The 288358-nt window shown below is 44.1% G+C and overlaps 4 protein-coding genes across 10 annotated transcripts; 2 read left to right on the top strand and 2 right to left on the bottom strand.

The window, feature by feature from the left end:
- Positions 1 to 79719: 79719 nt before the first annotated feature.
- Positions 79720 to 90749, bottom strand: UBIAD1 (UbiA prenyltransferase domain containing 1). The gene is made up of 2 exons (XM_049877919.1): positions 89876 to 90749; positions 79720 to 82238 (listed from the first exon to the last, which is right to left on the bottom strand). The coding sequence occupies exons 1-2, from the start codon at positions 90402 to 90404 to the stop codon at positions 81751 to 81753; spliced, it is 1017 nt and encodes a 338-aa protein (XP_049733876.1). The 5' UTR covers positions 90405 to 90749; the 3' UTR covers positions 79720 to 81750.
- Positions 90750 to 96497: 5748 nt separating this feature from the next.
- Positions 96498 to 241576, top strand: MTOR (mechanistic target of rapamycin kinase). 7 transcript variants are annotated; one of them, XM_049877917.1, is made up of 58 exons: positions 96498 to 96606; positions 99024 to 99199; positions 103494 to 103602; positions 104316 to 104548; positions 106092 to 106292; positions 107318 to 107452; positions 111377 to 111652; positions 111736 to 111844; positions 114561 to 114747; positions 115737 to 115865; positions 116472 to 116716; positions 117782 to 117997; positions 118348 to 118553; positions 129591 to 129713; positions 130398 to 130487; positions 130616 to 130708; positions 131381 to 131515; positions 132270 to 132399; positions 133925 to 134175; positions 148587 to 148673; positions 153050 to 153217; positions 153760 to 153872; positions 154181 to 154343; positions 155443 to 155535; positions 156222 to 156368; positions 161326 to 161468; positions 164096 to 164258; positions 164396 to 164541; positions 193463 to 193538; positions 196810 to 196949; positions 205959 to 206059; positions 207873 to 207988; positions 209231 to 209308; positions 209522 to 209629; positions 212363 to 212488; positions 212584 to 212715; positions 218223 to 218338; positions 219154 to 219271; positions 221827 to 222078; positions 222745 to 222845; positions 223624 to 223720; positions 223996 to 224094; positions 224406 to 224528; positions 224724 to 224906; positions 225635 to 225769; positions 225981 to 226155; positions 227613 to 227748; positions 228641 to 228788; positions 229408 to 229530; positions 231004 to 231086; positions 232202 to 232274; positions 232757 to 232831; positions 233217 to 233352; positions 234047 to 234112; positions 236775 to 236855; positions 237133 to 237213; positions 239793 to 239898; positions 240617 to 241576. In XM_049877917.1, the coding sequence occupies exons 2-58, from the start codon at positions 99038 to 99040 to the stop codon at positions 240630 to 240632; spliced, it is 7653 nt and encodes a 2550-aa protein (XP_049733874.1). In that variant the 5' UTR covers positions 96498 to 96606; positions 99024 to 99037; the 3' UTR covers positions 240633 to 241576. The 7 variants fall into 7 exon arrangements, with proteins under 7 accessions (XP_049733874.1, XP_049733872.1, XP_049733871.1 ...); XM_049877915.1 differs by having other exon boundaries at positions 222742 to 222845; XM_049877914.1 differs by having other exon boundaries at positions 154169 to 154343.
- ANGPTL7 (angiopoietin like 7) lies at positions 168531 to 174620 on the bottom strand. The gene is made up of 5 exons (XM_049877918.1): positions 174052 to 174620; positions 171422 to 171522; positions 170609 to 170803; positions 169788 to 169986; positions 168531 to 169553 (listed from the first exon to the last, which is right to left on the bottom strand). Exons 1-5 carry the CDS (start codon positions 174422 to 174424, stop codon positions 169384 to 169386), a joined length of 1038 nt encoding a protein of 345 aa, XP_049733875.1. The 5' UTR covers positions 174425 to 174620; the 3' UTR covers positions 168531 to 169383.
- A 3410-nt stretch (positions 241577 to 244986) lies between the features above and the next one.
- Positions 244987 to 285805, top strand: EXOSC10 (exosome component 10). The gene is made up of 25 exons (XM_049877909.1): positions 244987 to 245134; positions 249998 to 250134; positions 259860 to 259983; positions 261061 to 261165; positions 261486 to 261651; positions 261836 to 261950; positions 266253 to 266328; positions 266537 to 266647; positions 266853 to 266996; positions 267832 to 268022; positions 269036 to 269192; positions 269335 to 269483; positions 269648 to 269698; positions 270340 to 270451; positions 272046 to 272096; positions 272260 to 272338; positions 272438 to 272550; positions 277824 to 277919; positions 278172 to 278246; positions 279922 to 280009; positions 281595 to 281668; positions 282444 to 282615; positions 283139 to 283197; positions 283722 to 283798; positions 284515 to 285805. The coding sequence occupies exons 1-25, from the start codon at positions 245024 to 245026 to the stop codon at positions 284543 to 284545; spliced, it is 2664 nt and encodes an 887-aa protein (XP_049733866.1). The 5' UTR covers positions 244987 to 245023; the 3' UTR covers positions 284546 to 285805.
- Positions 285806 to 288358: the final 2553 nt, after the last annotated feature.

The raw sequence follows: 288358 nt of genomic DNA, 5'->3' as shown, positions 1-288358 counted from the left end.
TAGTGGATGCACTGCTTTTTCTCTGAGCCTCAGTTTATTCATCCACAAAATGGGGCTATAGTACCCACCTCGAAAGCTATACATGAAAGGATTGAGCTGGAGACAGTGTGGCTTCCAGGTTCCCAGGCATTGTGTCTTTCTGGGTACTTTAGCCCCTGCCTGTGAAGTCACTTTCTTGGCTGCTCCCTCCCCCACCAGTGGCCCCTCCCCTTTGCCTTCCCTATCCACCCTACTTGTCCTCAGCAATGCAGATTATGACATGTTTCATTTTGTTTCCTTCCCCCTCCCCCCGCCCCTCCCCCCCCCCCGCCCCCGGCTTCCCTAGGATGTATCTTCCCTGTGTTTGTAGGGATCTGGTCAAACTACAGCACTGAGTCCTGGTCACCAAGGTTTTGAGGGACAGTTGGGGTCCCTTTCAGCACCTCCTCCCTGATTCCTTCTCTCTCCTCTCTGCCTACCTCCCTTTGATTCAACAGGCCATAAATATAGAATATATCAATCTCATTTCTCTGCCATCATCAGCAGATCTTCTCGCCAGCTATGGAAACAACCTGATTGTGGCATTGATCAGCCTGAGTGCTCACAGGGGCCTAGGTGCTGTCAGAATCCAAGAGACCCAGACCGCAAAGCCTCCAACATCAGAGCCCAAACTCCTCATTTCTGACCATGTCGGGGTGGGGTGGGTAGGTAGATTTCTTTTTTCTTTTTTTTTATCTGGAGAATGAGGGTTGAGCAGGTGGTTTCTTAGAAGCTTGGCTGAACCAGAGGCAAGTGAAAATTCTTAGCTGGTCTCACCCATTCGATCAGGGTGGGCTTCTTGGAAGCAGAGGGATTTGAACTGATATTGAAATGTGTGGGGACAGTGAGAAAGGCCTTGGTGGGAGAGAAGCAGAGAAAATGAGGCATTTCTTGAAAGTGAGAAGAGGAGGTGGTATGGAAAAGAGGGGAGAAACAAGGGGTGCTGGCAGTCTGAAGGGAGAAAGGAGAAGCCAGGGGTTGGGGGAAGCCAACAGGGATCACCAGGACACTGACATTGACACAACAGGAATCAAAGCCAAGGATGGCAGGGGACACAGGGCTGGGGTAGGGGAGCCTTAGAGACCAGTAGGCAGTTGACTGGAGGTCCAGCCTGGTGCCTAGGGAATCACACTCTCCAAAAAGAAGCAGCGGAGACCTGGGGAATGAATGGCCCTGCTAATTGGCCAATTTGTTTTTTATGTATTTTCATTAGCAAGATAAAATAACAACTAATCACGTAGCTGTCTCTTCATTTGGGAAACAAATGCTTGTTAACCACCTGAGTGTCATCTGCTGCTGGATGAGCCCTGAACCTCTGCCCAGGGCTCACTGGGTTACAGCAGGAGGGGCGAGAAGGTCACCCAGCCAGCCCCCTCTGCCCCTGGCTCAGGAAGGTGGATGCACACTCCAATCCACACCAGGGTTCGGGGGCAGGTGAATAAGTTGCATTAGCACTGTCCTAGCTGGGGATAGGAAAGGGCTGGGGTAGGGTGCAGGACAGCCCCAAGTGACACTTCTTGAAGAATCAGGATGTGAGCAGCTGCCTCAGACAGCAAGTCCACCTTCTTTCTGGACTGGAAGGGTCCCTACCACTTCTTTCCTCTTTCCTCGCCCAGCAGACCCCTTATCCCCAGCTCCCTTCCCGACAGCCATCTTGAGACAGGTGCTTTGCAAAGGGGGCAGTGGGAGGGAAGTAGGGTTTCCATGGTGACCCCATCCACTCACCCCTCCCATGACTAAGAGGGGGAAGGGCTGAGGAGGTTTGGTTGGTGGGGAACTGGGGCAAGGGAGCCCGGTTGCCCAGGCAACTCCCTGGAGGTCCCTGCCAAGGGCTGCACTCTCACGAGTGGGGGCTGGGGTTGTCATGGAGACGCCCCGCCAGCATTGCCAAGGCAAGGGGCTTTGCTTTCCCCCCAGCCCTGGGGGCACAGGGCAGAGGAGGCAAAGGGTACAGGAGCTTCTTGGAATAATGTGGATGCAAGAGTGGCAGCTTGCAGGGAAAGAGACGGTCCAGAAGACAGCATGTCCTCCCCTTTGCCCTCTTCCCCTACGCCACACATCTTCCTGCCCCAGTTTCTGACCTGCCTCTAGAAACCTGATGGCAGCCAGCTCTCACCGGGGGCATGTGGTCCTGTTTTTCCATCTCTGGCCTTTCTTCGTCAGGGACGCTGATCATTTCAGGTAAAAGAGCCTACCTAAGAGTCGCCATGACGACCAACAAGCTTTTGGTCTCCATGGTGACAACTCTCAAAGTTTTATTTATTTATTTATTGGAAATTTCAAAGGATTTTCCACTTGCTTGCCCAGGCCTGGCATTTTGGAGACTGGTGTGGAGCCATCATTCTCCTCCCAGCCCTGAAAACGGGGATGAAGATGAGGGATGTTGGGTGATAGCTCAAATGTGGCTGAAAGGCAGCCAATAAATGCCTCCTTGAAGCTGCAGAGGAAGAGGCTGTCTTGGCCAAGCCAGCCTTTCTCGGCTTTCCCCAGCTTGCCAGATGCCTAGGGAGGCTCTCAAGAGCCACTTGGCAGCCATCATCCTCGGGAGGTTCTAAGTGCAGCTTCGGGGGATGGATGGATTGATTGGGGCATATCCTGCCACGCCTTAAAGAATAACTGATGGAACTTACAGAAATATACAGAGGCCAACAGAATAAAATCAGGTGGGTGAGGAACTTGGAACAAAGTGAAAATAAGGTAAAGCCAGGTAAAGGGGAGGACACGGACATGCATACTTTAAGTCCTAATAAATGGCCACAAATCTGACTCTGAGCTCCCCAGTGACCATAACAAAGAAAGAAACAAGATTAATAGAGGCCATAGGGCAAAAAACGATGGATCTGGAGAAGTGTTGGATATAGGGAGAATATGCAGCCACATTCCCAACTCATCCAAAGTCCTCCCCACGGGTGTCTGATCCCATGCCTTTACTCTTGTTGCTTATCAACCCTGCCTTGTTAGTTTTCTCTTTTTCCAATAAAGCCTGTTCCTTAACCCTCGCCACATGATGTTGCATAATTTATCCCAAACCTGGTGTATGACAGAGACCCATGTGGGATCTACCTCAAAGGGATCCACCTCACACAGCAACTTATCATCATCTAAAATACCCATTGGGATTTTTTGGCTGCAAATAACAGCAGACTTGACTCAAAATGGCTTTGCTGAATAGGGAATTAATTATTTCACAGAATAAGATGTTCTGAGAGGGAGTGGCTCAATGCTGGTGAATCCTCCAGGACCCAGGTGGGCCATCCTCAGTACGTCAGGTGGGCTTCCATCTGTGTGGCAACCACAGTCCCACCCATCACAGGCTGTCCTGTCCCATAGCAGAAGTAGATTAAAAAAGCCTTTCACAGAGGCCCCCAGCATTGCCACATCTGGGTCACCTGCTCCCTGCCAAATTAATCCAGGGCAAGGGAGAGCAAACTGGGCATGGCTGGCCAGACTAACCAGTGTTCATGCTGAGTCTCAGGTGGAGGGGAAGACCCCAGAACAAAATTGAGGCTCACTTGCAAGAAGGTAGGAAAGAGATGAGTTTAGGGTGAAACCTTAAGCCAGACTCCCCAAAAGCAGAGCTGGAGGTGAGGATTTCTATGCTGGTGATTTAAGAAAGCGCTTCTAGGAGCAACTGATAAGAGATCAGGGAAGCAGGGCAGAGAAGGAGACAAAGCCAAGCAAGGGTGCAAAGCCGCTACCTCAGCTTTGAAGAGCTCCGAGGCATAAATTACACCCTAGTGTTATCCCAGCTTAAGGAGAGGCTGCTAACCAAAACGTGGTGGTTCGAACTCACAAGCTGTTCCTCAGGAGAAAGATGTGGCAGTCTCCTTCTGTAAAGATTTACAGCCTTAGAAACCATTTGGGGCAGTTCTGCTCTGCCCTATAGGGTCACTATGAGTCGGAATCAACTCAGTGGCAACAGGTGGGTGGTGGATCGATGAGAAAAGGCAGCATGGATTTCATAACCAACACTGGCAGTCAAGGGCTAAGGGAAACGTAAACTCCCAGGCACTTCCAGGCCTCAGCACATGTGGGCACGCTGGCTCCTGTAGGTAGCCCAGGACAGCCCTCTGAAGGGGGCCAGAGGTGCAGAAGCAAAACCCCAGAAGCTGAGGGATGGACACTCAGAGATGGTGAAAGGGACCCGAGGAGCACCTGGGCAACCCACAGTGCCCACCACAAAAATTACTTGTTTATTAAATATTTACTGTCTCTTCCCTCACTGGAGCACAAGCACAATGGAAAAAAGAGCTGGCCTGTCTTGTTGGTTTGCTGTTTCCTCAGAGCCAGCACAAAGCCTACCCATGGGTATTGTTGTTGGCTGCTGTTGAGTTAGCCCCTGAGTCATGAGAACGCATGTGGTTGCACCATTCCCATGATCAGCCTGCCCATGGTGGCAGTAGGTAAACACGTGTTGAATAAGTGAGTGAGTGCCATGGGGCCTGGGCTTACAGGCAGTGGTGGCTCTGGCTTGGATGAGCCTGCCAGGGGGCCTCTAAATTCACCATCCATGTGCCACCTTCCAGCACAGCCCCTACTGCAGGAGGTAGCCCCTACCAGAGTTTCCAGGGAAATCGTTCTGTCTCCACCAGGCTGGAAGCAACCCCTTGAAGAGCTCCCAGGAAGTGAAGCCCACCAGGCTGAGCCCTAATTCCAAGGCGCCAAGGATGGGGGCCAGTCTCTGGAATGAAGTATACCCGTGGGAAACAGCTCAGCATTGTTTTTTTTAAAAAAGGCGTAAATGAATTCACAGTGAAAGGCTTTCAAGGCTTTTACAGCCATCGTCTCATGCATTTCTCACAACTATCCTGGGATTGGGGTGTCACTGTATCACCCTCATCACCCTCTAGTGAAGGAGGAAGAAACCAAGGCATGAAGAAATGACTTGCTTTGATAAAGCCCCAGGGGTCAGACCTCTTGACGCCAGATCCCTCCTTACCCTGGGTCCACGTGGTTCCAGAAACACCTCATTCCCGGCTCTAACCCCCCAGATCATCATTATCTGGGCGCCTGCCTCTTCCATCTGCCTCTTGCACCGGACTGTGAGCTCACAGAGGGGACAGACTAGGTCCTTTTATTGTTATCTTCTGGGGCCTGATGCAGTACCTAGGATAGTTGCCAGGGGCCTTCACAAATACTCCTTTTCTCTTCCCTTTGGATATAGGGTAGGATGGCACTTCCCTATCCACTTGGGGCTAGGTGTGGCCATGCACTTGCTTTGGTCCATGAAATGGGAGTAGAAGTGACAAGTGTCTCTTCCAAGTGGAAGCTTTAAGAGGAGGTGTATGTGACAGCAACATTCAAGATGATGGCTGCTCTACCAGTCTGTTTCCCAGAGTGAGAATGACACGGAGCAGACCCCCATGCTGACCCGTGATAACAAGGGACTTGAGCAAGAAACAGACATTATTATGACATGCTACTGAAATTAGGGGAATATTTGTTACTGCAACATAATCTGCCATATCCTCACTGATACTGCCTGACACATAGGATAGGTAGATTGATAGATGAGAGACAGAGAGACAGACAGACAGACAGATAGACAGATAGATAGATATAGGTAGATAGATAGATAGATAGACAGACAGTTGCTCTCAGGTCGACTCTGACTCATTGCACCCTTACGTAAAACAGAACGAAACATTGCCCAGTCCTACATCATCCTTAAACTCACCAGCATATCCGAGTCCATTGTTGTGGCTACTGTGCCAATCCAGCTCACCAAGAGTGCCCCTCACCCTTGATGACTCTCTACTTCACCAAACATGATGTCCTTCTCTAACAGTTGATGAGGTGTCCAAAACAAGCAAGTCAGACAGTGTCCTGTTGTAATCCATAAGATTTTCATTTGCTAATTTTCAGAAGTAGGTCACCAGGCCTTTCTTCCTAGTCTCTCTTAGTCTGGAAGCTCAGCTGAAATCTGTCCACCATGTGTGACCCTGTTGGTATTTGAAATATCAGTGGCATAGCTTCCAGCATTACAGCCACACACAAGCCACCACAGATGAACTGACAGACGAGTGATGGTGACATATAGGAGCAGATAAAAAAATGTTTTCAGAAGGAAAGAAGGGATAGAAAAAGGAAGAGAGAAAGAGGAAGGAAGAGAGGAAGGGAGGAGTCACCTGATGTAGCCCCTCTGAGCAGGCCAGTGGAAGAGACAGATACACCAGGACTCCAGAAGCCCATTAAACCAAAAAAGAAAATCAAGCCCATTGCTGTCGATTCCAACTCACTGTGACCCCATGTGTTGCAGAGTAGAACTGCTTCATAGAATTTTGTTGGCCGTAATCTTTACAGAAGCAGATTGCCAGGACTTTTTTCCATGGTGCCACTAGGTAGGGTCAAACCACCAACTTTTCAGCTAGTAATTAAGCACAAACTGTGCCACCCAGGGACCTTGAAGCCCATTAGGTAACTGGATTCCTGCAGCTCAGACGCCGCCTCCATGCACACACACTCCAGGATCCTGCAGCCCGGAGGCTGCCAAGAGCAGCCTGGATCTGCCAGGCCTGGGATCCCCTCTCCAGCTATGGAAAGGGCAGCCCGAAGCCAGGGAGTCGAGAGGCTATTTCCCCCTCCAACTGAAGACTTTTTCAGCCAAATGAATAATTCATTGTAAATGACTTTGAGATGAGTTGAGTCGCCACGTAGCCACCCGATTATATGTACCATAAAAAGCAACAACAGTAATTTATCTCCTTTCTCTTGTGGGGTGGGCCGTGGGGATGGGGAGGAAATACTTGGTGCCTGGTGTGGGCTTATGAATCATTCCTCTTAGCAGCTAAGCTGCAAGCCACTGACACTTTTACTGATTTTGCATTAAATAATTCCAGCCTTGATCTGGAAGCTGAGAGAGGGCCTGGTTTCCCTTCCGAGCGAGAGTCAAGGGAATGAGGGAAGTGGGGCAAGAGGCCATCAGGTGGGGCGGGGAGAGGGCTGAGGGTGGAGGGAGAAGACCTTGTGCAGTTTGGCCTCATTAGTTCACCATGAAGGTGTCTTTTTTTCTAAGCTCCAGGGACCAAGCCTGGGGCCTGAACTGCAAGTGACACCTTGCATCTGAGCAGTTTCAGCTGCATGAGCCATATAGGGAGACACGCAGCAGGGACAACCTGCTCCTGGACCCCTCCTCAGTCTGTCCAACTTGCAGCAAGCCAAGAGGCAAGAGCTTACCACCCTCCTTCAGAAAGATCCAGGTCTTTGTACTGGGGTAATTCCAAGAACTTCACAACCACAATTGCTCTTTTCTAGCATAGAGAGTTACGGGGGTGGAATATGGTTCCCATTTTGCAGCTGGAAAAACTAAAGCCCAGAGCGAGTGGCAATAAGGAGACAAGATGCACAAAGAGAGAGAGTGGTGGACCACAGGTCTCCCAAAATCCAGATCAAACTTTCCCTAAATCCAAAGTGCCTTTTCTACTTACATACAAAGAGGATGGAAATAATCCCAGAGAAATTTCAGACCTGCACATACACGATACATGTTTTCATTTTGACCCATCCCGGTCAGTGACGGCACCTATGTTTTTATGCAATCCCAGGCCCCGCCCCAGACCCACCCCGATTTGAGTCAGAGCCTCCAAGGGAGGGGTCTGGACAGCTGAGTTTTAAAAATCTCCCCTAATGTGGCTTTGTTTGTAATAGTAAAAAACTAGAAACAAGCAAACAAAAAAAAAGCTCTAGAAACAACCCAGGTATCCTTCAACATGTGAATGGTTAAACAAACTGTGGTACATCCATACCATGGAATACTATTCAGCAATGAAAAGGAACAAACTATCAATACACATAACAACTTGGGTGAATCTTAAGGGAATTATGCTGAGTGAAAAAAGTCAATTCCATAAGGTTGTGTATTGAATGGTTCCATTTACATAACATTCTTGAAATGATAAAATTGCATAGAGTTACACACACATACACATTATTACACATAAAACTGGTGAAATCTGAATAGGATCGGTGGATTATACTAACATCAATTTCCTGGCTGTGATGTTACACTATAGTATAACATCAAGGGGAACTGGGTGAAGGGTACACAGGATCTCTCAGTATTGTTATAACTGCATGTGAATCTACAATGATCTCAAAATAAAAAGTTTAATTAAAAATTAGACTTTCAGACAACACACAATACAAGGGAGGTCAGCACAACTGGACTAAACCAAGAGCAAAGAAGTTTCCTGAATAAACTGAACACTGCGAAGGCCAGTGTAGCAGGGGCAGGGGTTTGGGGGACATGGTTTCAGGAGACATCTAAGTCAATTGGCATAATAAAATCTATTAAGAAAATATCCTGCATCCCACTTTGAAGAGTGGTGTCTGGGGTCTTAAACACTAGCAAGCAGCCATCTAAGATGCATCAGTTGGTCTCAACCCACCTAGATCAAAGGAGAATGAAGAACACCAAGGACACAAGGTAATTACAAGCCCAAGAGACAGAAAGGGCCACATGAACCAGAGACTACACCATCCTGAGACCAGAAGAACTAGATGGTGCCTGGCTACAACTGATCACTGCCCTGACAGGGAACACAACAGAGAACCCCTGAGGGAGCAGGAGAGCGGTGGGATGCAGACCCCAAATTCTCATAAGACCAGACTTAATGGTCTGTCTGAGACTAGAAGGATCCCAGTGGTCATGGCCCCCAGACCTTCTGTTGGCCCAGGACAGGAACCATTCCTGAAGCCAACTCTTCAGACATGGATTGGACTGGATAATGGGTTGGAAAGGGATGCTGGTGAGGAGTGAGCTTCTTGGATCAGATGGACACTTGAGACTATGTTGGCATTTCCTTTCTGGAGGGGAGATGAGAGGGTAGAGGGGGTTAGAAGCTGGCGAAATGGACACAAAAAGAGAGAGTGGAGGGAGAAAGCGGGCTGTCTCATTAGGGGGAGAGTAATTGGGAGTATGTAGCAAGGTGTACATAAGTTTTTGTGTGAGGGACTGACTTGATTTGTAAACTTTCACTTAAAGCACAATAAAAATTATTTAAAAAAAATTAGACTTTCCGACTAATAGACCACAACTACCACAGCTTCTACCAGTCTGAGTTCAGCACAACTAGGTAGTGCCTGGCTACCACCACTGACTATTCTGACAGGGATCACAATAGAGGGTCCCAGACAGAGCTGGAGAAAAATGTAGAACAAAATTCTAACTCACAAAAAAAGACCAGACTTACTGGCCTGACAGAGACTGGAGAAACCTCAACAGTATGGCCCCCAGACACCCTTTTAGCTCAGTAATGAAGTCACTCCTGAGGTTCACCTTTCAGCCAAAGATTAGACAAGCCCATAAAATAAAACAAGACTAAATGGGCACACCAGCCCAGGGACAAGGACAAGAAGGCAGGAGGGGACAGGAAAGCTGGTAACAGGGAATCCAAGGTTGAGAAGTTGAGGGAGTTGACATGACGTGGGGTTGGTAACGAATGTCACAAAATAGTATGTGTGTTAATTCTTTAATGAGAAACTAATTTGCTCTGTAAACCTTCATCTAAAAAAATTAAGTACTATAAAAAATAAAAAATAAACTTCCCATGGTGCTTCTGTTTAACCAATGATGTGAATGCCCACTATATTTAGCTTTTCTGTTTTCACTCAACTTTAGTTTAATGAGGAATTTCATGTCCCAATGAATACAATACACACACTTCCCCCTTTCAGTGATAAAGGAGAAAATGTCACCCCTTCAGGTGTGGCTATCCATGCCTGTGGAGTGCTAGCCATACAACAGACAATTCCTTAATTGCAAAGCAATGGAAAAGGGGGAAAACTTTGGACAGGCCCAGACTCTCGTTCTTACCTGTTCTGCAACTTTGGGCAAGTTACTTAACCTCACTAAATCTGTCTGTAAAATGGCACATTAATTGCACATGCTTTAAAAGGTAGCTGTCAAGGTTAGAGATAATGGGTGTGAAAAGCCTGGAAAATGGAAGTTCCTCAGTTGTGGAAGCTGTTGTCAAAGATTTGATGAGTGATGAAGAGTTGGATGTAGGAGTAAGGTCTGGACCTTGAGCCACAGGCCTCCACTCTACTTGGGCGCCCCTATGCACCTTCCATGCCTCCATCTTCTTGAACTTCAAAAGTTCTTTCCAAAGACTTGGAAGCAGACTGTGTGGCCCAATGTTCAGGGAGACAAGGTTGATTCAAGGCTATCCCTGTCACTCTAAGGCCTGTTGTATAACCCAACGGGGTAGCACAGGAAAGAACTCTACAAAACAGTTTGCTCACCTGTACTTGTTGTTAGCTGCTGTTGAGTGGGCCCCTGACTCATGGCGACCCCATGCACAAAGGAATGAAAATGCTGCCTGGTCCTGTACCATCCCCATGATAAGTTGTGATCAGACCATTGTGATGCATAGGGCTTTCACTGGCTGATCTTCAAAAGTACATCCTCAGGCCTTTCTTTCTAGTTCATCTGAGTGTGTTAAGCATCATAACAACACACAATCCACCAAAGGTAGATGGGTGGTGGCTGTACATGAGGTGCATTGGTCAGGAATAGAAACCATGTATCCCGCGTGAAAGGTGAGAATTCTACTACTAAACCACCAGTTCCTCACTGGGCTAAATTGTTGTTGTTGTTAGGTGCTGTCAAGTCAGTTCTGGATCATATCGACCCTGTAGGACAGAGTAGAACTGCCCCATAGGGTTTCCAAGGAGTGACTGGTGGATTTGAACTGCTGCCATTTTTGGTTAGCAGCTGAGCTCTCAACCACTACACCACCACGGCTCCCACTGGGCTGAATCGTGTTCCCTGAAATATTCATGTCCACCCAGAACCTCAGGATGTGACCTTATTTGGAAACAGGATCTTTGCAGATGTAATTAGTTAAGATGAGGTCATACTGAACTAGGGTAGACCCTAAATCCAATGTTGCTGTTATTAGGTGCTGTCAAGTAGGTTCTGGTCCATAGTGTCCCCATGTACAACAGAAAAACACTGTCTGGTCCTGCACCATCCTCACAATTGTTGCTATGTTTGAGCCCATTGTTGCTATGTTTGAGCCCATTGTTGCAGCCACTGTGTCAGTCCATCTCATTGAGGGTCTTCCTTTTTTTGCTGACTCTCTACTTTACCAAGCATGATGTCCTTCTCCAGGGACTGGTCCAAAATACGTGAGACAAAGACTCACCATCTTCAGTTCTAAGGAGCATTGTGGCTGTACTTCTTCTAAGACAGATTTGTTTGTTCTTCTGGCAGTCCATGATATGTATATTCAATATTCTTCAACAACACCATAATTCAAAGGCATTAACTCTTCTTCAATCTTCCTTTTTCATTGTCCAGCTTTCATGTGAGGCAGCTGAAAACACCATGGCTTGGGTTAAGCACACCTTAGTCCTTAAAGTGACTTCTTTGCTTTTTAGCACTTTAAAAAGGTCTTTTGCAGCAGATCTGCCCAAAGCAATGCATCATTTGATTTCTTGACTGCTGCTTCCATGGGTGTTGATTGTGAATCCAAGTAAAATGAAATCCTTGACAACTTCAGTCTTTTCTTCGTTTGTCGTGGTGTTGCTTATTGATCCAGTTGTGAGGATTTTTGTTTCCTTTATGTTGAGGTGTAAACTATACTGAAGGCTGTAGTCTTTGATCTTCATCGGTAAGTGCTTCAAGTTCTCTTTGCTTTTGGCAAGCAAGGTGTCCTTAGAAGAAGACCATGTGAAGACACACAGGCGCAGAGGAGGAATCCATGTGATGATGGAGACAGAGACTGGAGAAATGGCTCTACAAGCTAAGGAATGACGAAGATCACTGACAACCACCAGAAGCTAGGAGAGAGCCATAGAACAGATTCTCCCTCAGAGCCTCTGAAGGAACCAACCTTGCTGACACCTTGATTTCAGACTTCTAGTCTCCAGAACTGTGAGACAATAAATTCCTGTTGTTTCAAGCCACCAAGTTTGTGGTAATTTGTTACGGTGGCCTTAGGAAACTAATATACCATCTTGAATCAGACACTGGCGTACTCCCAGTCAACAGCCCAGTGGTGAGGTTGGAACTGAATTAACTAGAACATGTGTGATGTTTTCCCCAGATCATAATGAATATAATTCAAGGCTTTTTCTCTATTCATTGAAGCCTTCCTGTAGAGTCTACAGTGTAGACAAATCCAGCTGCCCAGGCCCTGTGTGTGCTGTCCCCTCTCTAGGTATGCAGATGAACATGGACGTGGACACACACACATATACACATGTACACACATACAAATGTGCACACATACACATACATGCTCATACGCATCCATGCACATGCATGCACACATGCACTTATACACACATACATACACACACGTGTGCACACACACACAGTCCTGTGCCACCCAGAAGCCTCCTTTCTTTGAAGGACTTGGATTGCGATATAAGAAGGATAGTTTTTGAACACCAAGGCTGCTACCCGTGTTAATGCCAAACCCTTGCCGAGCCATTCCCCTCACCTGGGCCAGACAGAGAGAAGCGGGAGACGCAGCTGGGACCAAGGCCCTTTCATTTTGCATGAAGCTTTCGTTATTTCAAATATAAATAATCCACGACTGCAAAGTGTGGCTGGCACTGCCGTGGAATATTCATGAGCCACGTTTGTGGGGTTTTTGTCAGCCGCTTGGGCCCCGGATGTGCAGGCACTCACACACGGACACACACGCCCCCAAATAAAAATCATCGTAATAAAGATTTCATCTGTCGGGCTGAGCCTCATCTGCGGGAGAGAGAGCGCGGCAGCTTGTACATTCTCCTCACTCAGAGGCTTTGCTTGCCAGTAACAGCTGAGCAAGTTCCAAGCTGGTAGGGGAAGGGGGAAGACAGATCCTCCGGCGAGGGAGCTGTGACACTCCTCGGACTGAGCCACGTCTCACCCCTGCCACTCCACCCCCTATGTTTAATTGTGCACACCTAGTAAGGGTCAATAATCTTCCCTCCTGCTTCCTGTGACCCCAGCCCACCCAGCCCTCAAAGGGCCAGCTCAGCCAATGTGCAGGCTGGTGTGCACTGCTGTCCTCTGTGTGTCACAAAATTGTTCTGTCCCTTGGCTTCCTCTTTCCCTGGCCCAGAGAGCAGAAGTCCTGACCTGCTCCCGTCGTGTGATTCCACAGGGGTAGGGTGGACGGGAACAGACTGGCCCTTCCTTACCTCTGTTGCCCCCACTCTGTCTCACATTCTGGTTGCAACTCCTTTTTGTCCTCTCCACCTTCGGTGGACTCTCTCTTCTCCCTTCTGGGCCTTTTCACTTGCTGTTTGTGCCTTTCTCTTTGCTTGAAACACTCTTCTTTTCTCCACCTTTGCCTAGCTACTACCCACTCACCCCTCAGGTCCACATAGATGCCACTTCCTCTGTTAGTCTGTCTAACCCTGAGCTGGGTTAGGCCCCTCCTCAGGCCTTCTGGGGCCTGGACTTCCCTGTTACAGCACGTTTTCCACTGTGTCATGATGATCTCCTTGTTAATCCCCCCTCCTCACACATGCTGGATTATAAATCATATGACAATAGAAAGCTATGGCACCCAACAAACTTCAATTTGAATCCAAGCTCTGTCACTTACTAGCTGTGCATCCCTGGTCAAGTTATTTAACCTCTCTGGGCCTTGATTTCTTATTCTGCAGAATTGGAATAATAATTATAGAACGGACCTCACAGGGCTGTTATGAGGGTTTAATATAATAATCTAACTTCAGTGCTTGGCCCAGAGCCTGCCGGAGCTCAATGAATGGATGGTCCACAGTCCCTGCTTATAATTTCAGCATCCCCAAAGCTCTGAAAATCAAAAAGCTTTTCCAGACTCTACTGGTAGCAAAACCTGAACTGAGCTGACCTTGGAGGTCCTTAAAGTCTTTACTTATCCCACTTTCTGGACTATCTGTATATATTTTGCTACAGAAATATTAATATGTTGTGTGTTCCATAATATCTAGAACATTACCTTTGTAAAAGCCTAAATATTTGGCAAACTGAAATGCATTTGATCCCAAAGTTTTCTCTGCTCCTCTCCCCTCCTTCCCTGTCTGCTCCTGTCCCTTATTCTTCTCTGTCAGATTGCCATCACGCTGGTCACCGTGCTCAGTGAAGCAGCTTCCCTGGTTCCATATCTGATCACACACAGGAACAAGGAGAGGACTTGCTTTCAGGATCCACTTCCATCTCCAGCTCATTAAACAATTGGGACCCTTGTCTGTGTTCACCAGTTATCGGGCAGCTGGAATTAATTCCACCAGAGACTCAGTCCCAGCTATTCTGAGCACCCAGGGCAGGGAGAGCAAGGGACCCAGTGGCTGGAAAGCCAAATCTCGGTTGAATTGGTTTCTAAATCAGGTAGAGAAAGCTGCCAAGAGTTCAAAGAACACAGTCCTAAATCCAGAGATTAGATCCGTTGCTATACCCTATTGTTGCTGTTAGCTGGTGTTGAGTCAGCAGCCAACTCACGGCGAACCCATGCACAAAGGAACGAAATGTTGCCCGGTCCTGGCTACCTCCATGATCAGTTGCTGATCGGCCTATTATGATTCATAGGGTTTTCACTGGCTGATTTTTGGAAGCAGACCGACAGGACTTTCTTCCTAGTCCATCTTAGTCTGGAAGCTTCACTGAAGCCTGTTCAGCATCATAGCAACACACAAGTCTCCACTTGAGAGATGGGTGGTGCCTGTGCGTGAGGCTCATTGGCCAAGGAGCGAACCTGGGTCTCCCACATGTTTTACCACTGAACCCCCAGTGTCTCGTTGCTATTCCCTACCCCTTAAGAAAGGGTCCCTGGGACAGCCTGCCCTGCAGCAAAAATGACAACTATGTTTCCATTTATGAACTAACTCCATGTGAACTTCCCAGAATTCTGAGTTTGCAGCTGCAGTTAGTGTGAAGGAGGCCTGTGATTGATTAAAGATGTCTGCCATGGCTGCAGGTGGGGAGATGACGGCACACCTTCCATGCGTTTACTTTCTCGGCATTTATGTTACCACTGGCGATGATCCTTTAGGGAAGGGACCAATTTACAAAGGTGCTCATGAGCCTATGTATGGTCAACTAAATTGTTTCTTCTACACCACATGGCCTGCATGACCTCCAGCAAGCACAGAACCTCCCAGAGCCTCTTTGCTACATTTACAAAACAAAGACGCAGATGCCAGTTGGGACAAGTGTACATCTGTTAAATTCTCCGTCCATTTAATTACAATAAAGAATTTTTTAAATGAAAAAGTCATAGCTGCACTCTATGGACATGAAACAGAACAGAAACAGTGTAAGCAAGGAATGGAGCCTCAGACTTGCTGCTCTCCAGGTCTTGAGCAGGTAGGTGCAGAAGGGGGTTCAATTCCTCTGGGATACTGGGGACCAAAGATCTTTCCATGCAGGTGAGTTCCTCTCTCAAAATTCTTCAAAAGCACAGCATTTCTTCAGAGTAATAGATGAAGCCCTTACAACAGACTGTGTGTTTCCTCCTCAACTGTCTCTCCTTCCATTCTTCCCCTTCCTCACCCCACTCCAACCATACTCACCTCCTTACTATTCCTCAAATTCACCAAGCACACTCCTGCCTCAGGGCCTTTGCACTTGCTGTTTTTTCTGCCTGCATGCTCTTCTCCCTCACTTCCTGTAGATCTCTGTTCAAATGTTACCTTATCAGAGAGTCCTGTCCTGAGCACCTTACGGGAAATAGCCTCTCCTACACCCCGTTACTTTCTCTCCCCCAATCCACCTCTTTTTCTCACAGCACATATATTTATTTGTTTGTTTGCCTGTCCCCTGACAATTAGAATGTCAGTTCCATGAGGATAGGAATCCTGTCTCTTGTGTGAATTGCTGTACCCCCAGTGCCTAGAACAAGGCCTATACATAGTAGGGTTTCAAAATATGTTGAATGGGTGCGTGGGAATTAGGCATTCAATTTTATGAATGAGGAAATCAAGGTTCAGAAAAGCTGAGTGACTTGCCTGATAGTGACTGTGCTTTACAGAAAGTGTACTCTGCCAAGCACTGTGCAGAGTCCTTTAAACACATTGTCATTTAAACCTCACAGTAAGCCTGTGAAGTAGGAGCATCCCCATTTTACAGATGAAGACCAGCAAGGTTGAGTTCTTGCTCAAGATCACGTAGCAGATCAGAGGTACAGCTGGGGCGTGATGCCTGGTTGTGTGTCTCCCAAGTCCCCACTGGTAACCTCTTTGCTCTATTGTCTCCTAGAGCCAGAGCCTCGAATCAAATCTTCAGACCCCCTGCGTCCTCTCACACAAAGGCTTCTGTGTTGATTGTGTAGCATCATTTAGTCCACCCCTCTGTCTCCAGGCAGCACCATGTCTAAACTACCACAGATAGAATCCATCCAAATCTGATAACCTCCTTGCCAAAGGATTTCACCATTTCCTGTGTCTCCACTTTCCAATATTAAGCCTTACCACAGTAAGTTCTTCTTTCAGTCAAACCTAAATCCCTCTTGCTTCACATTTGATCTATTTCTTCTTGTCCCACCCTTCACAGGGCTGGAAAAGAACAGCTCGAGAGCTTCTAACACACGCACTGTAACCAAGATGCATCATTGACCGAGGAAAGGAGAGAGGCCTCAGGCTTCGAGCCCCAGCAACTCATGACAAACCTGAGAATCCCAGTGCCCAAGACAGGTGCTGTGTCAGCACTTTGTCGTCAAGCTCCTTTCCCAGGGTCCTGCCTCGCCGTGGTGATTTATGGGCCCTGTCAACCTGCAGTCTGAACCAGAGACAGTTGGAGAGTTCCAGGGAGTGGGAGAAGCCATCCATCAGGCCAGGTGACCAAGGTGGGAGGGGAGGTCAAGAGAGGGGCTGAGGGTTCATCAGAACCTGGGGGGCGAGGCAGGGAGGTAAGGAGGGAGAGACCCAGACACTCCGGATGACAGGGCGACACACTGGGTCAGAAGGGCCACCATCCCAGGCCAGCAGCTGTGGGACAAAGACACACAGAATGGAGAAAAATAAAGAAAGAGGAAGGAGGGTGGGAGAGAGGCTGAAAGTCAGCTGTGTAAAAACCCACCTCAGGACTTTCTGATTCTTTTTATTCTGAAGACAAAAGTGAAATGAAGATGACAGATGGTGAGAGATGCTTAGTGGGTTTGTTTTTCTGTAGACGCTCTGAAGGACCTGGGTGAAATCATAAATTAGCACACCTCCCCACCGCTGCTTGCTTGTCAGAAGCCCTGGCAGGCACTGGATCACCTGGTCCACCTGGCCCAGCGGAGGTCGCTTTCGTCTTTGCACTCTGTTCTAGCAGCTGTCTGCCCCTCTCTGGCTTGTTTCTTGGCCTCCCTTGCCTTGGATTTTTCTAACTTGTTACTTTGTGGCTTCTGCCTCCCTCTCTGGCCATTGGGTCAGCCTCTCTACCCCTCTATCCCCATCTGTCTTAACCACCTCCATGGCACTGTCTACCTTCATGGTGTCTCTCTCCACTGCTTCCCTCCCTCTAGTGTGTTTTCCCAGACCTTCCTCTCACTCTGTCCTGGACCCCCTATTTCTCAACTGGCAATGCGCTTCAGTCTCTAGTGTCCACTGCTGCGGGTGCCCCTGCCCTGGCCCTGGGCAGTAGGTCCAGGTAGCCAAAAGAGGAAGACAGCGGAGCCTCCCCTCTGGGAGTTGCCGCAGGGAGAAGAAGCCCCAACATGTCTCTTAGCTGTGGGCAGCTTGGCACAAACGAGAGGCCAGTAGTTAGAGGAAAGAGAAGAGGCAGCAAGCAGTTCCCTTTATCTGGAGTGGATTTGATATTCCAGCCAGGCCGTGCTGAATGCTCAGCCATGCACATGTGTTCATACACACACTCACACACTCACACACATGCTCATGTGAATGCTCACATACATACACACACGCACAACAGGCATGCCCTGCGTAGCCTCAGGCACCTCACAACCAGAGCCACAAATGCATATCTTCACAGGTATCTGGGAAAACAGACACCCCAGCTCCCCAACCCTGATCTGAACAGCGGAGACATGCCCCTACCAGTACACTTCCCCCTAGGGCAGAGGAAGGTGCCTCTGAGAGTGTCCACTGGACCCATACTTAAACTCGCCTTTTTTTTTTTTTTTTTTTTATGCTGTAGTCGCTATGAGTCAGAATTGACTCGACAGCAGTGGGTTTTTTTTTCCCCCCGTGGGTATGCTATGGAAATGCCAGCCTCCCCACCCGACTCCCAGACGGTGAGGAGAGGAAGGGCAATGGCTTTCTGCACCAGGCTCTTCAACTGGAGGAAGGAAAAGAAGATTTCTTCTCGGTACACCCTGTTGGCCCAGAAGCCTACCCCCTCTCCTAGCAGAAATTCAGGGCCACGTGGTGCCATCTGTCTCAAGGCTTCTGTGATCTCTTTGTTTCCCTCTTTCTTTATATCCTCCTTGATTTATGAGATTAGGGGCAAAGATTTCTTCTCATTTAACTTACTTTGAAGCTGATTCAAGTTGTTTCAATAATAAATCAGTCTAAGCAACGAGCAAAGTTTCCACCGGCTTCCACGGAGTGGCTGCTCCTGGGACTGTGCTGGCTGGCAGTGTGGCACGCCCCCTAGGGGCCAGTGTGGAGATTACAGTGCCTCCCCATGGAACCAAGAGGGTGGAGCACCGTCGACGTTGCTGTTAAAAAAAAAAAAAAAACCAGTGCCCTCAAGATGTTGCTGTTAGTTGCCCTTAAGTCAACTCCGGCTCATGGCAACCGCATGTGTTACAGAGTAGAACGGCTCTACAGGGTTTTCAAGTTTGTGACCTTTCAGAAGCAGATTGCCAGGCCTGTCTTCTGAGGTGTCTCTGGATGGGTTTGAACCAACAACCTTTCAGCTAGTAGTCGAGCACTTAGCTGTATGTGTCAATGGGGGACTCCCGGAGCACCATTAGTGAGCGCTATATATACACTGTACCAAAAAGAGTCAAACCTATTGTCATCAAGTTGATTCTGACTCATCACGACCCCATGTGTTACAGAACAAAACTGCTTCATAGGATTTTCTTGGCTGTAATCTTTACAGAAGCAGATCTCCAGGCCTTTCTTCCACAGTTCCATTGGGCGCATTCAAACCACCAACCTTTAGGTTAGTAGCCGAGTGCAAACAGCTTGCACTGCCCAGGGACTTACATGTACATAAAGTGTACTATAGTGCATATATAGTGTATATATAGCATACATACAGTGTATCTATAGTTATGATGTTGCTGAAGAATGTTGAGTGTACCACGGACTGCCGAAAGAATGAACAAATCTGTGTTGGAAGAAGGACAGCCAGAATGCTCCTTAGAAGTGAGGATGGTGAGACTTTGTCTCATGTACTTTGGGCATGTTATCAGGAGGGACCAGCCCCTGGAGAAGGACATCATGCTTGGTGAAGTAGAGGGTCAGCAAAAAAGGGGAAGACCCTCAAGGAGATGGATTGACCCAGTGGCTGCAACAATGGGCTCAAGCACAACAATGATCATGAGAATGGTGCGGGGCTGGACGTGTTTCATTCTGTTTTACGTAGGGTTACCATGAGTCAGAACCAACTCGACGGCACCTAACAACAACATATATACACTGTATGTATGCTATATGTACACTATAATGAACTATGTGTGCACTATATGTACACGATGCAGGTAGTCCCTGACTTATGATGTGTTCAATTTACGAAGAACCACACTTATGACAGCCTGTCTTGTTTGTTTTGGTACATCTTATCATTAGTAATATGTACTACATACAATGTTGCCGTGCATAATTTGCTGATGTTATATTCTCAGATGTTCAATGCTTTGATTTATAAAGATACTGATTTAAAAAAGGCAATAATAATGAAAACCAAAAAAAAAAAAAAAACAAGGTATTCAACTTAAGTTAGAACTGACTTACGATAGAGTCGTAGGATTGGAACCCCATCATAAGTCAAGGACTATAACACACTACGGACACACCATATATACACAATGTTACACAATGTGTATACTATATATGCTATATATACACCATACGTACATTATTTGTATAATATATATACACTATGTGCCAAGGGTCACTATGAGTCGGAATCGACTCGATGGCAGTGGGTTTGGTGGTTTTTTGGTATATGCCAAGAGGCCCTGGTGGTGCTGTGGTTAAGAACTCAGCTGCTGACCAAAAGGTCAACAGTTGGAATCCACCAGCTGCTCCTTGGAAACTCTAGGGTCACTATGAGTCGGAATCGACTCAGTGGCAAGGAGTTATATATATGTTACATATGCACTACATTTACATTTTATAAATATATATATATACACTACGTATTTTTTAAAGGAGTCCTGGTGGCGTGGTAGTTAAGTGCTTAGTCACTAACTGAAAAGTCAGTAGTTCAAACCCACCAGTCACTCCACTTGAGAAAGATGTGGCAGTCTGCATACAGCCTTGGAAACTCTATGGGGCAGTTCTACTCTGTCTTATACGGTCACCATGAGTTGGGATCAACTCAATGGCAACAGGTTTGGTTCTGGTATGCATCATACAGTCATGCTCCACGTAACATTCATTTGGGCAACGTCCAACTGCATACACATCCGTGATCCCATAAGGTTATAAAAGAGTTCAGAAATCCTGATCAGTGACAGTCCCGCCATTTGCTGGCCGGGTGACACTGGGCATACCAATTAACCTCCTGAGCCTTGGTTTCTATACCTGAAAAATGGGAATTAGGAGGCCTTAGAGGGATTAAAAGCAGCATGGCTTTTGAAAATGCCTTGTAAACTGTCAAATGCTACACAGCGCTTCGCCAGCTCCAAGCACACTCACCCACATCCCTGCCTCCCCATGTCTCCAGCTTGGGCCCAGAGTGGCCAAGTCCCCGGCCAGGAGGTGATGCTTTTCCACCCTACCTATGCCTTCTAAACTGTGAAATGCTATACGGTGTTCGCACAACGTCCAGATCACATAACGTCCTGTTTCACAGAACATACCGCCTACATTAAGCGAGCCTGACTGTATACAGTATATATACATACTATATATGCACTATGTATACTATTTGTATGCTATATGAATTGACTCTATGGCAACAGATTTGGTTTTGGTTTTTGGTATGCGATATATGCACTGTCTATATATTATATGTCACTATAATCCCACGACACCCCAAGGTAAACATTTAGAGGTAAAGAAACTGAAGGTTAGAGGGAGTTGTGCAGGCCCATAGAGCACTTTGGGAAAGAAAGCCCCTTAACGATTAGAGCTCTGGCTGGACTTCCACCCCCACTTGCCCCCTCAGCCAGGCACCCTTGTGCAGGGGAAAACCTCACAACTATACGCAGTGGCTTAGTAGTGTTTTCCCCCAAGAACCCAAAGCTAAAAGGGAATCCTGTTCATGTTTGTCTCACCCTGAACTTTGTGCCTCTGTGTGTGAAACTGCAAATATTAATAGGGTTAAAATTAGGAAGTCAAAGGTGGGAAGGGAGCTATGGAGAAAAAGTTGTACAATCAAGTTTCATAAATTCAGGGTCCAACAATACGAACAGATTCTTTACTGAAAATTTTCTCAAAGTTTATAGGGGGCTAAAGGGCACTGTGGGTCTCCCAAACTTTGGTCCTCCAAAACTTGTTTTTCTTTGGAGCTGGCACTGACACACTCCATCCACACTCCCCAAACGGACCCACCTGCCCCCCTAGCCTCCAAAACTAATTCAAAAAAAAAAAAAAAACCCCAAACCCATTGCTGTCAAGTCAATGACCCTATAGGACAGAGTAGAACTGCCTCATAGGGTTTCCAAGGAGTGGCTGATGGATTTGAACTGCCAACCTTTTGGTTAGCAGCCAAGCTCTTAACCACTGTGCTACCACGGCTCCCCAGTTAGGAAGCCTGAAATCTCCAGCCCCCACCAAGGGGGAGCCCCTAGCCCTCCCATTGGTCTGTAAGAATAAGCAAACAGCACCACCCACTCCATTGCTCGACGCTTCATAAACTCATAGCCTTCAGAGATAGAAGAACTCTCTGAAGTCATCTGGTTCAGGTATGCCCATGAGGTCTACTCCTGTATGCCTTCCTGATCAGCTGAGAGTGGCTGCCTGGCATAGTTTTGAGAGAAGAAAGGTGAGGCTGCATTTGAACTTGGGAGAGAATTTTGTGATCAATTAGCCATGTCTGTCAATCATTTGTTATCCCTAGTAGATCTCTAGTTTTACTCTCCCCATTTGCAGGGACAGAGGCTCTGAGAGGGCAAAAGATGTAATAGTGACAAAACGAGGATCACAGCAGGCCTTCCACCACCTTGTCCATCCCAGTTGTCAGCATGACTTAGGAAAACCCCTAAAACTAAACCAGGGCTACCAGCTCTGCCAGCAGGCCTCCTTAGGGACTGCTTTCCAGTGCTGCTGAGGACAGCTCTGGGTGTGCCTGCTCTGCCCGGGGAAGGCAGGTACACAAAGATTTCTTCTTTCTCACCCAGGCACTGCTTTCCCTCTTTCTTACTTTCTTGCTTTGCTGGGGTGATTTCCTTTCATTGTGAATCAATACTCAACGCCCATGGTTAAATTCAAAGGGAGGAGATCACAGTGTCCAACCCTACAGACTGCTCCAGACCCAGCTTCTCTGCCTGCATCCCTCGGCCCAGCTCTGCCACCTAGAAATGCTCCCACAAAACCCCCTAATCAGATATGGGTGACTGGAGCTCCAGTGAACCACCCAGACCTACATTCCACTTATGACTCTTAACACTATTTAGCTATGACCTCGGGCAAGTGGCTTGACATCTCTGAGCCTCCTTTCCCAGCTGACAGTGGGGATAATGGTGGTTCCCGCCTTGTGAAGTGAGAGGATAATAATTCATCCAGTGCCTGATGGGAGGGAATTGCCTAGGAAATGGTTGCTGCTTCTATGGCTCAGGCCTCCTGAGAAGTGTCGCAGGATTGGGTGACCTACAGAAGAGCAAATGGGGCCTCAAAGAAGAAATGTCAATTGATGGTGTCATGGATTGAATTATGTCCCCCCAAAAATGTGTGTGCCAATTTGGCTGGGCCATGATTCCCAGTATTGTGTAGTTGTCCTTCATTTTGTGATTGTAATTTTATGTTAAAGACGATTAGGATGGGGTTGTAACACCCTTACTAAGGTCCCATCCTTGATCCAATGTAAAGGGAGTTTCCCTGGAGCGTGGCCTGCACCACGTTTTATCTTACAAGAGATAAAAGGAAAGGGAAGCCAGTAGAGAGGAGGGACCTTCTACCACCAAGAAAGCAGGGCCGGGAGCAAAGTGCATCCTATGGACCTGAGGTCCGTTTGCAGAGAAGCTCCTAGGCCAGGGGAAGATTGATGAGAAGACTGACAGAGAGAAAAAACCTTCCGCTGGAGCTGACTTCCTGAATTTGGACTTTTAGCCTACTTTACTGTGATGAAATAAACTTCTCTTGTCAAGCCATCCACTTGTGGTATTTCTGTTATGGCAGCACTAGATGACTAAGACAGATGAGAAGGGCCTGAGAGCTCAATATGATGCCTAAGGCCATGCAGAGACACCACTAGACATTCCGCCTCCTAACTCATCACAGAGAGAGGTGGCTGGAAGGAGCCCCACCCAGGACATTTTGCAAGTACATGCAGAGCCTCAACACCTCTGTGTGCCACCACCCCAAGAACTGTGATGTGCGATGTTTCTCAGGCACAATGCATAAGCTGTCTCGACAGCCCCAGAATTGTGGCCCAGTGAGGAATCTGTTAATGACATCCCAGTCCAGGCCTCACCCTGTGCTCTCGGGGGCAACACCCAGAGAGGGAGGCCTGTCTGGGCTTTAAGGACAGCGCAGGGCTGAGTGGATTGCTCAGAAACCAAGTGTGCACTGGTGGGGCTGGGCATCTGGAGAGCCCCTGAGGGCTTTGCAAAGGCCTCTGTTCACGGAAGTATGGGTGTGCCTGGGGCAGGAGACTCAGGACTGGGGATGGGGATCAGATAGGAGGCAGGGTCTAGCAGCATCTGGGTGAGAGAACAGTGACCAAGCTGGGAGTCGGGGTCCAGTGAGGCTGGACCAGGTGGGTGGTGGAGTCTTCGGTGGGGCTCCAAGCAGGCTGCAGAGAGGGAAACCAGGACTGTCACAGCCTTGGACCACAAAGGGCTCTATAGAGGCATCAGAGTCAGGATAGGTGGCCAGATCCTCCAGGTAGGGGGTAGAATTGTCCCCTGCTTCCTCAATTGGCAGCTACAAGGAGCATCCAGTCTGCCGGGGACAGAAGGTGTCTCAGGAGGTGACAGGGTGCTGTGTTTCTCCTAAAAATAATGGTGACAATGGTTCTTTTCTTGAAGAAAGAGAGAACAGTCCGCTTTGCCACCACCAGCAGCTGCACTTTCTTCTTGCAGCCCCTGCCTGCTTTGGAGCCAGGGCTAAGCCTGGGGTCGTTGGGGTCTGTATTGGGCCTTCCTGCCCAGGCCCTGGACTCCCTCAAGAAGCCTTCTTTGCTCTCCTGAGAGACTGGACAACCCCCAGCACTCTTTCTATTTCTCCCTCTTGTCCTCTCACTCCCATACTCACCTATATCTTAGAGTCTTCTGTCCCTAAGTTCCCACCCCCAGAGACAGAAGCCAAGAGGAGTTTGGAGAAAGTCCCTGTGGTGGGATGGATCATTTTACATGGCTTTTCTTGCCATGGTCTTGTAACTCCCACCCAAATAATTGGATGAGACTATGCAAATAAGGTAATTTTGGCCCACCAAGGGGATTGGATAGCTTGCTAATAATGCAAATAAGGTGCATGGCACTCATATGGGCGTGGAACCATGCAAATAAGATGTATGGAGCCCTAACAAAGGGATTGGTCAGTTTTGCCATTCTGCTAGGCTTAAAATGAGCCATCACAGAGGCAGAAAGAGGATCTCACCACCACCAAGAAAGAACAGCCAGGAGTGGAGTGCATCCTTTGGACCTAGGATCCCTGTGCCGAAAAGCTCCTGGAACCAGGAGACAGAGAGAGAGAGCTGTAATAATGAAGATGGAGAGAAGCAGAGGCAGAGAAATGGCAGGAGGAGAGGCAGGAGATGGCGCTCTGGGCTTCACAGGCCAACAGAGGGAGAAAGCTGAGCGCCTTCAGACAGGAAATTTGCTGGCAGAGTAGGGTGCCTCTGGGCACTTAGTGGAGCTAGGCTTACCAACCCATGGAGCTAGAGCTGAGCACCTTCGAGCTGAGGCTTACTGGCAGACTGGGGTGCCTCTGGGTACTTATCAGCAGAGCTAAAAGAGCTTTGTAACACTTGCCCGAGCAGGGCAGAGGCCAGGCTAAGGGACTGAGAGCCAGAGAGAGACCTGCCCGCTGGCACGGCTAAGAAGAGGCCGTCCTGATCAAAGAACCATATCCTGAGTGTTACTGAACCTGAATTATAACCTGCTCTGAGTTGGAATCGACTCGATGGCAATGGGTTTTTTTTTTTTTTTTTTACTTTCCTAATAAAATCTATAATCATGAGTATTGTCTGTGAGTTCTGTGTGACCATTGAAGTGAATTAATGAACCCAGCAAAGAAGTAGAGTGTGCTTTTGAGGGGATGGGTGGTGTCAGAATTGGTAAAATGGGCTGGCAAGAGGAGGCAAGTCTGACCCCTGCCTCACAGAATCAGCCTTGGGCTATTCATCTTGATTCTCCTCCCTGCTTGTTAAGTAAGAGGAGGTCAGAAGCCGCCCCACACCATTTTACAGTCCCCTCTCCCAACCCAGCCAGGGGACCCAGGCTGTTCTCTCAGCTCTGGCCTCTGCAGGGGGCTGGGCCAGTGGGGCCAGGGTGGGAGGGGGACATCCTGTGCTGATCACTGGCTGGTTCAGGGTCCACTGAGCTGGGGCAGAACTCTCTGTGGAGGGGCCTTTCACAGGGAGGGCCCAGGAACAGCTACAGACCCATTTACAAGCCCCGGCCTACTAAAAAGTGACATTCCTGTCCTCTAGAAAATATGGTGCTATTTCCCCACTCGAGATGGGTCCAGCTTTGGAGGGGGGCATTATTCCATCTCCGTCGCTGCCATCTCCCTTCCCACCACTGCCTGGCATGTGCTATCGCTGTCACTAATAGGGAGCTGCTTCCCAGGGCAGTCGCCTGGTGCAGGTGCATCCAGCTCACTCCAGCGCAGCTGTCACCCCCGTGTCTCAGGGCACCTGCCCCACCCCCACTTCCTCCCAGCTTTCCTCTCCTCCCCAGACTGGCAGGTTAAGGTCTTGTGGGTGGGAGCTTCCCCAGGATCTCTGAATGTGCAGGAGGGAGCGGAGCTCCCCAGCAGGGATACCCCAGTTATAAGGAGGTGAGCATCTCCCCCTAGAAGGAAGATTCATTTGTTCATTCAACAAGCATTTATTTAACACCTACTCAGGTTGACACAAGCAGTTCAGGTGGCGCAGTGAATGCCCTCAGCTGCTAACCAAAAAGTCAGCAGTTCAAACCCACCAGCCACTCCATGGGAGAAAGATGTGGCAGTCTGCTTCCATAAGGATTACAGCCTCAGAAACCCTATGGGGCAGTTCTACTCTGTCATGTAGGGTCACTACGAGTCGGAATCAATTCAACAGCAATGGGCTTGGGTTTTTGGTTGGTAGGCACCACTGGTGCCACATTAAAAAAAAAAAAATTGCCATCGAGTCTATTCCAACTTATAGTAACCCTATAGGACAGAGTAGAACTGTACCATAGAGTTTCCAAGGAGCAGCTGGTGAATTCACACTGCCAACCTTTTGGTTGGCAGTCGACCTCTTAACCACTGTGCCACCAGGGCTTCCTGGTGCTACATAAAAAATAGCAGTTGCTTAATAAATACTTGGTGAATGAATGGATCTTTCTCCTCTGGAGAGAGATGTTCCCCTGCTCACACCTGGGACCATTCGGTGGTAGAATTCTCACATTCTATGCAGGAGACCCAGGTTTGAATCTCAGCTAGAGCACCTCAGGCACAGCCACCACCCATCAGTCAGTGGAGGCTATGTGTTGCTATAATGCTGACCAGGTTTCAGCAGAGCTTCCAGACTAAGACAGGCTAGGAAGAAAGACCTGGCAATCTACTTCCAAAAATCATCCAATGAGAACCCTGTGGATCACAACAGTCTGATTCACAACTGATCATGGGGATGTCGCAGAACCAGGCAGTGTCTGGTTCCATTCATTGTGTGTGGGTTCACCACCGGTCAGAGGCCGACTCGAAGGCAGCCAGCAGCAAGGGGTCATACACCCTGTTCTGGGCCCCAGTTATAGCGCAGTGAAAAAGCTAAGGTTTCTGCCCTCATGGAGCTAACATTCTAATGGGGGAGACAGATGTGAAATGAATCAGTTACAAATAAATAAGGTCATTGCAGGTTTTAGACTCAGTGTAAAGTGCAACGAAGCAGGAAAATAGGAAGTGCAGAGAGGAAGTGCTTGGGACGGCTTTAGACAGGATGGTTGGGAGGCTGTCTTAGGAGAGGAGGTGACTTTTGTGCTGAGACCTGCCGATGAGGGGTCAGGCCTGAGAAGACATGGGGAAAGAGTGTGCCGGGCAGAGAGAACAGCCAGGGCAACGGTGCAGAGGTGGGACCGGGCTGGCCGTGCCGGGCAGAAAGAGCCAGTGGGACAGAGGAAGGAGGGCAAGCGGATAAGAAGAAATTGGAGAACGAAGAAGGGCCTTGATCAGGTTGAGCTGCATAGGACACAGAAAGACTTTGTTTTTTTTTTTTTGTAAGTAGAACGGGAAGCCATTGGAAGTGCTAAGCACGATGGTGACATAATCTGTTTTGTCCCATTAAAAATCGCTCTGTCTGCTGGGTGCAGAATAGACAGCAGGGGCAAGGATGGGAAGGGAAAGCCAGGAGGCTGCTCCGTAGTTGTGCAGGTAAGAGGAGCTGGGAGCTGAACAGTGGTTTAGGGTGGGGTGGAGATTCACAGGCAGAGCTGGCAGCACCCACAGATACACTGGGCTGTCCTGCTCCTGCCTCTCCCAGCAACTATAGGAATCTGGCCATTATTTGCATTTCCACTCATCTGGGGGCTCTGCCCTCGCTGGTCTGTGCCTCCCCAGCTCACTCTCACCCCTAGCCGGAGCATGGAGCCATGTCTGTGGTTACCTGGTGGGAAGGAGGAGACCTCAGACAAGAAAGGGTGCCCAGTGGCCAGGCCTCTAGCTCAGAGGAAAATCCGACTCTGCTCCCAGTATCACTGGAATGCTCAACCCATTTTGCAGAGGGGAATGTGAAAGCATCAAGGCTCAGGTCATTCTTGCCTTCGGTCCTCGCTGTGGACTCCAACAGCATGAAGGAGCAGGTAAGAGCTGAGAGTGTGTAATCGGCCAGCTGCGGGTAAGTTCCAGCTCCACCGGCGACAAGCTGTGTGACCCTGAAAACTTGACTTATCCCTCTGAGCCTATTAACTTGATTAAATCCTTCATTTATTCTGCAAATACTTAGTGAGCACCAGGCCTTATACCAGGTGCTGGGATGCCAAGGTGAGCCAGAGGAATGTACACTTCAGGAGAAAAGACAGACAAGTATACTTGAGCAAATAAATACCACGCCTGTGACCAGTGCTGGGAGGTGGAGATAGGGCTGCAAGGGAAAATAGCGATTGGAAGGAGAGGCTCTTCAGAGAGGTAGTTGTGAGGATTAAGTGAGATGGTATATGTAAAGCCCGCGACACAGGGCCTGCACATGGTTAGCCAATGCCTGTCAGCCACTATTGCCATGGACCCCGGGGGAAAGGATGAGGGCCTCCATACTGGCCTTCAACTCCAAGCCCCAAGGCGACACCTACTTCCTTCCCTGATCCTAACAGAACCCAGGACTAGAACCTCTCATGTGGAGGTGGGGAATAGCCCACTCCACTTCTGGAAGTGGGAGAAAGAGAAAAGAACCCTTAACCCCTCCTCCAATAACCCTCCCACCCAAACCCAGTGCCATCAAGTCATAACCCACCACTGGGCCCTAACTGTAGAATACGATAGGTACATCCCACTATCAGCACCTCATCTTCCTGAGCTCAGGACAGAAACTGTAAAACTCCTACTGCCCCTGGGCATCGGGGCTGGACACCCCCTGGGACTATCCTGGAGAGAGTGGAAGGGAGATGCAAGCACCCGGTCAAGTGGGAAGTGGCCCCACCTTCCACCTCTCCCTCCTCCTCCACCGTTCGCTGCAGTCATAAAGAATGTTTATGACCCTCTGCGAATATGAAGTTCAGCAGAGCTCCTGAACTACATGGGGTGGCAGTCCTGGCCTTCTCCCAGACCAGAGAGAGGAGGTGGCATCTTTCAGGGGTTCAGCGTTGGGGCAAGAGGCGGCAGCTGGATGTCAGTCTGATATGGCCCTTCTTTGTGGAAACCCTGCCCACCGCACAGGGAGAAGACAGCAGAGGTCTGTCTTGGCTCCTTAAGAGACCCCTCCCACTTTCTCAGGACACCCAGGCCCCAACCCCAGCTCTGCTTCTACCCTCCGCTGCCTGTACCAGTGTTTCTCCTGCTCCCCTCCTCTCTCCCTCCAGGGCAGGAGAGAGGTACCCTGGCCCCTTGAAAGCCATGCCAAAGCAACTCAACCCTTCTTCTCATAGGCCTCCAGGGGAAGCCCTCATTTTTTTCTAGGCATCTCTATTTCCTGGGGTCTCCTTTGCCTTTTCCAGTTGCTACTTCGGGGCCCCATTGTTCTGCTCTGATTCTGTCTCCATCTCCCTGCTACCAAATCTGGTCCTCACCACATGATTGATGCACCAAGTAACTGATGTACCAGGTAACTGATGTGTGCCCCTCCTGGTACTTGCCCTAGCTTTCCCCTGTGTCCAGCTCACAATACCAGGTCTTCTAGCCCCTACATATCTGGAAGGATGGCTGGATGGGGGCATAGGAAGAAGGGTCATTGGGTGGTACTCTCCAGCCATTTTTGATCTCTAAGTTTCCCCAGCCGTCTCCCCCTCTGAGGATCCCAGCCAGATAAGGGACAGCACTGGGACTGGGCAGGACAGCACACACAGGAAATACTGGCCTCCCTCTGGTCCTCCAACTTCTTGTAAGAAGTTAATAAAATTGAAGGCAAGGATGACCCAGAGGACATGATTTACTCAGGCCAGGGAAAAGCTTTCAATATGGTCCCTCCATAAAAGGCCATTAAGGGAGTGGAATAACCACAGGCTAAGGGGCAAGTGTTATGGATTCCAGAGTGGTTTAAGCAGAGGAATTAAAGAGGCATTCAGAGCCGAGAGATGTTATTAAACCACACTGGGCACTTGTAAAGATTTTCATCTCAGCTAGCCTGCGGGCACTAACTCCTCAGCTCTCAGGCCACTGGTGGAGACTGGGGGAGAAGTAAACTGGGAGTGGGTTCACCCCACTTTTAAGTTGGACAAGTGGATGGGATGGGCCGGGGTCTTGGAGCTCGAGGATCCCTGGAAGATCCTGGGTGACACATTTTCTTGCTGGAAGTTGGGACTCCAGGGAGGAAGGTCATCACTGGGGGAGGGAGCAGTGAAGTAGGCACCAAGTCCGGACTCCACATGTGATATGTTGTAGCAAGTGGGAGGAGAGACTGCACCTTTCCCATTCCAAGGGCTAAAAGGCAGAGCATTCCCCTGAGAAGAAGAGACTGTTCCCCGTCACCTCCGTCCAGGTTCCTCAAAAGGCCCTTCTGAAGCCTAGACTCGCCTCCTTCTAGCTTCCTCAAGAGGGCCTTTCTGGAGCCTGGACTTGGATCTGCAGAAGCCTGGGTTCCACCTCCCGTATGACCTGCTCTATCTCTCCCACACCTCCCCCAGCTTGGTGACAGAGCGTCAGTTTCTCCTATATAAAAAGTCCAGTATCCATAAGGTCCCACCCCTCACTGGTAACCCATCTTTCCAAGCTCAATTTAAGTGGCACCTCTTCCACGAAGCCTTTCCAGCCTGACTTTGCCCTCTTTAGCCCCACCCCGCTCCAGTCCCTACTCTGCATCATACAGACAAGGACACCCACCTTGACCAGGTTCCACCATAGCTCAACTCAAACCTAGGTTCAGGCTCACCCCATTCTACCCCAGTTTCCGCTTTGGGTTTTCCTAGAGGCCTGGGCTCCTGGAGATGGGTGAGCACAGAGAGGCCCTCAGAGATCCTTGACAACCTCCTTCTGTGGTTGAACTCCTGGCCGGGGCTACCTGGCAACTCCATCCCAGCCTCACCCTGGGTCTGTCGTTCTCTTTCCCAACATTTATCTCTCTAGCTGAAATTAGCATGCCTTTTAAATGCTTTCACACTCTCAAATAGTTTCTTAAATGTCCATAAAACCCACTGCCCTCAAATAGTTTCTTAAATGTCCATAAAACCCACTGCCGTCGAGTCTATTCCGACTCATAGCGACCCTATAGGACAGAGTAGAACTGCCCCATAGAGTTTCCAAGAAGCGCCTGGCGGATTCGAACTGCTGACCTCTTGGTTAGCAGCCGTAGCACTCAACCACTATGCCACGAGGGTCCATATTAACTGGCAAAACGACTTGCTTTCACTACCTCACCTTTCTTCACATTAATCTCTGCACAACTCCTTTACAATTAGCATGCCTAGTCCTCTTGGCTCAGCTCATAACCTCAGGGCAACGCCCTAAAGTGCCTGGTGCCCAAGGCTCACAGTTGCAAAGATCCAGGTGCCACCTGGATGGTCAAGCACACTGCCCCACTGGTCTTGGCCTCCATAGGCAGGGGGAGACGTGGGGCCAGAGACCCCAGAGGAAAGCTGCCCACTTTGGCTGCCCCTTTCTGAGTTACTAAAAGTAACAGCAGGTCCCTAAACCAAAACCCATTGTCACCGAGTCGATTCCGACTAATAGACTAAAACTATCTCACTGTCCCATACAGTTTCTAGAGCCCTGGTGGTGCAGTGGTTAAGAGCTTGCTGCTAACCAAAAGGTTGGCAGTTCGAATCCACTAGTCACTCCTTGGAAACCCTTTGGGGCAGGCTTACTCTGTCCTACAGGGTCACTATGAGTCAGAATTGACTCAGCGGCAATCAGTTTGGTTTTTTTTTTATAGGGTTTCCAAGGCTGTAAATCTTTGCAGAAGCAGACTGCCACATCTTTCTCCCACAGAGCACACTGGTGGGTTTGAACCGCAAACCTTTCAGTTTGTAGCTGAGCGCTTTAACCACTGTGCCACTAACACTGCTCACCAGCAGGTTTCTAGGCAGTGTAAATGGTTTGCACTTTACTACTAACCTAAAGGAAACCCTGGTGGTATAGTGGCTAAGAGCTATGGCTGCTAACCAAAAAGTCAGCAGTTTGAATCCACCAGGCACTCCTTGGAAACCCTGCGGGGCAGTTCTACTCTGTCCTTTAGGGTCACTATACGTTGGAATTGACTCAACAGCAATAGGTTTTTTACTAACCTAAAATTTGGAGTTTCAAACCCACCCAGTGGTACCATGGGAGAAACGGCCTGGTGATCTGCTTCTGTTAAGATTATAGCAAAGAAAACCCTATGGAGCAGTTCTACTCTGTAACACACGGGGTTGCCATGTGTTGGCATCAACTCCATAGCAACTAAAAACAATAAGGGTAACAGCAGCTTCAACTCGGGTGAGTGACTTTCTCGTTTTATAGGTAAGGAAGCTAAGACTGTGAAAATGAAAGCCACTAGCCCAAGGTGAAGCCAGGACTCGAACCCCGGGCATTCTGGTCTCCAAAGACCAAGCCCTTGATCACGGCATGGCTCTTGGGAAGGAGTGGCTTACAGAAAGAAAGTGATGGGATGTTGGCAGTCACATGATAACGGCTTGGTTGCCTACTAACTGTGTGACCTTAGGCAAGGGCAGTTAGCTGATACATGAGTGGACCTTTATTTATAGCTCTTCATGTTGTCTTTGTCTTCATTAAATCTTCATCACAACCCTATGAGGAAGGTACTATGACATCCACATGATAGATAAGAATATTGATGCACAGAGTGGTTAAGTAACTTGCCCAAGGACTTACAGCTGACACATGGCAGAGCCAGGACTGAAAGCCAAAGAGTCTATAACCAGGGTCTGTCCTTTTCACTTCCAGGTTATACTGCCCCTCCTGGTTATACAGTCCCTGGGTGGCTCAAATGGTTTGCACTTGGCTACTAACAGAAAGGTTGGCAATTCAAACCCACCCAGTAACACCATGGATGAAAGACCTGCTTCCATGAAGATAAGAGCCCAAAAAAAAAAAATTCGGTGGAGCTCAGTTCTACTCTGTAACACATGGGGTCACCATGAATCATAATCAACTCAACAGCAGTGGTTTTGGTTTGGTCTCTCCAATGACAGGAAAAAAACAAACCATTGCCATGGAGTTGATTCCAATTCATAGTGACTCTGTAATTTTTATTCTGTAGGACAGAGTAGAACTGCCCCATAGGATTTCCAAGGCTGTAAATCTGTACTGAAGCAGACTGGCACACCTTTCTCCTGTGGAGCAGCTGGTAGATTTGAACCACAAACCTTTCAGTTAGCAGCCAAGTGGTTTAACTGCTGTACTATGTGGCCTGCCAAACATGAGTAGCTCGTAACTTCTTGTCCTGAGTCCAGTGTGACTTTTTGGAGCAGACTGCATCTTTTGAACTGGTACAACCTCTCTGTTTGACCCAAGTGAAGATGCCAAAGAGCAGGTACCCCACCTCTTGGCCCTGTCCGGCCGACCACTATATGGTAAGAGCCATGGTCATCTGGCACCTGGACATGTGTGGCACCTGGGCATCTTGGCAATTCCTTGGCAGAATTCTTTGGGCTTTTCTACCAGGATTAGAAGTCCCTGTTGGCAAAATGGGACACCCTCTTGGAATCAGCCTGTGTCTTGGAAGTAGGTGGGGCAATGTTTAGGAGTTCAGGTCCTGGTGCTCCCATCCCTACCAGGAAGATAACAACAAGACAGGTGACGCAGAAACACCTCCTCCTAGGCTCCTCCAGTGCTGGGCAGATATTCTGAAGCCCCCACCATCAGGCTAGACTGTAAGGTTGCCTACGGCAGAGACCTCTGTCCCCTGGGATCTAAAGACTAACCCACCCCCTGCCCCTACTACGGGTGCCCAGCCAAGCTTTGGACCACAAGTACTGCTTGGTTCCTGAGTTTTCTCTGGAGTGCCTACTCTACCAGCCTTTGCAGGCAGGAGGGAGGCAGAGGCCCACAGTGGGCAAAAGGTGGAGTAGGTGAGTATGTTGCCAGGTCAGGAATGGGTCCTTGCTCCCTCAATGGGATACAGCAGTTCTGGGGCCTCCCTGATGTGATTTACCAGACAATGACAACCTTTAATGTCTGCTTGGTTATAATCTCCTTTATCTTAATACGATCTTTTCCTGTTGAACTCTCCAGAGTCCCATCCGCTATTTTCAATAGAGGGATTTTCTCTTTTTTTTTTTTTTTTTTAACAACTTGATACTGTGATTACTCTCAAACTCTCAGTCTTTGTGGAGGGGAAATTAATAAGTTTTTCTTAAGCACTCAGCACAGGCAGTGCATACTGATGAAGCTGGCCGGCTCCCCCACCACAGGAGTCAATTAACAACCTACCCTCTCGCCTACCCACTGAGACCCAGCAGTTCTCACATCTGCAGGGAGCTGGTCATTGAGTGCCAGTGCCTTAGGCCAGTGCTGAGTATCCCGTGAGGGGTCAGGTGTCCACCCTACTTCATTCCCAGCTGTGTCTTGGGGCATGAGAACTAGAACAGACAGTTTTCAGATCATTCCATGCTTCCTTTCCTATAGTACAGGAGAAGAAACTGAGGCTTCGAAGGGTGGGACCTGCCTGAGTTGCAGACAGCTAGTGGTAGGGTTGGGACTGTCACTTCTAGGGTGATATCCCAAGTCTCTCACTCACTTCCTTTCTAGGAAGATGTGTTTTCCCTTTTCATCCAGCTGCAATCCCTCTTGCAGCACTGTTTGTCTTTGTCCTGCTCTAATTTGTTTGAAGGATTGACAGGTGGGATCCTTATCCCACAGGGAAAGTAAATGGAAACACAACCTCTCCCCTCAAACCCTGCTCTCTGTCCAGCACAAGTCATGCTTGGCTTGGTGGAGAGAAGGTCTCCCACAGGCATCTTGCCAGCTGCTGCCTACTGGGGCGAGCATGGCAGTGAACACACACCACCTCCTTCTCTTCTGACAGCCAAGCTGGTGCCTCGACTCAAGGCTAAGGCAAGGCATGGGCAAGAAGGTGGCCCCAGGGCCAGGGATGACCAGGGGACCTGCAGGTGGTCCCAGGCAGAACAAAACTCCTAGGTTGTCCCTGAGAAGCCCCTCCCTCAACTATATTGATGGGGAGCAGTATTGATGCAAAGGCAGGGATTCAGGTTAGACAACAGGAGAAGACTCAGTCCCAAGGAAGTTTTGCCCCTCTCTGGGATCTTTTTTTTTTTTTTTTTTGGGGGGGATCATCAGAAAAAAAAAAAAAAATAGCAGCCAAAGGAAGCTCAAGTCGAAGGCTTAAAATCGTCCCCTAGAAATCAAGATCTGGGCTTCCCTGGCTGACCGGGTAGAAATGCTCAGGTCTTGATGTCTTTCTTCCAGTGGACATAGCATTGGATTAGATAACCAGGGCTTGGTTTCTGTTCAGCCTCTATGCTGTGTGATCTTGCATTTCTCTGGTTATAGAATGAAGACACAGAGCCACCTGTCACCTCTAGACATCACCTGGGAGGAGACCTGGGATGGAGGCATACAAGATTTGGGAGGAAAAAGCATCAAGATACAAAGCCATCCTGTTATAAGGACTGAGGCAGATAAGGTAGGGGAGTGAGGCTTTCACTCATTCATTCACTCACTTGTTCATTCAACAAACATTGACAGAGCACCTGGGAAGGTGCCTGCTCTCATGGGTGGCCATGAAATGCGGAATCAAAACTACTTCCTCTAGAGGTGCATGCTACAGGGGGATGAGATAGAGAGAGGCGAGGAGGTCAGGGGGCTTCTGTGCTTGCACAAATGCCCGGAGGTGAGACAGAGCATTCATTCGACAAATACTTTTCAGCACCAATATAAGGATATAGGAGACTTAGTGGCACAGAGGTTAAACACTCAGCTGCTAACTGAAACGTTGGTAGTTCTAACCACCAGTGGCTCCTCAGGAGAAAAGACCTGGCAATCTGTTCCTGTAAAGATTAAAAAACTAAAAAAGTTTTTTTTTTTTTTTTTTAGATTACAGCCTAGGAAATCCTATACGGCAGTTCTACTCTGACCTATAGGGTGGCTACGAATTAGAATCGACTTGACAGTACACGACAACAAAAATGTAAGGATATATCAAATTCCTATTTTTCACTTATCTGCCACTTTTTTTGGACACCAGGTGCACATGCAGCTCTTCTTCCTCTGCCCCAAACCACCCAGAGCCCAGACAGAGCTCGCAAATTAAAGGACACAGCCTTCCAGACTGCCACGTTGGCCTAAGACTTCAGGCACCAGCTGCAAGTTTGGGAGTCTACACAACACCTTCACTTCTGACCTCCTGGCTACAAATTCAGAGGTTTGCTATACTCTCTCAGAATACTGGCTGTAAGCTGAGGGGTTTTCAGCTCCCTCACTTCTGACTTGCTGGTGCCTACTACTCCTTCAGGTTCAGTAATTCGCTAGAACAACTCCCAGAACTCAGGAAAACATTATACTTATTATTACAGCAAAAGGATACAACTTAGGACCAGTAAAAAGAAGATACACATAGGACAAGGTCTGGGGGGGTTCCCAGTGTGGGTCTTCTGTGTCCCGAAAAGGTATACACTACCTTCCCACATGCACTGATGTCTTTCATCAACCAGGAAGCCCATGGAGCTTCCGTGTCCAGAGCCTTTATTGGGACCTTGTTATGAAGTCATGTTGATTGCATCAGCTTGTTTCTCCTGAGGTTAGCTGATATCACAAGGTGTTCTTTCTGAGCTGGCCAGCCCTCACCTGAGTCATCGTATTAACATAAGTTCTCACGTATGGTCTAGAGGCCTAAAGATTACAATTACTCAGGAAATTCCAAAGGTTTAGAATTAATCTCAGAAGCCTCGGTGGCACAAGGGTTAAGCACTCAGCTGCTAACCAAAAGGTCGGAGGTTCAAACCCACTAGTAGCTCCTCAAGAGAAAAGACCGGGCAATCTGCTCCTGTAAAGATTACAACCTAGGAAACCCTATGGCACAGTTCTACTCTATTCTATCTATAGGGTCACTATGAGTCAGAGTCGACCCAATGGAACACAGCAGCAGAGTTATCTCTAAGAACCAAAGACAAAGACCAAATTACTTTAGGTAAATTTTGTGTAAACTCCATGACCTAATATGTGCCAGGCCATATTCTAGATGCTGAGGCTACAGCTCTCCACAAGGCAAAAAATGCTCCTACCTCCTAGTGCTTACCTGCTGTGATTGTTAAGGTTGTGTGTCAACTTGGCTGGGCCATGATTTTCAGCAGTTCGGCAGTTATGATGTAGTTTGGCAGTCATATAATTATATAATCACCTACATGATGAGATTTGATGTAATTTGATCACCTCCATGATAGGATCTGCTGTGAGTAGCCAATCAGTTGAAAGGGAGTTTCCTTGGGGGTGTGGCCTGTATCCAGTATAAGTGGACTTTCTGGCAAGGCTCTTGGGCTTTTCTGCTCACTGGATCCTATAACTGGCTCCTGTTCTTTTGACCTCTGGTTCTTGAGACTTGAGCTAGCAGCTTACTGGCCATCTTACCTGCCAGTCTTTGCAGCCTGTGAGCCAGAGCCCTGCTGTCTGTCTTGCTGATCTTGGGCTACGTGAATCAGTAGAAGGCTCTAGCCTGACCCACATTCCAGCCTCTACAACCGCGTGAGCCATTTCTTTAATGTAAATCTCTCTATCTATATATATTTATATGCTTTTGCTTCTCTAGAGAACCCAGCCTAAGACACCTGCTAATGGAATATAGCCATTCATTCAGGTAACCCAAAGAAGTCTTCAGGCCGGAGAGAGACATGTGGAAGGGGCAGTGCCCTCTCCCCAACCCAGAGGAGGGAATTAAATTCTACCTTCCCTGCCGAGCGGTGGCCCGACAGCTTCTCTAGCAATGGGGGTGGGTAAGAACTTCCTTCCCCTTGCCACCAGGGAGGCAGCAGATGGTAGACAGGCCCCAAACTACCATGGTGATGGGTAGACAGGGTTCTGGAATCAAAGGAGGCTAGGCCACCAGTGAAGAGGCAGCAAAAGCTTGGGTGGAAACCTGTGGGGGAGAGAGGGGAGGGAGCAGACATTGGGGCTGAGCTCTGACAAGGGTGACAGCACATTACTCTTTCAAAGTAAATTATGCCCATTAATCACTGCAATTAGCAGAGCTGCCCAATAGGCCTCAATATAAATATTGGCCAGGCTATTAATATATTGGCACAGGCTCACCCCATGGCCTTGGTGACCTCCCACAGCTCGTGGGCACAGGAAGGCTTGAGACTAGTTGCCAGGCTTGGCAGGAAAGGAATGGAAAATGGAGCCAAGGGTGACTCTGGATCAGTGAGAAGCCACTGCCCCTTCCACATATCTCCCTCTGACTCAAGACTTCTTTGTTGTTGTTGTGTGTCATCGAGTCAATTCTGACTCATAGCAACCATATATTAGGGCTTCCTAGGCTGTAAATCTTTACAGGAGCAGATCACCAGGTCTTTTCTGTCATGGAGCTGCTGGGTGGTTTCAAATGACTGACCTTTCAGTTAGCAGCCAAGTGCTTAACCATTGTGCCACCAGGGCTCCTTAAGACTTCTTTGGATTACCTGAATGGTCACATAGGTGCCATGAAGTAGGAACCTTATTTGCCTTGTTTACAGCTATAGCCCCAGCATCTAGAAGATGGCCTGGCACATCATAGGTGCTGGCAAAGTATGTATTGAATGAATGAATGAATGCTCTGTCTCATCTCTGGGCATTTCCACAAGCTGATCACTGCTTAAAACACTTTTCACTTTGCCTGGCTCATTCCTCAGATCCTTCAGGTCTCAGCTGAGATGTCATTTCCCCCTGGACAGACTTCCTCTCCCCCATATAGAGCATCCTCATTTTCACCTGGAGTTTCCTGTGTTTATCCTTGCCATAGAACATAACTTGCAGTACGTTACAGTTGCTTGTTTCTGCATCTCTCTCTCCCTCACAAAACTAAAGCTCCATGAGGGCAGGGGCTGTGTCTTGGCCACCACAGTATCCGCAGGGCTTGGCCCAGCGCTTGGAACATAGTAGGTACTCAACACATACTTTTTAAATGAATGAATGATTCAGTGAATCAATTAATGAGGAATGGGAAAACAGCTCTGGCCTGCCCTGAGTCACACATGCTCCTCCTTGACTTCACGTGACCAGTGAGCAGCAGTTATAAAAACAGGAGGAAGGCAGAGCCTGAGCCCACAGCCCCTGGATCCTGAGGCTCCTCTTCTAGTCATGTGACATCTCCAGGGACCTATACTTTAATAATGAAGATGCTGATCTCACAGACCAGAGCCTCCAGGGTTTCCAGGTAGAGTCAATCTATCAGAACACCTCTGTCTCCGAAAATCTCTGGGCAGGGCATTCCAGGACTGATCCCTTTGCCTGGGCCCCACCCCTGAGCATCCCAGAAAGGCCCATGGCCATCCTGGGGGCTCCCCCTAGCAGCAGACAGATCTTTGGCTCAGCTCCGGCTTGACCTTGTGCCCGGGATTGGCAGGCAGGTGTCACAGGATGATGAGGCAGCCTCAGGGACTAGATGGTGTTCATCTTTTAAGGGCGAGAACACATGTGAACGTGCTCAGGAAAAATGAAGATACTCCCAGATGTAAGTGGGAGCAGGTGGAATGGAACAAGGTGAGGCTGCAGGAGAGCCTCTAGAGCTGGGTGGGTCAGAGACGGGAAGCCAGGGATTAGGAGATAGAAATCAGGTCCATGGGAGGCACCTTGTTGAGCATGTGAGAGGTGTCATGGGGTGGACAATCTCTGCTTGGGGCGAGTCTCCATGGCCTTAGGGCACTGTGGACTCAGTGCAGGTGCTTTGGATTTAACACCTGTTGTTGTTGCTAGGTGCCATCGAGTCAGTTCCAACTCATAACGACCCTACGTACAACAGAACAAAACACTGCCTGGTCCTCAGCCATCCTCATAATTGTTATGCTTCAGTCCATTGTTGCAGCTGCTAGGTCAGTCCCTCTCATTAAGGGTCTTCTTCTTTTTTGCTGACACTTTACTTTAACAAGCATGATGTGTTTCTCCAGGGACCCATTGCTTCTGATAACAAGTCCAAAGTATGTGAAACGTAGTCTCACCGGTCTTGATTCTAAGGAGTATTCTGGTTGTACTTCTTCCAAGACAGATTTGTTCGTTCTTTTGGCAGTCCATGGTATAGTCAATATTCTTTGCCAACATCATAATTCAAAGGTATCAATCCTTCTTCCGTCTACCTTATTCATTGTCCAGCTTTCAAATGCATATGAGGCGGTTGAAAACACCATGGCTTGACTCAGGCACACCTTAGTCTTCAAGGGGACATCTTTGCTTTTCAACACTTTAAAGAGGTCTTTTGCAGCTGAATTGCCCAGTGCAATGCATCTTTTGCTTTCTGGACTGCTGCTTCCATAGGTGTTGATTGTGGATCCAAGTAAAATGAAATCCTTGACAACATCAGTCTTTTCTCCATTTATCATGATGTTGCTTATTGGCCCAGCTGTGAGGATTTTTGTTTTCTTTATGTTGAGGTGTAATCCATACTGAAGGCCGTGATCTTTGATCTTCATCGGTAAGTGCTTCAAGTTCTCTTCACTTTCAGCAAGCAAATTTTTGTCATCTGCATAATGCAGGTTGTTAGTGAGTCTTCCTCCAATCCTGATGCCCCAATCTTGTTCATATAGTCCAGCTTCTCAGATTATTTGCTCAGCATGCAGATTGAATAAGTATGGTGATAGGATACAACCCTGACGCAAATCTTTCCTGATTTTAAACCACAAAGTATCTCCTTATTTTGTTGGAACGACTGCGCTTGACCTATGTACACGTTCCTCAGGAAGACAATTAAGTGTTCTGAAATTCCCATTCTTGGCTATGTTATTCATAATTTATTATCATCCACACAGTCGAGTGCCTTTGCATAGTCAATAAAAAACAGGTGAACACCTTTCTAGTATTCTCTGCTTTCAGCCAGGATCCTTCTGACATCAGCAATGATATCCCTGGTTCCACATCCTCTTCTGAATCCGTATTGAATTTCCGGCAGTTCCCTGTCAATGTACGGCTGCAGCTGCTTTTGAATGATCTTCAGCAAAATTTTACTTGTGTTGATATTAATGATATTGTTCCACAGTTTCCGCATTTGGCTGGATCACCCTTCTTGGGAATAGGCATAAATATGGATCTTTTCCAGTCGGTTGGCCAGGTAGCTGTCTTCCAAATTTCTTGGCATAGACGAGCAAGTACTTTCAGCACAGCATCTGTTTGTTGAAACATCTCAATTGGTATTCTGTCAATTCCTTGTTTTTCACTAATACCTTCATTGTAGCTTGGAATTCTTCCTTTGATACCATCGGTTCCTGATCATATGCTATCTCCTGAAATAGATGAAGGTCTACCAATTCTTTTTGATATAGTGACTCTGTGTATTCCTTCCATCTTCTTTTGATGCTTCCTGTGTCATTTAATATTTTCCCTGTAGAATCCTTCAATATTGCAACTTGAGACTTGAATTTTTAATTCAGTTCTTTCAGCTTGAGAAATGCCAAGCATGTTATTCCCTTTTGGTTTTCTAACTCCAGGCCTTTGCACTTGTCAACATGGTACTTTACTTTGTCTTCTTGAGCCACCTTTGAAATCTTCTGTTCAGCTCTTTGACTTTATCATTCTTCCTTCTGCTTTAGCTACTTGACATTCAAGAGTAGGTTTCAGAGTCTCTTCTGACACCCATTTAGGTCTTTTCTTTCTCTCCTGTCTTTTTAATGACCTCTTGCTTTCTTCATGTATGCTGTCTGTCATGGATTGAATTGTGTCCCCCAGAAATATCTGTCAACTTGGCTAGGTCATGATTCCCTTGTATGATTGTCTACACTTTTATCATCTGATGTGATTTCCCTATGTGTTGTAAATCCCAGCACTACGATGTCATAGGACGGATTAGCAGCAGTTATGTTGGTGAGGTCTACAAGACTAGTGTCTTAAGCCAATCTCTTCTGAGATATAAAAGAGAGACATGAGAACGTCATACCACCAAGAAAACAGCACCAGGAGCAGAGCACATCCTCTGGACCTGAGGTTCCTGTGCTGAGATGCTCCCAGACCAAGGGAAGACTGATGACAAGGACCTTCCCCCAGAGCCAACAGAGAGAGAAAGCATTCCCCTGGAGCTGGTGCCCTTAATTTGGACTTCTAGTCTACTGGACTGTGAGAGAATGAACTTCTCTTTATTAAAGCCATCCACCTGTGGTATTACTGTTCTAGAAGCATTAGATGGCTAAGACAATGTCCTTGATGTCATTGCACAACTCGTCTGGTCTTTGGTCTTTAGTGTTCAACACTTCAAATCTATTCCTGAGATGGTCTCTAAATGTAGGCAGGATATACTCAAGGTCATACTTTGGCTCTCATCAACTTCTTCTAATATTCTTCCACTTCAACTTGAACTTACGTATGAGCAATTGATAGTCTGTTCCACAGCTGGCCCCTGGCCTTGTTCTGACTGATGATATTGAGTTTTTCCATTGTTTCTTTCCACAGATGTAGCCAACTTGATCCCTGTGTATTCCATCTGATGAGGTCTATGTGTAGAGTCGACATTTTTGTTGGTGAAAAAGGTATTTGCAATGAAGAAGAACACTGTCTAGTATAGTGTCGGAAGATGAGCCCCTTAGGTTGGGAAGCACTCAAAAGGCGACTAGGGGAGAGCTGCCTCCTCAAAGTAGAGTTGACCTTAATGAAATGGATGGAGTCAAGCTTTTGGGACCTTCATTTGCTGATATGGCATGACTCAAAATGAGAAGAAACAGGTGCAAACATCCATTGATAACCAGCAGCTGGAATGTACAAAGTCCAGACTAAGACAGACTAGAAAGAAGGACCTGGTGGTCTACTTCTGAAAAGAATTAGCTAGTGAAAACCTTATGAATAGCATCCCCCACGTGTCTGTCAGTTTGTCATACTGTGGAAACTTGAGTGTTGCTGTGATGCTGGAAGCTATGCCACCGGTATACCAGCAGAGTCATCACCTGTAAGTGAGCATATTTCTGATACTTAACCTCTCTGAGCCTCAGTTTCCTCACCAACAAAATGGATAATAACACCTACTTGGTAAGTAGGCTGAGTCCCTGGGTGGAATAAATTGTTAACATGCTCAGCAGGTAACTGAAAGCTTGGTGGTTCGAGTTCACCCAGGGGTGCCTCTGAAGAAAAGGCTGGCAATCTACTTCCAAAAAATTGGTATTGAAAATACTAGGGAAAACAGTTTTACTCAGGCACACATGGGGACACTATGAATCAGAATCAACTTGAGGGCAACTAGTGTTTTTTTGTTTTTGACAAGTTGCTGCGTGCTGTTGGATCACTTCTAATTCATAGCAACACTATAGGACAGAGCAGACTGTCCTGTAGGATTTCCTAGGCTGTAATCTTTATGGGAGCAGATCACCAGGTCTTTTCTCCTGCAGTGCTGATAAGTGCTGATAGTGGGTTTTAACTGCTGACCTTTCTGTTAGCAGCCAAGAGTTTAACCATTACGCCACCAGGGCTTCTTTTTGACAGGCATGAGGCTTAAATAAGACAAAGCCGGTGATCTTCTTCTGAAATGAGACAAAGAAGGTGATGTTCCTGGCACATAACAAGTATTCTATGTTTATCATACTTACTCACACCCAACCCCCCAACAATGGGGCCAGGAACACAAACTTTCTGCCCTCCCTCACGCTGCCCCCATGCCCTATCATTTTTTTCTTCCCAAAACTGAAAGTCACGATTGCATTGAGCTAGTTGGATAAACGGTCTTGACGCCTGACCATTCTCTCCCAACAGGACAGAAGGGAGCTGTCAACCTGTGACAGGTCAATGACTGGGCCCTTCAGGAGGCACTTCAATCCCATTCTTCTCACAGTAATGGGACCCAGCTGTCTCCCAACGCAGATGAGAAGGTTAGTGGCCAAAGAAGGGAAGGACTGTGATTGCCCTGGGATCCCACAGGTTAGGAAGTCAGTTATTTCCACAGCTCAGCCCTTCTATTTCCTCTGAGAAACCACCCCTTTCAAGTGTTCTGGTGAGCTGTCAATCAAGCACCTTGCCTCTCCAAAGGGGTGGGCATCTGGCTCAGCAAGGCCAATCACAATGTACATTCCCTCTGACAACAGTGATGGGTCCAACAGAGGATATGTGACCAAGCAAAGCCAATCAGATCCCTTACCAGAATGCAAGTTCCAGGAGGGCAGGAATTTTTGCCTGTTTTTTACTCAGTACCTAGGGTTCCTGGGGAAGCCCTGGTGGTATAATGGTTAAGAGCTCAGCTGCTAACCAAAAGGTCAGCAGTTCAAATCCACCAACCCCTCCTTGGAAACCATATGGGACAGTTCTACTCCGTCCTATACGCTCACTATGAGTCAGAATCGACTCTACAGCGCCTAACAACAATAACAGGATTCCTGGGTAGCGGTTAAGTGCAACAGCTGCTAACCAAAAGGTCGGCAGTTTGAATGCACCAAGAGCTCCTGGGATACTCTATGGGTCAGTTCTACTCTGTCCTATAGTGTCGCTATGAGTTGGAATCAACTCGACGGCAATGGATTCTTTTTTGGGGAGCGGGCAAACATTTTACACTTGACTACTAACCTAAAGGCTGGTGGTTTGAGCCCACCCAATGGCACCAGGAAAGAAAGGCCTGGCAATCTGCTTCCGTTACGACTGCAGCCAAGAAAACACTATGGAGCAGTTCTACTCTATAACACATGCCATGAGTCAGAATTGACTTGACAGAAACAGATTTGGTTTTGGTTTATTTGGTACCTGACCTGTGACTGGGGTTCCTACCCCTAGGGTTCCTCTTATGGATTTGCCAAGTGTGGGATGGGGGTACAAGCCTCAGAGACCAGGAGGAGGGGCCGGGGTCACCAATAGCCTGTACAGCATCTTACATGTTTTAGGGATGCCTCCTGGCTGATGAATTAGGAAAAGTGCTCCCCTGGGCCAATGCTGCCTTGTATCAGGGCACAGAGCTTGGCTATCAGAGAGCTGGATATATTTCAGCTCCTACTTGGCTCCTCAGCTGGGAACCTTTGAGCCTTTAGCTGAAACTGCCAACATGTATAGCCCCAACCCTCCTTGCCACGAGAAGAGGGGAAAGAACTTCTGGTGAATGAGGTGGAGAAACAGACAGACAGACAGACAGCAAGAGTCCTGGTGACATCATCTGATCCCCAGATCACCCCTAGACCATCCTGTCACATGAGGTCAATAAAGTCTCTTTTTTCCTTAAGCTACTTAAATTTGGTGACTATAGCTTACTAGAGCCCTGACAGCACAGCGGTTAAGAGCTCAGCTGCTAACCAAAAATTTGGCAGTTTGAATCTACCAGCTGCTCCTTGGAAACCCTATGGGGCAGTTCTACTCTGTCCTGTAGGGTCAGTATGAGTTGGAATCAACTTGACTGCAGTGGGTATAGCTTACTACTGAAATGTCCTGATGAAGACATACAGCAAAGTCGTGGGCCTTATAGTTCCTGGGATCCTTAGGTACCTGGATATAATCCCTCCAAACCCTAACCTTCCCATCAGCAGGAAGAACTTCAAGCCACAAATAACACTGTGGTTCACAAGAACTGGGTTGGAAGTCAGAAAAACTAGACCAGACTTCCAACTCAGCCACTTAGCACCTGGAGCTGGATGGCCTGGATTTGAGTTCTAGCTCCATCACTTACAGCCCCTGTGACCTGGGGCAATTACTTAGCCCCACTGAGTCTCGGTTTCCTCATCTAAAAATGGGGATGAGAATCTATATCATAGAGTTGTTACGAGAATTAAAAGATTTTCATACGTGTAGAGCTCTTTGAATAATACCTAGCACATGGCAAATAAATGAAGGAAGTGAATGTCAGCCTGTGGTGTTATTACTAACTGTACCCTTGAAGGATTTCATTGTACTTGGATCCACAATCAATGCCCAAGGAAGTAGTAGTTAAGAAATCAAACAACTTGGCAACAAATATCACAAAACAATTTGTGTATTAATTGTTTAATGAGAAACTAATTTGCTCCACAAGCTTTCACTTAAAGCACAATAAAAAAATTTTTAACAAAGGAAGAAAAAAAAGACCTCTTTGAAGTGTTAAAAAGCAAAAATGTCACTTTGAGGGCTAAAGTACACCTGACCCAAACCATGGTATTTTCAATTACCTCATATCCATGTGAAAACTGAACAGTGAATATGAAAGATGGAAGAAGAATTGATGCCTTTGAATTATGGTGTTGGCAAAGAATATTGGATATATACCATGGACTGACAGAAGAACAAACAAATCTGTCTTGGAAGAAGTGCAGCCAGGATCCTCCTTAGAAGCAAGGATGGAAAGACTACATCCCATATACTTTGGACATGTTATCAGGAGGCATCAGTCCCTTGAGAAAGACATCATGCTTGGGAAAGTAGAGGGTCATCAAAAAAGAGGAAGACCCTCAATGAGACAGAGTGACACAGTGGCTGCAACAATGGGCTCAGGCTTAGCAACGATTGTGAGGATGGTGCAGGACTGGCCAGTGTTTCATTCTCCTGTGCTATGAGTCAAAACGACGGCACCTAACAACAACAACCTTTGAATAAGAGGGCATTGGTGGTTCAGAGGCAGAATTCTCACCTTCCATGTGGGAGACCTAGGGTAGATTTCCAGCCCAGGCACCTCATGCACAGCTACCACCTGTCTGTCAATGGAGGCTTGTGTGTTGCTATGATGCCAAACAGGTTTCAGCAGAGCTTGCAGACTAAGATGCGCTAAGAAGAAAAGCCTGGTGATCTACTTCCAACGCTCAGCCAATGAAAATCCTATGGATCACAGCAGTCCCACCTGCATCTGATCATGGGGATAGCACATGATGGACGGGGCAGCATTTCAGCTCTCTGTGGATAGTAGGGTCACCATGAGCCAGGGGCCAACTCCATGACAGCTAACAACAACAACCCTTGAATAACTCACTGTCCTCATCTGTAAAATGGGAGTAATAATGCCCAAATCAGAAGGTACTTATGAAGGTTAAGTGGGAGGGTGGGCAGAGCCGTGGGCTCAGGACTGCACACACAGTAGGTGCTCACTAAGTGCTAACTGAACCTGAATGTTCAGCTGCTTTGCTGAAACCTTTGAGTTGGATTCTCCCCCTGCCAGAGCCAAGCTGAAACATGCCTGCGCTTCGGCTAGAAGCCCAGCAATGAGGAAATAAATCCCCACGAGTATTATTCCTGGGTAAAAGTCCTCCTGGGACGCTGCTTGCTAGGAGCCTTCTCATTTCACAGCCAGCTTGCAGCGGAGACTACAGCAGCTCACCTCTGCCTCACTTGCTGGCTCATCCTCCAGGGGCCAGTGGGGAGAGGGAAGGAAATAAAGAAGTCTTTGATTTGTTGGGGAGCCTGCAGCACTGGGCGAACATTACTGAGTCCCGAGGCCCAGTCTGCCAAATCACCAGGCCCGCTCTCTGCCGATCCTTCTCTGCTGTCTGCTGGGGAGGAATGGCATTTGGGGGGATGGGGGTATGTGACTGAGCCTGGGTCTGCAGAGCAAAGTAGAAGGGACTAGCTGAGAGGACTCCTGTTCAGAAGAAAGGGGGCAGCCGGATAATGGTGTGACAGGGGCACACAGGCATGGGCCTCCCATGTGACACCTTGCCCCCTGACCCAGGGGAGCTTCCAGGCAGTTGGAGAGAATAGCTCCCTCATTAGTGTTACAATGAGCAGATGTGAATACACAGACCAACCAACAGCCCAACCCCCCCTCCATTTCTCCCATCCAGCTCTGCCCCTCCTCCCAGCCTTGCAGACTTTATATGATTCCCCTTTTCCTCCCCAAGGCTGCCTTGAACATTTGCTCATTCGTTCACTCATTCGTTCAACCTGACCTCCCGACCAGCCTTCTGGAGAGCCCATCTATGCTGGCTAAACTCTCTACTGGTTGATACCATAGTATAAGCCTGGACCCGGCTTCAACCTGCCTTGGCCATTTACTGGCTGTGTGACTGAACCTCAGGGGATGAAGGGTGTATTTCCATATCTGTAAAATGGGAATACACAGTGTTAGCCAAATCTACATATGAGACATCATGAAGATTGCAGGAGAGCAAAGATGCAACATTGTCCTGAAATGGACAGCGTTCCTGCCCCTGGAAGAGGCATTTCGTCCCCAAGAGCTCCAAGCTTTGTCCTTCCAGGCTGGTGCGTCTCCCACTTCATTCTGAGGGGTGGAGGGAGGACTGAAGTCGATTCTCTAACTTAGAGGTGAAGAAACTGAGACCCAGAGGGGAAAAAGTGGCAAAGTCAAAGTCAAGCCAAAAAGAGGCTGCTCCTGGGATGAAGAGCACAGTGTAGGGTGGGAGACAAGAGAGCTGGGTTCAGATCTGAGCTCTGCCACTTTCTAGCTGTGTGAACTCAGGTGAGTTACTCAACCTCCCTGTGGTGGTGGTAGTTAGTTGCCGTCGAGCCAGTTCCAACCATGGTGACCTGATGTGTGCAGAGTAGAACTGCTCCGTAGGGTTTTCAAGGCTGTAACCTTTCAGAAGCAGATCACCAGGCTTGTCTTCTGAGGCACCTCTGGGTGGGTTCAAACCACCAACCTTTCAACTTATAACCTAGTGCCTAAACATTTGTGTGGCCCAGGGACTCCCTTAACCTCCCTAGGCCTCAGTTTTCTTATCTGTAAAAGGTGGGAGGAGTAATGATACTAACAGTATAAATATAGTAATAAAATGCATGGTACATAAGAAATATTGAAAATTATAGCTAGTGCATACCGATAAGTGACTGTGAGGCAGGCAGTGTTCTAAGTGATATTATTATTCTCATTAGCAAGGAAAAGGCTCCCCTCTTAATGTTCTCGTTTCTGGTGAAAGCCAGACTTAAAAACCCCACTCTGTGGGCTCTCCTGCTCCTGCTGCTGCTTCAGTTTCTCTGTCATAGAAACGCCTTCCAGAAAGCTGTTTCCTTTAAGCCCTCTGTAGATTACAAGATGACCCAAATCAGGCCATAGTTGCCTCCAGGCTTGGAGATACCTCAGGAGAGAGGAGAGCAGTCTGGTACACTTTTGAGTCCCTTTGAGGCATGCTCAGTGGCCCTTTCTCTGAGCCTCCAACTGCGGCTTCTTCCCGAGGACCTACACTGGGCCAGAAGCCGGCATTAGCTCAGAAGGAGAGCAAGAAAGCAAAGCTCCCAGATAAGCTGCTGGGAAATCCTATAAAAGGCTCCCTCCGTTCCCCTAATTTTCAGAGATGATGATTTATGGAGACATCCGTCTTCCAGCCTAAATCTACTTCCTAGAACTCGAGCCGTCATGGATGTAAAACTAATGAAAGGTTTATGAGTTACTGAGCTCCAGGTACTACTGTATTGATAAACTCCCTTTCATGCCTTTGTTACCGCTGGTCATCCACAGAGCCCTTGTTGGCCTTTGAAGCAGAGAGCTAGCCTCCACGGTGGATCATTTTAATGCCTCCCCTCTGAAAAGGGAAGCCTGCTCTGCTGCTTACCCTGCCCCTGCCAGGAGCACAGTGCAAGTTCAGGGAGGCAGAAGGCAGGGTGCCCAGGATGGCAGAAGTCCTTGGGGTTGGCAGAGATCTCAAAAAAAGACAACAGCCTTTTGACCAGACTGCTTGCCTCAGCCCCGGTGCAGCAAGGGAAGACCCTGTTTTCTGAACATGCTCAGAGAACACTGAGACCCCACATCTCCCAGGTGTCTAACTTCCGTCTGTCTTGCTGTACTCTGAACTCCATGCCCTGTCTGATGTACTGTGGCTTCCTCATGGAAAGAGAATTTAGTCTCACATCACAGAGGCAAAAAATTTACGGTTAGCAGAGTGGGCTCTTGAGAAGGATTTAAAAAAAAAAAAATTCAAACCCATTTCTGTCGAATCGATTCCTACTCTTGGCAATCACATGTACGACAGAGTAGAACTGCGCCACAGGGTTTCTTCAGCTATAATCTTTACAAAAGCAGAATGCCAGGCCTTTCTTCCATGGTGCCACTGGGTGGGTTCTAACATCCAGACTTTAGGTTAGTAGTTGAGTGCAAGCCATTTGTACCACCCAGGGGTCTGGAGGCAGATTACTGGAGTTCGAATCCTAGCTCTGCCACTTATGAACTGTGTGGCCTCAGGCAAATTATCCTTTCTGTGCCTCAGATTCCTTATCTATAGAATGGGAGTTATCTACCCCATAGAAATGTTCTCAGGAGTTAGCACTCTGAGTATCAGCCTCACTCATAGCAAGGGCTCCTCCATAAAGGTTGGCTCCAAACAATCACTGCTGATAGTGTCATCTTTGGATACAAAAGATGCAGCAATGGGAAGGTGCAGCAAGGAGAAGATGGAGGTGGACCGAGGCCATGGGGTGGGGGAGCAGGGTTCGGAGCGGGTGTGCAGTGGGGATCTGCCTACCAGGCATCGTAATTTCTGAAAAAGGGTCAGAGGGACATTGATGTCACAACTTTTAGGGCCTGGCCACCTCTCATGGCTGGCTTCTGGAAACAGCCACAGCCACTCTAGGCACACCTGGTACCCCAATTATCAGCAGTGATTGTCTGGAGTGTAGGGGAAGCTGGGAGCAATAACAGCTATCCTGTATGACAGTATGTGGTTTCTGAAGCTAATTCATAAAATTTAAAAAAAAAAAAAGTGACTTCTGCTTTGTTCTCTCTTTTAAGGAAGCCAACCACCATGTGGGGAGGTCCATGTAGAGAGGAACAAAGGCCTCCTGTGAACAACAGCATCATGACAGTGAACCAGCTTGGAAACAGATTCTTCAGCCTCAGTTGAGCCTTCAGATAACTGCAGCCCTGGCCACCATCTTTTTTTTTTTTTTTAATTGTGCTTTAAGTGAAAGTTCACAATTCAACTCAGTTTCTCATACAAAAACTTATACACACATTGTTTTATGACCCTAGTTGCTCTCCCTACAATGTGACAGCACACTCCTCCTCTCCACCCTGTATTTCCCACGTCCATTCAACCAGCTCCTGTCCCCCTCTGCCTTCTCATCTCACCTCCAGACAGGAGCTGCCCACATAGTCTCATGTGTCTACTTGAGCTAAGACACACACTCCTCACTAGTATCATTGTATGTCTTATAGTCCAGTATAATCTTTGTCTGAAGAGTGGGCTTTGGGAATGGTTTTTGTTTTGGGCTAACAGAGAGTCCAGGGGCCATGATCTCTGGGGTCCCTCCAGGCCCAGTCAGACCATTAAGTGTGGTCTTTTTACTAGAATTTGAGGTCTACGTCCTACTTTTTTCCTGTTCCATCAGCGATTCTCTGTTGTGTTGCCTGTCAGGGCAGTCATTGTTGGTAGCTGGGTACCATCTAGTTCTTCTGGTCTCAGGCTGTTGGAGTCTCTGGTTTATGTGGCCCTTTCTTTCTCTTAGGCTCATATTTTCCTTGTGTCTTTGGTGTCCTTCAGTCTCCTTTGCTCCAGGTAGGTAGGCTGAGACCAATTGATGCATCTTAGATGGCTGCTTGCTAGCTTTTAAGACCCCAGATGCCACTAATGAAAGTGGGATGCCGAACGTTTTCTTCCTGGCCACCATCTTGACTGCAATCTCATGAGAGATCCTGAGCTCAGAGGCTTCCAAATTCCTGACCCACAGAAACTGTGAGAGATAACAGATGCTTACTATGGTTTTAAGCTGCATAATGTGTTCTGCAGCAAAGATTACTAATACAAGTTGGCAGGGAGGTGGGTGAGAAGGGAGATGAGTGGGCAGGGCCCTGGGTTATCTCACACTGGAGTATGGAGCTGATGGAAGGCAGCCCCATCTATCTACCCTGCACTTCCAACCTCATTTTTATTCAAATGAAATCCACTTCTTGTGTTTCTCTACTCCCTAAACACACCCTGCCCCTTCCCACCTCCATGCCTTGAATATGCTGCATTCTCGGTGACTCAGGGCTGGGGTGGAAACCTCAGGCCCTCCTCACCAGCAGAGCTGGCTGCTGGCAGGCTGTCTAATAGAGAGGTCGCAGGGCTGCTTCTGAGAGAGGCTCTGCAGAGCACAGGAGCCCTGTAGATTTTAATCCTTTCCCTCTTTAATCTTTCTTTCTTCTTTGGTTCATAGCGTTCCGCATGCACTGCAGAGTTTCGAGAGATAAGCCCAGAACCAGAGATTGGTAAACTTCCCCCTCCTCCCAGACAGGAGTGGAATTCAGCCAAGAAGGGAGCCACCAAATCTCTACGTGGCTTCTGGGAGCTAGAAGAATCTTTGAGTGTCAGGGACCCAGGACACTTGACCCCAGTCTGTCAGCTCTTCGGTCTCTGGCTCCCGTTAAACCCGTTGTTGAGTTAATTCTGACTGATTGAGACCCCACGTGTTACAGAATGGAACCGCTCCACAGGGTTTTCTTGGCTGTCATATTTATGGAAGCAGATCGCCAGGCCTTTCTTCTGTGACTTCGCTGGGTGAGTTTGAACCACCAACCTTTAGGTTAGTAGTCAAATGCAAACCATTTGTGCTACCCAGGCACCTTATATCTGGCTCAATCCTGATGAAATCTCACAAGGCACCTGTATGGACTGGGGGCTAGGGGACTGCATTATGCTCAGAGTGGCTGGGTCCAGGGCCTCTGCAGGCCTCAACAGTGTTGCCTAGTGGTCAAGAGCAGGGGGGTTTGTGTGTGTATGTGTGCTTTAAGTGAAAGTTTACAAACCAAGTCAGTCTCTCATAGAAAAACTTTTACCCACTCTGCTAAGGACTCCTTGCTGCTCTCCCCCTAATAAGACAGCACACTCCTCCTCTCCGCCCTGTATTTCCCGTGTCCATCCAGCCAGCTCCTGTACCCCTCTGCCTTCTCATTTTGCCTCCAGACAGGAGCTGCCCACATAGTCTCATGTGTCTACCTGAGCCACGAAAAGAGCAGGGGCTTTTGAAGTCAGATAAGCCTAGGAGCAAATCTCAGCTTTACCACTTCCTGCTGTGTGACCTCAGACAACTGACTTAGCCTCTCTGTGTTGGCAAAGCACTCAATAAACAGAAGTGACCAGCAGGAGGACTAGAGTCTGCAGGTGATCTCTCCTTGACCTCAGATCCTGTAGCCTTCCTCTTGGTAAACAGGAAGCACAGCAACCCTCCTGCCCCTGAGCACCAAGCAGGCTAGGATGATGTGCAACATCAAGACATTAAGCCATCCTTCAGGCCAAAGGATCCCCACATAACACATTCATGCCAAGCAATAAAGAACTTGGCTACGCCCCTGCTTGGGGCATTTGAGATCCGAATTGCTGCCTTGGCACTTTGGAGACAGAAAGAAGAAATGAGCTCAGAGTCTCTGGGAGAAGCCCTTTAAACCTGTTTTAGAAATCGGATTTGTCCAGCTGTTGCTCATCTGCCCTCCAGGTTTGGAATGAAGGAAAGAGAGAAGAGCTCCCTGGCTGGTGTTAGAATGAACAGACCTGAAGCTCACAGACACAGATCAACCAACAGCCCACACCCTTCTCCATTTATCCTGCCCAACTCTGCTCCCTCTCCGGCCTACCAGACCATGTTGTCATTAGGTGCCTTCCAGTCGGCTCCAACTCATAGCAACGCTACATACAACAGACCGAAACGTTGACCAGTCCTGCACCATCCTCACAGTTTTTGGTATGTTTGAGCCCATTGTTGCACCCACTGCATGAATCCAACTTTTTGAAGGTCTTTCTCTTTTTCACTGACCCTCTACTTTACCAAGCATGATGTCTTTCTCCAGTGATCGGCCCCTCCTGATAACACGTCCAAAGTGTGTGAGAGGAAGTCTCATTATCCCTGCTTTTAAGTAGCATTCTGGCTGTACTTCTTCCAAGACAGATTCGTTTGTTCTTCTGGCAGTCCATGGTATATTCATATGATTCCTTTTTTCTTTCCCAGGTTTGCCTTGGATGTTTTCCCTTTCATTCATTCAACACCCTGACATTGAGAATTATCTGGGTACCAGTGAACAGGGAAAAGGGAGGGCAACACTGATTAATGAAATTAATTATTCTGAACTCCAGAGCTCAACTCTCTCAGATTTCCGCTAAAGGAATAGAGTATCACAGAGGTTCCAAGGACGGTAACAAAAACTACCCAAGTCATTGAGTTTATGTTAATGATGGTGGGATGATTTGAAAAAGATAGCAAGAATGATTGTTCAACTTAAAGAATGTAATCAATGTCACAGAATTGTACATGTAGAACTTGTTGAGATGGCATATGCTTTTTTATATGCATTTTCACCACAATAAAAAAAAGAAAAAAAAACTGCCCAAGAGACACTGAGAACTCTTTTACAGAAAAGGGAACATTTTCACCTGGGTCTTAAAGGCTGAGTAGGAGTTCATCAAAGGAGATGGGAGGAAAAGAAGAAGGAAGATGAGGAGAAGAAAGTTGTTGCAAGCAGAGATAGTAGCATATTCAAGCATGGAGGTAGGAAAGGGCTGGGTATGTTTGGGAAGTGAAGAAACACAAGAAGTAGATTTCACTTAAATAAAAATGAGGATGGAAGTGTGGGAGAGATACATGGCGCTGCCTTCTACCAGCTCCACACTCCAGTGTGAGATAACCCAGGGCCCTGACCACTCATCTCCCTGCCCACCCACCTCCCTGCCCACCTGTATTAGTTATCTTTGCTGCATAATACATTATTCTAGAACTTCGCAGCTTAAAACCATAATAAGCATCTATTATCTCTCAGTTTCTGTGGGTCAGGAATTTGGAAGCCTCTGAGGTCAGGATCTCTCATGAGGTTTCAGTCAAGATGGTGACCAGAGCCACAGTCATCTGAGGGCTCAGCTGGGGCTGGAGGATCTGCTTCCAAGCTGGCTCACTCTCATGATGTTAGTAGTTGGCAAAGGCCTTCATTCCTCTCCATATGGACCTTTCCACATGGTGGCTGTTTCTTTCCAGGAGTGAGTGATACAAGATCTACCATGTTTGTTTGTTTTTTATGAATTAACTTCAGTCTCATATACAGGCATTTCTCTAATATCTTATTGATTACTCAGATCAACCCTACTCAATATGAAAGAAAAACTCACATTAGTGTGAATACCAGGCATTGGGGGTTATTGAGGCCATCATGGAGGCTGGCTGCCACACCACCTCCATGGGTACTATAGTGAGGACAGGCCCTGTTCTACAGAGTCTCAGGGAAGCCAGCACTCAGACTCTGAATCAGGCTCTTCCATCAGGTCCCATGATGTCTTTCAAGGCTGCCTTCCAATAGTGACTGGTCAGGTGGGTGTGATGTGGCACAGGGCTGGTATTGACCTTCTCCTAGGGAAGGAGCTGGGGTTCGGGAGCACCATCCATGTCCCTCAAAGCATGGACTCTGCCAGCACATAAGGTCAAGCCTGCACCCAACCATTTTCCAACCACCCACATGGCTTCCAGAGTGGTTATGCTCAAAGCAGGCCCATAATTGTGCCCTCAAGCAAATCCTTGAGACTCTGCCAGTTGAACAGTCCACATTTGGCAGGGATCAGCCACCATACCAATGAGACCCATGCAGGGACCTGGCATTTGGAGGTCTCCAGTGAGTCTCTCTCTGCCCAGCTAAGTCCTGGGCAGCAGAGGCCTGCCTGCCCCTTGGGCTGTGCAGGCCTTGTATATAGTTGGAATGCCAGGCAGCACCTGCAGACAATTTTACCACACTGTGTATAATGTGTAAATACCATTAAGTTAGACAGACTTTCTCATTAATTCTCAGTCCCAGTGACAGACCAGGAATTAACACAATTGATTTTCTAGTCCCTTCTCATTATCAATCATCCCCCAGAACTTAGTCACATTTCATCTGTTCCACCTGGGCCCCAGCATCTATTTGGAGGCTTCAACATATATTAAACTAATAAAGAGCAATGGCATTGCCGTGGCAGCTCTGGAAACTGGTGGGGATGAGTAAAGAAACAAATCTTGGGCAGAAGGTTGATTCCAAGGCTTCTAGATGGGAAGAACTGGATAGGGGCACCATCTTGCCCCCTAGGATGCTGGAATCAGCCAGCGGGGGTGCTCAGGCAAGGGTATCGGTAGCTGTATCAGTTATTGTGTGTGACAAACCACCCCAAAACTTAGTGGTTTTAAAAAACAACTATTTGCTCATGATTTTGTGAGTTGACAATTTGGGTGGGGCTCTGCTGGTCTGTTTGTCTCTCCTGGGCTTGCTTGTATGGTTTAAACCATCCAGCCATCAGCTGGTAGCCAGAATGGCTGGATGGTTTAAAAACAGCCTCACCTACTTGTCTAGTGGTTGGTGCTAGCTATTGGCCAGTTGGTTTAGGGACGTCAGATGGATGGTTTAGGGACATCAGCTGGGACAGCTCATCTCTGCTTCCTGTGGTTTCTCATCGTCCAGTAGGCTACACCAGACTCCGTCACATGGAAGTCTTAGGGCAGCATCCCAAGTGGGGGCAAAGCAGAAGCTGCAAGTCCTCTTAAAGGCGAGTCTGGAAAGTTGTACAGCATCATTTCTGCCATATTTTATTGGTCAATGTAAGTGAAAAGGCCAACCCAGATTCTAATGGTGGGGAAAGAAACTTAACTGTGTGGTAAGAAGAGTGATGAAGTCACATCACAAAGGCATGTGCCACAGAATAGGGGAAATCGTTACAAAGAGTTACCACAGTAACCAATCTACCATCAGATGCTTGGACCTTCCTCCAATGGGCAACTTCTTTCTGTTCCTTCATGCCAAGGGAGGTGGCTCACATTCTTCAAGACCCAACTTTGGTATCCATTAAAGCAGGAGAGAAACATGCATTCTAGTGACCTGAACAGTGAAAACATCCATCCAACGCTGAGCTAAAGGCTAGAAGATAGAAGTGAAGATCTACGTCACATTCTTAATCTTGCCTCGATCCAACTTCCCTCCCACTTAGAATGCTTCTGGACCATCTCACCCCCAATGCTGAGCAGTATGTGTTCAGAAATTGCCATTTAATTTTAGTGTTAGCAAGAGCATTGTCATGGATTGAATTGTGTCCCCCCAAAATATCTTCCAACTTGGCTGGGCTATGAATCCCAGTATTGTGTGATTGTCCACCATTTTATGTGATTTCCCTGTGTGTTGTAAATCCTATTACTATGATGAAATGAGATGGATTAATGGCAGTCATATTGATGAGATCTACAAGATTAGATAGTGTCTTAAGCTAATGTCTTTTGAGATATAAAAGAGAGAAGCGAGCAGAGAGAGGTGGGGACCTCATACCTCCAAGAAAGCAGTGCTAGGAGGAGAGCGTGTCCTTTGGACCTGAGGTTCCTACCCTGAGATGCTCCCAGACCAAGGGAAAATTGATGACAAGGACCTTCCTCCAGAACCGACAGAGAGAGAAAGCCTTCCCCTGGAGCCGGCACCCCGGACATCTAGCCTACTGGACTGTGAGAGAATAAACTTCTCTTTGTTAAAGCCATCCACTTGTGGTATTTCTGTTATAGCAGCACTAGATGACTAAGACAAGCATGCACACTTATAAAAGCAAGTCTTTTGCAAAGAAGTGTGTATTGTATGTAATGCAGTCATTCCAAGTCCAAATAGAAAACAATTTTGGATCATCCACTGTTTTCTAGTATCTGTGCCATCCCACCCTAACAGAGATAATTTGATGTTGATGATATAATTATGGAAGTAATAACAATCACCACTTGACAAGGGTTTTTTTTTGTAAAATGTTCATGGAGGTGTAACATACATTCAGAAAAAGTGCTCAGATTATAAGTGTATAGTTCAATAAATTTCCACAAATATACCTGTTAAATTAGCACCCAGAAGTCCCCCTCAGCTTCCTCCCTCAACAAGGGAGGAAGTCACTGTCTTGACTTCCGACACCATAAATTAGTTCTGCAAAGGCTGTGTGTGCATGGGGAACATGCTATAAGGAGGCTGTTTTGTCCTCAGACGGGCAAGATGACTGAGGTACCCTCACTGCATTTTGGGCTTTTGGTCAGAAGTCCCTGCTTGGAGGCAACGAAATGGCCTGCAAATTTCTTCAGGCTCCTCCTTATGCTGTTATGAATTGAGTTGTGTCTCCCAAAAAGATAGTCGATGTCTTAACCCCTGGTACCTGTGATCATGACCTTGTTTGGAAATAGGGTCTTTGAAGATGTTATCAGTTAACATGAGTGCAGTAGAAAACCAAAAAACCAAACCCGTTGCCGTTGAGTCGATTACGACTCATAGCGACCCTATAGGACAGAGTAGAGCTGCCTGACAGGGTTTCCAAGGAGCGCCTGGTGGATTTGAACTGCCAACAATTTGGTTAGCAGCTGAAACTCTTAACCACTACGACACAAGGTTTTCCACCAGGGTAGGTCCTAATCCGGTCTGAATGGTGTCCTTATAAAAGAGGAGAAGGGATCCAAAGAGACAGGAAAGATGGCCATGTGACAAGTGAGTTATGCTGCAGCTGCAAGCCAAGGAATGCCTGGGACTACCAGAAACCAGGAACGACAAGAAAGGACCTTCCCCTATAGGGTTTGGAGAGAACATGATCCTGCTGACACCCTAATTTTGGACTTGTAGCCTCCAGAACTGTGAGACAATAAACTTCTGCTTTTATAAGCCATAGAATTTGTGATACTTTGTTAGGGCAGGCCTAGGAAATTCACACACCTCCGTCTTAAGCCCTGTGCATTCTCTACAGGGCAGAAGTTCACTGCTTCAGAGAGCAGCTCTTCTGCCACACCAGCTCTGGGTATGGGGGCAGGGTGAGCAGGTGGGTGGGAGAGAAGGAAGAGGGAAGAAAGCAACCATCTGAGGTAAGTAAGCCTTTGGGGGTTTCAGGGCAGTTTCCTTCTATTTCCTCCTGGACATAGTTCTTCATCCAACCCCTTGTCACAGGGGAATGCAGGACAAGGCGTCAGGTGCTGCGTTAACGTTGGGAAGGATGGCAGATCTGGCAGGGACACAGTGAGGAGAGGGCTGTCATTAGGAGACTCAGACCCTTCCCAAGTGCTTCCTAGGGCAGGAATAAGGAACAAGAGTACATGTGTGGGCCCCAGAGGTGAGGTGCTCCCTGACCCCCTAAGCACCAGCATACAGTAAGCCCAGGGGAGGGGGAGCCTAAAATTATCACTAGATAATATAATAATGCTCTTTATGGAAACCATTTAAGATGAGTTCTAATGTGCTTTATGGTGTGACTTTTTTAGAAGTTTTGCTACAGGGTGGTGAAGTAGGTTCTGAATTACACAGGAAGAGGTTACAAAGGGCACCCCCCAGCTAATTAGCTCCCTAAAGCACACGAGGTGATAAAGGATGGTGGGAGCAGAGCCCCTCCTGCCCCACTTTCCACCCAATAGCTGAATTTTCTCTTCTGTCATCAAAATTGTTTGGTGTACCACGGCACTCTGAGCCTTTGGGAAACCCCTTGGTAGGAACCCGAGCTCATGTGCAATCAGCCCCTCATCCAAGCTGGGGGAGCAGATAGGCACAAGCAGGGTGTGGGGTGAGGGAAAGCAGCAGGGGTGTGGGAAGTGGATGGGATGGTAGGGCCCCCGCCTCTGCCCCATATCTGTCCCTTGTTACATGATACCGAAATGTAGAGGGAGGTACCTAAGGTGACAGAGGTGGCTCCATCTCTGAGTTCCTGGTCTGTGGATCACAATGGTCCAGTCCACAGCCAATTATGGGTATGGCACAGGACCAGGCAGCATTTGGTTCTGTAGTGCGTAGGGTCAGAATGAGTTGGGGACTGACCTGACGGCCGCTAACAACAACAACAGAGCATAAAAGGAGTCCTTGGGTGATGCAAACGGTTAATGTGCTTGGCTGCTAACTAGAAGGTTGGAGGTTCAAGTTCACCCAGAGGCACCTAGGAAAAAAGGCCTGGTGATTTATTTCCAAAAAACCAGCCATCGAAAACCTATGGAGCACAGTTCTACTCTAATGCACATGTGCCACTCTGAGTTGGGGTCACCATGAGTCAGAGTCGACAGCGACTATTTTTTTTTAAAGCATAAAAATGACCCCCCTCCTCAGCCAGGGACAAAAAGGATGGGGTAGTTTTTGTTGTTGTTGAGAATATACACAGCAAAACATGGGGTAGTTCTTATGAGTCAATTCTTACACCATCTCCGAGCAGAATGGCGAAATCCAAGATACACAAGCCCAGGTTCCTCTCAGATCTGTCAGCAAGACCAGTGGCTGTCCGGTTGATTCTGCCTCATGGCAGTTCACGTGTGTCAGAGTAGCATTGTGCTCCTCAGGGTTTCCAATTGCTGATTTGGGGGAATTGGCCACCAGGACTGTCTTCCGAGGGGCCTCTGGGTAGACTTCAACCTCTAACTTCAACTCCTAATTCTGTTGTACAGCCTCGCAGGCCCTCCTTCCCAGGAAAGCAGCCCACATGCTGGAAAATTCTCCTCTCATCTTTCTCTCCCATCAAAACTTACCCTCTTTGGGTAGCATCCGTTTGGGGCCCTGATCCTCTGTTCTTCACTCTGATGGGCAGATTTTTGTGTGTGTGTGTGTGTATGGCTCTGCTAGCCCTCCTCAGTTATGTATTTATATTACAGCAAGGACCTTTGGGAAATATAATGCCTTCACTCAAAGGACTGACTAATGATGGAATTGGAGGCACTGAAGCAGATTGATGCAGGGCTATTTAGGTGCAGGAGGGCCTCTAAGTTCCTGTACATGAGAGTCAAGGCTGACCTGGCGTACGAGGAGGATGTACTGTCCCACCCATGGAAAATTTTCACTACAAACCAGTTTACTCATTGTCAGATGTAGGGTTAGGCCTCTAAGGATGCGCTCAATAGCGGATCCTTGAACCAATTAATAAATTACTGAAGCCCAAACAAAAACTGTATGCAAAGCCTTGACCTCATCAGCCCTTGACCTCATCCAAACTCCCAAACTCTGGGAGTCCAGGCAGAGGCCAGAGGTCTCCAGCCTGTCTTCCCTCCAACATCAGCTTAGTGTCCAGGTAGTGGAACTAAGAGAGAAGGAAAGTGCCTCCTCCCAGAACCAGCAGTCCCCAGCACTCACTCCCTGGACAAGGGGCCTACAGATTGGCTTCTCCCCAAAACTATCCCAGAAACACTCAGGACAGGGGCAAGAGGTCCCTCCTTGCATCCATTTAGTCCCAAGCCCCAAGCCCCAAGCCCCACAGAAACACAAGCTGCTGGAAGAAGCCTGAAATAGTCACACAAACCTGTCTCTGTCTCTCATTCCCCCTCCTGCATTTAAGTGCCTATTAGGGACAAAGGGATGAAACAGAGGACAATAACATCTGTTTTTCCAACAAGCTGGTGACAATGCAGATCCAGGAGCTGAGCACGCTTCAGCACTGGGGCCCAGATGCAGCCCTGCAGCTGCGGAGGCAACTGGCACTCATTTCTCAGGGAGATTATCTCCCAATCAGCAGCTCATCGCTTGTTTGCTTTTATCCTCAGCCGGGGAGCCATTGCTGCTCTCTGCAGGGTCAGGCTGACCTCTTCCTCTTCACTTTCTTGTTTTCTCTGCCATGGGCTGGGTCTGGTGTCAGGAGGAAAGGACCAAGGACGGGGATGCTGGCCCATGCTGCAGAGCATGCGGGGAAGAGTCAACAGACCTGGCATCTAATCTAACCCCACCTCGACTGGGCCAGCACTCTGTGATCTTGGGTGGTCATAGCCATCTGGGGACATGGAGAGCAAGGTGCTTAATTAACCTCCCTGAAGGTGACTCAGTTTCCTCTATAAAATGGAAACTATCATAACTCCATCATGGAGTTGCTATGAGTCTCAATGTAATAACACACATCCCAGTGATTCTAATTCAGGTCACACACTACGGTGTGTTCCAGGAAGAGTTTTGTCTGAGGCTGCTCATACCTAAGGCAGATGGAAGGGTACTTCTAGGTTCTGAAGGATGGACTGGATGGCCTCTAGGGGTCAGACTGCACAAAGCAAATAGAATCAACCACCCCCTTCTACCACCCATCTGTCAGTTAGTTTTGCTGCGGTGGCTTGTGTGTTGCTGTAATGCTGAAAGCTATGCCACTGGTATTTCAAATATCAGTAGAATCACCCATGGTGGACAGGTTTCAGCAGAGCTTCCAGACTAAGACAGACTAGGGAGAAAGGCCTGGGAATCTGCTTCCAAAAATGAGTCAATGAAAACCCTATGGAGACAACAGAATACTGCTGATACAGTGCTGGAAGATGAGCCCCCTAGGTTGGAAGGCACTCAGAATACACAGTGGCTGCAACAATGGACTTGAGCACCAATGGTCTGGAGGATGGCGTTTTGTTCTATTGTACATGGGGTTGCCGTGAGTCTGAGCTTACTCGATGGCAACTAACAACAACACAACAACCCCTTCTGAAACAGTGGGAACTCCTGAGGCCTCCTCTCTGATGGGGCCCCCCAACCCTACCTCTTCTCCTGTCCTCCAACACCCAGGGCAACCTGCCCAACAAGTGGTCATGCACAGGGAAAGCTCAGGGGACACAAGAAAAGGTTAAGGGAGGGAAGCAAGAGGAAAAGAGGAGAAACATAATGGAAGAGGAAGACAGTGACAAGAGAGGCAGCTGTGGCTCTTTCAACATTTTAAAGGAGATTTAAATTGAAAATGAGATTTATAAAAAACACCCCATCACACCTTTTCCTCTCTTCAGAAGAAAGGAAAAAAAACAAAAAACCAAACCCACTGCCGCTGAGTCAATTCCAACTCATAGTGACCCTATAGGACAGAGTAGAACTGCCCCATAGAGTTTCCAAGGAGCGCCTGGTGGATTTGAACCGCCGGCCTCTTGGTTAGCAACCATAGCACTTAACCACTACACCGCCAGGGTTTCCAAAAGGGAGAGATGTTGAAAATGGAAAAGATCTTTAACTGAATGAGTGCCACATTTAGAGTCGAAGAAAGTCGAGGTGGGTGGCAGCGATGCCAGCCATGGCTGTGTGACCCTGAGTAAGTACCTCTCAGGGCCATGAGGAAGCTGGGGAGACACAGTAGAGAGGGCCTGGGTGGACCCCACATGGCCAACCAGTCCTGAGGACTGTGACTCTTGCTACAACTGTGTTAAGTGGCTGTTCTATGGTTCCCTCCACTTCTCCATCTCAGGACAGACCCCAGAGGGTGAGTGCAAGGATGCCTGCTTTGCAGCAGACCTGGCCACCTCCAGGAATGAACACCCAGGCCAGGTCACCAGGGGGACCAGAGAGTGAGTGTCAGGGATCACCTGGAGCAGCAACAGGGTTGCAGGCCTCTCCTGGGTCTCAGGCAGGGTGAGGTGAGATGAGCCGGCACACCACCCCAATGGCCCAGAGCACAGATTACACAGTGCACGTCCTCACTTGACTAACTCGATTCTCTCTGCTCTTCACCATCCCCTCATCGTCCCTCCTTGGGAAACGAATGCTCTTCTCAGCAGAGCAGCCTGGCCCACTCCCACCTGGCACTCAACACTGAGTGGGCAGGATAACAAATGGCTCCGGTTCCCTGCCCCTGCCCGGAGTGGCTCAGGGCTATGCCTCGCTCACAGCCCCGCGCTTTCCTTCTGTCCTCTCCGGAATTGCACGGAGATTGGTTATCTGGTAATTGAGATTGTTTTACAAGGTGCCGCTCATTGCGTTGGGTTCCGTTAATTTTCAGCTCCTAGTGAATGCCCAGAATAATAACTGGCCTGTTGTAGGGTGTGCATGTGTGAGCATGAGGATGCACTTGCACACACACGTGCACACTCACCTGCACACTCACCTGCACACACACATGCACATGAGTAGTTTTTTAAAAATATAATGACAACTCTGGTAAAACAGACTCCAGGAGTTCCCCAGGTGCTCTCTTTGAACTTTTGACAGCAGCCTCAAGGAGATGTTACCATTTGGGGAATAGGTTGTTGTTGTTAGTTGCCATCAGGTTGATTTCAACCCATGCGTGCAGAGCAGAACTAGCTGGTGACAGTGGTGATCTCTGATCCCATTGGCATCTCCCCCAAATCTGGGCTCCTCATAGCCCGGCTATCCTCTCTCCTCCCAGAGCAGAGAGCCTTCTGATCTGGGAGACGGGGCTCAGCGCTTCTGCTTAACTTGATGCTTTCCCTGGGCCTCGCCTCTTGTGGCCATTCATCTTGATTAGGTATTGGCAGCCTTGGTTGATTACATGCCCACCATTGCCTCCTATTTATTTCACAGCAAAGAGGTGTCATGGTTTTTCATTCTGCAGAAAGCTTTGACCTTGGCAGTAGTGAGATAGCCCTTGGCACACCTGCCTTGATTCTCCAGATGTCTGTCTTCGTGGCCAGAGGTTGATGAAGGAAAACTCCACTGACTCACTCTCTCTGGCTGCAGTCAGGGGATTTGGGAATGGCTGTCCACCAGCGCCTGGGTTTCCAAAGATTCAATCACCTCTCATGGCCACCTCTTCCTGGAAGCCTTCCTGGTAAGCTGCATCCAGCTGCTCCATCTCTACCCTCAACATACTGTGGTTGTCAGTGTTTATGCGATAGTTGACATATGTCAACCTCCTCTTCCTTAACATAAGCACACTGAACTCAAAGTCTGGGTTTCCTGTGTCCCAGGCAACTGTATAACTGTCACTTCTAGGCGGTGCATGTCCTGAAGGTGGGAACAAACTCTTTTCAAACCGCACCCCCCCCCACCGAGAACACCAGCCATTCTCAGAGGCAGAGTTACTAGGAAGTTTCTAGAAACTTGGCCAGTGTGACTCCCATATTGCTGATAGAGCACTTTGCTTCAGTGGTTAGGTGAAGACTGGAAGAAACAGAGAAGAGAAAAGTGAGTATAGTCCATTAACTTAAGAATGGACTGCAGAGGCGGGGCCAAGATGGCGGACTAGGTGGACGCTACCGCGGATCCCTCTTGCAACAAAGACTCGGAAAAACAAGTGAATCGATCACATACATAACAATCTACGAACTCTGAACAACAAACACAGATTTAGAGACGGAGAACGAACAAATACAGGGAGACAGCGATTCTTTTCAGAGCCAGGAGCCAGCGTACCAGATTTTCTGGAAAAACTAGTTTCCCAGTGATGGCTCGGAGACAGCAGTCCATATCAAACCACATAAAGAAGCAGACCATGACAGCTTCTCCAACCCCCCAAACAAAAGAATCAAAATCTTTCCCAAATGAAGATACAATCCTGGAATTATCAGATACAGAATATAAAAAACTAATTTACAGAATGCTTAAAGACATCACAAATGAAATTAGGATAAATGCAGAAAAAGCCAAGGAACACACTGATGAAACTGTTGAAGAACTCAAAAAGATTATTCAAGAACATAGTGGAAAAATTAAAAAGTTGCAAGAATCCATAGAGAGACAGCATGTAGAAATCCAAAAGATTAACAATAAAATTACAGAATTAGACAACGCAATAGGAAGTCAGAGGAGCAGACTCGAGCGATTAGAATGTAGACTGGGACATCTGGAGGACCAGGGAATCAACATCAACATAGCTGAAAAAAAATCAGACAAAAGAATTTAAAAAAATGAAAAAACCCTAAGAATCATGTGGGACTCTATCAAGAAAGATAACTTGCGAGTGATTGGAGTCCCAGAACAGGGAGGGGGGACAGAAAACACAGAGAAAATAGTTGAAGAACTCCTGACACAAAACTTCCCTGACATCATGAAAGACGAAAGGATATCTATCCAAGATGCTCATCGAACCCCATTTAAGATTGATCCAAAAAGAAAAACACCAAGACATATTATCATCAAACTTGCCAAAACCAAATAAACAGAAAATTTTAAAAGCAGCCAGGGAGAAAAGAAAGGTTTCCTTCAAGGGAGAATCAATAAGAATAAGTTCAGACTACTCAGCAGAAACCATGCAGGCAAGAAGGGAATGGGACGACGTATACAGAGCACTGAAGGAGAAAAACTGCCAACCAAGGATCATATATCCAGCAAAACTCTCTCTGAAATATGATGGAGAAATTAAGATGTTTACAGATAAACACAAGTTTAGAGAATTTGCAAAAACCAAACCAAGGCTACAAGAAATGCTAAAGGAGATTGTTTGGTCAGAGGACCAATAATATCAGGTACCAGCACAATACAAGGTCACAAAACAGAACGTCCTGATATCAACTCAAATAGGGAAAGCACAAAAACAAACAAATTAAGATTAATTCTAAAAAATAAATAAATAAACAAAATAATACACATAACAGGGAATCATGGAAATCAATAGATAAAAGATCACAATAATCAAAAAGAGGGACTAAATATAGGAGGCATTGAACTGCCAGATGGAGAGTGATACAAGGCGATATAGAACGATACAAGTTAGGTGTTTACTTAGAAAAATAGGGGTAAATAATAAGGTAACCACAAAAAGGAATATCAACTCCATAACTCAAGAAAAAAGCCAAGAAAAACGTAACGACTCAACTAACATAAAGTTAAACATTATGAAAATGAGGACCTCACAATCTACGAAGAAAAACGTCTCAGCACAAAAAAGTATGTGGAAAAATGAAATGGCCAACAACACACATGAAAAGGCATCAAAATGACAGCACTAAAAACTTATTTATCTATAATTACCCTGAATGTAAATGGACTAAATGCACCAATAAAGAGACAGAGAGTCACAGTCTGGATAAAGAAACACGATCCATCTATATGCTGCCTACAAGAGACACACCTTAGACGTAGAGACACAAACAAACTACAACTCAAAGGATGGAAAAAAATATATCAAGCAAACAATAAGCAAAAAAGAAGAGGAATAGCAATATTAATTTTTGACAAAATAGACTTTAGACTTAAATCCACCACAAAGGATAAAGAAGGACACTATATAATGATAAAAGGGACAATTGATCAGGAAGACATAACCATATTAAATATTTATGCACCCAATGACAGGGCTGCAAGATACATAAATCAAATTTTAACAGAATTGAAAAGCGAGATAGGCACCTCCACATTTATAGTAGGATACTTCAACACACCACTTTCGGAGAAGGACAGGACATCCAGTAAGAAGCTCAATAGAGACACGGAAGACCTACTTACAACAATCAACCAACTTGACCTCATTGACTTATACAGAACTCTCCACCCAACTGCTACAAAATATACTTTTTTTTCTAGTGCACATGGAACATTCTCTAGAATAGACCACATATTAGGTCATAAAACAAATCTTTGCAGAGTCCAAAACATCGAAATATTACAAAGCATCTTCTCAGACCACAAGGCAATGAAGCTAGAAATCAATAACAGAAAAACTAGGGAAAAGAAATCAAATACTTGGAAAATGAACAATACCCTCCTGAAAAAAGACTGGGTTATAGAAGACATCAAGGAGGGAATAAGGAAATTCTTAGAAAGCAACGAGAATGAAAATACTTCCTATCAAAACCTCTGGGACACAGCAAAAGCAGTGCTCAGAGGCCAATTTATATCAATAAATGCACACATACAAAAAGAAGAAAGAGCCAAAATCAGAGAACTGTCCCTACAACTTGAACAAATAGAAAGTGAGCAACAAAAGAATTCATCAGGAACCAGAAGAAAACAAATAATAAAAATTAGAGCTGAACTAAATGAATTAGAGAACAGAAAAACAATTGAAAGAATTAACAAAGCCAAAAGCTGGTTCTTTGAAAAAATTAACAAAATTGATAAACCATTGGCTAGACTGACTAAAGAAATACAGGAAAGGAAACAAATAACCCGAATAAGAAATGAGAAGGACCACATCACAACAGAACCAAATGAAATTAAAAGAATCATTTCAGATTATTATGAAAAATTGTACTCTAACAAATTTGAAAACCTAGAAGAAATGGATGAATTCTTGGAAAAACACTACCTACCTAAACTAACACATTCAGAAGTAGAACAACTAAATAGACCCATAACAAAAAAAGAGATTGAAACGATAATCAAAAAACTCCCAACAAAAAAAAGCCCTGGCCCAGACGGCTTCACTGCAGAGTTCTACCAAACTTTCAGAGAAGAGTTAACACCACTACTACTGAAGGTATTTCAAAGCATAGAAAAGGACGGAATACTACCCAACTCATTCTATGAAGCTACCATCTCCCTGATACCAAAACCAGGTAAAGACATTACAAAAAAAGAAAATTATAGACCTATATCCCTCATGAACATTGATGCAAAAATCCTCAACAAAATTCTAGCCAATAGAATCCAACAACGCATCAAAAAAATAATTCACCCTGATCAAGTGGGCTTTATACCAGGTATGCAAGGCTGGTTTAATATCAGAAAAACCATTAATGTAATCCATCACATAAATAAAACAAAAGACAAAAACCACATGATCTTATCAATTGATGCAGAAAAGGCATTTGACAAAGTCCAACACCCATTCATGATAAAAACTCTTAGCAAAATAGGAATTGAAGGAAAATTCCTCAACATAATAAAGGGCATCTATGCAAAGCCAACAGCCAATATCACTCTAAATGGAGAGAACCTGAAAGCATTTCCCTTGAGAACGGGAACCAGACAAGGATGCCCTTTATCACCACTCTTATTCAACATCGTGTTGGAAGTCTTAGCCAGGGCAATTAGGCTAGACAAAGAAATAAAAGGTATCCAGATCGGCAAGGAAGAAGTAAAGTTATCACTATTTGCAGATGACATGATTATATACACAGAAAACCCTAAGGAATCCTCCAGAAAACTACTGAAACTAATAGAAGAGTTTGGCAGAGTCTCAGGTTATAAAATAAACATACAAAAATCACTTGGATTCCTCTACATCAACAAAAAGAACACCAAAGAGGAAATAACCAAATCAATACCATTCACAGTAGCCCCCAAGAAGATAAGATACTTAGGAATAAATCTTACCAAGGATGTAAAAGACCTATACAAAGAAAACTACAAAGCTCTACTACAAGAAATTCAAAAGGACATACTTAAGTGGAAAAACATACCTTGCTCATGGATAGGAAGACTTAACATAGTAAAAATGTCTATTCTACCAAAAGCCATCTATACATTTAACGCACTTCCGATCCAAATTCCAATGTCATATTTCAAGGGGATAGAGAAACAAATCACCAATTTCATATGGAAGGGAAAGAAGCCCCGGATAAGCAAAGCACTACTGAAAAAGAAGAAGAAAGTGGGAGGCCTCACCTTACCTGACTTCAGAACCTACTATACAGCCACAGTAGTCAGAACAGCCTGGTATTGGTACAACAACAGACACATAGACCAATGGAACAGAATTGAGAACCCAGACATAGATCCATCCACGTATGAGCAGCTGATATTTGACAAAGGACCAGTGTCAATTAACTGGGGAAAAGATAGCCTTTTTAACAAATGGTGCTGGCATAACTGGATATCCATTTGCAAAAAAATGAAACAGGACCCATACCTTACACCATGCACAAAAACTAACTCCAAGTGGATCAAAGACCTAAACATAAAGACTAAAACGATAAAGATCATGGAAGAAAAAATTGGGACAACCCTAGGAGCCCTAATACAAGGTATAAACAGAATATAAAACATTACCAAAAATGATGAAGAGAAACCCGATAACTGGGAGCTCCTAAAAATCAAACACCTATGCTCATCTAAAGACTTCACCAAAAGAGTAAAAAGACCACCTACAGATTGGGAAAGAATTTTCAGCTATGACATCTCCGACCAGCGCCTGATCTCTAAAATCTACATGATTCTGTCAAAACTCAACCACAAAAAGACAAACAACCCAATCAAGAAGTGGGCAAAGGATATGAACACACATTTCTCTAAAGAAGATATTCAGGCAGCCAACAGATACATGAGAAAATGCTCTCGATCATTAGCCATTAGAGAAATGCAAATTAAAACTACGATGAGATTCCATCTCACACCAGCAAGGCTGGCATTAATCCAAAAAACACACAATAATAAATGTTGGAGAGGCTGCGGAGAGATTGGAACTCTCATACACTGCTGGTGGGAATGTAAAATGGTACAACCACTTTGGAAATCTATCTGGCGTTATCTTAAACAGTTAGAAATAGAACTACCATACAACCCAGAAATCCCACTCCTAGGAATACACCCTAGAGATACAAGAGCCTTCATACAAGCAGATATATGCACATCCATGTTTATTGCAGCTCTGTTTACAATAGCAAAAAGTTGGAAGCAACCAAGGTGTCCATCAGCGGATGAATGGGTAAATAAATGGTGGTATATTCACACAATGGAATACTACGCATCGATAAAGAACAGTGACGAATCTGTGAAACATTTCATAACATGGAGGAACCTGGAAGGCATTATGCTGAGCGAAATGAGTCAGAGGCAAAAGGACAAATATTGTATAAGACCACTATTATAAGATCTTGAGAAATAGTAAACCTGAGAAGAACACATACTTTTGTGGTTACGAGGGGGGGAGGGAGGGAGGGTGGGAGAGGGTTTTTTATTGATTAACCAGTAGATAAGAACTGCTTTAGGTGAAGGGAAAGACAACACTCAATACATGGAAGGTCAGCTCAATTGGACTGGACCAAAAGCAAAGAAGTTTCCGGGATAAAATGAATGCTTCAAAGCTCAGCGGAGCAAGCGCGGGGGTCTGGGGAACATGGTTTGCGGGGACTTCTAAGTCAATTGGCAAAATAATTCTATTATGAAATCATTCTGCATCCCACTTTGAAATGTGGCGTCTGGGGTCTTAAATGCTAACAAGCGGCCATCTAAGATGCAGCAATTGGTCTCAATCCACCTGGAGCAAAGGAAAATGAAGAACACCAAGCCCACACGGCAACTAAGAGCCCAAGAGACAGAAAGGGCCACATGAACCAGAGACCTACATCATCCTGAGACCAGAAGAACTAGTTGGTGCCCGGCCACAATTGATGACTGCCCTGACAGGGAGCACAGCAGAGGACCCCTGAGGGAGCAGGAGATCAGTGGGATGCAGACCCCAAATTCTCATAAAAAGACCAAACTTAATGGTCTGACTGAGACTGGAGGAATCCCGGCGGCCATGCTCCCCAGACCTTCTGTTGACACAGGACAGGAACCATCCCCGAAGACAACTCATCAGAAATGAAAGGGACTGGTCAGCGGGTGGGAGAGAGACGCTGATGAAGAGTGAGCTAATTATATCAGGTGGACACTTGAGATTGTGTTGGCAACTCTTGTCTGGAGGGGGGATGGGAGGATAGAGAGAGAGGGAAGCCGGCAAAATTGTCAAGAAAGGAGAGACTGAAAGGGCTGACTCAAGACGGGGAGAGTAAGTGGGAGTAGGGAGTGAGATGTATGTAAACTTATATGTGACAGACTGATTGGATTTGTAAACGTTCACTTGAAGCTTAATAAAAGTTATTTAAAAAAAAAAAAAAGAATCCAACAACACATCAAAAAAATAATTCACTCTGATCAAGTGGGATTTATACCAGGTATGCAAGGCTGGTTTAATATCAGAAAAACCATTAATGTAATCCATCACATAAATAAAACAAAAGATAAAAACCACATGATCTTATCAATAGATGCAGAAAAGGCATTTGACAAAGTTCAACACCCATTTATGATAAAAACTCTTACCAAAATAGGAATTGAAGGAAAATTCCTGAACATAATAAAGGGCATCTATGCAAAGCCAACAGCCAATATCACTCTAAATGGAGAGAACCTGAAAGCATTTCCCTTGAGAATGGGAGCCAGACAAGGATGCCCTTTATCACCGCTCTTATTCAACATCGTACTTGAAGTCCTAGCCAGGGCAATTAGGCTAGACAAAGAAATAAAGGGTATCCGGATTGGCAAGGAGGAAGTAAAGCTATCACTATTTGCAGATGACATGATCCTATACACGGAAAACCCTAAGGAATCCTCCAGAAAACTACTGAAACTAATAGAAGAGTTTGGCAGAGTCTCAGGTTATAAAATAAACATACAAAAATCACTTGGATTCCTCTACATCAACAAAAAGAACACCGAAGAGGAAATAACCAAATCAATACCATTCACAGTAGCCCCCAAGAAGATAAAATACTTAGGAATAAATCTTACCAAGGATGTAAAAGACCTATACAAAGAAAACTACAAAGCTCTACCACAAGAAATTCAAAAGGACACACTTAAGTGGAAAAACATACCCTGCTCATGGATCGGAAGACTTAACATAGTAAAAATGTCTATTCTACCAAAAGCCATCTATACATATAACGCACTTCCGATCCAAATTCCAATGTCATATTTTAAGGGGATAGAGAAACAAATCACCAATTTCATATGGAAGGGAAAGAACCCCCGGATAAGCAAAACATTACTGAAAAAGAAGAAGAAAGTGGGAGGCCTCACTCTACCTGATTTCAGAACCTATTATACAGCTACAGTAGTCAAAACAGCCTGGTACTGGTACAACAACAGGCACATAGACCAATGGAACAGAATTGAGAACCCAGATATAAATCCATCCATATATGAGCAGCTGATATTTGACAAAGGCCCAGTGTCAGTTAATTGGGGAAAAGGTAGTCTTTTTAACAAATGGTGCTGGCATAACTGGATATCCATTTGCAAAAGAATGAAACAGGACCCATACCTTACACCATGCACAAAAACTAACTCCAAGTGGATCAAAGACCTAAACATAAAGACTAAAACAATAAAGACCATGGAAGAAAAAATAGGGACAACCCTAGGAGCCCTAATACAGGGCATAAACAGAATACAAAACATTACCAAAAATAATGAAGAGAAACCAGATAACTGGGAGCTCCTAAAAATCAAACACCTATGCTCATCTAAAGACTTCACCAAAAGAGTAAAAAGACCACCTACAGACTGGGAAAGAATATTCAGCTATGACGTCTCAGACCAGCACCTGATCTCTAAAATCTACATGATTCTGTCAAAACTCAACCACAAAAAGACAAACAACCCAATCAAAAAGTGGGCAAAGGATATGAACACACATTTCACTAAAGAAGATATTCAGGCAGCCAACAGATACATGAGAAAATGCTCCCGATCATTAGCCATCAGAGAAATGCAAATTAAAACTACGATGAGATTCCATCTCACACCAGAAAGGCTGGCATTAATCCAAAAAACACAAAATAATAAATGTTGGAGAGGCTGCGGAGAGATTGGAACTCTCATACACTGCTGGTGGGAATGTAAAATGGTACAACCACTTTGGAAATCCATCTGGCGTTATCTTAAACAGTTAGAAATAGAACTACCATACAACCCAGAAATCCCACTCCTCGGAATATACCCTAGAGATACAAGAGCCTTCACACAAACAGATATATGCACACCCATGTTTATTGCAGCTCTGTTTACAATAGCAAAAAGCTGGAAGTAACCAAGGTGTCCGTCAACGGATGAATGGGTAAATAAATGGTGGTATATTCACACAACGGAATACTACGCATCGATAAAGAACAGTGACGAATCTCTGAAACATTTCATAACATGGAGGAATCTGGAAGGCATTATGCTGAGCGAAATGAGTCAGAGGCAAAAGGACAAATATTGTATAAGACCACTATTATAAGATCTTGAGAAATAGAAAAAACTGAGAAGAACACATACTTTTGTGGTTACGAAGGGGGGAGGGAGGGAGGGAGAGGGTTTTTTATTGATCAATCAGTAGATAAGAACTGCTTTGGGTGAAGGGAAAGACAACACTCAATACATGGAAGGTCAGCCCAATTGGACTGGACTAAAAGCAAAGAGGTTTCCGGGATAAAATGAATGCTTCAAAGGTCAGCGGAGCAGGGGCTGGGGTCTGGGGAACATGGTTTGAGGGGACTTCTAAGTCAATTGGCAAAATAATTCTATTATGAAAACATTCTGCATCCCACTTTGAAATGTGGCATCTGGGGTCCTAAATGCTAACAAGCAGCCATCTAAGATACATCAATTGGTCTCAACCCACCTGGAGCAAAGGAAAATGAAGAACACCAAGGTCACACAACAACTAAGAACCCAAGAGACAGAAAGGTCCACATGAACCAGAGACCTACATCATCCTGAGACCAGAAGAACTAGTTGGTGCCCGGCCACAATCGATAACTGCCCTGTCAGGGAGCACAACAGAGAACTCCTGAGGGAGCAGGAGATCAGTGGGATACAGACCCCAAATTCTCATAAAAAGACCATACTTAATGGTCTGACTGGGACTAGAGGAATCCCGGCGGCAATGCTCCCCAGACCTTCTGTTGGCACAGGACAGGAACCATCCCCGAAGACAGCTCATCAGACATGAAAGGGACTGGTCAGCGGGGGGAGAGAGATGCTGATGAAGAGTGAGCTAATTAAATCAGGTGGACACTGGAGAGTGTGTTGGCAACTCTTGACTGGAGGGGGGATGGGAAGATAGAGAGAGAGGGAAGATGGCAAAATTGGCATGAAACGAGAGACTGAAAGGACTGACTCAATAGGGGGAGAGCAAGTGGGAGAAGGGAGTAAGATGTATGTAAACTTACATGTGACAGACTGATTGGAATTGTAAATGTTCACTTGAAGCTTAAAAAAAAAAAAAGAATGGACTGCCCTCTGTGTCATCATGGGTGGGCAGTAGCCACTCTCCATTATCCAGGGATGGGCAGACTCTGACCTAAAACCATGGCCCAGCCAGCCAGAGCAGGCTAGACAAGCAAGGCTGGTTATTATACCTCCTGAGGCTAATTATTGGAGGGCACAGGGCAAAGGCCCTTAGGGAATTCCATGTTGAAGACCAGAGATCAGAGGACCTGCGCCCGTGAAGCCTCCTCTTCTTCCATCTGCTCATCTCTTCCTCCAAGCCTCAGGCTCTCCTCATCCCACCTTGGCATGCCAGCAGCAAGGCGGCAGCATGGGCCACCTCACCCAAGCCCTGATCCACATCTGTGGGCCTACAGTCTGCACAGTTACTAAGTCTGCCTAAGAGCCTTAGTGGGGCCCAGGGAACTGTGAAGGTGTGTGGGTCTTTGTGTTCTTCTGAAGGCTCCTCGAAGGTACCTGCCACCATAAGCCTTGTTTCCCCTTTATCATCGCCCTGCCACTCCTAAGGGCAGACCAGCTGAGTTAGCCCTTACATGCAAGGTGCAATAGAGCACACAGAGGCAGGGAAGTGAGGAGCAGAACCTTGAGATCAAACAGACCAAGGTATGAATCACGGTTTTATCTCTTCTTAGCTGGGTGATCCTGGGCAAATGTAATAATCTCCTTGAACCTCAGTTTTCTCTCTTATGAAAAAGAGATCTTAACACCCATTCATGAGGTTGTTATGAGGATTAAAAGAGATCATGTATTCTAAGCTTTAGCACAGTACCTGGCACATAGTGAGCATTCAGTAACTGATAGCTTCTTTATGCCATTCACTCAGTCATTCATGCAACACTTATTTATTTAGAGACTTCCATGTGCCAGGAATATGAGTTGGATCTTAAAGGACAAGTCATGTCCCTGCCATATTTCCCTTGTACTCTGAGGTGCAGTGCATTATTTAATATGGCCCTTCTAGCCATAGTCTTTGTGACTCCAGTACAATGATTGGGTGGGAGTATGCATATAAGGTGCTTGTAGCCCACCAAGGGGATTGGACAGCTTGCTAATGCAAATAAGGTGCTTGGGACCCTGCAGGGAGTGGGGCTTTGCAAAAAATGTATATGGAACCCTAAAGAGGGGATTGGTCAGTTTTGCCATCCCACTAGGCTTAAAAGAGAGCCAATCCCAGAGCAGAGGGGGGGACCTAATTACCACCAAGCAGAAAAGATGGGAGTGGAGCATGTCCTTTGGACCTGGGATCCCTGCACTGAGAACCTCCTAGACCGAGGAGACAGAGAGAGAGAGCTGTAACACTGGAAACGGTAAGAGACAGTGAGAAGCAGCGTCAGAGAAATACTGGCAGCAGAGGCAGCAGAACCAGGAGACTGGCAGGAGATGGCACAGTGGGCATCCCAGCCCACAGAGGAAGAGAGCTGAGTGCCTTTGGGCTGAGGCTTCCTGGCTGAGTGGGGTGCCTCTGGGCACTTATTGGTGGAGCTAAAGAGCTATGTACACTTGCCTGAGCAGGGCAGGGGCTGAGAGGCTGAGGGGCTGAGAGGCCCAGGGGCCGAGGGCCAGAGAAAGGCCTGCCTGTGGACACGGCTGAGAAGAAGCTATCCTGACCAAAGAACTGTATCCTGAGTTGATACTGATCCTGAATTGTAACCTGTTGCCTCCCTAATAAACCCCATAATTGTGAGAATTGTCTTTGATTTCTGTGTGGCCATTGCAATGAATTATCGAACCCAGGAGAGAAGTAGAGAGTGCTGTCGGGAGGGTGGCTGGTGTCAGAATTGGTAAAGAGGCTGGGAAGAAGAGGCATGTCTGACTATGCCTCATAGGAATCAGCTTTGGGCTGTTGATGCTGATTCCCCTCCCCGCTTGTGAAGTTAGAGGAGGTCGGATGCCCCCACCACACCATTTTTATACATTCTCAAACCCAAGTGGAACTCACCTATCCTTACTACGCTCAGGGTCAGCTTGCTGACGTGACATAGCCACCCAGACTCTCACGCCGGCTGGTCAGCCCTAGGGGGTCCAGTCATCCCTACGTAACTGAATCAACAACCAGTTACTAAGTGCCTGCTCTGCTGTAAGGAGCCCTTAAGCAACTGGTAGCGAACTGAAAGGTCAGCAGTTCGAACCCACCAGCTGCTCTGTGGGAGAAAGATATGGTAGTCTACTTCCATAAGGATTTACAGCCTTGGAAACCCTATGGGGCAGTTGTACTCTGTCCTGTAGGGTCACTATGAATTGGAATCGACTCAACGACAATGGGGTTGGGAATGCTGCTGTACCAAGCACTGTGCTATTTGCTGAGATGATAGGATGGAAAATAAAACAGGCGTAGTCCTGATATTCCTTGAACTTGCCACATCATGGAGAAGATTGACAATAAATCTGTTGACAAACTAACAGAGGTAATAACATACATGCCACACTGTTCCCTTCCCTGTTAAACCCACATGTGACCCTAATGGGGAGTGGGGCAATTCTAAGCCAGGCTGGGCAAGAAAGGGGCAAGGACATGGAAGGGCAGCAGTGCGGACTTTGTGGTGCCCCTGAATCACACCACACAGAGGGCTACCCATCTGCTCAAGCCCAGCTCTCTGCATGCATTAATATCATCAGTAGGTCCCCAGACCAATGTCCCACAACCAGGTTGAGAATGTGATCAAGACCTTCACTGTCCCTCTTAAGACTCTCATGGAGCTCCTGCATCTTCTGAGCCACAGAGGTGTCCGAGGTGAGTTAGGAGCACTCAAGGGGTCCATGCCTTGCAATTGTAGTCCCTCCTCATCCCAGGAATCCAGTGGCCAGCCCCTCCAAAGAGCCAGACTCAGGCCTTGTCATCTCTGTAGGCAGTGAGCCTGACTCAGTTTACACCACTGTTTTGGCACCCTGGAATCGAAGCTCACGGCGGGAGGACTGTCCTGATTTAAAGAAGGGCAAATCACAGATGTCAGCTGGCTGAGACCCAAGTGCCAGATTTTTGCCAGAGGCACGACTTTTACACCAGCCTGCACAGTCTGGAGCCCCTAATGAAACAAGCTGACAGTCCATTAGCAGTGGAATGGTCCGCAGGGTGCGGAGCGAAGGAGCTGCCATCCACTCTCACTTCAAAGGCTTTTGAGGGCGAAATCAACTGGGTGAGTGTGTGTGTGTGTGTAACCTTAAAAAAGAAAAAAAAAAGAACCTCAATCACAGCTCTGCCTGTCAAAATGGTCAGATACACAACAATCTGACATCATGAGAGAAATGTCAATATCTTCCTTGTATTCTGTCTTCCCAACCCCTGGGGGCAGGTGTGGGAGATAATCCCATAATAACAGAACTAGTGTATCTCAGGACTGGAAGACCCTTAGAGATCTCTCAGCCAACCCCTCTCTGGTGTTTGGCTCCTCACTTCAGTGTTACTAACAAGGAATCATCCTTTCACTTGAATGCCTCCAGTCACAGGGAACTTATCACCCACTGGGACGTCTGGAACATTCTACTTCATGCTGATTCCTCTAATGGTTAAAAAATTCTTCCAGATCTAAGAGCTTAAACTTGGGGCCATATCAACTCCCACCCGTTGACCCTAGTTTTGCCCTCTGAAGTCACACACACACACAAAGCCCAATCCAATATGCTATATCCACAGCATGTTCCAAATCCATCGCCACTGACTGGATCAACAAAAAGAAAGAAGGGAAGAGGTGCCTGGAACTGGGCCTGGCCCACGGTGTGCAGTCTAGCCAAAGTAGGGATGGGCAGGACTACTACTCTCCTTGTTCCAGGCATGACTTTCCTATCAATTCCACTTCAGATGACACTAATCTTTGTGACAGTCGGAGCCCACTACTAACTCACGCTCTGGGCCAGGTCATGGGCTCAGATCTTTGCTTGTTTTAATACAGGTGTGATAGAAAAGTAATGACAACATATGACGTGTTGGAATCTACTTTCACTACCCAATCCCAGGAAAGTTCAGCACTGAGCCCCCTGGGGGGGATTTTGTGCTAAGGTCTTGCAAGCACTAGGGAAGGAGGGAGATGCTTTGAGTGCGAGAAGTGGACAATGGAGACCATGGCGATACTGGGCACATCCTCAAGGCTGGGGCAGAGATGGGGATGGGTGGCAGGGACTGGTGCCCTGCAGGCCCGTGGTACTTCAGGATGTCACTTGTGGTCAGCAAGAAGGGCTGCTGTCAGGGCATTTTGAACCCTCCTGAGGCAGCAGTGCCCAAAAGACAAAAGGCCATCATAGCTCAACATCAAGTAGCAGAGCAGCAACTTTAGGGATATTGAGCGAATGGAGCCAGGGCCTTGCAATATCCCTGGTTGACTCTAAAGGGATGGGACTGAGGTTTTGTTTCCAGCCACCCCACTGGGGAGTCAAATAAATCTGACCCAGAGAAACAAAGGCAAGTGGTATTACATCCCAGATATACAATGCATACCCACCACATCTGGTGCTGAAGTTCCATGAACCTCCCCCTTCCTTATGTAGTTGATTCTGAAGACCCAAGTATGTTACTTAACATTGTATTTATGCTATATTTTTCCTTTGACCAACCAAAATAGCCTCCTGATAGATGAGGATCCCAACCATCAGTCATTTTATAAGCTCTTTCTCCAAGGTTCCCAAAACCCGTGATTTTGGCCACCATTCATCAGAGGCCTCACTCTAGTCATTAATGACAGGGTTGGGCCCAGCAGAACAGAGGGCAGGGCTCACACGTGCTATTTAAGGCTTCCTTCCCCATTGACACAGGCACCACAGAGCAGCCGCTCCCTCCTGTGGCTTGTTCCCTCCCTTAAAAACTCATTAGACTAGACAGTTACTCATCCACATGTCTCTGCCTTGTTTCATAGGATGTATTGCCAAATGCCTCGCTGGAAACCCAAATATACTCAATCCACTACATGGTCTTGATCCATCAGCCCAGTGACCCCATTAAGGAAAGGAAAAACGAAAGGACAGAAGGAGGCGAAGTCAATAGTCGATCTGGCCTGATTGGCTCTTGGCAAATCCATATGAGCTCTAAGTGGCCCCTACTGCCTTGCCTGTTTTAAGGCTCTCAAATCTGGTGCAGAAGACTTACGTCAGACTGTAGCCAAATTCATCACCAAAGATCAGGTGCACCCCTGCACACACCACCTCCCTCATGTCCCAATGTCCCTGCCCTGGTCTCCCTGAGATTTTTGAGTTAGAGTTCACTGTAAGACAACAGAAGTAGGAGGAAAATAAAAACAAAAAGCCAGACCATTGCTGAATACATATATATATATATTTTTATTAACAAGTCTAAAGAAAACCTTCGTTGAGTCAGGGGATGTAATACAAATTGTGGTGACCTGCATATAAAACCTGGCACCAAATCTGGCCTTCGGGGAACATGTATATACAAAAATATGCATTAAAATCTGCACTAGAACACAGTGTGTGGCCAACTGATGACCCTGATGAGAGCAGCTACAAACGCAGGTCTGTCCTGTGGACTCAGGGGGCTCTTGGTCCCACAGCCTCATGTGTGAGACCGATGTGAGAACAGCCTGCTCTGAGGAGAGCTTGTCTTTGAAGGCAGGGCCCTTGTGAGCACCAAGATGCCACAAGCATGGCATAGAACAAAAACGGTGCTGGGAAGCAAGGCAGGAGAAAGAACCATTTTCCTTTCCCTTGTTCCTGGGCTCTGGTAACTATTAAAGGACTCTGGATCTCTGCTAGACAGACCACCTTTAACTTCAGAGAAACTTGTAATTTCCAAATATGCTTTTTCTAAGTAAGCTGACCAAATTCTAATTCAAGTAGCCAAATCATAAGTAGCTTGAGCTTAATGATTAAAAAGTAGTTCTTATGTCATTTTCTGCAGGTCAAGACCTTGAAATACCTATTGCAACAGCTATAATCTCAACAGAAATATATAATGATGATCTCAATCTACTTCAGTCTTGGACCAAATGCCACTGGGCAATTCTAGCCCAGAAATTATATTTCACAGGCAATGAAACTAAAAGCAGCTTCGATCAATGTTGGAATTCCCCATTCTTGGTGTGACCTCACTGAAGCCCTCGACTATCTCTGCACCAGGCAACTGAAGCCTCTGGAGTGGCAGGGTCAATACTGCACACCTGTCTTCAAGGATGAAAACAAAGTTCCTTCACTGGCCAGGCCTGTCATTCTGGCTGAACAGGGCCCAGGACTCCACTGGCTAATGCGTTCATCAGGAGCGCTGATGTCCCTGGTCTGCTTATCCTCTGGCTCTGTGAAAAGTGGCAGCTGCCCCTGATTCAGCTGCTGAGCTGCTGCTCAAGTAGTCTGGTTCCATACACTACCCCTTGCCCCAAGGGGGACACAAAAATGGGGACCCAACAGAAATGGAGGGTAGGCACAGGGGGGCATCAAGAGAGGTGATCCAGAAGAAAAAAAAGCCCTATGGGCTTTAAATTAGCCCACTAGGATAGCAGTGCTGCTACAACTTCAGAGTTCCTAAGAGTTATTGAAAGGGCTGGGATTCCTTCCTGTTGTTCTTATAGATTCCACAAAAGGAAAATAGCCATCCTACCAATTTCTATCCAAAAGCAGAGTGATTTTCTCAGCTGCCACCAGGGTGCAGTTTTTTTTCTTCCTCCCAGTCCCTGGCTTAATTGTCTTGCTGCAGGGTGATCTGACACTTTCCTTCAACTGTGGCAATGAGTAAGAGAAGAGATGAAGCGCAAAAGCTTCCGAATCATAACTGCGGCATAAAGCTGGGAGCCACACTAGGCTGTTAATGAGGGACTCTCTCACTCAAGCAGCGTATTTCAGGACCCAATGGCTGAGAGTAAGAGACAGGTGCTCCCTATACTAATGGGGCCTGACAACAGTCATTACACCAGTCAAGACCAAGTTAACAATAGGACACTTTGCCTGATTATACTACGGCTTTCAGGACAGGAGGCCAAGCCGGCAGCTCCTTCACAAAGTCTTGGGACATTCTAAACAGAATGAGGGGAAACTCAGTCTAATTTAAAGTGACCTGACAACACCCTCTAGTGGAAATTATAAATAAAAGACAGACTGTATATCCAATTCACCTTCTTCAGACACCGGAGTGGTTTCAGGATTCCCCATAAAATGGAAAAACTCAGCAGGCATCTTTAAGAAGATAATAATAAAAAATAAAAAGCAGGAGTTCACAACCCACAATCCATTCCTTGGAACCTCACTGCCAAATCACATTCCCTTCTGGGGTATTCTGACTTCGATACATTTCAGGAAAGGGAGACACACTGTGGGAGGAGTAACTGGTCCTCTTAAAGTCTGGGCAGGCTGCCCACTGGTGCCAGGATGATGCCAAAGACATAGAAAAGTCCCAGCAGGAGGTTGAGCTTGGCAGTCCTCTGAGGCAGTTTGTTGAAGGCCTGGCTTCGGAACTGTCTCTCAAGGGAAAAGGCCATGGGAATGGTGAGCAAGGGGAGAGCTAGGCTGATGCTGCAGCGTGTGGCCAAAATGCTGAAGATGAGGTAGGGCAGGAAGAGCAGCGTGGTGTAGAGCACGTAGGAGAGGGTGGGGCCGATGAGGATGGCCAGCGTGACGATGCCAGCCTCCTGGTCGGACTCCATGTCCCTGGTGTTGTTCGAATGGAGGATGGCCTCAGTGCTAAGGGCAAGGGGGATGGCGTAGACCAGGGGGAAGACCGCTAGGGACCCCACTTGGACGGCGTAGGCGAACATCACAGCCAGTGGACCAAAAGTGATGAGGATGACGAGGTCTCCCAGAGCCACGTACTTGAAGCCAATTCCTACGGCCAGAAAAACCAGAGAGCTGGTGTGAGATCCAGTGCTGGAGATTCAGGGACTGTCTATCAGTCACGAGGCCAGTCACTTCTGGCCAGAAACGGTGACTTCTTGGACTGTGACTGAGCTCCCTTGCCTACCACAGCAAACCCTGGTTTCTCCTTCAACGTGACCCAGAGGTACAGAGAGAAGACAAATCTTATAGCACCCAGTTAGGTTCATAGCCCATCTTCCAAGTTTTCCTTCCTAATATCCCCCAATGAAGTCCTGCAACAAAGAGCACTCGGCGTCCACTACCCACACAGTTCAATGGGAGAGCCAGTGAAGGCCATACAAGCTCTTATGATCCAGTTCTTTGGTTTCTTTCACCTCTCACCAGCCCTTACAAGACATCACTTGTGTCTGTAACCCCACTAGATCAGACACTCACAGAGTATCTATCCCAAACCCTTGCCTTTCTGCCTCCTTAACTCTACAACCTCTGGAGGCATCTTCTGTTTTGAAAACCCTAAGTGAATCACAGTGAAATTTCAGGGTCCCCCAGCTCCACATAAAGAAACGTTCACCCACATAATGAGTAAAACAGTAAGGAAGCACAGTTATGATGCTGCTTCCCCTCTCTGGTTCCTATGAAGTTGAAACTTGAAATCATCCCTGATTGCTCCTCCTATACTGCTAATCTACTTCAAGTCCTGTTTCATCCACTTGAGGACATCTTTCCACTGGCCCAATTCTCTCCATCCCCAGTTACACACCCATTCCACCTCACTCCCCCTCAAATCCAAGTCATGGTCATCTTATGCCCGGACCACTGCAACACCCTCCCAATCGGTCATCCAGCTACCATTCTTATGATGCTCCCTGTTGTGGATTGAATTGTGTTCCCCCAAGATATGTGTTGAAGCCCTAACCCCTATATCTGTAAGTATGATCCTGTTTGGAAATAGATATTTTTCTTTTGTTAAGTTAGTAAGGTCCTATCAGAGCAGTGTGGGTCCTAAAACCTAATCATTTCTGAGTTATAAAAAGAACAGAATAGACCCAGAGACACATACAAAGGAGGAAGACAGATGTCACATGAGGGCCCATCCACAAACAAAGGAATACCAAGGATTGCTGGAAGATACAAGAAACTAGGAGAGAGGCCCATAGAAGGAATCAACGTGGATGAGGTCCTGATTTAGACTTTTAGCCTCCAGAACTATAAGAAAATTAATTTCTGCTCTTTAAAGCCACCCCCTTGTGGCATTTTTTTTGTTGTTGTTAAGACAACTTTAGGTAACTAAGACACTCCCCTTGCCTCCATCTCTAATCTAATCTCTGCACTGTAGCCAGAATGATCTCTTAAAAACACTAATCTGACCATGTCATTCCCCACCCCCCCAACACACACACACACGCCTTAAACCTTTAGAAACAACTAGCCTTGGGCTAAAAGACCCAAATCTGGAGTCTGCATTGTGCAAGAGGTTTGTGAACAGCTGCTAACCTAAAGGTTGGCAGTTCAAGTTCACCCAGCAGCTCCACAGGAGAAAGGCCTGGCAAACTGCTTCCATAAAGATTACAGCAGAGAAAACCCTTTGGAGCAGTTCTACTCTGTCACAAGGGCTGCTATGAGTTAAAAATCAACTGGCAACACCTAACAACAACAACAACTAGCTCAGCTAATGAAAAGTGTGAAAGTTCCAAATCTTTAACCAGGTTCATCTCCAGCACTGGTCTTGCCTCTCTCTCCAGTCCCTCCTTAAGCTCCCCTCTCTACTCCCCTCACACTTCTTTGGACCTTCAGACATCCTCCAACCCTTTGCCTGGCTAACCCCTACACACCCTTCAAGACTTTAAAGGCCATTCCTCAAGGCAGCTTTTCCTGACCCCCTAAACCATGTTTGGTTTCCACGCAATACATTCCCACAGCACCCTGACCTCCACTTTCATAAAAATCACCAAACTTTTAATCAATCAATCTTTGTCCTTCCTACTAAGCTGTTTAAGTTCCACGGGGGAGGAGGGCAAGCTTGTGTTGTCCCCAAAACTTGGCACAAAGACTGAACTGAACACAGAGCTATAGCAATAAGCACTTGGAATTTGGAACGGAGGTCAGGAACAATCCCCCACTCCGAGCAGCACAGAGTGGGTAAGAGGAGCCCACTGAAGGAGATGGCCTACCAATACTTGCTATATGGTTGGGAAACTCCAAATCTAACCAAGCTACCAAGGTGTGGCCTCTGGATCAGAAAGAAAACTACTGTGTAATCTAAGTCTCTGGGTGATGCAAAAAGTCAATGCGCTCAGCTGTTAACCAAAAGGTTAGAGGTTCGAGTTTACCCAGAGGTGCCTTGGAAGAAAGGCCTGGCAATCTACCTCAAGCCTCTAAAAACCCTATGGAACACGGTTCTACTCTGACACTCATGGGGACACCATGAGTCAGAGTAGACTTGATGGCAACTGGTTTTATTGTGTAATCTACTGCATTTTGACTGGTCTGGAATGAAAAAGGCAATGGTCCGCAGAGGCTCTAAAAATACGAGAGCCAAAAAGAGTCACCCAAAAAGTTTATTTACTCTTCACACTAGTAGTTAGGGTTCTTTGGCGTTAAATGGCCCCCTTGGTTCTTTAGAACGAAGCATCCCCAGGGAAAGGCACCACAGACATGGCTCCTGACACTTTCCCCCACAGGCAGGCTAATTCAGCACTCCCCACGCAGTCTTCTGGTTAATAATTTGGTTGACCGAGGACATGCTCCTAAGGAGTAAGTCCCCTCAGGCAGAACGCCAACTCCAGTTCTAATCAGTAAATTGATGTCTGTTGTAGTATTGCACACACTTCAGGGGCTACCCCTGCCCAAAGAAGGTGCTGAGCAGGAATGCTCCAAGCATGGACCTGGTAAGTGGCTCCACCAGCCACCCGCTCTTCTTTGGCTTATTTTCTCAGCTCCCCAAGCAGACTTCAGGGCTCGGGATATGGAACAAAAACTCAACAGCTCTACAGCCTTGACCTTTGGCTGGATTCTCAGGAACACTTCTTTGAATCACTTGTCAAAAAAATGCCATGAACAAAGTTTTGTCTACAAGGATAAGCCCCTACCTTAAATACAGCCCTGCACAAAAAACAGCCACAAACCCACTCTAAGGATGAGAAAGATCTGGGAACCTTCTTCTGACACAAAGAAAATGATAGAGCCCTTGGGGAGAAAGCCCTGTTTTTTAAGTGCCCGCCACATGGCCCGAGGCTAGATGTGCTCCACCTGACTCAAAGATGTGGCCCACCTGGGAGGTTCCTTTTAGGCATTCCATCCCTCCCAATACCATTTTTCAAATAAAGCAGAAGAGTGAAGTATAGGCCAGTTCTCCACAAAACAGCCAGAATTAACTGTTAAAACATAAAACGTTGGAAAGGATGTGGGGCAACTGGAACTCTCATACATTGTTGGTGGGAATATAAAATAGTACAACCACTTTAGAAACAGCTTGCAATTTCTCATAAAGTTAAACATCACCTGCCCTATGACCCAGCAATTCCATTCCTAGGCATTTACCCAAGAGAAACGAAAACATATATCCACAAAATGACTTGAACATAAACGTTCACGGTAGCTTTAGCCAAAATTTGAAAACAATCCAAATGTCCATGAACAGAAGAATGGATAAATAAACTGTGGTATACTCGTGCAATGTGAAAAGATTCAGCAATAAAAAGGAACTACTGATACACAACAACATGATAAATCCCAAAAACACACTGAGTGAAAGAAGCCAGATGCAGGAGTTCATATCGAATGATTCCTTTTATATGAAGCCCTAAACCAGGCAAAACTGATCTCTGTGAAAGAAATCAGAACAGTGGTAGCCTCTGGATAAGGTTGGGAGGAGTGGGGGATGACTGGGAAGGAAGCTTTCCAGGGTAATGGAAATGTTCTGTCATGACAGGAGCATGTGTTACACAGATATGTGCACCTGTCAAAACTCATCAACTCCTAATCTACCCTGAGGCCAGAAGAACTAGATGGTGCCTGGCTACCACTACCAACTCTTCTGATCAGGGCCACAATAAATGGATTCTTACAAAATGGGTGAGAAATGTGGAACAGAGCTCAAATTCTTAAGAAGTCCAGACTTCCTGGACTTGTTGAGACTAGAGGACTCCCCAAGACTAGGGCTCTGAGATACACTTGAAACCTTAAACTGAAATTATCTCTTGAGGCTACTTTTAGCTAAATAATACACTGTCTCATAAAGAATATTACCTATAGGTAACATGCTTCTTTAAGAAAAAATTATCTATGGGAGACAAAATGGTCAAAAACTACTCCAGAGCGAAGATGAGAAGGTAAGGGGACAGGAAGACTAGAGTACTGGAAATGGTACAGCCAGAACAGGATGAATGAGAATAATGACACACTGTGAAGATATAACCAATATCACTGAATAATTTGTTTTGAAGTTCTTAAATGGAAATCTAATTTGTTGTGTAAACTTTTACCTTAAACACAATAAAATATTAATTTAAAAATATATAAAATAAATTTCTTAAAACTCATCAGTTGTAATGCTTAACATCTGTGCATTTCACTGTATGTCAATTATACCTCAATAAAAATTAAGGGAGGAAGAACGAGCAGAAGGGACAGAGACCCTACAAGGCCAGCATGATGTTCTACCTCAGTTAACACAGTTCATAAACACAATGTTCTACATTCTACTTCGGTGAGTATTGTCTGGGGTCTTAAAAGCCTGTGAGCGGCCATCTAGGATGCTCCATTGGTCTCACCCCTTTGGGAGCAAGGGAGAATGAAGAAAACTACAGATACAGGAGAAAGATTAGTCCAAAGGACTAATGGACCACATCTACCATGGCCTCCACCAGACTGAGTCCAGTACAACTAGATGATGCCTGGCTACTGCCACTGACTGCTCTGACAGGGATTACAATAGAGGGTCCCAGACAGAGCTGGAGAAAAATGTAGAACAAAGTTCTAACTCAAAAAGAAAGACCAGACTTGCTGGCCTGACAGAGACTGGAGAAACCCTGAGAGTATGGCCCCCGGACACTTTCAGCTCAGCAATAAAGTCACTCCTGAGGTTCACCCTTCAGCCAAAGATTAGACAGGCCGATAAAACAAAACGAGACTAAAGGGGCACACCAGCCCAGGGGCATGAACTAGAAGGCAGGAGAGGACAAGAAAGGTGGTAATAGGGAACCCAAGGTTGAGAAGGGAGAGTGCTGACATGTCGTGGGGCTGTTAAACAACGTCATAAAACAATACGTATACTGTTTAATGAGAACTAGTTTGTTCTGCAAACCTTCATCTAAGGTACAATAAAAAAATTTATATATGTATATATATACACACACACATATATAATAAAATAAAGTCTGAAGCAAAGTTTATTTAAACAAAAAGACCAGCATGATGTAACCCCTGCCTACCTCTCCAACTACACGTCATCTCACTCTCACCAATCTCCGTTTTGGCTTGTTGGTAGATCCTAGAAGAAACTGAGCTCTCTCCCACTCGAGCATGTGCACTTGCTGTTCCTTCAGCCCTGAAAGACCTGGCACCCCAGTCGCCCCCTAACTGTGCCCTATGGCTGGTTCCGTATCCTTCAAGTCTTAGTTTAAATGTCACTTTCACAGGATGGTCTCTTCTCTCCATCACCATCACCACTTTACAGCACTGATTCTCTTCATTGAACTTTTTTACAATTGCACTAAATTTACAATTTGCTGCCAAAACGCCACAGTTGTTTGGTGTGCTTCCTTCTCCTTTGATGTGCCTTTACAGTTCCCTTTACCTGTTTCTTCCTTCTCCCCTCCCTCTTAATGGCGTGTTCCAGGGCTCAGTCCTGGTCCTCCTCTCTTCTTTATCAACACCACCTACTCTGGTGATCTCACCCAGTCATACAACTTTATCTCTGCCAATGACTTCCAAATATCTATACCTCCAGCCCAGACCTCGACCCTGAACTCAACTCCTATCTCCAACTGCCCATATGACATTTTCACTTGGAGATCTAATACACATTAAGATGTCCAAAGTCAATTCTCTGGTTTCCCCCCAAAAAACCTATTCTATCCTCGTCTTTTCCCATTTCAGTTAATGGCATCAACTCCATTCTTTTTACTGCTCAGGCTAAAGCCTTTGAGTTTTACTTAATTCCTGTTTTTCTCCTACCTCACATCTAATCTATCAACAAACCCTGTCTACCTGATACATCTTACCTCCTCCAATGCTACAACCCTGACTTAAACCACCAAACATCTCTTGCCTGGATTACTCAATAACCTCCTGTTTGATCCTCTCACTTCTATCCTTGTCCCAACCCCCTTTATCCATTCCCAATACCTCAGCCAAAGTGATTCTTCTAAAACACTAAGTCAGATGATGCCACTTCTTTGCTCAAAACCTTGCAATGGCTCCCCCATTTCAGAGTAAAGACCAATGGCTTACAAGGCCTCCCCATCCTCCCCAAATACAGTACACTTCTCTCCCTCATTCACCCTCTAGCCAGACTAGACTCCTTGATGTTCCTCAAACTCTCCAAGAATGCTCCTGCCCTAATGGCCTTTGTACTAGCTATTCCTTCTGCCTGGAATGGTCTTACCCCCAGATACCTGCTTGGCCTTACCTCCTTCAATCTTTGCTCAAATGTTGCCTTTTCAATAAGGCCTATCCTGATCAGACTAATTAATGTAATAATCTACATCCTCCCTTGCTCTGCTTTTTTTTTTTCTTCCCTTAGCACCTATCAGCTTCGCTTATACTATAATCAGTATGGCCAATTCATACCATTTTACCCAGAACTTTCCTGGTTTTAAGGAGCCCTGGTGGTACAGTGGTTAAGCGCTCTGCTGCTAACCAAAAGGGTGATGTTTCAACTCCACCAGCAGCTCTTCAGGAGAAGATTTGGTAGTCTGCTTCCTTAAAGATTACAGCCTTGGAAACTCTGTAGGGCAGTTCTACCCTGTCCTGCAGGGTTGCTGAGTCAGAATCAACTCCAAGGCAACAGTTTTCCTGGTTTTAGCACTGAATGTTCCAGGTCCTGGGACCTTCCTCAGTCCTGGGCAAAACCAAGACGTTGATCACTCTAACTGTAATTTATTTTTATTTTCTGTCTCCCCTCACTATAACATTTAATAAGTGCCACAGGGCAGGAATCTTTGCTATGTTCACCTAGAACTGTGCCTGGCACACAAGAGGTGATGAATAAATAGGGTTTACCCACTGACCTATCACTATCTTAATTGACCTGTTGCCAAAAGTCACGCTAACTAGTTGAAAATAATTGGCTGTATAATTTTTAGCTCTTCAAGTTTAATTCCACTAAAATTGCATTTTGAAAGTATGACCAACAAAAGGAAAAGAGATACAAAAAAAAAAAAAAAAAATTCTGTGCCACAGCGGGCACGCACATCCCTGTATTTCAGCATTCCCAACTCTATATGCCAAGCTGGGATCTTAGCTAATGGATGCTGGGATTCAGTGTTGTTTTTTAAAAAAAATCCACATGACCCATATTCATGGATTTCACTTAAAGTGACCTAGTTCAGAAAAAACTTTGACATCCCCTACCCTAACCCTAACTCCTCTGCAAAGTAGCAGTTTCCAGTACACCTGCAGCACCAAAGGCAGGCCAATTCTTACCTCCTGTGTAGAGAAAAGAGCCAGACAGGCCTCCAAAGTAGATGAGAGCTAAGTGTTCCAACTTCAGAGGAGACAGGTAGTAGAGGCAAGCTGCACAGACACAGCCCAAGGTGTAAAGGAAGACTCCAAACCGGACAACATCCTGGGGCTCTAAGATTCGGTCCACCAGAGTCCTATCATCACTCTTTTTGTGGTCAATGCCCTTGGAAAAGTCATAGTAAGTGTTGACCAAATTGCCAGCCCCGTGCACAGCCAGGACAGCCACGGCACAACCCACCAGTAGCCTGGGATCCAGGTCACCCTGGGATCTGTAGGCCAGGGCACTGCCCAGGGCCACTGGGGTGAGTGAGGCACTGAAGCTCCAGGGCCGCAGGGCCAACACGTAGGAGGCGCACTTCTGCCTCCAGGAGCGCTGGGGGGGCCTGTCCTGCCCGGGGCAGTCGTTACCGAACGGGTCTCTGTCCCCCGCCTTGGCCGTTTCTCCCGTATGGATGCTAATCTTCTCCCCCGGTACCTGCGTGGCCGCCATGGAGGCTGCACGTGGCTGAAGTTGGCTCTAAAGGGAGCCACCCACGACCCCAGCGACCGCCCCGGGGCGAGGAGGGACGGGGTGGGGCGTCCGGGCTTGACCTTCCTTCCGTTCCGCCCCGGGGCAGGGGCTGGGTAGGCGGGGGGGTCCGGGGACAGCAACGAGCGGGCCTTGCACCCCACGAGGCCCGGCGGCACTGCCCCGATCACCTGTCACCTGGGGAAGACCTAGCTCTCGTCTCCAGTCCCACGTCAGAATCCCAGGCCGAGCCGCGGCCGCCTTCCCGCGGCCGCCATCTTGTGCGCCCGTCCGGGAGGCCCGCTGGGAAACAGAGGCCGGCGGCGCGAGCCGGGCCGGGTTGGGCAGGCCCGGGGGCGGGGCCGGGAGACAACCCCGAGGTCCAGCCACGCCCAGGCCGAGGGGACCGCGCCCGGCCGCTGGTACCCAGCTAGCTGGAAACAGCCTCACTCAGCATCATGTGACCTTTCAGTTTAGCGCTATGAGTCGAAATCGACTCGACGGCAACGGGTTTGGTTTTTTGGTTTTCGTTCACTGAAATAGCATTCATTCATTTATTCATTCAACAAGAGTTTATTGTGCGCCTGCTGTGTGCAGACGCTGATCTAGACGCTGGGGACGCAGCAGTGAACAAAATGGACAAAAATCAGGGAGCAAATTGAAGGTGATAAGAAAAGTATAATTAGCCCCATTTTTTAAAAAATGGGAGAATTGAAGCCCTGGAATGGAAAGTGATAGTCTAAGAACTTAAGGGCTCTAGTAATAATCAGGTAGGAGCTCTGGTGGCGCGGTGGTTAAGCGCTCGGCTGCTAACTGAAAGGTCGGCGGTTCAAACCCACCAGCAGGTCCACAGAAGATGTGACAGCTTCCCTAAAGACTTAAAAACCAAAAACCAAACCCGCTGCTGTCGAGTCAATTCCGACTCATAGCGACCCTATAGGACAGAATAGAATTGCCCGATAAAGTTTCCAAGGAGCGCCTGGTGCACTCGAACTGCCGACCTCTTGGTTAGCAGCCATAGCACTTAACCACTAACGCCACCAGGGTTTACCCCTAGAGACTTACAGCCTTGGAAATCCTATGCGTGGGTCACTATGAATCAGAATCGACTTGACCGCAACGGGGTTGGTTTAGTAATACCGTACTGTGATCGCAACAGCAATAATTCCTTCTTTTTATTGTGCAATTGACATACCATATGCTGCTCTGCCTGCCTTTTTTTATATCTTCATTTTCTAGTGTATTTATTTCTTCATGAAAATAATTGCCCTCCTCCCTTCTCCCACCAAGCGTCTAGTTCTGTCTTCATTGCCCCGCCTTTTGGGAGCTTGTGGTCCCTATCTGTGGTTCCTTCTGGCTGGAGAGAGCTAATTGTTAAATTTCCAGAAATTCTGTGATGGGGTCATTAAGCAGAACCATTATTAAAAATTAAATTATACAAACTTACAATTAAATAAATTCTTAAAAACAAAGGTAACAAATACAACTTGTCACTTCCTGCTTATTTTACTACATTTTACCGTTTATGTTCCTCAGGCTATTTACATCTATCGTAGCTACACGATGGAAATACAGAATAATGGTGGGCTACTGCACATCTCCGCCCCCCTAAGTGACATCCATTGGTAGCTTGAAATATGCTATGGTAGAAGTATTTACACCGTACAAATCAATGAATGTTTAATAATTATTTTGTTGACTATCTAGACTTTAAAAAAATGACCAACCAAAACAAACAAACAAAAAACCCATTGCAACTCCTAGTGACCCTATGGGACAGAGTAGAACTGCCCCACAGGGTTTCCAAGGAGCAGCTGGTGGACTTAAAATGCCAACCTTTTGTTTAGCAGCTGACTGTTCAACCACTGCGCCGCCAGGGCCCCAAAAAAGTGACAAAGGTGGGGGTCTTAAATACTAGCAAGCGGTCATCTAAGATACATCAATTGGTCTCAACCCACCTGGAGCAAAGGAGAATGAAGAACACCAAAGACATAAGGTAAAGAAGAGCCCAAAAGACAGAAAGGGCCACATAAATCAGAGGCAACATCAGCTTCAGACTGGAAGAACTAGGTGGTGTCCAGCTACCACCGATGACTGCCCTGCCAGGGGACACAACAGAGAACCCTTGATGGAGCAGGAGAACACTGAGATGCAGACCTCAAATTCTCATAAAAAAGACCAGACTTAGTGGTCTGACTGAGACAAGAGGGACCCCAGAGATCATGGTCCCTGGACCCTTTGTTAGCCCAAGACTGGAACCATTCCTGAAGCCAACTCTTCAGACAGGGATTGGACTGGACGGTAAGACAGAAAATGAGACTGGTGAGGAGTGAGCTTCTCGGCTCAAGTAGACACATGAGACCATGTGGGCAACTCCTGTTTGGAGGCGAGATGTGAAGGCAGAGGGGAACAGGAGCTGGTTGAACGGACACAGGGAATACAGGGTGGAGAAGAGGAGTGTGCTGTCTCATTAGGGGGTGAACAGCTAGGAATACATAGCAAGGTGTGTCTAAGTTTTTGTATGAGAGACTGACTTGATTTGTAAACTTTCACTTAAAGCACAATTTTTTTTAAAGTGACAAAGAAAATGTTAATAATGCAGATTAAATTTAAAAGTATGTGAAATCTGTAGCCATTACACTGCGAATGTGGTTGTTGTTGTATGCCGTCCAGTCGATTCCAGTTCACACTGACCCTATATGACAGACTAGAACTGCCCCATCGAGTTTTCTAGGCTGTAATCTCTACGGGAGCAGATCGCCAGGTCTTTTCTCTCTCAGAGCCGCTGAATGGGTTCAAACCACCGACCTTTTAGTCAGCAGGCAAGCGGTTAACCATTACGCCATCAGGGCTCCTCGGATTGTGAGTAGGACCAAAAATCTAAGGAAATATTCTTCCGGTATCTGAAAACTATTCACCAAAGAGGTCGCTGAAGTCACTGACAAGTAAAGTTCTGACATCTCTCGACACGTCAAACTATCAACCAACATTCATGTTGAAACTACTCATTGATCAACTGCAGCCATAGATAGGCTACACAATATCAGTGAAGGCCTTCTGTGAAACCAATTTAGCTATATGGAATTTACAATAAAAACATCATATATTTTATTATTATTTGTAAATTGTGTGCTACACACCCTTTATATTGGTAAAGTTTCTAATACACATATAATAGGTAAGTACACAGGACTGACTACGTAATTTGTGTGGCTCAATGCAAAATAAAAATGTGGGGCCCTTGTTCAAAAATCATGAAGAATTTCAAGACAGTGACCGCATAGTATTATGACTACACAGGTCACACTCCCAAAAAGCTCGCCTTGTATATGCACACATCACCGCCCACCCCCAGAGCTGGTTGTTAAATATTTGCAAGTTCCCTGCTGAGCACAGACTTTTGAAGCTGGCTGAGCCTGAGTGTCCTGTGCTGCCAAATCAGACAAGGCAAAGACGCAGAGATAAGAAAAACCTGGCTCTATCACTTATCAACTCCATGGCTCAACTTCTCTGTACTTTAGTACTTACTCATGTATAAAATGGAAACAATATGACAGTCACAGCATTTGCTAACTGTTCACATCTGCCAGATACTTTTGTAGGTACTTGACACGTACTAGCATTTAACCTCCATAACACTGGCTACTGAGATAGGTACTATTATCATTCCTGTTTTACAGATAAGGAAATAGGTACATAGAGATTAAGAACTTGCCCAGGTTCATACAGTTAGTAAGTGTGTGGTGGCGCAGTGGTTAAGAGCTCGGCTGCTAACCAAAAGGTCGACAGTGTGAATCAATCAGCTGCTCTTTGGACACCCTGAGGGGGTGTTCTACTCTGTCCTATAGGGTTGCTATGAGTCAGAACCTATTGACGGCAATGAGTTTTCGGGCGATGCAAATGGTTAACATGCTAGGTTGCTAATCAAAAGGTTGGCAGATGAAGTCCATCCAGAGTTACCGCGGAGGAAAGGCCTGGTGGTCTACTTCCAAAAAAAATCAGCCATTGAAAACCTTATGGAGCACAGTTCTATTCTGACACACATGGGGTCGCTGTCAGAATCAACCCCATGGCAACTAGAGAGATTTTAATGAAACGGGTAAGAAAGGTCTTTGTAAAATGAGGAAAAAAACAAAACAAAATGAACCATTGCCATCGAGTCAATTCCGACCCTTAGTGACCCTATAGGACAGAGTAGAGCTGCCCCATAGGATTTCCAAGGAGTGGCTGGTAGATGTGAACTGCTGACATTTTGGTTAGCAGCCAAGCTCTTAACCACTGTGCCACCAGGCAACAGACCTACAAATGTGCTGATTACTATTGTTATAAACCACCTTTAATTGTTAATTAGAAAACAGAGCTTTGTCACATCTTCCAAAACCAAAACCAAACCCAGTGCCGTCGAGTCAATTCCGACTCATAGCAACCCTATAGGACAGAGTAGAACCGCCCCATAGAATTTCCAAGGAGCACCTGGAAGATTCGAACTGCCGACTCTTTGGTTAGCAACCGTAGCACTTAACCACTACGCCACCAGGGTTTCCTTGTCACATCTTAGGGTGGTAAAAATCTCATATATTGTTGGTGGGAGTGACAACAATATCTCCCTTATAGAGGGCAATCTGACAATATCCGTGAGAGCTACGCATTAATTTGCCCTGGCCCTGCAACCCCATTTCTGGGAATTTGCCTTGATATACCTGCCCCAGGACAAAATGACATATGCACAAGGGCATACATTGAAGCACTGTTTTTAATGGCAAAAAGTTGGAAACAAAGCAAATGTCTATTATCAGGGGACTGCGAAAACAAATTATGGTATATCTGCATAATGGAATACCAAACAGCTATAAAAAAGCAGCTTTCTATATATCTACCGTGGAAAGACCTCCAAGATACACTGAAATTTAAAAAGTGCAGAACAGCGTATACAGTGTAAGGAAGGAGAAACACAGGAAAATGTAAATTCATATTTGCTTTATTTGCATAAAGAAACTCTAGAAAGATACATATTGTTGCTGTTGTGGTGTGCCGCCAGTGGACTCCAATTCATGGGACCCCCATGTGTTAGAGTAGAACTGCTCCATAGTGTCTTCTTGGCTGAAATCTTTATGGAAGCAGATCACCAGGCTTCTATTCCTCAATGCCACTAGGTGGGTTCGAACCACCGACCTTTCAGCTGGGAGGGCAAACCATTTGCTGCACACAAGGACCTAAAAAAATAAGGGGCAGAAGCAGGAGCTATATAGAAGTTATAATTTTTATTTATTTTGAAATTTGAATGGTAAATACATTACCTATTTGGAAATTTTTAATAAGAAGAGATGCACTGAAATTCCATTTTTTGCTATTGTTTAGAGGATTAAAAAAAACAATATTGCTTTTAAAAGTATTTAAACTCATTGCCATCGAGTCAATTCTGACTCAGCGACCCTAGAGGACAGGGTAGAACTGCCCCATAGGGTTTCTAGGGAGGGGCTGGTGTATTCGAACTGCCGATCTTAACCACTGCGCAACCAAGTCTCCTTAAAATTACTTATCAATACCTTATTGAATTAAAAATTGGCTGTAATCTCTTGGGAATTATCCTGTGAGCCAAAAATTTTTTGCAGTGAGAAAGTATAACTAAAAACATTTTCAAATGGATATTAAACTTAACGTCCAGTAATTACAAGGCCTTGGCAAGGCCCACAGGCTCCTTTCATAATTACACTGGGCGAGGTCTCGAGTCTCTCTCGAACCTGCCTACCACCTATCCCTCCCATCCCGCGGTACCCAGAGAGCGGACTCGGCTGGCCCGCTTCCCAGATGCAGAGGGGAATTAGAGTAGCGATACACCGGAAGTGTGCATGGAAGTGACTGATGTGAACTCACCACCGATTGGCTCTCCAGAGCCGACAGTAGGCTCCTTTCTCCTGCCACTGGCCGCATGGTTTGTCTATTTGAACAGTCCCCGCCCTCCGGAGAAGCCGGGCCTGAAGCGTCATTTCGCCTTCGTTACTATTGGTCTATATTCCAGCCAATCTTCTTACTTCGCCTTTCAATTGGTCCTTAGGTCTGGGAGCCCACCCTCTCTCCCGCCCGGCTTAGAGGACAGCGGGGAAGGCGGGTGGTGGGGTCGGGAGTCTGAAGCTGCGGTACCGGCACTGGCGGCGGCAGCTGAGGCCTTGGCCGAAGCCGCGCGGTGAGTCTGGGGCCTGGCACCGACCCCTCCAAGTTGGCGGTATGTCCAGACCCAAGGCCAACCTGGTCGGTGGGGGCCCCGGGAAGCCGCCCGTCGGGGACGTGGAGTCCCCTCAGTAACAGTCCCACGAGCCTGGCGCCGCCTGGGCCCTTGACCCCTCGCCCCGCGAGTAACGCCCACCTCCTCCCGGGCCCCCAGGAGTCCCCGGACCCTTCAGCCTGTCGTTCGTCGCAGGCTCTCCGGAGGCCGGCCCATCAGCTCCGGTCCTGCCGAGGCCCTTTTGGGGCTCCCTGCCCGTCACAGTCACCCTTTTTTCTTCCAAGGTACATACAAACTGGGGACCCTGTGCCTCGGAGAGGACCGTCCTCAGTGTCAGCCCCTTGCACTGCGCCCTGGAGACCTCTCAGGGTCCCAGTCCACGGGGCTGAATTCGGTTATTTTCTTGGGTTTCATCTTTCGTGCCTCTCCCCCGCCGCCATCCCTAGTTTCAGCCACCCAACTTTAACGGGCTCCCTGAAGCCCTCACTAAGACCCTTAGAACATCTGACTTGGAGTAATTTAACTGAATTCACCTTGGAGCAGAGAGCCTGTGGGACTCAGACCATACAAAGATACACTGGTTCTTTCCTAAGGATGGTAATTATTTGCCAAGCCCCTCCCCCCGCCCCCGCCTCCCCACCTTAATGGTTTTTTCATCAGGGATCCTTAGGTTTCCTCTCCTGTAAAAGATGACATTTCCTTCTGCAGTCTTCTTGGCACTGGGGCATTTAAAAGTTTTTGAAAACCAACTATTCTCTGCTTTTCCTCTGTGGGTCACAAATGGCACTTAAAATAAGAATTTTGGTAATTGGTTTTGTAGTATAATTTGGAGATACCTAGGATGGGTACATGTTACTCCCATAGCAGTCTGCACTGAGCCGTGGTATGGCCACTTTGTTCTGGTTGCCTGGTTATTTGTATTTCCCACTGGATTGTAAACTCACTGAGGGGAAGAGACAGTAAATAGTTGAAGAATGAGTGAATGAACTCAAGAACTAATGTGGCTCTTTTAGCTCACGTTTGAGGTGCTGGTATTCTATAGGACTGCACTGTCCAATTGTGCATGTGGCTATTGGCTAGACCAAATCGAGATTGCTGTGAGCGTAAAATACACACCAGATTTCGGAGACTTAGTGCAAAAAAAGAATGGAAAATGTATCAATTTTTTATATTGATAACATGTTTAAATGGCATTTTATATATTGAGTTAAATAAAATATGCTATTAAAATTAATTTCACTAGTTTCTTTTTACCTTTTTTTAGTATGGTTACTGGGAAGTTTAAAATTACGTTTGTGGCTTGTATTATATTTCTTTTGGATAGCGCTGCTATAGCATAATAATCAGTCTTTGTCTTTAGATTGAACTCCTTGAGGAAATGGGCAGTCTCAGTTATTTGGTATTCTCTCCCCACCTCTAGTACCTGCCACTGAGTCATGTACATAGTTGTTGGGTGCCTTCGAGTTGATTCCGACCCGTAGTGCCCCATGTGACTGTAGAACTGCCCCATAGGGTTTTTCTTGGCTGTATCTTTTTTTATCTTAATGGAAGCAGATTGTCTTTCCTCCATGGAGCTGCTGGATGAGTTCGAACCACCATCCTTTCTGTTAGCAGCTAAGCACTTAACTATTGTGCCACCAGGGCTTCTTATGTGTATACATAGTAGTAATAATGGTTAACCTCAATGAGATGGATTGACACAGTGGCTGCAACAATGGGCTCAAGCATAACAGTGATTGTGAGGATGGCACAGGACCGGGCAGTGCTTCTTTCTGTTGTACGTTGGGTTGCAATGAGTTAGCACCAACTTGACAGCACCTAACAACAACAATAATGGTTAACAATAGTTAACCATTATTGAAAACTCACTGTGTGCCTAGCACTATTTTAAGCACTTTTTAAAATTCATTTAATCCTTTAGAGCTACAGCTACTAACCAAAAGGTAGGCAGTTCACATCCCCCAGGTACTCCTTGGAAACCATATGGAGCAGTTCTCCTCTGTCCTGTAGGGTCGCTATGAGTCAGAACGGACTCGATGGCACAGGGTTTTTATCCTCATATTTATTGTGGTCGAGGAAAGTGAGAGAGATTTTAAGTATTTTCCTCAAGTTATGTAACTTTGGAACTGGATTCAAACCCGGATAGTCTGGCTCCACAACCCACAGTTCAACCCATTTTGCTATGCTGGCTCTTTTAAACGTTAATCTCTGTTGAAAGAATGTTTTCTAGGCTTTCTACGTGTTCCTTAGATCTCCCAACCTTTTTTGAATTCTCCACCTGACATGAGCTGGGTAGAAATCTGTATTGAGGAACAAGGGCCAATAAATTCATTGTCATGGTTCATTATCCAGATACTAAAGGAAGCTTTTCTCCAAAGAACCTCAGGGCAAGATGCTTGGAACAGGACCTGCCGCCGCCACCACGGCCACCACCACATCCAGCAATGTGAGCGTTCTGCAGCAGTTTGCCAGTGGCCTGAAGAGCCGCAATGAGGAGACCAGGGCCAAAGCTGCCAAGGAGCTCCAGCACTATGTCACCATGGAACTCCGAGAGGTTGGGGCTTCTGTGATTTGGGGCAAGTCACTGGGAGGTATCCAAGCTAAATATACCATCACTGTTTTAGGTTCCTTTTTTTTAAAAAAAATTTTATTGTGTTTTAGGTGAAAGTTTACAGCCAAATTAGTCTCTTCATTCAAAAATTTGTACACAGATTGTTTTGTGACTTTCATGGCAATCCCTGCGATGTGTCAGCACTGTTTCCCCTTACTCCAGGTTCTCTGTGTCCATTCATCTGGTTTTCCTGTCCCTTCCTGCCTTCTTGTCTTTGTTTTGGGGCAGGTGTTACCCATTTGGTCTCATGTACTTGACTGAATTAAGGAGCATGTTACCTATGTGTGTTATTGTTTGTTTTATAGGCCTGTCTAATCTTTGACTGAAAGGTGGACTTTGGGAGTGGCTTCAGTTCTGAGTTAGCAGGGTGTCCAGGGGCCATAGTTTTGGGGGTTTCTCTAGTCTCTCTCAGACCAGTAAGTCTGGTCCTTTTTTGTGAATTTGAATTTTGCTCTACATTTTTGTCTGGCTCTGTTTGGGACCCTCTATTGTGATCCCTGTCAAAGCTGTTGGTGGTGGTAGGTGGGAAGCATATAGTTCTTCTGGGCTGAGGCTGATTGGAGACTGTGGTTCATGTGGTCCGTTAGTCCTTTGGACTAATATTTTCCTTGTGTCTTTGGTTTTCTTCATTCTCCTTTGCTCCAAATGTGATGGGACCAAAAGATGCATTTTAGATGGTCACTTGAAAGCTTTTAATACCCCGGATGCTACTCACCAAAGTAGGATATAGAACGTTTTCTTTATGACCTACTTTATGCCAATTGACATTTAGTTCCCTGAGACCGTGGTCCTCAGCCCTCAGCCCCTCAGAGTGTTTGGATGTGTGTAGAAAGCTTCTGTGGCTTTGCCTTGGTCAAGTTGTGCTGACTCCCCCTATATTGTGTGTTGTCTTTCTTTTCACTAAAATTAATATTTGTTTATTATCTTCCCATCCCTCCCCTCCCTTGTAACCATCAAAGTTTATTTTTTCTGTGTGTAAACCTTTTCTTTGGTTTTTATAATAGTGATCTCATACAATATTTGTACTTTTGTCATTGACTTATTTCACTCAGCATAATGCCATCCATAATTCGTCCATGTTGTGAGGTGTTTTGTGGATTCATCATTGTTCTCTATGGTTGTGTACTATTCCACTTTGTGTATGTTTCATAATTTGTTTACCCATCCATCTGTTGATGGGTACTTAGGTTGTTTCCTTCTTTTTGCTATTGTGAATAATGCCACACTGAACATGGATACGCATATGACTATTTGGGCGACAGCTGTTATTTCTCTAGGATATATTCCTAGAAGCGGGATTGCTGTATCATATGGTATTTCTGTTTCCAGATTTTTAAGGAGGCAGCATATTATTTTCTATAGTGGCTGTACCATTTTACATTCCCACCATCAGTGTGTAAGACTTCCAATCTCCCTTCAACCTCTCCAGCATTTGTTATTTTCTGTTTCTTTGACTAGTGCCAGTAATTTTCGGGGTGAGATGCTATCTTATTGTCGTTTTGATTTGCTTTTCTCTAATGGCTAATGATTGCAAGCATTTTCTTATGTGTCTGTTAGCTGACTGAATGTCTTTGTTGGTGAAGTGTCTGTTCGTATCCTTTGCCCATGTTTTAACTGGATTATTTGTCTTTTTGTTATTGAGGTGTTGAAGTATTCTGTAGATTTTAGAGTTTAGACCCTTGCTGGATATATCATAGCCAAAATTTTTTTCCCAGTCCATGGGTTCTCGTTTTACTCTTTTGGTGAAGTCTTTTGATGAGCATAAGTGTTTGATTTTTAGGAGCTCCCAGTTATCTAGTTTACCTTCTGGTGTCTGTCATTGTTAGTTATGGTTTGTCTTGAAATTAAACCATGTGTTAGGGTCCCTAGCATTGACCGTGTTTTTTCGTCCATGATCTTTATTATTTTAGGTTTTATATTTGGGTCTTTGATCCATTTTGAGTTAGTTTTTATGTATGGTGTGAGGTAGGGGTCCTATTTTATTTTTTTACAGATGGACATCTGGTTTTGGCAGCACCGTTTGTTAAAAAGACTGTCTTTCCCCATTTAATGGACTTTGATCCTTTGTTAAAGATCAGCTGACCATACCAACCAACCAACTAACCTGTTGCCGTCAGGTTGATTCGACCCTGCAGCTGACCATCCGTGGATGAATTTGTGTCTTGGTTCTTGATTCTGTTCCGTTGGTGTATGTGTCTGTTGTTGTACCAGTACCAGGCCATTTAGACTACCATGGCTGTATAGTAGGTTCTGAGATCAGGTAATGTGAGGCCTCCTACTTTGTTCTTTTCTTCAATAATACTTTGCTTATCTAGGGCCTCTTTCCTTCCCATATAAAGTTGGCACTTGGTTTTTTTATCTTGTTAAAGAATGCTGTTGGTATTTGGATCGGGATCGCATTATATCTGTATGTCACTTTCGGTAGAATTGACATTTTCACAACGTTGAGTCTTCTTATCCATGAACATGGGTTGTTTTTCCATTTTACGTAGGTCTCTTTTGGTTTCTTGAAATAGTGTTTTGTAGTTTTTTTTTTTGTATAGGTTTTTTATATCCCTGGTTAGATTTATTCCTAAGCATTTTATTTCTGTAGGGGCTATTATAAATGGTATTGTTTTCCTGATTTCCTTTTTGAAGGTCTCGTTGTTGGTGTTTGGGAATCCAACTGATTTTTGTATGTTGACCTTATATCCTGCTACACTGCTGAATCTTTATATTAGTTCCAGAAGTTTTCTTGTGAAATCTTTGGGGTTCTCTATGTATGGGATCATATCATCTGCGAATAGGGATAGTTTTACGTCTTCCTTTCCAATTTAGATGCACTTTATTTCTTTTTCCTCCCTTATTGCTTTAGGTAGGACTTCCAGCACAATGTTAAATAACCCAGTTACCCAGTGCCGTTGAGTCATAGGAGTGGTAATAAAAAGCATCCTTGTCTTATTCCCGTCCTCAGAGGGAATACTTTCAGCCTCTCTCCATTGAGAATGATGTTGGCTGTTGGTTTTGTATAGATGCCCTTTGTTATGTTGAGGAATTTCCCTTCTATTCCTATTTTTTTGAGAGCTTTTATTAGTGATGGGTGTTGGACTTTATCAGATGCCTTTTCTTCATTGATTGAGATGATCATGTGATTCTTTTTTTCATTCTGTTTATGTGGTGGATTATGTCGATGGGCTTTCTAATGATGAACCATCCTTGCATACCTGGTATGAATTTCACTTGGTTATGGTGTATTTTTTATTTTTATGTGTTGTTGAATTCTGTTTGCTAGAATTTTGTTGAGAATTTTTGCATCTATATTCATGAGAGATATTGGTCTGTAATTTTCTTTTTTGTGGAGTCTTTGCCTGGCTTTGGTATCAGAGTTATGCTGGCTTCATAGGATGAATTTGGGAGTATTCCTTCCTTTTCTATGCTCTGAAGTAGTTTGAGTAGTACTGGTATGAACTCTTCACTGAATGGTAGAATTTTCCAGTGAAGCTGCCTGAGCCAGGGCTTTTTTTTTTAAGCTGGGAGTTTTTGTTTTTTTTTTAATTACCTCTTCAATCTCTTTCCTTGCTATGGGTCTATTCAGTTTGTGTTAGTTTAGGAAGGTAGTATATCTAGAAATTTGTCCGTTTCCTCTAGGTTCTCAAATTTGTTAGAGTGCAGTTTTTCCTAGTATTTCTGTTATGTTTTAGATTCCTTTTGACAGCTAAGTGAGGATTTGGAAAATATAGCCATTTTGTTTCAGAAAGGCACCCAACTGCTAATGTCCATAGAAGGTGTAGGTTCCTTTGTAGCAGTTTCACATTTCTGTAGCATTTCTTGTGTTTGTGTTGACATTTTAGGGGTCAGGGTAGAATCTGCTTCTTAATTTTTTCTTTTTCCCATCACATACTGGATCCTCAATTCTTTCCATGTGATTACAGTGTTTAGAAAGTTGATCGCTTGGGGCTTTCCAAATAGAGCGCAAACATAGGTCAAGGACAATGTCTTGTTCATCCTTGCACCCCTGGTACTTGCTAAAACCAAGGACAGGACATTGCCTGCTGTGGGGTAGACACTCAGTACACATTTGTTAAATGAACAGAAGAATTGTGAGTTCAGTTGCTTTGCAATAGAAATAAGCAGGAGTTTTGTCTGTGGTTTGAACTGTACCTGCTATCTATGGCTTGGGTCCTAATCTTTGGAATCCCCACCCCTACTCCCACCAGGGAGACATTAGAAATTGTTCTGAGCATATCTTATTTTGCAGATGAGTCAAGAGGAGTCTACCCGCTTCTATGATCAGCTGAACCATCACATTTTTGAATTGGTCTCCAGTTCCGATGCCAATGAGAGGAAAGGTGGCATCTTGGCCATAGGTGAGGACAGAATCTCTGGTAACAGTAATAACTATGAATAAACATCTGTTCATCTTTGTGTCCACCGCATCCTATGTCTGCCACTTAATAGAATCTTTGTATTTGTTTAATGAGTTTGTGGCTTTCAGTGAACTTATACATACATTAATTTTAGCAACAGACCTGGGATATAGGCAAAGCAGGTATTTTCAGATATGGAAGCTGAGTCTCAGCACCGTAAAGTGACTTTTCTAGGGCCACACAGTTTGCTAGAGCTGGGACTAAATGCCTGCTTTCTTTCCACTACTCTGTGTTACTTCTTGCAGGTTCTGGTTTCTGTATTTGACAGGGTTTGGCAGAACAGGGCTCACGAATGGAGGAATTGAGTCGGGGTACAGTTAATAAAAGGCAGGTAATTTTCAGCTCCCAAGGACTGATGGTCTATTCTGTGAGTTATTATCCAGTCCCAGTTTGAATTCCATTTCTGCCTGGGAAAATAAATTATATGATACTAAAATGAGGTCATTTTGCTTTATGTATGTAGCTACAGCACAAATACCAAATCTTTTGGTTAAAATGAAAGCTGCTTGTATCCTTACCCATCTTTTATTCTAGTATTGAAATCTGTACTCCAAGTGAAATGACAGGGTCACGCACCACCTTTCATCCCAAGGCAGGGAGCTTTCCTGGACAGCATGTGCCCCATCCTCACCTTTGCCTCCTTTCTTTTCCAGCCAGCCTCATAGGAGTGGAAGGAGGGAATGCCACCCGAATCGGCAGATTTGCTAACTATCTTCGGAACCTCCTCCCCTCCAATGACCCAGTTGTCATGGAAATGGCATCCAAGGCCATTGGTCGCCTAGCCATGGCAGGGGACACTTTCACCGCTGAGTATGTGGAGTTTGAGGTTAAGCGAGCCCTGGAATGGCTGGGTGCTGACCGCAATGAGGGCCGGAGACATGCAGCTGTGAGTACCTGGGAGGGAGGAGCACAGGCAGGCTTGGGGAACGATGGCGGTGTGTCGTGGCCCCTCCTGCAATATGCTGAGGTCCCTGAAGGGCAAAGAATAAGTGGGAACACTCTAGGAAAGGTGCTGTGTTTCTTAGCAGACTTAGATTCTGTCCTGAATTCTTATCTTTCAGCCTTTGAACTCAGTACCTGAAAAGGAAACTTAAAGTTCTCTTCTTTATTGTCACTTTAAAAGACAGCCCTACGCATAAGGCTTATCCTGAACTTAATTTTCTGGAATCACAATGACCTCCCAAGAAGAAAGCACCAATCAGTCACAGGGAAGAGAAGAAGCCATAAGCCAAAAAGCTTACAAAGCCCCAGATGGCTGTGCTGTCTTTATGATGCCTTTCATATCTTTATTAAGGCCTCTCTTGGACATATCATGGGAATATGGAAGTAGTGGGGTAAGAGAAGTCCAGGGGAAGTGGGTACCTTCCCTGCCTGCTATTCGAGAGTTGGCCTGCCTTCTCTCAGCCTTTTCCTGTGTATTTTTACACATTATTGATCAGTTGGTACCTTGCCAAATCTTTCCTTTTCCCTATTGGTCATTGAGCATTTGGGGGAGCGTTGGCCTCTTCATCTTGCAGTGGCACATTCTTGCTGCTTTTTGAGGCTTATCCTGAAAAAACCTGCTTTGTTGGGTTGGGGTTCCAGCTATGAGATGGGGCAGACTCTGTGCTTGAGAGGAAGAGCTTGGGAATGAGTGTGTATCAGTTGGGTCTTCCCCAGTCAGGTCCCTCTTTAGGAGCAGCATTACGAGGAAGGAGCGTGGTGCTGGGGGAAGGACACACACTTGGACCTTGGTTCAGGTCTTGCTTTGCTACTTAACAACTTTGTCACTGGAGCAACCATTCCAACTTTCAGTTTCTTCCTTGGTGTCAGTAAAATAATAATAGGATTAAACACTAGACAGGAGTGTTCATTCACTCAACAAATATTTATTGAACATTTACAGTATTTCAGGCACAGTTCTAGGCTGTCAGTATCCAAAAAACCCAAACCCACTACCATCAAGTTGATTCTAACTCATAGCGACCATATAGAACAGAGTAGAACTGCCCCATAGGGTTTCCAAGGCTGTAATCTTTATGGAAGCCCACTGCCATGTCTTTCTCCCGCTGAACAGCTGGTGAGGTCCAACTGCCAACCTTTCATTTAGCAGCAAAACACTTAACCACTGTACCACCATGTCTCCTTGCTTTCAGTATAATCGTAACACAAAACATAAAAATGGCTTGCCTTCCAGAGCTTATGTTCTAACATTATAAGCATCCTGTGTTTGTAAATAACCTAGGATGGTGAATGCTGAGATGTTTGGTCAATTTTCTTTTCCTTCCTCTGTCCCCAGAATTTCTCCTAGCTAGAAGATAAGGTCTAACCTTAGGAAAGTAGGCAAATCGTCTTTCCTAATGTGTATAGTCACTAGGGTGACTACAGGCTATAATCCTAAGATAGTGTCTGCTATGGATTAGAGTTCTTATTCTGCCTTTTTCTCCCAGGTTCTGGTGCTCCGTGAGCTGGCCATCAGCGTCCCCACCTTCTTCTTTCAGCAAGTGCAACCCTTCTTTGACAACATATTTGTGGCCGTGTGGGACCCCAAGCAGGCCATCCGGGAGGGAGCTGTAGCTGCCCTCCGCGCCTGTCTAATTCTCACCACCCAGCGTGAGCCGAAGGAGATGCAGAAGCCTCAGTGGTACAGGGTGAGGAGAGGGTCCCGTTCCAGCCACCAGCAGAGCACATTCACATAGATTATTACTTGACGTAAACGGCCAGAATAGCTCCCTTGCCACAGAGCACATATAATAACATATGCTTTGGTCTCAGATGATTTTTTTATGCTCAGTATGCATCAATACTTACTATAATCTGCACCATTATTTTACGTATCACTAAGAATAAAAATACGGTGCCAATTAAATTGTGACTCAGTGCTTTCTTATTAACATTTATAAGACATCTCTCTTTTCAGAGATGTTAAGATATGGAAAAATGGGTGTCTCGTGAAATATGGTCGATAATAACGTAAGAAAGTACCAGTTCCCTGTTCTCTGGTATGAGTCCTATGTTGATTGTTGCTGCCAGGGAAACTTACTGATGAGCCCTGTGTTACAAAAAGACTCCTGAACATGGGATTGGGAGCCCTGAGTTCCAGACTTGGCTTTGCTGTGTGACCTAGGACAAGTTGCTTAATTTATTTGAGCCTCCGTTTTTTTGTTTGTTTGTTTTTAATCTATGAAATAGGGATGATAATAGTATCTACCTCACGGGGTTGCCGTGAGAGTTGATGCTAATTTAATTGAGAAAGTTGTTGTTAGCTGGCGTTGAGTCCATTCCGACTAATGACGACACGACGTGTGTAGAATAGAATTGCTCCATAGGGTTTTCAAGGCTGTGACCTCTCAGAAGCAGATTGTCAGGCCTGTTTTCCGAGGCTCTTCTGGGTGGGTTCGAACCACCAACTTCTCAGCTAGTGGTAAAGTGCTTAACTGTTTGAACTACCCAGGGATTCCATAATTGAGCAAGGGAACGTGATAAATTAGTATTGATGATGCTGGCAAAGGGAAGCAGCCAGTACACTAGGAGAAGGTAAAGGCTTAGATGACCCCATGCACTAAGCAGATACAGTAACTCCTCAGAACTGTGATGAATGGCATGAGCCTGTGTTCTCTCTGACTTTGGATTCTGGGTAATTAACTAATTAAGGCTTTCTCATATCTCTACGTAGCACACATTTGAAGAAGCAGAAAAAGGGTTTGATGAGACCTTGGCCAAGGAGAAGGGCATGAATCGGGATGACCGCATCCATGGAGCCTTGCTGATTCTCAACGAGTTGGTCCGCATCAGCAGCATGGAGGGAGAGGTGAGCTGTCAGAGGAGGGCTGAGACTTCTACTGCTGGAGACAGTCACGTGCCGTCCTGTGTGCCAGGCGTTTGTTAGGATGCAACAGTCAGCAAGACAAGGCGAGCCTTGCCCTCATAGAGCTGACACTTTGTAGAGGGAATAGACAATAAATAAGTAAACAAGATAATTTCAGATTGCAACAACTTTTATGGAGAAAATAAAATAGGCAGGGGGATAGAAGGTAACTGGGATGGGGTAACTGGGCGGTCAGGAAAGACCCTGCCTGAGGTGGTGCCATTTGAGCTGAGACCCACATGACATAAAGGAGCCAGCCTGCAGAGGGCTGGGTATTGTCTTCCAGGTAGAGGCTTTGAGGTGGGAGAGAGTTTGACAAGTTCAAGAAACAGGAGGAAGGGAAATGTGGCTGGTGCACAGTGAGGGAGGCAGAGTCAGGGAGGGAAAAAAGGAGGGTAGGGCTAAATTAATAGATCTCGTAGTTCACGGTAAACACTAGCTTTATCCTAATGTGGGGGAAACATTGGAGATTTGTACACAGGGCGATGATGTGATGTCTTGCGTTTTTAACCATCACTGGCTGCTTATGGGTAAAAGCTTTTGGAGAGGTAGGAATAAAAGCAGGGAGACCAGTTAGGGAGTGTGTTAGCCCAAGAAGCAGATGCAAAGATGGGTTTAAAAGTGCAAGGATTTTAATAAGGGAATAGCCTGTGAGAGAAGATGGGGAGGGAGCTGGTCCCCACAAGCTGGTACAAATCATTTGCTTGGAGGGAAAGGTGAGAAGCTGTGTCAGAGGGGAATTCACAAGGGCAAGAGTTGGCAGGCTGGGAGAACCATTAGAACACAGTGTACTGTCTGACCTTGAGTGAACAATAGAGGGAAGGAAAGCTGGATGGAAGCAACCTAGATCACCTGCAAAGCCATTGTGGACCTCAATCCAAAGTTGGCCTTCAGAGAAGTCACGTGTTTCCCCAGAGCAGGCTTGCCTTAGTATCCCTGGTGTGTTCTGTCACTGCCTATTTCCTGTGGAAAGTCTGGCTTTGGCACCCATATGGCGATAGATTTCAGAGGGTGGCCCCTGGAGCCTTTGGTCATTCATGCTCCTTGTAGTTGGAGGTCGCATTCTCACAGCAGCCACGGGAAGCTATTACAGTAGTCTGGACCAGCCATGGTGCGGCCTTTGACTGGGAGGGGCAGTGCAGATTCTGAGAAGTAGTTGGCTTCAGGATGTATTTGGGAGTAGAGCTCCATCTGTGAGTCTTCACTTGGGGAGCTGGTTGGTGTGAGATTCCACTCCATGTTTCTTGCTTAAATAGACACAATGATTGTTCTGTAAAGGCTGTGCCCTAGAGGTGGAGTACCGGGCCCTATGCAGGAGCAGAAGCAGAGGAGTCTGGCTTCTGAATCCCTGCTCCCCTGTCTCCTGTGTCCCCACTCCTCTGTTTACTCTTGGACTTCGGCATATTACTTTACCCGCTTTAGTCCCATTTTCCTCACTTTTAGCAGGGGGATTTTACCCACCTCATAGGACTCTTGTGAGGTTTCTAAATATACATGGAGCACCCAGCACAGTGCCTCATACATGGTAAAAAAACAAAACCAAACCCAGTGCCGTCGAGTCAGTTCGTACTCATAGCGACCCTATAGGACAGAGTAGAACTGCCCCGTAGAGTTTCCAAGGAGCACCTGGTGGATTCGAACTGCAGACCCTTTGGTTAGCAGCTGTAGCACTATAACCACTCCGCCACCGGGGTTTCTTCATACATGGTAGGTGTCCCATAAATGGTAGCGCTCAGAGATTTCCCGATCTGAGTTTAACATGGTGCTTTCCACTATAGCTCAGGCAGCTCTGGGATCTTTGTTTCCTCCCAGAAAACAGGTCAGTGTCACCTAACTCATAGGGTAGTTGTTAGATTTAAATGAAATAATACTCGTAAAGGTGCTTTGTAAGAACTATCCAAATGTAAAGTATCATCATTTCATAATTTATTCATTCAGTAAATACTAATTGAGCACCTACTATGTGCCAGCCATACTGTGTCCTAAGAGCTAGAATAATGCAGCAGTGAGCAAAACAGAGATTATATTCTAGCAGTGGGGTGATAGACAATACACAGGTAAGTAAACATATATAGCATGTCACCTGGTGACAGTGCTCTGGAGAAAAGTGGGGCAGGGAAGGGAAATTGGGAATGCTAGCATGGATTGAGGATTGCATTTTAAAATAGGGTGACAGGGACAGCCTTACTGAGAAGGTGACATTTGAGCACAGTCATGAAGGAAGTAGGAAAAAAGCCATGCAAGTATCTGAGGAAGAGCATTTGAGGCAAATGGCCCAGCAAGTGCAAAGGCCCTGAGGTGAGAATATGCTGGTGTATTTGAGGAGCAGCAAGAACACCAGTGTGGCTGAGCAGAGTGGGGAGGATAGAGGCGGTAGGAGATGGGGTCAGAGGAACATCTGGGGTGGGGAGGGAGCACATGACAAAGGGCCTTGGAGACCATTGAATGGACTCTGTGCAGGAAGCTATTAGCGGGTTTTGAGCAATGGAGTGACATTTGACTCATATTCCAAAAGGATCACTCTGACTGCTGTGTTGAGAATGGACTGTAGGAGGGGCAAGGCTTGCAGCCAGGAGCCCAGTTAGGAGGGAATTGCAACAATCCTACTAGGGGATTTTTGCAGTTCAGGCCATAGTGGGAGCTATGGAGAGCTAATAAGTGATTGGATTTTGAAGTTGGGATTTGCTCATAGATTGGAGGTGGGTGGGAGAGACAGAAGAGTCAAGGTATTTGGCCTGAGCAACTGGAAGAATGGAGTTGCCTTTTACTGAGATGGGAGGAGCAGGCTTGGGGGAGAAGGTCAGGAGTTTGATTTTGAACACGATAGGTTTGAGAAGCCTATTAGGCATCTGAGTGGGGATATTGAGTCGGTCTGGGGAAGAGATCTGGGACAGAGATTCAGATTTGGAGTTGGCAGCCCATAGGCATTATTTCAGGTCATGAGACTGGGTGAGAACCACAAGGGAACAGAGGAGAGATGGGGCCTGAGGGCGAGGTCAGGAGACAGAAAGGAACCAAAGGAGACTGAGAGGAAGCAGCCAGGGAGGGAGGAGGAGGGCCAGGAGGATTCCAGGTCCAAAATGCCAAGTGAAGAAAGTGTTTCAAGGAGGAGGAAATAGCTAGCGAGTGGGTTAAATGCTGTGGATAAGTCAGAAGAGATAAGGACCCGGAGTTGACCATTGGGATTAGCAGCATAGAAGTCATTGGTGACCTTGACAAGAGTAGTGGACAAGAGTTTCCAAAAAATGAAAATATCTGTGTTGAGGGAAGCTTGGAAGTTTGGAAAGTTGTTTTATACTCATCTCAGTTTACACTCTTGGAGGGTGAATTATCATGTAGTCCATGAAAGAGGGAATTGATTTGAGTTCTCAGCCAGTCAGTTTATTCCTTAAAAAAAAAAAAAAGTGAATCCTGGAATTCTGAGAAAATTTGCCTAAGTTGTTTCTACCCAGGTTTCCAGGAAGAAGAAAGAGGCCAGAATATCCTTAATAGGGTGCTGGCGTGGGGCTGCCCCTCCCCTCTGCAAGAAGCTTTATTTCTCAGATCTTAGGTACCCTCTACTCATAGCAACTTGTAAGTCTTCTTAAACCTAGCAGAGTCCTTGGAGGTAGGAGCCCTTGGCAACCAGCCTCCTGCCGTTTCTTCGTTGTTCAGTAGGTGGTGCTCTTCTACCTAAATGAGAACAAAAACCAGGCACCCTGCAAGGTTCCGGGGGAAATTATAAACCTGGAGATGAAGAGTGACCACCCTCCACTTTGGAAGTAGTTACATTTTAGGATCGGGCAAATTCATTGCTCTGTAGACTTCATAGAGCCCAGGTGATCGCCACTCATAAGTAAAGGTGATTTTTTATCCCCGTGTCTATAGCGTCTAAGAGAAGAAATGGAAGAAATCACACAGCAGCAGCTGGTACATGACAAGTACTGCAAAGATCTCATGGGCTTCGGGACGAAACCTCGGCACATCACCCCCTTTACCAGTTTCCAGGCTGTACAGCCCCAGCAGTCAAACGCCTTGGTGGGGCTGCTGGGGTACAGCTCTCACCAAGGCCTCATGGGATTTGGGACTTCCCCTAGCCCAGCTAAATCCACTCTAGTGGAAAGCCGGTGTTGCAGAGACTTGATGGAAGAGAAGTTTGATCAGGTAAGTGGCAGAGGCCTTCTCCCTCTCCTCGCAAGCTTCACACCTGGCTTTCCTCTGCCAACCCTTTATCCTTCCTCTCTCAGGTGTGCCAGTGGGTGCTGAAATGCAGGAATAGCAAGAACTCGCTGATCCAAATGACAATCCTTAATTTGCTGCCCCGCTTAGCTGCATTCCGACCTTCTGCCTTCACAGGTGAGGATGTCTATGGAAGACATCATGATCCATTTAAGTTTACACTTAAACAGGGAAGAAGTGTTTCAGAAAATTATGTCTGCTTCTCATCTGAAGCCACACCAATTAAGGGACTATTCTCTGATTTTTTTTTGCTTCATGTCCAATTCCGGTGGTGTCTAGTTCAGGTTTTTCTACTGATCTCTGAGAGAGCATTCAGAATGTATAGGTAGACAGGCAGTTCTAGGGCCAACAGTCTTTTCAACAGGACTGAAAAGAGTCCAAAGGAAGGACAGTTTAGAGACTGTGCAACAGCCTCTATAGGACAGAGAGGATCTGATGCCTGTCCTGCTTTTGCCTCTGAAGTGTAACTGAGCCAGTGAGCACTCACTGATAGAAAGGACTAGATGTTGCAGAGGCAGGATCCATTGGTGGTAGATTGTGGTAGATTCCTGCCCTGTCCTCAGTGGGCAATGTGAATTCCTGGCTCCTGGAACTGGCCCAATGCAGGTACTGGCTTCTCCCTGAGGCCTGCTTGGATTATTCCGCTGGAAATGTTTTTTTCCTTTTCCTTTATCACCCTCAGCTGTGGAAAGGCTTTGGCGTCAGACTTGGGTTGAATCCTGTGTCTATAACTATGGGGTTTTGAACAGGATATTTTCCCTTCCTGAGCTCCACTTCCTCACTTGTAAAATTAGATTAATAATCCCTGCCTCACAAGGTAACTGCTCGAAAGACTGCCTGAGCACCTGCTGTACGGCCTGGCACAGAGTAAGCCCCAGTAGATGGAAACCGTTATTATGCTATTACTGTCTCCTTTAGTACTTCAAATCCATTTTGGAAATAGGGTCAAATTAAAAATTACAACAGTACTGTAGTTGCTTGTTCTTACTTGATGCCTTTGTCTTATCTCCATACTCGCCGAGTGCGGAGCTCCTGTGTTGAACACACCTCTTTGTCCTTCGCTCTGGGGCACAAGTCCTGTGCTTTGGAAGCATTTAATTCCAAATGAGAGCCAGGAACACAAGCGAGAGGCCAGCCTGATCCTCAGGAACCGCCATTTCTTAGCACACAGACTCATTTCACGCCACACAGCCCAGACAAAATAAGAGGATAAATATAGCTGGTGAAGTGTGAAATATGCTGTGTGTACAAAGTAGAACGTGTTGGGTAAGGACGAGACAATTAGCCACATAAAATTATTGAACCAGGGAGAAATGATATAATGAAGATCACCCATATTTTTTCAATTTTTCCTTCTTCCTGCCTGATACACAGCAGTTTTCCTCCTTTTTAATGACCAGGCATGCCCCTATTCAGTAGACCTTTAAATGATCCTGGCTGAAAGTCTGTTGTTCAAAAGAAACTAATAACTAGGCGAAATCTGATCACAGTCTGGCATGTTGAGTTATCTCAGTAAGCTCAAAAGGCTGCCTAGCAGCAAGACACAAAAGCTCAGAGGGACCCTAGGTGTATTCTTTGGATGTGGATTTTTGTTGTTTTATTAAATAATAAAATATGTAACAAATTCAGCCTAGGCAATTCCCGTAAGCTCATACCACCTCATTGGGTTAAGTGCACTTGTTTAAAGCTTGCAGTGTGGAAGTCATTGCTTGAACTTCCTGATGACGTAGGCTTTGGGAATATAAAAAATACCTAAGACTGGTTGGAATCGCTAAGAAGGTCGGATTCTTAATCTCTTAGGATGCACAACACAGGAAAGGAAATTATACTCTTGGTTAAAGCTTATTTCTTGCCAAAATCCTTAGCCACGTGTAAATGTCTAGTTTTCCTTATTGATTGGCTCTCATGTTAAGGTTGTATCACTCTGGTCTCTTTTCATAGCACTCCTAATCCAAGCCCCAGCATACTTCATTGTCATTTGACTACAAGAGCTCTGGGAGAAGACATTTCTCATCACCGTAAACGCAGTGATGTATATGTGCTGTTGGGCAATCTGTTCACATTCTCCTAGATTGTGGCTCTGGTAGCCCTCAACACCCTTGACTTTCTAGTGCATGTATGGTCTTGCCTGCTCCGTTGCATATGTGCTACTGGTGCACAGATTTGGGGCCAGCATTGGTGGAAGAGAAGAAATAGAAGAAAAGAGGGAAGAATCAGGAAATCCCAGCCTATAGAGGAATAATAACACTTTTAACCTCAGTTGCCCAAGAATTACCTACCCATGCACATATAGCTTGTATAAACTTAATGAAAATGCACATGTGGGTTTCCAAATTACAGACTAAATCTCATTCTATTAAATATAACAAAAAAAAAAAATCTCTAGAATAATAGCAAAGTGATTTCCAGGCCTAAGCTGAATGTCTTTTGCAAACAGTATTCAGTATTACTCTGAACTTCAATAAAATACAATAGATAATAATTTGTTTTTAAACAAGATTTAACATGTATTTCTTAAACAAGCACATGTAATCTTTCCTTCAGAATATAAAACTAATAGAAACGATTATGTGATGATACTGTTTTGGAGACACTTTTTCTTTTTTTTAATTAAAGGAGAAAAATCTTATATTTCCAATATTTCCAAAAGATGTATCTGAGCAGTAATTATCAAGCATAAGACTTCGGCTACTACATCCTCTAAATTCTTAACATCTGTCCAATCGGCTCTCTTAATTTGTTCTTAAATTTAAGGGCCTTGTAGGAACTCTGACCTGTGATACATAGACCAACCCTGACCTTGAGCCATACATTTTGTCTTTTCTGTGCTCAGATACCCAGTACCTCCAAGATACCATGAACCATGTCCTAAGCTGTGTCAAAAAGGAAAAGGAACGTACAGCAGCCTTCCAGGCCCTGGGGTTACTTTCTGTGGCTGTGAGGTCTGAGTTTAAGGTCTATTTACCTCGTGTGCTGGACATCATCCGAGCAGCCTTGCCCCCTAAGGACTTCGCCCATAAGTAAGCATCTCTGTTATGATTTCACCTTCCACCCCATTTGCCTAGAGATGAAGGATGCTCAACCCCAGTCTCCATGGAGCTTAAGCCCATTCTATGCATTATTAACCTCCAAGATACAGCAGGGCGTATAAAAAACAACTTTTCATCAGCTGAGTTCTAACCGTTTCCAAATGAAATGACATATGTCAGTATTTTGGGAGGCTGAATACCCTGTGAACATGTTAGATGCCAGTGCTGTTCGCAGTATTATTTGCTGGGAATCTCCTAGTTTTATTCTCTTTCTCTGGCCTTCGAGGGTCCTATTTTGATATGTGACCTAAAGAAAGGAATCTTGGACTAGAATGGAGGGGACCCAACGGTCATCTTTTCCTTATCACTGAAGTTGGATAAGTCCTTTCACCTTTTTAAACGTCCTAACGAAAAAAGTGGAGAAAAACCTTAGCAACCTGTAAGAGGGAGAAGCCAGAATGTCTTTTTCTAAAGCTAGGGTCTCATTGTTCATTGGCTTTAGTCTTATAGTTGTGTCTTTTTATTTCTCTGTTTCAGTAGCAAGAATTGCTCTCTTGAGTTAATCAGCCCTGCCCATTCTAAAGCCCAGCATTCTCATCACAGGGAGAAAAACTTTTCATTTCCCTTTGAATAAGAGCAAGTGATAAGATAGCTGTGGGCTATACTTTGTGTCCCGGTGAGCACATTGTTGAGTTCGCTTCCTACATAGGTCCCTGGCCAGCACTACAGTAGCCCGTATGGTGCCTTTGGGTGAATTTGGGAAGTAAGGGGGCCCCTTCCTCAAGACACTGTACTGCCATCTGCTGGATTGTCAATATAAATACAGAAATATATGATGACTGTGCCCTCTAGAATTGTGCAGTAGACAACCTGCTTGCCCACTTTTGGTGGCCCCACCTAGGTAGGCTGCCCTCCTTACCCCAAGGCACTTTCGAGGTAAAACGTTATGTCTAAACTAGCCACTCTTTGTTTCTCTGCAGGAGACAGAAGGCAATGCAGGTGGATGCCACGGTGTTCACCTGTATCAGCATGCTAGCTCGGGCAATGGGGCCTGGCATCCAGCAGGATATCAAGGAGCTGCTGGAGCCTATGCTAGCAGTGGGACTGAGGTGGGAGTCAGAAACATGAGTTTTCCCTGTCTCAGTTAGTATGAGGCTTGGTCCCCAGTCCTGAGACTGTATGAAAAGAGAGAGGCATGGTCTTTTGCACATTAAATTCATAGGCAGGATAGCTCCGACTAAACATAGGCTAGTTTCAGATTCTAGTTTCATCCCTAGCTAGCTATGTGATCTTGGCTAAGTTACTGAACTTCTCCGAGTCTTAGTTTTCTCATCTGAAAAGTGAGTGTAATAGCAATTCCTATTGCTAGAGTTGTTGTGAGGATTAAGTGAGAGAGAGAGTCCATGAAATAGCTACTGTTAGCACAGTAACTTGCATATTAAAAAAAAATAGGAATTAGTAAACATTTGCAACTATTATTATCTTCTGCATTGTGCTAAATTATATTAAGCAAGCTATACTGTGACAAAAACCAGAAATTTATAGGTTGTCCTGAAATCTGAGGCCAGGCCAAGAGAAATTAGGACACTTACTCTACTTTGTAGTATTCTTTCTACTTTAAAGACCAGGAAATGGGGCCCTATCCCCTTGCTGGTCAAGAAGAGACTTAACGTCATGTGCCCAGCCCCACAAGTGACTGGTTTCCTTCCCCTCAGCCCTGCTCTCACTGCAGTGCTCTATGACCTGAGCCGTCAGATCCCACAGCTGAAGAAGGACATCCAAGATGGGCTACTGAAGATGCTGTCCTTGGTCCTCATGCACAAACCCCTTCGGCACCCAGGCATGCCCAAGGGCCTGGCCCATCAGCTGGCCTCTCCTGGCCTCACAACCCTCCCTGAGGCCAGTGATGTGGGCAGCATCACTCTTGCTCTTCGAACTCTTGGCAGCTTTGAATTCGAAGGTAAGAAATTACAGTGGCTTCTGCCAAGATAGTGAGTGATGCTGGGAACCTTGATTAAGGATTGAGGGTGACTGGGATTCCTGGATCTTGTCAGGCATCCTAAAGACAGATAGTTGATTCTATAGCAACTCATTCTTCCTAGACTCTCCATATCCCTACTCTTTGTTTCCTTATACCATACTGAGCTTTGGAGAAGACAATGCTCAGAAGTATGCATTGATCCAATGAAATAATGTTTCAGAAATGGAAACCTTAGAGATGGGTCTCCCTCACCTACCCAGTTCCATGTAGCTGAGGTGGGATTTAATGTTTGAAAGTTTTAAGAAGGGGCTTCTTGGGTGTTTCCATTTCTGTGGAGGTATGATTTCCAAGAGTGATGCCCTGTGCTGTTCAGTTTGGAAGTCTAAGCCCCAAATAAACCCACATTAATACCCTAAGGAGATATATTTCAGAAGAAAAAAATAGATCCTTTTTGAAATTTAAGATCATGTGGGTAGCACTGGCCAAGACTAAAAAGAGAGAAGCAAATTCGGAAACCCTAAACACATTGTCTAAAGCTTTGTATCCTCCTGTGGTTTCCCTATTGCAGTTACTCCACTTCACATTGATTAACACCCAGGATAATTTATTTCTGACCAATAGAAATTAGCTATATTTTAAACCCAGCCTACATCTGACTGTGTTTTTGGCATCTAAATCTGGGAACTAAAGCAGAGTAAATTTGTTCAATAATTGTTTTACCCTCTGAGAATGTAAGGTCATAATAAACAAACAAACAAGCAAAAACAAAATAACTTACTTTTTGAAGGGTATAGAGAAAGGGTTTGGGGAGGATACCTTTTTTCTGTGTCCCTGTTCTTTCACCACTCCCCTTTTGCCTTTCTGCTGATTCAAAGCCCATTTGTTACCCTTTTAAGAGAAGAGTTCTGGGTCAATATGTTGTCGATGGATATTCTGTTGAAAAATGAATTCTTAGCCACGAAATGGAAAATGCAGCTAGTGAGTTACAGACCTACTGCTCCAAAGCACCAATGTTGATTGTTTTCTTTCTGCATTTGTATCCAGGCCACTCTCTGACCCAGTTTGTCCGCCACTGTGCGGATCATTTCCTGAACAGTGAGCACAAGGAGATCCGCATGGAAGCTGCCCGCACCTGCTCCCGGCTGCTCACACCCTCCATCCACCTCATCAGTGGCCACGCTCATGTGGTTAGCCAGACTGCGGTGCAAGTAGTGGCAGATGTGCTCAGCAAACTGCTCGTGGTTGGGATAACAGATCCTGGTAAAGCTTTCGAGACAGAAGTGGTCTAGGGAAGTTTAGTTGCTTGGGGCAGCTGGAAATAGCCAGTTTTATTACATGGCTTCTCCAGAGATCATCAGCCTCAACACGCTGATGTTCTTTCTCTGCTAAGGCATCAGGCTTGGCTACTTCAGCCTGTTGGTGTAAGATGATCTGTCTTTAGTTCTATTACCTTTGCTCCCAGAAGTAGAGAGAAAAATGACAAGGATTAGATGAGAAAAGGGTATATGGAATTCTGTCACTGGGCTGATGGCAGTGGAGGTGGGATCTAGTAAAGCACTGGAGGGGTGAGATGAGTGAAGAAGTGTTCAAAGGCTCAATTGCTCTTGCAGACCCTGACATCCGCTACTGTGTCTTGGCATCCCTGGATGAGCGCTTTGATGCACACCTGGCCCAGGCAGAGAACTTGCAGGCCCTGTTTGTGGCGCTGAACGACCAGGTGTTTGAGATCCGGGAGCTGGCCATCTGCACTGTGGGCCGACTCAGTAGCATGAACCCAGCCTTTGTCATGCCTTTTCTGCGCAAGATGCTCATACAGGTAATGGATGACAGTCAAACCTAGAGGCAATGGGGTGAGTACTCATTGTGAGATCTGCTTGGGAGAGAGAGTTGAGGACAAGGAAGGGGGATAACAATTGAGATACCTGGTAAAAGCCACGTTTGACTCCAAGTGTCTGCCTGTTCTCCTGGTTTGATAATTGTGGTTCTAGTAGTGGTTATCACCTCACAAGCTTCTTGCCAGTGTGACTCCAGGGACCTTCTTCGTCCCAGGCTAACTTCTAATGCAGCCCTTTCTTCTTCCTAGCAAGTCACCAGCTATTCCCATTTCATGGCCCTTCTCCCTCAGTTTGCTGCAGATGGTGTTGATTTCCCCAGTACCTCCCTGTCTTTCCATTCTACTGCTTTTCTTGCCGATGCCAGGTCAAGCACAGAGGCCATTGTTCTTAACGAAAATAGCAAATATGAGAATAGTTCCGACATTTCTTCTTATAATCATTGCCGCCAGTCTGTGGTTGCTGGCTTTCAGTCTTAAGCACTGTGAGATGCCAAGCTAAGCTGCTTGGATTATAGCCTAAGGTAGATTTGAGTTGGCATTGCTGCTGAATCTAGCAGGATTTCCAATTCCTGCCAAAGCCTGACCCCTCAAGTTTTGTCTTCACCTACCCAAGTAAGTTCTCTGGCCTCATTATGAGTGATTCATGGTCCAGTTCTTCCTGCCTCAAGGTATTTCCACCCACCTATTCCAGGTCTCCATGTGGCTCACCCAGCCATCTCCTATTCCCACCTCCACCTTGTCCACCTCTCCCTTGGCTTCCTGACCCTCCCCTATAACTTCTTTGGAAATAAACACTTTTCATAACATGTAAAGAACTTAAACATAGATAATCATTAATATGTGTAACTTTTACCCTAGAGGAATGTCATTTATTCACAGTTTGTGCATAATTAAAGCGGCTGTAAATTATATCATCAGTCAACAAATTAGAAAATTGTACTTATGTTGGCACTTCAGTTTTTAGCTTAATGATTTATTTCTTTAATTGCCGACCTACATTTACAGTGCCTGTCATTTTAGGTCTTTTTAAAATACCTGAAGCTTTGGGGAGAACAAGAAATTATTGTTTTTTAATTTTTATTGTGCTTTAAGTGACAGTTTACAAATCAAGACCGACTTTCATACAAAAACTTATAAACACCTTGCTATATACTCCTAATCACTCTCCGCCTAATGAGACAGCACACTCCTTCCCTCCACTCTCTCTTTTCACGTCTATTCGGCCAGCTTCTGACCCCCCCTACTCTCTCATCTCCGCTTCAGACAGGAGATGCCAACATAGTCTCGTGAGTCTACTTGATCCAAGAAGCTCATTCTTCACCAGTATCATCATCTATCCCATAGTGCATTCTCATCCCTGTCTGAAGAGTTGGCTTTGAGAATGGCTCCTGTTTTGGGCTGACAGAAGGTCTGGGGACCATGACCTCTGGAGTCACTCTAGTCTCAGTCAGACCATTAAGTCTGGTCTTTTTATGAGAATTCGGGGTCTGCATCCCACTGCTGTCCTGCTCCATCAGGGGTTCTTTGTTGTGTTCCCTGTCAGGACAGTCATTGGTTGAAGCCGGGCACCATCTAGTTCTTCTGGTCTCAGGCTAATGTAGTCTCTGCTTTATGTGGCCCTTTTTGCCTCTTGGGCTCATAATTACCTTATGTGTTTGGTGTTCTTCATTCTCCGTTGTTTCAGGTGGGTTGAGACCAATTGATGCAACTTAGATGGCTGCTTGCTAATGTTTAAGACCCCAGACACCACTCTCCAAAGTGGGATGCAGAATGTTTTCTTAATAGATTTTATTATGCCAATTGACTTAGATGTCCCCTGAAACCATGGTCCCCAAACCCCTGTCTGTGCTACGCTGGCCTTCGCAGTGTTCGGTTTATTCAGGAGACTTCTTTGCTTTTGGTTTAGTTAATCCAGTTGTGCTGACCTCTCCTGTATTGTGTGTTGTCTTTCCCTTCACCTAAAATAGTTCTTATCTACTATTTAATTAGTGAAAACCCCTCTCTCTCCCTCCTTCTCTGCCCCCTTTCATACCCATCAAAGAATATGCTCTTTGTTTAAACTGTCTCTCGAGTTCGTATATAGTGGTCTTATACAATATTTGTCCTTTTGCAGCTGACTAATTTCACTCAGTGTAATGCCTTCCAGACTCCTCCATGTTATGAAATGTTTCACAGATTCATCATTGCTCTTTATCGACTCGTAATATCCCATTGTGTGAATATACTATATTTATCCATTCATCAGTTGATGGGCACCTTGGTTCTTTCCATCTTTTTGCTGTTATAAACAGTGCTGCAGCGAACATGGGTGTGCATATATCTGTTCCTGCAAAGGCTCTTATTTCTCTAGGATGTATTCCAAGGAATGGGATTGCTGGATCATACGGTAGTTCTATTTCTAGTTTTTTAAGGAAGTGCCAAATCGATTTCCAAAATGGTTGTACCATTTTCGTTCGCAACAGCAGTGTATAAGTGTTCCAATCTCTCCACAATCACTCCAACATTTATTATTTTTTGTGTTTTGGATTAATGCCAGCCTTGTTGGAGTGAGATGGAATCTCATGGTAGCCTTAATTTGCATTTCTCTAATGGCTAATGATCGTGAGCATTTCCTCACGTGTCTGTTAAACCGAAAAAAACCAAACCTAGTGCCATTGAGTCGATTCCGACTCATAGTGACCCTATAGGACAGAGGAGAACTGCCCCATAGAGTTTCCGAGGAGCGCCTGGCGGATTCAAACTGCCAACCCTTTGGTTCAAAGCCGTAGCACTTAACCACTACACCACCAGGGTTTCCATGTATCTGTTAGCTACCTGAATATCTTCTTTAGTGAACTGTCTGTTCGTATTCTTTACCCATTTTTTAATTGGGTTATTTGTCTTTTCGTAATTGAGTTTTTGCAGTATCACGTAGATTTTAGAGATCAGACACTGATCAGAAATGTCATAGCTAAATACTTTTTCCCAGTCTGTAGGTAATCTTTTTTACTCTTTCGGTGAAGTTTTTGGATGAGCATAGGTGTTTGACTTTTAGGAGGTCCCAGTTATCTAGTTTCTCCTCTGCATTGTTAGTAATGTTTTGTATACTGTTTATACCATGTATTAGGGCTCCTAGCATTGTCCCTATTTTTTCTTCCATGAACTTTATCATTTTAGATTTTATATTTAGGTTGTTGATCCATTTTGAGTCAGTGTTTGTGCATGGTCTGAGGTATGGGTCTTGTTTCATTTTTTTGCAGATAGATATCCAGTTATGCCAGCACCATTTGTTCAAAAGACTGTCTTTTCGCCCGTTTAACTGACTTTGGGCCTTTGTCAAATATCAGCTGCTCATATGTGGATGGATTTATGTCTGCTGTGGGCTTGGAGAGGGGGTCCGTGCTGTCTTCAGGGAGCCCCTTTGCCCACCTTAGTTCTGTTCCATTGATCTATGTTATCTGTTGCTGTACCAGTACCAGGCAGTTCTGACTACTGTGGCGGTATAGGTTCTAAAATCAGGTAGAGTGAGGCTTCCCACTTTGTTCTTCTTTTTCAGTAATGCTTTATTTATCTGGGGCCTCTTTCCCTTCCATATAAAGTTGGTGATTTGTTTCTCCATCTCATTAAAAAATGTCATCGGAATTGCATTGTATCTTTTGGGAGAATAGGCATTTTTACGATGTTAAGTCTTCCTATCCATGAGCAAGGTATGTTTTTTCACTTATGTAGGTCTCTTTTGGTTTTTTGCAGTAGTGTCTTGCAGTTTTCTATGTATACGTCTTTTACATCTCTGGTAAGATTTATCCCTAAGTATTTTATCTTCTTGGGGTCTACTGTAGATGGTATTGATTTGGTGATTTCCTCTTTGAAGTTCTTTTTGTTGGTGTAGAGGAATCCAACTGATTTTTGTATGTTTATCTTGTATTGTGATACTCTGCTGAACTCTTCTATTAGTTTCAATAGTTTCCTTGGGGATTCTTTAGGGTTTTCTGTGTATAAGATCATGTCATCTGGATGCCCTTTATTTTGTTATCTAGCCTAATTGCTCTGGCTAGGACCTCCAGCACAATGTTGAATAAGAGCAGTGATAAAGGGCATCCTTGTCTGGTTCCCGATCTCAAGGCGAATGGTTTCAGTTTCTCTTCATTTAAGATGATGTTGGCTGTTAGCTTTGTATAAATGCCTTTTATTATGTTAAGGAATTTTCCTTCTATTCGTATTTTGCTGAGAGTTTTTATCATGAACAGGTGTTGAACTTTGTCAAATGCCTTTTCTGCATTGATTGATAAAATCATGCAGTTCTTTTTTTTATATGGTGGATTACATTAATTGTTTTTCTAGTGTTGAACCATCCCTGCATACCTGGTTTGAATCCCACTTGGTCATGGTGAATTATTTTTTGATATGTTGTTGAATTCTCTTGGCTGGAATCTTGTTGAGGATTTTTGCATCTAAGTTCATAAGGGATGTAGGTCTGTAATTTTGTTTTTTTGTGGTATTTTTACCTGGTTTTGGTATCAGGGAGATGCTGGCTTCATAGAATGAGTTTGGGAGTATTCCGCTTTTTCTATGCTCTGAAATACCTTTAGTAGTAGTGGTGTTAACTCTTCTCTGAAAAAGTTTGCTAGAACTCTGCAGTGAAACCTGCCCCCCGGGGCCAGGGCTTTTTTTTTGTTGGGAGTTTTTTGATTACCTTTTCAATCTCTTCTTTTGTTATGGGTGTATTTAGTTGTTCTACCTCTGTTTGTGTTGTGTTAGTTTTGGTAGGTAGTGTGTTTCTAGGAATTTGTCCATTTCTCCTAGGTTTTCAGATTTTTTAGAGTGCAGTTTTTCATAGTAATCTGATAAAATTCTTTTAATTTCAGTTGGGTCTGTTGTAATATCGTCCATCTCATTTCTTAATCGGGTTATTTGCTTCCTCTCCTGTTTTTCTTTGTCAGTTTGGCCAGTGGTTTATCGATTTTGTTAATTTTTTTGAAGAAACAGCTTTTGGTCTTGTTAACTCTTTCAATTATTGTTTTTCTGTTTTCTATTTCATTTAGTTCAGCTCTAATTTTTATTATTTCTTTTCTTCTAGTGCCTAAAGGTTTCTTTCGTTGCTCTCTTTCTATTTGTTCAAGTTGTAGGGATAATTTTTTGATTTTGGCCCTTTTTTCTTTTCGTATGTGTGTATTTATTGATATAAATTGACCTCTGAGCACTGCTTTCGCTGTGTCCCAAAGTTTCTGTTAGGAAGTGTTTTCGTTCTCACTGGAGTCTGTGGATTTCTTTATTCCATCCTTGATGTATTCTATGACCCAGTCTTTTTTGAGCAGGATATTGTTCAGTTTCCAAGTGTTTGAATTCTTTTCCCTGCTTTTTCTGTTATTGATTTCTACTTTTATGGCCTTATGGTCAGAGAAGATGCTTTGTAATATTTTGATGTTTTGGATTCTGCTAAGGCTTACTTTATGACCTAATATGTGGTCTATTCTAGAGAATGTTCCATGTACTCTAGAAAAGAAAGTATCCTTGGCTACTGTTGGGTGGAGTGTTCTGTGTATGTCTGTAAGGTCGAGTTGGTTGATTGTGGCATTTAGATCTTCCATGTCTTTACTGAGCTTCTTTCTGGATGTCCTTTCCCTCACCAAAAGTGGTGCGTTAGTCTTCTACTATAATTATGGAGCTGTCTATCTCACTTTTCAATGCGGTTAGAGTTTTATGTGTCTTGCAGCCCTGTCATTGAGTGCTTAAATATTTAATATGGTTATATCCTCCTGGTATATTCTCCCTTTAATCATTATATAGTGTCCTTCCTGGAAACCCTGGTGGCGTAGTGGTTAAGTGCTACAGCTGCTAACCAAGAGGTCAGCAGTTCAAATCTGCCAGGCGCTCCTTGGAAACTCTATGGGGCAGTTCAGTCTGTCTTATAGGGTCACTATGAGTCGGAATTGACTCAACGGCAGTGGGTTTTTGGGTTTAGTGCCCTTCCTTATCCTTTGTGGTGGATTTAACTTTAATGTCTGTTTTGTCAGAAGTTAATATTGCCACTCCTGCTCTTTTTTGATTGTTTTTTGCTTGATAGATTTTTTTTCATCCTTTGAGTTTTAGTTCCTTTGTGTCTCTAAGTCTGAGATGTGTCTCTTATAAGCAGCATATAGACAGATCGTGTTTTTTAAATCAATTCTGCCACTCTCTGTTTATTAGTGTATTTAGTCCATTAACATTCAGCGTAATTATGGATAGGTATGAGTTTAGTGCAGTCATTTTGATGTATTTTTTTTGTGTGTCATTGACAGTTTCTTTTTCCCACTAAATTTTTTGTGCTGAGCAGTTTATATATTGTCTTTTCCTCTTATTCGTTGTTGTTGATTTTGTTTCTGCTGAGTCTCTTATTTTTTCCTTGTATTTTATTTTGATGAGTAGGATAGTTAGTCTCCTTTGTGGTTACTTTAATATTTACCCCTATTTTTCTAAGTTTAAACCTAACTTTTATTTCTTTATACCACCTTGTCGTCTTCTCCATATGAAAGATCTATGACTACATTTCTTAGTCCCTCTTTATTATTTTAATGTTGTCTTCTTTTATATAATGACATTGCTGTTTCCCCGTTTTGAGAGTTTTTTTTTTAGTTTATTTTTATTGTGCTTTAAGTGAAAGTTTACAAATCAGGTCAGTCACTCATACAAAAATTTACATACATCTTGCTATACTCTCCTAATTGCTCTCCCCCTAATAAGATAGCACAGTCCTTCCCTCCACTCTCTCTCCTTGTGTCCTTTTGGGCGGCTTCTGGCCCCCTCTGCCCTCTCATCTCCCCTCCAGACAGGAGATGCCGAGATAGTCTCATGTGTCTACTTGATCCAAGAAGATCGTTCTTCACCAGTATCATTTTCCAACCCATATTCCAGTCCAATCCCTGTCTGAAGAGTTGGCTTTGGGAATGGTTCCTGTCTTGAGCTAACAGAAGTTCAGGGGACCATGGCCTCCAGGGTCCTTCCAGTCCCAGTGTGACCATTCAGTCTGGTCTTTTTATAAGAATTTGGGGTCTGCATCCCAGTGCCCTCTTGCTCCCTCAGAGGTCCTCTGTTGTGTTCCCTGTAAGGGCAGTCATTGGCTGTGGCCAGGAACCATCTAGTTTTTCTGGTCTCAGGCTAATGTAGTATCTGGTTTATGCGGTCCTTTCTGTTACTTAGGCTGATAATTACCTTGTGTCTTTGGTGGTCTTCATTCTTCCTTTTGAGCTTTTTTTAATCTTGATTTATTTTTGTGATTTTCCTGTCCAGGTTAACATCTCATTGCTCTGTCCAGTGTTCTAGTCTTGGGTTGATACCTGATATTTTTGATTTTCTAACCAAAGAACTCCTTTTAGTATTTCTTATAGTTTTGGCTTGATTTTTACAAAATCCCTAAACTTCTGTTTTTATCTGGAAATGTCCTAATTTCACCTTCATATTTGAGAGACAGTTTTGCTGGATATATGATTCTTGGTTGGGAATTTTTTTCCTTCGATGCTTTATATAAGTCATCCCTTTGCCTTTGTGGTTTCTGCCAAGTAGTCCGAGCTTATTCTTATTGACTCTCCTTTGTAGGTGACTTTTCGTTTATCCCTAGCTGCTCTTAAAATTCTCTCTTCATCTTTGGTTTTGGGAAGTTTGATTATAATATGTCGTGGTGACTTTCTTTTAAAATCTACCTTATGTGGAGTTCCATGAGCATCTTGCAGATATCTTCTCATCTTTCACAATATAAGGGAAGTTTTCTGCCGACAGATCTTGAACAATTCTCTTTGTATTTTCTGCTATTCCTCCCTGTTCTGGTACTCCAATCACTCATAGGTTATTTCTCTTGATAGAGTCCCACATGATTCTTAAGGTTTCTTCATTTTTTAAAATTCTTTTCTCTGATTTTTTTTCAGATTTATTAGTACCAAGTGCTTTATCTTCAAGTTCAGAAATTCTGCCTTCCACTTGCTCAATTCTGCTCCTCTGACTTTCTATTAAGTTGTCTACTTCTGTAATTTTAGTGTTAATCTTCCAAATTTCTGATTGCTGTCTGTCTATGGATTTTTCTAGCTTATTAAATTTTTCATTATGTTCCTGAATAATCTTTTAATTTCCTCAGCTGCTTTACCTGTGTGTTCCTTGGCTTGTTCTGCATATTGTCTGATTTCCTTCCTGATGTCTTGAAGGGTTCTGTATATTAACCTTTTGTATTCTGCCTCTGGTAATTCGAGGAAGGGACTTTCATCTAGAAGATCCCTTGATTCTTTGCTTTGAGCGATTGTTGAGGCGATCATGGTTTGTTTCTTTATGTAACTTGATATTGACTGTTGTCTCTGAGCCATCTGTAAGTTATTAGTTTATTTTCTGTTTGCTTACTGTGTTGTAGCTTCTTGCCTTGTTTTGTTTTGACATGCGCAAATGGGTTGCTTGAGTGAGCTAGCTTGATTATTTTTGCCTTTGGAGCTCTGATGTCCTATCCCCAGATGGGTAGAGCTGTTATCAGGTATATCAGTCTAGGAGTCCATTGACTTTTCTTGTGTGGATTCAGCTCAGTTATCCAGGTAGCCGGTCATCAAGTCTGTGGTACAAGCTCTGTCCTACAGTCTTAGAGGGGCAGGGGTGTTTGGTATAGGTACCGGTATCTGGTTGCAGCAGGGGGTCATGCTCTGAACAAGGCAGGGGCCTGAGAACCATCCCCCTAGTGTCTCTGAGGGAAACATGTCCCTGATCCTTAGAGTTTACAGGTGGGTGGGTTCTGCAGACAGACCATGGGCATCCAGTGCCTTTGGTTGTAAGGACTAGGAACTACTTATCCCTGGACCGTTGTCACAGGTGGCTGGGTGACATGAGTGGGGCCACCAGTCCTTAGGCCCCTGATGTAGGTAGGTGAGGACCCTGTTTAATAGGCAAAGCGGTGTCAAATATCAAACATCCACCTCTCTACTGCACAGCTGAAACAGTTGTAGTCTGCCAGCTAGGGCCGATTCTCTTGAAATAGGCCCGCACAGGTCCATGCAGTGGGGAAAGGTATTCAAAGTCCATGGACCATTTATGCCTGGACAGGAGCTGCTTCTGTCCTGAGCTCTCCAGGTTAGTGGGGCTGGCAAATTATCTTTTCCCCCTGTTGTAAATTTATTTCTTCTCCAAGCCTGGGAGCATGGCTCAGGGCACTCAAACAGGCCTATCTCAGGCCCAGGGAAATCAACAGCCACTGAAGCCGGCTTTGGGGAGTGGGGCATGGTAAAATATACGCAAGTACTTACTTTTGCCGAGAGCACCGTTCTTCTCTGTTTCCGGAGGTGTGAGTAGGCTGTGCAGCTGGCTGCTTCTCCCTAAGAAAACTGCGGCCAAATGCTACCACTAGCTTGCCACAGCCGCTCCTGGGAATGGCACCTCAGGGATCCCAGCGATTCGGGTCTGGCAACTCCTTGCTGCTTTTGAACTGCCTCTCTCTCCCCGTGCTGCGCAGTCCGTTTTCTGACTTTGCCTTTGTTATTCAGGGCTCCTAGGTTGTCATAAATATAATCATTTCACTTGCGTTTTCGGGTCTTTGTTGTAAGAGGGATCACCAGAAGCGTCTGGCTATTCCGCCGTCTTGGCCCCGCCTCCAAGAAATCATTGTTGATCCTGCCATCTCAAGTTGTGCTAAATAAATTTGATATAGAAATATCTCCTAATAAGAACACAGTGTGTCCATTCAGTCGACATACTTTTCAAGTCCCTACTATGTTCCAGGTACTGCTGAGTGCTGAGAATATATCATCGTACAAGCCAGACATGACTCCTGTCTTTTTGAAAGTTCCATTAAGCTCTCAAACTATCTTATTTTTCTGATATTGGAGAGTGTGAAGCACCATTGAGTGAATTTTTCATGTACTGGTTTAGCCCTTGAAACTCCAAAGTTAAAAATACTTTTGTTTTTAAACTTTGATACTTATTTTCCTAAATTGCACATTTTCATGCCTTGATAAGGAACATGAACTAAATGCTCTTTGACCTTATCTTGGTATCTTGGCCATCAAGGTGGGTGTTGGTTATTATGAGGGTGCAGTGATGTTCTGACTGTGGAAGCGAATTTGGGGCTCTTTGATTTGGCCCTGCACTGGCCCAGGTGGTCGTGCTCGCTCTCCTCGCTGGGGCACAGTCCTTGCAGTCAGCTGTCTCTCTGCTGCCTCGGACCTGTTCTCAGTATCCTTCTCCATCTCCTCTCAACTGTTGTCTGCTGGGAGTCGGGGAAAACAGGCTGGCAAGGGGATCCATAGAACTGGGGTTATTAGAGCTAACAACACTAAATATAACAATAAACTGTAGACTCCTCTGGGGAGCTGAGTTAACACGGACTTTGTGACGTTCTCTTCTCTGCACAGAGATTTCCTTCTGGCAGCATCTACTATCCAGAATTCTGTCTGTAACAAGTTGTCTATGTCCAAAAGTCAATATTGTCACCAAGAGCATATGTCTTGATTTTTTAAGGATGTCAATTAGAACAAACATGTTATTTCTGTTCATTAAGGTCCAAGGGGATCCTATAGATATGATCTCTAATTTTAGAGGTTTATCTAGATATGCCTGAAACAGCTACTAGTAGCATTTGTTTCATCATAGTCTTTCTGCTATGGAATCTCTTTGATTCCTTTGTTGTTAATTTGTAGGCTATCTTTGTGATCTCCATCCAGGCAAAGATTTTCCTCCCAGAAAGCCCTCCCCTCATTTCTACAGACCCTGCTCCCAGCTTTTCCTGTTGTTTTCTCAGTCTGCTGTGACTGTGCCACACTTTTAAAAGCTATGCTTTAGAGAGAACTGTAGGTCCTTGGGGGTGCAGCAATAGAAAGAGAAGGGACTAGTTTCATACAGGTTTTTCTCCCAGTCACAACTGTATCCAAAGCAGTTCTATTAGCTGCACAGGTGTCCTTTGCTTGTGGAGTATCTAGCAGCTACTTGATCTGCAGTGGAGGCCTGGCTTCTTCCCAGAGTTCTCTGCCACATTTCGCCTTTGATACACAGGCTTTCTCTAGCCTTTCTTCTGCCATAATGAGTCTTTCTTCTTCCCTGCAGATCTTGACAGAGCTGGAACACAGTGGCATTGGAAGAATCAAAGAGCAGAGTGCCCGCATGCTGGGACACCTGGTCTCCAATGCTCCCCGACTCATCCGTCCCTACATGGAGCCTATTTTGAAGGTAATGGCACAACAGACGGAGAGAGAGGCACTTCCTCTCTGGATTGTCTTGTGTCAGTTTGTTTGGGGAGATGAGAGCGTTTCAGTGTTCGCTGGTACACTGGACAAAATGGGTAATTTCTGTGGTCCCAGGCTCGGAGACAAGGGCCACGTCAAGTACTTTCAACTGAAAAATACCAAGAATTTCCCCAGTTACAGGAAAATGGTCTCCCTTTAAGATTGATATGATGGTTAAAGCACATCGTCAGATGTGCTTGGGAAGGAGAAATAGGTGGACAGTGGCATAAAATAGCTCCCTAAAAATGAAGAAGTGAGCCTTAAGATCCGCAACAACCTTCAAAGTTGAATATGTTAAAATTGTGTGAATCCTCAACATAAATCAGTCTGAGTAAATGATTTCCACAGATGTAGTGTAGAGGAGGCATGAGGAATGTTCTTAAATCATGGTATTTCCCAGCTCTCACATATGCCAGACTTGTGCTCAATATGGGGAAAAGTTTTAGAAGCCACATTCCAGAGAAATCCTGGATTCATAAAGCCTGGAAGTAATTTATATGCTGTATATGATAAATTATATGATATATATGATATCTAACTGATACGATCTCTTGAGTGATTTTTACTTACATAAAAGAAAGCTTTATAGTAGATTCTAATCTCCATTCATCATACCATCTTTCCATAGGCTTTAATTTTGAAACTGAAAGACCCAGACCCTGATCCAAACCCTGGTGTGATCAATAATGTCTTGGCTACAATAGGAGAATTGGCTCAGGTAAGAGGGTGGCAGCTCCTTTTGCCGAAGGGTAGAAAGAACATTTAATCTCTGAGGAAGTCAAACTATCTATTAATGCCATAACTAATAATCCTATTTAACACTTTTTTTTTTTTTTAATTTTGTAGGTTAGTGGCCTAGAAATGAGGAAATGGGTTGATGAACTTTTTATTATCATCATGGACATGCTCCAGGACTCTTCTCTTTTGGCTAAAAGGCAGGTGAGTATCACTACCTCCTGTCTGAACAAGACAGATCCCATGATGCCACAGACCTGGCCACTCCTATTCATCTCAGTGTCCCCAGCCAGGACCTAGCACAAGGTTTGGTACATAGCAGGTGCTCAGAAATATTTGTTAAATGAGTAAAAAGAAGAAAGACTTGGAAGCGGAATTAGCTGTCATCCTGACCTGGAGTCACTTTCAGTGAGTATCAGGGCTATCTAGGGCCATTTCCTCTGTACAAAAGAAAATGCAGATCATCTCAGAGCCCCAGCTCCTCCTACAGGGCACAGACATGTTGGAAAAGCCACATCCACAGGCTGTGGAGGTAGTCAGAGCTTCCCCTCACCTTCCCCCAGCCTTGGTCCACTTTAGTCATTTGAGGTCATTAGGTGACTAGACTAAAATTAAGAACAGTCTTAATTTCCTTTTATATCAGACTTCCTCTGTTGATTGTTAGGATTATGGAAGGACCACGTATTTCATTTTGAGAAAGGTGGAAGTACTCTCTTTTTTAATCTGGTGATTGTTGTAGGTTTGTACTTGACCAGCCTTGTTTTTATGCCCCGATTTTTAGGATTTCTGTTCATAGTTAGTGTCTTTACAAAGAGTAGAGACTGCTTTCTTTTCTGTTATTGGTTCATTGTACCTTGTGATCTTTTGCCTATCTAGGTGGCTCTGTGGACCCTGGGACAATTGGTGGCCAGCACTGGTTATGTGGTAGAGCCCTACAGGAAGTACCCCACACTGCTTGAAGTTTTGCTGAACTTTCTGAAGACTGAGCAGAACCAGGGTACCCGGAGAGAGGTAGGGAACGTGGCAAGCTTGGTCTTTAAAGACTTTGCTAGGAGATGACAGGGAACACCACGGAGAACCCCTGAAGGAGCAGGAGAGCAGTGGAATGCAGACTTGAAATTCTCATAGAAATACCAGACTTAATCGTGTGCCTAAGATGAGAAGGACCCCAGAGGTCATGGTCCCCAGACCTTCTGTTAGCCCCAAACAGGAACCATTCCCAAAGCAAACTCTTCAGACAGGGATTGGACTGGAGTATGTGATAGAAAATGATACTGGTGAAGAATGAGCTTCTTGGATCAAGTAGACACATGAGACTATGTGGGCAGCTCCTGTCTGGAGAAGAGATGAGAGGGCAGAGGGGGTCAGAAGCTGGCTGAATGGACACGGAAATAGAGGGTGGAGAGGAGTGTGGTGCCTCATTACGGGAAGAGCAACTAGGAATATATAGTAAGGTGTATATAAATTTTTGTATGAGAAACTGACCTGATTTGTAAACTTTCGCTTAAAGCACGATTAAAAAAAAAAAAAAAAGTATAACATTAAAAAAAAAGTCTTTGCTAGGAGAATGGCAAGAGAGAAGATTGTGGCATTAGTAGGTTCTGACAGTATTGATCAGACTTCCTGTCCCTCTTCTTTTTGCTCATGTAGCTGATCATCTGGGTATCAGTTGGGTATTATGGAACATAAGGAATATCCATGAAACCTGTTGTAACCAGATGTTGTGATGAGTGTTTTCTTTTTTCTCCTTCCCTTGACCACCCAGGCCATTCGTGTGTTAGGGCTCCTGGGGGCTTTGGATCCCTACAAGCACAAAGTGAACATTGGCATGATTGACCAGTCCCGGGACGCTTCTGCTGTCAGCCTGTCAGAATCTAAGTCAAGTCAGGATTCCTGTAAGTGGAGGGACACCATGAGAGACCTGCCAAGTCCGTGAATCACAAAGCCCTTGCTGACCCTGTTTAGAAAGCACCTTGGGCTGGACGACTGTGAAATTATAGGATATTGGCTCACTTAGCACCTTTGGAATAAAAACTCAATAGTTTCTTCTTACATCTCAGCAGGGATGCTGCTTCTGCGTGTGTCCAGATTCTTTGTCAGGGGTTAGCAGGCTAAGTCTGTACTCACCCTTTGGTGCGGATGAGAGAGATGCGAAAAATGACCCCATTACCTCTGTTTGCCTCTCATTCTTTGCTAGTGCTTCTCTAATGTTTTTTATTCTCATATCACCCAAGGAGGAAGAGGATGGAATTTATTTTCTCTATTTTAATTGATAGGGATATTTGAGGCAAGGCAAGGGCATAGAAAAACTAGTGGCAATCAGAAACCCAGGGCTCTTTTTTCTATCAAATGATCTAGCCAAAGAGCCCTGCTGTCTTTTGACAGTAGCCTGAGAGATTGGGATAGAGTATGGGGATGCAGGAGAGCTTTCCAGACTTAACCTATTGTCTACCTATGGAAACTAATTTCAAAGGAGCAGGCCTATTTCTGAAAGTGTGGAAGTTCAACAGTGACCCTCCCAACTCTCCCAGCAAAATGTTATTTTTCCAAAATAGAACAATTTCTTTCTAAACTGTAGAGACAGAATTATATTGCTTCCAATTTCCCCTTCCTCATGTTTATCATAGAAGTGTGTCTGTGATGTTATCCTGTCATACCCATAGCTGTCAAGAGCAGAGCCTAAGCCGCATATTTGCAGGTGTTCTTCCTTCATTCAGCCCCCGTCTCTTGACCTGTTATAGTTCTTACCTTCCTCATTGCACCCTTAATACCTCCAGTAAGAGTCCTTGAGATTCTTCTTGTTCAGGTCAGGTAACATTTGCCTGCTAACTTGTCGGAATTCCCTAGGGGGACCAAGCAGCTGCTGAACAGATGTTTGCCTAATTTAATTCCCTTTACTTTCACTTGGGAAAGTAATTATTTTTATTGATGGTTTCAGCTACAGGATTGTGAACCGTAATGGTAAGAAGGCAGTGAAACATAACAGTTTAAAGAAAACCCATCATGTACTGTTTTAGGCTTTTATGGTTTGGGTAATAGAAAAACCAAAAACTGTTGAGTCCTTGATGCTGAGAGCCTATTCACGGGTTCCTAATATACCCCACATTCCTAGTGGCATTAGAACATACCAGGGAGAAAGATATGAATGCTAATGTCTGTCAGGAGGTTTTTTTGTTTGTTGTTAGCAACGCTCTGCCTAAACTCAGAGCATTGTCGCGTTGTGTTGCTAGGTGCCGTCGAGTTGGTTCCGACTCATAGAGACAGTACATACAAAAGGATGAAACACTGCCTGGTCCTGCACCATCTTCACGATGGTTGCAGTGTTTGAGCCCATTGTTCCAGCCATTGTGTCAGCCCATCTCATCAAGGGTCTTCCTTGACACGTATACTTCATGAATTCTCTCTGTTGTTTTGTCATAGCTGACTACAGCACCAGTGAAATGCTGGTCAACATGGGAAACCTGCCTCTGGACGAGTTCTACCCAGCCGTTTCCATGGTGGCCCTGATGCGGATCTTCCGGGACCAGTCCCTCTCTCAGCATCACACCATGGTTGTCCAGGCCATCACCTTCATCTTCAAGTCCCTGGGGCTCAAGTGTGTGCAGTTCCTGCCCCAGGTCATGCCCACATTCCTTAATGTCATTCGGGTCTGTGATGGGGCCATCCGGGAGGTAAGCGGCTAAAACCCCAACCTTTACTCTTTTCTGCTCTGCACCACACACGTCCAAAGAAGTTAGATCTCTGGGCTTCAGCTTCCTAATAATGCACCCTGCTTATTGTTGAGCTGAATGCTCTTCTTCCCCTTAAATTTTAACACTTAAGTGAACAGGTTTAATCAGCTCCATCCAATTTCCTGGCTTATTCCCTCAAAATGCCTAAAAGACGAATAGCCTGGGGGAAGGCAGTATTGTTAGTCTCACTTTAACTAGAGTTCAATTCACTTGTTTGGTAGAATGTTCCACGGACTGGATTTCTGGTTGCTTCTTTCATGATTGGATTTAAGTTGAACATTTTTGGTGAGAATACAGCATAGGTAAAGTTCCATGCGTATATCTTACTACATCTCGTAAGGCCAGTTTGTCCCGTTATTATTGATGCTAAAGTTTGAACACATGGTTAAGTTGGAGTCCCTCAGATGTCTCTATTGTATAGTTACTGTTTTTCCTTTGTTGTTAAGAAATACCCTGTGAGATGATACTTTGAGACTGTGGGATTGTCGTATTCCTCAGCTACCTTTCACCCAATGATTTTAGCATCCGTTGATGATCCTTTCCTGAACTGGAGGTTGCGAAATGATGAAGTTCTAGTTCTGTCACTCCTACTTTTATTAGCTGTCATCTTTCTATACAGAAGAGCTTTCCCCTTCCCTTTCCCGCCACACTCTTTTTTTTTTTCTTCTTTTTCTTTTTGTTAAATACCATCGTGAACTTACGTATTCTTTTTTTATTCAGTGTGTTATAATCCATTATCATCATTAACTCTTTTTAACTTTTTATTTGGAAATAAATTTAAACTTAACAAAAAATTACAATAATAATACTAATACAAAGAAAACTTATATACTCTTTACTCGGATTCACCTGTTGTTAACATTTTACCTGATTTGCCTCATCATTCTCTCTCTCTCTGGGATTTTTTTTTCTTTCTTGAACTACCTGAGAATGAGTTGCATACATCTTGATTCTTCACCCATAAATACTTCAATGTGTATTTCCTAAGAATAGGGATGGATATTCTATGACCACCAGATAGTTAATAACTTCAGTAAATTTAACTCTAACACGGTACGTTATTCTGCTGCCTGTATTCTAATGTCAGTTGGCTGAGTAATGTCCTATAAGCGTTCTTTATCTTCCAATTCCTAATCCAGTCTAGGATCAGGCGTTAGTTGTCTCGCATTATTCTTTCTGCTCAAATGGTCTCAAATTTGCCCAGAGCTGCTTCTGTTATATATATTTTATATATGTATATATATATATATATATAAAGTACATATTTTTGGTTTATTGGGTGCATGTTGTTGTTGTGCACCGTCAAGTCAATTCCGACTAATAGCAACCCTATAGGACAGAGTAGAATTGCCCCATAGAATTTCCAAGGCTGCAGTCTTTACAGAAGCAGACTGCAGCACCTTTCTTCCATGGAGTGGCTCGTGAGTTCAGACCACTGACCTTTCAGTCAGCAGCCTAGTGTTTCAACCACTGTGCCACCAGGGTCCCTACATTAGGTGCATATAAATTTTAAATTATCATTGCTTCCTGTGGAATTGAATCTTTAATCGTTATGGATGACCCTTTTAATCTGTGGTAATGTCTCAAATTTTATTTTTTCTAGTGTTATAACTACATTAACTTTTTAGGGAGGAGGATGTGTGTTTCTTCCTATCCTTTTACTTTTAAGTGTGTTTTAACTTTTTGTTTTAGATGGGACTCTTGTAAATACAATATAGTTAATCCAGTTTGAAAATCTTTGTCTTTTAGTCAGTGCATTTGTCCAATTACATTTATTGTGATTACTGATACATTTTCATTTGTTTTCACTTTCTTAGTGCTTTCTTTTGACCTGCTCTGTTCGTTAATTTCTTTTTCATTCAAGGGTGATCTCTTTCCTTGCTTTTTCAAGCTTCTAGAGACCACTTGCATTCCTTGGCCCCCCTTCCTCCAGCTTTAAGACCAGCAACATCATATCTTTCTGACCCTTCTTCTGTTGTTATATCTTTCTTTCTAGCCACTGCACTGCTAGGAAAGGTTTTCTGCTTTTAAGGACTTATCAGATTAGATCGAGCCCCCAATATGATCAGGCTCATTCCAGGATAATCTCCTCATCATGAGGTTCTGAACCTTAATTATGTCTCTAAATGTCCCTTTTGCCACGTAAAATAACGTATTGGCAGGTTCCAGGTATTAGAACATGAACATCTTTGTGGCACCTTTATTCTGCCTAATATGTTTCTTTCCATTGCGTGAACATACCATAGATTATTTAACCAGTCCCGATTGAAGGGCATTTGTGTTTTTTTAGTCTTGCTATTTAAAATAATGTTACAGTGAAAGGCTTTGTGCAAACATATTTTTGCCAAGCATATCCTTGGAATAAATTCCTTGAAGTGGGATTTCTGGGTCAAAGGTTAAGTGCAGACTTAATCTTGTTTAATTATTGCCAAATTGCCCTCCTAAGTGTTATGCCATTTTATATTCTGACCAACAACATATGAGAGTGCCTATTTTCCAAATCCATGCCAATAGAATATGTCAAGCTTTTAGAATTTTCTAATCTGGTAAGTGAGAAATAGTACCTCAGTGTAGTTTTAATTTGCATTTCTTCTATTCTGAGTACATATTTTTATATATTTAAGGCTGTTGGGTGGTGGTTCTTTTTTGTCTCAATTTTTAGAAGCTCTTTATTGATTAGTGGTATTAACCCCTTGTGATATATTACAAATATTTTCCCTTTTTGTCATTTATCTTCCTACTTTGCAAATGTTACCTTATCTTATGCAACCACATTTTCTTTTAGAGGCCAAATGTATCAATATTTTCCTTTATTTCTTCTGGATTTTGAAACTTATTTAGAAAAGATTTCCTGTTCCCAGATTATAAAGGAATTAACCTGTTTTTCATTTTCACTTCAGATCTTTGAGCTCTTTGGAAAATGTCCCAGTGTACAGTATGAGAAATGGATCCAATTTTATCTTTTTCATCCTTAAAATTTTGACTTACATACCTAATTTAACAATGTCTAAAATTAACCAATACCTTTGTCCTTCCCCTGAACAATACATGAAACTTAGAATAGTTGCTCACACCGTCTCCCCTTCCTCTTCATTGTTATCTAGTATTTTTTTTAACCACCAAAGTAAACATTGCTTTTGTTTTATGCGTTGTTTATATTCATTCACAGGTGCCATTTCATTTCTCATCATTCCTTTTACCATCTCAGGGCTTCCTCCTGAAATCATTTTCCTTCTTCCTAAAATAAATTTCTCTTGTGAGCATCCATCAAAGTAAACTCTCTGCTTTTGTGTATCTGAAAAAGTCTTCATTTCACCCTCTTTTTAAATCTTCCTTTAGCTGAACATGTGATTCTGGCTTCTCTCACAGCTTTGTAGATATCATCCCATTTGTTGCTGTTAAGAAATCCTTGTACCTTTTTACTTACACTCTCTTTTCTCTGTGACTCTTTTACAGATCTTCTCATTGCTGCTGTTGTCTTGCAGTTTCACCACTATATATCTAGATGTGTATTTCTTTTTTTTATTCTGCTTGGGATTTGTTGGGCTTCCTGAATCTGAGAATTGGTATCTTTTATGAGTTCTCGAAAATTCGCATTTATCATCTGTTTTAGTATTGACCTTCCACTTTTCTGTTTTCCCTTTCCAAGATTCTGATTACACATGTTAGAGCTTCTTACTCCGTCCTTAACATAGCTTAGTTTTTCTTCCATGTTTTTAATTTTTGTCTCTCAGAGATGCAGTCTGGGTATTTCTTCACACCCATTTTCCGTTCACTAATCCTTCAGCTAAGGAGCCCTGGTGGCGCAATGGTTAAGCGATCAGCCGCTAACCGAAAGGTTGGTGGTTTGAACCCACTCAAAGGCTCTGCTGGGGAAAGACCTGGAGATCTGCTCTCGTAAAGATTACAGCCAAGAAAACCCTATGGGGCAGTTCTGCTGTGCACATGGGGTTGCTATGTATCAAAAATTGACTCGGCAGTACCTAACAGCAACAAAACCTTTCAGTTATGTCCGTTTTACCAGTTGTTGAGCTTTTAATTCCAGCTACTTTTTTTTTTTCGTTAAAGTTGTTCTTGGCTCTTTCAAATATGCCTGTATTTTTGGGTGGTATCTTGTTCTTCACCCATATTTTTTATCCCCACTTTTATTTCTTTAAGCATTTGAACGGACTTATTTTATATCGTCTACTTAATAATTTCAATATACATAGAATCCTTGATGAATATAATTCTGTTATTTATTGTTTGTGCTGAATCACACTTGAGGTGGTAGATTTCCTTTTGTGTTTTATAATTTTGGGTCATATAATCACATTCAGCTGGGTTTCACCTGTAATGGTACTGTAAAATCCCCTGGGAAATGGCATCCCTCCAGAGAGGATTTGCATTTACTTCTGGCCAGTGATCCAGAGTATTTTCAGCTCAGGAGAATTTTAAGTTAATTTCTTTGCCTTGAGTTTTCCAGGCCACATGAATAGTTAAAATAAACCCCTAAACCTATAATATGAAGATAGGCCTAACATTATGAATTCTTACGGGAGAATTTTTTCCTATGTAGAACTCACATCAAGATCAACAAATTTCTTTGTCTCCTTTGCCAGTGGATAGATTTTGTTGTTGTTGTTGGCAGTTCACCATTTAAGATGTAGCTCTTTGAAGGGCTGGCTTTACGGGAGAGGCCTCAGTTCAAATAATGCTGTTGTTATTTTTTATGCATTAATTTTAGGTGTCTTCAGAGCAGGAGGGTTTGGGAGGATATCTCGTCTACCATGTTTTCAGTAACAAAGCTATGTATTCTTTTGAAATACTAATGTTCAGGAAAAGAGAAAAAAGCTTGTGAAAGAATCTAAGGAAGAAGAAATGAAGTGACTTCTCCAGTTACTTAGTTATGAATGAGATCTGTCTGTGCCTGCCTGTGTTACCACTCCTTATGTATCAACCACCAGAGAGGCTTCCCTAATTGCCTGATGAAATGACAGTGAGAATCAGATGGTTCTTTTCCTCTTTTTCTCTTATGGTTTTCCTTGACCTCCCTGCCATCCCTAGTCTCTGCTTTTCGGCCAGTTTGAATTTTCTGCTCTCTTTTATAAGGAACACTTCACAGAAACTGTCAGCAGTGGTTAAATGATGGGGACCCAGGAGATGGGTAGGGATGGTTGTACTGAGTAAAAACCGTACCGTACGTTGTCCAGCTTCTGATTGCCTCAGGAGCCATTGGTGTCCTTGTCATTTAGGGAATTAGTCCAGACACTATCTAGCCCAGTCATGGCCTGTCAGTATCACATCTTAAGGTGATGAGTACTGTAAGTCCATTACTCACTGTTTGAAACAACAGTTTTTATTTATCTTCAACTTAGCCAAGTTTCCAAATGTGGATTGGGGTGAAAATATATCTGTTCATCTGTAAATTATTTTTTTAATGGAAGGAAGCAAAAGCTTAGACCTTAGAGATCTATATTTTTTTTGCTTTGGAGGCATGATTTGCTACTTAATTTTGACATGTAGCACTAATAAAACTATACCCTGAAGCTACATCTTTAACCTAGAAAGTAACTAGGATTTCCCATGCAGCTGCCTACCCCCATCCAAGTTTCCTTGCTCCGTCCTTCCCTAAGTTTGCTTGCTATTTTGGCTCCTGATTTCCTAGAAACACAGAGTGAATTAATTGTTTGTGTCTTTTTTTTTTTAAATAGGAATCTCAAACCTCCAAAAACAAGTATTTAATGATATTAATAAGAGTTAGAGGAAATTATACTATCATTAAAATGTTGAAAAGTGAGATTACTTAAATGAGTTATAATATCCTTAATAAAGAGTTAGCCGTATTTGTTTTAGAAAGTAAGTGGTAATGAATTAGGACCAAATAAACTAAAGATACATTGACAGTTGGTGAAAAATTTCATGTCTACTTTCAAGTCACTAGTGACTCCAGAAATCCTTCCAAAGTCCAATGAATAACAAGTAGGAGTTGATAATAATAGCTGATGTTTATTACATTTTTTCCGTATTCTAGTGCTTTACATGTGTTTTTCCATTTAATCCTTACAACAGACCTGGGAGATAAGTACTATTACCTCCATATTCCCAGTGAAGAAATTGAGCATCTGGTGGTGTTAGGTGCCATTAAGTCAGTTCTAACTTGCAGTGACCCTGTATGCCCAGTGCTGCGCCATCTTCACAATGGTTGCTCTATTTGAACCCATTGTTGCAGCCACTGTGTCAGTCCATCTCGTTGAGGGTCTTCCTCTTTTTTGCTGACCCTCACTTTACCAAGCATGATGTCCTTCTCCAGGGACTGGTCCCTCTTAATAACATGTCCAAAGTATGTCAGATGAAGTCTTCCCATCCTTGCTTCTAAGGAGCATTCTGGCTGTACTTTTTCCAAAACAGACTTGTTTATTCTTCAGGCAGCCCATGGTATATTCAGTATTCTTTGCCAACACCATAATTCAAAGGCATCAATTCTTCTTTGGTCTTCCTTATTCATTGTCCAGCTTTCACATGCATATGAGGCAATTGAAAATATCGTGGCTTGGGTCAGGCACATCTTAGTCCTCAAAGTGACATCTTAACTTTTTAACACTTTAAAGAGATCTTTTGCAGCAGATTTACCCAATGAAGTGCATTGTTTCATTTCTTGACTGCTGCTTCCATGGCTGTTGATTGTGGATCCAAGTGAAATGAAATCCTTGACAATTTCGATATTTTCTTCATTTATCATGATGTTGCTTATTGTTATAGTTGGTGAGGATTTTTGTTTTCTTTATGTTGAGGTATAAGCCATACTGGAGGCTATAGCCATTGATCTTCATCAGTAAGTGCTTCAAGTCCTCCTAGCTTTCAGTAAGTAAGGTGGTATCATCTGCATAATGCAAGTTGTTAATGAGTCTTCCACTAATTCTGATGCCACATTCTTCTTCATATAGTCCAACTTCTCTGATTATTTGCTCAGCATACAGATTAAGTACAGTGAACGAATACATCCCTGACACACATTTTTCTTGATTTTAAACCATTTAATATCCCCTTGCTCTGTTTGAATGACTGCCTCTTGGTCTGCATACAGGTTCCTCATGAGCACAATTAAATGTTCTGGAATTCCCATTCTTTGCAATGCTATCTTAATTTGTTATGATCCACATGGTGGAATGCCTTTGTATAGTCGTTAAAACACAGATAAACATCTTTCTGGTATTTTCTGCTTTCAACCAAGATCCATCTGACATCAGCAGTGATAGCCCTCATTTCACATCCTCTTTTGAATCCGGCTTGAATTTCTGGCAGTTCCCTGTCGATGTACTGCTACAACTGCTTTTGAAATGATCTTCAGTAAAATTTTACTTTCGTGTGATATTAATGATATTGTTCTGTAATTCCTGCATTCTATTGGATGGATCACCTTTCTTTGGAATGGGCACAAATATGGATCTTTTCCAGTCAGTTGGCCAGGTAGCTGTCTTCCAAATTTCTTGGCGTAGATGATTGAGCACTTCCAGCACTGCATCTGTTTTTTGAAATATCTCATTTGGTATTCCATCAATTCGTGGAGCCTTGTTTTTTTTTGCCATTGCCTTCAGTGCAGCTTAGACTTCTTCCTTCAGTACCATCAGCTCTTGATCATATGCTACCTTCTGAAATGGTTGAAGGTTAACCAGTTCTTTTTGGTACAGTGACTCTGTGTATTCCTTCCATCTTCTTTTGCTGCTTCCTGTGTCATTCAATATTTTGCCCATAGGCTCCTTCAGAATTGTAACTTGTTTTGAAGGCTTGTTTTCCTTCAGTTCTGTCAGCTTGAGAAATGCCAAGCATGTTTTTCCCTTTTAATTTTCTAACTCTAGGTCTTTGCACATTTCATTGTAATTTTTTACTTTTTCTTTTTTTATAGTTTTTATTGTGCTTTAAGTGAAAGTTTGTAAACCAAGTCAATCTCTCATACAAAAACTTATATACATTTTGCTATATACTCTAGTTGCTCTCCCTCTAATGAGACAGCACACTCCTTCCCTCCACCCTCTGTTTCCATGTCTACTCGGCTAGCTTCTGCCTCCCTCTGCCCTCTCATCTCTTCTCCAAACAGAACCTGCCCACATAGTATCATGTGTCTACTTGATCCAAGGAGCTCACTCCTCACCAGTATCATTTTCTATCCCATTGTCCAGTCCAATCCCTGCCTGAAGAGTTGGCTTTGGGAATGGTTCCTGTCTTGAGCTAGCAGAAGGTCTGGGGACCGTGGCCTCCGGGGTCCTTCTAGTCTCAGTCGGACCATTAAGTCTGTTCTTTTTACAAGAATTTGGGGTCTGCATCCCACTGCTCTCCTGCTCCCTTAGGGGTTCTCTGTTGTGTTCCCTGTCAGGGCAGTCATCAGTTATAGCTGGGCACCATCTAGTTCTTCTAGTCTCAGGCTGATGTAGCCTCTGGTTTATGTGGCCCTTTCTGTCTCTTGGGTTCATAATTACTTTGTGTCTTTGGTGTTCTTCATTCTCCTTTGCTCCAGGTGGGTTGAGACCAATTGATGCATCTTAGCTGGCTGCTTGCTAGCGTTGAAGACCCCAGATGCCACTCTCCAAAGTGGTATGCAGAATGTTTTCTTAATAGATTTTATTATGCCAACTGACTTAGATGTCTCCTGAAACCATGGTCCCCAAATCCCTGCCCCTGCTACGCCTTCAAAACATTCAGTTTATTCAGGAAACTTCTTTGCTTTTGGTTTAGTCCAGTTGTGCTGACCTCTCCTGTATCGTGTGTTGTCTTTCCCGTCACCTAAAATAGTTCTTGTGTACTATCTAATGAGTGAAAACCCCTCTCCCTCCCTCCCTACTCTTGTAACCATCAAAGAATATTTTCTTCTCTGTTTAAACTATTTTTCAAGTTCTTTAATAGTGATCTCATACAATATTTGTCCTTTTGCAACTGACTAATTTCGCTCAGCATAATGCCTTCCAGATCCCTCCGTGTTATGAAATGTTTCACGGATTCATCATTGTTCTTTATCGATGGGTAGTATTCCACTGTGTGAATATACCATAATTTATTTATCCATTCATCTGTTGATGTACACATTGGTTGCTTCCATCTTTTTCTCTTGTAAACAATGCTGCAGTGAACATGGGTGTACATATATCTGTTCATGTAAAGGCTCTTATTTCTCTAGGATACATTCCAAGGAGTGGGATTGCTGGATTGTATGGTAGTTCTATTTCCAGCTTTTTATGGAAGCATCAAATCAATTTCCAAAGTGGTTGTACCATTTTACGTTCCCACCAGCAGTGTATAAGTGTTCCAGTCTCTCCACAACCTCTCCAACATTTATTATTTTGTGTTTTTTGGATTAATGCCAGCCTTGTTGGAGTGAAATGGAATCTCATTGTAGCTTTGATTTGCATTTCTCTAATGGCTAATGATCGTGAACATTTCCTCATGTATCTTTTAGCTACCTGAATGTCTTCTTTAATGAAGTGCCTGTTCATATTCTCAAAAGTCTTTTTTTGAAGTCTGTCAAGAGAAATTGACTCTTTATGGTCCACCTATAGAAAGGAATAGTATGTAGCCATTAAGATAATGTATAAAAATATTTAATGATAAAGTAAGATCTTGAAAGGCAGGTTATACAACTTCATATGTGTGTTATCATTTGATTTTTAAAAATATAAAGTATGTTCCTAAGAAGAAAACTAGAAGAACATACATCAAAAGGTAGTTTTCTCAGTTGGAAATATGGCCAATATCTACACAAAGAACAATAGGTTGACATCAGTACTATTTGACACATGCATTTTCAAATATTGTTTTAAATAAAAAATATCTCTTGTATTAGATCTTAAAGTTTATCTACTCTTACTGTTAGACAGTTCTTAATGTTTTATTGTTCCTTTAATCATTATATGGTGTCCTTCCTTATCCTTTATGGTGTATTTAACTTTAAAGTCCATTTTATCAGAAATTAATATTGCCACACTTGCTCTTTTTTGATTGTTCTTTGCTTCATATATTTTTTTACATCCTTTGAGTTTTAGTTTGTTTGTTTCTCTGAGTCTAAGGTGTGTCTCTTGAGGGCAGCATATAGACGGATTGTGTTTTTTAATCCATTCTGCCACTCTTTGTCTCTTTATTGGTGCCTTTAGTCCGTTTACATTCAACATAATTATGGATAGGTATGAATTTTTTTTTTAATGAATTTAGTGCTGTCATTTTGGTACCTTTTTTTGTGTGTTGTTGACAGTTCTTTTTCCCACTTAATTTTATGTGCTGAGTAGATTGTTTATTGTCCTTTCTTCATATTCGTCGTCATTGATTTAGTTTCTGCTGAGTCTTTTTTTTCTTGTATTTTATCTTGATGTGTAGGATAGTTTGTCTTCTTTGTGGTTACCTTATTATTTACCTCTATTTTTCTAAATTTAAACCTAACTTTTATTTCTTTGTATCACAGTATCTTCCTCTCCATATGGAAGATCTATGAATATATTTCTTAGTTCCTCTTTATTGTTTTAATGTTGTCTTCTTTTACGTAATAACATCGCTGTTTCCCTGTTTTGAGCGTTTTTTTATCTTGATTTATTTTTGTGATTTCCCTGTCTGGGTTGACTTCTGATTGCTCTGCCCAGTGTTCTAGTCTTGGGTTGATACCTGATATTATTGACTTTCTAACCAAAGAACTCTTTATAGTATTTCTTGTAGTTTTGGTTTGGTTTTTACAAAATCCCTCAACTTGTGTTTATCTGGAAATGTCCTAATTTCATCTTCATGTTTGAGAGACAGTTTTGCTGGATATATGATTCTTGGCTAACAATTTTTTTCCGTCAGTGCTTTATATAAGTCATCCCATTGCCTTCTTGTCTGCATGATTTCTGCCGAGTAGTCCGAGCTTATTCTTATTGACTCTCCTTTGTAGGTGACTTTTTGTTTATCCCTAGCTGCTCTTAAAATTCTCTCTTTATCTTTGGTTTTGGGAAGTTTGATTATAATATGTCGTGGTGACTTTCTTTTAAAATCTACCTTATGTGGAGTTTCATGAGCATCTTGGATAGATATCTTCTCATCTTTCATGATATCAGGGAAGTTTTCTGCCAACAGATTTTCAACAGTGCTGTCTGTATTTTCTGTTATTCCTCCCTCTTCTGGTACTCCAGTTACTCATAGGTTATTTCTCGTGGTAGAGTCCCACATGATTCTTAAGGTTTCTTCATTTTTTAAAATTCTTTTCTCTGATTTTTTTTTTCAGATTTATTAGTGCCAAGTGCTTTATCTTCAAGTTCAGAAGTTCTGCCTTCCACTTGCTCAATTCTGCTCCTCTGACTTTCTATTAAGTTGTCTACTTCTGTAATTTTAGTGTTAATCTTCTGAATTTCTGATTGCTGTCTGTCTATGGATTTTTCTAGCTTATTAAATTTTTCATTATGTTCCTGAATAAGCTTTTAATTTCCTCAGCTGCTTTACCTGTGTGTTCCTTGGCTTGTTCTGCATATTGTCTGATTTCCTTCCTGATGCCTTGAAGGGTTCTGTATATTAATCTTTTGTATTCTGCCTCTGGTAATTCAAGGAATGCACTTTCATCTAGAAGATCCCTTGATTCTTTGTTTTGAGAGCTTGTTGAGGCGATCATGGTTTGTTTTTTCATGTGACTTGATATTGACTGTTGTCTCTGAGCCCTCTATAAGTTATTGTATTAGTTTATTTTCTGTTTGCTTACTGTGTTGTAGCTTCTTGCTTTGTTTTGTTTTGACATGCCCAGATGGGTTGCTTGAGTGAGCTAGCTTGACTATTTTCACCTTTGGAGCTCTGATGTCTTGTCCCCAGATGGCTAGAGCTGTTATCAGGTATATCAGTCTAGAAGCCCATTCACTTTTCTTGTATGAATTCAAGCTGTCCAGGCTACTGATCATCAAGTGTGTGGTACAGGCTCTGTCCTACAGTCTTAGAGAGGCAGGGGTGATTGTTGTAGGTACCGGTATCTGGTTGCAGCAGCTGGTCACACTCTGAACAAGGCAGAGGGCTGAGAATCACCCCCTAAGTGTCTCTGAGGAAAGCACTTCCCTGTTCCCTAAAGTGTACAGGTGGGGGGGTTCTTCAGATGGTCCTTGGGTACCCAGTGTTTTTGGTTGTAAGGACTAGGAGGTACCAGTTATCCTTGAACCCCTGTCATGGGTGACTGGGTGGCCTGAGGAGACCCCAGATATGGGTAGGTGAGGACACTATTTAATAGGCAAAGCAGTGTCAAACAGCAAACACCCACCTCTCCACTGCACAGCTGAAACAGTTGTAGTCTGCAAACAAGGGCCTGTTCTCCTGAAATAGGCCCACACAGGTCCATGCAGAGGGAAAGGTACTCAAAGTCCACGCACTGTTTATGCCTGGACAGGAGCTGCTTCTGTCCTGAGCTCCCCTGGTTAGTGGAGCTAGCAAATTATCTTTTCCCCCAACTGCAAAGTTTTTCCTTCTCCAAGGCCAGGAGGATGGATCTAGGTGCTCATCAGGGCCTGTCTCAGGCCCAGGGAAATCAGCCACTGCAGCCAGCTTGGGACCGGCGGGGGGGCATGGTAAAATATATGCAAGTAGTTAGCTTTTTCCGAGAGCACCATTCTTGTCTGGTTCCGGAGGTGTGAGTAGGTTGTGTGGCTGGCTTTTTCTCTCTGAGGAAACTGCAGCCGAACACTAGTACCAGTCTTCCACAGGTGCTCCCGGAAATGATGCCTGAGGGCTCCCGGCAATTCAGGTCTAGTAACTCCTCTCCGCTTCTGAACTGTCTCTTCCTCCCCCTGCCCCTCAGTTCGTTTTCTAACCTTGCTTTTGATGCTCAGGTTTCCTAGCTTGTCATAAATGTACTCCTTTCACTTGTTTTTTCAGACCTTTGTTTTAAGAGGGCTCGCTGGAAGTGTCTGTCTATTCCGCTATCTTGGCCCCGCCTCTATAATATTTTACTTATGTCTTCTCTTGCTCCCCTTCGAAATCTTCTGTTCAGCTCTTTTACTTCATCATTTCTTCCTTTCACCTTAGCTACTCTGTGTTCAACAGCAAGTTTCAGAGTCTCTTCTGACATCCATTTTGGTCTTTTCTTTTTTTCCTCTCTCTTTGATGACCTTTTGCTTTCTTTGTGTATGATGTCCTTGATGTGATTCCATAACTCATCTGGTCTTCGCGCATTCGCATTCAGTGTGTCAAATCTGTACCTGAGATGGTCTCCAAATTCAGGTGGGATATACTCAAGGTCGTATTTTGGCTCTTGTGGACTTGTTCTGATTTTCTTCACCTTCAACTTGAACTTGCATATGAGCAATTGATGATCTGTTCTGCATTCGGCCCCTGGTCTTATACTGACAGATGATTTTGATCTTCCCCATCGTTTCACTCCACAGATGTAGTCTGTTTGATCTCTGTGTTTTCCATCCCGTGAGGTCCACATGTATAGTTGCTGTTTATGTTGTTGAAAAAGATATTTGCAATGAATGAGTCATCTGTCTTAGAAAATTCTATCATGTGATCTCTGGCATCATTTCTATCACCAAGGCCATTATTTTCCAACTACCAGTCCTTCTTTGTTTCCAACTTCTGCATTCCAATCACCAGTAATTATCAATGCATCCTGATTGCATGTTTGATCAATTTCAGACTGCAGAAGTTGGTAATATCTTCAATTTCTTCATCTTTGGCTTCAGTGGTTGGTGCGTAAATTTGAGTAATAGTCGTATTAACTGGTCTTCCTTGTAGATGTATGGATATTATCCTGTCACTGACAGTGCTGTACTTCAGGATAGATTTTGAAATGTTCTTTTTGACAATGGACGCAATGCCATTCCTCTTCAATTTGTCATTCCTGGCATAGTAGGCCATATGGTTGTCTGTTTCAAAATGGCCAATACCAGTCCATTTCAACTCACTAATGCTTAGGATATTGATCTTTATGAGGTCCATTTCATTTTTGACGACTACATATTGTTCTAGATTCATACTTTGTACATGCCACATTCTAGTTATTAGTGAATATTTGCATCTGTTTCTTCTGATCTTAAGTTGTACCATATCAGCAAATGAAGGTCCTGAAAACTTTACTCCTTTCACCCAGAACATGGAGAAGTTAAATGAAGGTTACAGTGCTAGTAGGTGACAAAGTGTCTCAAAACAACAGTCTGACCCCAGAGCCCCTACTGTGTAGGAACTGGCTCACCTGGTGTGGAAAACCACTGACAGTAGCACCCTACCACCACCATCTCAAGTTTCAAGTCCAATTTTTTGTAGCGTATTCTCAGTAGATAAGGCAGTGCAGAAACCTGATTCTATAGTTGTCCTTATTTGTTCACGTGCACTTAGCATTCTGTGTCCTTCACGTTGCCAACTTGCTGGCCTCTCTTCTCTTTCAGTTTCTGTTCCAGCAGCTGGGAATGTTGGTGTCCTTTGTGAAGAGCCACATCAGACCTTACATGGATGAAATAGTTACCCTCATGAGAGTGAGTAGAGATTAATGCTTGGCTTATTCATCTGTGTTTGGTTCAAGGGAAGCCCAGAAGCAGGTTGGATAACATGGACATTTTTTTCTATGGTTCAGTGTAAAGCTTTTACAACCTGAGTATAAAAAATGGAGTGAATTATCCCACTGGATTATGAAAGGGTGAGAGAGGCTGGTGCTCCAAGCTCGCAGACCCCCAGGTACAAAGGTGTAAGGTGTAAAGTCTGAGGAGAAAACCTGAAGTAATTGTTTTGCCAGAAATAGACTTTTGAGTTATTTGCTTCACACAACAAAGCAATTTCACTTTAATATCACAACAGTGCTTTACTATTCCCACTAAAGCCCTCTTGCATACTGCCCATAAAACCATGACCTTCGAGGGGCCTGCATATTAGGTTTTCCTTGGGCTATTAAATGCAATGGACTCCCATCAGGTGCTGGGGAAGAAGGTTATGTTTTACCCTCCTACCCTCAAAAGCTTAAATGTTACCTTCTGACTGCGATGGCATAGGAGAAAAGGCTCCCTTCCCAGCATCTCATAACATGCATTAAGCAGGTACTGGAGGACTCCCTGTTGATGGCAATACCGTTTTTTCTCTTTGAGGGGGAGACTTGCTTCCTACCGTTCTCTATAATTTAAATGTCTCTGCCGGAAAGGTTGCTTTGCGGAGGTCGTTGTGCCTTCAGAGTTGGAAGATGATTTCTTTTCTCCTACACCAGACCTTTGTAGTCAGCTTGGAAATACAGCAGCATGAAAATCAAAATGACTGGCTTCAAAAATGTGACTCCCCAGGAACCTGGGTCTCAGAACTCGGGCGGAGGGGAGAAGAAAAAAAAATGGGAAAAAAGCTGTATGTTTTTAAAAAACTGTATATATTAAAGAAATGAAAGGGGAGAAAACTATATACACATATGTATGTGTGTGTATGTGTATATGTATAAAATTAAAAGCTCGTCTACTCTCTGACTTCTGCCACAGCTGTGAGGCCTGTGTTCAAGGAACATTTAGACGGAATGCTAAAGAGCCTGGGGATGGTACTGAAGGGGTGGGGTGGGAGAGGAGGAGGGGAGCGTTCTTCTGGTATGAAGCTGAAGTAATCTGTGACTTTTCCACAAAGACTTATGACCAGAACATAGGGATTTGAGTCAGGGAGAGCCCCATACCTACAAAATACAGCTTTTATTTTGTCCAAGATGGAGAAGGTGCAGCAGGGCTTTTCCTTTGGCTTTTGATCTTGGGCATTTTAATGAGCTCCCCTGAGCTTAGGAAGAGAACGGTCTTTGTGAACAGTGATCAGCCAATACCCCCGGGCTGGCTGCCTGGCCTCTTTCAGGTAGAGAAAGCCCTGTGATGAGCGGGCGATAGTACAGCTGAGAGGCAGGTGGGCTTTCTCTGAAGAAGAGACAGTGTAGCCCCAATGAATGAACATCAGACAAACTGGAGGTCAGAAAATTCACGATACTTCTTTGACAAAGCTTTATAATCTAGAGAAAGGAGCTTTTTCAAAAAGAATACATCTCACCAGGCAGAGAAAAAGAAAGTTTTACCAGCATCTTCTAGCATGGTTTTCTTTTTCTAAAATTTTATGCTTAAAAAAAAAAAAAACCACAATAAAAATATCTTACACTTCTGTAAGACCTTTCACCTGAGGAGTTGTCTCTTTTTTCATTGACTTCAACTCTAAAGTATTCGGGGACCCCAAGAGAATTAATGTGTCATGTGTTGCCATTATTAGTAGGGTTTCTATTATCATTAAATCTCTTCCTCTGGGGATCTTAAAGAAGGAGGTAGGCAACTGTCTTTTTCAGTGGAGTTAGAGGCTTGGACCAGTTTGCCTCATAATACCAAGGCAGAATCTGTGGCCAGTTGGCCAATTTTTCAGTAACTTATATGCAGTTGATTATATGGGTGCAGAAAAATGCTCATTTTGTGATACTATCCAGGACCGAAAATGGTTTGAGTGTTGAGGAAGATTGATGGATTTTCAAAAATCATTGCAGATACAGAGAAGAATCCTTTTAAAATTCCCTTCTGTCTGTTATAAAGTACATGTTTCAGCGCCTGCATTAACCTAAAATGTAGTCAGTCACATTCTCCATCATGTTAAATGGTATACTTCTTACCAGTAACAATATTTAGCACTGGTAAAGTACTCTGTAGTTTTCAAAATCCTTTCCCATTCTGATCTCATTTCTTTCACACAGTGTCCAGTGAGGTTAGGAAGTCAGGAGTGCAGCCTGGAATAAAGTCATTTACCCTTGAGTCATACACCTAGTAAGAAGGAGAACCAGGTCTAGAACTCCAGGCATCTGACTTTAGTCGTTAAGTAACCACTGTCATGCCTAGCCTTTCTTTGTGGATGGTACCAGTGAGTGCCTAGTACAGCATACTGCCTAACATAGACTCTTGGTGGATGTTTGTTGATGAAATGAGTACTCACTCAAAGCCTATGGTCCAGTCCTGCTAATGTAGATGAGGGCCAGAGACATTAGGTACTATGTTCCATTTATGTGGCTCAAGCATGGCTGTGATCTTCCTAACCCATTGGGAAAGATGCCAGATGCTATCGAGCAAAGTCTAAATTCAGAAAGGGCAAGAAATATGATAACACTGGAGTTGCCTTCTGGTAGAGGTCCCATGGTACCCAGAGTAAAGTATCCACCCTGGACCACTTGAGAACTCTCAGAATGATTTAGATTTACTCATTTGTTCATCCTGTCAACATTTGTTTGAATGGTGAGAGTATGCCAGACATACTCTGGGGATACAGAGAGGGATCAGAGCGATGTTTTGCCCTTGATAACTGACAGCCTAGTAAAGGGAGTGTAAAAACCCACTGCTGTCAAGTCGATTCTGATTCACAGCAACCCTATAGGACAGAGTAGAACTGTCCCATAGGGTTTCCAAGGCTGTAATCTTTATGAAAGCGGATTGCCACATCTTTCTCCCAAGGACTGGCTAGTGGGTTGAACTGCTGACCTTTTGGTTAGCAGCTAAGCACTTAACCACTGCACCACTAGGGCTCCTTAGAGGGACAGTACCGACACCAAAACCCAGTGCCGTTGAGTTGATTCCAACTCATAGTGACCCTACAGGACAGAGTAGAAATGCCCGATAGAGTTTCCAAAGAGCGCCTGGCGGATTCGAACTGCCAGCCCTTTGGTTAGCAGCCATAGCACTTAACCCCTACGTCACCAGGGTTTCCAGAGGGACAGTAGCAAAGAAAATTAAGTATAACAGGTGCTAGAAAGGAGGAATGTAAAGGGACCCAAGGTGGATGACAGAAGGAGAACAGGAAAGCCTTCCTTAGGATAAGTGAGGCTTGGGCAGACTGGAAAGACAGCAGGGCTTAGCTGAGCAGGAAATGGCGTTCTAGGCAAAGGGAGAAGCATGAGCAAAGCACAGAGGAATGAGGTGGTTGTTGTTAGGTGCCCTCAAGTCGATTTTGACTCAGAGCGACTTTATGTACAACAGAACAAAACACTGCCCGGTCCTGCACCATCCTCACAGTCATTGTTATGCTTGAGCCCATTGTTGTAGCCACTGTGTCAGTCCGTCTTGTTGAGAGTCTTCCTCTTTTTAAGTGACTGTTTACTTGACCAAGCATGATGTCCTTCTCAGGGACTGATCCCGCCTGATAACATGTCCAAAGGATGTGAGAGGTAGTCTCGCCATCCTTGCTTCTGAGGAGCATTCTGGTTGTACTTCTTCCAAGACAGGTTTGTTCTTTTGGCAGTCCGTGGTATATTCAGTATTCTTTGCCAATGCCACAATTCAAAGGTATCAATCAATTCCTCTTCAGTCTTCCTTATTCATTGTCCAGTTTTCAGATGCATATGAGGTGATTGAAAATAGCATGGCTTCGGTCAGGCACACCTTAGTCCTCAAAGTACCATCTTTGTTTTTTAACACTTTAAAGAGGTCTTTTGCAGCAGATTTGCCAATGCAAGGCGTTGTTTGATTTCTTGACTGTGCTTCCGTGGGCATTGATTATGGATCCAAGTAAAATGAAATCCTTGACAACTTCAGTCTTTTCTCCATTTATCACAATGTTGCTTATTGATCCAGTTGTGAGGATTTTTGTTTTATGTTGAGGTGTAATCCATACTGAAGGTTGTAGTCTTTGATCTTCATCAGTAAATGCTTCAAGTCCTCTTCACTTTCAGCACTCGGGGAAGTGCCATTTATTTTGTTCGATATGGCTGTGATATGGAATATAAGAAGGGACCTTGTGAGAGGAGGATAAGAGAAGGAGGCTATCTGGGGCAGACTGTGCTCACTGCATTTTTGCTTTTTTCCGGCCATGTCAGTTCCTTGGTTCACATTTCAGCAGAAGGGCACCTGACTTTGCTCCTCTCTGTCTTTCTTCCTTATAGGAATTCTGGGTCATGAATACCTCAATCCAAAGCACAATCATTCTTCTTATTGAGCAAATTGTGGTAGCTCTTGGGGGTGAGTTTAAACTCTACCTGCCCCAGCTGATCCCGCATATGCTTCGAGTCTTCATGCATGACAACAGCTCGGGCCGCATCGTCTCTATCAAGGTGAGTAGCCAAGAGCAGCATCGAAAGAGATTTCCAGCTTACTTTAGAGTCCCTGGATGATCAGAGCCAGATAACAGGTCAGAGTTCCTGGATAGTCAGCTAGAGGGGAGACCTTGTTCTGAGTCACAGGTCGATGCCCAACCCACAAGACAAGAACCAAAGACCACCAATACCTGATGCTCGAAATTTATAGTTTACAGGATGTTTACAACCCTCTCTTGATTATCCTTATGTTTTATTTCCTTTTTTTATGCGTTATTCCTGGTAAATGTTTTATCCTACACCAATTTTCTCTATTATCCAGGGACTGATTCCTTATCAATTGAAGTAAGCTCAGAGAAAGCAGCATAATATGTAAGCCACATAAAATAAAAAAATAAAGAGTGCTACCAGAAAAATGTTGTTCAAAACCACTTAGTAAAGGCTTTTCAGAGTCCTTACAGAATTTTGAAATTATCCATACCACTGCCCTTCTCTCGGTACTTAGTCACTTGATATCTGACTATTTTGTTCATCAGCCATGCTTTCATTCCCTTTGACAGTTGTTGGCTGCAATCCAGCTGTTTGGCGCTAACCTGGATGACTATCTGCATTTGTTGTTGCCTCCTATTGTGAAGTTGTTTGATGCCCCCGAAGTTCCACTACCATCTCGAAAGTAAGTGCCTTCCCTTTGGGACTAATAGTCAACAAGCTTTTAATGTTTTGTTGAAAATGTCCTTTTCTTAGTTCCCAGACCATCTTTCTACTTTTTTTTGTTATTTCAACTTCCATTATCTTAGTCTAGAATTATCCCAGGTTTATGGAAATTTTAACTGTCCCCATTCCACTGAAATGTATGTTGGAGCCCTGTCATCCAGCATACCTCAGAAGCCCTTTCTTGCTGATTGTTCAGGTAACCCTCAACCACTTGTCTTAGATTGTGATTGTATGTTAGCAATTACTGTATGTTAGTGATTGTTGTAGGGCAGCCTTAGAGACAGTGGACCGCCTGACGGAGTCCTTGGATTTCACCGACTATGCCTCACGGATCATTCACCCTATTGTTCGCACACTGGACCAGAGCCCAGAACTGCGTCCCACAGCCATGGACACATTGTCTTCACTTGTCTTTCAGCTGGGGAAGAAGGTAAAGAAGGAGCCCTGAACAACTAGGCACTCTTAAGCCTTACTTTGGAAAGAAGACTTTGTGAGCTCCTCCACTTATTAGTCAGTAGGTTTCAACACCATCAGAGAAGACTGAATTATTTGCTTTTCTTTTTCCTTTTTTATTCAGCCCATATTTATTGAGCACCTATATGGGGTAAGCATTATGCTGGGGATAATACAGTAAACAGACTAAAATCCCTGCTCTCATAGAGTTACAGTCTAATAGAGCAAAGCAAATAAACACAGTTTGTTCCGTAAGAGTGAAAGGTGTGAGGGGAGAGAGATGCTGTTTATTTAGGGTAGACAGGGAAGGCCTCTCTGATAAGTTGACATTTGAACAGAGACCTGCAGAATCCAGTGAGGCCTAAACCTAGAGAGGAGTATGCAGGCAGAAGGGATTGCAAATGCAGTGGCTCTGAGTTCAGGGACCTGCAGGAGAGCAGTATGACTTCAGAGGAATGAGCAGGGGAGAAGTACTTGGAGCTGAGGTCACAGAAATAATGAGCGGGGGAGGAGGGTACATAGCTAGATCTTGGAGGCCAGTGGTTCTCAAAGTGCGATCCCTGGACAAGCCATATCCACATCACCTGGGAACTCAGAGATGCAGATTCTCCGCCTTCACCCAGACATGCTGGTTCAAAAACTGGCTGTGGAGCCCAGCAATCACCAGGTGATTCTGATGCTCACTGAAGGTTGCAGATCACTGCTGTAGGCCACTGTAAGTATTTTGACTTTTACTCTGAGCAGAACTGGAAGTCTTTGGAACATTTTGAGCAGAGAAGTAATTTGATCTTACTTAAAATGATCACTCTCAATGTCCGGTGGAAAAATAGATTGTAGGAAAAAGGATGGAAGCAGAGAGACTTGTTAACCGTCCATTGCAGTAACCCCGATAAAAGATGATGGAGGCTTGAACTAGGGTTATAGCAGCGGGGTGGTAAAAAGTCAGCCTTCTGAATACCTCAGAGCTAGCTAACCACAAAGAAGAAATAGCTATAATGTCGTTGTGGCAGTATCTTTCTCTCTACTTTGCACTCTGCAACATAATGGTTTTTGGTCTCTTCCCCATTCTGCTATAGTACCAAATTTTCATTCCAATGGTGAATAAAGTTCTCGTGCGACACCGAATCAACCATCAGCGCTATGACGTGCTCATCTGCAGAATTGTCAAGGTGAACTACGTACACTTCATTTCTCTTTCAGAGTCCCCCATTGTCTTTACTAATTGGTGGTGTTCTTATAACCTTGGCTGTGAGAGTAAATATAGCTTTTTAGCTCTAAACGAAGAGTCAGCTTTCTGAAACGGATCAGATATAAATATTTCCATCCTTGCAGGCTATATTGTCTCTGTCTCTGGCCTATACCTGACTCTGCCATTGTTGCATGAAAGCAGCCATAAACAATGTGTAAGCAAATGAGTGTGTTTGTGTTCCAGTAAAACTTTATTTACGGACACCAAAATTTGAATCTCATATAATTTTCACATGTTCTAAAACATTGATCTTTTTTTTTCAGGCATTTCAAAATGGAAAACCCATTTTAGCCTTGGGACCAAAAACAGGCAGTGAGCTATTTCCCAGCCCTGCTCTAAACACTTCCTCAGTGTTATCATTGCTCACAGTTGTTTCTTAGTTGAATAGTTGCATACACATATTAAGTCAGTGCTTGTCAGTGACTGGCAAAGACTGGTCTACAGTGGGGAATACAGACCACCCATGATTCATCTTGTCCCTACATGTATCTTTCTACTTCCTCTTGAAATCCAGTCTCTTCAGAAAATCTGAACCTCCCAAGAAAGTTTCTAAGCTGGGAGGGTCTAATGCAGTTGCAGATGTTTTCTATAACTTGCTGGTTGCAGGGATACACCCTTGCTGATGAAGAGGAGGACCCTTTGATTTACCAGCATCGAATGCTGAGGAGCGGCCAAGGGGATGCACTGGCTAGTGGACCAGTAGAGACAGGACCCATGAAGAAACTGCATGTCAGCACCATTAACCTCCAAAAGGCAGGTCCATTGCATCCTGGGGATCTTGGGAAGGAGAGCCCTGCTCTTCTCTCCTGTTCAAAACTTTCAGCTCTTACTACCTTTCACTTAAAATAACTAAAAACTGGTCCAAAGGTTTTTCTGGAAATTTAGACCAGGAACTTAGGTAATTTTGTCTCTCTCCAAGTATCTGAATTGTAATTTTTTTTTTTTAAATAGAGGAAAGGTGGAGAACAAAGTGCCTTGTGGCATTCCCTTGGATCTTTGGTAGGAGAGCCCTTTGCTACAGATAACATTCTCATTTTTACATGAATGGAGCAAAACTGGTGAGGTCCCCTAGTTAGCACCGAGACTGATGCAGGCCCTTATAGCAGTGCTTCTCAAACTTCAGTAGGCTCACAGATTACTGGAGCTCTTACTAAAATGCTTGTTCTGATGCAGGCAGTCTGAGATAGGGCCTTGATACTCTATACTTCAACAAGCTCCTGGGTAGTGCTGGTGCCACAGATCTATGGGCCACACTTTGAGTAGCAAGGCTTTGGATCTCTGAAGAGGAGTACGGAGTTCTCTGTGCTGACTAAAGCCTGGGACGTGACCAGCTTTTCACCATGCATGCCACCAGCACTCCACTGAAAAACAGGCAGTTTCAAAGCATCCCTGATGAATCTGGTTAAAATAATCACGGTTACTTCACTGACTTTTAAATAAATATACCAGGCTGCTTATTTTCCACGTTTTGCATTAGTCTTCAGTACTTATGATGACTGTAAACAGCCTCCAGTTTGGATTTCACCACAGTGTTGATGTTCCTTTTTTAGTAGTTGAACACAGCTGCTGTATCTCTTGTGCACCCGTAGATAGAGCTGAAGAACTGGGTGAGGACTGGGCCCTGCTCACTGTTCTTTCTTTTCGCCAGGGCCATAAAGATTGGAGCGCATACTTATGTGCGTGCACGTTCACACAGCTTCAGAACATTGGGGGTTTATTACTGCCTCTTGTATCCGTCTGTACGTGCACAGACAGCTGTACAGTGACTACTGCTGAGAAATGTCCAGTGATTTAAGACGGAAGTGATAAAATACCTCAGGGTCATGAACGATGCAGCTTTACCTCTGTGGTTTTTGTAACTGCTAGTCTGAGACTTCAGGAGGAAGAAAAGGTCATCAATCACCTGGTACTCCCAGGCAGGAATTGAGGCCACCCTGCTGACACCTCACATGGAGGGAGGGGCTGGGGAAGGAGGCCAGATACACATTTCCTCCCAGATGTTTTCTGCCTGCCTGGGATCAGAATGTCCTTCCAACCAGGCAGCTGTCCACCCTGCTGTAGAGCTTTGTTCTCTCTATTTTAGGAAATTCCCTAGTAGTCTAGTTTGCTTCCAGGAAGTTTTACTTTCTACCCAGTACTGGGAAAAATAAGCAGAAGCTTCACCAAACAGAGGAAAGAATCCCTAGTTTCTCTCACCTGAGAGAGCAGATCAAGTTCAAAAATCGTAAGCAAAGTCCTCCAGTACAACTGACTCAGATTCATATGGTTGAAAAGTACATTGTTCTTCCTCATATTCATGTGATGATAATTAGGGATTGTTGCATGTATCAGTTTTAACCAGCTTTCAAAATAACAATTTGCCACCTCGGTTACCTTTCTATTGGCTATGGTAATAAGGAGTTACATGGTACAGAAAACATAGAAACTGTTTATGTCTCTAGAATGCCTTCCAGGATTTTCAGTGGCTTCGCTGTTTTATGATTGTTTATTTGGGCTCATCTACAGAATAAGCTGGCGTTCCCTGAACATTCACCAGCATCACCAAATGAGGTGGTCAGCAGCGGGTGGGTGCAGGAGGAAGTGGCTGGTGTTTAAGCATTTATTACAGAACCCGGAGAACTGAAAGTTGATTATGTTTTAAAGTAAAGAGCAGGGGGGACAGTCCACATGGGGGACTTACCATACTTAATAGATTGTGTAGTTAGTGTCAGTTAAGCTATGATTTTTTGAAGACCTGTTTACTGCCATTTATCAAATAATAACAATAATAATGATAGCAGTAACAACAACTGATATTTGTTGAGTACATTCCACTGTCAGGCACTGTTGATGAACAGTTTACAGATATTAACTCATTTAATCTTCTGAGTTAGGTGCTGTCATTATGTGGATGTTAAGGCACTGAAAGGTTAATTGCCCAAAGTAATCTGCCCGGTGTCAGGTAGTTTATCAATAATAGAGCCAGGATATCACCAAGTTAGTGTGACTGTAGAGCTCACTCTCTTAACCACTGTGCTGAATTGCCTCTACCTTACCCAGGCTCAACCTAACATCACTAGAGGAAGAGGGAAATTAGTAATACTTCCTGTGTACGTCCAACTTTGTGATACAGTGCAACCAGCAAGACACCCATTGTGTAGATAGAAAGCCAGAAATCTACATATAGCAAAGGACTTATGTTCCCATTTCGCCCTAAAAGGCGAGTCTTTGCTATCTAGTGTCACTCTTTATTCTAATCCATGGGTTCTCGTCGTATGATCGCTGAGGAGCCTTCGTATAGTCTCTTGTAATATCAAGTCTTTTGATTAGATAATATCTCTGCTTTGGTTTCTGACATAAAGTAATAGTTTCTGTGCTGTTACTCATTGGTAACTCATTGAAAGTTGTCACAAACCTTCGGTTTATCCCAGGGAATTGATGGATTGAGTCACAGATGGTTAGGTGGTGTTGCACATGGGGGTCTCTCATTCCCTAGAGCACTTAACTAGTCCAAAGTTTGAGAACTGCTTAACTACATGATCTCCTTAGTTTAAGGAGGATTGACATGTCTGTTCTATCAGAACAATCTTTTAAAAACATGTTTTGAAAGTTAGGGATTTAGTAGTTAGGGCTGCTGTTGTTGGGTGCTGTCGAGTTGGTTCTGACTCATAGCAACCCTATGTACAATGGAATGTAACAATGCCTGGTCTTGTGCCTGCTTCACAATTGTTGCTATGCTTGAGTGCACCTTTGCAGCCACAGTTTTAGTCCATCTCCTTGAGGGTGTTTCTCTCTTTCCCCGACCCTCTGCGTTACTAAGCATGATGTCCTCCTCCAGACTGGTCCTTCCTGATAACACGTCCAGTGTATGTAACACATAGTCTTTGCCATCTTCACTTTTGAGTCACATTCTGGCTGTACTTCTTCCAAGAGAGATTTGTTCATTCTTCTGGCAGTCCATGGTATATTCGATATTCTTTGCCAACACCGTAATTCAGAGGCGTCAATTTTTCTTCAGTCTTCATTATTCATTGTCCAGCTTTCACACGTATATGAGGCTATAGAAAATAGCATGGCTTGGGTCAGGTACACCTTAGTCCTCAAATTGACATCTTTGTTTTTTAACACTTTAAGGAGGTCTTTTGCAATAGCTTTGCCCACTGCAACACATCATTTGATTTCTTGACTGCTGCCTCCATGGGTGTTGATTGTGGATCCAAGTAAAATGAAATCCTTGACAACTTCGATATTTTTTCCATTTATCATGATGTTGCTTATTGGTCCAGTTGTGAGGATTTTTGTTGTCTTTATGTTGAGGTGTAATCCATACTGAAGGCTGTACTCTGATCTTCATCAGTAAGTGCTTCAAGCCCTCTTCACTTTCAGCCAATAAGGTTGTATCATGTACGTATTGGAGATTGTTAATGAGTCTTCCTCCAATCCTGATGCCACATTCTTTTTCATGTAGTGCAGCTTCTCAGATTATATGCTCAGCATACAGATTGGATAGTATGGTAAAAGGGTACAACCTTAACATACACCTTTCCTGATTTTAGACCACGTAGTATTCCCTCGTTCTGTTCAAATGACTGCCTCTTGGTCTATGTACAGGTTCTGCATGAGCACAATTAAGTGTTTTGGAATCCCCAATCAGGGTTAGGCCTGTTCAAATTGATGTCATTTTTATGATACTTAATAGCAACCGTTTTCTGCCCATCTATTCCAGCTAGGCGCTTTAGATACATATCCCTAGACAAGAAAACTGAGGCTTAGGTACAGCCACAAGTAGTTTTCCCAAGGGTTAGAGCTGCTAAGTGGTAGAGCCAAGATTCCTGCCTGGTGGTTCTAGCTTCAGAGTAATAGGAACTTACACACAGAACAGGCACTAACTTTGTGCCAAGACTGTTATAAATTCATCACACGTATTAATCTTTAAAATACCATCTCAGGTGGGAACTATTATCTTTATTTCACAGATAAAGAGACTGAAGCACAGAGAAGTTCAATAACTTGCCTAAGGTCAGAGAGCCAATAAGTTACGTGACTGGGATTTGAATTCAGGCAGTTGAGCTCCAGAGTATGGCTCTTGGCCCTGCTATGCTGTACTGCCTCTCTCCAGCGCCTGTGTTCTTTCCATCTACCACCCTAAACTGGCCCTGGCAGTGACTCTTGTCACCTGGATAGTTCAGAGTTTTGAAGAAAGCTGGAAGGGATAAACTAGAGAATAAAATCTGTTCAACTCCTTTAGTTTTCCCACAGTGCCTTGTGCTTTGGGCTGATTCTAACATCTGATTTTAATATCATTCGGGATGATGTGAACCTGAGCATTTCCCTTCTCCTATGTAACCTTTACTATGAGATGAGCCCGTGTCCTAATGCAGAGAGTGTCTGGTCCCTTCATACGCCACTGGAGGCCATTCCAGGAGTGTTGGAATGCACTCTGAATGTGGTAGTCTCCCTCGTTTCTGGTTCTGTAGAACTCTCTGCTTTGCTGATATTCAGAGTTCAGCACAAATGTGTAAAACAGACCTTTTCTGTATTCCAGAGGTTGCTACTTATGTTTTATAGCTTTTATTAAATATTACTGTTTTGTATTGTTTCTCTGGGGGGATTTTATCATGAGGTATAATTTTATAAATCAAAAAAGTAGAATAATCTTTAAATAGATGAGGGATCTTTATAATTGGCCCTTGAAGCTAATGGCTTTCTATTGTTGCCTGTGGGATTACAGGCCTGGGGAGCTGCCAGAAGGGTTTCCAAAGATGACTGGCTGGAATGGCTAAGACGACTGAGCCTGGAACTACTGAAGGACTCCTCATCTCCCTCCCTGCGCTCATGCTGGGCCCTGGCACAGGCCTACAACCCGATGGCCAGGTACGGTGTGTCAGGGCTCCCTGCTTCCCAGCTCCAGATTGGAATGAAGAGAATCTGCATGTAGAAAATGCTATATATAGTAGTTAGTTTTTATTAGAGGTAATAGTAAAAAGGCCAGTGTTTTTAATTTTGCTAACTGTGGGACAAAGAAAACGGCAAATTGAATAAGCTCATATTATAGGAAAAGCATCCACCTTGACCTTGCTGATAGGTAAAAATTAATTTTTTCCTTACTAGATTTAAGTCCAAAATGTTTATTACTGAGTTATTTACAACCCTGAAAACAACTATCAAATAGTTGAATTTAGCCTGTTTTCCAATAATAATGGTACTCTAATTATTTACTTTTGCATTAGAAACACCCAAAACTTAGTGGTCTAATCGCTCAGAGATGACTTGGAGCAGAATAGAAGTGCGTTATGACACCCACATGGTGTCAGCAGGGGTCCTTTGACTGGTGGCTATAGGATCCACTTTCAAGATGGCACATTCTGACGAGTTGGGACTGACTACTGACTGGGAGCTCAACTCTGGCCAAGGGCTGAGGGCCATAGATCTTTTCCACATGGATTTCTCGATGGGCTGCTTGAGCTTCCTCACAGCATGGTGGCTGAGTTCAAGTGTGAGTGTCCCAAGAGAACAAGGTGGAAATTCACGGTACTTTTATGACCCGGTCTTGGAAATCACATAGCGTTTCTTCTGGTGTATTTTTCAAGGCAGTCACAAAGGCCCACTGTCGTCACGGATGCCACCTCTTGATAGGGGAGTAGCAAGGTTCTAGAAGAGTATATGGAGTAAGAGATATTGTTGTGGCCCTCCTTGGAAAATGCAATTTGCCACAAAAAAAAAAAAAATCATTTTAAAATAGTAAGTCTTTAACAGCCTTTAAAATTTCATTTATGAAAGGTTTAAATGCATATGAAAATTTTTCCAGTTTAATGTAAGTGAATTAAGTAGAATACAAAATAGTATAAATGTGTGAATTCAACTATTAAAAATATACGTACATAGGAAAACAAATAGAAAGTAATGCAACAATGATTACCTCAAAGAAGGAAAGTTTAAAGAGTGATTATTTTGTTCTCTACTGTTTTCCTTTTTTTCTGCAGTAGACATTTGCTATTTTTAATGAGAAGAAAATGGTGATTTAATTAACAAACTAACCTTTCTCATTAGCAAGAAGCAAAAAGCAAGGCATATCATTTTACTTTTTCTCAGCACACTGGTTTGCTATTAGGGCCTGTATTTAGCAGAAGTAGTCTTTGATACTGTTGAATTAATGCCATGATTGGGCCCATCTGATTTTTTTTTAAAGTATATTTGTAATGCTTTAAAAATAATTTCCAGAAAAAAATCAGTTTCTAGGACTTCCCTGTTTCCATAGTGTCCAAATTTTAGGTGCCCAGCTGGTGTACCATACGGTATCTCCCTTCTACTCCAAGTCGCCTCTGAGCACAATGTCATGCCAAGTCTGCTTGTGGTAAATACCTACGTACACATTCATCCTCGTAGTTCCAAACATTCCCTTTGGGATCTGATGTGGTCTCTAACCTAGATCAGAGAGTTTATTTCTTAATTCAGATAGGACTTCTTTCTGTTTTCATTTCAAATTTTGTTTTTTCTATCAGATTCCAAATTTATACAGACATTGGTCTGTCTCACACTTTTCAATGTTTAACGAAAAAGAGGTATAGAGGCATCAAATGCTAAACTGATACATTATAGGCATTTCCTATAGTTTCTACTCCCCCAACTCACCAAAAAGGGAGTGGGATGAGATTAAAGCTCAGATGTCAGGTAAAGTAAATTAATTCCATCTGTGTGATGCTGTAGTGATTTAAAATAGTTTTAGTAATCTTAGAAATGGCATCTCTGGTTCAGTTCTTTGTTAAGGCCCCAGCTGTTAGAAATGGGCTTTAGTGAATCTTTTAAGACTTGTGGATTTAGCATCTGTTTTCTAGTGTATGAACCAGAAAGTTTCTCAAGTTACATTTTGTTTATGGCCATCCAGCTAAGGTTTCTGGTTATATTTTGCAAAGCAATAGCAGGTGCTGCCTTTACTGTTCCAGATCTTAGACATTTGAACATTACCCAAGAAACATCCGGGAGATCAGTGGAGGATTATTATTTTCTGAGTCTGTTAATGCTAACCTGTATGTTCGAAGTCCCCTCTCTGTTCTTACCCTCTGATGAAGACAAGTGGTGTAAAAACTGCCGAGAAATATACCTGTTGAGACAAGTTTTTTTTCTCCACTCCTCTCTCTCTCTTGCACATACACATAGACACACACAGAGTCCCTGTATATCACTGGCAAATACGACAGCCACCAGCCACATATAGTTATTTTAATTTAAATTAAAATTAAATAAAATTTAAAATTCAGTTCCTTGGATGCATTAGCCACATTTCAAGTGCTCAGTGGCCAGATACTTGTGGCTAGTGCCACAGCATGTGACAAGACAGGTGTAGACCATTTCCATCATCACCGAAAGTTCTGTTGGACAGCGCTGGTCTGTATAATCAAAATCAGTGATGCTGGGCGAAGATTGATAGGCGTGACTTTGTACACCGGGTAGAGGCATGAGAGATGTTTCTAACTTCTTTCTCCACTCCCCTCTGCCTTCAGGGACCTATTCAATGCTGCATTTGTGTCCTGCTGGTCTGAATTGAATGAAGACCAGCAGGATGAGCTCATCAGAAGCATCGAGTTGGCCCTCACCTCTCAAGACATTGCTGAAGTCACGCAAACCCTCCTAAACTTGGCTGAATTCATGGAACACAGTGACAAAGTGAGACTTTTCCCCATTATCCAGATAGAGGCTAACAGGGAACCAGCTGGTGGGAGGGGAGAAGCATCCATGCATTCCACTTTTGTTGGTGTCCCATCTGCCGTTTTCCTATCTGTGGGGTTCTGCCTCTCCTCTAGGGCCCACTGCCACTGAGAGATGACAATGGTATTGTCCTGCTGGGTGAGAGAGCTGCCAAGTGCCGAGCATATGCCAAAGCACTGCACTACAAAGAACTGGAGTTCCAGAAAGGCCCCACTCCCGCCATCCTAGAGTCTCTCATTAGGTAAGCCATAAACCCATTTTAATTGCCACCTTCATCCAAAATGACCCCACCTCTTCCACTGCCTGGTGCAGATTCCCTGGAGTCACATGGAGGCTTCTGCTCTGTGAAATCGCCTTTGGGTCTGGCCCACATGTTTGAGTGAGATGTGGTTGCAGATGGCTCTCCCCTGGATTCTAGCCGTGGTTGTCATTTTTGTTGACCCTTAGCACCTGGGCTTCTATTGTTTTCCAACTTACGCTTGCAGGTCCCAATGAAATGAGCAATTCTGTACCCCTAGCTGCCTAGGAAAGACAGGTTTTATATGTGGTTAGATAGCAGTCTCTGAGATAAGTGAAAGATGTACTGGTCCCTGCGTCTCAGAGGTCACTTGAAGGCACGCTTGGGGTTTTATTGACTAAAGGTCTTAGTGCCTCGGTTCTGTGTCTAGAAAAGGGAGAGCAAAATCTGAAATTTGATGGTCTTTTCCTCTGATTTGTTTATATTCTCTCCTTTTATAAGATGGCATTGAGTCTTCTGGGTATGGAAAAAACAGGTGGTTTAATCAATTTTCTGCTGTTACGATATCACAAGCTGCCTGAAATGTTATCTCCAGTTCCTAGAGACTGTTCACTTCCCCTAATGGTTATCAGAGAATATTAACTCTGGGATCTAATTATCTCCAGGAATATGCTAACATGTTGGATCATTTCACTCCAGGTAGTTTAGGAAAAATCGCCTAGCTAATAAGTTCCTCCATTGTGGCTGAAAGAACCTGCTGTGTGTCCAGTGCTTCTTTCATCTGAGAGGATAATCAACTGGTCATGTTCTCTGCTAGTTCTGCTTTTGGACAGGTGCTAAAAAGTGTTCCTTTAAACGCTTTAAAAAGGGACCAAAAGATAGAATCATATTTCTGCCCAAATAAGTTGGGCTTTGAGAGAGTGCTGATTTCTGAAATACCATCTAGGAGCAGTTACAAAGATGCATCCTGTGAGGCATGCTTCTGTTTCTGATAAGGAACAGCAAATGTGAAAACCCGCATCTCTTCCTCCATCTCTGGCTTGAGTAATGTGGTCTCACGTGGTAACTAATGGAAACCTGGTATCTGAATATAATAACTTAAACATCAAATAACTAGTTTTGCACATTAATTTTCTTGTTAACCTTCTTCTGTTTGAGACCTATTGGAAACTCCTCTCATCCCACCTCTAGTTTTTTCCCTATATTTGAGACAATCATAGAGGAATTGATGTTTATGCAGATACGTAGTAGAAAGAATCAGAGGCCTGGAAAAATGTTAAGAGGTCATTTAGCTTCTTAAGCCAAATGTAGTTGAAAATTAAGCCCACAAATTTTTGTCAGATTTTCCTGCAGATTAATCTTGGCTTTAAAAAAAAAAAAACTGTTCCACGGTAAATCCAGTGCGCTGAACTCATCAGGCTTATTCCTAGTCTGATTCAGCTCAGCTTGCAGTTTCTGCTTCCCTTAATTTGGTCTCCTATATCTTCCAAACACCTTTGTTTTTTGTTTCCATTTGCAGCCTTAGCTTCTGATTTTGTAAAACTGCTTTTCCTAAGCACCATTACGGTGTTATGTCATCAGTTTTACTAAAGAAAGTTTAAAGAAACAGCCCTAGGCAACGCTGCTATTAAGCTCACAGCACTACCCCAGGCCTCTGAATGAGCCTTGTGGAAACTCCTCTCAAGGGTCAGGACCGGTGGTGGTTGTACATCCCTGAGCCTCTACCCTTTAGTAATAGATTGAATTCCCTTCCTCACAGTGGCTACTGGAGAGCTCACAGCTAAATTCCTGGCTCACCTCTAATAAATTACAAAATTTTACCTGTTTTGAATACAAACCTCCACCCTTGACATTATTTTCTTTTTCCTGGTCTTATTTTCCTTTAGCAATTCGTCTGCCTTTTTTTTTTTTTTTAAAGATTATTACATTATACATATTTGAATCAGCTAATTGCCTTAAATTCTTTTTGAAACAACTTGGAGTGAACATACACAAAAACATCTTTGTACAGCGATTCCTTATTTTTTGTTTTTGCTTTCAGAAGCAGTGCTTTACTAACAATATTGTTCTCTTGCTGCTGGATCAATCTGTCTAGTAACTTTTTTACCTTCTACTCCAGGACAAATTAAATCCCACAAGTAATCCCCAAAACAGGGCCAACATTGAGGCTATTCCCATCTCCTCAAAGCTCATATAGATAAGTAAGTGTAATTGCTTCTTAGGGGAACAGAAGATTAAATGTGTATTCAGTTATGTGGAAACACACATGTACATATACACATGTGTACACACACACTCAAACACATACATACACACTACTGTGGGGCTTTTACTTGGTTAGCTTATTGCACTGGAATATGGTCTAGTGGCCTGCTTTTCTTTCTCCATCATTGCCCAGCCCCTGCATGTAATCCCCTTTCTTAATTTTTTTCTAATTAAGACACCTGCAAAATTAAAACTAAAAACAGCCAGTGCTCACTAGATAGACATGCAACTCTGACAACTGCCTGTTGGGCCTCATTTGTTCATTGCTTTCTGCACAGCTCCATTCTTTTCTGTATTGTGTTCTCTCAAGTATCTTCAAGGATCTGGTCAGAACAAAATGTTCTTTGCCTTTGGGAGCAACACCAGGCTCTCCTTTGGGTTCCTAATGTGGTTCTGTCCTCATTAAGGTCAGAGACGGTGCTGGGCTCTCAATCTGAATCCTTGGTACCCATCGTCCCCTTGCATCACAATACCCAGAAACCAAACCAAACCCGTTGCCATCGAGTCGATTTTGACTCATAGCGACTGTATAGGACAGAGTAGAACTGCCCCGTAGAGTTTCCAAAGAGCACCTGGTGGATTCGAACTGCCGACCTTTTGATTAGCAGCTGTAGTTCTTAACCACTTCGCTAGCAAGGTTTCCTGTACCACAATAGGTGCTTTAAAAACATTACTGTCAGAAACTGCACCACCGTAGGTTAAGTGGTTGGAGGACAGTCTGTGCATTCAGTAACAGCCGTTCTCCCTGTCCCCTCTGCCCCTTTCTCTGAGAAGTTTCTCCCTCAAAAGTGAAGTAAACCACAGAGGCTGACTGAGGAGCCTTAGCTTTTTTGAGTTGTGGGATGTGTAGATGAGAGAGAATAGAGAGGAATGCGCCTTCTGCCGTCTGCATACAGAGGATCCTGTTCAGAGTTGAGTAACTGAGTGTATTCTTGCTTGCTTCTTCCTCCTCCTCTCCTTTCAGCCCTTGATCTTTTTACCATCTCTTTCCTAGCAGTGTTGTGCTGGCTGCTGAACAGCTCTGATTCCCCTGCCTTCCGTAGGGAGTTTCTCTTTGAATACCTGTCCCATGGGAAGTCCTACTTCAGCGTAGCTTCTCTCTCTCATTTTGTTTATTCCTTTGAAAATCCCCAGGTACTTATTTTTAAGGCTCACGCAGGGCCCCAACAATCAATTATATTGTAGGTACAATAGCAGATATTGAGTAAGAAAAATGGCTTGCCTTACCTGACTGGCTCAAGGGAATGGTTCTTTTTGAAAAAGGAAAAATGATTTCCAAAAGGTCAAAATTATTTGGTACCCATTATGGTTAAAGATACTTTTCTTTTCTGTATGTTTTAGTTTGATCAAGTAGGAAGTAGGTGTGTTTGTTTGCAGAGTACTTTGAAACCTTTTGATGAAAGTGGTGGCAGTGGCCAGGTGGAGGTTAGTGAGCTGGGCCAGGATCTGGTCTCTTATCAGCATCTACTGCCCTTTTGGCCCCTCACCTTTCCTTTTTTGGGTTCTTGTTCCTCCTGTGTTTCCCTGAATACTGACACAGACTCACTCACTGCTCACCTTCTGGTTTTTTCCTTAAACTTTTAGCAAGACTCTAAGTGATAATGGTGTAAGAATTAAAAAAGAAAACAAACAAGTTTTAGAAGAGTTTATTGTAGAAGGAAAATAAACTTTGAACATGCAAAACACAAACTGTAATATTTTTACAAAGCAAGGTGCTTGTGTACAGCATGAATTATTACCATAGCGCCACCTACCCTCATTTTCAGCTGTTTCTTACACACAAGATAAACGAAGGAAGTCCTTTGGGCTCTTCCCTTACAAAGCAAATAGAGATAAGTCTGTATCGACTGTGAATATTTTAAGGCCATTTTGTGCAAGCGTCTGTGAAGGACTTATGCCCATGCCCTTTGGTGCTCCCCTGAAACTGCTAAACCTACCAGTTCCTTTCAGTGCTGTGCCGTGATTAAGGCCAGCAGCGGGGGGCTGAGAGTCTGATTGCGAGGCCCTGTTCCCACCTGGGTCCGCTGAACTCTAGCAGGACAATTTTTGTATTTTAATAGAAATGTATAGACTGAAGATAGTTTTACTGGATTTAAAAATGGAAACCCCTCCTCCACCACACTCTTTCTGTCCTTTCTCTAGCACCCAAAACTTCTCCCTTGAGAACTGAAATTAAATAGCTCTTTTTAGCAAAAGGATTTGTTTCCTGCCTTCACATAATCTAGGCCTTAGAGAAGATGGATGAAGTGACCTCACAGTTAATGTTTTTTCACAGAAAAATCATGTGGAAAAGACAAACTACTGTTATGTTAGGGATCACAAGCAGAAAGTCCCTCAGTCTGGCCCCTGAGAAAGAAGTCTGTCTCAGGACCCACTGTGTTTTAAACACCTTGTCCCATTTACTGCAGCATCCTTGGTACAAACAACTTCATTGTGTTCCTCTGAGACTTACTCTCTTGTTGGAGATTGTAGATCATGTTCCATCATTACCCTTTCTATACACTCTTCCTCCCCTCCTCTGCTTCTGCCCAGCCTCCATTTTTCTGCATCCTGCAGCTCCATTCCCCAGCAGGCCTTCTTTTAGGGCTTGAAGTCTTCTGGGCGGATTTTCATCTCCACTCGTTTGAGGGAGTAAGTAGACCCATGCCAGCCATACCAGGTGATGCCATCCAGGTGCTTGTTGTGCTCTCCGAGGCGGTAGTAAACTCCATTGAGGTTGGAGTCTGTACAGCAGTTGTACCAGTATCCACCTGGCACAAGAAACAGAAGTAAGCTAAGAATGTCCTCCCCTTGAAAAGTGATGATAGGTAGCCTAGACCTCAGGGATTTGTTATTGTTCCTTGAACTGTAGGTAAGCAGTTAGAGCTTGTAGCAAAGGTATCAAAGCCAGAATGCCAACTGTACAGTTACAAATTCACGCTTTCTCTTCAAATGTGATTACGGGCATATTCCTGAACTTCCCGTCCCCCACCCCCGGATCTCACCTTTGCGGAGCTGTGCGCACTTGTCCAAGCAGTTGTCATTGTCCTTGTCCTTGGTGCTGAAGGCTGTATTGTTATGATAGAGGAGGGCGTCGTTCCCCACATTGCCACTGTAGTTCCCCAGGAAAAGGCGGTAGCTATTCAGTTCATTGCCCAGAACAAAGTGGCTGTACTCAGCATAGCGCATGTTGCCCTCCCAGTCCTGTCACAGGGGAGACAGCCTTAGAGGAACTGCTGCAGGGCTTTAGTTCAGACCGTCCTAGCCCCACAGCCACATCTTTGGAATTTAGTAAACTGTTGTCACCTGTTCACCTCCGCACCATACTAATCTGGGACTCAGAACACTCCCCTCCTAATTAGTCTCCCTTTCTGTATTCCTACACATCCCTGTCTGTTAGGTGTCGATGTACATTTCTGCTCCATCCCACTCAGAAGTGTCACAAGAAGAATGTGAGAATATAAAGTGCATGCTTCCAGGCCTTTGATGAGGGGCACCACCCAATATCAGTAAGGTTGGCACTTCAAGGGCCTCTTCCCCAGGCCAGACCAGAGACAGCAGTGTCCCAGCCAAGCTGACTGATGGACTTGTTGACCTCTGGCCTGGGCCAGGCCTCCTCCTTGTGCTACCTGCAGCTCTGCTTCTGTGTAAAACAGGAAAAAAAAAAAAACCTATTTTCCTCAACTGTACTGCAACCTGCAGAAAAACGGCCATAATAAATGCACAAATCTATAATGCATAAGAATAGGAGTGGGTCCCCAGAGTTGTACACAGTTGTGTGTGGCAGCCCTATTCCAGTCCCAGGGACCCAGGCTTGCATGCTCACCTCCATTTCCACACGTAGCCGGGTTGGCCGACGGGAGAGCCGGTGGATGTGCTCATTCCCCAGCCAGAAGTCCCCACGGATACTGCCAAAGCCCTGCTTGTACTGCTTCCAGTCCCGGTAGAAGGAGACGAGGCCACTCTTCCGTCTCTGAATGATGGTCCAGCCGCCGCCTGAAGTCACCATGTCACAGAACACCTGGAGCAGAGGATGCTGGGTCAGGGACTAGCAGAGGTTGGTGGCAGGAGTGTGCCTGCAGGCTTTGCAACCTTTCCCCACCCGCAGAGCCAGTGGCTGTGCATACTCCCATAGTCGCACAGGCATACCACACCAGCAATTCTACCCCGATGTCAGCAACCCAGGGCAGAGTGGTGGTTTGCTGAGGAAGATTGTCAGAATTGGGGGTGGGGTGGAATTGGGGGGCCCGGATATACATACAGTTTTCGGGGAAGAAAATTAGGTACTTCTGATATGTCCCCTTCATTTTCTCTCTTTTCTTCCCCCCAAAGAATAACTACTCTAGGACAGGGCAGAGGATTTAAATTAGTAATTTAATTTAAATTATAAATTAATTTAAATTAAAATTATCTAATATATGTCAAGAATTTGATATTTGGTTGATTATGGTTTAAAGTGGCAAAACAGATGCCTGGATTTTTCTGTTTGGCTAGCTCTCTGGTATTTGGTATGTTTACTTTCCTGTTTTGAACTTCCCTTTCTTTAGACTATAAATAATCCCTGTTGTCTCCATCCCTTTGAGAGGGTGGAGGACAGATGGTGGAACGTTCGTGTGTTGAGGCAGTGAGGAGACCTCACCTCCAGCTCAGGGCTGCCCAGGAAGTCATCGGGAGGCAGCTTGTATACTCCAGAGATGCGGTAGTTCTTCTGGTGGAGGGAAGAGCAGTCATAGATGGCGTCTACAAAGGGAGCAAAGCACAGGGGTGAGCATCCAGACTTGGGGGCTCCATGGCACCTGAGCTGTTCCTGCTGCATCTAAATTGAATGTTTGAAAACTGAGGCTTCATTCCTACCATTGGTGTTAATTAGTAGGCAGTATCTGGATTTGGGAGAGGTAGTCTAGGGAGATCAAGAGAGGAGGTGTTTTTTGGCTTTACGAGAGGCAGGGCAGAGGGGTGGGGAAGCCCTTCACCTGGATAGCATCAACAGGACAGTCAAACAAGGGGTTCCAGGTTAACTTTGAAATGAGTTACTTGGCTGTAGTCTTGAACTCTGAATTCTAGAAATGTGACGAGGTGTGAGGGTCTTGGGTCCTGACATTTGTTGTAACAGATGCTCCTGTTTAGTAGATTCGGACTTCTCAGGCAGCCAGCCCCTGTCAGCAGATGAGTCATGAGCATCTCATACCTTCTGGTTTTGTTACTGTTGGTTGGCTGCTTGGTTTTTGTTGCTCTTTTTCAAAGGGTAATGGCTACTGTCAACCAATAAAGGGAGATAGGTTTTTACAGTCTTGTCTTTCCGCCCTTAGCCTAACAATACTAGAGTCTCAAATGAAAATGGAAACACCCTGAAGAACTCTTTGAGCCCCTCCCCTGGCAGTGTTATTAAAACAAGGAAACGAGGGCATCGGACAGGTGGATTTTCACTCTGGGATTGATTTAAATGCTTCCTTGGCTACCCTTGGGAATACTGTTTTATGCCAGATTTTGTTTTCCTGTTCTGAAAGTCGACGAGCGTATTGTGGAGGAGAGTACCCTTCCCTGATGGGATTCAGAGAGCAGGAAATCTTACTGTCCAGGAAATGTCCCACCATCTATGTCTTGGGATTCTTTTCTTGGGACCACTACACTGGGGCGTTAGAAAAGAGCACAAAGATGGCAGAAAGTAACACTTCTACCATAGGAATTATCCAAGATTGTTTGGTTCTCCTGCAGAGCACATTGGGGCTGGGGGTGGGGGGTACCCTTCCTTTGCCATCAGAGTTCTTCATTTCCTTTTACTGGTGCAAACATATCAGCTTACTGCTTTCTCCAAGGGGCTTCCTACTTAATAGAGTATCAAGGTGGCCCACAGCAGGTAATAGAGAAGAAAAATGAGGAATCTTCCCCTAGGGAAGAATAGTAGAGGCCTATATATATATATTTTTTTTTATCAGGAGAGCTGCATTTGATCCCCCGTGAAACTCCCTGCTGGGTGGTGAGAAAATCATGTTTGGAGGGGCAGAGGTGGCGTGGTCAGATTCCTCTGTCTGGCCTGATCTTTTCTGCCTGTCTGGTTTCATCTCACAGACCAGCTCAGGACTCACTTATCTGGAAAATGGCCTGAGCATACCTTGCTATCCCAAACTAAGTGTCTGGAAGTAAATGCTTTAAAAGTGATTTATAAACATTAGTTTAATTAACAGAGTTTTCAAACTTATTTTATGTTAAAACTTCTTCATTTGGCCAGAGGGTAATCAGTGACTTATCCATTAGAGCCATCTCTCTTCCCAGAAGCTAATCACTTTTTGTTTTTGACTTGGTTTGTAATGTGACCACCAGTTTTTGTGTCAGCAAGAAATAACATATCCATAGAATATGCTCCTTATAATTAATCATTTCCTGATAATTTCAGAAAATAAAATTCATCTATGAACCATAAATTCACCTCTAAGCCTAGCTGAGCCAAGCCAAACAGAAACTGAAAGTTATTATTCAAAAGAAAACATTAATTGTATTTTCTTTTTGACCTTTGAGAATTCCAGGTTTCAGTGTAGCGTTTTATTATTTCCTGTATTATTTTGGAAGAAGCTTATTTGAGACTATGAGAAAAAAACAGAAATACTAGAACTGAAGAATGTTGAAAAAGCCTATCCTTTCCTGAACACAAAGGCATTCGTTCTTCAAATAGCTATGGACAGTATCTATACGCTTAAGTCTTTGCCAGCAAGAGTAGTTCAAGTTGTAAAGAGAGGACTCAAGATACCATTACTGCCCATCCCACTAAATCTTAGGTACACCAGAGAATTGTCTTTGGTAAAACTTTGCTTCTAGAGCGACAGGTTTTGGCGTTCGTTCTTGCTTCCTTGGGATGGAGGATATAGCCTGTCAGCTCTTGGTTAGGAAGCAGTGTAATGAGACCAACCCAGGAAGATGTGAACTCTGTTTCTAAGGCTTGCTGTGTGACTTCGAACAAACTACATACTCTCTCTCTGCTTCAGGATGGCAGTTCATGCCTTTCTAATTTGTAGAAACACTTTGTGAATCAGAGAGACCTGTGAGGGTCCTGGGTAAATTTTCAGAACATTGGAAATCAAAAGAAATAACTCCTTAAGCCTTTGTTAAAGGGAAAATAGAGCCAATGGCACATACCCAAGAAAGTATAATCGAAAAGAACCCCTAGTAATTGTTCCGATGCCCAGGTTTTCTAAAAGTGGTACTCTAGACGGGGAGATGCTAGGCTCTTTGAGGCAGAACATGATGAGCAGCGTGAGAACCCGCCCTCCTTACCTGCCGAGGTCTGTGTGACAGTCTGCGCTGCCTGCAACTGCATAATGTCGATCTGGTTGTTCATCTCAGAGTACTTGCCCTCAGCCTCTGTGAGCCGCACCTCCATGCGTTTGCTGTTGCTCTCCAGCTCCATCACCTGCATGACCACGCTGACCCAGTCCCTCTCCTGCTTCTGGCTCAGTTCACTCAGCAGGCTGCTCAGGTTGGCGATTTGGGCCTTGAGCTCCTTCACCTCCTCACAGCAGGTGGCCGCTTTGAACTGTGCAGGTGTCTTGTGCTTAGGGGGCTTCTGTGGCCACACTGGGTGGCTAACAAAGGCCATGATGAAAATGCAGAGCCAGGTCACAGTGGAGAGAGTCTTTTCCAGCATCATTCTTAGACCTGGGTGAGGGATTCTCTTCCTTTGGGGGAATCTGGATGTGCCCAGTTGAGGTTTGCAAAACTGCAGCAAATTATGACCTTAACACTCACTCTTGACTGTCTTGTTGGCTTCTTTCTTTCCTTGCTCCTTCTTAGCCTTCTCAAAGCTTGAGTTTCTGAAAATGGGTCTTAATTGGGTATCCTATAGCCCTCTGTCCCAAGCCTGAATGCTTTACCAACTCCGCATCTTAAATATTGTTTGCTGCCTGCACCTCCACCCCACCATGGCCGTACCCTTCACTTTAGCCCCTCCCATCTCATCTGGGAGGGTCAGGTGCCTGCTGGGTGAAGTCAGTGTAAACTTAGCCAGAGGAGGGGAGGAGGGATACAGGGCCGAGTCCTTCTTTCCTTGCCTGTACAGTCTCTGGGCTGAGACAAGAAGAGTGTGAAGTTGTGTGTTTCCAGACTCACTTATTAGATTATGGCCCTGCCAGGCACCGTTTCAACTCTATCAGCAAGCAGGGCAGGATCAGAAGAATTTCCAAATTCAGTTCTAAAGGTTATATAACTGTGGGGTGAGGGTAGGGTAGGGAAAAAGAGTTGGGAATGAGAGTCTTTATTCACCCAGGGAAGCCTGTTAATGTAATCCATGCTGTTTATATGAGGCTCTGCTATATTTTGGCATCCTGCTGAATGCGCTTTTAACTCCGCTGGTCATTCCTTTCTCTGATCATCATTCAGTGTTTGACAAAATACTCATTCTACCTGGGCCTGACACTCGTTCACATCCAAAAATGCCCAACTTAGAAGAATTCTAGAAATACAAGAATAAGGTTAATCTCTTAGGAAGGAAAAAGAAAAGACTTTGTAATTCATATCCACAAGATTTGCTCTGTTATCTTCTTTTGAAATACTTTCTCCTTCAGCAAAAAACTGGGCCAGTATTAGCTTCTCTCACACTTGATATTTTGCAAGGAGGTATCAGGCTATTACCGCAAAGGTGAAAACTCAGGAGTGCCAGGCATGGTCTGAGATTGGTCCCTACACTTTCATCAGCCTTTAGGCAGAACAGAGAACAGGCCATCTTTGGGAGTAGAAGAGGATATTGTCCTTTTTTTTTTTTTTTTTCTGATTATAAAAATAATACAGGCCCATGGTTCAAAACTTGGAAAATATATTAAAATGTAGAGAAAAGAATCCCCATCACCAAATAAATCCATATCTAGAGTCTCATTTCACTCTTCCTATGCAATATATTTTGCAACATGAAATTATTCTGTTGATCTGTGATTTTGTATCAGAAAATAGGGCTGTTTAATTTTTTATGTACTGTATTTGAAAGACACTTCTCCTTTGAAAACAAATGTGAAAAATCTGGAATTCCAGAAAATATCGTTAAAATTAGCTTTTCATTAAGAATGTATACAAAGGTCCCTTTGTCCTTAACACAGTAACTCTGTCTTTGGAGCATACTGTTGCTGTTGCCATGCAATGGAGCCATGAAAGCAGAATTACTTGTAACGTTGATGTTTGGTTTTGGTCCTTCACCCGAAGGCAGATGCCTGACAACTCGCATTCCTGACCATAATTCCCCAGAGCCCTTTTCCAATCAGGGCTTCTAATGTCTCAGAAAGTAATTGCTGTTCAGGCAGCTAGAGTTAGCAAACGTTGTTTTTTCCTCTAAATCAAAGAGCAGTAGGGGATCAATGTGGACCAGGGTTTATTTTCTCACACCCTTAGTCTCTTTTGCCTACTATGGGGTGAGGATGTTGCTGGCACCCTACAGCAACTTGTCATTCCACTTAGAAGATCCTAAACTGTCTGCTAGCCCATGCTCTCTCTTTGCAAATATCTAGCCCAGCCGGGCACTATAGCCTTGGCTCTGTAGAGTTCATTTCACCAACAACAACCTGGCCCTAAGCTGTCAGCATCTTACAGGGTCTGCTAAGCTCCATGAGGATCTTGAGGGTGATCTCCCGGCCATCAGTGAGACTGAGCTTAAACCATGTGTCATAGAAGCACCATGGGCCGTACAATCATATACAACATTACATGCAGCCCTGCTGCCTTAGAACTCATGTTTCGCAACACAGTGGAGAATGCATAAAGGAAAATGGAGCTTTATGGATTCCCAGCCAGCTTTTTGTTTGTAGTTCCCGGTAGCTGCACCCCCCCCCCCCCCGCCCCCCGCACAAACAGGAAAATATTATGAATAGATTTGCTTATCTGGGCAGAAAATGAATCAGCCATTCATATTTGCAATCCATGTAGCAACCATTTCTAGGAAAGGTAGAGGGGGTTCATAAGTTTAGAGCGGAAGCATCTAACTTTCGGCATGAGTGTCTAGTCTCTGACATTTATTTTCTGGAAACTTATTTCTGCCATAAAGTATAAGTTGAAGACAGAAACTTTTCTTAAGTTGTTTGAAGATTTTTTTTTAAGTTGCCTAAGCTGCCCAAATGTCAGTAAATTCCCCCACAAATTTTGAGAAAAATAGACAATTAAGGAAATTTCCAATGCCAGATTATCTGTTCTCCAAAACACCATGGCCCCATGATGTCCTAGATTCTGAATTTCTAAAAGAAGAAGTAAGCCCTTGTTTTGAGCATAGCTTTTTTTTTTTTTAAGCCAGTAGAGAAAACCATGAAGAATATGGAGGACTCAAGTGGTTTTCCTCTGAGAGGCACTTAATCCCTTTTTCTGCCTTTCAGTAAACAGACTGACCATGAAAACGTGGACTGACAGAAAATATGGAAAACCTGGGTTGTGTAGCTGACAGTTTTTCCTTTTCTCCCATTTTAATGGTGGTGAAAAAGGGTCAGCTTGGTGTTCCTGGAAAGATGTTTGCAAAAATAAAGCTTATATTCTTAATGAAAAGAGTCAGCTAGCCTTGGTTAGCATGGAAGTTCTCGAAGATTTCAGAGTATTTGTGCTCTACTGCCTTTGGGTTGGCACCAAGAGCTGAAAGCATGTTGTAGAGCTCTAGGGCCTGGATCTGGTCTTGTTTTCTGTGCAGATAAGAATGTCATGTGTCATTCTCTTGAAAATGTCCCTGCTGGAGTGACTACCCCTTTTTTCCTGCCCCTGCCTACCTGAAACCATCACTTTCAAAATTGGTGAGCAAGAGAAGTAGCTACCTTCAGCAGCAGACTCTCAGAATTTGTTGAATGAGTAAATCTCAGAAGAACCTGTCTTGTTGTGAATTTAATTGTATATTTCACATAAACATTTTAGTTCTTCTGGAATCTTTTAATGAGTCACAGCTTGCCTTTATATATATGTGTGTGTGTGTGTGTATGCATGTGTGTGTACATATATATATCCTTTTAATATATGATCCTTCTATCACCTGATCTTGTTCCTGTCTCATCTGAAAGCCCAAATCCATCACAGAAGGTATTCCCTCTCTTCCCTAAGACTTCTAATCTGCTGCTTCTACCAAACAGTGTGCCCTGGACCTGTAAGAATTATTTCTCTCTCACCTCCTTTTACAGTCTGTTGTTTAATTATAGCACCTAGCAAAAAAAAGAGTCTGATTTCTCTCAGGACTTTGTAGCAAACGTCTGCCTGTTAGCCACTATGCAAGTTGTAAAACACAGCAACAATGCCAGCCCATCCTCGAGTCCCTGACAGTCTAGTTGGAGAGATAGACAACTGGACTCTAGGACAATGTGAACTCTAGAATGAGGGCACAGAGGAGGAGGAGTGCCTAACCCAGGTGAGGTCTAGAAGGCCTTTTGAGGGAAGTGATGCACAGGTTTAGAAAGAAGAAGTAGCCAGGAGCGGGAGAGGGTATTCTGAGCAAAGGTGCAGCTCTGTGAAAGACCCTGGCTTAGTAGGAGAACATAAGTGGTCAAATATGTGGCTGAAGAGTAAAAAAGGGAGAGGAGTGGTGGTAGCTAGTGGTAGAGAGGAGCCAGGCTGGAGGGGCTGTACAAGTCCAGGTGACTGACTAGAGATTGAGGGGGTAGTGGAAGGAGTCCAAGGAAGCTTTTGCAACATGGCTGCCCTGTTTTTCTAAGTCTCACTAGGAAAGTGTCTTTTCATAGTTGCCAGACAAGATTTTTAACTGGAAAAATGGGTGGTTTAGAGCATTAGAATTTCTTAAAATTGTAATGCATTCTTATTAAATGCCCTGACAGGGTCATCTGTCTTTAGGAGTAAGGAGACAGTGTATGAAGTCTAGACCTAGAGCCCTTAGGTCTAGAGACAGACAACTCTGGATTTTAATCTTTCTCCAACACTGGTGGCTATATGACTGTGGGCAAATTACTTCATTTCTTTGAGTATCTGTTTACCAGTCTGTGAAATGGGTATCATTACTACCCTTCTTCATAGAATTTTTATAAAGATTAAGTTAAATAAAGCAAAGGATTAAGAAAAATCAAGGTGTCCTTGAATGAGAAAAACAAATTTGGAGGACTTACACTACGAGATACCAAGATTTATCATAAAACTACAGTAAATAAGAGAGCATAGTATTGGCACAAGGATAGCCAACTAGACATATGGAACAGAATAAAATGTCTAGAAACAGACGCATACATAAATGAATGCTTGATTTATAACAAGTAAAGCACCACAGAGTACTGAGGAAAGGACAGTCTTTTCAGTAAGTGCTGCTGGGTCAACTAGATAGCCATGTGGAGGAAAAAAAGACTCTTGATCCCCACCTCATACCACACACAAAAAATCAAGTCAAGAAGAATTCATGTTCTAAATGTGAAAGGTAAAAACAAAGTTTCAAGCATAGCGTAGGAGATTATTTTCAACATCTTGGGATAGGCAAAGATTTCTTAAACAAAATACAAAAAATACTAACCACAAAGGAAAACATCAGGAAGTGCAATAAAAATAGTCATTTCTGTTCTTCAGAAGATACCATTAAAGGAGTGAAAGGTAAAAGGGTGGTTACTATACATACTCTTATATGTATTATATCTAGAGCATATAGAGAGCTCTTACCAAACAATAAGGGGAAAAAAAGGTAGCCCAGTTAAAAGATAGGCAGAAGATCTGAACAGGCAGTTATTTCACAAAAGAGGATATCCAGAAGGCCAATAAACAAATGAAAAGTTGCTCCACTTCATTAGTCACTGTGAAAATTAAAACCGTAATAAGATGCTACTATGCACCAAGAAAAAAACATGATAAAATGCTGCTACACATCAGAATGGCTGAAATTAAAAAGACTGCGAATACCAAGTGTTGATGAAGATGTTTTCCAGTTGAGAGTTGCATACACTGCTGGTGGAAATGTAAATTGGTAAAACCGCTTCAGAGAAAATTTGACTGTAGCTTCTAAAGCTGAACATACCCAATAACCCAGCAGTTCTTCTAGATAAACTCCCAACAGAAATGTGAACACTCATGCACCAAAGATGTACAAGAAAGTTCATGGTAGCACCACTCATGATAGCCTAAAACTGAATACAACCTAAATGTTCATCAGCAGTAAGATGGATAAATTGTGGTATTTTCAGCAACAGGAATAAAAAACGACTGAATGCAGGAGTACTATGCAACGATAAAGAAAAATGACACATTCATGAAACTTCTCGTAACATGGATAAATTTGGAGGACATAATGCTGAGTGAAATAAGCCAATCACAAAAGGACAAATATTATATGAGACCGCTATTAAAGTAACAACAAAAGGTTTACACACAGAAAAAAACATTATCAGTGATGGGAGGAGGAAGGAGGGAAAATTACCAAATAGATAAAAGACACGTGTTAATATTGGTGAAGGGACAGGCAGAACACAACATGGGAGAAGTCAGCATAACATGACCAAGGCAAGAGAGGACGCTGAGAGAAACGCAAGAATAAAGGACAACTTACCGAAACTACTAGAGCATAGACAATCCTGCAACAATAGTATTAACAAATGATAATTTACAAATGGATACATAGGTAGATAGATATGCCAAGAGGTGTGGGAGGGTATAAGGGAGCACACCCACCTGCAGATACAGGTTTGGTGGTGGGTATTTCTACATACATGACTGTAGGTGCTCCTCATATGTTAATATAGGCAATAGAGCACAAAAGGGGCACAGTCAGGGAAACCTGTTAGACATGACCAAACACCTCTCGGGATGAAGTTCCTAGGCTTGAAGTCAAAGGGGATATCTATGTCAACTGGCACAACATAGTTCGTAAAGACAATGTTCTGCACCCTACTTTGGTGAGTAGTGTCTGGAGTCTTAAGAGCTTACAAGCAGCCATCTAAGATATGACTATTGGTCTCTTCCTGTTCGGAGCAAAGAAGAGTGAAGAAAGCCAAAGTCCTAAAGGTTAATGGGCCACATGAACCACAGCCCACATGACCCTGAGACCAGAAGAACTAGATGGTGCCTGGCTACCACTATTGACTGCTCTGAATGGGAACACAACAGAGGGTCCCAGACAAAGGAGAAAAATGTAGAACAAAAAATCAAATTCACAAAAAAAGCCAGACTTACTGGTCTGACAGAAACTGGAAGAATCCCTGAGACTATGGCTCTAAGACGCCCCTTTCTGACCTGGAAATGAAGCCATTCCCAGAGAATCCCTTCCAGCCAAACAATAGACAAGCCCATAAAATGAGCAGTACTCGAGCATAATGTGCTCCTTAGAACAATCAATTATAAGAGATCAAAAGGGCAATATTTGCCCAAAAGCAAAGATGAGAAGGCAGGAAGGGGTAGAAAATCAGGAGGAAAGAAAATTGAGAACCCAGAGTGAAATGAGGAGAGTGCTGATGCATTGTGGGGAGTGAAACAAAGGCCATGAAGCACTACACACAGACTATCAAATGGGAATCCAATTTGCTCTATAAACTTTCACCTAACCCAAAACACCCAGTGCTGTCAAGCCGAATACACAATCTAAAAAAAAAAAAAAAGGAAGCTCAATAAATACTTGGTAATTGCACATCTTAAAAAAAAAAAACCTGAATGCAACAAGGATGCATCTCACAAACAAAATTAACCAGTTGTGTTAGGAGTCTTTAGTTACCTCCGGGAATGAGGAAGGGAGCCAGAGCTGGGAGGAGGTTCTGGTGCTTCTGAAATACTGGCAGTGTGTTGTTTCATTTCTTGGTCTCGGTGGTAGGTACAAGGGTGTTTTCACTCTGTGGTAATTCATCAAGCTGTACATTTATGTGTATATTTTCCTATTTATATGTTTAATTGGGAAGCTTACTTTTAACATAGATGATGCATATACAACTTGGAATAGTGTCGGACATGTAGTCAGCATCCAGCAAATATTAAATAGTATTATAGATACGCAGTTGTCAGCTCATTGGAAAAGCCTTCCCTCACCACTCTGATCTAAAATAAGTCCCCCATATGACTCTGTAAGCACTTTCTCATTTCTGCATTATATTTACCTCCACTGTACTTACCTTGGAGCCCTAGTAGCATAGTGGTTAAAGCACTCGGCTGCTAATGGAAAGGGTGGTGGTTCAAACCCACCAGCTGTTCCAAGGGAGAGAGATGCGGCAGTCTGCTTCCCTAAAGATTTACAGCCTTGGAACCTAACGGAGCAGTTCTAGTCCCTCTTACAGGATCGCTATGAGGTGGAAGTGACTTGACAGCAGTGAGTTTGGTTTGGTACTTACAAACCAAACCAGAGTCCCTGGGTGGCGCAGTTAAGCACTCAGCTACTAACTGCTGGTTCGAACCCACCCAGAGGTGCCTCAGAAGAAAGGTCTGGTGATCTGTTTCCCAAAAAATCAGCTATTGAAAACCCTGTGGAGCACAGTTCTACTCTTACACACATGGGATCGCTATGAGTTGAAATCAACTCGACAGCAACTGGTACGTCTCTCGGTTTCTTTCTCGTGTATCTACTTCACTAACATTTCAGCTCTGCGAAAGCAAATACCTTGTCTGTCTTATTTACCACGGTAACTCTAGTATCTAACACTTAGCACAAGACCTAAGACAACAGAGATAGTTAGTTGGACCGTGTTGAATGAATGAATGGATTCCAAACAGAAGGCTCTCTTCCACTGTGAATAAACATCTTCTTTTCTGTGACTTCAGTCTGTCTCCATGGTCATTTCCAGTATTTTATCACAGTTAAGTTCTTTATTGTAGGGCATCACATTCTCTCCAGCTTTCAATCCATTTTTCTTCTTTAGGTCTTAGTCATAGAATCAAAGGAAGTGAGAACTGGAAGAGTTATCATTTGGTTCGACCCTCTTGTTTTTATCAATAACTTGAGGTAGCATCCTTATTGTATAATCACTTCATGTCCCTGTAAACCATTAATTTATGTCTCGCCTCTCTTTACATATGAAGATCAGTGAGAGGACCTCACTAGAGCATTTGGGTAGGGTTTTGTCCCACTCCTGCTTATTCCACAGGCCTTTGTAAATGGCGTACCTGATTACTTCCATCTATAGTGGCCTGTCAGTTAACCTTTATCACAGCCTGAGGGGTCACACGCAGTTGAAGACAGAACAAAGAAAATAACATGTCCCCATAAAAACAGTCTTACCTCTGGGCACCTGTATTCTGCATAATTTATCCAGGAGCCTAACAAATCTTGTGTGTCCTCAAAGGGGAGTCAGATGGCATTACATTGCAGTTTCAGTACCATGTTCTTAGCCAGAGACAAGACCCTGTTAGGAGTAGCAGGACCAGATTAGGATCGCAGGCCCCAAGCAGCGCCGTGAACTGCGGTGCTGCCCTTGGGTTAGATCCCTACCACCTGGACCAAGGCAGCACTGACTGGAAACAGGCCTGTCATTCTTTAAGAATGTTAGAGGATTTGAGCCAGTTGTGCCTGAGCAACCGATTAATAGCCAGGGTGACTGTCTCCAGGCCATGGGTTCAATGGGCAAACAAAACCCACTCACAGGTCTTAATTCTAAACATGTGTTCCCAAGGTGTCACTACTGCACTGCTTGGAAGTTTGAGTCCTGCTTTTAGGGTTGTTTCCTGGCTTCCAGAAAAGGTACACAGTCCTTTCTCCCCACCTCTGTTGGGGAAAAAAAAGCACTTAGTCCGGAGAGGTGAGGATCTGCTCAAAGTTACTCACTTCTCGGCAAAAACACATTCCAAACCTCTGGTTCATACTGACTTTAACAGTGCCAGGGTACTTCTAGTAATCTGTTCCCCTCATAGGAAATGTCCCAGCAGCAGCACGTGGGATGATGAAGGGAAACCCCTTGTGAGCAAAAGCACGAGCACAGATTGTATCTTTGTGGTTACTGTTTCTAACCTATCTTTTTCTTTAATTCCCTTTTCTGTTCAGCCACACCCAAGAAATCAAGTCTCTCACTGGTGTTCAGTACAGTGTAGATTTACCTCTTCCTGCGCTAAGGGTTTCCTTTGGGTTCATTGTGTAAGAGTTTGCCTTTGAGAGCAACGTACAAACCCCAAGGAATATTGTTTTTCAGTGCAGAAACCTGGCCATCAATGAGGAACTGTAAGAAAGGAAGAGTCTGGGGTTTTTCCCTAAAGGTGGCCAAAAGGCCAGAGGGTCTTTGATTGCAGCCCAAGACCTCTCTAAAGGGGAAATTGGCTGTATTTCAGTAGTAAACCTCTAGTCTTCCATAGTGTCTAGCCCATCCTCAAGAAGACCTTAAAGTTAATGAGACTGCTCTTACGGTGAGTTAGAGAAGCCGCTTCTGATTTTGATGTACCACTATTGGGGGAAAGGAGCCCTGGTGGCACAGGCTAAGAGATCAGCTGCTAACCAAAAGGTCAGCAGTTCAAATCCACCAGCTTCTCTTTGGAATCCCTATGGGGCAGTTCTGCTCTATCCTATAGGGTCAGTATGAGTTGGAATCAACTCGATGGCAGTGGGTTTGGGTTTAGATGGGGGGGGACTGCTGGTAATTAAGTGTGTCACAATTCTGTGAAGCCTGAATTGTAAGCTGTATCCCAATTTCAGAGGTGTTAAAGTATGAAAGAAGTGTGCATTGTAGAACTAACGAAATACGAAAGGTGCTGGTGCCTCACCATGGCCACCTCTGACACAGTCTATCCTGGTGAAGAGGAAGTGTATCAATGGTGACACCACTGTTCTCCCAGATTCTTTTGGACATCTCACTGGCTATGAATCTTGGTAATCTAATTATAGTGTGCCATGGTCCTCTTCTGTAAGCTTTTCCTTAGCAAGAAGGTAGGCATGTGTTTTCTCTGATGCCAGAATGGGCACCAGTATTCCTATGATGTGGCCTAACTCCTTAATGGAGTAGAAGGCCAGCTCACATCTGTGTATACAATTAAATGTGGAGAGTTAGATGCTGCTGAAACGTTAGGCGCCAGCTCATTTAACATGTTTCCCAACTTCATCCCCACAATAGACTGAGCCAGAGCTCTTGGATATTCAGAAGCCAAAAATTCAGGATTTTACTCAAAATACCAACTCCACATTGACTAAAAAAAAAAAAACAAAAAAAAAACCCCAAACCCATTGAGTCGATTCCAACTCATAGCGACCTTATAGAACAGAGTAGAGCTACCACCCCAAAGGGTTTCCAAGGAGCAGCTGGTAGATTCAAACTGCTGACCTTTTGGTTAGCAGCCAGGCTCTTAACCACTGCGCCACCAGGGCTCCATCTTGAGTCAAGGTAGATAAAAATCAGCTTTGGATTCAGTCTGTCAGCCCCCTCCCCCTTTTCTCCCTTTCTTTTCCCGACAGCTTCTTTCTAATCGTCTCTCTCAGAGCTCTTCATTTCACTTTGGATGTGAAAAAGTGGAGAGGGGGAGGAAAACCTCCAGGCATCACCAGAAAAGGAGCAGTGCTCATTGTTGTAGAATAAAAAGATAATGGCCAATTTGTCAAGAAGTGTTGACAAGAAAGATAAAGTTGGAAGTAATTAACTGGCTGACATGCTGGGAGTGATGTGTCTGCCAATAGCTCCCTAAATCAGCCAGAGCCTTGGAAATGTAACAGCTATTCATCATTTTTATAGCTCGCCTTTGACAGGCCCCTCGGTTGGAAACTTGGCCAGCACAAACCATGGGCTTCAACACTCTGGTGGCCTGTCTGTGCCTTATGCTGGGCAGGGCCAGGGCGCCCGGCCCACTTCCAGCCAGGAGAGGCTTGAAGAGGATGTGTGAGTGGGACCGCTGGCCTGGCTCATCACTGTGCATGTGCCCGTCCGTCCTCAGGGGTAGGCACTATGGTCCCCAGAGCCAACTTAGTAAACTTCACCAGAGCAGGTCACTTCATGAGCAGAGGAGTTCTGCCTCTGAGCACCTAACCAATACTCTCGACGGCCTGCTTATCTAACAAGTGCTGCTCTCAGCCAGTCAAGGGTGTGCCAAGAGATTGGCACATGCTGGCATCTATCAGTGGGAGGAAATTATTACACAGCCAGTAGAAGTAATTATGACAACTCTGAATAAGGTGGGAACTGCCTTTGTTATGTGAAAAAGCAGAATACGGACTTGTATGTGTACTTAGGTCTCCACTATGGATAAAATATGTGTTTATCGACACAGAGTAGGCACAGGTGAATATAATATTTTGGAAAGGTCATTATATTGTGATAAATTACCCTCCCCTAAATTTTTCTTAAGTAAAAAAAAAGGATGTTCTTTCTTATACTTAAAGAGAGAGATTTCATCCCCCTCTAATACAGACAGCTGTTAGCATTCTATCCTTTTTATTCTTAAGGGCTAACACTTTGTCACATATAGATTTAACGTGTCCTCTAGGTATTGTGACAGACGTACCATTTAAACTGTGATCAGACAAAGGAAGGGGTGAAAGCAAAATAAGAACTCTACTCTTAGGCCACTCTGGGATTGAGATATCAGGGATCCATCTGTTTGAGGCTGGCCACTTCTCTTGCACTGAGTCTTTTTTATCTTGGTGCCGTAGATCCCCGAGAGCTCCAAGGACATTGAAGATTCCAGCTTTGAAAACTTATACTGGGGCCAGCCTTTTGTTTTCTTAACATGTAGAAAAGGAGTAAAGTGATTTTTTTTCTAAGTTCTTAAAGCAAGAAGCTTTGGTGGCTCAGTGGTTAAGAGCTCAACTGCCAAAAGCTTGGCAGTTCGAATCCACCAGCTGCTCCTTGGAAGCCCTATGGGACAGTCCTCCTCTGTGCTATAGGGTCACTATGAGTCGGAACTAACTCGACGGCATTGGGTTTGGTTTTTGAAGCAAGCCAGAAAGGTTTTGATCCTGCCAGACCCCAGAGTGCAGTTTTCACCTGCCTCTGGCTTTAAGTTGGACAACGCTAAGGCTACCAGCCCTCCCTTCACTATACTGGCTGCCTGCATTTAAATTGCTCCTCACAACCCTCCACCCTGTTACATTTCAAATGTGCCCACCTCACCTTCTGCACTGTCATCCTTTCGCTTTTAAATTGCCGTGTTCAAACAGAGACTGTTACATTGTGTTCCTCAGACCAGGCTGCTTCTCCTGGAGTCCCAGGGGAGCTGCCTGATAAAGACCCCAGGGCCCAGCACCCCAAGTCTTCCTGGCACTGTAAGGGAAACAGCTGTTCTGTTTGTAATCATATATTGGGCACATATCTAGGTCTCCGTGCTAGCAGTGACTGGGTCCGATCTGAAGCAGTGGCCACTCTATAAGAGAAACAAGAAAAACTGCCTGATGGAGCGGTACGGACCCAAAACAGTGTCCAGCTGGGCCTCGCCTGGCTGGTCAGGAGCTCATTCAGACGTGCTGCAGTCCTCTGTCAACAGTGATGCATGTGTTACCAGCCTAGCACCAAGGGAATTCAGGGAATTCTTAATTGACAGGGAACCAAATGAAATGCAGGCCACATCGGCCCTAGAAATAGACAGGAAAAGGAAGGCCCGGGGCCATTTGGGCAGCAAGTGGGTAATATTCTCATAAATTCCTAATGAGAACACTAGGAAAACCAAAGCACTCCCCCAGATGTGACCGCAGATGCTCCGTGTTTGACTGAGGACTTTCCGACAGGGTCAGAATTTGTGTTGAATGGTCTTGCATCACTTTGCTTTTAATAGTCAGTCTGTAGGTCACCAAGGCTCCTAGACTGCAAGATGGGGTTAATAACTTGAGCTGTACAAGGAGAAATTATCAAGCGAAATTACTTTGAATTTAACATCAGTCCAGAATCCTATAGAGCAATGACTCTTTTCAGGTGGTAGGAATGGCAGTGGACGCCAAGTCCAAGCCCCTCTTATTGCTTTGCTGTGAATCGGCATTGAGACCTTGAGTAGTTCATGACTGACCCTTTCTGTCTGTCTCCTCCTGCTCAGTGAACAGCACTGAGGAGAAGCTCGAGAGGAAAGGGTCGTGGGAGAGTGAACAGGCCCTGCTCCCAGCATTAACCTCCCAGGGATCACTCCTGATGGGCACCTGCCAAGGCCATGAGAGCCTCCTTCTCATCTGACTTGCATACTCAGCATACATACTTTCCCTACCTCAAGAAAGGGGTTTTTGAAGAACGGGGAGAAAAGATGCTTGGCATAACCTGTTTGGCATACAAAGGCATTGAGGTAATTTCTTATCCTTATTTGTTCATTTCCCTTAACTTTGGAAAGCATTTTCCTCAAATGCCAGTAGTGTTCCCAGTTTCAGGCTCTTGAACACAGCTTTCTTTAATGAAAAGTAAATCTTGGGGTAGAAGGAAGGTGGGAATATGAAAATGAGAATGAGTATGTCTATTTGATTGCCTCTCCCCTGATGTCCTGCTGACAGATCCACTGACTGCCAGGGCCTTGACTGCTAGTACAGGGAAACCTCTCTATTTCTCTTCATTGTCTTCCTAACACCAGGTTCATCTGTGGCTCTAGGTTTTACTATGCAGATAGGCACTTTATGTTTGCTGTTTATAGGTCACAACTATACGAGATCACAACTGGATGTTCTCGCTGGAAAATGGAATAGAATACAAATATCCCCCAACACTTGGGTTAAGATACCAGTATGAATCAGCCTCCGCTAACTTAGAAATCCTCGGAACACAGTTCTCTTTGCCTTTTGGCCTCAGTGCACATCGGGAAGACATGGGGAATCTGGTCAGCCTGTCGTTCTGCACACCATCATCATGGGCATGCTGCCTCTGTGTCTCTAGATTTGTTTGTTTTCAGTTCCTTTAGCTGGACTGACGTTAGTGGTGCCTGGTTTTTGTTGTTCAACACTCCTCTGTTGTTGGGCTGGGTGTTTGAACAGTTTGCCCTTTGTAAGTCTCCAGCATTGATAGGGAAAGACGTGAGGAACACACAAGGACACATTTATAGGCTTATAGGCTTTATAACACCTCCAGCTGCGCCACAAAATGAGAGTTCCTCGTTAAGGGGGCTTTGACCAAACGCCTTTGCTCACGTGATTTCTTCACGTGAGCTGAACACAGAGTCTCTCCCTTCAGTCTCATAAAACCACATGTGGGTTTAAAAGGAGAATATTTCAAAGGACAGCCTTGTGTCACCAGAGTAGGCAGGAAACTGGGAACCTAGGAGCCAGGATCTCCTAAGCTTTCTGAGAGGCTTGTTTATCCCACAGTTTGCAATCTGGGCTCTGTCTGTAAGAACGGCAGCCTCATACAAGCTGCCTAAGAAAAACCTGCTGTGGCTACATGTCATGTTGCGGAGACTTAAGGTGTATTAGTAGCTTCTGAGAGGAAATAAAAAATGAAGGATGGGGGACTTGGGGTCAGAGGGATTGTCAGCCACGGTATCAGTGAGGAAGTTAAAATGAAGGTGCAGTAGGGCTCCTTTCTCCTGCCCAGTGAATTATAAAGAGAGAGTTAGCTAACTGAAAACATCCCACCCATTGCTTCCATCCATTCATTTTACAGGTGTTTTACTGGGCGCCTAATGATGCTGATACTGATGTTGGTTTTGGTACTGATGCGGATGGTAAAAAGCTAAGACATTGTCCTTGCCACTTAAAGGTTTTTTTATTATTGAAAGATCCTTTTAAATGGTAAGATATTTTAAGGGAAAGGATAACCTCTAACAGCCTGTAACCCACAGATGCTCATTTTCCTCACCTGTAAAATGAGATTATTAATAATAGTGCCTATTTCATAGGGTTGAGATGATACATATAAGTAATAAGCGCAGTGCCTGGCACATAGGGTAAGCTCTCAATAAATATAGATATCTTCTTCTTGTCATGATTAAAATACATTGCCTCCCATAATGGGGTGCTAGAAGTCATGGAGGAAGAAGAAACAATGAAGGTCCCAAATAAGACTTTCCTAAGATTTTGCCTTTTGTTCACTCTAACTCGCCAAACCCCAAATCTGCAGTTAGCATTCTCTAGCAACTTTGTAGGCCTGAGAGATTTCCACAGAAGGAAGAGAGAAATGTAGTCAAGGAGAAAGTTCTACAGGGAATTAAAATGGAAGAGGAGGAGGAAGAAAGAATAAACAGGGTGATAGCAGCTGGTTAGCTTAAAATCTCTTTGATTCACTGAACAAAAAAGAGTGGATATGTATAATCTCTCTTTTAGGGCCTCAAATCAGAGACCAAGAAGTTGAATATTTACAAACTTTCTCAGACTGATCCCACTTATAGTTACGGTGTATTTTAGACCATTTAGTCAAAGTTGGGGTTTTTGGTGATTGTCTTTATTGTTGGACAGGAGCTTATCATGAAGTTCAGTGTATACGCCAAAGCTCATGACAGTTGCTGATGGCCTGGATTAGTATTCCCTAATGAGCCCACTCCCTCTCCTCCCCTCCCACTGAGCTTTGCCTGCATCCTCACCCACCTCCTCTCACATTTAAGTGGGAAGTGTTACCTAGATGACTGACTTATACGGTGCGGAGTTTGGACTTGAAAGAATTGAAGCTATTTGATGAGTTTTCTTTTTAAATTTATTTCTCCTTTGAGATCTCTAGTCACTATTCCCTGACTTTGGTCAGCTTGTTGTGAAATTGTCTTTTTTATGCATAATGAGTGGGAAAATGGGATGGGAAAAGGCTTTTTGTTTCTGTGTTTTTTTTTATCCCCAGAATGAGGCAGTGTTTATAATTTGGTAATGTTATAATTAGTTCTTGAAAATAGAAGGTGATCCAGAGCACAATATTGGAAGGCAGTTGTTAGAACTCCTGGATTTTTATGTCTGATTCCTAGAGTTTACTGCTTCTGATTCAGGTAAAGAACCTCCTTATCTCCCCTATAAGAACAATTTACGCTCCTACCAGGGCCATCCCAAAAGTCATGTTAGGACCACTGTATATAGGAAAGGTAGGAAAGGTTCTCTCCTGGCCTTTTTTTTCCCCCCCTGCCTTCTTATGCTTCCAAAATCTTTTTTTGGGTTCAAGGAACTAGATAATCACAAATCTATACCCACTAATATTAATTATTAATACAGTTCACCCAGCTCCATGTGAGTGAGCAACAGTCCAGTTCCTGACTGACTGGGCCAAGAGGCATCAGGAACCGCTCACACAAACCCGTGGTAAAGTTAGTTCCTTTGGGCTTGCTTCTCATTCTCAGCTTGTAAAAACTTACAGAGGGTTTCCTAAAGGGTACTGTGATGCTAAAAACATTTCTGAATCCTGCAGCAGACTAATTTCGGAGAGCGTTCTGGCTTATTGCTTTGCTGAGGGCCAGCGGAGAAACACCAGTGAGTCTACCCAGGAGATCTCACACGAGGTCACCTCTCTACCCCTATAAATAAGTGAAGAGAACATGTGTACAGGGACCTTCACCTCTGGTTGCAGCTCTCCCTAGGGCCTGGATGTCTGACTGAAAATAGCCCTAGTTAGGGAGAGTTTGGAACTTCCACTGCTGACTTCTACTGCTAGCGTAAGTCACAACCAGAGATGTATGTTTTTACCATCCACAAGCGTATGTTTTTGACAACTTTTATCCTTAGACAAAAACAGATGAAGGAAGAAACATTTTCAAGGACTTGCTTAGCAATTTCATATCCATTACTTCATTTAATTCCCTGACACTGTGCAGAAGGTGGTTGTCATGGATTGAATCATGTCCCCCCAAAAATGTATCAGCTTGGTTAGGCCATGTGTGGATGTCCTCCATTTTGTAATTTTCCTATGTGTTATAAATCAGCGTTTGCCTGTGGTTAAATGGATTAGGGTAGGATTATAACATCACCCTTACCCAGATCACCTCCCTGATCCAACATAAAGGGAGTTTCCCTGGGGAGTGGCCTGCACCACCTTATATCTCTCAAGAGATAAAAGGAAAGGGAAGCTAGCAGAGAGTTGGGGACCTCATACCACCAAGAAAGCAGCACCAGGAGCAGAGCACGTCCTTTGGACACGGGGTACCTGTGCCTGAGAAACTCCTAGACCAGATTAAGATTGAGAACAAGGACCTTCCTCCAGAGCCAACGGAGGGAGAAAGCCTTCCCCTGGAGCTGAGGCCCTGAATTTGGACTTGTGAGAAAATAAATTTCTCTTTGTTAAAGCCATCCACTGGTGGTATTTCTGTAATGGCAGCACAAGAAGACAGTGGTATTACCCCGTTTTACAGACAAAGAATTTAAAACTCAAAAAAGGTGACTTGCTTATGGCCACACAGTTTATAAGTGGCAGAATTGGACCTCCAGAGATTTAAACCCAAGACTTCAAATCCAAAGTTGCTTCACCCCCACCTCCCTTAACAAAGAAGAGAGACAAAAGATTGCTTCAGATAATACGTGGATGATTCAGATTGATGGTAGGCCGCAGAGAGCATCACTGCCCTTCCATGTGCCTTAGTTTCTGCGTTTATAAAACAGACTGATAAAACGTTTCCCTTCCCACTGCCTTAGGGATGCATGAGGCCAAAAGAGTGATAGGTTGGGAAGATTATTTGAAAAGCGCTTTGTGAACCTGAGACATTAGATTACTTTCACAAATGTTAACTTATTTAGTTCATCAGATTTCTGGGCAGTTCCCTCTCGGTTTTATTGGAAGAAATGTGGTAGAATTTGAATTTTTAAAAATAATATTTATAACAGCAATCTCTTGCCATGTTACCACATTGAACCCATATTCTGGAATTTCTCAAAACCACTTAAAAATTAGTTCTACTCAGGTAGACAGTTTGTACTCAGGGCAGTAAACTGGATCCTTGCTTGTTAAACCAGTCTAGACTCCAAAGTTGGTGTGCCACCTTTTGCTTCCTACATGTAAACAGATACATTTGTTATTGTCCTATAACTTTCTTAAGCCTGCCCCTTCTCTCTCCCTCTTTTCCTTCCTTCCAGAACTCAGCGTTGTGATTAGTGTTGGGGATGCATTGCTGTTTACTTTAATACATAAGTCCCTGTTGGAACAAGGGTCTAGGCCCCATGGCTCTTCTACATTCAGGACCTCTTTGTAGTCTCTCTGACAAATAACTCCTCTACTAGTCCTCCCGGTGGCACTGCCTCCTTGCTCCATCACAGTAACAGTCTTCCAGCCCCAACTGGACAAACATCAACAAAGCAGTGCATTATTAGTGAAAAGCATCCCTGTGTCCAAGAGACCAGGCTGAGTAACTCTGGACACGGTCCCTTCCCAGCCTGATGTGGGGGTGGGGGAGTGGTCCTTGAGGAGGGCCTGAGGCGGTACCTGAATCTGAAGGAACAGGAGATGGAGTGTGTCAGTAGAGCAGTCAGGATGATTGCACAGCCGTAGCCCTGGGCAGTCTGTCCTTGGCGTGGATGGCCCAGCCTGAGTGCTGCCTTTGTGTCACTTACAGTCATATGATTTTATTTTGGTGATTCTTATTGCTGAAGGCAACTGATGAGAGGAAGTAGGAATTAAAAGTTCGGTGAGACCTCATATGGATTCAGGGTTTTTAGCTTTTTAAAATAGGTGCTTCCTGACTTCAGTATCTGAGAGCAGACTGGTATGTGCTGGTTGGAGGAAGGACCCCAGAGCAAGCAAGGCTCCCTGTCTACCAAATATTAGTATTCACTTTACTGTATACCCCCCTCCCCCCAAATATTAGGAGTAGGGGATCAAAAACCTTTTCTCAGTTGAAATTATTCAAGCAGAACTTTCTGGGTAGCAATAGATAATTGATGCTCTCTCTGCATCTGCAAGACATTGTGCCCAGTGTGCTGGTGAGCCCTCTGCCCACAAATGATCCCCACTCCTCCTACCCTCGGACATATTGAGTATAACCACCTCTTCTTTTGTTTTCCCAGCATTAATAATAAGCTACAGCAGCCAGAGGCAGCTGCCGGGGTGTTAGACTATGCCATGAAACACTTCGGAGAGCTGGTAAGTGCCTCGTCCCCCTTAGAAATGCAAGAGGTAGGGACCTGGCTAGGAAGGCACTAGGCCACTACCTTGAGAAAGTTACTTTCCTTTTCTGGTGTTTTCCCAATCTCTAGCAGTGTGATGCTGACTTACCTGTATATTAAGGATAAAGGAGACAGTGGCTTTATGGACTCTATTCCAACTGAACATAGATCATGAGGGTAGAATCTAATAATAGTAAGGGCTGATACTTACCCAGCTCTTAGCCATGTGCCTAGCACTTTACTAAGTGCTTTATGCACTTCATCTAATTTAGTCTTCACAAGAGCCCTGTGAAGTAGGTACTATTGTTACTCCGTTTTACAGATGAGGAATCTGCAGCCCCCATAGGTTAAGAACCTCTCTCTAGCTCACAGACTGAATAGTGGCAGAACCAAGGTGTGAACCCAGGCAGCCTGGCATCAGAACCCAGCTTCTGACCCTGATCTGAGTTTTCTTTGTGCCATCTGTGGCAGCTAGCATTGTATGTGGCACATGGTTAACACTCAGAACATACTTAGGAAGAAACCATGGCCAAGTCTCCAGAAAAAAATGATAATGATAACTATAACCTATACGTATTGTTGGGAGCTCTGGTGGCGCAGTGGTTAAAGCGCTCGGCTGCCAACCTAAAGGTCAGCGATTTGAACCCACCAACCATTCTGTGGGAGAAAGATGTGACAGTCTGCTTCCATAAATATTTACAGCCTTGGAAACCCTATGGGGCAGTTTTTCTCTGTCCTATAGGGTTGCTATGAGTTGGAATCAACTCGATAGCAATGGATTTGGTTTTTGGTTTTTATACATGTTGTTAAGAGATTTGCTGTTTCGTTATTGCTTACATAGCATCTGCTCTCCTGCCATCTTTTCCCTACCAGTATTCAAATGCTTCCATTACTGTTTATGGTCCTGGGAGGGTGCTTTGGTAAATTCCTAACCGTACATAAAACATCGACTTAATCAACTTAGCATTGAATTCCTTGAAGGTAAGGAAGTTCTGGGCTCATATATTTGAGGACGAACCTTTCATTCGTCATGTAGGTCACTTACTCTGGTTTGCCTTAATCAAGAACTGAGAGTGTTAGAGTGAAGGAAATTGTGAATACTTCATAGGCTTTTGCTTGATTGCTCAGCATTTTGCCTTACCCAAGCGTTAGTAAATTGGACTGAAACTTTTAAGGAAAGCTTTTGCCATCTTTAGCGCATACTGTCTGTAACTAGACTAAAAAAGCATCTCTCCAGGTGATGACAAAATACAAAAGGACTACGTCTCATCCATCTTTGCCACAATCGTTGTTTGCAGAGGAAAGAAGTAGGTAGACAGGGTACTTAAAGTACTCCACCTTGAGAGAGATTTACTGCCTTTCATATCCGTAGAGCTTAGTCCCCAGTAAGTGCTGATTGAAACAAAGTCTCCTCAAACATCTGGCATACAGGTGTTCTGCCAACACATAGTTTATATCCCAGTGGCTGAGAATGCCAACCTGAAATGAAAGCTTCTCAGTCTCCAAGTTCTAAAGGTGGCCACTAGCCCCAGGATTACTGCTAAACCCGTGGCGGATTTTCTGTTATGTTTAGGTAGCTGAATCATATTAAGCTTGACAATAGTTTGCTTTTTCTTGGCGTAGCCTGCACTTTCTCAGCACAATTTATGTAACTGCAATCTCATTAGAATTTTGTATGATTCATTGCTTAAACCTTAGAGTTTCTGCAATCTATTGTAATTCAAAATGTCCTGCCCCCTACTTGACCTGCTCCCTCTGCTGCCGGCTTGTTCATGCTGAGTGGGTGCTGTACATCAGGTACTAGCCTACCTTTTCTCTCTTCTACCCAGTAGAGAAATTGGGAATGGAACATTTACCTATTTTAATTTGAGTTTTTAATTTTATACTGTCTTTGCAGTCACTAAGTGTTCTCTTTGGTATTTAGGCATAAGAGAGAGAGATTATTCTTGATAGGCCTGGAAAATGCAGCTTAGGTAGTTTTACTGTCCCCGGAGCCAGCTTTGCCTACTTTGGCCAACTCCACTGTACACGGACATTGGGGAAAGGACAGTTGTGGCAGCAGAATTGGTGCATGGGCAGCAGAGGGGATCGGCCCTGCCAAAAACAACCTGGGGGAAGTAGGCACAGGTTAGCAACCTAAAATATAAATGGCCTCTTTACAGAAGTTTAGGAAGAAAGAGGTTCTTTCAGATAGCTTAACAGAGTAGCTGTTACTGTACGTATGATTCAAACATCAGTTTTATTTAGAAAGGGGGGGTAGGGTAATGGGTGAAACTAACGCGGGCTCTGCATTGTATCATACAAATTCCACTGCGAAATCATATTGTTGTTAGAAAAATCCCTGGAGAGCCACTACTCTGAGCTGGTAGAGAAATAGTTATTTACTGAGCTGGTGATGAAGAAGCCCAGAAGACAAACTGAGGTGGAGGGCAAACAGAGGGCAGACAGGAAAACACATAAAACAGTCTCCTGACCATTTAGAAGCACCGTAGTCTGCAGCTTCAGGTCTGTAGCACCTCTTACTCACGTGGACGACACTGAACTTCAGCGTGGCACTCTATCCACCCAGAGTAATAGAATCCATCCTTTGGCCCCTGACACTGGTAAAGCTGCCAAAGGCTGAGCAGGAGGGAAGATTGGGTGAAAGACTTTAGAAGAAGGGGAAAAGGTTTTTCAAAGCATTTTAAGTGGTAATGCTATATTGTATTTTAAATTACTATTTCCTGAAAGTTTAAAAATGCATTAAGAAATGCAGAGATTCTGGGGCTTTTTAAAAGTGAGTTGTTTTCTTCCAGCAAATTTGCAGGTGGTGTGTGATCTTTCTGGCCCTGTCAGAAAGCAGCTGCCATTCCTGCCACGTGTACTAAAGGCAGCACTCCACAGATGGAGTTTTGGCATCCCTGCAGGGGCTCCCTGCTGTCCCGGAAGGATTACCCCTGTCCTCGTATACCCACATGCTGGTGTTGTGGTAACTCAAGTGTTTGGGGAGGCATCTTGGGCTGACAGCTCTCAGACTATCCTAGAATCATTCCTCCAATGTGCCAAAGAATCAGCGTTTCCACCGTCACCAAAGAACTTGCCTCCAGATATCCTGGAGGTCTTTTCAGTTACAGCCAGGACATGCGTGTATAGGTGAAGTGTCACACATACAACACAGCACCTTAGGAAAGAGAGTGCATGGTATTAGAAAATGTGACCCCCTCATGCTCTGTGCCTCACAATGGTCCTTTTTCTTTTCCACTTGGCAGGAGATCCAGGCTACCTGGTATGAGAAGCTGCACGAGTGGGAGGATGCCCTCGTGGCCTATGATAAGAAAGTGGACACCAACAAGGATGACCCCGAGCTGATGCTGGGCCGCATGCGCTGCCTTGAGGCCTTGGGGGAATGGTGAGCTTCATCTGACAGTGACCTGAGTGGGCTGGTAGAGATTTGATTGCCTTGCTTGATCTTTGAATTTGAAAGGCCTTCCACCTAACAGAGTTCTTCCCTTAGACTCTCATTTTTGTTTCACTTGGTATCTTTCAAAGAACCATTTATCGCTTTGGTGTTTTTACCTCTCATTTCTGTCTCAGCTGCCAGATAGCAAGGCTTTTCTTTCTTTCTTTGACTTTGTAGTGCTATAGGACAAGGCAGCCTTGGGTCTGCTCCTGGTATCCACACCTTCTCCTTCCATCTGCCTCTGTTGGCCTTGATCTGGTGAAGATCTCATATTCTTACTCTGCAGTGTTAATTTTCTCATTAGCTCTTGCTAATGCTCTTAGGAGGTAGGAGCAAATGCCTGCCTTTCTCCAACTGCTTTACCTTTATTGTTGCTGGACACTTACTCTGTGCCCAGCACTGTGCCAGCCTCCAGGGATAAAAAGGAAAACATGTCTGCCCTCAAACCTCACTGTGTAGTTGATGAGACAAGGACATAAACAGCTACTAAAGCGTGAATGTGCCCTAATCTTGACACGAGCAGACTACTGTGGACGCCCAGAGTGGGGACATTGAACCCAGCCGGGAGCAGGGTGGTCTTACACTGCTTCCCAGAGGAAGGACTAAGAGTTAGGAAGCAGGTGAAGGAGAAAGGGGAGAGGTTAAAAGAGTACTCCAGGTGGAAGCAACAGTAATGCTTAACTGAAAACATTTGGCTAGGTTTTGTTTTAGAGAGTTGTTGGGGGAATGATGAAGAAAAAATGGTCCCTGTTCTGTTTCCCCAGCATCAATACACTTTTTAAAATAGTTTAAATAAATGCCATGTTACAGCCATTACCTCCCCACTAGCAGATTATCCTGACTTTCTCCTGGACATGATCTCCCTAATTCATTCATTCAGCCAGTAATTATCTTGTCTTATTCGTCATCAGCCTGTGCCAGGCCCTGAGGACACAGCCCTGAGCAAGACAGACACTGCCCCTGCCTTCCCAGAGTTTACAGGACAGACAACCAGGCAGTTGTAATACAGTGTGAAAACAGGTAGAAAGGAGAAGCACAGGGGGCAGTGGCAAATAGGACAGCCCCTAATCCAGGCTTGGAAGGTTATGGAAGGCTTCCTGGAGGAAGTGATGTCTAACATGGAGCTTACAATGAAAAGGAGGAAGCACAGAGTGTTAAGGGTTCTGAAAGTTCAGTATGGCTGGAGGGTCAGGTGTGATGTGAAAAGATTAAAAGGTGAAGCAGGAGAGGTAGGCAGGAGCCAGATCATATAGGGCTTATAGACAATCTTAGGAGTTTGGACTTTAACCTCAGGGCAACTGAGAGGTCATTGAAATATTTAGAGAGCTGTCATGATCGGATTTTCATTGTAAGAAGATCCCTTTAGGAGCACAATAGAGAGTGGATTGAAGAGAGGCCAGAGAGGAAATGGCAAGACCAGTTCCGAGGCCACCCAAGGGAGAGATAATGGTGGCAGAGAGAGGAGGGTGACGGCAGTGGGGATGGAGAGAGTGGCTGGATCCAGAGATGTTTAGGAGGTGTCATTGACAGGATTTAAAGACTGATTAGATGGAAAAGTGGGAGAAGAGGAAAGGAATTACAGTTTGAGCCTCCAGAATGAAGGTGAGGCTGGAACACCAGAGCTCCTCAGAGGCCAGATCAATCCAAAGCCTGAGGTTTCCCTGAAACCAGGCCACCGAGGAGCCCTCTAGTGGAAGCAGGAGTCTGCAGGGCTGCACCGGAGCATTTGGATCTGCATATGGAACCTCCGTTGCTAAAGTGTTTGTGTGTGTTTTAATCTATATGCTTGTGTTCATTTTTTATTTTCAAAGCATTATTTTTTGAAAAGGTATTATGCACTGGTGGTGCAATGGCTAAGTACTCAGCTGCTAACCAAAAGGTTGGCAGCTCAAACCCACCCAGCAGCTCCGTAGGAAAAAGACCTAGTGATCTACCTCCATAAAGGTTACAGCCTAGAAAACCCTATGGGATAGTTCTGCTCTGTCACATGGGGTCACTATGAGTTGAAAATGGACTCCATGGCACACAACAACAGCAAGAAAATGCAGTAATACAAAGCAGTGACAGACTGAAGAGTAAGTTTTCTCCTTCTCCCCACCCACCCAGATTTCTGGAGTCTTACCGGGTTTTTATATATACTGGATAATCCATGTATGTGCAAGTGTGTACACTAATGGTAGTATACCATATATACTGTTTTGCACCTTGTGTTCTTCACTTAACAAGTCTAGGCTGGTGTTCCATATTAGCACCTGTAGAACCACTGCCTCATTTTTTTATTGGCTGCATAGTAGTCCACTGTTTTCAGTAAACCTCGGTTTATTTAATATAAGTGAATTTTGATTCCTTTAGAAACTTTATACCTTTAGAAAATTAAAAGAATATTACTGGAAAAAATCAAAGTAAGCCTTCTAAAAGAATTATCTTTCATGACACGTATTCTTTCTGTACGTAATTATAGATATTCTTTTGGCAAACTGATTGTTACTTTTATCTTTTAATGTAAAGATGTTACCATGTTCTTGAGATAGAAGATGTTGCGATGTTTTGCTTGAAAATTTAATGTCAGTGAGTTTAGCCTTAGGTGTGGGATCATATGCATACAGATACTAGCCTAAAAGTACTGGAAATTGGCTTAATTGCCTGATTTAACCATCATTAGGAAGATCAAAAGTGTTATTATTCATTTATTTCCATACATTAGTAGTCCATATTCATTCATTTCAATAAATTGAGGAAGCATATCCTATCAAATCTGCTTCATTAGTTTGTACAACTAAAACTTTTTTTAAGTCCAACAGGTGTCTAACACTGCACTGTTCAATACGGTAGCCACTAGCCATATGTAACTATTTTAAAATTAAATGAAATCAAAACTTTCTCAGCCACACAAGTCACATTTCAAGTGCTCAAGAGCCAGGTGGCTAGTGGCTACCATATTGGACAGTACAGATACAGAACATTTCCATCATCACGGAAAGTTCTATTGGACAGTACTAATCTAAAACAAAAGAAAGGAATGTTAACAAGAACAGGCCACATTATTTCAAAAACAATTTCTTGTTTACTTTCAAATTGGCTGCCATACAATCATACCTTATTAACAGAAAGTTAAAACAAGATATAAGTATTCTTAAAATGCAACTCTAATCAATTCCTAAAATGATGTAGTGTCTTCCTGTTGCCTTTGGATTTACGTATATGTGTCACAACCTGGCATTCAAAGTCCTTCATGTTGTGGCTCTGCCCACTTCTTCAGCCCATTTCTCAGTGTACCCTGCCTCATCCTCTGAGCTCTGGCCAAACGATTGATTCTCTTCCAAACCCTACAGAATTTTTTTTTCTTTCTGTGCATTCATTCATTCTGCCCCCCGAATTGTTCTCCTCCTCTTCTCCTTTTTCTGCTTTTTCAGAGTCCTCTAACCACTAACTAAATAGTAGACATGTACTAACTTTGGTGAAGGAAGAGATAATATACAATATGGGGGAAGTCAGCACAACATAACCAAGGTCAAGGAAGACACTGAAAGGTGTACAAAAGTCTACCTGAACCGTCTTTTCCTCCTTGAAACATTTCCTGATCCCTTCCCCTTCCCTCTCCTCCCTTTTCAAAATTAGAGACAAATGCTTTTCCTAGGTGGGCTAAGTAGAGATGAAACAAACAAACAAACAAAAAACAGTTGCTATCAAGTCAGTTCCAACTCATGGCAACCTAATGTGTTGCAGAGTAGAACTGCTCCACAGGGTTTTCATGGCTGTGATCTTTGGAAGCAGATTGCCAGGCCTTTCACCTGAAACACCTCTGGGTGGGTTTGTGCCACTCAGGGACTTCTAAGTAGGCACAGCTTGGATGTATTAGAAGAGACTTTAGATATGATTTTATTCAGTCCTCCTCATGTTAGAGTTGAGGAAACTGAGGCTCATAGAAGTTGAGATAGCTTGCCTGAGAGTTCCCAACAGCAGAGTAAGCCAGTCCCCTAACTTTGCAGCACTCAGTCTGGCATACCTCTGGTCTCTTGGGCTCTTTTCACTCTTATCATTACCTAGATAGTGTAAGTGGCTAGTGATGCTGACCAAGGGTTCTAAGAATGCAGGAGGCTAAAAGAGGTTTTAAAAAGAGATGAAAGAAGCAGAATCCTTTCCCTGATTATAATGCAGGTTTCTGGTATGGTTTATTCAGTCAACTTTATTTAGGGTGCAATTTCTAAATTTCTTTTGCTTTGAGCATGTATCCTGAACATACCAGAGGCAGGCCTTCACCAGAGGTGGCAGCAGGAATGATCCTTTCCCTTTCTCTGGGCTCGTCTGCTTCCAGGAAGCTAATATAAGAGCTAGGCTCCCAGACAGAAGCATTCTTTTATGGTTACCAGGGATGGGAGCTGGGTGAGGGAAAACCACTAACTAGATAGTAAACATGTACACAACATGGGGGAAGTCTTCAAACCATAATCAAGGTAAAGGAAGACACTGAAAGGAACACAAGAATAAAAGGCAACAACGGTAAACACTAATGCACGTACAATCTTGCAACAACAGTAATAACAAACAGTAATGAACATAGGTAGATATGTAAGATGAACAGGGCAGGTGGGTATATGGAGGTACACCCACATGCATATATATGTGTTCATGCTACAGATATACCCATGTGTGCAATAGTGTGCACAGGGGACACAGTCATGAAAACTTCTTAGACATAACCATAACCTCCAGGGACTGAGATACTGGGCTTGAGGGCTAGGGACCATAGTCTTGGGGGACATCTAGGTCAATTGGCATATCATAATCCGCATAGACAATGTTCTATATCCTACCTTGGTGAGTAGTGACTAGGGTCTTAAAAGCTTGTAAGCAGCCGTCTGAGATACAACAATTGATTTCTTCCTGTCTGGATCAAAGAAGAGTGAAGAAAACGAAGACTTAAGGAGACAGCCCAAAGGACTAGTGGACCTCATGAACCAGGCCTCCATTAGCCTGAGACCAGAAGAACTAGATCATGCCTGGCTACCACTCCGGACCCCTCTGACCAGGACCACAATAGGAGATCATGGACAGAGTGGGAGAGAAATGTAGAACAAAATTCAAACTCATAAATAACACCAGACTTACTGGTCTGATAGAGACTGCTGGAATTCCAAGACTATGGCCCTCAGACACCCTTCAAACTTGGAAATAAAATTACTCCCAAAGATCAGATTATAGCCATATAATAGACAGGCCTATAAAATGAACAGTAACACTAGTGAACAAAAGCAAAGTTCAGAAGGAAGGTAGGGGCGGGAAAGCTGGGCAAATAGACACGGGGAACCCAGGGAGGAAAAGGGGGAGAGTGCTGACACTTCAGGGGTTTGCAACCAGTGTCACAAAACAAGCTATGTATAAATTATTGAATGGGAAATTTATTTGCTCTGTGAACTTTCACCTAAACAAAAATAAAATGTTCAAATAAATAAATAAAATAGATCTCCCATTAAAAAAAAACAAATAAACAGCTAGGCCCCAGCCCCAGGGCACACACAGCACACCTGCAGCCAAGGTGAACCTCACTCTCAGTAAACCCTCTCCCCAAACAGTCCCTGACCTGGCCTCCAGCTCTTTGAGAACAGATTCCTCAGAAGGGAGATCATAGGCAACCAACCATCTGAGGTGTTCCTAACGGAAGAGCACTTTCTAAGTTCTGCTGCTGCATTGGGTGGAAAAGCGAAAGCCCTAGAAGGCAGTCCTCCCTGGTGTGCAGTGGGAGTTGTCAGAAAATTTATCCTAGTTCTTGCCCCACAGTTTCATTTTGTCCCCTGCCCCCCTTTGAGGGTTAGAACTTAGTATATTCTGCATTCTTTTTGTAACAAATGTTTGTGAAGAGGAACCCCGCCTCTGTCTCCATGTGCACTGACCAGGTTCTGACTGCTGTTCCCAGAGCCCCATCCTGCAGGCAGTGCCTGTGTTCCTTGTCAGGGTACTGCTCCTGCATTGCTTGCTGCATTGTCTCTTAAAGGAGCAGTTTGTGGGGGTTAGCCACCAACTGTGCTCCCTGCATCTGAATGAAAAGCTAAATCTCCAGACCTGTGGCACAGATGCTGTGTTCCTGATGGAAGAGCAGAGGTAGGCTGAATTACCTGTGGCCACCAGCTTTTATTGACTGTGCTAAGAGGCATTCGACTTATATCATTGCTGATGTCAGATGGATCCTGGCTGAAGGCAGAGAATACCAGAAAGATGTTTACCTGTGTTTTGTTGACTATGCAAAGGCATTTGACTGTGTGGATCATATCAAATTATAGATAATGTTGCAAAGAATGGGAATTCCAGAACACTTAATTGTGCTCATGAGGAACCTGTGCATAGATCAAGAGGCAGTGGTTCAAACAGAACAAGGGGATACTGCATGGTTTAAAGTCAGGAAGGGTGTGCATCTGGGTTGTATCCTTTCACCATAACTATTCAGGCTATATGCTGAGCAAATAATCCAAGAAGCTGGACTGTATGAAGAGGCACGGGGCGTCAGGATTGGAGGAAGACTCATTGACAACCTGCGTTATGCAGATGACACAACCTTGCTTGCTGAAAGTGAAGAGGACTTGAAGTACTTAATGGGTGGAGATCAAAGACCACAGCCTGCCTTCAGTATGGATTACACCTCAACATGGAAACAAAAACCGTCACAACTAGACCAATAAAAAGCAACACAATAAATGAAGAAAAGATTGAAGTTGTCAAGGACTTCATTTTACTTGGATCCACAATCAACACCCATGGAAGCAGCAGTCAGGAAATCAAAAGATGCATTGCATTGGGCAAATCGGCTACAAGAGATCTCTTTAAAGTGTTGAAAAGCAAAGATGTCATCTTGAGGATTCAGGTGCACCTGACCCAAGCCATGGTATTTTCAGTCGCATCATGTGCCTATAAAAGCTGGACAATGAATAAGGAAGACCAAAGAATTGACGCCTTTGAATTGTGGTGTCGGTGAAGAATATTGAATATACCATGGACTGCCAAAATAATGAACAGATCTGTCTTAGGAGAAGTATGACCAGAATGCTCCTTAGAAGCAAGGATGACGAGATTACATCTCACATACTTTGGACATGTTATCAGGAGGGATCACTCCTGGAGACGGACATCATATTTGGTAAAGTGAAGGGTCCACAAAGGAGAGGAAGACCCTCAACGAAATGGATTGACACAGTGGCTTCAACAATGGACACAAGCATAGAAACAACTGTGAGGATGGCACAGGACTTGTCACCCCAATCCTTCCTCCACCTCATCTCCACTCCCAGAGTATATTCTGTTGTGCATAGGGTCACTATGAGCTGGAACCGACTCGGTGGCACCTAACAACAACAACAACCAGCTTTTAAAAATTTGGATTCTAGGGGTAGAAGGAACATTCGGCAATGATGCCTCTTTCTCCCTACCTCTTGCCAGGACCCCAACAAAAATATTCATTTACTTCAGTTAGAAGTAGATGAACTACTCCTATGCTCTATGCCAGTGGTTCTCAAACTGGTCCCTAGATCAGCAGCATCGGCATTACCTAGAAATTTTGTCACAAGTGCACATTTTCAGGCCCTTTCCCATACCTGCTAAATCAGAAACTTGGGGTGGGACCTAGCAGTCTGGGTTAGAATGAGCCCTCCAGGGGATGCTAATACTCATGACAGTTTGAGAACCACTGCTCTAAGCCAACTCGTAAGCCAGACCCCGTAGTGAAGGTTTCTAGGTTTAGATGGCAGGAGACCAAAGCTGAGGTCTGTCCTACTTCTGTTATGGAATAAGTACTTAGGATGTCATGGCTGCCCAGCTCCTCTTCCTCAGGTCTGTTCCTTTTGGTCTCAGCTTTGTATTGAGCCAGAGTGGCTCTCTGGCTCTCTTGATCATGTGCCAGAAACAGTGAAGTTAATGTCCTCCATTCTGCGATACTGGATGGAGGCACTGAGCAGGTCTAGACGTGGTCACCAGTCAGCGCTCAGTGAGCTTAACCTAGATCCCATCAGCACTTTCCCCCTACGTTATCTTCTAGTGCAGCGCAGCCCATGTCCCACACAGCTCCTAAGCCAAACCACTTGGACTTGTTGGTGCCTTTTCTCTTGAATCGACTCCCAAAGTCATGTTAAAACGTCCTGCAGCATCTCTTTCAGAAAGCAGGAAAAATTACAGCATCTCCTAGCTGAGTCTTAAACTCCGCTTGATAGTAGGGGCTCATGTTTGCACAGCAGTAGAGTTTTATTTCCTTTCACTCCCAAGTGGAACATGGGAAGGCAACAGTTCTAAGAGTTAATAGAAAGTCCCTGTTCTTGAAAGGGCTTCCACTCACTTTGCGTATTGGAGCCTGTTAAGCACAATTCATATTTCAGTATCACAGTCGTTACCCACGCTCATGGTAATTGTGAAAAATTCTGAGAATTAGCAGCACCTGGATTTCTGATAGATGTGACCATTGTAGACCCTGCCTTCTGTGCAGATTGATCTCATGTGGGTTTCATTTTCAGACTGAAGCCATTTGTATTATACTTTGAAGAGCCAGCTCTCCCTATAGCTTTGAGCCCAAAATGAATGTCCAGATGTGTCTCTTCAGATTGCTTTCTCTGTAGACCTGCCAAAGGGAAAGAGCCCAGAGTCCATTGGCTTGGGAGAGAAGTTATTTAATATTCATGAACAGGCCAGATGTTCAGGAACATTTCACATCACATAGAGTTAGACACGGTCCCTGTCTTTGACTAACTCACCCTCAGACAAATTATAAGCACCAGGCCATAGAAACAGCAAATAACCTGTTTCCTTCTCTATCAGGTGACTCAGTAGGATGTGCTTTTTATTTAAAGGCTTCCAATTCTAGACAGGCCCCTATCATGCCAGTTCCTCTATGGTCCCCAGCTGACCCAAGGAGTTGGAGAGGAAAATTGGCAGGTTATGGAGGTGATTTTTGGTTAATCTGACTGTGTGATTCTTCTTTAGGGGGCAGCTCCACCAGCAGTGTTGTGAAAAGTGGACCCTGGTTAATGATGAAACTCAGGCCAAGATGGCCCGGATGGCTGCTGCAGCCGCATGGGGTTTAGGTAAGGTTTTCCTCACAGGCACCCCAGTTAAGATGGGGAGAGCGAGGATGGAGCATGCATCTGAAAAGTAAGGCACTATGTCAGAGGTGGAAATGTCATGTCTACAGATTGTAAAAACAGCCTGTGTCTACCTGCTTCTCCATCTTCCATCTGTCTTTTCTCTCTACCTGACGATTTTGACTAACTTCACAGGAAGGTCGAGCAGAACAGTGAGCAAGCATCAAAACCGAGATTGAGTAGGGTTGGTTTGTTTTTACTTGGCTTAAACACGTTACTGGTTCCCTTTTCTCTCTTGTAAATAAAATCCAGAGGTAGGTTGTCCGAACTGGTATTCTATTCTCCATCATCATTAGCCTTTTTCCATATTTCTGCTTTCTTAGCATGGGACCTCCATTTTCAAGTCCACCTCATGATCCAGTATGATTGCTGAAGCTCCACCGATCGTGTCTTTATTCCAAGCAGGTGTAAAGGGAAAAGGCAGCTGTCTGTCTTATTCATTTTTATTGTAGAACTTTTCTAACATGTAAATAGTATAATGAACCCCCATGCCCTTCACCTTCTTCAACAGTTATAAACATTTTGACAGTTTTGTTTTCTCTGTTCCCCTCCCTGTTACCCCAGCCCTTCCTCCACCTCTCCTCCACTCCCAGATTATTTAAAGCCAAGATTTCATTTAATCCCAACAGATGCATGTGGATTGCTGACACTTAGCCCTTGCTGATGAGGATTAGCAGTGTCTGTTTCAGAGATGTGCTTGATGAAAGGATAGAAGGGCCATAGGGTGTCCCAGGTGAAAACCTTCAACTGTAGAGTCCAGAGGAAGATTATACAACCTCCCACTTCCATTCTAGCCCACTTGAGTCACAGAGCTTACATCTTTTTCTTTCCTGAGCCCTGAGATTGAGCCAAAACATTTTTCAAAACAAATTACTTCCTTAGGAGTCATCTTTTGGTATTTGCTTTTGCCCAAAGGCATGGAGAATGGATGAGCTGATGTCCTGAAGTGAAAGGCAGGAAAATGCCTTGTAAAATCTGCAGCCCTGCAGTTTGCAGCTAATGAAGCTGATATCTTTTCTGCAGATGGTCTTGGGAATCCTGGCATTTGATACATGCTCACCCCACCAGGGAAAGTGCATATTTCTTCCTGGATGCGACCATGTCCCCAATCTAGCATGACACAGAGACCAGTGTGCCGTGACCTGGCCCATCTTTCTGTTATAACAGAGCCTCTTAAAATATTTATCTCCTGCCTCTTGAGGCAAAGGTATTGCCTGAGTGAAACAGGCAAGCTGTTTGTCTAATCCTGTCTCCTGTCTGCGTAATGGCCATCTACAGTTGTTTAGAGGAAAATGTAATTTCCCAGCATACCACTGAGCTGTGAGATGCTTCACTGGTAGGGCAGAAGGCTGTTCAGCCTCATCTAGAGAAACCTGAGCAAGCTCGCTAGGTTAATGAGGTGCTGCGTTAAAGCCACTTGATGTCCAAGCTTGGCATTCGGGAGGTTTCACAAATCTGTCGTGGTGCTCCCTGGGGCAGCAGTGGAGTCCTGTATTCAGAAGAGGGATGTGGCTGTGTTTGCTAAATTGGCTTGTTCAACCACAGGATGTATAGAGGGTCTATGCAAGACTTAAGTACATTCAGGCTCAAGTTTATTTGTCTTGTTTGACTTTGAGCCCCAGGCTAAATAAAATAATACTGGCAAGGCTTTTCGGGGTGCTGCCTTTAGTCCAGCAAGCTGACAACCCTAATGCTTTTCTCTGTGTGTGTGTGTGTGTGCGTGTGCGTGTGCGTGTGCGTGTGCGTGTGTGTCCAGGTCAGTGGGACAGCATGGAAGAATACACCTGTATGATCCCTCGGGACACCCATGATGGGGCATTTTATAGAGCCGTGCTGGCGCTACATCAAGACCTCTTCTCATTGGCGCAACAGGTAAAAATTTACACATACCTAGACCCTCTGCCAAGAGAAGGTTATTATGCATGGCCCATTGGCTCCTGAGCACACGGTGCCTGTGCAAATGGGCTATTGTTCCTCAGCCCTCTGCTCATTTGGCTCTGTAAGTGCCTTAGAACAGCTTTGGAGTATAATGCTCAGCAGGAAGCTGACTGCCAGCCCATCAGCCAGTGCTGCTTTCCGCTCTGAGAGAGACAAGTACATTCTGGAAGTTACCATGTAGATTGCTTTTGAAGTTGGCTTCTTGGGTCAGCATTACATGCTTTTTATCAGCTTGCTATAGCACTCTTTGTTGTAGAGTGAAACTCTGTTTCACTGAAGGCGGATTCAGAGAGCAGGCGTCCCTACTCAGCAGCAGAAATTAATCTCAAGGTTCTTTTTGGCTATGCAGGTGTGTCACACATTGATTACTTTCGGGGAAGCTAGCACTTTATTTGAAAACCCTGTGCTGACTTGCAGACTGAAATAATGAAGCAATCACATCTACCCATCAGGCACCAGACTGTCTTGGATGAGGTGCCTGGGTAAATGATCTGAGCTGTGAGGGATGAGGACCCAGTAATTAACCTTAAACATTCAAGAAAGGAAAAGCTCTGCATGAGGGGTTGTTAATTGGTGGCACAGAGAAGACCCAAAGTGCAGCCTTGCGGCCTTACTTGGGCTCTGATTACATGACGAGAATGACCGGGCTGTCTGTGCAGAGGCACAGCAGCTCCTGTGGACATGGAGGATTGGGCATCACGCTGCCAACTTCAGAGGCATGCCCTGTGAGGACAGGGAGTGCTTTGAAGCTGGAGATGGCCACCTGGAGCCATTTGAGTGTATGCTGAGTCTCTTCACAGATAGCCAGCGAGGAAATGTTGAAAGAAGGTAAACTCCCAGGTAGTCCTCTGAGGCGCAGGAACACAGTGATTCTGTTTCTAGGCACACGTTTCCCTCCCTGACCTCCAAGGGCTTGGGTGTTATCTTAGGTAGATGTTAGGCTTTTGGATGCCAAGCGTGTATTTCTGTCCTTGTTGAGAAATTGAATAATATTCTTTTGTAGCCATTCAGACCTGAGAAAGGTTTCTTTCCTTCCTCAGTGAATTTTTCTCTTCATCATTGAAATTTAAGGGAAACAAATAACTTCTGCAGCTAGCTAGGAAACTCTAAAATATAGCACTACCTTAAGCTCCCAAATGTAGACCCGATTCCAGGGGCTCTCTGTCTCTCTTCTAGTGCATCGACAAAGCCAGGGACCTGCTGGATGCTGAGTTAACTGCTATGGCAGGGGAGAGCTATAGTCGGGCGTATGGGGTAAGTGTTAAACTTTTTGGGTGGTGCTGCTGGAGAGGCTTATATCAGTTCTTTTCTCAGAGTAGGCTATGAGGATTCACAGGCTGCTGGAAACATAACTGTATTTTCTGTAGTCGGTGGATAACCTGACACCAGAAGGAATGATTTAAATTAATCCTGATTTTTGGATGCTTTGTGCAGTAATTAAGTTGGAATGTGATTTGCTTCCATCAGGCCATGGTTTCTTGCCACATGCTGTCCGAGCTGGAGGAGGTTATCCAGTACAAACTTGTCCCCGAGCGACGTGAAATCATCCGCCAGATCTGGTGGGAAAGACTGCAGGTGAGCCTGTCAGGAAGCCCAGGTCGCCTGCCACCCTGCAGAGCACCAATGTGAGCCCTTACGCCACCCCCCACCCCGCTCTTACTCAACACGCTTCCTGCCTCCTCCACAGAGGCCCTGTTTGCATCAAACCTAAACACTCAAAGGCTTTTCACTTAAGCCATTATCTGTGATAGGATGACCAATTTTGCAAGCTCCTCTCATCCTTCTATAGGAATAAAAGAAACTATTTTTAATAATTGATGCTCGTGAAAGCCAGTTAGGAATCATAACCTCAAAATCTTCTCAACCTTAGCTGCATGATACGATCACTTAGAGAGCTTTTAGAAATCCTAATACCCAGGCCTCTCCCCAGACCAGTTGAATCAAACGTTCTGGGAGTAGGCCCAGCATCAGTATCTTTTTAAGCTCCTGAATAGTTCCAGAATGTGGCCAAGGCTGTGAACCACTGCTCAGAAGACCCTTGCTGGCACCTGCTTCCTGCTCTTAAACAGGGTTCCCTGACGTTCTCGTTTAACAACAACTGCCATTTACAGTTCCTCAGGCCAGAGGCATCCTACCGTCTCTATTGGGATTTTTTTCCACTAAAGTTTCCCCTTGTAGAGAAAATTTTCCAAGTCCTCCATCAGTGTTTTCATTGCAACATTCGGATCATTTTAGCAGGAGCAGCTGTCAACTCCAGATCTGGGAGTCGGCAGTCTTAAGTGTTCTTGGAAAGGACAATTCTCCCATTCCTTTGAGTAGGTAGGAGGGGAAGTTCATCAGCAAAAGAGAGGAAGGCTTTGCTGCTCCAGAAACCTCTTGTCATAATTGACCCCCTCAATTATAATCCCTTTCCTCCCAGCCAGATCCACACCTAATTCCAAATTCTCTCTTCAAACCAGTCGCGGTTCGTGCTTTCCGGCCCTTTCAGTAGGCTGTGACAAAACCTTTTCACTCTAAGCTGTGTTTCTGCCTGGGGAGCTCAGGGTACATTCCACTGGAAAGGAAGGAGCAATGAGCAGAGGAACATCTATGAATGCAGTTGTTTATGACTCTGAAAGAAGCACATACAGTCCTCTTACATGTTTTATTAGTAATTAGGAGGTGCCCAGTGAATGTTTTGATGGAAAATTGTCTGTTGGGCACCAGAAGTAAGCATTCCACGAAGCAAGCATTTCCCACTTGACTTGTCCACACCCTCGTCTTTTAAGTACCTGTAATGGGATGAAGGGTTTCCAAATCACTGATCTGATGAATCTTCTGACATTTCTAAAAAGTGAGGCTTTTTCCAAATCTAGACTTGGAAGGGGGATGGATTAACTGAGCCTTGGGAGGGAGACATATGTCTGACTTTACTGTGTCTGGGACACCATCATCACCTTAAGCCTTCATAACTTTCCTATCTTGAGACAGTAACCTACTGTTTGGCTTAAAGGAGACAAATTATTTTAGCACCTGGGGGTAATTAGTAGTTGATGAGAAGTAACCAAAACAATCCCTCAATGTACTTTTTTCTGTTTTTCTCACTTTCCAAATCATTGTTGTCAGACTTCATGGGATGGAAAGATATAGTCCAAGGCCTGAAAATAAAGCATTACGTTTGTGGTGGAAATTTGGCCCAAGTGGATAGCTTGCTGTGAAAACGCTCAGTGAACTGCCTGGGCTAGAGAACTGCCATTTGGGGGTCTAGTCACATAGATCAAAGTCCCTGCCCTGTGTCTCCTGTGGGGCAGCATGAAAGGGCAGACTTACCTCGAGTCTCTTCTTGCCTCGAGTTGTCTATTTAGACAACTGCATCCTATCCTGTCGAGAAACCTAGAGACCATTGTTGCTAGACTTTAAAGTTCTCTGTGGAGGACAGCTCCGTTTCATGGAACCACTGATGAAGGTGCTAGATCTTGGAAACTCACCTCCCTTAGCAGTTCATCTCTGACCTGTAGCCTCCTGGGTGACTTCTTGTCAGGCAGGTGGGAAGAGGAGAGGCTCACTTTACTCTTAGCAGCCTTTTGCTATGAAATTAGCTTAGCCCCTTTGATAATTAATTCACACTTTTTTTAACTGAAAATAATTTATATGTGTGAGTTACTGAAGCACTTCCCCCCTTCTCTATGTAGTTTTCGATCTGAGACAAATAAAAATGAAAAGACTCTAAGCAAGACCAACATACAGGGTGTCTCAAAAGTCTTAGTGCAGGTTTAGGCTTCAATAACTTCAGAAGTATAAGTGCTGCCAGCTTATAAACAGCATCATTTGAAAATTTAATTATTTAAATTTCTCTTTTTAATTTTTGAATGATAGTATTTAAATAAATTTCTTTGTCAGTGATAGCCATCTTCAGCCAGAGAGAATGAAACAGAACGAAACAAAAAATTAAAGTTAAAAATGCATTATCCACAATACACAAAAGAAATATAAATAATTTAGTTCATTTAATCCTCACAGTAGCCCTATGAAGTTGGTACTATGTTTATCCATTTTACAGATGAGTTGCAGAGAGGCTAAGTAACTTGCCCAAAGTCACAGAGATAGTAAGTGATAGAACCAGGATTCAAGCTCTGGGGTCTGTGTTTTACTGCTGCCGTAATTGTTAAGAAGTTTCTAAGTGGTGTTTCATTTATAGCACCCTTCACCTGAGGAAGTCTGAGTTTACATAAGTGAATCTCCTTTTTGTCAGGGTCTATTTTGCAGTTGCCGTGGGAGGTGAAGCTCTAGCCGGGGATGTGTGCTAATCTTTATTTCTCTGTGTCCCAGGGCTGCCAGCGTATTGTCGAGGACTGGCAGAAAATTCTTATGGTACGCTCCCTTGTAGTTAGCCCTCATGAGGACATGAGAACATGGCTCAAGTATGCAAGCCTGTGTGGCAAGAGTGGCAGGCTGGTGAGTAACCCCTCTACCAGGTGGGATGGAAGGCTGAGGAGGAATGGTGCACCCGGTCCAGATCCATTGATGACCTAACCTCTCTTGTTTTTAAGGCTCTTGCTCATAAAACCTTAGTGTTGCTCCTGGGAGTTGATCCATCTCGGCAGCTTGATCATCCTCTGCCAACAGTTCATCCTCAGGTGACCTATGCATACATGAAAAACATGTGGAAGAGCGCTCGCAAGGTCAGTCTCCAAATCCATCTAGTAAATAGACTCTGCTTCTCTAGAATGCTCATCTGGCCTCAGTGAAAAACAACAGTGTCTATACCACCTACCCACAGTGTCATAGAGCTTGTTTCTGTTGTTAAACTAGTTGGCCTGATTCTAAAAAATGAATTATATTTGAGGAAATAGACATATATCATTGGTCAAAACAGCGGGTGTGATCACAGTTACATTTGTTAGCATCCAGAATGTATTGGCATATAGAGAAAACACAGTTTCTGTCCCCTAAGAGAAGATGACTCTTGTATTCCACAAGATGCAAACAATGCACACAGTCATTATACCAAAAAGAATTGGTCGACGTTCAGCCATTCCAGGAGGTAGCAAATGATCAGGAACTGATGGTACTGAAGGAGGAAGTCCAAGCTGCACTGAAGGCATTGGTGAAAAACGAGGCTTCAGGAATTGACAGAATATCAATTGAGATGTTTCAATTAACGGATACAGCGCTAGAAGTGCTCACTCATTTGCCGGATTTGGAAGACAGCTACCTGGCCAACCGACTGGAAGAGACCCATATTTATGCCTAGTCCCAAGAAAGGGATCTGACTGAATGCAGAAAGTATGGAACAATGTCATCAATATCACATGCAAGTAAAATTTTGCTGAAGATCATTCAAAAGTGGCTACAGCAGTATATCAACAGGGAACTGCCAGAAATTTAGGCAGGATTCAGAAGAGAATGTGGTACCAGGGATATCATTGCTGATGTCAGATGGATTCCAGCTGAAAGTAGAGAATACCAGAAGGATGTTTACCTGCGTTTTATTGACTATGCAGAGGCATTCGACTGTGTGGATCATAACAATTTATGGATAACATCGTGAAGAATGGGAATTCCAGAACACTTAATTGTGCTCCCAAGGAACCGGTACATAGATCAAGAGTCAGTTGTTCAAACAGAACAAGGGAATACTGCGTGGTTTAAAGTCAGGAAAGTTGTGCGTCAGGATTGTTGTATCTTTTCGCCATACGTGTTCAGTCTGTATGCTGAACAGACAATGTCAGAGGCTGGACTGTATGAAGAAGAATGGGGCATCAGAATTGAAGGAAGACTGATTAACAACCTGCATTATGCAGATGACACAACCTTGCTTGCTGAAAGTGAAAAGGACTTGAAGTACTTACTGATGAAGATCAAAGACCACAGTATTCAGTAAGGATTATGCCACAATATAAAGAAAACAAAAACTCTCACAACTAGACCGTTAAGCAGTATCATGATAAATGGAGGGAAGATTAAAGTTGTAAAGGATTTCATTTTACTTGGATCCACAATCAGCACCCATGGAAACAGCAGTCAGGAAATCAAGAGACGCATTGCCTTGGGCAGATCTGCTGCAACGGACCTCTTTAAAGTGTTGAAAGCAAAGATGTCACCTTGAGGACTATTTTCAATCGCATCTTATGCATGTGAAAGCCGGACAATGAATAAGGAAGACCGAAGAATTGACGCCTTTGAATTGTGTCAGCCAAGAATATTAAATGTACCATGGACTGCCAAAATGTCTTGGATGAAGTACAACCAGAATGCTCCTTAGAAGCAAGGATGGCTAGACTGCATCTTACATACTTGGGACATGTTATCAGGAGGGATCAGTCCCTGGAGAAGGACACCATGCTTGGTAAAATAGAGGGTCAGCGAAAAAGAAGAAGATCCTCAATGAGATGGATTGACACAGTGGCTGCAACAGTGGGCCCAAGCATAGCAACGATTGTGAGGATGGTGCGGGACTGGGCAGTGTTTTATCCTGTTATACATAGGATCGCTAAGAGTCGGAATCAACTTGACAGCACCTAAAAACAGCAATAACAACAAGAGAAGAGGAAGGAAACCTGGTGGTACAGTGGTTAAGTACGTGATTGCTAATTGAAAGGTTGGCAGTTCGGACCCACTTGCCACTCCTTGGAGGAAGATGTGGCAGTCTGTTTCTGCACAGATTACAGCCTTGGAAACCCTGTGGGGTGGTTCTGCTCTGTCTTATAGGGTCTCTGCAAGTTGGAATTGATTCAGTGGCAATGGGTTTTGTTTTGGTTTAAGAGAAAGTGGCTGTTCAGTACTAAAAATAGCATATTTGGAAAATGCACTGGACCTTTCACAAGGCCAGTTTGATTTTTAGACTTCTAGTCTCCTTTCCTATCATCAAATTGGAATCCGAGAGCAGCAACACCCAGAGCATAATAATGCTGAAACCAGTAGGGAAAGTCATCTTGAAGCCAATGCAGAATTCCTCTTACTTAATGTACACACAGGCCTTTGGGAAATACATGTGGCTCCTGTTTTTTTTTGGTTTGTTTGGTTTTTTTTTTTTAAACAACCTGTTTAGATGATGATAGGCCCCGAAGGCAGAACAGCACTGGTTTTGGCTCTTCCTTCATCCTCCTTACCAAAAAGTTGTCCTTCTTTCCCTACTGTGATCCCCACAGTGACGCCTGAGATGACCAAAGAATGCAAACCAACCACTGGAGCTGGAGTTGGGGGAACATCTGATAAATATCAGTGTGCCTATGCTGAAGGCAAACCTGGGGGATCTATGGACTAGATCTAGAAATTGACTTAGTTTGTAGGTGGTTGACTCATTATGACTGTGAATGCCACCCAGAGTGGGATCAGCAGCTCTGCACCCACTTAATCTTTGACTTGGGTTTACTTCATTACTAATGCCCCAGGTTTGCTTTTCCATATATGTTTTTGTGAGTTTTTTTTTCTTTTCTTTTTTCTTTTTCAGTCTCTGTGAGCCTCCCAGGCCAGAGCAGTTCTGATTCAAAACCCGATCCTCTTCCAGGCAAATGAGAAAAACAGAAGGTGCTGGACCTGAATACAGTCTGGTTTCCTTCCTATGTATAGCTTCTGAGTCTTTGCATGTCTTGATGAAGGCAGGCAGAAGTAGTCTTTTGGGTAGTATCTCAACAAAGGAGTGATTTTTTTTCAACATATGAACACAGCCCAACTTCTCCATGGATATGGCTTTTCTTAGGAGCCTAAATCATGGTTAGAATCCTAAAACCACCTGGATTAAAAATTAAGAAGTTGACTGTTAACTAAAAGGTTGGTAGTTCGAACCCACTAGCCACCGTGCAGGAGGAAGATAATGGCAGTCTGCTTCCGTAAAGATTACAACCTTGGAAACTCTATGGAGCAATTCTACTCTGTTTTTTATGGTCGCCATCAGTCGGAATTTGACTAAATGGCACTGGGTTTTTGGGTTAGGTGCTGGACTTCAGGTGCAGAGCTAAAAATGCCCTATATTTGTAGTTCAGGAGCTGCCCAAAGAAAACTGACTACTTAATAATAATTGTGCTACTGTTCAAGTCACTTTACTTATCTGAGCTTTCATTTCCTTCACTCTAAACAAGGATTGTAATCTCTGCCCTGCCTAAGACAAATGAAAATGCTTGGGAAAAAGCAGATCCTATTTTGCAGGAAGGCAGCAGGCAATAGGTATATATGGTGTTTTCCTAGACGAGGCATTTCGCAGAATCTAGAGACAGGCTGGGGTTCTTAGAGTAATGTCATCAAGCTGAGGACATTGTTCTTGCCCTCTAACCACCCAGGAAGTCAAGAACCAGGAATCCTATATCCACCTTAAACTCCGTGGGCCTTTGAAAATCCCCTCCCTCCAAGTGATTGGTTCTTCATCTGTAAGAGAGAAAAAAATCCTTTCTTCCTCCTTCTCACTTCCTGGGGATAGAGAAAATAAAGAATTTTTAGTAGAATTTTTTCAATTCTTTGAAAATAAGTTGCCTCTGTGCTATAAAATAGAAAGATACTGGATTTGCCAATGATGGATAAACTTAATATTGGGCTTCAAGTCTAAACCAATACCAGCCTCCCCCAGTTTTGGCAATTTAATTTTTGGTCAGACCTTTGTTAAGTCCACGGAAAACTTTAAACTGTGTGGACCATCAGTGACACTGAGCTTATTGGCTCTGAGAAGCACCTGGCATCAGAGTTGCTAGTTGGGTTGCTACCAGTTTTGGTGTACACACTGATTACACTGAGTTATCTGTCACCTTTTTAGTGATTGATCTTTTTAGTACTGCTTCCCAACTTGTGTGTGTGTATATATATATATTTGTTGTTGTTGTTGTTAATCAGATTTAAATCTAGCCAGTGTAGTTCTCATGGAAGGAAAAACTAGAGGAACATTTATCACTTCCCAGGTGTGGGATGCTAATATTGTTCATTTTTCAAAGCCAGTGGTGAATAATGGAACTCTGTGAAGGCAGATGTCTGGGGGAGACAGGTTTTCTATTAACTGTTGGAATGTCTGTGTGTTTGCCCTCTCTGAGCATGAATTAGCTGCCTGATAAATTGTCACATCGTCCTGGCTCTGGGTTAAGCCCTATCTCTTATGCCAATTAATTCCTTATGTTAAAAAGTATCTGAGCGTGCTCCTGGCCCCCAAACCAGGGAGTTCTGTTCTCCTTCAAGGCCGTCGTCATTGAGGTAACCATGTATTTCTATTTAGAAAAACAAGCAAACAAAAAACCTCTTATATAATTCACTGTAAGGAGACCGTTATGATATTATATATTTGAAGTGTTGATTTTTTTCCTCCTCATTTGCAGCAAAGGACACACTTTTTGATGCTCTCTCACATGTTTCCACTCCCTGTGTTAGTGGGTTTACATGTGGCCATTTTTCTGGTGGTTTTGATGTTTGCACACTCTATCCGTCTCCATTCTCAAAGGACCCTGTTTATCAAGATGGTGGTGTGTCTTGACATGCCAGGCTTAGACAAATGGCTTTTAACTTATTCCCAGTCCTGTGACTCAGTCTCTCTGCTCTTTCCCACTTCAGGTATCTGTTCCCAACCCATGCCTTCTGCTCACTTTGTATAAAATCCTGTGTTGTGATTAAATCTAACTGAGAATGCTATGAAGATTTTGCACCTAAACCATACTGTTCAACTAGACGTTTGCTTTGTCTTCTTCCTATTCCAATTAGATGCCTGGGGGCCTTCAGTCCATCTCTGTTCTTGTTTAGGTACCGAGAGTTCTGATTTCTAAATCTCTGGTGTTTACTGTGCCAAGTACACAAAGTGTCATAGTGTTTTAAACATACTAAAGTTTTACTAGCCTGAAACAATTCCTCATAAGCCTGATTTCCTCCAGGGCAATATATTGGTAGTGAAGTAAGCAGTTGTTTCAGATTACTTCATGTGAATTGTTATTTGGGGTAGCCAGGCCAATAGCTTTTCCAAGGCTTATTAAAGTAGTAATTACAGTTGGCAAAGGAGAGTAAAGACCAGAGTTGAACTAAATCAGGAATCTTCTTGAAAAACCTAGCCCCCTCCCTCCACCGTGCCCTGGTCTTCTCTCCTACAGGGTCCTCACCCTGTGTTCTATGAGGTTCTCTTTGGAGAGGGGTTGGCTCACTAGCCTATGAGGTGAACTAAAATTTCTTTGTTGTGAGGTTGGGCCCATGTCAAGTGACTGCCCGTATCTTTGTCCTGCCACAGATCGATGCCTTCCAGCACATGCAGCACTTCGTCCAGACCATGCAGCAGCAGGCCCAGCATGCCATCGCCACCGAGGACCAGCAGCACAAGCAAGAGCTGCACAAGCTGATGGCCCGGTGAGGTCCCCCCGGCATAGGCCAGTCACGTTCCAGCGGTGTCATCCCAGCAGCCTCTACGACAGAGAAATGTTCATGGCTCCTCAGGCTGCTAGTTCCTTATACTCTCCAACCTTTTTCAGGAGGGATGCCAGGCAGCCATAGAATCATGCTGTTCAGCGGCTCTGCCCTCTATTTTATGAGGGTTCAGCAGCCCAGAGTATCCACGTGCCGTTTCTCTCCTGCTATATAACTTTGTTTCTAAGGCTCTAGAATGCCTCTTGCCGTACAGTGTAGTGGTCCAGAGTTCTGGCTTCAGGGCTAGACTCCTTATTTTTTAAATTCCACATATACTGCTAATTTGATGTGTAACCTGAGATAGTTATTCCCCTCTGTGCTGTAGTTTCCTCATCGTATAAAATACGGGTAGTAAGAATTCCTACATCTTAGGGTGTGGTTTAGGATGTTATGAAGAATGGCAGGGAAGAGGAAGGTAAGGGAGAGTCCATACAGCAATCAACAGGAAAAATTACATCCTACAACTATTGCCTACAAAAATTGGATCCGGGGTAGGTAGGTCCATAGGGACAGTGACCCAGTAGATGCTGTCATTCAAAGACAAAGACCAAGAAGAAGAGAGAGTACCTTCAAATTTATTCCAAAAGCCCGTCTCTTACCTTCCACGTGATTGAACTTTCTGCTGCTTCCATCCTTTGCTTCCTGAGGGCAAGAATGAATACCAGATAGACTTTAGTGCACCCAAATATAATGTGTTGCGCCCCTGTGAGGGCTCTTTTGAGAAGGGAGCAACATGGGGCTTGTTTCTCTATTTTTAGATGTTTTCTGAAGCTTGGGGAGTGGCAGCTGAACCTCCAGGGCATCAATGAGAGCACAATCCCCAAAGTCCTGCAGTACTACAGTGCCGCCACAGAGCATGACCGCAGCTGGTACAAGGTAACCCAGGAGCAGGAGCAGCCCCAGCTCACAGTCTGGCCTTTATCTAAATGTAGAACCTGACTCCCTGAGCCTGGTCCATGTCCTCCTGTAGTATCATGGTTTGCAGGGAAGCCTTTGTGGAGCTGGTTTGATACTGCAGATTTGTTTGTTGGAGTGCCTGGAGCCAGCTTGTCAGAGGCCTGGAGAGCCTGCATTTCCCCCTTAGAAGTTTAATTGGTACAGGAAGAGGGATTCCCTTATTTGAGAAATCTTTATTACACCACATGCGTGCTTGCGCTGCCGCTATCTTGTACGCTCTTGGTTGTCTGTTTTCTTAGGAGCATCTGGACACATGGTAAATCTGTGGAACTTCATCTTCCCTAGGGTCATCTTTTCCTTCCCAGCTTCTTTCTGATTTCCAGCCCTGCCTGCTCCTCAGCCTAAAAACTTAACTTCCCCTGTTTTTATTGGAAAGTCCTGGGTAACATCCTGTTATGTCACAGGAAATTTTTCAAACAGATAAACAGTGAGATTAGAAATGGTATGAGAGATGTTATTGACTTAAGGAGAAGTGATTCTTGGAAGGATACATCTTTGCTCAAAGCACACCTTCCCATGTTTTTATATCTTTTATGAAGGGCCTTCTAGTGATAGCTGCTTGGTATAGCAGATGTTGTAGATGTCATCGATTTCTTTTCAGTGTCTCCTTAACTTCCTAATACCTTTGTGAATAAAACTTTCTCAGTTCAAAACATGCACCTTAAGACCACAGCACCATTTATAATAGAAATCTTACCCTGGTGTAAGCATGCTTCATCCTGATCCAAAAAAACAGCCATTTCGTAACAGCAGCAGTAATTATGCTTTCTAAGATAGCTGCGTGTCCAAGGCTGGATTACTAAATCCAGTGAACTCTTGATGAGCTGGAGCCTTGCTAACCAGAGCTATCACCTGCCAGAATTACTTTGCTTTATTCAACTTTTAGGAAAGAGGCAAATCACAAGAAAAAAGCTGATTCCAGGAATTTTAGTTTTAGTTTTTAAAAGCATTTCCTAGTGTGGGTCCTTTTGGATGTATGATGTCTTCTGCCGTCAGTATCTTAGTCCTGTGTGTGTGCAGTTACTGTTTCTGTCTTGTTCACCGTGTCCATAACTCAGTGCCTGGCCCATAGGAGATACATGAGAGGTATTTGTTGAATAAATGAAGGTACCGGAAAACTGAACCTGCATCACTGTAGAATTCTTACTCATCAAAAAGGTGAAGCGTGATTAGTTTGTTCTGTTATACATTGAGTCGCCATGAGTCAGAGCTGACTCAGTGGCAACTAACAACAACATGATCAATCTATTTTGCTTCGGTAGGAAATTGGACACATTTATGTTAGAGAAAGACTTCCAGCAAGAGGCGCAAAGGAATTTCCTGATTATCCAGGAGACCCAGCTAGTAGTAGACTGTTTAATGCCCTATTGTCACTGCAGACTTAACCACGCCCCAGACCAAGCCCTTCATGCCCTCGCTCTACACCAGGCAGTGTCGTACTCTACAGTCGCTGCAGCTCAGAGCCTCAGAGTGTAAATAGTTCCTCCTACCTCCAAATAAGCACCAAAGGCTTCTTCCATCCAGCAGTCCCTGAGCACTGGCTCTCTTAGCAGGCCATGGGCCAAGTGTCTGGCCTAGACAGACGAATGAGATTCGCCCCTGTGATGCCCCACGCCCTCAACGTCTTCCTTCCCCACTGTCTTGTCACCTGCTTCAGACCTTCATCGTGAGGACTGGCTGCTCGCCCCTACTCTCTGCTCTCTTAAATCATCTGTTTTATACACTGCTGCCAAAGGAATCTTTCAAACCCAGTGAGGCTCTGCTTCCTGCAGAGGAAATGGGACCTCCCGGGCCTGGCATGTCTGGTCCTCCACAGTCTGACCAGGCTGCTCTGCCTACTTCCCCAGCACTGTTATTCTGCGTGGCCCCAAGCTTCAGTCAGATGAGTCTGCTTCACGTTCCCTGTGAGCCGCCCTGTGCTTGCCCACCCTGTGTCTTTGTTCCTGTGCTTTCCCCTGCCAGGAAGCCCTCCCTGATGCCCTCTCTGTTGTGCCCTCCTTGCCCCATCCAAGCAAGACCCACTCTAAATCCCTCCTCTACGTGAAACTTTCCCAGTCCTCGTCCGTGGTAGAAAACTTCCTGCTCAGTATTCTCATTGCCCACCTCTTATTGCCCCAGTCTCATTCTGCCTTGTGTACTGTTTAGGTCTTTAGGTTTGCAAGTGAACTCCCCCACCAGATTATAAAATTCCCTGAGGCAAGGACCATGCCTTGCACCTCTTGATGTTCACCTCCCAACAGAGCACTTAACTTATATAGTCAGTACTCCTCAAAATGAAATACTTTGAATTAGTAAAACGCCCCATTCCTGAGTGTTTAATTTAAATGAGGTTTTACTGTACTGATCACTGAGGAAAAAAGGCAGTCATAGAGTTCTTCCTCAGCTTTGCCCTTATGCTCCTCTAAGTCAACTCATGCTGCTGTTTGTTACAGCCCCTTTGTCTGTCTTTGACCCTCTCCCTTCCCCCTCCCCAGGCCTGGCACGCATGGGCAGTGATGAACTTTGAAGCTGTGCTACACTACAAACACCAGAACCAAGCCCGTGATGAGAAGAAGAAACTGCGTCACACCAGCGGGGCCAACATCACCAATACCACCACTGCTGCCACCATGGCAGCCACTGCCACTGCCACTGCCACCAGCACCGAGGGCAGCAACAGTGAGAGTGAGGCCGAGAGCACTGAGAACAGCCCTACCCCGTCTCCCCTGCAGAAGAAGGTCACTGAGGTACCCTTCCCTCCTTCTTCTGCCATTAAAAACTGGCCCAGGTGCCAGGCTCTCTGAGAAGTGGAATATTTGTTAAGCTTAAAGAACTCAAGGCTTTACTCTCAAGTGCCAAATGAGACTGGAAAACACTGCTTATTTGCCACCCAGCATTGCTCGAGACACTGTTTGTGTATATATTTGTGTTTTGTGAGCCAACATAGCCCCCACGCTGAAGAACAAGTTCCTCGAGTGTTTCCCTTGTGAGTGAGCTCATTCTCTTAGTGCACTGCACCTGTGTAGGGGTGGCCGTGCACATGTGCAGGTCCATACTGAGTGGGCCTGCCGGGATCTGCTTTGCCTTTTCCTCTCCCATTCTACCTCCCTTTGGGCTGTCAATTCAGAATGCACTGGGGCAGCTGGCAGCCCCAAAATTAGCATGTTTAGAGCCTCGGCCCCATCTCTGTCTGACTATTGAGGAAGTCAGTCCGAGACAGTAACAGCAGGGACACAGTTACCATTTATTGAGTGCTTACTATGCGCTAGGCACTGACCTGAGGCTTTTTATACTGAACTGATTTAACCGCCACAACCACCCTGTGAAGTAGGTGCTATTAGCCTGCTGTTAGCCCATTTTATAGATGAGAAAGCTGAAGCAAAAGTGTCACCAACATGTGTTTGTTCCAGCAGGATTTGTCCAAGACCCTCTTGATGTACACTGTCCCTGCCGTCCAGGGCTTCTTCCGTTCTATCTCTTTGTCACGAGGCAACAACCTCCAGGATACACTCAGGTATCAGAGAAGGGGAGGTGAAACCCTGGTAGGCCGTGTTAATGGCAGAACACAGAAGTTACACATAAAGTTCTTCTTCACTCCCCTTCATCACCGTCCCCCCCACCGGTCAGTGTACCCAATCAACGTATGGGCGTTTCTTTGAGCTGCAGTTTGAGGAGTAACAACAGCTGGCCAGGCCCCACCTCTCTGGATGAAATGTGCAAGATAAAGGAGGAGAAGTTGAACAAGAACTCTGTGTGTGATTTATTGTGTAGGAGAATAATAAATCCGTCTGTCTCACAGTATTTCTGAAATCCCTTTAGCTCTTAGAAGCAGCTTTTGAGGTCTAAATAAATGGTACAAACCAGTCAGTCCAGAGGTTATAAGTGACAAGGGCAGCCTCCTCCTTTGCTTGGGGATCTCTAGAGGGCCAAGTGCCAGGTTTTGTGTTGCCAGGTTCTAAGGGTGACTCTTTGTATATGTGCAAACATCTGTGGTTCTCAAAGGGTTATCCATGGGCTCATCTGTTAGATATCTGAGTTCATACCTTGGTGATCCCTCTACTTTATCTGGAATGAAATAATCTTTCAAGTAGGACGATCCTCATGGTGCTTAGTCAAGAGCACTGCCAGTCATCACCACCTACCCACTCCCGAGTAGCTCAGAGACCAACACATTTGGGAACCACTGATTCATATCCCTGCCAATTCTCCTCAAGAGCCTTAAGGATGAAACACAAATAAACAAACACTGGGAAACTAAATTTTCTGTGACTTTCTCATTTTTTCTTTTCCAGAGTCCTCACTTTATGGTTTGATTATGGTCACTGGCCAGATGTAAATGAAGCTTTAGTGGAAGGGGTGAAAGCAATCCAGATTGATACTTGGTTACAGGTAAGGAGGGTCAGCTTCCCTCTGCTCCCTCTTCCTGGAGTCATGCAGTGTTCAGAGTAGCATGGTAGCCCGTGTCATACATGGGTAAGGAAGTAGGGGGGCACGAGGTCAAAACTCCATATTCTCTTTAGTTTCTTTTAGAGAATAGAAGGGAATGAACCATTTCAGAACCTAACAGCATCAACCAAAACAGGTTACAAGAGCTGGTCTTTGTCCAGAGTAATTCGTGTTGTTTCTATCTCATATGCTACGTACTGTATCTTTGTGAATACCAGGTTATACCTCAGCTCATTGCGAGAATTGATACACCCAGGCCCTTGGTTGGACGTCTCATTCACCAGCTTCTCACTGACATTGGGCGATATCACCCCCAGGTATGTGGAGACCCTGGGCCAGGACTCTCCTAACCACTGACCTTTTGTGTGGTGTCCAGCCTTTCCTAAAGCTGCTTTAGAAACACAAGTGCAGTGACTGGGAGCCAAGGTTCTATCCTGCGCCCAGTAGGATCTGCCCAGCCAGTAGTCCCAGTGGCCTTGAAGGGAAGGCCATTCCCTACAAGATTGAGCAATCCTCTTCCTGGGTGTTAATATCATACTCCTCATTTCTTTTGTCATCCCCCCTACAGTGAGTGCTAGACTTCCTTTCACACATCTGTCTACAAATATCCCCTTCGTATTTGCTCTAGGCCCTCATCTACCCCCTGACTGTGGCATCTAAGTCAACCACCACAGCCCGTCACAATGCAGCCAACAAGATTCTGAAGAACATGTGTGAACACAGTAACACCCTGGTACAGCAGGCCATGATGGTGAGTTGAGCCCAGGCGGGACCTCCCTGACAGCAGTCACCTTCCCAGAGGTCGCGAGTGAGATTTTTTTTTTCTTCCTCAAGACCGTGCTACATGCTCTCTCTGGCTGCCAGAAAGAGTACCTCCTATTTCTACAAGAGAGACATGTCTGTGTTTGCTTATCCCTGGTGCTTCTCTTCTTCCCCTCTGACCCAGGTGAGTGAGGAGCTGATTCGAGTGGCCATCCTCTGGCATGAGATGTGGCACGAAGGCCTGGAAGAAGCGTCTCGCTTGTACTTTGGGGAGAGGAACGTGAAAGGCATGTTTGAGGTGCTGGAGCCCCTGCATGCTATGATGGAACGGGGGCCCCAGACGCTGAAGGAAACATCCTTTAATCAGGTATGGAATAAAAAAAACCTAGATGACATTACCCAGAGCCTTTGTTAGACTCCATTCCTCTAGCCTCTCTACCAACTTTAATAAAATATGCTCCAACAGAGGTCACTGATTACAAAAACATCAGAAATTTAATTGGCATTAAGCTATAAGAACCCTCCTAAAATTTAACTGGAAAACCACAAGAGACCTCCAGAAATCATCTCATCTCTCCTCTAGCCTTGGTGTTGTTTGTTGCCAATCGATTCCAACTCGTGGTGACCCCATATGTGCATCGTGTAACTGATCCTTGAGGTTTTCAAGGCTGTGGGCGGGGGCAGGGGATGTTGAATCACCTTACCTTACCTAATAAGGCACCCTGATGATTCAGAATGGAGCCCTGGTGGCACAGTGGTTAAGTGTTCTGCTGCTGACCAAAAGGTCAGCGATTCAAACCCACCAGCCACCCTGCAAGAGAAAGATACGGCAGTCTGCTTCCATAAACATTACTGCCTTGAAAACCCTATGGGGCAGTTCTACTCTGTCCTATAGGGTTGCTATGAGTCACAACAAGTTTATTGATTCAGAAGTTCCAGGATTAGAGAACTGTAAAGCTTCACGCTAACTAATCCTTTGCCAGTTGCTTCCAGTCATAGTCTGTTCCTAAGGAATTTCTTTATGTGCTTGGGGATTTGGCCTGTGGCTTAGTGGACACCTTGATAATTTTCAGATTTCCCTTGCTTCCCTCTCAGGCATATGGTCGAGATTTAATGGAGGCCCAAGAGTGGTGCAGGAAGTACATGAAATCAGGCAATGTCAAGGACCTCACCCAAGCCTGGGACCTCTATTATCATGTGTTCAGACGAATCTCAAAGCAACTGCCTCAGGTAGGCACCTCAGGGTAAAGTGGCATTAGAGTCCCTTCTGCTTCCCTATCTGTGAACCTTCTAACACTCATTTAGAGGCATCTGGTTTCACTCCTACGTTCAGACTTTGGGACAAGTAATTGCTCTTCGCCCTCCATTGAAAAAATACTTAAATTAACTTTAAATTCCTCCCAGGAGGCAGAAAACTAAATCCTGTGGCAATTATTCACAGCTCACATCCTTAGAGCTGCAGTACGTCTCCCCAAAACTTCTGATGTGCCGGGACCTTGAATTGGCTGTGCCAGGAACATATGACCCCAACCAGCCGATCATTCGCATTCAGTCCATAGCACCGTCTTTGCAAGTCATCACATCCAAGCAGAGGCCCCGGAAGTTGACACTTATGGGTAAGGACCATGGCGCACTTATGCCACCTGCTTCTCCCTCCCACCCTAGCTGCGTGTCCCCTCCCCTTCTGAAATGGCTGCCTGCTGTTCACACTAATCTTTCATGTGCTCCGTCTCCCGCATGTTTACTGAGAGAGAAATAGAAGACAAGTGCATTTCCCTTCATTACAGCCTCCCAAGACTTGGAATTTGTTCATATCATTGTGCTTGTTTAAGTGAAACGTAATGATAATGTGTAAAAACAGGTGGAAGTGATCATAGAGGCATGTAATATGGAGAGTTGATTGTGGTGGGCAGGTGTTGGAGGAACTGAGGAGACTAACAACAAGGCATCTGGATGCAAACGGGGAGGGTGACAAGCTACAATGAAGAAAGAGCCTCTTTTTTATCATCGCTATCTCTCTTTTTGGAAAATAATTATGTAAAATTAATAAACTGAAGTAGAAATGAGTGAGAAATTCTCACAGTGAGGTTTGCTAAGCAAACCGCCTCTAACATTCTCCTTAGCATAGAGGGTTACTGTCTGGGATGGTTCGGTAGGCCTGCATACTCTGGTGGCACTGTGAGGTCTCTCACACTCTCTGGTAATGCCATGTGTTTTTTTAAATGCAGCGGTTATATACCAACACCAATACATCTTAACCGTGGCCCACAGGTGATTGTCCCTCCAAAGGCTGGTGTCTTCTAATACTAAAATGTGTGTCAGGTTTTCGTCAGTGTCTCATTAAAGAGAGTTCAACGAAGGAACTGCTTTCAGAGATGTGAGCAGAGTTCAGAGAACCAACGGAAAGCACCCAGGAACAAGCAACACTGAGAAGCTATTACCTACCCCTCACTGTACCTGCCAGGCCTGAAGGGCAAGGAGAAATTAGTGATTGTAACCCTGAAGGAGGGGCTGTCAACCCAGATAGGAAGATGCAGCTACTTTCAGAACTGGGCCAGACCAGTTGTTGGGGAATACACTGACCTTTCCCTCTTCTCGCCCTTTGACCTCCTGCATTGCCGCTCGCTCGTTGGCCAAGCCCAGCAGGGAGCCCATGTGGATTGTCTGTAGCAGCCAGGCTCATCGGTTGGAGCAGGACAGAAGGGTAGAGAGTGGATCTGAGGGGGAGACAGATGATGGTGATGATGATGATGATGGTATCTATGCAGAGATTCCTGGTCCTCAAAAATATAGGTTTTCTATGTTTTATTTTTTTAATTTGAACAATATCTCATTGGGAGACCATCAAAAGCAAGGCCAGTCTTGGGAGTGTTTTTGTCTTTTTATAGAGAAAATGGGATTAGGTAAGGTATATGTGGTCTGTGAGGAGTTCCTATAGGGTCACTATGAGTCAAAATCGACTGGACAGCAGTGGAATGTGGTCCGTAGAATCTGTTGAATACAGCAGTGATCTAACAACTAAAGAATCCAAGACCCTCTGATCTACACTAACTGCTTCTACTGTTGCTCACAGGCAGCAATGGGCACGAGTTTGTTTTCCTCCTGAAGGGCCATGAAGACCTACGGCAAGATGAGCGAGTGATGCAGCTCTTTGGCCTGGTTAACACCTTGCTGGCCAATGACCCAACCTCTCTCCGGAAAAACCTCAGGTATTCAGAATGCTGTAAAGAGAGCAATGATTTGAGAAGGCTTCCAGTTTTTTCCTATATCTGTCCTACTATGTAGTGATATACCTTTACCCAATAAGTTAGAAAACTGTATACCTGGCAGGAAGTCATCAGTGTCAAACACAAAAAGGAAAATTCTCCAGAATTTTTAGTGTACTCTGTTTAGGAAATGCCTTTAAGAACATCTGGAGGGTCCAGAATGAAACAATTTGTGCTATTAGACTGGAGAGCCTGCAGATTTGATGTGTTTAACGCCTTGTGGGCTTAAAGCCCGACAAAACTTTTCCTACCCTCAGTACTCTGTTAAAAAAAAAAACATTGCCCTCAAGTCAGTTCCGAATCCTGGGTGCCATCAAGTCAACCCTGAATCCTGGCGACCCCATGTGTGTCAGAGTAGGACTGTGTTCCATAGGGTTTTCAACGGCTGTTTTTTTTTTTTTTCTTTTCACTGAAAAGAAGTAGATCACCAGACCTTTCTTCCAAGGTGCGTCTGGGTGATCACAAACCTCTGACCTTTCGGTTAGCAGCCAGGTGCGTTGACCGCTTGTGCCACCCAGGGTCCTTTCTGTCAGGAATATGAGTATTCATCTGGGAGGTATCTTATCTATGTGTTAGAAACAATCGCTTGACTGTTGCCCCAAAGCAATTCGTGTGTTAGGGAAGTTGAGGAGCCTGATGCTGCTTCTGTACTGTCAACACACTCTGTCTTTGTGTGATGTTCTGTCCTGCACATAGTGCCCTCACGAAGGCCCCTCGTTACGCACCTCACAACAACACTGCAAGGGGTCATGAAAAATAGTTCGCATGGCACCATGAGCAGTCAAAAGTATACTCTGTTTAATATACAATAACCCTGCCTTTCTGTGGGCGCCAGTATCCAGAGATATGCCGTCATCCCCTTATCAACCAACTCGGGCCTAATCGGCTGGGTCCCCCACTGTGACACGCTGCATGCCCTCATCCGGGACTACAGGGAGAAAAAGAAGATCCTCCTCAACATTGAGCATCGCATCATGTTGCGGGTATGTGATGAGGCTTCCAACCCTACCACGCTTTTAGTGTCGCGGAGACAAAACTCCAGGAATCCACACAAAGCTGCTTTTCTACTTTTTGTGTGTGTGTCAGTCACTGACAAATCTATTTGAGAGAATTCACCATTGAAGAGGGTTTAATAAAGTAAGATCTAAAGCAGATAGCTGTCTCTAAGAGACCCTAAAGCCCAGAAGTTGATTCTTCATCATCTTAGTTGAGACTGGACGTATATTTCCTGAACCCCTAATGTATACAGAACCCAGTGCCGTCAGAGCAGTGGCTATATGGGGAAATAATGTTTAGTAGATATGTAAGTGATAAAGAAAATTGCTTATTAACCAAAACCTTGAAGCCTCCATTGCTCTCGTTCACACCAGTGGACTTGTACTGAGGTGAGAGCCCAATGTTTTACCCTTACGCCCTGGAAGTTCTTATGGTCGTCAGTTCAGAGTGGCCACTCAGTTTTCCCTTTTGAAATGTTCTTATTTCCTTTCTTCTTTTGGGTGGGTGAGGAAATTAGAACCCGGTTCTATCTGGACCGTGTTTCTTCTGGACTTGAGCTGGATTGTCTTAGCTGCTCTCTTATACACATGGTGTATCCTGATGTAGATGGCTCCAGACTATGACCACTTGACTCTGATGCAGAAGGTGGAGGTGTTCGAACACGCTGTCAACAACACCGCCGGGGACGACCTGGCCAAGCTGCTGTGGCTGAAGAGCCCCAGTTCAGAGGTTCCTACTCTCTTTGCATCCCCTTTGGGATAGCTTTCACGTTTGTTCATGGGCGCATGCTGGACCCCTTTTGGTTGATTAGCTGTAGATTATATACGGTCTCTTATAACAAAAGATAAATGGGTGAACCATTCAATTTAGCAGACTTAGATTTAGGAGTTTATTTGAGCTCTTTATAGCTCTTTATATATTAAGGATAACCAAAGACCAAACGTATTGCCGTTGAGTCGATTCCATTTAAGCTAGATGGTATCGGATTTTTAATCCTTTTCTTTAAGTTACTGCCTTTGGCTTTATGTTTAGAAAGACTCTCTCCACCTCAAGATTACTTTGTCTATATTTTCTTTTACTAATTAAGAGATTTCACTTTTTACATTTATATCCTTAACCCAAATTGGAATTTATTTTAAGCTTGTTGTTAGCTGCCATCGAGTTGATTCCAACTCATGGCAACTCAATGTGTGCAGAGTAGAACTGCTCCGTAGGGTTTTCAAGGCTGTGACCTTTTGGAAGCAGATCCCCTGGCCTGTCTTCTGAGCCTCCTCTGGGTGGGTTTGAACTACGAACCTTTCAGTTTGTAGTCAAGTGCTTAACCATTTGCTCCACCCAGGGACTTACATTTGAAGCTTAGGACATAACTTGATTATTTTCAAGATGATTAGCCAACACCACACTATTTACCAAATAATCCATCCTTTCCCTACTGTTGAAAAGATCCCGTTTTTATTATATGCCAAATTCTTCTGTGCCGTTGGATTTCTTTCTAGGGCTTCTATTCCTTTCATTGATCTTTCTAACTGTTTCTCCTCAAGTACCATACTATTACTACAAGCCTCATCTCATTGGCTATTTCCGTATTTTTTTTCTTCCAGATGAATTTTAGGGTGATTTTGTCAAGTTCCCCAAAACTCTACCATTGAATTTTTATTGGAATGACATTAAATGTATCAAATAATTTGGGAGGAACTCACATCTTTACAATCTTAAGTGAATATCTTTTAATTTACTCAGGTCTTTATGTTTCTAGGAAACCCTGGTGGCATAGTGGCTAAGTGCTACAGCTGCTAACCAAGAGGTCCGCAGTTCGAATCTGCCAGGTGCTCCTTGGAAACGCTATTGGGCAGTTGTACTCTGTCCTTTAGGATTGCTATGAGTCGGAATCAACTCAACAGCAGTGGGTTTGGTTTGGGTTATGTTTCTAAGCAAAGTTTAATTTATATATTCATCTAAGTCCTGCACATTTCTAATTGAATTTATCCCTACCCAGTGCCGTCGAATCGATTCCGACTCATAGCAATCCTATATCCCTAGGCACAGTTTATTATTATTGTAATTGTGAACGAGAGCTTCATTTCACCATACGTCCTAGCGGGCTATTGATGGAATATAAGAAAACAGCTGATTTGGGTATAATTATGTTGAAACCAGTTAAAGTTTTCAGAGCCTTGTTTCACATGTGCACCTGTGTTCTAGGTGTGGTTTGACCGAAGAACCAATTATACCCGCTCTTTAGCAGTCATGTCAATGGTTGGATATATTTTGGGCCTGGGAGATAGGTGAGCAAATTCAGTTCGTTTCTTTTAGTCTTCTTTTTCCGTTGTAGTTTTTTTGAATGGTTTTATTTTGTTTTCCAGTAAGGTTTATGACCATTTGGTGCATACATATTTGTCTTTTGTACTTTAGACTTCTTTTGCAGCATCAGCTTTAGTCACCTATTTATTATCCGTTCCAACAGAACAATACAGCAAACTAGAGAGAAGGAAAACCATAGTTCAAGGGTACTACTTTCTCCATAAAAAAAAAAAAACCCCTATTAAATCTGATTGATTTTATTCATTCAGTAAACATTTATCAATCACCACTCTGTTAAGATGAATAATTCCATTTCTTTAATTGAAACCAACCCAAGTAGATTCTTCTGGTATTTTTGCATAATAAATTTCATCCAAATGTACGGGCAGAAAAAGTAATTTAGGAATGTTCTGAAATTGACACAAAAGAACTTAAGAAAAATAATTCTCTGATGTCTCCTATTTTTCTCATAGGATCATGTGTCATGCAATTCTTTGGGAATAAAAATAATTTTATCCCACAAAAATAATAATAAATAAATAATAATAAAACTAGCCAGGAAGAGGAGCAGAACGTCTGTTGGCAAAAGCCAGGTATCGTGCCTGGATTGGCTCAGGGGCTCCAGGAGACAAAACCCTGTGAGAGCTGCTGAGTAGCAGTGATAGAGCCTTCTCACTCTGAGATGCCAGCACTGCCAGAAAGCTATTTATCATGTGACCAAAGACCTCAGAGAGCTAATTATTATGAATGTCACAGAGCAACACCACATAGATAAATCCTCATTTTGGGCCTAGAGTATAGGTCAGCAAACATTCTCTGTAAAGGGCCAAATAAAAAGTATTTTAGGCTTGCGGGCCATATGGTCTCTGACACAGCTATTCGACTCTGCTTTGTAGCATAGATGAAGCCATGGACCATACATAAGCAAACATAACTGTGTTCCAATAAAACTTTATTTACTAAAGCAGGTGGTGGGCTGGATTTGGCCTGAGGGCTGTAGTTTGCTGACCCCCTGGCCTAGCGTATCACAGGCTTGTTGACTTATTCGTAAGTACTGCTCTGTTAATCCCTCCCTGGTTCTCTCTTTTACTTCTCAAAGGCACCCATCTAACCTGATGCTCGACCGGCTGAGTGGGAAGATCCTGCACATTGACTTTGGGGACTGCTTTGAGGTGAACACATGTTCTAGAACACCATGGAAAGCTCACCTTCCCAGATGATCGCTTGTCAGCCTTCTCTGACAGTTTAGGCAAACTTAAGCCCAAAATACATTATCCTTACCGCTGCCTCTCCTACCAAGACAGAAGAAAGTCAGTCTAAGAAATGAAACCGCTGCTCTTTGGCACTTGCTTTAGCTGGACTGTCACCCTCCGTATGGCAAGGGCTGCTGATCACACCCTCTCTGAGTGGAGTTCTTCATCTTCCACAGTGCCTGTTAGGAGAAGGCCTAGGCACATACGCCCTTCTTTTTTCAGTCATCTTTCAAACACCTGTGAGAAGTCCCTCCCTCTCTAAACTTGAGCTACTTCATTTATATGCTATAATTGAAGTCAGTGTTGGTGATACAGAGGAAAGCCATCTGCTTTCACCAGGCTTTCATTAAAACGATCTAACCAGTGGCTTTCATTTTTTTTTTTCCACTGTGACACTGTAGGTTGCTATGACCAGGGAGAAATTCCCGGAGAAGATTCCATTTAGACTAACAAGAATGTTGACCAATGCAATGGAGGTGAGTGGATATTGGGAACAAGCTCTTATGGAGTGGGGCCAATGCAAATTAAGACCCTCTCTAACAAAGACAGGCTTGCGTGTTAGGCTCTCAGTGGTTCCCAAGACAGCGCATGTTATTTCTGTAATGGTTTCCTATTATTTGCCATTGTCGTAGACATCTTTAATAGCCCTAACCACTCTTCGCATCTGACCTTTGTTTCGTATGTACCGCAGTCCTGACCTGACATCTTGCTCCTGACACATCCCAGCCTGATAGCTCAGAAATGGCCTGTGGCTACTTCCTCAGTGAGGGCGACACACCCTCTCGACTTGCTTTTGGTTGTGAAAACATCAGGGGGCCTGAGTCAATCGCTCCTGGGTTGGTGGCTCTGTCCCTTCTGCAGGTTACTGGCCTGGATGGCAACTACAGAATCACATGCCACACGGTGATGGAAGTGCTCCGGGAACACAAGGATAGTGTCATGGCTGTGCTGGAAGCCTTCGTCTATGACCCCTTGCTGAACTGGAGGCTGATGGACAGTGAGTATTATCAAGGGTGTGGGAGCTGGGGTTGACAGATCCATCGCCAATCCACCACCCTCACAAATTAGGACTATCCCACATGCTACATGTCATTAGCCTAGCCGCTTTCAAGCCTGGAGTCTGAGATATACTATTGAGCTATTGAATTATATTTTCACTGAGCAATTCTACTGGCCAGAGTGAATTTTGAGTATTTTTATTAACTAGAACAGAAAACCCTCTATCGATGTAGATATTAATTAAAATATTTTGGAGGATAAAATAAGTATACAAGTGATTTTTGTTTGTTTGGGTTTCATGCAGAGTGTGACCAGCTGGAATTTTGATAGGAAATAAAAACAGTTGTGATCTGGGACAGTAATTTCAAAATCTACCCTTTGTTTCTGCCTCCTTAAAGGAAATTTCCTAACAAGAGCCTTCTAATTCAGTGCAATTAAGTCATACTTCCACCCTATACTATCTGTATTATATTATCTAAATCCAAATCAGTGACATAGCATGTTCCTCTGGATTGGGTTACCCATGCTAATACCTACCACTTGTGAATAATATATTTTTGGTTCTCTCTTAGTAGGCATAGCTTTTGGGAAAATTATATTTTTGTTATTGTAAGAAAATATATCAACTTAAGTTTTTTCAACTCAATATTTGAGGCCCTTTTTTTTAATACTCCTATTATTTATTTCCCTAGCAAATACCAAAGGCAACAAGCGATCCCGAACAAGGACAGATTCCTACTCTGCCAGCCAGTCAGTAGGTGGGTGTACCCCATGGGAGACTGCAGCTTCTGTCCATTTGTCTTGAGTGTTTCTAGAACAGGGTGAGGTTTGTTATTGTCATTAGGACTCATGACTTAAAGCAGCAGTCAATACGGAATGTGAAGGAAGTGAACATGTTTTTCTAGAGATTATAAACAGTGATAGTTTTCCAGAGATCCTGTCACTTTACACAGACTGCCACATTTTTCCTCTGTGGAGTAGCTGCTGACCTTTCAGTTAGCAGCTGTGCACTTAACCACTGCGCCACCAGGTTTCCTTTTTTTTCCCCTCTCATAACATCTAATAATATCCTACACAGTTCACACTTCGGGAACTTCTGTTGGAGTGTAAGAAAGTGCATGTTCTCTACAAATATTTACTTTGGTAAGCCAAATAACTGTTTAAGGATGCAAAAAGAAAATGTGAGATAACCGAGGTTACCTTAAAGAGGCACAGAATCACATTATAAAATTAACAAAAATATCCATGTAACAATAAGAAGAGTATGTTCTACCTGTGTCATCGAGCACCATGTGGTTTGGTTGGAATAGAAGGGCTGTGGGAATTCAGAGAAAGAAATCGCTCTGAACTGTAGTTAAGAAAGCTCTTGGGTTGGTGAAGTTTAAGGTGAGCCTCATTGGATGGATAGAATCTGGGTGGGTAGAAAGGAAAAGAGTGTACCCTGTAAGAAATCAGGGCACTGGGTGAGAGTATCATTTATAAACATGCCTGGCATCCTGGCGCTGGGTGAGAGTATCATGATAAACATGCCTGGCATCCTGGCGCTGGGTGAGAGTATCGTGATAAACATGCCTGGCATCCTGGCGCTGGGTGAGAGTATCATTTATAAACATGCCTGGCATCCTGGCGCTGGGTGGGAGTATCATTGATAGACATGCCTGGCATCCCGGCGCTGGGTGAGAGTATCATTTATAGACATGCCTGGTATCCTGGCACTGGGTGAGAGTATCATGATAAACATGCCTGGCATCCTGGCGCTGGGTGAGAGTATCGTGATAAACATGCCTGGCATCCTGGCCCTGGGTGAGAGTATCATGATAAACGCGCCTGGCATCCTGGCGCTGGGTGAGAGTATCATTTATAAACATGCCTGGCATCCTGGCACTGGGTGAGAGTATCATTTATAAACATGCCTGGCATCCTGGCGCTGGGTGAGAGTATCATGATAAACATGCCTTGACATCCTGGCGCTGGGTGAGAGTATCATTTATAAACATGCCTGGCATCCTGGCGCTGGGTGAGAGTATCATGACAAACGTGTGGCCTCTACCCTGGATGCTTGACAGTATTTGTGACTGCCTAACCCACTCTGGAGCCCTGGTGGTGCAGTGGTTAAGTGCTACAGCTGCTAATCAAAAAGGTCAGCAATTAGAATCCACCAACCACTCCTTGGAAACCCTGTGGGGCAGTTCTGCTCTGTCCTACAGGGTTGCTATGAGTCAGAACCAGTTCACCAACTCAATGGCACCTAACAACAGCAACAACTCACCCAGGCCCATATTTGCCACACTCTCTGAGTTACCTTGTGCAGATGACTAGTCTCATCCAAAGGATGCTGAAGCTTATTGGTCTAATTCTCAGGGTCTGCTTCATGAATAAGTCTTTAATAAGTGATAGGGTGACTCCTATACTCTCCTATGGTATGTAGAGTGGTACCAGATGATGGTGGGCCAGGTTGTTTTTATAATGTGGTTTAAAAGTCAAGTTCCAGAGAGTCATTAATGAAACTGTTATTATCACTAGCTTTCCTTTGAAGGTCTGTGGTATACAAGGGCAATTTTTAAATAACTTCATCATTCTGCTTCCATATCCTTCTCTGCTGAAGGCCATAATCAGTGGAGGGTGATCCTAAAACTTGGGGATTTTTTCTACCCAGATACTGATGTATAAATTCCTACAAAGAATAACACTTCAGTCATGTGTGTAACCCACTGTAAAGCTAATTGTCTTTGTCATCAGTTTTTGTCAAACCAAACAAGTTTTATCAACAGGTCTTTGACCCATGCTCCTATTCTCTATGTCAGAACATCTTATTAGTGCTGTTGTTGTGGCTGTCATCAAGGAGTTTAGGAGACCCTGGTTGGTACAAACGATTAGTACTCTTGGCTGCTAACCAAAAGATTAAAAGTTTGAGTCCACTCAGAGGCACCTTGAAAGAAAGGGCTGTGATCTTCGTCTGAAAGATCACAGCTGTTGAAAACCCTGTGGAGCACAATTCTACCCTGACACACTTGGGGTCACCATGAGTGATAGTCCACATAACAACTGCTTCTTTTTTGTTTTGAACATTTTATTGTGGTTTAGGTGGAAGTTTCAAGAGCATATTAGTTTGCCATTGAAAAAATTTATACACAAATATTTTCGTGACGTTGGTTCCAGGCAGCTGCTTTTTTATTAATGCTAGTTGCTTGAGAATTCTTGTTTCAATCCTGATATGTACCATACTTTTCAACAATAATAACTCAAATTTGAAAATGGCTTTGCAGATTTAAAAAGTTGTAAATACCTAGAGTAACGTAATGCTTCCTCTCTCCTTCCCCGTTTGAGGTAAGTGGAGCAAGGATTAAAGGGAATATCATGTAAACAGTGGCTTCTTGGTGTTTTAATTTCTGCTAATTGATTTTTTTTTTTTTTTTCTAGAAATTTTGGACGGTGTGGAGCTTGGGGAACCAGCCCATAAGAAAACGGGAACCACAGTACCAGAATCTATTCATTCTTTCAGTAAGTCCAACTTCTGAGGAGTTGCACCAATGACAGTCTCATTAAGAAAATAGCAACTGTGTTGTACCATGGGAGGAGATTGGTAAGATGAAGCAACAAAACTGCCTTTGAGCAGAAAAGATTCTGTGAATTTCTCATTATATTCTGAGAACAAAGAGATAGACACAGAGGAAGGATTGCTCAACACTTGCAAAAGTGAATGAGAAAAACAGGGGCATCCATTGACCTGTTGCGATGATCCAGTTCTCACTGTTAATTCTACTTTTGTGTATTCTAGTTGGAGATGGTTTGGTGAAACCAGAGGCCCTAAATAAGAAAGCCATTCAGATAATTAACAGGGTTCGAGATAAGCTCACTGGTGAGTGTGTGCATGTGTTTGTTTAACAGGAACATAAAGTCTGCAAGAGACTTTCCCCTTCCTTGAGCAGTGGGTGGTCAGCCCCGTGTCCAAGGGTGTTGGTGCCTGAACTCTAACTCCCATTCAGCTAGTTGGAGTTTCTCTGAGGCCATCACATAAGGCCCCTCTCTGATTCTTCTTTCTGATGACCAATAACGACATTTAGGATTACTCTAATCTCATTTTTATAGAGATAAGTAAAGTTCTATTGGGTCCAAAATCACCCAATTGCAGGAAAGTGTTTTTTATCATCATGACTTGATTTTAGAGCAAATCTGACCACCACAACTCATTGCCTGTCTAGACTTTGGTAGGTTATGGAGTCGAGAGAACAGAAGGGGAAAAATGCATAGTTGTAAAAAGGAGGCATCTTGCATTGATCATCTTACTTCTGAGAGAGAGATGGAGTGATGTGGAGAGCTGGTGTCAGAGAGGCCAGAGACCCCAGCTCCACTGTTTACTTCCTGTGTGACAGCTGAGCCTCTGTCTCTTCATCTGCAGAGGAGGGTGAGGACCAGATGAGACGTGGAATGCAAAGCACTTAGCATGTGGGCCAGACACCTGAGTTTTGTAGTCAAGATATGTGTTGAGTACCTCCAAGTGCTAGATGCTGAAGGAACAGTGTTGGTAAAAACAGTTCACGGGGCTTACGGTCTAACGGGCAACAGTGTATTCAGTGGAAGAGAAGGACATGAGGCCGTAATGCCTATGATCAGGAGGTTTAATTTAGTTTAGGGGGCCCAGGAAAAACTTCCTTAAGGAAACAACAATTCGTAAACTAAAATCTGAAATAGGAGTTAATTAGGGGTAGATTGTATCTGGCAGAGGAAATAGCATATGCAAGGGCCCTGTGGTAAGAGAGAATGTAGAAGATGAAGAGTCCAAAGGAAGGCTAGTCTGACTGGAACAGAGAAAGCAGATGGAAAGAGTGCAGGGCAAAATTTTTGACTCTGAGTAGGCCACAGCCACACCATTACAGGACCTTATGTCTTTACCCTTTATTCTAAGGGCAGTGGGAAGCTACTGAAGGGTTTTAAGCAAGATTGGGGTTGGAGGGCCTGAGCAGCTTTATGTTGTGAAACTCTGCCTGCTCTGGCTGCTGTGTGGAGAATGGTTTAGAGAGAGGCAGGCAAATATACCCAAGAGGTTCCTGCCATCGTCCAGGCAAGACAGGGTAGCTGATTAAACTAGGTGGTGGTAGTCAGGAGGAGACACATGTATGGAGCCAAGAGGTCTTTAGGAGATAAAATCAAAAGGGTTAATGATGAGGCACGAGGGGCAGGGAGAGGTCATGGATGGCCCCAGGTTGCTGGTAACCTTGGGGAGAGCTGTGATGAGCCTGGCAGCCAGACTGCAGTAACTGAAGAGATTGCAGAGTGAGGGAGAGAGAACTGAGGGATTGGAGACAAGGTTAAAAACTCTAAAAGAAGTTTGGCCATGCTTGGGAGGGGAGAGGATAGTTGCTGGAAAAGGCTGAGTGGCTGAATGAGAGACTTTTTTTTTTTTTTTTTCCTTAATGGGAGAGAGGAGCTTGTTTTAAAAAAACAGCCAGAAGGATCCAGTTGAGAGGGAGGGCTTGAAGATATGAGTGAAAGTGTAATCAATACTATAAGGACCCTAGGAAGGCAGGAGAGTATGGGATCCAAAGCATGGGGGAGGCTTAGCCTTAACTAGGAGGTGGGTGTGCTCTCCCAGGATGATGGGGGGAAGAAGAGAGAGTAACTGTGGAGAGAGTTGAGCACCTGGAACACCACTTTACACATCAAACCACTACCAAACCAGCTGCCATCAAGTCGATTCCGATTCATAGCGACCCTATAGGACAGAGTAGAACTGCCCCATAGAGTTTCCAAGGAGTGCCTGGTAGATTCAAACTGCCAACCTTTTGGTTCGCAGCCATAGCTCTTAACCACTACGCCACCAGGGTTTCCACTTACACATCATCAGGGCTCAAAAGCTGGCAGTTTAGTGGGCTAGTTACCTTTGTAAAGTAGGAGGGGAGAACATCTGCTGAGAGCCAGAAAGGGGGAGGTTGTTTTGGATATTTGGGGAGAGCGGAGGACTTAAATTATCCTTGTGGAGATGGAAAGGCAGGCCAACCAGAGAAACGTAAATTTGCCAGGTGATGCTGAATGCTCATTTGAGGTTGGAGATTATGAATTTATAATGGAAGCAAGCTGTCCTGTAGGAGTAAAGATTCAAACATGGAGGCCAGTAGGATTAAAACAGAAGAGGGTTTCTTGTCCACTTACTCCATTCAGAGGTGATTTGGGAACAGAGGAAGGTAATCTTCATAAATCCATTGGTCAGATCTTTGCCACTTCTGAACCTAGCCAGCTGCAGGACTAACCACCTTTGGACCAAGTCTGTATTAAGAGCAGAAGGCTTAGGGGTGAAGTTTTAAACCCAGCTATCGTCTATCCTTCATACTCATGTATGAAAATTAACTGATATGGGCTGCATAGACATTTAGACCAAACAGGTGACAATGAGTGAGTTGAGAACCAGGTGCAGATAAAATGTTTTATCTTGTGTCCTAGGTCGAGACTTCTCTCATGATGAAACTTTGGATGTTCCAATCCAAGTTGAGCTGCTCATCAAACAAGCAACATCCCATGAAAACCTCTGCCAGTGCTATATTGGATGGTGAGTGGACATCTCAAAGTACCTGTGTTAAAGTAAGCAATCAGGACCCCACCCTGTGCCCCAAATCCAGGATAGCAAAGAAAAATACTGTGAATCTCCACAAAGGGCAATGACAATCCCCGTCTCTTTAATGTATCTCTTCACTGTGTGTGCTCATGGTGCTAAAAAGGAGTTCTTACTTCAATCTCAGCAGACACGACATTAGAACATTCAAAAACGGAGGAATATGGATGCATATTTGAAAGGCAAACAGTGAAATTAAATTACATTAAGAGAAATGATTTAGGATAGTAATTGAGGCTTTTTTTTTTTTTTTTTTGAGAAGGGTTCTTTTTGTGTTCTTGCTGTCAGTTCAGATACAGGAAGGGTAAAGAAAAAGAAATCAGAACAGTGACAGAGAAGGAGATGAAAAGACAGATTTATGATCTGGGATTGTAACTTCAAGGACCACTCTGAGCTCTGCTTTGATTAATTGCCGGAGGCATGCCTGAAGGTAGAGATGGGAGGGAAAGGGCAGTGGGGAGGTGTCCTTCTGGGACCTGACAGGCATCAGCCCTTGATTGGAATAATGAGTGTGTCCCACACAATTAGTGGTGGGAGATCTCAGGGAGCAGCCCAGGGGTTCTCAGACCTTTGTCTTTCCGTTTTCAATGTGTGTGTGTAAAGCTTTGAAGAAGCTCAGATTATTAAAATATTCCTTTTCTGTCTGTCTTCTTAGGTGTCCTTTCTGGTAACTGGAGGCCCAGACATGCCCACAGCATTTCCCTTGAGGCTTTTGTACTTTGGTATATGCTTCCACTAAACTGAAACCATGGTCAGAAAGTTTGACTTTGTTAAATATTTAGAAATGTAAATGAAAAGAACTACTGTACATTACAAGTTGGTTTGTGCCAACTTTCTAGCTGCTGTTGAAGAATATATTCTCAGAAACACAAGGCTTGATTTGGTTCCCAGGACAGTGAAACATGGTGACATCACATAAATCAAGCCATTGACTTGGGGGAACAGAAGATCCATAACTTTAGAAATACGGGTTTTGACCGAACTCACAAGAGAACTCATAAGTGTTTGCTGATAGAAGAATGACCTACTCGTTCCTCTCAGCACAGATACCGCAAACTCCGCGCAGTCAAGAAGCCTCAGGTCGTGGAGGAGACACATTAGGATTCTGGACTGTAAGGAGCTAGGAGAAGCAGAGATCATTACCTTCTTCATCCCATTACCTCACGCGTCCGTGGACAGCAGCAGCAGTGTTTTCAGGATGGGCCAAAATGGGGGGAGAGGTCTGTCTTCTGCCTGACCCAGTGATGCTGCGACTTACACATGTCAACCCAAGACCTGAACCCAAGACCTGACTTGCTAGGAGGGGAGCTTATTCCAATTGCTGGGCAGCCTTGGCTGAGCAGACGCACAGCAGAGATCACAGTGTAGTGAGGTGGCCCACCCCAGCATGGTCCTGGGCGACTTTCAGTGAGGTCTGAATGCTCCACGTTTAGAGCAAGGGCTTGGGGAACAAATGCTGTCACGCAGGTGCTGAACATAGAGGGAAGGTCTAGTACATGTTGGGAATTATGAGCAAAATAAATATTAAACTAAATGCACAAAGTATAAAGTGTAGCCATGTCTAGACACCATGTTGTACCTGAATAATTTTTGTGCCAATAAATGACATGAGAATTTTAAAAACATGTATATGGGTGACTTTTTATTCATAATTATTAGTCAATTCAAAAAGGAGGCATTTATTCCTTCAGCATTCAACTTTCATTAAGCACTTGGTACTAGGGACCAAGAAAGACACAGGATGTACATGACATGGTCTCTTTCTTCAGCATGTTTCCAGGCCAGAGGTTAGGACAGCATAACAGAGTAGTGAACTGATCACTCCACCACAGCTAAGTGCTAAGAGCCATGTACAGAATGTGAGCCATTCCAGCAGGTTAGCCGGGAAAGCCTCATGGGAAAGAGGATATTTGTGATGGGTCTTTAAGGATGAAAAGGAATTTGTCGGATGGAACAAGTGAGGACATTCTCAGCAGGAAAGAAAATGTAAGGCACCGAGGCATGAAAGCACAATACCTTACAGGAATGGCAAGTATTTATTTGAATCAGATGAATTGCAGGTATTTGACCACTGTGTTAGCGGGAGCATGAGGGTCACAAGACCACATCTTTGTATCCCTAGAATCTGCCAAGATCTCGCCCACAGTGGTACTCCATAAAGGTTTGTTAGAAGAACTTGGCATCAGGATTGGAGGAGACTCATTAATAACCTGTGATATGCAGATGACACAACCTTGCTGAAAGCAAAGAGGACTTGAGGCACTTACTGATGAAAATCAAAGACTACAGCCTTCAGTATGGATTACACCTTAACATAAAGAAAACAAAAATCCTCACAACTGGATCAATAGGCAATATGATAAACAGAGAAAAAACTGAAGTTGTCAAGGATTTCGTTTTACTTGGATCCACAATCAACACCCATGGAAGCAGCAGTCAAGAAATCAAATGATGTATTGCATTGGGCAAATCTGCAAAAGACCTCTTTAAGGTGTTAAAAAGCAAAGATGTCACTTTGAGGACCAAGGTGTGCCTGACTCAAGCCATGATATTTTCAATCACCTCATATGCATGGGAAAGCTGGACAATGAATAAGGGAGATCAAAAAAAAAATTGATACCTTTGAATTGTGGTATGGGCAAAAAATATTGAATTATACCATGGATTGCCAGAAGAACGAACAAATCTGTCTTGGAAGAAGTACAGCCAGAATGCTCCTTCGAAACAAGGATGGTGAGACTTCATCTCACATACCTTGGACATGTTATCAGGAGGGACCAGTCCCTGGAGGACATCATGCTTGGTCAATTAGAAGATCAGTGAAGGAGTGAAAGACCCTCGACAAGATGGACTGACACAGCAGCTGCAACAGTGGGCTCAAGCATAGCAACGATTATGAGGATGGTGCAGGACCAGGCAGTGTTTCGTTCTTGTGTACATAGGGTCACTATGAGTCGGAACTGACAGGACGGCACCAAACAACAACAGAGGACTCTTCTGTTAAATTTAGATTTCAATCATGGTACAGATAGAATTTTTAACACAGGAAGTCTCATCTCTATTTTAGATTTTCTATAACAATCCTAAACCATACGTCACCTATTTTGCTGTCAAAAAAATGTGGTTACCATGCTCAGACCACACCTGATTTATGTCTAACCTCATTGGTGCTAGATGAAGTGACTACAATGATGTTACCTTTTATGAAATACAAAGGATATGGGAATGAATGGACTCAGGAAAATGGTTATTAGTGGCAGAGACAAACTCCTTAAAGCATGAGAGTCACTGGGATTAAGATCTTTGGTGAATCCAGTGGGTTTTATGCCTAAGCAAAGCCTTCTGACTTTGTTGAGATGATGGAGGCCTTAAAGACAGCCTAATTAACCCATCAATCCTGAATGGTTTCTTGGAACCCTGAGTAAAGGGAGGAAGGGATATGGCCAAGAATGACTTTCAGGACCCTTCCATCCCTAGGATCCCATAGGCTGGGGCTTAAAATGGAGAAAAAAAAAATATTTTTTTGGAGAGGCGGTATAAATTAGAGTTGAGGCTCTCGTGTCAAATTTTAAAAATCACTGTCAGGTCAATTCCGACTCATGGTGACCTGTGTGTTACAGAGTAGGACTGCTCCATAAGGTTTTCTTGGCTGTAATCTTTACAGAAGCAGATCGACAGGCCTTTCTTCCACGGCACCATTGGTGGATTCGAACCGGCAACCTTTCACTTAGTAGTTGAGTGCAACCCAAATTACCTACTTTCAAATCTCAACTCCACCTCATACTAGCTGTGTGAGAACAAGTTACTTAATCTCTCTATGCTTGTTTCCTTATCTGAAAAGGTGAATAATAGTATGTTCTACCTTACAAGGTTGTGAGGATAAGACAATCCATGTAAAGCACTTAGCAGAGCCTGACATCTGGTATTAAGTTAAACCATACAAAATAAGTGCACAAAAATATCATTACAATGAACTAGGCCTTTGTTCTGTCAGGGTACCTTTGTACCCGAAGTACCCAAATGGGAAAAAATGAAAAGCAAGTATCCTACGTATAGGATATTCTGAATAACAATAACAGCTTACACATTGAGCACTTACTAAGCCAAATGAATTGTACTAAGGGTGTGCCACCCATGCTCTTAGTAGGAACAGTACAGCCCTATGAGTCTCCTGGAGACCGTGTCCTGAGTGCCTCACTCTACAAGGGTTCTACCACTTACTCATTTAACAAATGCTTATTGAGCCCCCACTATGTGCCTTAACAAGAATAGTTCTAGTGGTGTAGATGGTGAACAGTGTCTGACTGGACGGGTTCAGGGAGAGCATTAGCGAATGAGGAAGTCCAGCCGGAGCGTATAGACGTCTCCTTCCAGTTTTCCTACAAAGGGCAAGAGAAATATGGTGGTGACCGGAAGGACATGTGGGGTCGAGTTTTTTTGTTTTCCTTTTAATTGGGAGACATTTCAGCATAAGTGTAGGTCGCTAGGAATAAATCGGTAGCGAAGGAAAAGATGCCACAGAGAGCAGGGATAATTGCAGGGGCCAAGATCTTAAGTGGGCGAGGGGGCACGGTTCCAGAGACTGGTAAACACCAAAAACCAAACCGACTACCGTCAAGTGCATTCCGACTCATATCGTCCCTATAGATCCGAGTAGAACTGCCCCGTAGGGTTTACAAGGCTGTAAATATTTATGGAAACGGACTCCCACGTCTTTCTCCGGCAGAGCGGCAGATGGGCTCAAACCAAGCGCTTTAACCACTCCGTCACCACAGCTCCCTAGAGCTTGGGAAAAAATTGGCTTTAAATGTGAGGATCCTTGTGTCCTCCAGTTCCCATTCTAATCACAGGGTTGTTATGAAGACGTTATACGAAGCTAAAGGAAAATTTAAAGTTCCCTAGGTGGAGCGCTAAGAGCTGACACCGGAACACAAACTCCTGGCTCGCCCCTTCGCCCCCTCACCCCACCTCGAAAAACGGCTGTCGCACTTGCGTCGTGCGCACCCGTCGCGTCGGCCTCAGACACTCTCGCGAGAAAAGAAGCGCCGTGCCAGCCGCAAAAATGGCGCCTCCCAGTCCTAGAGAGCCCAAGGCCCCGTTGGCTACGAGTGCGGCCAAAACCGACCGGGAGATGGTGCTACCCGGCTTCCCGGACGCAGACAGCTTCGTCAAGGTGAGTTCGCGGGGCCTTGGAGGCGCCGGGAGTCGCCTGCGGCCGGCAGGAAGCAGGCCCGGACTCTGCCGCAGATACGGACGCGCGTGGCACAGGGGAGCCCAGGGCGGGGGTCGAGGGGCCGCTGCCGCCGCTGGGCACAGTCCCCTGTGCATCACCCTCCGCGATGAGGTCCTGGACGCGGAAACAGAGCCCTCGTTCTCCCGTTCGGACCCATCCTGCTCCGCCTGTGGAGAGACCTCTTCGCGTCCTGGGCAGGACTTCCTGTCAGTCTGCCGTTCCTAGGCACGGCGACCACCCAGACCCCACGCCCGTGCCTAACCCCTACCCCCGCCGGCGAACTCTCCGGAGCGTCCGGCTGCTACGCATCCCACACAGGCCCAGCGTACTGGCCTCCCGCAGTCGGGATGGGCTTCCCTCTCCTGAGGTCGAGCTCCACAGCGTTTCCAAGCCTTTCGTTAAATGTATTCTGATACAGCTACTGTGAGTCTCCTCCAAGTGATGTACCACATCTGTTAATGCCTCCAACTAGACTGGAAGTTCCTCGAAGCAACACGGAGAGGGTTCATTTAAATTATTTGTACGTTGTTGTTGACCTGTCCTGCGCCATTCCACAGTCGTCCTTAGGCTTGAGCCCATTGTTGCAGCCACTGTGTCAATCCATCTCCTTGAGGGTCTTCCTCTTTTTCACTGACCCTCTGCTTTACCAAGCATGATGTCCTTCTGTAGGGACTGATCTCTCCTGACAACGTGTCCAAAGTATGTAAGACGTAGTCCACCATCCTTACTTCTAAGGAGCATTCTAGTTGTACTTCTTCCAAGACAGATTTGTTTGTTTTTTCGGCAGCCCGTGGTATATTCAATATTTTCCGCTAACACCACAATTCAAAGGCGTCAATTCTTCTGTCTTCCTTATTCATTGTCCAGCTTTGACATGCATAAAATGTGACTGAAAATTACCATGGCTTTTTTTGGGTCAGGCATACCTTAGTCTTCAAGTTATTTGTATAATGCAGCTTAAATATGAACACACATGAAACTAGGTTTAAACAAATTATGCATTGCTCTTACACAGCCATAAAACTAAAATAATATGTAAGTTAATAAGAATTCCCCCAAAATTCCTCACTTAAACTCTAATTTTTTAATAATTTTTATTGTGCTTTAAGTGAAAGTTTACAAATCAAGTCAGTCTCTCACACAAATACCGATATACACCTTGCTACACACTCCCAATTACTCTCCCCCTAAAGAGACAGCCCGCTCTCTCCCTCCACTCTCTCTTTTCATATCCATTTCGCCAGCTTCTAACCCCCTCCACCCTCCCATCTCCCCTCCAGACAGGGGATGCCAACATAGTCTGAAGTGTCCACCTGATCCAAGAAGCTCAGTCCTCACCAGCATCCCTCTCCAACCCATTGTCCAGTCCAATCCATGTCTGAAGAGTTGGCTTCTGGAATGGTTCCTGTCCTGGGCCAACAGAAGGTCTGGGGGCCATGACCACCGGGGTCCTTCCAGTCTCAGTCAGACCATTAAGTCTGGTCTTATGAGAATTTGGGGTCTGCATCCCACTGCTCTCCTGCTCCCTCAGGGGTTCTCTGTTGTTTTCCCTGTCAGGGCAGTCATCGGTTGTAGCCGGGCACCATCTAGTTCTCCTGGACTCAGGATGATGTAGTCTCTGGTTCATGTGGCCCTTCCTGTCTCTTGGGCTCATAATTACCTTGTGTCCTTGGTGTTCTTCATTCTCTTTTGATCCAGGTGGGTTGAGACCAGTTGATGCATCTTAGCTGGCTGCTTGCTAGTATTAAGACCCCAGACGCCAGTTTTCAAAGTGGGATGCAGAATGTTTTCTTAATAGATTTTATTATGCCTTTTGACTTAGATGTCCCCTGAAACCATGGTCCCTAGACCGCTGCCCCTGCTGCACTGGCCTTCGAAGCATTCAGTTTATTCAGGAAACTTCTTTGCTTTCGGTTTAGTCCAATTGTGCCCACCTCCCCCGCATTGCGTGCTGTCTTTCCCTTCACCGAAAGTAGTTCTTATCTACCATCTAATTAGTGAATGCTTGTCTCCCACCCTCCCTCCCTTCCCCCTCTCGTAACCACAAAAGAGTGTTTTCTTCTCAGTTTAAACTGTTTCTTCAGTCCTTGTAATAGTGGTCTTATATAGTATTTGTTCTTTTGCAACTGACTAATTTCACTCAGCATAATGCCTTCCAGGTTCCTCCATGTTATGAAATGTCTCACAGATTCCTCCCTGTTCTTTATCGATGTGTAGTATTCCAGTCTGTGAATATACCATAATTTATTTATCCGTTCATCCATTGATGGGCACCTTGATTCTTTCCATCTTTTTGCTATTGTAAACAGTGCTGCAATAAACATGGGTGTGCATATATCTGTTCGTGTAAAGGCTCTTATTTCTCTAGGATATATTCCAAGGAGTGGGGTTGCTGGATCATATGGTAGTTCTACTTCTAGCTTTTTAAGGAAGTGCCAAATCGATTTCCAAAGTGGTTGTACCATTTTACATTCCCACTAGTAGTGTAGAAGTGTTCCAATCTCTCCGCAGCCTCTCCAACATTTATTGTTTTGTGTTTTTTGGATTAATGCCAGCCTTGTTGGAGTGAGATGAAATCTCATTGTAGTTTTGATCTGCATTTCTCTAATGGCTAATGATCGTAAACATTTCCTCATATTTCTGTTAGCTACCTGAATGTCTTCTTTAGTGAAGTGTCTATTCATATCTTTTGCCCATTTTTTAATTGGGTTACTTGTCTTTTTGCAGTTGAGTTTTTGCAGTATCATGTGGATTTTAGAGATGAGGCGCTGACCAGAAATGTCATAGCTAAAAACTTTTTCCCAGTCTGTAGGTAGTCTTTTTACTCTTCTAATGAAGTCTTTGGATGAGTATAAGTGTTTGATTTTTAGGAGCTCCCAGTTATCTAGTTTTTCTTCTATGTCTTTTATAATGTTTTGTATACTGTTTATGCCATATATTAGGGTTCCTAACATTGTCCCTATTTTTTCTTCCATGATCTTTATCGTTTTAGATTATTTTTTTATGCCATATATTAGGGTTCCTAACATTGTCCCTATTTTTTCTTCCATGATCTTTATCGTTTTAGATTTTATATTTAGGTCTTTGATCCATTTTGAATTAGTTTTTGTGCATGGAGTGAGGTATGGGTCTTGTTTCATTTTTTTGCAGATGGATATCCAGTTATGCCAGCACCATTTGTTAAAAAGACTGTCTTTTCCGCATTTAACTGTTTGGGGGCCTTTGTCAAATATCAGCTGCTCATATGTGGATGGATTTATGTCTGGATTCTCAATTCTGTTCCATTGGTCCATATATCTGTTGTTGTACCAGTGCCAGGCTGTTTTGACTACTGTGGCGGTGTAATAGGTTCTAAAATCAGGTAAAGTAAGGCCTCCCACTTTGTTCTTCTTTTTCAGTAATGCCTTATTTATTCGGGGCCTCTTTCCCTTCCATATGAAGTTGGTGATTTGTTTCTCCATCTCATTAAAGAATGTCCTTGGGATTTGGATCGAAATTGCATTAAATGTATAGATTGCTTTTGGTATTGAACTCTAATTTACCAATGTTATTGTTAGCTGCTATGGAATTGGCCCCACCACTCATAGCAGCCCCACATACAACAACAAAATGCAGCCTGGTCCTGTGCCATCCCCATGATCTGTGCATATCAGACCGTTGTGATCCGTAGGATTTTCATTGGCTGATATTTGGAAGTAGATCTCTCCAGGTCTTTCTTCCTAGTCCTTCTTAGTCTGGAAGCTTTATTAAAATATCATAACAACACGTATGCCTCCACTTAAGCATGGAGGCTTCTCATGAGGTGCATCGGCCAGGAATCAAACCAGAGTCTCTCCCCACATAAAAGGTGAGAATTCTCCCAGTGAACCACCACTGCCCTTTGAATACCAATATCAGATGCTGTTATTAATCCACTTAGTTGGTTCTGAATAGTTCCAAGAGCACTGGCTGTGGTCCTGATTGTGTGGAGTTCATGCTCACACTCTACCAAGATGATTCAGGTTCCCCACCTCCTTTCTCCCATTTTCTCCTGGAAAAAGTTTATTCACACAATTCACAGTGATGTCATTTGACCTTCACATGGCCAACTGTCATTTATCTATGCCACCCACTTCAGATTTTTTCTCATTACCTCACAGCAATTAAAATGGACAACTTCTAGGCACTAACTGAACCATGAACTGAACCATAAACACATAATGGGAAGTAGCCATTATAAATCAGTCATCCCGAGGATCCAGAATTTGCGTATATTGTTTGTAGATGCTTATCACAATGAAAACACAAAAATTCTCGTAGAAAGCTCATGGGTCTTATTTTGAGTAATAATAAGAACAGCACTTAGGTACCAGTCACTGTCCTAAGTGGTTTTATTAGCTCATTTAATCCTCACAACTATCAGGTAGGCACTTTTACTATCCCCATTTTTCAGAGAAGGAAACTAAGATCCAAAAAAAGGAAATCACTTGCACGAGATCACAGTTAATAAGTAGTGGAGCCAAGATTCAAAACCAGATAGATGAATGCTCATCATTTTATATGTGTCTTTCCTCTGTCTCTCCACTCTCCCAAAAATGTAAGCTCCAAAACTTGCTTTTGTGTTTATCATTGTGTCCTCACAGTCTAGAATAGTGCCTGGGGTAGAGTCAGCACTAAATGAATATTTGTTGGATGGACGAATGAAGATTGGTTATCTCTAGCATCCAGTACAATACACTGTATGTAGTAGATATTCAAAAACTGCTTTAGTGAATGAATGGCGATCCATGTTTAAAACATGTCTTCTTTTCTGGTTTTTGACAGTTTGCTCTTGGGTCGGTGGTAGCAGTTACCAAGGCATCTGGGGGCCTACCACAGTTTGGCGATGAGTATGATTTTTACCGAAGTTTCCCTGGCTTCCAGGCATTTTGTGAAACACAGGGAGACAGGTTGCTTCAGTGGTAAGTACTACGTATTGTTTTCTTGTTGTTTTGTTAGGTGCTGCCAAGTTGGTTCTGACTCATAGCAACGCTGTGTACCACAGAACAAAACACTGCCTGTTCCTGCACCATTCTCACAGTAGTTGTTATGCTTGAGCCCATTGTTGCAGCCACTGTGCCAGTCCATCTCCTTGAGGGTCTTCCTCTTTTCCGCTGACCCTGTACGTGAACAAACATGATGTCCTTCTCCAGGGACTGATCCCTCCTGACAACATGTCCAAAGTCTGTAAGACATAGTCTCACCGTCCTTGCTTCTAAGGAGCATTCTGGTTGTACTTCTTCCAAGACAGATTTGTTCGTTCTTTTGGCAGTCACATGGTATATTCAGTATTATTCTTCACCAGCACCACAATTCAAAGGCGTCAGTTCTTTTTCTGTCTTCCTTATTCATTGTTCAGCTTTCACATGCGTATGATGCTATTGAAAATACTTTGGCTTGGGTCACGCACCTCAGTCTTCAAGATGACATCTTTGCTTTTCAACACTCCGAAGAGGTTTTTTGCAACAGATTTGCCCAATGCTATGCGTCTTTTGATTTCTTGACTGCTGTTTCCATGGGTGTTGATTGTGGATCCAAGTAAAATGGAATCCTTTACAACCTCAATCTTTTCTCTGTTTATCATGCTGCTGCTCATTGGTCCAGTTGTGAGGATTTTTGTTTTATGTTGAGGTGTAATCCATACTGAAGGCTGTGGTCTTTGATCATCAGTAAGTGCCTCAAGTCCTCTTCACTTTCAGCAAGCAAGGTCGTGTCATCTGCATAATGCAGGTTGTTGATGAATCTTCATCCAATCCTAATGACCTTTTCTTCTTCATATAGTCCAGCTTCTTGGATTATTTGCTCAGCATACAGATCGCATAGGTGTGGTGAAAGGATACAACTCTGACACATACCTTTCCTGACTTTAAACAACACAGTATCCCCTTGTTCTGTCCAAACAAGTGCCTCTTTATCTATGTACAGGTTCTTCATGAGTATAATTAACTATTCTGGAATTCCCATTCTTTGCAGTGTTATCCATAATTTGTTAAGATCCACACAGTGGAATGCCTTTGCATAGTCAATAAAACACAGGTAAACATCCTTCTGGTGTTCTCTGCTTTCAGCCAGGATCCATCTGACATCAGCAATGATATCCCTGGTTCTACGTCCTCTTCTGAATCTGGGCTGAATTTTTGGCAGTTCCCTGTCGATACACTGCTGCAGCTGTTTTTGAATGATCTTCAGCAAAATTTTACTTTGCCTGTGATATTAGTGATATTGTTCTATAATTTCTACTTTCGGTTGGATCACCTTTCTTGGGAACAGGCATAAATATGGATCTCTTCCAGCTGGTTGGCCAGGTAGCTGTCTTCTAAATTTCTTGGCATAGACGAGTGAGCAGTTCCATCACTGCATCTGTTTGTTGAAACATCTCAATTGATATTCCGTCAATTCCTGGAGTCTTGTTTTTCACCAGTGCCTTCAGTGCAGCTTGGACTTCTTCCTTCAGTACCATCAGTTCCTGATCATATGCTACCTCTTGAAATGGTTGAACATCAACCAATTCTTTTTTTTTTTTATTAACTTTTATTAAGCTTCAAGTGAACGTTTACAAATCCAATCAGTCTGTCACATATAAGTTTACATACATCTCACTCCCTACTCCCACTTGCTCTCCCCTTCTTGAGTCAGCCCTTTCAGTCTCTCCTTTCGTGACAATTTTGCCGGCTTCTCTCTCTCTCTATCCTCCCATCCCCGCTCCAGACAAGAGTTGCCAACACAATCTCAAGTGTCCACCTGATATAATTAGCTCACTCTTCATCAGCGTCTCTCTCCCACCTGCTGACCAGTCCCTTTCATGTCTGATAAGTTGTCTTCGGGGATGGTTCCTGTCCTGTGCCAACAGAAGGTCTGGGGACCATGGCCGCCGAGATTCCTCTAGTCTCAGTCAGACCATTAAGTTTGGTCTTTTTATGAAAATTTGGGGTCTGTATCCCACTGATCTCCTGCTCCCTCAGGGGTCCTCTGCTGTGCTCCCTGTCAGGGCAGTCATCGATTGTGGCCGGGCACCAACTAGTTCTTCTGGTCTCAGGATGATGTAGGTCTCTGGTTCATGTGGCCCTTTCTGTCTCTTGGGCTCTTAGTTGTCGTGTGGCCTTGGTGTTCTTCATTTTCCTTTGCTCCAGGTGGGTTGAGACCAATTGCTGCGTCTTAGATGGCCGCTTGTTAGCATTTAAGACCCCAGATGCCACATTTCAAAGTGGGATGCAGAATGATTTCATAATAGAATTATTTTGCCAATTGACTTAGAAGTCCCTGCAAACCATGTTCCCCAGACCCCCGCCCTTGCTCCACTGAGCTTTGCAGCATTCATTTTATCCCGGAAACTTCTTTGCTTTTGGTCCAGTCCAATTGAGCTGACCTTCCATGTATTGAGTGTTGTCTTTCCCTTCACCTAAAGCATTTCTTATCTGCTGATTAATCAATAAAAAACCCTCTCCCACCCTCCTTCCCTCCCCGCCTCGTAACCACAAAAGTATGTGTTCTTCTCAGGTTTACTATTACTCAAGATCTTATAATAGTGGTCTTATACAATATTTGTCCTTTTGCCTCTGACTAATTTCACTCAGCATAATGCCTTCCATGTCCCTCCATGTTATGAAATGTTTCACAGATTTGTCACTGTTCTTTATTGATGCGTAGTATTCCATTGTGTGAATATACCACAATTTATTTACCCATTCATCCGTTGATGGACACCTTGGTTGCTTCCAACTTTTTGCTATTGTAAACAGAGCTGCAATAAACATGGGTGTGCATATATCTGTTTGTATGAAGGCTCTTGTATCTCTAGGGTATATTCCGAGGAGTGGGATTTCTGGGTTGTATGGTAGTTCTATTTCTAACTGTTTAAGATAACGCCAGATAGATTTCCAAAGTGGTTGTACCATTTTACCTTCCCACCAGCAGTGTATAAGAGTTCCAATCTCTCCACAGCCTCTCCAACATTTATTATTTTGTGTTTTTTGGATTAATGCCAGCCTTGCCGGTGTGAAATGGAATCTCATCGTAGTTTTAATTTGCATTTCTCTAATGGCTAATGATCGTGAGCATTTTCTCATGTATCTGTTGGCTGCCTGAATATCTTCTTTAGTGAAATGTGTGTTCATATCCTTTGCCCACTTTTTGATTGGGTTGTTTGTCTTTTTGTGGTTGAGTTTTGACAGAATCATGTAGATTTTAGAGATCAGGCGCTGGTCTGAGATGTCATAGCTGAAAATTCTTTCCCAGTCTGTAGGTGGTCTTTTTACTCTTTTGGTGAAGTCTTTAGATGAGCATAGGTGTTTGATTTTTAGGAGCTCCCAGTTATTGGGTTTCTCTTCATCATTTTTGGTAATGTTTTATATTCTGTTTATGCCTTGTATTAGGGCTCCTAGGGTTGTCCCAATTTTTTCTTCCATGATCTTTATCGTTTTAGTCTTTATGTTTAGGTCTTTGATCCACTTGGAGTTAGTTTTTGTGCATGGTGTAAGGTATGGGTCCTGTTTCATTTTTTTGCAAATGAATATCCAGTTATGCCAGCACCATTTGTTAAAAAGGCTTTCTTTTCCCCAATTAATTGACACTGGTCCTTTGTCAAATATCAGCTGCTCATACGTGGATGGATCTATGTCTGGGTTCTCAATTCTGTTCCATTGGTCTATGTGCCTGTTGTTGTACCAGTACCAGCCTGTTTTGACTACTGTGGCTGTATAATAGGTTCTGAAATCAGGTAAAGCGAGGCCTCCCACTTTCTTCTTCTTTTTCAGTAGTGCTTTGCTTATCCGGGGGTTCTTTCCCTTCCATGTGAAATTGGTGATTTGTTTCTCTATCCCCTTAAAATATGACATTGGAATTTGGATCGGAAGGGCGTTAAATATATAGATGGCTTTTGGTAGAATAGACATTTTTACTATGTTAAGTCTTCCTATCCATGAGCAAGGCATGTTTTTCCACTTAAGTATGTCCTTTTGAATTTCTTGTAGTAGAGCTTTGTAGTTTTCTTTGTATAGGTCTTTTACGTCCTTGGTAAGATTTATTCCTAAGTATCTTATCTTCTTGGGGGCTACTGTGAATGGTATTGATTTGGTTATTTCCTCTTCGGTGTTCTTTTTGTTGATGTAGAGGAATCCAAGTGATTTTTGTATGTTTATTTTATAACCTGAGACTCTGCCAAACTCTTCTGTTAGTTTAACCAATTCTTTTTGGTATGATGACTCTGTGCATTCCTTCCATCTTCTTTTGATGTTTCCTGCGTCGTTTAATATTGTCCCCATGGAATTCTTCACTATTGCAACTGGAGGCTTGAATTTTTTCTTCAGTTCTTTCAGCTTGAGAAATGCCGAGTGCGTTCTTCCCTTTTGATTTTCTATCTCCAGCTCTTTGCACATGTCATTGTAATAGTTTACTTTGTCTTCTTGAGCCACCCTTTGAAATCTTCAGTTCTTTTATTTTATCATTTCTTCCTTTTGCTTTAGGTGCTCAGTGTTCAAGAGCGAGTTGCAGAGTGTCTTGTGACATCCATTTTTGTCTTTTCTTTCTTTCTTGTCTTTTTAATGACCTCTTGCTTTCTTCCATGTATGATGTCCTTGATGTCATTCCACAACTCGTCTTGTCTTTGGTCATTAGTGTTCAATGCGTCAGATGTATTCTTGAGATGGTCTCTAAATTCGGATGGAGTATACTCAAGATCATACTTTGGCTCTTGTGTACTTGTTCTAATTTTCTTCAGTTTCCTCCTGAACTTGCATATGAGCAATTGATGGTCTGATTTGAAGTCGGCCCCTGGCCTTGTTCTGACTGATAGGATTGAGCTTTTCCATCGTCTCTTTCCACAGATGAAGTCAGTTTGATTCCTGTGTGTTCCATCTGGCAAAGTCCATGTGTATAATCGCTGTTTATGTTGGTAAAAAAAAGATATTTGCAATGAAAGAGTCTCTGGTCTTGCAGAATTCTATCGTGATCTCCAGCATTGTTTCTGTCACCAACGCCATATTTTCCAACTACCGATCCTTCTTTCTTTCCAACTTACGCATTCCAATCACCAGTAATTATCAATGCAAACTGATTGCATATTCGATCAATTTCAGACTGCAGAAGCTGGTAAAAATCTTCACTTTCTTCATCTTTGGCCTTAGTGGTTGGTGCATAAATTTGAATAATAGTCATATTATCTGGTCTTCCTTGTAGGCGTATGGATATTATCCCATCACTGACAGGGTTGTACTTCAGGATAGATCTTGAAATGTTCTTTTTGACAATGAATGCAACGCCTTTCCTTTTCAAGTTGTCATTACTGGCATTGTAGACCATGTGATTGGCCAATACTAGTCTATTTCAGCTCGCTAACGCCTAGGGTATCAATCTTTATGTATTCCATTGCATTTTGGATGATTTCCAGTTTTCCTAGATTCATACTGTGTACACTCCACATTAATTATGGATGTTTACAGATGTTTTTTCTCATTTTGAGTTGTGTCACATCAGCAAATGAAGGTTTCAAAGGCTTGACTCCATCCACGTCTTAAGGCTGACTCTACTTTCAGGAGGCAGCTCTTCCCCGGTCATCTTTTGAATGCCTTCCAACTTGGGGGGGCTCATCTTCCGGCACTGTATCAGACAGTGTTCCGCTGTTATTCGTAAGGTTTTACTGGCTAATTCTTTTCAGAAGTAGACCGCTGGGTCCTTCTTCCTAGTCTGTCTTAGTCTGGAAGCTCAGCTAAAACCTGTCCACCGTGGGTGACCCTGCTGGTATCTGAATACTGGTGGCATAGCTTCCAGCATCACAGCAACACACAAGTCCCCACAGTACCAGAAACTGACAGACACTTGGGGGGTTGTTTTCTTATGTTAATAAAAGAAGTGAAAATAAAGAGGTAGATAATTTTTCTTGAACTTCGGTTTTCCTTACCACAATTTTCTGTGCTATAAAGTGCCATAAGATATGAAAATGAGACAGTGGGATGAGGGAAATGTTATTTGGTACATTTTTAGACCTAAAAAATATATTACTTTTGTAACTATAGGCAACAAATCTTATTCTGCTTAACATGGGACTAGAAAACTGAGATCCAGGATTCTCTCATACAACTTGCAAAGTCACAGGTATTAATTATCAGTGGATCCCGACTCGCAGCAACCCTATAGGACAGAGTAGAACTGCCCCATTGGGTTTCCAAGGAGTGGCTGGTAGATTCGAACTGCTGACTTCTTGGTTAGCAGCTGTAACCCTTAACCACTGTACCACCAGGGCTCCTTAAGTATATTAGGGCAGTTAAAAAACAAACATGAGTTTTGTTTAACTGTTAACGCGAGAGAATTGAAGAAGCAGTTTTAGATTTGCCATGTTAAAACAATGACATAAGCATAGCCTATGTTATTTACATAGTATTATATATAGGAGCCCTGGTGGTGCAGTGGTTAAGAGCTTAGGCTTCTAACCAAAAGGCCAGCAGTTTGAATCCACCAGCCACTCCTTGGAAACCCTATGGGGCATTTCTACTCTAGTATATTATTTACGCAGCATCTTATATAATTTTTAGAATTTAAAGACACCTTTGAGTTTCAAAAGCTAAAGAAACTCCTTCAGTTAAGGAAACTGAAAGATAAGGAAAGTGATTCTCAGAGAGATTTAGTGAGTTGCCCAAGGCCAGACAATTAGCATTTTATTTTTGACAGTTGTTATACGGGTGCAAGGTTTATTGATGTGATCAAAAATATTGGGAATATGGAACTTTGTGCATTGCTAGCAAGAGTGTAAACTAATGCTACTTCTGTGGAAAAGGGTTTGGCAGTTCCTCAAAAAGTTAAACATAGAATTAACGTTGTTGCTGTTAGGTGCTGTCAAGTAAGCTGTGACTCATAGCAGCCCCATGTACAACAGAATGGAACACTGCCTAGTACTGTGCCAGCCTCTCAACTGTTGGAGTGTTTGAGCCCATTGTTGAAGCCACTGTGTCAGTCTGTCTTGTTGTGGGTCCTTCTCTTTTTCGCCGACACTCTGCTTTACCAACCATGACGTCCTTCTCTAGGGACTGGCCTCTCTGATAACATGTACAAAGTATGTGAGATGATATCACGCCATCCTCACTTCTGAGGAGCGTTCTTGCTATACTTCTTCCAAGACAGATTTGTTTGTTCTTCTGGCAGTCCATGGTGTATTCAGTGTTGCTCATCAACACCGTAAGTCAAAGACACCAATTCTTCTTTGGTCTTTCTTGTTCATTACCCAGCTTTTGCATGCATATGAGGCAGTTGAAGATACATGGCTGGGTCAGGTGCACCTTAGTCCTCAAAGTGACATCTTTGCTTTTAAACACTTGAAAGAGGTCTTTTGCAGCAGATTTGCCTGATGCAATGCCTCTTTTGATTTCTTGACTCCTCCTTTCATGGACGTTGATTGTGGATCCAAGTAAAATGAAATCCTTTACAACTTCAGTATTTTCTCCATTTATTATGCTGCTGCTTATCAGCCCAGTTATGAGGATTTTTGTTTTATGTTGAGGAACTCTGGTGGCACAGTAGTTAAGAGCTTAGCTGCTAACCGCAAGGTCGGCAGCTTGAATCCACCAGCCGCTCCTTGGAAACACTGTGGGGCAGTTCTACTCTGTCTTATGGGGTCTCAAGGAGTCAGAATCGACTCAACAGCAATGGTTTTTTTTTTTTTTATCTGTACTGAAGGCTGTAGTCTTTGATCTTCATCAGTAAATGCTTGAAGTCCTCTTCGCTCTCAGCAGGCAAGATTGTGTCATCTGCGTGTCACAGGTTGTTGTAAATGAGCCTTCCTCCAGTCCTTATGCCACATTCTTCTTCATATAATCCAGCTTCTTAGATTAACTGCTCAGTGTACAGATTGAATAAGTATGATGAAAGGAAGAATTACTGTGTGACCCACCAAATCCACTCCTAGGAATGAATATACCCTAAAAACTTGAAAGCAGGGACTCAGACACTTGTACACCAATGTCCATCGCATTATTATTCACAGTAGCCAGAGGTGCATGCAGCCCAAATAGTCCTCAACAGATGAATGGATAAACAAAATGTGAATGTGTACAGTGGAATGGTAATCACCCATAAAGAGAAGTGAAGTTCTGATGCGTGCCGCAACGTGGATGAACCTTGAAAACATTATGCTAAGCAAAATAAGCCAGACACAAAAAGACAAATACTGTATTATACCACTTATATGAAATATCTAGAATAGGCAAATGCATGTTGTTAGGTGCCATCAAGTTGGTTCTGACTGATAGCAACCTTGCCTACAACAGGACAAAACACTGCCTGGTCCTGCACTGTCCTCACAATTGTTATGTTTGAGCCTATTGTTGCAGCCACTGTGTCAATCCCTCTCTTTGAGGGTCTTCCTATTTTTTGCTGACCCTCTACTTTACCAAGCATGTTGTCCTTCATCAGGGACTGGTCCCTGCTGATAACACGTCCAAAGTATGTGACACAAAGTCTTGCTGTGCTGGCTTCCAAGGAGCACTCTGGTTGTATTTTCTTTCAAGACAAACTTGTTCTTTCTTCTGGCAGTCCATGGTATATTCGGTATTCTTCTCCAACAGCATAATTCAGAGGCATCAATTCTTCTTAAGTCTTGCTTATTCATTGTCCAGCTTTCGCATGCATATGATGTGATTGAAAATGCCATGGCTTGAGCCAGGCACACCTTTGAGTCCTCAAAGTGACATCTTTGCTTTTTAACACTTTTAAGGGGTCTTTTTCAGCAGATTTGCCTGATGCAGTATGTTGTTTAATTTCTTGACTGCTGCTTCCGTGAGCGTTGATTGTGGATCCAAGTGAAATGAAATTCTTAACAACTTCATTCTTTTCTCTGTTTGTCATGGTGTTGCTTATTGGTCCAGTTGTGGAGATTTTTGTTTTCTTTATGTTGAGGTGCAATCCATACTGAAGGCTGTGGTCTTTGATCTTCATCAGTAAGTACTTCAAGTCCACTTTGCTCTCAGCAAGCAAGGTTGTGTCATCTACATAACGCAGGTTGTTAGTGAGTCTTCCTCCAGTCATGATGCTATGTTCTTCTTCATATACTCCAGTTTCTCAGATTATTTGCTCAGCATACAGACTGAATAAATACGGTAAAAGGATACAGCCCTGATCCATGCCTTTCCTGACTTTAAACCACACCGTATCCCCTTGTTCTGTTTGAATGACTGCCTCTTGGTCTCTGTGCAGGTTACACTAAGCACAGTTAAGAATCCCATTCTTGACTATGTGCTCCACAATCTGTTAGGATCCACACAGTGGAATGCCTTTACATAGTCAATAAACATAGGTAAACATCTTTTTGGTATTTTCTGCTTTCAGCCAAGATCCATCTGACATCAGCAATGATATTCATCAGGCAAACGCATAGAAAAACAAAGTTGTTGAGTGGTTACCAGGGGTGGGTGGAAGAGGGAGAATAGGGAGTTATTGCTTAATGGATACAGAGTTTCCATTTGGGGTGATGTCAAAGTTTTAGAAATAAACAGTGGTGATGGTTGTATCAAAAAAAATACATAGACAGATATTAGTGGTTGTGGTTGTACCACAAAAAACATATATGTATATCTCAGTCTGAGCCAGGCCATTTGCATTTTATCCCAGATGGTAAACACGTAAATAAATGTACACAAACTAACCTTGGTATTGCTTTCCTTAGCATGAGTCGGGTAATGCAGTACCATGGGTGTCGCAGCAACATTAAGGATCGAAGTAAAGTGACTGAGTTGGAGGACAAGTTTGATTTACTAGTTGATACCAATGATGTTATTTTGGAAAGAGTGGTGAGTATTTCATCTTACTCTTAAAATAACAAACCAGTGAAGAGGTTTTATGTTAATAACATATGAAGAGAAACCCAAGCACCTTAGAAAATAAGGAAATACGTTTAGCATTTTTTACTGGTAATAATATTCCCTTCCTTTGATAGTTGGCTTCTTTTTTTCCTAGAAATAAGTACACAGTTGTCTTCAAAATATTGTTTTCTTCTGAACAACACAGTAAATAAAAATTTAAAAATAGATGTATTACTGCCTTGTGGAAGCCTATTTTTAAAATGCTTTATTACAAATCTACCCCAGATTTGCATAACCTATTTGGCTTGCAAGAAGAGACCTCAGTATCAGCCCAACTTAAATTTAATCCATTTTCACTGTTATTCAAAATCCTCTCAACATCCCAACTCTGAGGACTGGAAGGCAGTGTGGCTCATTCAGTCCAGCTTACTATCTAATCCTACAGCAGAACAGTATTTGCAGAAGTAAACAGAGATCATCCAGAACAAAACCAACCCTCAGCCGTGTGATGATCCTGGAGATATTTAAGTCCCATTCTCCTGTCCCATGAAGTCCCTTCCATAGTCTCAATGTGCACAGATCTCTTAGTGATTTTTCATATTTTGTGATTTCACGTTCTGTCAAACTACCGATGGTCACCTGGGTACGTTCTGTTGTTCCACGCCCACTTTAAGAGCACAAAGTAGATCAGGAGCACCATCATCCTCACTCTAAATACTCTATTTCTATTTCCTGTAGGCAATCTAGAGTCTTTTTAAAATTTTTTTAGTGCCCATGCCAGACTTAAATCATTTGAATTTTCAGCCACATTCATAGTTGTAAAAAGAGTAAATCGAGGTTTGGGAATGACTGGTTACTGCCCTGCTTTTTGAGCAAATAAGTTTTAATTACTTGGGACTACTCCCTAATTCCCATTTTTCGTTGATACACTCTTATATGTATATATTCTTTTATGGGTAATTCTTAGAATATACTTCTTAAAATTTTTAGGTTATTAACACTAGTAATGAAAGGAGGATACTTTCATCTTTGGAAGGAAGATACTAATACCTTTTCTTCTCTTAGGGTATTTTACTGGATGAAGCATCAGGTGTGAATAAGAATCAACAACCTGTCCTTCCTGCAGGGCTGCAGGTCCCCAAAACAATTGTGTCCAGCTGGAACCGGAAGGTGAGGGCTTCTTGTCAGGTTCTCTAGAAGTCCTAATGTCAGCTTTATATTAGGGCTTTTGCCCATTCTAGTGTTCATTTTTGTCCTAATTTATTGAACATAGGACCGGCTACTGCTCTCTAACTTGTTCTCACAACCTAATAACACCTTGTCCTCCACTTTGCCCCTCCCAGCCTCACATGCACACACACATACAAGCTTAAATGAATTGTTCTTTGAATGTCCTTATCTTCCTGGAAAAGTGATCACATGAGTTGGGATTTACTATTCTAATTTATCAAGTTACTGTGTTATAAAATATCTGTATTCTTTAATCATAGGCAGGAGAATACAGCAAGAAAACAAAATCTGAAACTTTCCGGCTGCTTCATGCAAAAAACATCATCCGACCTCAGCTCAAGTTTCGAGAAAAGATTGACAATTCAAACACACCGTTTCTTCCTAAAATCTTCATCAAGCCAAATGCTCAGAAACCCCTTCCTCAGGGTAAGTAATGTGAACTCTGCCTAAGTTTGAGTCTTCCTTTCGTCTGATACAAAAACAAGGAAAGGGGAAAAGCCTTCTCTCCTGCCTTTGTTCAAGGGGAACCAGTTAACCCTCCATAACTAGAAAAAATGGAAATGTGTTTATGTCTTTGTGATGGTGTTTTTGCCACTGCATGGGTATCCAGCACTCTCTAAAGAACGGCGGGAGCGCCCACACGATCGTCCTGAGGACTTGGATGTCCCACCTGCCCTGGCAGATTTCATTCATCAGCAGAGAACACAGCAGGTTGAGCAAGACATGTAAGTGTTTATCTGTGTCTGGCCTTTCTACTGTGACTACTCGTCTTTATGCCACATTTCCACTTCCATTTCTCTTTTATAAAATATGTAAATGAAAATGAAGAATCTGAGGAATCGGTGATGTTATCCTAACAGGAGTCTTACCAACAATAAAACCTCCTGTTTGTGTTGACAGAGGGCCACACAAGCATCACCTCATGTAACAACCACTGCAGTCCTGAGAGTTAGCAGTTACTCTCATCCCATTTTATAGATGTAAAAACAGGAGTAGAGTTGCTAAATTCTCATACTTCTAGACCTTTAAACCCAAGTTTTCTTAAAATTGTTTTTCCTCTGTACTATTTTGCCTTTCTTGTTAGGTGGGAACTCAAACAGTAAGGTAAGGCTCCGTAATGAATTCAATAAGGAGAAGGCAATTTTCACTGGCAGAATAAGCATCTTTAACAAATTTTGCTTAAGATAAATAAATGGACTTTGTCTTCAGTATAATGAAAAACCACCACTCGTTCGTCATTGTCATACTGTGGTAGCTTGCTTGTTGTTGTGATGCTGGAAACTAAGCCACCGGTATTTCAAATACCAGCAGTGTCACCATGATAGACAGGTTTCAGTGGAGCTTCCAGACTAAGACAGACTAGGAAGAAGGACCTGGCAATCTCCTTCTAAAAAAACTGGCTAGTGAAAACCTTATGAATAGCAGCAGAACACTGTCTGGTACAGTGCCGGAAGATGAGCCCCTCAGGTTGGAAGGCACTCAAAATATGACTGGGGAAGAGCTGCCGCCTCAAAGCAGAATCAACCTTAATGACCTTGAAGGAATAAAACTTTGGAAACCTTTATTTGCTGATGTGGCACGACTCAAAATGAGAAGAAACAGCTGTAAACTTCCATTAATAATGAGAACCTGGAATGTACAAAGTATGAACCTAGGAAAATTGAAGGTCGTAAAAATGAAATGGAACACGTAAACGTCAATATTCTAGGCATTAGTGAGCTGAAATGGACCGGTATTGACCATTTTGAATCAGACACTCATATGGTCTACTATGCCAAGAATGACAACTGGAAGGGGAATGGTGTCACATTCATTGTCAAAAAGAACATTTCAAGATCGATCCTGAAGTCTTACGCTGTCAGTGATAGGGTAATATCCATATGCCTACAAGGAAGACCAGTTAATATGACTGTTGTTCAGATTTACTCACCAACCACTAAGGCCAAAGATGAATAAATTGAAGTTATTTACTATCTTCTGTAGTCTGAAATTGATCAAACATGCAATCAAGATGCATTGATACTTAATGGTGATTGAAATGCAAAAGTTGGAAACAAAGAAGGAACAGTGGCTGAAAAATATGGCCTTGGTTATAAAAATTACACCAGAGATTGCATGATAGAATTTTGCAAGACCAAAGTCTTCTTCATTGCAAATACCTTTTTTCACCAACATAAACAGTGACTATACATGTGGACCTTACTGGGTGGAGTGCACAGGAATCAAATCAACTACATCTGTGTAAAGAGATGATGGAGAAGCTCAATATAATCAGTCAGAACAAGGCCGGGGCCAACTGTGGAACAGATCATCAGTTGCTCATATGCAAGTTCAAGTTGAAGCTGAAGAAAATTAGAACAAGTCCACAAGAGCCAAAGTACAATCTTGAGAATATCCCACCTGAATTTAGAGACCATGTCAAGAATACATTTGACGTGTTGAACACTAATGACCAAAGGCCAGACAGTTGTGGAATGACACCAAGGACATCATACATGAAGAAAGCAGGAGGTCATTAAGAAGAAAGAAAAGACCAAAATGAATGTCTGAAGCTTGGTGTTTAACATGGAATAGCTAAAGTGGAAGGAAGAAATGATGAAGTAAGAGTTGAGCATATTTCAAAGGGCAGCTTGAGAAGATAACAAAGTATGATAATGAAATTGTACAAAGACCTGGAGTTGGAAAACCAAAAGGGAAGAACACACTCAGCATTTCTCAAGCTGAAAGAACTGAAGAAAAAGTCAAGCCTCAAGTTGCAATATTGAAGGATTCTATGGGGAAATTATTGAATGATGCAGAAAGAGTCAAAAGAAGATGGAAGGAATACACACAATCATTGTACCAGAAAGAATTGGTCGACACTCACCCATTTCAGGAGGTAGCATATGATCAAGAACTAATGATACTGAAGGACGAAGTCTGAGCTGCACCGAAGGCATTGGTGAAAAAGAAAAAGGCTCCAGGAATTGACAGAATACCAACTGAGATGTTTGAACAAACAAATGCAGCGCTGGAAGTGCTCACTCATCTATGCCAAGAAATTTGGGAGACAGCTGCCTGGCCAACCAACTAAAAGAGATCCATATTTGTGCGCATTGCAAAGAAGGTGATCCAGTAGAATGAGGAAATTATCGAATAATATTAATATCACACACAAGTAAAATTTTGCTGCAGATAATTCAAAAGCTGCTGCAGTAATACATCAACAGGGAACTGCCAGAAGTTGAAGTCAGATTCAGAAAAGGACTTGGAATGAGGAATATATCATTGCTGATGTCAGAATGATCTTGGCTGAAAGGAGAGAATACCAGAAAGATGTTTACCTATGTTTTATTAACTATGCTAAATGGCATTTGACTGTGTGGATCTTAACAAATTATGAATAACATTCCAAAGAATAGGAATTCCAGAACACCTAACTGTGCTCATAAGGAAACTGTACATAGATCAAGAGGCAGTCATTCGAACAAAACAAGGGGTCACTGAGTGAGTGGCTCAAAATCAGAAAAGATGTGCGTCAGGGTTGTATCCTTTCACTGTACTTATTCAGTCTGTATGCTGAGCAAGTAAACCAAGAAGCTGAACTATAAGAAGAAGAATGTGACATCAGGTTTGGAGGAAGACTCATTAACAACATTCAATATGCAGATGACACAACCTTGCTTGCTGCAAGTGAAAAGGACTTGAGGCACTTACTGATGAAGATCGAAGACCACAGCCTTCAATATGGATTACCCCTCATCATAAAAACAAAAATCCTCACAGCTGGACCAATAAGCAGCATCGTGATAAATGGGGAAAAGATTGAAGTTGTCAAAGATTTCATTTTGCTTGGATCCACAATTAATACCCATGGAAGCAGCAGTCAAGAAATCAAACCACACGTTGCATTGGGCATATCTGCTGCAAAAGACCTCTTTAAAGTGTTAAAAAGCATAGATGTTGTTTTAAGGACTAAGGTGCACCTTACCCAAGCCGTGGCATTTTCATTTGCCTTGATGCACATGAAAACTGGACAGTGAATAAGGAAGACCAAAGAAGAATTGATGCCTTCGAATGATGGTGTTGGTGAAGAATATTGAATATACCATGGACTGTCAGAAGAACGAACAAATCTGTCTTGGAAGAAGTACAATCAGACTGCTCCTTAGAAGCAAGAATGGGAAGACTTTGGAGATGTTATCAGGAGAGACCAGTCCCTGGAGAAAGACATCATGCTTGGTAAAGTAGAGGGTCAGCAAAAAAGAGGAAGACCCTCAACAAGATGGATTGACACGGTGGCTGCAACGATGGGCTCAAGCCTGGCAGCAATTGTGACGATGGCACAGAACTAAGCAGTGTTTCGTTCTCTGGTACATGGGGTCACTATAAGTCAAAACCGATTCGCTGGCACCTGACAACAACAACAACATGATGAAAGAAAGGGTGGTAAAAACTTCGTGTTGGTCTTTTTCTTACCAGTATAGCCAGAATGTGTCTGAGCATTTATTGCTTCAGCACCAGCTGTGAGCTGTGTGGCCACAAGCTGAGTGCTAGAGAAATAAAGGTAATAGAAGGTGGCCCTTGCCCTCGCGGAACTCACAAACTTAGAATTTTCGTGGAAGTAAGTGATAGAGGAACAGAAGAAAAATAACATTTGGTACTTGAACAACTAAAATATTTGCACCATCCTCTTGTACTTCATCTATTTGTTATTTCAAATCATTAGAAATAGTATGTTTCTTATTTTCATATCATCCGCATCACCTTCCATACAGTGTTTTCCAAATAAGTGTTCAAATCTTTTTAAGTAAATAGATTTTTGAAATAAGCAAATAGAGTTTTAATTTTCATGCACTAAGTTTGAGCAGGTTTCACCTGATTTATTTGATGCACTTGAATTATTGAAATAACGATTCCATGTTGAAAAGAAAATAATTTCACAATGGTCTTTTTTCTTATTTGTTTTTACAAATTGCATCAGAGTCATTGGTTTTCCCAGAATGATGGGATTAATCAAAAAGATTTCCTTTGTTTTATTTGTTCAGGTTTGCACACCCTTATCAACATGAACTAGATCACTTCACTCCACCAGATTCAGTCCTTCAAAAGCCACAGCCCCAGGTAAGCACCCAACCTTAGTTTAAAGGATGGTGTCTGAGTAGCCCAGGAAGAATCAAATAAGTAGATTAGCTGATGTGACTTTGACATTCCTTAAATTTAAGTAGAAGGTTGCTACCTCGGTCATTTCTCCAACTCATAATTTACTTTTTACTTTATGACAGATGACCTCACGTTCTTCTCTTTTCCTAACTATAATTTCTTGACCCAGTTATATAGACCTGTAGAAGAAACACCCTGCCATTTCATATCCTCCCTGGATGAACTCGTGGAGCTCAATGAAAAGCTTTTGAATTGTAAAGAATTTGCTGTCGACTTGGAGGTAACTTGTAACGGCCTTGAGTAAAATGTTTACATATTCTGCGAATTCACCTACTTTTTTCTAGAAGTATAGAATTAATATTAATTTCCATCTATTTTTGTAAGAATTAATCATGCAACTTTACTTGGTAGCTGACTTTTCCAAAGTGGTGAAGGAAAACCTAGTATTATTTTTTTTCCTCTCCTCCCCTCTTTCTGTGTGTTAGCACCACTCTTACAGGAGCTTCCTAGGACTCACCTGCCTGATGCAAATCTCCACTCGAACGGAAGACTTCATCGTTGACACCCTGGAGCTCCGAAGTGACATGTACATTCTCAACGAGAGCCTCACAGACCCTGCCATTGTTAAGGTCAGCCAGCCATTCCCAGCTCTTGCCTGTGAGTGCAAGATCGAAGTGCTTTTCAGTTTGCTGCTTCATTGTTTCAACAGAGACCCAATAAAGTTGAGAGAAATAATTGTCCTCTTCCACACTAGGGTACCACATGCTAAGCTGCTTTTGTGTCTAAAGTTCTGTTAAAACAGCTCAGGCCTTCACTCTTGAGGTTTACCCTTCAGCCAAAGATTAGACAGGCCCATAAAACAAACAATAGTACACATAGCTCAACTATGTATATGAGACTAAATGGGCACACCAAGCCAGGGTCAAGGACGAGAAAGTAGGAGAGGACAGGAAAGCTGGATGAGTAGAAATGGGAAACCCAAGGTTGAGAAGGGCAGAGTGTTGACATGTCATGGAGTTGGCAACCAGTGTCACAATACAATATGTGTATTAATAGTTTAATGAGAAACTGATTTGCTCTGTAAACCTTCATCTAAAGCACAATCTGAAAAAAAAAAACAGCTCAGACTTGACTCATTACTATCTAGGAAAATGTTAAATCACTTTAATGACTGCTGCAGCGAGCCCAAGCCCTCAGGATTATTTGAGCTTAGTGACTATACTTGAAGCTAGTAGAGCTGCTTTCTTAGTATCATTGATTGCTAGCAGTTTCAGACCTTAAGCGTATGTAATGAGGAATATAGAAGACTATGGCCCAGTTTAAAGGAAGTGTTTAAAACTGAACACATCTTAATCTTTATACTGGCTTATAATTCCAGTGTTCTAATAACCTAGAAGCAGAGTTCATTTTGGAGCGTGACTTAACTTATAGCAGTGAACTGCCTGACTTTGGTTTTGTTTTCAGGTCTTCCATGGCGCTGATTCAGACATAGAATGGCTTCAGAAAGACTTTGGGCTGTATGTAGTAAACATGTTCGATACCCATCAGGCAGCCCGCCTTCTTAACCTGGGCAGGCACTCGCTCGACCATCTGCTGAAACACTACTGTGGCGTGGAATCAAACAAGCAGTATCAGCTGGCAGATTGGAGAATACGGTCAGTTTGCTCTCGAGCGCTCGGGGGGAATGTGAATGGCAGAGGAAAGCATGGTTGTTCCTTAGCCTCTCTCGTCTTCTGAGACCTGTGCTCAGGCCGTAACACCATCCGAATCTTGAGTTGAATGGGGTCAAGCTTTACTCCAGCTCTTTTCAGCAGCATAGGGCAACAGAAAGTTTTAGGATGATATGCAGGGTTTATTTTGGGCTGATTGAGTTACACTCGGCTTCGAAGTGTGGTTGGAAGAGATGCGCCATGCTAAGATCTGCCCATGCCAGTCTCTGGTCTGCACTCACATATATCCCTAGCAGAGGTTGTCTGTATGTGTGAGATGATCTCCCATAGGTATAGAGAATTTAAAATAAGCACTTCATTCAGCCTTATAGTAAGTATTTACTGCAACATAAGGTTGTAGCAGAGCCCAGGCACACTTTCTCGAAGACTTGCTCATTTTCAAATGGCTAACTACCTCCCTGAGGTTGCAGCTGTCTTGTGAAAACTCCACTGAGTTTTTCTCCAATTCGTCATGCTAGAATTTCTAAAGAGAATCTAATAAAGTCTGAATATAAGGTGAAAATTGATGAATCCTACAGTCTCCACCTATTATTGAGCCCTTACCGTATGCCAGGCCCTGAGCTAAGGGCTTTAGGGATGTAGTTTTGTGTAATCCTTACAACAGCTTAAGAAATACCTTATTCCCTTTTCACAGATAAGGAGAGTGAGCTCAGAGAGGTTAAGTCACTTGTCCAAGGACAGACTTTGGAGCTAGGATTCAAACTCAGGGCCACAGTGCTCTTATTTTGAATCACATCATTACCCTGCTCCCTGTTCTACCCAGCCATTAAAACAATGGTCTGTCATGTTAAAACACAGGAAATGCTGCCCTGACTATAGTATTGGCTGTGAAAGAATTCTTTATGTCAGAGTCCGAGAAAGACTTGGCAGCCACAGGGTGGACAGATTGCCGCCTTTAGGGAAAGTCATTGAAACCATTTCCTCTCCTGCATTTCTAGACCTCTGCCTGACGAAATGCTCCACTATGCCCGGGATGACACGCATTACCTCCTTTACATTTATGACAAGATGAGGCTGGAGCTGTGGGAGCGAGGCAACGAGCAGCCGGTGCAGTTGCAAGTGGTGTGGCAGCGGAGCAGGGATATCTGCCTCAAGGTAAAACATCTCCAGAGTTGGACAAACCCCAGCACTCTCTCGAGCTCTTTGTGTCTGCTTATGCCAAGAGGCAAACCTTCTGAAGAGCCCAGGGCACAATTATGATTCCCGTTGATCTCAAATATCCTCTAACATTTTGCAGAAATTCATCAAGCCAATTTTCACAGATGAGTCCTACCTTGAACTATATAGGAAGCAAAAGAAGCACCTCAACACACAGCAACTGACGGCCTTTCAGCTGCTGTTTTCCTGGAGGGATAAAACAGCCCGCAGGGAAGATGAAAGTTATGGGTAAGGGATTAGAGTTGTTTAATATTTGCTTCTAGACTGAGTAGGTCTGGTAACAAGGAAAAACGGACTTTTTAATTTCTGTGCCATAAAAGTTTGTTATGTGTAGCATTTAATGGAACTTGCTGGCTGAATTTAACGTGATCCCATTGTGTGCTTTGTTCCAGATATGTACTGCCAAACCATATGATGCTAAAGATAGCTGAAGAACTGCCTAAGTGAGTCTGAGAGCTGATTAATACATTCTGACTTTCTCATAGATCTCTTGTCCTTCAAAATCAAGCTTTTCTTATTGCTATTACTGAAGGCTGTTTACTCAGAGAACATTAGTGCTCTGAAGAAGTAAGCAAGTCCAAGGAATCCAAGCCTAAGAGTTTCTGCCCTCGGGCTGCCATTTAACAATGAAATCTAATGTACTGGAACTGTTTCAGTGGTCCCGCTTTTTACTGAGCTCAGTGTTAAGTCTCTGAGCCCACAGCATCCGCTCAATGGAAGAGAGTGTCTCAGATTTTCTCATCTGTCCTTTCTTCCAAATTAAGGCTTCTTGTGATTTTAAATGTTTTATGATGTCAGTCGAAGTATAAACAAAGAATCAAAATTTATAGTCTGTTGTTAATCCCATTGCAGAATTGAGAATTAACAAAACCGTGGTGTTAGTCCAGCTTTTCCTGTTCGCAGGAGCCAGGCACTAAGAGAAGTCTTGCGTAGCAAATGCACATGTGGAAGAGGTTGGCCAGGCTCCTAGGCTTACATACTGTGCATACCTGACGTGAATATGTCTCCTTAGTCTTCAGCTCAGCTGTGACACTCTGGCCGCAGCACGGTTCTTATCTGGATTGTATTTCTTCCTTGTCTTCAGGGAACCTCAGGGCATCATAGCTTGCTGTAACCCAGTTCCACCTCTTGTTCGTCAGCAGATCAATGAAATGCATCTTTTAATCCAGCAGGCTCGAGAGATGCCTCTGCTCAAGGTAAGAAGCTTTTCTACTAAAAGGCCCCAACCCAGCAGGCCTGTTGTTTTTGTTAGCATCTTACTCCATTGTATTCTTTTATATACATGAGCTGGTCTCCATTCTAAAACAACCCTGAGGAAATGACGAGTTTATAACAGTGGGTGTGTCTTCTTGGATTCAGCTTCTTTTTCTTTATGATAGTCAGGAGCTAAAGCGCTTCCTTCTTATTTTATGACCTTATCTTTGATGATCGAACAACAAGTAATGTCTAGTGCCTGGGCCAGTTAGCTGTTCTGAGGCAGTTAACCTGGTGGGATAAATGGAGTGGGGATCGCAGCACAGGGAGGTCATTTTGGAAGCCTGGCGATGGTCCACATGTGAAGTGACAGCGCTGCATTGAGTATGGTGGTCACAGAAATGGAAAGGAAAGAACAGGTAGAAAAAACATCATCAAAAAAAAATGGTGGAACTTAATAACATGGTGGAGATGGCTGCCATTTATTTTTAAGCAGTGGTTAGTACTTTAGAGGTATTATCTAAGAGGCAATTGGATATGGGAGGATGGAGGCGGAGTCAAAGACACCCCACCCCAAATTTAAAGACTAGGTGACTGGGCACATACAGGAACCGTGGATACTAGTTGAAACCAGTAGCCATCGAGTTAGCTCTCACTCATGATGACCCCATGTGTGTCAAAGTAGAATTGTGCTCCATGGGGTTTTCAGTGGCCAGTTTTTTGGAAGTGGCTCAGTAGATCAGTGGGACTTTCTTCAGAGGCACTTCTGGGTGGGCTTGGACCACCAGCCTTTCATATAGCAGTGGAGCATGTTCACCATTTGCACCACTCAGGCACTTCATATGTGTATGCACAGGTCCAAGCACACTGACATGCATCTGTACTTCTGTACGTTTATGTAGGAAATGCAACATGTTAAAATAAGCTTGCGTGTTCTTATTTTTGTTTTGTTAGAACGATTTTAAGGGTATTGACCCAGTAGTAGTGTCAGTATACAGTAAGTGATGTTTGGAAGATTATTGATACAGGGAGACCTAAAGTCAGCCCTCTTGAGGTGAAAAGGAAACCCTGGTGGCGTAGTGGTTAAGTACTACGGCTGCTAACCAAAAGGTCAGCAGCTCGAATCCGCCAGGTGCTCCTTGGAAACTCTATGGGACAGTTCTACTCTGTGCTGTAGGGTCGCTGTGAGTCAGAATCGACTGTGACAGCAACGGGTTTGGTTTGGATTTGAGGTGAAAAAGAGGAGAATCTGAGGATAAACACATTTGTAATTTTTGTCGTAAGATTTCTTAGGTCCACACTTGCTTGAAGTAAAGCAAGGAACCCTGGTTACTGAGAAGAATCTTTTTCAAGCTCGGCAGAATCTCCTTATATTATGCTTACTCATGATAAAGGGCTTTATTCTTTCGTTCAGCATATAATTATTGAGCACCTGTATGTGCCAGGCATTATGCAGATTGAAGGGAAGAAAGAAAATCTCTGGGCTCTTGAGAAACACTAGTGAAGGGTCACTGTCTAGTGCTGGGGCATGTGTATGTGTGTATGTCGTCGTGTCAAGGCAACTTTCCTCAGATTCTCTTTGTTCTTCCTCTTCAGTCTGAAGTTGCAGCCGGAGTGAAGAAGAGCGGACCACTGCCCAATCCTGAGGTAGAGCGTTGTGTTTGCTGCTGCTTCTTGTGGGAAAGCTATCTGTCAAAGCCAATGCAAAGTAAACCTCTCTGATGGAAACCAGTGCCTAACACTGCAGGGGAAACTACTGACGTACCTGCCAGTTTTTCATGCCAGCCTGTTGCTTTCGTTTTTGATGCAGAGATTGGAGAATGTTCTTTTTGGACCTCATGACTGCTCCCATGCTCCACCAGATGGCTATCCTATCACCCCAATCAACGGTAACATAGAGGGCCCTCTGGAATATCTGGAAGAGCCTGGGAAAACTGCCTTGTATGAAATCCAGCCGGCTTTGACCTCAGTGACTTCTCTACCTATAGGACCTGTGCCAGTTCAGAAACAGGCAAGCCTCTTCCCTGACCAAAAAGAAGAGGAGGAGGCCTCACTGGATACCAAGTGCCTGATTGCTACTGCTGTCATCACATTATTTAACGTGAGTAATATGGAAACTTCTTTGAGGTGATGTAGGTTCACAGGGATTTATTGGGTTTATCAAGCAGGCTATCTGCCTGGAGTGTTGCATATACCTCTAAGACTAATGCCAAAAGTAAAACCCAGCAGTGGTGGGAAAGGGCATGAGACAGCTTAGTGAGGTGGTGTTAACTACTCTGGAGGAGGTAGTCTGTGTATGAAGAAATCCCCAAGGAAAGGCTGACATCTTAATAGGTACTAATGCATAGCAGGGAGGAGGGCATGCACCCAATCAACTTAGAAGCAGGACTTTTCACATACAGTGCAGCCAAGGGGCAGCTCATCCCAGAATGGACGGAGGGAGTATGTCTGATGAACTATAGGGTGTGGGCTGCACTTACCTTCCTGGCTGGTGCCATGACCGTTTATTTTGCCTTGAATGAAGAAGAGAAAACACTGAAGAGCATTCCTCTATGTCTTGGCTCAGTAGAGAAAATGAAGAGCGGGTACAGGCACTAGTAAGTGAGGAGAAACTTGTTTTCCATCCCCGAAAGGAGGCTGAGGCATGGTAATTAGTGACTCAGGCCAGCCTGGAGGCCCAGTGCAGCTAAACTGAATCTGGAATATACATTGGGTTGTGACAAGGCCTTCCAGTTTGTCCTACCTATTGAATGACTTCTCGTTTCTGCCAGTGATTTGAACCATGGGATCCTTGCAAAAGGAAGCCTGAGGTGCATTTTTTGGTCAGGACTGATGAATACTGAAATGCCAACAATAAAAGGAAAATGCACAGATAAAACTCTGAATATTGCAGAGAACAGATAGAAAGGAAAAATCACAGAAAGAGAAGCAAGAATACTCTCTTCTTAGATAAAAACAGCTTTTTGGTTTTTTATTGTTGTGCTTTAGGTGAAAGTTTACAGCCCAAGTTAGTTCCGCATACAAAAATTTATACACACATTGTTATGTGACCCTAGTTGCTATCCCTGTAATGTGACAGCATACTCTCCCTTTCCACCCTGGGTTTCCCGTGTCCAGTCAACTAGCTTCCGTCCCATTCTGTCTTCTCATCTCGCCTCCGAACAGGAGCTGCCCATTTAGTCACATGTATCTACTTGAGCTAAGAAGCTCATTTTTCACGAGTATCATTTTATGTCTCATAGTCCAGTCTAATCTTTGTCTGAAGAGTTGGCTTCAGGAATGGTTTTAGTTCTGGGTTAACGGATAATGTGGGGGCCATGTCTTCTGGGGTTCCTCTAGTCTGAATCAGACCATTAAGTCTGGTCTTTTTACTAGAATTTGAGTTCTGCACCCCACTTTTCTCCTGCTCTGTCAGGGGCCCTCTGTTATGTTCCCTGTCAGGGTTGTCATTGATGGTAGCTGGGCACCATCTACTTCTTTTGGTTTCAAGCTGATGGAGTCTCTGGGTTTATCTGGCCCTTTTTGTCTCTTGGGCTAATATTTTCTTTGTGTCTTTGGTGTTCTTCATTCTTCTTTGCTCCAGGTGGGTTGGGACAAATTGATGCATCTTAGATGGCCACTTGCTAGCTTTTAAGACCTCAGACGCCACTCACCACAGTGGGATGCAGAACATTTTCTTAATAAACTTTGTTATACCAGTTAACCTAGAAGTCCCCTGAAACCATGGTCCCCGGACTCCCGCCCCTTCTACTCTGTCTCTTGACTGGTTTGGTTGTGTTCAGGAAACTTCTTAGCTTTTGGTTTAGTCCAGTTGTGCAGACTTCCCCTGTATTGTGTGTTGTCCTTCTTTTCACCTAAGATAATTCTTGTTCACGATCTGATTAATGGAAACTATGGTGGCACAGTGGTTAAGTGCTACGGCTGCTAACCAAGAGGTCAGCAGTTTAAATCCACCAGCTGCTCCTTAGAAACTGTGGGGCAGTTCTGCTGTGTCCTATAGGGTCACTGTGAGTCGGAATCACTTCCAGGCAATGGGTTTTAATTTAGTTAATGAATTCCCCTCTCCCTGCCTCCCCACCCTCATAATCATCAAAGAATGATTTCTTTTGTGTTTAAACCTTCTCTTCAGTTCGTATAATAGTGGTCTCATACAATATTGGAAACCCTGGTGGTGTAGTGGTTAAGTGCTATGGCTGCTAACCAAAGGGTCAGCAGTTCAAATCCACCAAGCACTCCTTGGAAACTCTGAGGCAGTTCTACTCTGTCCTATAGGGTTGCTATGAGTCAGAATCGACTCGACGGCACTGGGTTTGGTTTTCTGGGTTCATACAATATTTGTCCTCTTGTGATTGACTAATTTCACTGAGCATAATGCCTTCCAGATTCATCCATGTTGTGAGATGTTTTGCACATTTGTTCTTTATTGTTGTGTAGTATTACATTGTGTGAGTATACCATAATTTGTTTATCCATTCATCTGTTGATGGGCACCTAGGCTGTTTTCCTCTTTTCGCTGTCATGAATAGTGCTGCGGTGAACATGAGGGTGCATGTATCTATTCATGTGACAGCTCTTATTTCTCTAGGATATATTCCAAGGAGTGGGATTGCTGGATCATATGGTACTTCTCTTTCTAGCTTTTTAAAGAAGCGCCAAATCAATTTCCAAAGTGGTTATGCCATTTTACATTCCCACCAGCAGTGTCTGAGTATTCCAGTCTCTCCACCCCCTCTCCAACATTTATTATTTTGTGTTTTTTGGATTAGTGCCAGCCTTGTTGGAGTGAGATTGTATCTCATTGTAGTTTTGATTTGCAATTCTCTAATGGCTAATGATAGCGAGCATTTCCTCATGTATCTGCTAGCTGCCTGAATGTCATCTTTGGTGAAGTGCCTATTCATATTCTTTACCCATTTTTTGCTTGGGTTATTTGTCTTTTCATTGTTGAAGTTTTGCAGTATCTTGTAGATTTTAGAGATTAGACTCTGATCGGATATGTTGTAGCCAAAAATTTTTTCCCAGCCTGTAGGTTGTCTTTCTACTCTTTGGTGAAGCCTATGGATGAGCGTAAGTGTTTGATTTTTAGGAGCTACCAGTTATCTAGTTTCTCTTCTGGGGTTTGTGCATTATGTTTTAGATTCTGTTTTATGCCATGTATTAGGGTTCCTAGCATTGTCCCTATTTTTTTTTTTTCTATGATCTTTATCATTTTAGATTTTATATTTAGGTCTTTGATTCATTTTGAGTTAGTTTTTGTGCATGGAGTGAGGTATGGGTCTTGTATCATTTTTTTTGCAGATAGATATCCAGTTATGCCAGCACCACTTATTAAAGAGACTGTCTTTTCCCCATTTAACGGACTTTGGGCCTTTGTCAAATGTCAGCTGCTCATATGTAGATGGATTTATGTCTGGATTCTCAATTCTGTTCCATTGGCCGATGTATCTGTTGTTGTACCAGTACCAAGCTGTTTTGACTACTGTGGCAGTATAATAGGTTCTAAAATCAGGTAGAGTGAGGCCTCCACTTTGTTCTTCTTTTTCAGTCATGCTTTACTTATCTGGGGCCTCTTCCCTTTCCTTATGAAGTTGGTGACTTTTTTTCTCCATCTAATTGAAAAAATGTCATTGCAATTTGGATCAGGATTGCACTGTATCTGTAGATCGCTTTGGGTAGAATTGACATTTTCACAATGTTGAGCCTTCATATCCGTGAGCAAGTTATGTTTTTCCACTTACGTAGGTCTCTTTTGGATTCCTACAGTAGTGTCTTGTAGTTTTCTTTGTATAGGTCTTTTATGTCTCTGGTTAGATTTATTCCTAAGTCTTTTATCTTCTTGGGGACTATTTTAAATGGTATTGATTTGGCTGTTTCCTCTTCGAAGTTCTCTTTGTTGGTGTAGAGGAATCCAACTGATTTTTGGATGTTTATCTTGTTACCTGATACTCTGCTGTACTCTTCTATTAGTTTCAGTACTTGAGGATTCCTTAGGGTTTTCTGTGTATAAGATCATGTCATTTGCAAATAGAGATACTTTTACTTCTTCCTTGCCAATCTGGATACCCTTTATTTCTTCATCTAGCCTAATTGGTCTGGCTAGGACCTCCAGCACAGTGTTGAATGCGGTGATAAGGGGAATCCTTGTAAAGACAGATATTGAGCATAGCAAATTTTCAGATAAGAAGGTAGTGGTCCAGTAGCTTACAGGTCAAAATTTACAGCCACTCCATCATGCTTGGGTGCTGGGCCAAAGCCAACGAGGTGAAATGACACCTGCAAAATGTGCTACCTTGGACTTAACTTTTTTTTTTTTAAGCTTAATTACATAAATTCAGAATGAGTCTTGCTTTAGCAATTCGTAAGAGAAGTCTAGGAGATTTAGTTGACCACAAAGTTGATATGAGCCATCAAAGTGATTCTGCAGCTAAAAAATGTTAACTGCATTAATAAGGAAGTACATCTCTTTAGTGTAAAGGAGATTGTAATTTCCCTAAACTCTGTGTTGCAAGGGACTATAAAAATTAAGCAAAAGGATAGCACAAATTTTACTAACCCCATTGGAAGCAACATTCTGTTGCAGTTTCACTGATTAACCGTTGTTGTCGTTTGTTGCTGTTTAGAGCAGAACTGGGCTTCACAGGGTTTTCATGGCTGTGACCTTCTGGAAGCAGATAGCTAGACCTTACTTTCCAGGTGCCTCTGTGTGGGTTTGAGCCACCAACCTTTCACTTAGTAGTCCAGCACTTAACCATTTACACTACCCAAAGCTCCAGATTAACCGTTAGGGTTTATAATTTTAAATTCCAGGCATCAGGTTAAGACCTCAAGCTCTAGAGTCAGACAGACAGGGATTGTTCTGACCCTTACTAGCTTTAAGGCTCTAGAAAACTTCCGTAGCCTTGGCAAGCCTCAACTTCCTCATCCGTAAGAAAGTGAAAGTAATGCCACATATGTCATATGTTATTGTACGGATGTAGTGAGAATTGACTCAACACATTTGTATTGACACCCTGTTGTTTTTAATTACTGTTGAGTTGGTTCTGACTCATGGTAACTCCACATGTGCAGAGTAGAACTGCTTCATAAGGTTTCAAGGCCCTGTCCTTTCAGATGCAGATTGGCAGGACTGTCTTCCAAAGGTGCCTCTGGGCGGACCTGAACCGCCAACCTTTTGGCTAGTAGTTGAGTGCTTAACTGTTCACACCACCTGGGGATGCCTGTGTTGACACCCAACTGTGTGCTGTTACACTGCCTGATACATAGAAGTGAGAGCTTAAGAAAAATTAGCCACGAATATTACTATGACTGATACCCTCTTGAGTCACCTTCTTCATGGTCGGAAGTGATCATTTCCTGTCTTCTCTGCCCCCGCAGGAACCTAGTCCTGAAAAAAATGGAAAGTGTCCATTAACAGTTGCACAGAAAAAGGCCCAGAGCATAATGGAGTCCTTTGAAAATCCATTTCGAATGGTGAGTAATAGTTATGTACGTTAAGGGCCAACAGAATATGCAGTGGTTTCTGTAGGCACGGCTAGCTGCCTTTGACCTGGAAAAGAAGGCAGGACATCTCTGAAGGGAGGAGGCCTCTGAATGTGGTGTGTGTCAGCTGTCCCCAAATCTCCAGGTTGAGACTTCGAGTTGAGAGCTTCTAAAATGAAGCGAACAAGAAGACCAGATTCCATCTCTGACAGAATCTGACGTGCCTTTTTCCATTTTCTACAGTATCTGCCCTCCCTTGAACACCGTGCCCACATCTCCCAGGCAGCCAAGCTTGACCCATCATCTAAAATCTATGAAGTAAGTGGAATTGTCACCTTTCTAAGAGTTTTCAAAGTACTCAGTTTCTCAAATGGGTGGCTTTAACAGACTGAAATTTGTTTTCTCACAGTTCAGGAGGGCAGAAGTCTGAATTCAGGACTCTAGCTATAAGGGAAGCCTCTCTCTGTCTGCTCAGGAGAAAATCCTTGTCCCAGTGACTCTAGCTGTCTTCTCATGTTCCTTGGCCATCTCCACTTACCATCTATTGTTCCCCCATTTGTGCTTGTTTCCCTCTGTGCCTGATCTAAGGAGCCCTGGTGGCACAGTGGTTAAGCACTAGGCTGCTAACTGAAACGTCAGTGGCAAAGATTTACAGCCTTGGAAACTCCGTGGGGCAGTTCTGTTTTGTCCTGTAGGGTCACTATAAGTCAGAATCAATTCCATGGCAACTGGTGCCTGGTCTGCTCTTTTTATGTCTCAGTCTTTTTTAGGTCTAAGACATACTCTACACTGTTACAGCTCATTAACGCAACAAACAAAACCCTGTTCCCAAATGCGATTATCTCCACAGGTATAGGAGTTAGAATTCCAACATGTGTTTTGGGGGGACATAATTTAATCTTTAACACCCTTGAAAGAAGAGGGGACTTCTTAATTATTTGCACCAGGTTTCCATTTTAGACAAGCCAGGCCCATCTGTGGCTCGATGGGCTTCTGATCATCTGTGAGTCCCCTGAAAATGAAGGCCAAGAGCATCTTATATTTATGCGGTTTTTCTAAGGAAAGTGTCCAGAATTTTAATCAGATGCTCAAAAACATTTGGAAACCTTTTAAGAAAGTGTTTTTCTGTTTAATTGAGGTTTCATTTATGCATAGTAACATGGAGGTATTAAGTGTTCATTACAGCTCCATGCGTTTTTATGTATTTATGTTACTTTACAGCTCTCAACAGTGACAGGTAAATTTTAAAACACTGTCTTAATATAGTTTGGTTTATATTTTTTAACAGTATTCTGAATAGGAATAAGAACACGTGTCCCCGAGTCCCCTTGAGGTTTCCTTGGAAGCCAGCATGTCTGTTGCAAGCCGTCTTCTTCCTGCAGGAAGTGTGTGCTCTAACAAGATGGGGCGGGGGGCTGGCTTCCTCTGCTATAGCACCGCTCTGTTAGTCAACAAAAATCAGACCAACACCCTGATAGACTTTGGCCCTGTCACTGAGGGTTGTCCTATTTTTAGAAATGGGAAGTCAGGTGGGGCCTTTGCTTTCTCTTCCCCCGCCCCCCCCGCCCCCCCGCCCACTGTGGCACTTTGGACAAGCACTCATTTCTCTCCATGCTTGACTTGCAGAAGCCCTGGCTTGAATCTCAGCTCCATCATGTACCAGTTGTGTCCCCTTGGACAAGCTATTTAGTTTCCCCAAGCCTGTCTGCTCATCTCTAAGATGAGAGTTACGCTAACACCTTTTTCGCAGGGACATTGAGGAATGGAATAAGCTGATGGCTGTGACAGCATCCGGCCCAGTTCCGGGAATACAGTTGTACTTGTTACTTCTTAAGAAGTGTTTTATAGAGAAAACTAACGTGAGATTTTGTTTTTCCATGTCCTTAGATTTGGACTTTCTGACATAGTATCACTTGTATCACCTCATTAAAAAATATGGCGTTCTTCGATGCCTGCGTTTGGAAGTTTTTGTGTTGTTTTATTTTCATTATAGATTAGCAATCGTTGGAAGCTTGCAACCCAGGTGCAGGTACAAAAAGACTCCAAAGAAACTGCAGAGAAGAAGGCCGCTGAGCAAGCAGGTATCATTCACGTCCCTGTAAACTCAGTCAGCCAGTCAGTGTGCTTGCTAAAAACAGCCCATCCGCGTCACCGCCTGTTTAGTCACTCGGCGAAGCATCAGATAGAGCAGTGAACAAAGCAGACAGAGCCCCTGCCCCGTGGGGCGCACCTTCTCCTTAGGGGTAGTGGGCAATAGACGTATATTCTGTCTCACGGTAGTCAGTACTATGCACACAAAGAGGTGGGGAGCGCTCAGGATGGGGGCAGGGGAACACTGGTTACTGTTTACGTGTGGTGGCCAGAGAAGGTGGTCTAATAAACACGACATCTGTGCAAAGGCGTGCAGCTGTCTAGGGGAAGAGCGTTCCAGGCCAGCTGCACAGCAGTTCCAAAGGCCCTGTGGTGGTAGCTTGCTGGGCATGCCTATGAAATTGCCAGGAGCAGTGCGGCTAGAGAAGAGTGCTAGGTAAGGAGGGAGCACAAGTAGGGCCCACTGTAAGGACGGGAGCTTGTACTCCAGTTTTGTCAAATTGTCATGGAATCCAGACTTTCTGGAGCCATTAAGGCTGGATGAACCCCAAAACTATTGCCCTAAGATAATCTTTACACCTTAAACCAAGAATATCCTCTGAAGTCTTTCTTAAACCAACCAATAGTTTAGCTTAGTCAGTAAAGAATGTCTGCCTTGGGCTCTGTGCTTTTCTAAAGAACTATCTGTATGGGATCAAACTGACAACAGCAACTCGAAAGATTATCTAGGAACCTTAGGGGGCAGTGGGTTTATGTTAATGAAGGAAAAAGAGGGTGAGAATGGTTGCACAACTTGACGAATGTAATTGTCACTGAATCATGCATGTAGAAATTGTTGAATTGGTTTATGTTCTGCTGTGTATATTCTCAACAACAACAAAAACAAAAAATTATTAAAATAAAAAAAGTATAAGTCACTCTGGCCGCTGGGTTGAGAGTAGATTATTGAGGGTGAGGTCAGGGAGGCCAGTTAGGAGACATTATAGTAACCCAGGTGTGAGGTGACAGTGGCTTGGACCAGGATGGTAGCAGAGGAGGTGGTGAAAGGTTCTCAGATTCTGGATCTATTTCTGTAAGTAAAGCATTTGACAATGAGTTGGATGTGGTATGAGAGAAAAGAAGAAGCCATGGGTACAAGGATGTTTTGTCCTGAGCAGCTAGGAAGGAGTTGGCCATCAACTGAAGGAGACTGTAGAAGGAACCAGTTTAAGGGGGAAATGGTTTTGGTTTTGGTCCTTGGCATGTTATGGTTGTGATCCCTACTAAACATCCTTAGAGTGATGTCAGATCGGCTGTTAGATCTGGGGGAGCCAGCTGGAGGTGTCAGATTGAGAGAGTAAAGAGCAGCTAAGACTGAGTCCTGAGGCAGTCTGTCCTACAGATACTGAGGAGGTGGGGAGGAACTGGCAAAGGAGACAAGCAACAGAGAGGTAGGGGAGAACAAGAGAGTGGTGCCCAGAAGCCAGTGAAGGGAGGGAGTGTCCGCTGTGGTGACTACTGCTGAAGGGTCAGGTAAGAGGAGGATGGGGACTAGGCCGTTGGCTTCAGCTCCTCCGTGACAGCTCTCTCTTGCAGCTGCCCGGGAACAGGCAAAGGAAGAATACAAAGCCACGGTGGAACAAACCATGTCTGTTCGGCAACAGGCCACGGTACGTGAGCCTCTTCTGTGTTGTCTTTTCAGAAACTGGGCTCCCTGGTGATAGGATTGCCTTCTAATATCTGAGGAGGGCTTACCCTGTGCTTCAGATGGCACGCTTTCTTTTTTGTTAGCTCATTTTTGCTTGTCTCCTGTTGCCTGCCTTTTGCCCTCAAAACGGTTTATGTTGTCATTCCTTTTAACGGGTTCTTCCGTCGTGTTTATGGTAAATATACCACCCTACTTGGCTACAGTAGTAGACAAGGTATTTAAACTTACAGTATGGAAGCCTATTGTGTGTCCCACTCTGCCCTACTAAATTCTCTACCATCCCCAGAGTACTCTGGAATTCTTAAGCCCTTTCTTTCTTAAAGGAGCCCTGGTGGCGCAGTGGTTAGGAGTTCAGGCTGCTAACCAAAAGGTTGGCAGTTGACTCCATCAGCTGCTCCTTGGAAATCCTATGGGGCAGTTCTACTCTGTCTTAAAAGTTTGCTCTGAGTTGGAATCGACTTAGCAGCAATGGCTTTTTTGTTTGTTTCTTCCTTAAATGACCTGATGTCACTTTCCAGTTAAGAACATAGAATGCCAGCCGGTGCAAGCCTGAGTGTGATTATACTCCAGTCCCAGAGCTGCTCAGAATCCCAGCCCCCATCCTCTCCCATCACTGAGTCAACTTCCACACCACGTAGGCGGCTGAGGTGCTGCAGCATGCTGATGATGGAGGCAGGCAGGACTCTGCTCTCTCATATACTTTCATGCTTCTTTCCTGTGGTATGTTAAATACACAGCTAGAGAATGCTGCTAAGAAGAGAGAGCGAACAATAAGTGACCCAAGGACCACAGAACAGAAACAAGGGAAGAAACGACTCAAAATTTCCAAGAAGCCAAAGGACCCAGATGCAGCAGAAAAAGAGTTTACCCCGTACGACTACAGCAAGTCAGACTTCAAGGCTTTTGCAGGTGAGAACAGAACTCGTGGCCTCTGGGGAAGGTCTGGCCCCATTGATGGGAGGAGGCAGTGAAGTGAAGGAAGAGCCTGGCTTAGGTCCAGATCAAGCCATCCCCAAGACATGGCAGTGACAAGAGCAGTTAGAGCAATCCAAAGAAACAGCGATGACAGACAGAAGCTGTCTCCCCTCCCCCACAGAAGCGAGCTCTCCCAGGAGCTGCTGTGGGGGTCTAGCAAGATGTCATCTGTTGTGACTATGGCTCCACCCTTCCTCACAATAACTTATTGTGCTCAGAAACAGTTTCTCTCTATTTCTCTCTCTCCCCCCGCCTCCTCTCTCTCTCTCTCTCTCTCACATACACAGAGCAAAGATTTTGTTGAAAAATCATGCCCGTGAGGTGACGCTCTTGTGGTTCCTTAACCTGTAAGCCTCATCCACTTTGAAGGGGCTGCAGGTGGCTTCTTGGCCCCTATAGTAGGCTCCTTAGCGACATGTCCCGTGATCACTGGCATCCCTTTTCTCTCACCTTCCAGGAAGCAGCAAATCCAAGCCTTCCCAGTTTGATCCAAATAAGCAGACCCAGTCTGGCAAGGTAAGGCAGACACCAAGGGGATAGGAGTATGCTCGTGTGCTGGGAATGGAGGAATCCTTTCCTTTGCCTAGCTTTTTCCCTCACCTCACTTCTCCCCAGATACCCACAATACCCATCAACTATTCCACCAATGGAGGGAAAAAAAACCTTTCAAAGCCAATGTGGGGTTGTAAAGGGTATTACTGTGTGTTTGCTGTCGTGGGAACTCCAGCCACAGGCCATGGGCACGCCTTCTGGTGCCACACAAGCCTGCATCTACCCATGTGGGTGATGGTGCCATCAGAACTGAATGGGGCTGGAAGTTTGGCATGAGAGGGTGAGGCTGTGTGGTGCTCTCCCATTCCCTTCTGTAGCTGATCCTAATGACCTTGCCTTCTGAAACACATACAAGTGTCCGGTTGCTAGGAAGCCAATATTACACCTATGAGGCTGGAGTCTTTGATGGGCCACCTGAGCCAGGTGTATTTTCCTGTGTGTCTGTTGTCATCATTGTCACCAGCTTAAATGTTTTTTTATCTTTTCAGAAATGCATTGCGGCCAAAAAACTCAAACAGCCAACGGGAAACAAAAGCATGTCCTTTCCAACTGGAAAATCAGACAGGTATGTAACCGACATCCACAGGGCCCCTGACGGCCCAGGGAGAAAGCAGCTGCCATGCTGTGAACCTGCCAGGGGACAGCTGCACAGAGTGCAGGTCCACAGCCCTTGTCTGAGAGCCTTACCTCATTTAAGTCCCTTGATATGTCGTTTGAGAAACTGATAGGAGGGGAAGTAACTTTTTTGATGCCACCAGTCACATAGTTTGTCACTGTATCCCAGGATTCAGATTCCAGTCATCTTTAGTCCTCTCCTGTTACCATTATGGTTTCCTGGGGTCATCTCATAGCAAATAGGTTTGAAGTTTTCCTTCATCAACCAGTTTCTTAGGCGTGAGAAAAAAATCGGTGAGCAAATGTTGGTGGTTGTTTTAAGAATTTTTTAGTCAAAAGTATGAAATCCTAATGCTTAAAGCAGAGCCTGAGGTCACAGGACCTGCCCCAGGGCACTGCGTTGTGAAGCCAGATCTGCGGCTTTAGATCTTGAGCAACTCAGCCAGTCCTGTGTGAGTGGCAGAGCAGTGCCCCAGCCCCACTCGCCTCTGCTGGAGAGAGTTAGGGAAGCATGGCTGCCCAGCTTCATGCTCCAGGACCCCTGAACTCAGCCATTCTCCCTCAATTCCACATGACTAGGGCTTGCAGCCTTTTATAAACGTCAGCTGAGAGCAAACATCTGGCCAAACTGAAAGAGGTAACCCTGTGTTCAAACTGTCTTTGCAGAGGTTTCAGGCACAATTGGCCAAAGAGATAGTGTTGGAAGAGACCTTCGGGATCTCCTAGTGGACTGGAAGCAACAAATGGGGGTGCAGGTTTTGTACAGACTTGTTTTTAAACCATTAAAAAATAGTTCTTATTGGAAGAAAGCTGGTTCCTGGGTTTTCCTTTGCTGCCCCCAGAGCTCTGGCGGGGAAGAACAGATCCCACCCTGCCGAGAGTACCATCTGCGGCTGTCTGGGCAGAGGTGAGTGTGCCCTCAGAGGTTGCTGTGACTTCTGGAGAAATCCAGAACCACCCCCAAGGAGAAACTCAGAAGAACCTCCTTGTGACTCAGAAACAGGCAGCATCCTCCCTTTCAGAGACTTCCGAGGACCATTTTACCCCCTTCACATGCCTTTAGGGCAAACTGGCTTCTAGAGGACCCATTATGTTCTCTGTTCCTTCCTCCCTCGCTTTTCTTTTTTAACTTTGTTTTTTCCTGGTTATAAAGCTAACAGTATGTTCCTTGTAGGAAATGTGGAAAACATAGAAAAATACAAAGAGGAATATTAAATCACCTTTTTCTATATGTGTATGTTGTTGTTCGTTGCCGTCGAGTCGATTCCGACTCATGAAGACCCCATGTCTGTAGAGCAGAACTGCTCTTGAGGGTTTTCATGGCTGTGAAGCATGAATTTGGAAGCAAATTGCCAGGCCTTACTTTCAAGGTGCCTCTAGGTGGAATTGAACTGCCAACCTTTTGGTTAGTAGCCCAGCACTTAGCCATTTGCTCCACCCAGGGGCCCCAGATTAACCGTTAGGGCTTATAATTTTAAATTCCAGGTATCAGGTTAAGACCTCAAGCTCTCGAATCAGACAGTCCAGGGTTTAAACCCCTGTTCTGACCCTTACTAGCTTTAAGGCTTTAGACAACTTTCATAACCTTGCCAAGACTCAGTGTCCTCATCTGTAAGATGGTAAGAGCAATACCCCATACTTCATAAGCTGTAAGGATACAGTGAGAATTGATTCAGCAAATCTGTATTGATACCCTGTTGTTGTTACCATTGAGTCGATTCTGATTTATGACAACCCCATGTGTGCAGAATAGAACTGCACCAGAAGGTTTTCAATGGCTGTGACCTTTCGGAAGCATAACACCAGGCCTGTCTTCTGAGGTTCCTCTGGGTGAGTTCGAACTGCCAACCGTTTTGGCCAGTAGTAAAGCACTTAACTGTTTGTACCGCCCAGGGACTCCTTATATGTATATAGGTATAGATCCTTTTTTTAATGTACAATTGAGTTTATGTTTCTGTAGTTTTTCAATGTTTATGCAACTTCTCATTCTAAAATGTGTTTTAGCCAACCCTCTACTATTAAACATTTTTCCATTTTTGTACTAGTAATGGAATAAGGCAACATTGAATTTCTTATATAAATCTTTGACCTAAACTCTGCTTATTTCTTTAGAATTCCATTTGATTTTAATCCTGAAATTGGCTATCAGGAAAGCACAAGATAATGCCATTTTTTTTTGTTTTTGTTTTTACAAGTACTTAAACTAGGAATCTATGCTTTGAAATTTATCACACAAATTATTGAGGGCCAACTGTGTACAGCCACCTGTGGAGAAACCAGGCTAAATCAAACATCATGCAGTCGTCAAAGAGCTCTAGTTGAGCAAAAGAGCAGAGAATAAGACCTGTCCTAGAGTGGGCAATGGTTTGTATTAGTCTAGACTGGTTGAAATTGACAGAAAAACCAAACTATCAGTGGCCTAACAAGATAGGTGTTTTTTCTCTCTCTTTTGTAAACATAGTCTAGAGCAGCTCTCAACTCAAACACGTGGCTTCCACCTCCTGGTCTAGGGTAGATGCCCCAGCTCTAACCATTACAATCCTTATTCCACCCAGCTGGAAGGAGGAGAGGAAAAGAGCACCATGGTCATCTCCCTCTCCATTTCCACTTCCCATTGGCCAGAACTTAGTCACGTGACCACAGCAGAGGCTGCTGGGAAGTGTCATTTAGGTCATTCATGTGCCCAGCTAAAAATCCAGAGTTCTACTCTCATAGAATTTTGAAAGAACACACATAGAAGGACAAAGAACAGTCTCTGGCAAAGTGGTATAAAAAAATGGACAGATAGATGGGAATTTTTTAACATGAGAAATTATTTTTAACTGAGGATGGCCCAAGGAGGCATCACAAAGAGGGCTGGACCTTGAGGAGTCAGGTAAGAAGGCCAGAGAACCTTGTAAGCCAGTGCTACTCAAAGTGTGGTCCTCAATGGATACCATTTGGGAGCTTTTTAGATAGGCCTTTAACCCCAGGCTCCACCCCAGACCTACCCAATTGGAATCCAGGGACCCAGGGCCAAGACCCTGTTCTGAACAAGCATTCCAGGTAATTCTTAGGCATGCTGAAGTTTGAGAAGCACTATAGAAGCTCAGGCAGTGGGTCCAGAACTTGCTTTGGGGCCACAGTAGGCTCACCTCTGGTAGAGGTAAAGTGATCCTTTGTCCTTTATTTGGAGCTTGTCTTTACTAGCTCTATCTGTGTGCCAATGCCTTTTTTATTATCAATTTAAAAAGATGATGACTATAAACAGTAGTTAAAAGTCTTTTTAAAAGTCCTTTCTTGAAAAATAAAAAGTAGGCCACCTGATGTCATTCCACAGATGTGTTTTTGAAATTTTATTTGGTCTATGCACTTCAGAGTCCAGGAGTCCTCAGCTATGGAATCGAGGCCCAGGGTGTTTGGAGAGCAGCCCTGGCTGCACCGACTGGGGCTTCAAGTCCTAAGGAGGTTCCTGGGAAATAGGACCAGTGTGGGTGGTGATTCATGGAGGGGCTTGTGTAAGCCAGTCAGGAACTGCCTGAGTGTTTCTGAGCTGCGAAGGGACATGACTGGAGCTATACTCTGGAAAGAGTAATCCGGCAGAGTCGGCAGGATTGGAGGTGGGAGCAGGAATTTATGAGAAGGGTTCTTTGCTCAAGGAGTCAAACACTGGTGTTTGTGGTGCTGTGAGCAGCTTGCCATAAGCATTTCCACCAAGTCATACCATGTTATGACCAACTTTGTTCCTGCTCAACCACAGCTATCTGCCTGGCTGAATACAAGGCTTAAAATTACTCTCAAGTGCTAACTGCCAAACAGTGACAGAGATACATGTACCATGTGGCAGCCCCAGTTAAACCATCCCCTTGGATGGCGGCCATTGCCCACCTCTCCCCTCCCACTACTTTTATAAACTCTCAATACTTTCTAGTAGATTAAGCCAGTTGACGAACTAGACAGCAGTGTTTTACAACAGAATTTTAAAGGCATGCTGGTCTGAATCTGAGAAACACTTTCAGTGCTGTGAACACAGCCTCCCTTCAGATGTTCAGTATGAACTGTGGCTTTAACTGGGCTCTGCAGGAAAGACTATGTCTGCAATGCCACAGTTTTTCTTCATGATCTGGTGTTGGTGGCATTTCTGTGCTCATAGTGCTATACATTTGGGGATCTTTTTGCCTATAATTTATTCAGGGCCTTTGTACTTTGAACCTGGAGAGGTATGAGCTAATGCTGGACGTGCTAACCTAGAAGTCCCATGTGCTGTTCATGCTGGAGACCATGATTTCATCTCCTCTACAGGAGGTAAAAGGGTGTAATTTATGGTCCTTCTCATTGCTAATGCAGATGCTGAAGCTGCTTTGTTCAACGTGTAGAGGGGATGGAATGGACTTGATCCTTTCCTTTCCCGCCAGGCAGTCCCTCAAGAGGCCAAAGCGCCTGTCAGGTCAGCTGGGAAGAAGCCAGGAAGGCTGGCCCCACGAAGGGGCCCAGGCTGGGGTCTTGGCCCTCATGTTCACTCTGCCAGGCA

This window comes from Elephas maximus, chromosome 3 (genome assembly GCF_024166365.1).
Source record: "Elephas maximus indicus isolate mEleMax1 chromosome 3, mEleMax1 primary haplotype, whole genome shotgun sequence".
NCBI lineage: Eukaryota > Metazoa > Chordata > Mammalia > Proboscidea > Elephantidae > Elephas > Elephas maximus.
This window is presented reverse-complemented; position numbering and strand designations above follow the sequence as displayed.

Bases quoted from the DNA above. Each gene is read 5' to 3' on its own strand.
- UBIAD1 (XM_049877919.1), bottom strand. From the start codon at position 90,404: ATGGCGGCCACGCAGGTACCGGGGGAGAAGATTAGCATCCATACGGGA. The intron at 82,239-89,875 runs GTAAGAATTGGC...TTCTGGCCGTAG, and splicing joins CTCTTTTCTCTACACAGGAG to GAATTGGCTTCAAGTACGTG.
- MTOR (XM_049877911.1), top strand. From the start codon at position 99,038: ATGCTTGGAACAGGACCTGCCGCCGCCACCACGGCCACCACCACATCC. The intron at 130,488-130,615 runs GTAAGAGGGTGG...TTAATTTTGTAG, and splicing joins CAATAGGAGAATTGGCTCAG to GTTAGTGGCCTAGAAATGAG. The intron at 164,542-193,462 runs GTAAGCCATAAA...TTGTTTTCCCAG, and splicing joins ATCCTAGAGTCTCTCATTAG to CATTAATAATAAGCTACAGC.
- ANGPTL7 (XM_049877918.1), bottom strand. From the start codon at position 174,424: ATGATGCTGGAAAAGACTCTCTCCACTGTGACCTGGCTCTGCATTTTC. The intron at 171,523-174,051 runs GTAAGGAGGGCG...CTCCCTTTGTAG, and splicing joins TGTCACACAGACCTCGGCAG to ACGCCATCTATGACTGCTCT. The intron at 170,804-171,421 runs GTGAGGTCTCCT...CCTCTGCTCCAG, and splicing joins TGGGCAGCCCTGAGCTGGAG to GTGTTCTGTGACATGGTGAC.
- EXOSC10 (XM_049877909.1), top strand. From the start codon at position 245,024: ATGGCGCCTCCCAGTCCTAGAGAGCCCAAGGCCCCGTTGGCTACGAGT. The intron at 269,484-269,647 runs GTAAGGGATTAG...GCTTTGTTCCAG, and splicing joins AGGGAAGATGAAAGTTATGG to ATATGTACTGCCAAACCATA. The intron at 272,339-272,437 runs GTAACATAGAGG...CTCTACCTATAG, and splicing joins TCCTATCACCCCAATCAACG to GACCTGTGCCAGTTCAGAAA.